Source organism: Somniosus microcephalus, chromosome 5 (assembly GCF_052327205.1).
Source record: "Somniosus microcephalus isolate GS21.2 chromosome 5, FLI_Smic_1.0, whole genome shotgun sequence".
Lineage (NCBI taxonomy): Eukaryota > Metazoa > Chordata > Chondrichthyes > Squaliformes > Somniosidae > Somniosus > Somniosus microcephalus.
In genome coordinates, this window is record NC_140991.1 from 280,830,117 (window position 1) to 281,118,474 (window position 288,358).

At 44.5% G+C, this 288,358-nt stretch overlaps 2 protein-coding genes across 8 annotated transcripts; one reads left to right on the top strand and one right to left on the bottom strand.

Moving 5' to 3' along the window:
• Positions 1 to 40,832: 40,832 nt before the first annotated feature.
• Positions 40,833 to 81,201, bottom strand: LOC147117763 (uncharacterized). 4 transcript variants are annotated; one of them, XM_085989017.1, is made up of 6 exons: positions 80,196 to 80,579; positions 77,085 to 77,262; positions 48,930 to 48,999; positions 46,084 to 46,243; positions 42,887 to 43,025; positions 40,833 to 41,376 (listed from the first exon to the last, which is right to left on the bottom strand). In XM_085989017.1, the coding sequence occupies exons 3-6, from the start codon at positions 48,947 to 48,949 to the stop codon at positions 41,153 to 41,155; spliced, it is 543 nt and encodes a 180-aa protein (XP_085845143.1). In that variant the 5' UTR covers positions 48,950 to 48,999; positions 77,085 to 77,262; positions 80,196 to 80,579; the 3' UTR covers positions 40,833 to 41,152. The 4 variants fall into 4 exon arrangements, with proteins under 4 accessions (XP_085845143.1, XP_085845144.1, XP_085845142.1 ...); XM_085989018.1 differs by lacking the exons at positions 77,085 to 77,262; positions 80,196 to 80,579 and adding an exon at positions 81,105 to 81,201; XM_085989016.1 differs by lacking the exon at positions 77,085 to 77,262 and having other exon boundaries at positions 80,196 to 80,578.
• Positions 81,202 to 93,569: 12,368 nt separating this feature from the next.
• On the top strand, positions 93,570 to 215,604 carry pik3r4 (phosphoinositide-3-kinase, regulatory subunit 4). Of its 4 annotated transcripts, XM_085989020.1 has the most exons (20): positions 93,571 to 94,922; positions 102,994 to 103,127; positions 104,815 to 105,397; positions 108,831 to 108,965; positions 112,795 to 113,016; positions 119,103 to 119,276; positions 148,233 to 148,378; positions 150,093 to 150,296; positions 152,960 to 153,161; positions 156,810 to 157,003; positions 176,466 to 176,691; positions 184,529 to 184,694; positions 185,924 to 186,088; positions 187,118 to 187,144; positions 189,530 to 189,741; positions 190,035 to 190,166; positions 191,091 to 191,191; positions 195,233 to 195,321; positions 209,913 to 210,033; positions 213,830 to 215,604. In XM_085989020.1, the coding sequence occupies exons 1-20, from the start codon at positions 94,193 to 94,195 to the stop codon at positions 213,998 to 214,000; spliced, it is 4,134 nt and encodes a 1,377-aa protein (XP_085845146.1). In that variant the 5' UTR covers positions 93,571 to 94,192; the 3' UTR covers positions 214,001 to 215,604. The 4 variants fall into 4 exon arrangements, with proteins under 4 accessions (XP_085845149.1, XP_085845146.1, XP_085845148.1 ...); XM_085989023.1 differs by lacking the exon at positions 190,035 to 190,166 and having other exon boundaries at positions 93,570 to 94,922; XM_085989022.1 differs by lacking the exon at positions 187,118 to 187,144.
• The last annotated feature ends 72,754 nt before the right edge of the window (positions 215,605 to 288,358 follow it).

Sequence of the window (288,358 nt, forward strand, 5' to 3'; positions counted from 1 at the left end):
GCCTTAAGAGAAGTGATTTTCGGGCGCTATGCGTGTAGCGCCTGGGCGCAGCGCAGTTTGCGCCCTGCCCCAAATTAAGTTGCCCGTTAGCGCCGGCGCAAAGTTTAGCGGCCGCCCGGATGCGCGTGCAGAAAATGACGTCACATCCTCGTGCAACGCCCTTTGGCCGCCCCGAATCCAAACTTCAGTCGGACCGCCCCATTGTGCGCCTGGCGTCCAGAGCGTTTGTAAAATGGAACGCAACACACCCTGGGGAGCGCAAATTAAAGGGCACTCGTACAAGCACTCTGCATGTGTTGTGTGGAAGTAAGCTGTGTGTTGTTCTGAACGGTCTATTTATGTTTCCGGGCACCAATCACTCCTCCTCCTCCTCCTCCTCCTCCTCCTCCTCCTCCTCCTCCTCCTCCTCCTCCTCCTCCTCCCCGTTTCTCCCCAGACTTTGCATTTGAAAAAAATACATGCACCCTTCCCCTTTAAGAGCTCACTGGCACCAGAGTGTCTGCCGTGCGCTGCGCCCGAGCTCGGGTGTTGCGCTCTCCACCGCCGGCTTAGCGCCTAAAGATACTAGTGGAACGCCTCTTTTAGCGCTCCACCAACCTCTTAGGGCGAAGCCACTGAATTTCCGGCAACGGGGCGCTACTTTGGGGCGGGCGATAACTTCGGGCGGGCGCTAAGCTTAGCGCCCCAAAACTGTCTATACTGAAAATCTAGCCCAAGATGTCTAAATAATTCAACGTACTTCGGGTGATCGTCGGTTTGGCCAACTGGGCACTTGAAGACTCCAGGACCGGTCTAGTTGTGTTTCTTATTTAATCCATGTGTTAGTGGTTAAATGAAAGATCTCTGTGAGAGAGCTAGTGTATGCGTGTGTTTCTGTTAAAATGGATTCAGGTCTACGAACCCTACTCTAACACCTAACATGGGAGGTGTGAAAGTCATAAATAATTCCTACAGTGAGATAGAATGCCATATATCCAATAGCAAAATACTGTGGATGCTGGAAATCTGAAATAACAACAGAAAATGCTGGAAAAACTCAGCAGGCCAGGCAACATCTGTGGAGAGAGAAATAGAGTCAATGTTTCAGGTCAAAGCCCTTCGTCAGGACTGTCTTGTTTTGCACACTTTGTACAAAAATAATAAATTGCAGGACAATGGAGTATTACAGTTTAACTCTTTTATTAAGCATTAGGTCTGATGATCGTACTCATGGCAGCACCCATGGGGAAAGCCTGGCATTAGGATCCCTAGCCTGGGTCTTCCAAAACAATAGTAGTCCTTACAGATGCCTGCAGGCCAATGACAACTCAGCATGTGATCACATGTGAATATAATAGGTATTCCTTACAGATGCCTGCGGGCCAATGATAATTCAATATTAGGCAGGCAGTCCCTCGGAACCGAGGATGACTTGCTTCCACATTAAAAATGAGTTCGCAGGTGACTGATGAGTCCAATGCGGGACCTACAGTCTCTGTCACAGGTGGGGCAGACGGTGGTTGAAGGGGCGGGTGGCTGGGGTGCTTGGGTTGACGTGCGCTCCTTGCGCTGCCTGCGCTTGGCTTCCGCTTGCTCCAGGCGAAGAGACTCGAGGTGTTCGGCGCCTTCCCGGATGCTTCTCCTCCACTTTGTGCGGTCTTGGGCCAGGGATTCCCAGGTGTCGGTGGGGATGTTACACTTTTTCAAGGAGGCTTTGAGGGTGTCCTTGAAGCATTTCCTCTGCCCACCTGGGGCTCTCTTCCCGTATCGGAGCTCCAAGTAGAGCACTTGCTTTGGGAGTCTCGTATCGGGCATACGGACAATGTGACCCGTCCATCGGAGCTGATTGAGCGTGGTCAGAGCTTCGATGCTGGGGATGTTGGCCTGAGCAAGAACACTGACGTTGGTGCGCCTATCCTGCCAATGGATTTGCAGGATCTTGCGGAGGCAGCGTTGGTGGTACCTCTCCAGTGCTTTGAGATGCCTGCTGTACATGGTCCATGTCTCTGAGGCATACAGCAGGGCAGGTATCACTGCTGCCCTGTAGACCATGAGCTTTTCTTTTAAAAGAAAAATGTTATGCATTACTTTTAAACCTTCTACATAATGTTCTCGGTAGCATAAACATATAAGTAAACTCAGCATTTAACTAGCACTGAAAACATCTCAACGTTTCAATAATGATGTACAGTTTTTTTTTTAGGGCAGCGATCCGCCTACACCCTTTGACAGTTCACAAGTCAAGGATAACTCTAGGCATGACCTCTCGTCCTGACCTTGTGTGGTATGAAACTGAGCATGCTCCTGAATCGGTCAACAATTCAGGTTCAGGTTTAGGTTCAGGTAAGTATGATGTATTTTGTGTATTGCTCTGTTCATCACACTCTGTTGAACTGATCCTCTTGTCGGAATGACGGTGTTGTTCCTTGGTATTCAGGAGGTGCCTGCGATTGCGATGGTACACCTGTCCTTCTGGGGTGCAGACGTGATATGATCGCTCAGTGTCAGCTGGCTGGATGACGACTGCTGGCTTCCAGTAGTCATGCTCCTGGATTCTGACGGATTCTCCATTGTGCAGCGGCAGCAGTAGTCTAGCTGACCTGTCATAGTATCTCTTTTGGTGTTGCTGTCTCTGTACACATTTTGCATGCACTTGCTTGCAGCTGACGACCTCTGGCTGCAGCTGCTGGTTGGTGCTTGGAAGGATTGAGCAAAGTCTGCGGCTCATCAACAGCTGTGCTGGTGACTTGAAGTTGTCAACTGGAGTGTTGCGGTACTCAAGGAGACTGATGTAGGGGTCTCTTTTGTCCGCTTTGGCTTTGTCCATGGGTATTTTTGCAATCTGGACTGTTTTTTCAGCAAGGCCATTACTTTGAGGGTAATGTGGGCTTGATGTGACGTGTGAAATCCCATGCCTTGGCAAATGACTCGAACTCTTTTGATTTGTATTGGGGGCCATTGTCTGAGACTAAAGTCTCTACAATGCCATGCCTGGCAAAGGCTGCCTTTAGCTTGTGGATCACAGCTGCAGATGTGGTGCTGTGAAGCTTGTCCAGTTCAAAAAATCTGCTGTAGTAATCAACAGTCACTATGTAGTCCTCGTTGTTCCATGTGAACAGATCCGTTGCCACGACCTGCCAGGGTCTGCCTGGGATACGGTGAGGTATCATGGGCTCTTTGACATTTGATGGGCGGTGTTCTAGACAAATGGAACATTTTCCAACAATGTCCTCAATGTGTTTGCACATTCCGGGCCAAAACATAATGTCACGTGTTCTTTGTTTGCATTTTTCCATGCCCATATGTCCAGCATGAATTTTTGTCAACATCTCTTCTCTGAGACTGGTAGGAATGATGATTTTCTCCTCTTTGAAGATGATTCTGTTGATTTGTGACAGTTCATCTCTGTGGTTCCAGAATTCAGACATGCTCTGAGGGCATTTCCTCCTTTCCTCCGGCCATCCTTCATGTATAACTTTGCTCAGCAGTGTGAGTTGTGCATCTTTCTCTGTTCCTGCTTGGATCTCCTTCAGTTTTGAGTCACTCACAGGTAAGCTGTTGTATACCATGTGCACCTGCACATCCATGCCTTCACTGAGGCTGCTGTCCTGGTAGCTAAGAGACTTTCTGGAGAGCGTGTCTGCAACAGGAATGTCTTTGCCTGGACGGTGAATGATTGTAAAGTCGTACTTCTGTAGCTGAAGGATCATTCTCTGTGGCCTTGGTGGGGCTGCGGCTAGTGGTTTCCTCATGATTGACTCGAGGGGCTTGTGGTCAGATTCCACAATGACTTGTCAGCCATAGATGTACTGGTGGAAACGCTTACATCCAAACAGAATTGCATATAGCTCTTTCTCGATTTGAGCATAGTTGATTTCACTGTCTATGAGAGATCTGGAAGCGTAGCCGATGGGCTTTCCTTCTTGCAGTAATACTGCACCTAGTCCGTACTTTGACGCGTCCACTTGTAGTCTGAGCTCTTTGTTGGGGTTGAAGTAGGCAAGAACTGGTCCTGGTTCTCTGGTGATTAAGTCTTTCATTTTCTGAAATGCTGTGTCATGTTGTTTGTCCCACAGGAACTCATTGGATTGTTTGAGCAACTGACGCATGGGTGCGTTGATTTCGGAGAGGCTCGGGGCAAATTTGGCTAATAGTTAACCATGCCTATTACTGTCTCTAGCTCTGCGCGGTTCTTTGGCGGCTCCATCTTCTTGATGGCGGAGATTTTCTCTGGAGCCGGCTTAATGCCATCAGTTGAGAGGCGATGCCCGAAATAACTGATCTTGGTGGATCCAATTATGCTTTTCTCGGGGTTGAGCCGGATACCTTTCTCCCGTGATCTTTGTAGCATCGCACGGAGGTTCCTGTCATGTTCCTCTCTATTCCTGCCATAGATGAGGATGTCGTCTACGATTGCGACTACTCCATCGAGGCCTTCATAGGTTTCGTCGATCTTCTGCTGGAATTCATCCTGAGCTGAGATAAGACCAAATGGTAAACGCAGAAATCGGTAGCGTCCAAATGGTGTGTTGAACGTTGTTAGCTTAGATGACTCTTCCGTGAGCTTGATAGTCCAGTATCCTGATCGTGCGTCCATTACACTGAAGTAACGTGCTCCCACTAGCTTGGGTGTGATGCCATCTAACATTGGTAGAGGGTAGTGATGGCGTTTGATAGACTTGTTCAAATCTCTGGGGTCGAGACAGACTCTGAGCTTGTCTGTACGTGGTTTCTCAACCACTGCTAACGCATTGACCCACTTTGTCGGTTCTGTTTCCTGGACAATGATTTCTGTATTCTCCATGCTCTGCAGCTCCTCCTTCAGGCGACTACATAGAGCAAGGGGTATCCTTCTCGGTGGGCAAACCACAGGGGTTGCTGCTGGGTCAAGGTGAATAGTGCATTCACCTGGGAATAGTCCGATTCCTTTGAAAACGTCAGCAAACTCCTCCATGACTGTCTGCTTCTCAACTGGTGCTGTCAATGATAGCACTAGCTTGACGAGGTCCCTGTCTAAACATGCCTTTAGACCTAGCACTGGAGGTGCTCGAGTGTCAACAATGTAAAAGTCCAACATCATGTCGCTTTCTTTGTACTTGCATTTCATCACGCATGTGCCTTTTACAATGAGCTGCTCACCCCCATAGCTGGTCAGTCTGCATGAGGTGGGCTGTAGCTCACACTCATCCTTCAAGCTGTGATTCTCACTCAGAGGAATTACATTAACCTGCGCTCCAGTGTCTAGTTTAAACCTAAGCTCTGTGCCCTGTTTTCCTATCTCAATATCTGCAAAGGCTTGCTCAGTCTCTGAAATCTGTTTTTTCTGTGACACAGAATCAATAAACAGTTCCTCTGCATTTGGCTCTCTATCTGGCATTTGGCTGTCACTCACTGTGTGTACTGCATTCCAAAAACAGTCATGCAAACTTTAGCAAAGTGGTTCCATTTACCACATTTAGCACATTGCCTTCCTTTGGCAGGGCAGTGCTCCTTTTCTCCATGCATCTTGTTTCCACAATATCCACAGTTTTTGAAGCATTTTATGTCTGTGTCGCTCATTTTTAGAACTCTCTCTGTTCTTTCCATTCTGAAACACGCTCTCTGGGCGGTGTTCTTTGGTGTGTGTCTATTAACTGCATGCACTGTCTGTTCACGCGAGCTGCTCATGGTGCCGGTTATGGTTTTCAACTGTGCTTGGGCTATCTCATGTGATCTAGCGATGTCCATAGCTTTGTCCAGCGTTAGCCTGGACCCAACATTCAAAAGTTTCTCACTCACTTTAGCTGAATGTATTCCAAACACGATGCGGTCTCTGACCATCTCATCTTTATCTGCATATTCACAATCTTTTACCAGCAGTTTTAACTCAGTCACGAACTGTTCAAACGACTCACTAGCTCCTTGTACTTTCTCCTGAAACTTGTACCTAGCGAATATCGTATTTGTCTTGGGCATCACATATGATTTAAAATGGTCAAAATAACTTTTCCGTACCTTTGCTTCATCCGCGGTGAGAGACCATGTGTTAAAAATGTCTCTCCCTTTTTCTCCGACCCACAGGAGTAGGTAGCTGCATCTTTCTTCCTTCCCTTTGCTTTTCAGCGGACCCGAGAACATCAACTCCATGTGTTGCTTGAAGTTGCGCCATTCTCTAGGTAAGTTCAAAGATTCCCAATCGATTCGAGGCAAGGGAGCTCCAACGATGTCCATTTCAAATCCCTGTTCTGACACCATGTCTTGTTTTGCACACTTTGTACAAAAATAATAAATTGCAGGACAATGGAGTATTACAGTTTAACTCTTTTATTAAGCATTAGGTCTGATGATCTTACTCATGGCAGCACCCGCGGGGAAAGCCTGGCATTAGTACCCCTAGCCTGGGTCTTCCAAAACAATAGTAGTCCTTACAGATGCCTGTAGGCCAATGATAATCAGTATGCAAATGTTACAAGGACTGGGTTTCAACCTGAAACGTTGACTCTATTTCTCTCTCCATGGATGTTGCCTGGCCTGCTGAGTTTTTCCAGCATTTTGTGTTGTTATGCCATATATCCAAGTTTGCCGATGACACAAAGATAGGTGACATTGTAAGCAGTGTAGATGGAAGCATAAAATTACAAAGAGATATTAATAGAATAAGCAAATGGGTAAAACTGTGGCAAATGGATTTCAATACAGGTAAATGTGAGGTCATCCACTTTGGACCTAAAAAGGATAGAGTTTTTTGATGAGGTAACAGAGAGGGTTGATGTGGGCAATGTGGTTGATGTGGTGTACATGGATTTCCAAAAGGCATTCGGCAAAGTGCCACATTGCCAGCAAAGTTGAAGCCCATGGAATAAAAGGGATGGATACTAAATTGGCTAAGTGACAGGAAACAGAGAGTAGTGGTGAACAGTTGTTTTTCAGACTGGAGGATGGTATACAGTGGTGCTCCCCAGGGGTCAGTACTAGGACCACTGCTTTTCTTGATATGTATTAATGACTTGGATGTGGGTGTATAGGGCACCATTTCAAAATTTGCAGATGACACAAAGCTCGGAAGTAAGGTGAACAGTGAGAAAAGATAGTGATAGACTTTAAGAGGACATAGACAGGCTGGAGGAATGGGGGGATACGTGGCTGATGAAATTTAATGCAGAAAAATGTGACGTGATATATTTTGGTAGAAAGAATGAGGAGAGGAAATATAAACTGAAGAGTACAATCCTAAAGCGGGTGCTTGAACAGAGAGACCTAGGGGTATATGTGCACAAATCATTGAAGGTGGCAGGGCAGGTTGAGAAAGCAGTTAAAAAAGCTTACGGGATCCTGGGCTTCATGAATAGAGGTACACGTCCACAATCCCTTATCCGCAATTCTGAAATTCAAAAAGCTCTGAAAACCGAAAGTTTTTTCGTGGAGTGTCACTCGTGTGCACAATATGACCCGAGTGGCGCCAAACATGACCGGACGCGGCCGATGCTTGACCCACGCAGGTGTGAGGCGTCAGTTGTGTCTCAGCGCTGCTACCAGTCACACGTGTGTCTGCTGCTCTCTGATATTTTTTGTTATTTTGTGATTTTGAGTTTAATTTCACTGTGAAAATGTCAAAAAGAGCTGCAGATACTCCTACCATTCTGAAATCCGAAAAATTCCGAATTCCGAAACACATCTGGCCCCAAGGGTTTCAGATAAGGGATTAATAACCTGTATAGAGTACAAAAGCTTGGAAATTATGATGAACCTGCATAAAACACTGGTTCGACCTCAACTGGAGTATTGTGGCCAATTCTGGGCATCACACTTTAGGAAGGATGTGAAGGGCACACTTTAGGAAGGATGTGAAGGCCTTAGAGAGGGTGCAGAAAAGATTTATGAGAATGATTCCAGGGATGAGGGACTTCAGTTACGTGGATAGACTGGAGAAGCTGGCGTTGTTCTCCTTAGAGCAGAGAAGATTGAGAGGAGATCATCCTAGGGTCTTAAAAGAAGTGGCTAGTGAGATAGTTGATGCATTGGTTTTAATTTTCCAAAATTTCCTAGATTCGGGGAAGGTTCCTGACGTAAGAAAACTACTAGGCACTTGGTCTGATTATTAAACAAGGCTTTAATCAACTGTTTTTCAACATGGAGATCTAGCTGTGTCCTTCACTAGTTCCTGTTAAAGAATGTCCTGAGCAAGCTGGGCCCATGCCCGAGTATTTATACTCTCCCTGGACAGCGCCACCAGCAGGCCGCCCAGTATTACTTCATAAGTCATTTCCACATGAATGACAAGATTCATGTCAGTTCCATTAGACTGGAAAATAGCTAATGTAACTCCTTTATTCAAAAAGGGAGGGAGACAGAAAGCAGGAAACTACAGGCCAATTAGCTTAACATCTGTCATAGGGAAGATGTTAGAAGCTATTATTAAAGACGTTATAGTAGGGCACTTAGAAAAGTTCAAGGTAATCAGGCAGAGTCAACATGGTTTTGTGAAAGGGAAATCATGCTTAACCAATTTATTGGAGTTCTTTGAGGAAGTAACATGTGCTGTGGATAAAGGGGAACCGGTGGATGTACTGTACTTAGATTTCCAGAAGGCATTTGATAAGGTACCACATCAAAGGTTATTGCGGAAAATAAAAGCTCATGGTGTAGGGGGTAACATATTGGCATGGATAGAAGATTGGCTAGCTAACAGGAAACAGAGAGTAGGCATAAATGGGTCATTTTCTGATTGGCAAGATGTAATGAGTGGTGTGCCACAGGGATGAGTGCTGGGGCCCCAACTTTTTACAATTTATATAAATGACTTGGATGAAGGGACCGAAGGTATGGTTGCTAAATTTGCTGATGACACAAAGATAGGTAGGAAAGTAAATTGTGAAGAGGACATAAGGAGGCTACAAAGGGATATAGATAGGTTAAGTGAGTGGGCAAAGATCTGGCAAATGGAGTATAATGTGGGAAAATGTGAAGTTGTCCATTTTGGCAGGAAGAATAAAGAAGCATATTATCTAAATGGTGAGAGATTGCAGAGCTCTGAGATGCAGAGGGATCTGGGTGTCCTAGTGCATGAATCACAAAAGGTTAGTATGCAGGTACAGCAAGTAATTAGGAAAGCTAATAGAATGTTATCATTTATTGTGAGGGGAATTGAATACAAAAGGTTATGCTTCAGTTATACAGGGCATTGGTGAGACTACATCTGGAGTACTGTGTACAGTATTGGTCTCCTTATTTAAGGAAGGATGTAAATGCGTTGGAAGCAGTTCAGAGAAGGTTTACTAGACTAATATCTGGAATGGGCAGGTTGTTTTATGAGGAAAGGTTGGACAGGCTTGGCTTGTATCCTCTGGAGTTTAGAAGAGTAAGTGTGACTTGATTGAAACATATAAGGTCCTGAGGGGTCTGGACAGGGTGGATGTGGAGAGGATGTTTCCTCTTGTGGGAGAATCTAGAACTAGGGGTCACTGTTTGAAAATAAGGGGTCACCCATTTAAGACAGAGATGAGGAGACATTTTTTTTCACAGAGGGTCGTGAATCTTTGGAACTCTCTTCCTCAGAGGGCAGTGGAAGCAGAGTCTTTGAATATTTTTAAGGCAGAGGTAGATAGATTCTTGATAAGCAAGGGGGTGAAAGGTTATCGGGGTAGGCGGGAATGTGGAGTAATCAGATCAGCCATGATCTTATTAAATGGCGGAGTAGGCTCGAGGTGCTGAGTGGCCTACTCCTGCTCCTAATTCGTATGTTCGTATGTTCAAGATTTGATAGAGGTGTTCAAAATCATGAAGGGTCTGGACAGAGTAGATAGAGAGAAACTGTTCCCATTGGCAGAGGGGTCGAGAACCAGAGGACACAGATTTAAGGTGATTTGCAAAAGAACCAAAGGCGACATGAGGAAAAAAAAATTTACGCAGCAAGTGGTTAGGATCTGGAATGCACTGCCTGAAAGGGTGGTGGAGGCAGACTCAATCACGGCTTTCAAAAGGGAATTGGATAAGTATCTGAAAGTAAAAAATTTGCAGGGCTACAGGGAAAGGGCGGGGGAGTGGGACTAGCTGAAGTGCTCTTGCAGAGAGCTGGCATGGGCTTGATGGGCCAAATGGCCTTCTTCCATGCAGTAACCATTCTATGATTCTATGTTTCTATAACAGAGTACTTTCTAAATGGTGAAAAGCTAGAAACAATGGAGACCCAAAGTGACTTGTGGGTTCCCTGTACATAGATCATTAAAATGTCATGGACAGGTACAGAAAATAATCAAAAAGGCTAATGGAATGCTGGCCTTTATATCTAGAGGACTTGAATACAAGAGGGTAGAAGTTATGCTACAGCTGTACAAAGCCCTGGTTAGACCACACCTGGAGCGATGTTCCCTGTAATTTTTTTTTGGGTGGACGGCCCCTTTAAGGAGCATGCGCGTTTTTTCCATTCAGAAACTGGCATGCAACCTGCGCGGGAACTTCACACAGCTGCACATTGACGTGGAGTATTGTGAGCAGTTCTGGGCACCGCACCTTAGGGAGGATATATTGGCCTTGGAGGGAATGCAGCGTAGATTTACCAGAATGATTCCTGGACTCCAAGGATTAAATTATGAGGAGAGATTACACAAATTAGGGTTGTATTCCCTGGAATTTGGACAGTTAAGGGGGTGATTTGATCGAAGTTTTCAAGATATTAAGGGGAACTGATAGGGTAGATAGAGAGAAACTATTTTCGCTGGTTGGGGAGTCTAGGACCAGGGTACATAGTCTAAAAATTAGAGCCAGGCCTTTCAGGAGTGACGTTAGGAAACACTCCTACGCATAAAGGGTGTTAGAAGTTTGAATTCTCTTCCGTGAATGGCAATTGATGCTCGATCAATTGTTAGTTTTAAATCTGAGATTGATCGATTTTTGTTAACCAAGGGTATTAAGGAATATGGGCAAAGGCGGGCATATCAAGTTAGGCCACAGATCAGCCATGATCTCATTGAATAGCAGAGCAGGCTCGAGGGGTTAAATGGCCTCCTCCTATTCCTATGTTCCTATTACCAAGTTGCAACACTCGCCCCCATCCAGTATGTTAATTATTTCCAGCAAATTGTTGCTGACTTAACGCTCTGGCAAGAAACATTAAAATAATTTAGGTAAAAAAAACTTGCACAACTGATTTGGAATGCTAGCAATGTAAGTGTAGGCAGGGCTTTAATACAACAGCATTGGTAAACTGTCAGAGAAACTACGCCGCAAAAGGAAACACACAAAATAGTGTACTACAACAGCACAATCTTTTCTTCTAGTGAAACATTACTGGTTTAAAGAATCTTCTGTTAAATTTTAATACTACAATTGTAGATTTACACCAGAATGCAGCAATCTAACACTTGAAAATGGGGTCCGAGATGCGCACGCACACTTCCGACGGGGAGTGCGCCAGGCGCCATCTTGGTATAGGGGTTTGCACGCACCTGCCGACCACTGGCAGCATGCAGAGAAGGCAGATTATGACGTCAATCAGTGTGCAATGTTGCTTTGACGGTAGCACTGCCATTTTCGAACTCCATACTCCAGTTAACTCCCTGTCTTAACCTCGCACAGTTAAACACGATGTTAAATGGAACGAAGGACCATCCACCAGTGCTATTTAAAAGGATCATGAGCTACTTACAGGTTAGTGGCTGTATTATTTCTTCTGACTGATGGTCAACCTGGCCATTATGAGGGAACAGCCCTTGCCACCACCTATCAACAACAACTTGTATTTATATTGTGCCTTTAACGTAGTAAAACTTCTCAAGGCACTTCATAGGAGCGTTATCAAACAAAACCTGACACCGAGCCCAATAAGGAGAAATAAGGGCAAATAGTAAAAAATTGGTCAAAGAGGTAGGTTTTAAGGAGCATCTTAAAGGAGGAAAGAGAGGTAGAGAGGCGGAGAGGTTTAGGGAGGGAATTCCAGAGCTTAGTGTTGAGTCTGTGTGTCCCAGTTATGCTTATTATAAATCACTGGACACAGACAACAAGAATAACTTTAACAGGTCTTTACTATTCGGAGGTCAGGGCTGAACTGCCCAGCAAATCACTACACAATGTTTATATACCGGTGTGGTCACCACCGGTATTACAGTATACAGCAGCCAAGAGAAAGTAGTACATCTCTTAAGGTAGTTCTCTTAAGGTGGAACAGGTTACATACACCACAATCCTCCCTTTTTAGCTTAACAGTGTATATCCCCATTTAACATAACATAATAACATATATATATATACAACTTCATGCAAAACAGTTCAAAGATTCAGTCTCTGAGGAGGCCTCCTGATCCGAGTTGGATAACGCCTTTCAGGGGTCTCTGATTCTCATTGCTGGGGTGACTCATCTAGTTGATCTCTTATGGATTGGACATCATCATCAGGTATATTCACTTCTGAGGTAGATGCTTCAGGTCCACTAACTTCTTCCACGGTTGTCTCTGCCGTAACCATGGGTTCGACCCTTGTTCTCGATTCTACCAGTTGGTCAGCATGACGTCGTATTACATTTTCACCAATATCTACCGTGTACATCAGGGGTCCTTGTCTGGCCCGAATTGTTCCAGATTGCCATTTCTCATTTTTATAGTCCCGGGCTAACACTGGTTGTCCTATTTCAAAACTCCGAGTGGTCTTGTTATTTATATGCTGGAACTGTTTGTTTTCGACTTCCCTCCGCACATTTGGTTTTAACAAGTCCAACCTGGACCACAACCTCCTGTTATAGAACATCATGGCAGGACTTTGGTTTGTCACTGCATGAGTGGCGTTTCGATATGCCAGTAGGAAATTGTCCACCTTGTGTTGTAGTGGAATCTGATCTTCGCTCATGGCCTTTATTGCTTTTTTGAACGTTTGTACAAATCTCTCGGCCAACCCGTTTGTAGCCGGATGATATGGGGCAGAGGTATAGTGTTTCACCCCATTCTTCTTCATGAATTTCTGGAATTCTTCTGACACGAACTGCGGTCCGTTGTCTGAACATATTTGTTCTGGCAATCCATTTCTTGCAAATATCGTTCTTAGCACCGCGATCGTCTTTTCCGAGGTAGTGGTAGTCATCTTAATCACTTCTGGCCATTTAGAATGTGCGTCCACCGCAATTAAAAACATGGAGTCCATGAATGGACCAGCAAAGTCAATATGTACACGTTGCCATGGGGTTGAAGGCCATTCCCATGGATGCAGCGGTGCAATCGGAGGTGCATTTTGCACTTTTTGGCACCCTGAGCAGCTTTTCGTCAGATCCTCTATCTGTTGGTCGATACCCGGCCACCACACATAAGCCCTAGCAAGGCTTTTCATCTTGACTCCCCCCAGATGACCTTCATGCAGTTCCTTTAGAACTCTCTCTCTTAACTTAGGAGGAATAATCACCCTTGTTCCATACATCAATGTTCCTTGACAGACGGACAGCTGTTCTCGTCTTGCTGAGAATGCCGGTAACAGTGGATCACCATGTGCTGGCCATCCCTTCACTGTCAATTCGTAGACCCGGGACAGTGTCGGGTCGTTCCTGGTTTCTCTTTCAATACTTGCATTGGTGACTGGTAAACATTCGATGATGGTCGAGTGAAATAACTCAACAGGGTCAACCGTCGGTGCCTCCTCCGCTGTAGGTAGTGGCAGGCGCGACAGCCCATCAGCATTACCATGCTGCTTTGTACCTTTGAATTCAATCTGATATTGATGTGCCCCTAGGAAAAGGGACCATCTCTGGAGCCTCTGTGCTGTCATCACCGAAACACCCTTCTTAGGGTTAAAAATGGATACCAACGGCTGGTGGTCTGTCAGTAGCGTAAACTTTTGGCCCTGCAGGTAATGATTAAACTTCTTTACTCCCCACACAAGGCTGAGAGCCTCCCTATCTATCTGAGCATAGTTGCGCTCAGCGGAGGTCAATGATCTGGATGCGAACGCGACTGGCCTCTCCAAGCCATTTGGCAACTTGTGTGAGAGTACTGCCCCAATACCATATGGAGAAGCATCACAAGCCAAACGAATAGGCAGCGTTGGGTTGAAGTGAGCCAACACTTCCTCTGAGGTGATCAATGCCTTGCTTTTGCGAAAGGCCCTCTTACAGTCCTCGCTCCACTTCCATGGTACTCCCTTCTGCAAAAGAGCGTTCAGCGGGTGCAGCACCGTGGATAAATTTGGCAGAAACTTATGGTAATAGTTAATCAACCCTAGGAACGACCTCAACTGGGATACATTATCCGGAGCGGGAGCCTTCACAACAGCTTCGATCTTGTCAGGAGACTTATGAAGCCCCTCCTGGTCAATGACATGACCACAGTACGAGATCCGCTTCTGAAAGAACTCACATTTCTGGCGATTAACTCGAAGTCCATATTCTTTCAATCTGGTGAGCACCAGTTCCAAATTTGCAAGGTGCTCCTCATCATCATCTCCTGTAATCAGAATATCGTCCAGGTAACATTGTGTGCCTGGAATTCCCTGTAATACCTGCTCCATGGCCCTCTGCCAAATTGCTGGAGCCGATGCCACTCCAAAAACCAGTCTATTATACCGATACAAGCCTCTATGCGTGTTGATCGTGAGATACTGGCGTGACTCTTCCTCAACTTCCATCTGTAAGTACACCTGCGCCAGGCCTATCTTGGTGAAGTGTTTCCCGCCAGACAACGAAGCGAAGATATCCTCAATCCGCGGAAGCGGATATTGCACCGTGTGAAGCACCGGATTAACAGTGATCTTGAAATCTCCACAGATGCGAACCTTCCCCGGTTCCCCCGGCTTGTTGCTCGATGAACGCTTCATGACGGGAACAATGGGCGTGGCCCACTCACTTCAGTCCACCTTAGACAGTACTCCTGAACGTTCTAGCCCTTCCAGCTCAGCTTCCACAGCAGGTCGTATCGCATAAGGTACCGGTCTGGCTTTGAAAAATTTCGGGTTTGCATGTTCTTCAACCTTGATGTTTGCCGTAATTCCTCTCAGTGTTCCCAGTCCCTGTTGGAACACCTCTTTAGCATCGTCCAATATTCTGGACAATCGTTTAGGTTTGACATCTTTTTTACCGGAATCTACCGTTAGTGCTTTTAAGGAATGCCAGTCCATATTTATTCTCCTGATCCACTCCCGTCCCAGTAGTGGTGGACCTCCCTCAGGTAGCACATATAAGTCCATTCCTCGGCTTTCTTTGCCCTTGTGGACCACCTTTACCTTTATCTTTCCGATGGGGTATACTCTTTGCCCCGTGTATGTTTTCAATACAATCTCCGTATCCCGTAGGGGAATATGTGGGAATAACCTTTTGTAATCTTGCTTATTCATGACCGTCAATGCCGATCCAGTGTCCAATTCCATCTTCACTTGGACTCCTGCTATCTGAAGTGTGACCCAGATAGTTTGGAGGTCTGCTTCATTACCCACATTGTGTACTCTTAGACAACCCAGTTCCTTACTGCTGGAGTCTGAATCTGACTTCTGTTCATCCGAACTGTTCTCTGTCACCTTGTGTACCTTTCTGCACTTTTCCTGCGGTGACTTTTTGTTGCTGGTCTTCTTTCCTGACCGGCATACTTTAGCTATGTGACCAAGCCTGCCACATTTTCTGCATTCCTGATTTTTGAACCAGCACTGGTTCTGATCGTGCGTTGTCTTTCCACAACGATAACACTTTACTGCACCCAAGGCCATTTGATTGGTGCTGAGTTCTGATGACCTTAGCTGCATTTCCGCAGTGCCTCTCGCTGCGGCTTCGTGCGATGCTGCAATAGTGACAGCTTTATCAAGCATAAGATCATTTTCCTCTAGCAGTCGCTTTTGTGTTCCTTCTTTATCAATCCACACACAAATTTATCTCTCAGCGCATCTGCTAGTCCTGTTCCAAACTGACAGTACTTTGATAGCTTACGCAGTTCAATTAAGAATTCAGCGTTGCTTTCTTCTTTCAGCTGCATTCTTCTGTAAAATTTAAATCGTTCCGCTATCAGCAGTGGCGTGGGGTTTAAATGATTTTCCAGGACAGTAACAGTATTCGCGAAAGTCTGATCCGCCGGTTTATCTGGTGATACAAGGTGCTTCAATAGCCCGTACGTCTTCGCACCCATTGAGTTTAATAAGGTTAGTGCTTTCTTATCATCTGGTACCTCATTTGCTTTACAATAAACTTCCATGCGTTCTACATACGTGGCTCAATCTTCGACATCGCTATCAAAAGCATTGATGTTACCATGTTTAGGCATCCTTGCAAGTTTCTTTAAATTTTCTTTTTCCCAAAATGGCGGCTTCCCGCGCTTGTCTTCTTCCCCCACCTACTAAAATGGCGGCTTCCCGCGCTTGGCGGTTTTTCCCGCGCTCGTCTTCTTCCCCCACTGACTACAATGGCGGCTTCCCGCGTTTGCCTTCTTCCCCCGCTGGCTGCAATGGCGATTGCCGTGCTGCTGCCGTTCTCGCCTCCCCAGCGGTTCTCAATTCCCGACACTGCTTTTTTTTGCTCCCCCGCGGTTCCCATGGGCATTCACGCTTCCCCTGCTGTTGCGCCTCTCAGCCCCGCTTGCAGGCCGGTCCTTTACACCGGCTGCGGTTGAGTTCTCCGTGGTTCTCGTGGCCTTAACGCTGCCCCAGTCGCTGCGCCTCTCGGCCCCGATTGCAGCCCGGCCCTTTTCACCGGCCGCGGTCGAGTTCTCCGCCCTTTTTCCTCCGTTTTCCCTCCCCTACTCCACAGCCAACGCGGCCGACTTTCTGCTCGTGTCGCTGATCGGCTTACCCACCACCGTGGTAGAAGGGATGATCACTGCCTGTCGCTGATGGAGGGCTTCGTGGTCAGAATTTTTCATTTTAACCCGGGTTCTCGATGCCTCCCGTGCGATGTGGTGCTCAGCAGGATGATGAGGGCGGATGCCTCTTCTCGACGCCCGTTCTGAGGACGAAGCTGCCTTGGATGTAAAACTGCCGCAGGGTAAGATCGGACTCGTCGCCACTGTTGAGTCTGTGTGTCCCAGTTATGCTTATTATAAATCACTGGACACAGACAACAAGAATAACTTTAACAGGTCTTTACTATTCGGAGGTCAGGGCTGAACTGCCCAGCAAATCACCACACAACGTTTATATACCGGTGTGGTCACCACCGGTATTACAGTATACAGCAGCCAAGAGAAAGTAGTACATCTCTTAAGGTAGTTCTCTTAAGGTGGAACAGGTTACATACACCACACTTAGGACCTTGGCAGCTGAAGGCACGGCTGCCAATTAAAATCAGGGATGCTCAAGAGACCTGAATTGGAGGACCGTAGAATCTCGGAGGGTTGTAGGGCTGGAGGAGATGACAAATAGGAAGGGACGAGGCCATGGAGGGATGTGAAAACAAGTATGAGAATTTTAAAATCAAGGCGTTGCTTAACTGGGAGCCAATGTAGGTCAGCAAACACAAGAGTGATGGGTGAACGGGACTTGGTGCGAGTTAGGACACGGGCAGTAGAGTTTTGGATGACCTCAAGTTTACAGAGGCTAGATAATGGGATGCTGGCTCGGAGCGTGTTGGAATAGACAAGTCTAGAGGTAACAAAGGCATGGATGAGGGTTTCAGCAGCAGATAAGCCGAGGCAGGGGCAAAGTCAGGCGATGTTACGGAAGTGGAAAGAGGCAGTCATAGTAACGGCAGGATATGTGTTCGGAAGCTCATCTCGGGATCAAATATGACACCAAGGTTACGAACAGTCTGGTTCAGCCTCAGACAGTTGCCAGGGAGAGGGATGAAGTCGATGGCTAGGGAACAGAGTTTGTGGTGGTGACTGAAAACAATGGCTTTGATTTTTCCAATACTTAATTGGTGGAAAAGCAGAGGAGGAGGAGGAGGAAGTGGAGGAGAAGGAACTGCAACAGGAAGTAAAGGAAGACACAGAGTAATGGAGGCTACAATGTAGACAGCCCCTTTCTGCCCGAGTTCCACATGATAAAATAATTAATGAGCGATCCTAGTAACCTCAAGCACACCTCCCCATTCACCGCAATCCCACACTCTTTACCTTTCCTCTTTCACTGACCATCACATTGTCCTCTTTCAGACAAGACAAAAATAAAACCCACCAGGAAATGCACATTTTGATCCAATTTTATAAATGTAATCATATTATGCATACAAAAATGAACTAATCACCCTTGTGTATTCTCTTAATGCCTGTCTTCTGTGTGCCTTTGCCTCTCCTAGTGCTCTTACAAGGTGCTTCCCCAGTGGCTGCAGCATGGCTGGTGGAAGCCTGCTGACCTTCAATTGAGGAGACTGCAGATGGATTTGGAAGGTGGACTCGAGTAGCTCTGGGCCTAGAGGGCCTGGCTTCAGACTGCACCACCTCGGCCTGGGCTGCAGCAGCCTGGGCTGGCTGGCAGGCAACAATAAAAGCATTTGCGGAGTGACAGGGGTGGGAGCAGGAATTCTGTTATCCTGAGTAAGGACAGCAGGCTCATGCTCCACGGACCCATTGCCATTCTCCCGGGGCAGCCACTCAGCAATCCTACTGATCTGTTGGAGAACAGATTGATGGACTGCTGTGATGCCCTGGTAGCCCCTTTGACCAGTGGTATCCAGAGCCATGACGGCAGCAGTCTGAGCTTGCAAGGTAGCAGGCTGAGTTTCCACTACAGCACTCAGGCCTTTGATGGAAGCTGTTTCTGCTGCAATGAAAGCTGTGACATCAGTCATCAGATGCTGCATCATGGTAGATTACACAGATGTGCTGATGGAGGTGACCGCCTGTTCCATGTTGGAAAGGATGGGCTCTAAGCTCTGCGGAAAGCCCTGTGCCAGGTTGGTGCTGGACTCCTCCATGCTCCTTGCCATTGTGTACAGGCTTTCTGGCAGGCTTTCCAGTGCACCAAGAATTTGGTTATGTACACCCATCAGCCTTCTTCTGTAGCCTGGCCCTTTGAAGTCCTCACCAGACGTCTCCGCAGCAGAACTAGTGCGCGATCTCACCCTCCGGTGAGCTGGCACCTGCGCTATCCTTTCCCCCCACCCTGGCTCTTGTGCACATGCCCAGATCCCTTCTCTATCCTAACCTATAAAATACGTGCAGTGTCAGTATCTGAGCTGGTGGCTGTGAGTGTAAAATCAAGTGATGGTGTCTCTTCATCTTCACTGTCTTCTTGCTCTTGCTCCTCTGACTGGGAGGGTTCCAATTCTTGGGTATCTGAAATAAAAACGGGACAAGGGTCGGGTTGTGGTGAGGGGAGAGGAGAAAGTAAGAAGTGTTTGACCATCTGCAGCTTGTGAGTCAGAAGAGATTGTGGGAAGAAGGAGAAGAGGGATGAGAGAAGGAGGATTAATTATGCAGATACCCTCATCATCAATCTCTCCAGCCCTGCCAGAGGCCACAGCCTCAACGATTCCCATTCCCAAAATGGACAGCTCTGTCTCCTCCATGGGAATTAAAACATACAGGTACGCTTGTCCTCCTCCAGTTCTTTCCTGCTGCCTCCTGTTATGCATCACCTTCTCTTGCAAGAAAGAGGGAAATGTGTCAGTGTCCTGCAATATGTTTGGATTATGTGGCTGTCATGGTTGAATAGCTTCCACTGAGAGCAAGCTGTGAATTGTGGGGGTGAGGTTTGCAACAGTATAAGTGTGTGAGTGTGAGGTAAAACATATGAATTAAAGTGTTGAGTACTAATTGACAGCGATTGTTGGTAGGTGGGTGATGGAGTGCAGTGAATTGAGCAGTGGATGAGGCTAATGGTGCAATATACCATTTGAAGATGAACTCACTCACCATGACAATTCGGGGGCGATTTTGTGAATGGAGGCGCGTTGGAGGCGGGACTGCTGCTTGTCGGGTTTCAGTCCCGCCTCCGTCGAGTTGTGGCCAACCCACACTATTTTCCCTTGATTGACCTTGTAAGGCCCACCCAGCAGGCTTAGCAGGCCAATTAAGGGAAAGCCAGTTGCAGAGCACGTCAACATATGACGTGTCATCTGTCAAAAAATGTTGACAGATGAATTGTCATCATTTGACAGCTCTGTGAAGCTGTCAAACAGTGACAATCTCTATAGTTTGATGAGGTCTTGCATACAAGACCTCATCAATGTTCTTTCTTTTACAGAATTGAGATGTTGCATCTGAGAATGCAGCGGACATCTCTCATCTGCAACATGGAGGTGGGAGACTCTCCGTATAGAAACCGACTGAAGCCTGCAGGAAGAAACAAAGGTAAGTACACTTTAAAAAACACTTTGCACTTACCTCAGATACTTACCTCTACACTCTTGCACCCATCACTTACCTTCACACCACACTTTTGCACCCCCCCGACTCCCCCAGACCCAGTACTCGCCTCGCTGTGAAGGGTTAATTACAAGTCCTAGCCCTTTCGGACTACCCCAGAGCAAGCGTATTCCCCAGACGTTCACCTTCAACTTAAGTTAGAGATAGCCGAATTCCATAAGACGCTTAAATGGGTCTAAAGGTTCAGGCTATCTCTCCCTAAAGGAAAGGAACAACTGAAGATGTTACCGTCCTCCAGATAGCATTTTTAATAAGTTTAACTAGACTGTAACCTTCCGGATATTATAAGGGTCCGGAATACCCCCCAGAGTTCTGCAACTCCTTACAAAAGAGTGTACAGAAATTGGGTTCGTGAGTTTATACAGAAATACTCTTTGAGACATTTCTAAAAATATATAATTTTATTTAAGAGCCGACATTCAGTTAACAGCTGTTGAATCAGTCGCAACATTAACAATTCAAAACACAAATATCTTACATTTCTTATTTCTCAGAGATCCTTATTCTCAAATCTTTACTTCGTTACATTTCTACATTTCTTACTTATTTCTCAACCCAGAACATCCACCAAAATCAAATAATAGTACTTCTTTGATCACCTGAGACTCATAGTTAAAGACTTACAGAGATGCCTCTGAAGAGTTGAGAAACGCTTGGCCCGTTCAGCGAGTTCTGATTTTCTGTTTGAAAAGCTCTTATTTTTATACCCTTTCTGCAGTGGTTTATTCTTTGAAGTTCTCTGCTGATGTCAGCTAATTGTCTTATTCATTCTCTCTTTTGAATGCTTTCTATCTTACTGTCAATTCAACTATTGCATGCATAATTATGTCTCTACCTTTAGGTGTTTCAAAAACCATCATAAAAACAATATGACAGCTATGGTTTGTGTTTGATGCCATTCTTACAAAATTCTTTCATTCAATTCTTAATATTGGCTTAACTGGTTTTTAGTAGACATTGTGACTCCGTGGTGACCCAAGTTTAATACAAACACAATGTAATTGCTTGGTGCATCTATTGAAGTGATATCTTCAAAGTGTCCTTGTTGGTATCATATTTACTATGTATATATTAAAGACACTTCAACTAGGGTGGTTCATGCATTTCTAGCTAACTCAATTGGTTGCATGTTTAATTGTGTTTCCTGTCTTCCAAGTTTAACATAAAAACTATTTGACCAGCAGGTGTTTCTTTTACTTGATGTCATCTTTTCAAAGACACATGGTTCTTTTAATGTTTCTGTTTCTGTTCAACGTGTTAGCTTATAACACCTTAAACTGGGTCTTCTCATTGTGTTGGTTGCAAACCGTAGACCTTTCGGAAGCACCAATGGTTTGCTTCAATCTTTCATTGTTTTAGTATATTTAACTAATTCCCATTTCAAAGCTTGTGGTTTTTTACAACTTTGTTTAACAACTGATCTTATCTCAGAAGCCTGTATTTCTGTTTATAGCTAATGGCCCAGAAATTTGGGTCGGAGGCTTCCCGCGGGTGCAAGCCCTTGACCTGCACTTACCTAGCATGCCAGCCGTTGTGCTGTGGGCCCCCGTGGAATTCTGATCAGGGGCCTGGTCCAGCTGCCGGCATGCAGTGCTTGCGTATCCCAGGGGCGCAGTTAGTTCGATGCATCCCCTGGGATCACGTGGGCCATGGGGAGCGAATCGGAGCAGGGAATGCTCCATTCATAAGTTTGACAGGAAGAGCTGTCAAAACTTATAAATACTACGGGCCCTAAAACATCATTAAATCTTCAAATAATTTTTTTTTTAAATCACATTTTTTAAATAAACTATAAATTACATGAAATAACTATTTTAAACAATAATTTAAGTTTTTGAAAAAATAATTTTATTTTCTAACGGGGCTAAAAATAAACTTACCTTGCTTTAAAGTATTTAAAAATAATAAACCTGTGGAAAAAATGTTTTAATTTTAATTAATTCACCACTTACCTTGTAAAAAGCAGTCCTTACGCCTGCTTTTTAAATGTGTAACTTCTGGAGACTTACCCTCCCGGGAAAACCTGCAAAAAAAACTTAAGTTCGATGCGCACACGCAGCCTCTCCTGTGCACGTGTTCGACCTCTTAACCCCTGCTTTCAGGGGAACAGAAGTGTCGGTTTCCTGTGCATGCGCAGTGCATGCAGGAAACCGGCACTTCCATTGGGCCTACGGGTGAGTACCCCATGCGTACTCACCCATGGAGACCCGAATTTCTGGGCCCAAGTCTCTGAGGTTTTTTAGATTTTTAAACCCAGTTTTTCATGTATTAATATCTTAATATTGGCTTATTCCTTCACAGCTGAGCTGGCGGGTTTTGGAGCCATCGGGAAGCCCACACTTGTGAGGGCAAAAAGGGGATAATCCTATTTTCTGCCTGTCAGCTACCTGTTAACAGGCAGTTAATAGGCTTTAATCCCTTCCCACCCCCAAGGAGACGGGACCCGGTGCGGAACGGCAACCCACCTCCTGGAAAGATGGCATGGAGGTGGGTTGGGCACCCGCCCCCAAATTCTGCCATTTTCGCGGCAGTCCCGCCTCCCCGGGGCTGACAAAATCGTGTCAGATTGTTAACCTTCTTCCTGCACTGCATCCATGTTCTTGGAGCAACACTCCTGGCAAGGACCTCTGCCATTACTTCTTCCCACTGCCTCCTGAGCATATGTCTCGAGGGTCTCCTGCCCCTCTGAGGATATAGGAGGTCTCTCCTTCTTTTCACATCTTGCACCAAGACCTCCAGTGCATTGTCAGAACACCTTGGTGCTCGCTGTCTCACATGTTCAGTCATTCCTTGAAGTATCACAGCCCAGATTCACTTTTCAAAAAACTCCCACCACTTCTTGCAGCCACACTTTAAGAGGTGCAGGTTGCCTTTAAGCAGCACTAGCCACTTGTGATACCCCCCTGCTGATGCATGCAGCCAATGAACAGTGTGGGTAGCGCTTGCAGCATGCAGCATGCAGCAATCATTTAAAATAGAAGGTCGCACCAATTCAATGTGCTGCCTGAAATGCAATGAACGGGCATGGGTTAATTGCATACCGCGATCCCCACACCAGTTTTCAGGGGTTAGCTAATTAAACCTTCAATGTTTTGCATCTGAAATGCTTGTTAATGAGAGTGCTTGAAAGATATTTGAAGGGCTGGATTTTGTCATTGGGGGCGGGCTGGGGGCGTATTAGGTGGTCATCCTGTCAGGATCCTGACTCCGATGTGAAGTGGGACAAAAGTGCGATTTTGCCCTAATTGGGCACTTGATTTCGAACATGTGGGAATCCCAGGCCCAATGAGCCTTTTCATACAGAAAGTCGCCTCCGTTGATGTCATCAATGCTGCTGGATTTAAGGCCTCCAAGCAGCCTTGCTTCTTTTTCAGCCGTTAAACTTTATGCCCATTGTTCTGAGCACTTCCTTCACCAATTATGTCCACCAGTAGAACAAAGTGGACTCCAAGATTCGATGCGGCCTCCCTCCAAGCTCTGGTGGAGGGAGCAAGATCAAATAAGGAGGTGCTCTTCCCTTCCTCAGGGAGGAAAAAGCCTCCCAGCAGACTAAAGCTGTGTGGCTGCAAGTGGCCCAAGAGGAAAATGCAATTTCTATGTGCAGCAGAACCTGGCTGCAGTGCAGGAGGAGGTTTCATGACCTTCTCTGCACAGGAAAAGCGAGTATGACATTCCCATCAGCCCCATCGCCTCTCCTCACCAGCACTCTGCTTTGCCAACCTCTTCCTCCACATCCCACTTCACCCTTACATCCCTGCACCCTTACCCATTCCCTCTCTATGGCCACATTCACTTAACTATTTGACCATACAGCCCTCACACTCCCTATCACTGTGATGCTATGACAACAACTTACAACACACAGGGAGGGCCCTTTGTCTCCTTCTAAGCATCTATGCTATGGATTCTCTCCACTCCTTCATTCTCACTCAAACTCCACTTGTGTCCCTCATTGCAGGAAAAGAGAGCCCACAATAAGAGGGAAAGAGTGAGGACAGGAGGAGGGCCACCCTCAGCAGCCCAGCTCACCACTTTGGAGGAGGCAGCCCTGGAGATCACCGGAGTGGAGGATGATTCGTATGTGGGGGATGACAGACGGGCGCATCACAGCAAGCTGGTGACAGAATAGTTTAGCATCTCTCTCATTGACATTGCATGAGTGACTGATAATGATTCTGATGCTCTAACAGATTGACTTATGATCATCTGCACAATTCAATGTGCATGCAACCATTACCTCACATCTCTAACTCTTTCCTTTACTCCCCTAAAGGACCATCGAGAGCCCCTGTCCCCACTGTCCAGGAGGAACAGCCTGAGCCTCAAGACTCCTCAGAGGAAGCTGCAACCTCTGAGGGCGCAGCGTCAGCAGAATTCAGCACACCCAGCACCAGCGCAGACACTCACACCTCGGTGGGACCTTCGCGAGATAGAGTAGTGTTGTCACCTGGTGTATCACAGCTCACAAGTGAGCATCAGCAGATGGTGGAGACAGGGACAGCAGTGGAGAGACCTCGTCGGAAGGCGCAGGACTCTGCCAGCTCGGCTCAGCTGCATGTCAACCCTGTGTCTCCGGGTCTATCCAGAAAGGGAGCGGTGCTGGGACTCCAGGAATAGGTGCTGGAGTCCCTGGCAGGTTTTGTCTCCTGGGTTGCTGCGAGTATGGAGTGAATGGAGAAGTCCATTGCGAACATGAGCAGAGCCTTTGTGGAGGCATTGGCACATGAACGCATCACCACGGAAAGGATGGCAACCTCCGTGGAAAGGCTGGCTAACTCTGTGGTAAGGCTGGCTACTGTAGAGGAGAGGATGGCTACAGTAGAGGAGAGGATGGCTACGGCCATGGAAGAGCTTCATCGCCAGGGTATTGAAAACATGGTCATTGTTCAGAATAGACTGACCTCTTTTGAGGAGCGAGAGGAGTAGGACTTCCAGTGCAGAAACGGGTCCTCATGGCCCCCCTGAAGTGCAGCAAGGTGCTGTCAAGCCACTTGCTAGCTCTGAAGTGGGGCTGACCCATGAGAGGGATGTTGGTGGCAGACAACAAGGAAGTGGGGGCTCCTCTCCAAGCGCTCACACGACCATGCCACTGCAAAGCCCTTGGTCAGAGCCCCACCAGAGTCCTCACCCAACTGAGATGGGCGTCTCATCCCCTGCACAGCCACAGGAGCAGCAGTCTGTTGCCGAGCCCTCACAGGTTCGCAACCCCAGAGGACGGTCGCCAAAGGTGTCGAGACAGGAGCAGCAAGAAAGTGAGCAAGGGGCCTCCACATCTGCTGAAGCCACAGGGGAAGTACCATGTAGGAGCACGTGTAAGAGGAAGATAAAGCACAAGTAGTCACAAGGGTAGTCACTTGGGTTTTCTGTTGTATTGATTTTTGACAAGCTATCCTTGAATTGTTATGATAAACAGATTTGATGGCAAACTGTTGAAGTTGTGGCCTGTGTCATTTCGCAAATGGGACTTCCACACTGAGGGCTTAGGGTGAGTTGCAATTGTCAGTATGGTGGTCAGAGTGATAGGAATCTGCAGGTTCTTGTCCATTGTCGATGCTCTGGTAAGAAGGTGCGAGGCAAAAATGTTTGATTGTGCAGGCTAAACAAATCTGGCCAACATGAGTGCGTCCCTTGCATCCCGGGCAGCAATGTGGTCGCGCGCTGGCGCCTTCTGACCTGTGAAGCTTCAGGTGGGTGAGCAGCAGCTTGGCGCTACTGTTGTTGCTCCCGCTGTTGGTGGTGCTGTTGTTCAGGGTTCTGCTGCTGCCGCGGCTGGTCTTCATTCGATTCTGATGTCCAGGAGGAAAGGAAATAAATGGTTCGAATGCTTCTGGTATATACCTCAGTTGAGGAAGCACTCAGTCAAGGTGGGGAGAGGGGTTTCCCAGGAAGTCACACTGGAGATGGGTGTCAGGCTCCAAACTTCCACAACAATGAGTATGCCTGCTAAAAGTTCCCCCAGACCTGAGACAACAAAGTTCTGCCACCTGCAAATGATCATTGGTGAAAACTCCTTTTTAATGGTGGAGCTGCAGCTGTTTGTAAGCAATCCACTTGTGAGGCTGCCAGGATTCACTGGCGTGTTCCAGAGGAGACGTGCAGCACGGGGGAAATGTGCTAAAATCAGAAAGGCCTCTCAAAATGGGATTATAGAGGCAATTAACTGGTAGTTAAGGGCCTTAAGGGCCTATCCCGCCTCTTAGAGGTGGGATGGAAACGAGGTCTGAAACCATGAATGTGGGAAAATTGCTCGGAGGCGGGATGGAGGTGGGATTGGTGCCGCCTGCCATTTTTTGCGATTTTTACAACTCACACGCCTCCAATCCCGCCTCCTCAGGCCTGGCAAAATCGAGCCCAAAGTCTTTGAAACATTGGCTTGAATCCAGCCCAAACTGATCAAATACAAACTTTCAATAATGGTTATCTGAGATACAGAAATAATGGTGAAATTCATTTAACGCTGGGGATTGAGTTGAGAGCAACGACACAGAAATTGTTTTTAAATAAAGTAGTCTCTTAATTCTGGAGAGGGAGTACAACTGTACAGTTGCACAACATGTACATCGCACAAGTAGTGCACAAAGGTTTTTGGCACAATTTGAATTTTGCCAAAGACTTTTGACTGCTCTTGCTGTAAATATGTCATCAAGGCCATAAAAATAAAGTCATCACATAAAGTTTAAATTCAAAGCAGCAAATTATTGGGTGTATTTATTTTAAGGGCAACAAGAACACTGAGTGCATTACTGTTGATGTCATATACAAAACAAAATGTTCCCGAGTTTGTTCAACCACAAAATATGATTTTATCAGCTTTGAGTGGTCTCCTTGACTAATATTTGATAAATACAAATCTAGTCAGACATAGTTTAAGGAATGTCCAATAGTAGGAACCAAATAATATGAATCAAACACATGCAAGTGTACGTCACTCCTAAAGCACATTGCACATTCCACTATAACAACAGAAAATGCTGGAAAAACTCAGCAGGCCAGGCAACATCCGTGGAGAGAAAAATAGAGTCAACGTTTCACATTGACTCTATTTCTCTCTCCACGGATGTTGCCTGGCCTGCTGAGTTTTTCCAGCATTTTCTGTTGTTATTTCGGATTACCAGCATTCGCAGTATTTTGCTATCGCACATTCCACTGTTACCTGCACTAATGGCACCAGCAATGTAGTCATAGAAACATAGAAACATAGAAGATAGGAGCAGGAGTAGGCCACTCGGCCCTTCAAGCCTGCTCCGCCATTCAATGAGATCATGGCTGATCATCCACATTCAGTACCCTGTCCCTGCCTTCTCCCCATATCCCTTGATCCCTTTAGCCTTAAGAAATATATCCAACTCTTTCTTGAATATATTTAATGAACTGGCCTCCACCACCCTCTGTGGCAGAGAATTCCACAGGTTCACCACTCTCTGGGTGAAGAAATTCCTCCTCATTTCAGTCCTAAATGGCTTACCCCTTATCCTTAGACTATGACCCCTGGTTCTGGACTCCCCGGCCATCAGAAACATCCTTCCTGCATCTAGTCTGTCCAGGCCTGACAGAATGTTATAGGTTTCGATGAGATCCCCTCTCAATCTTCTAAACTCCAGTGAGTATAAGCCCAATCGACACAATCTCTCCTCATACGTCATTCCTTCCATCCCAGGTATCAGCCTGGTGAATCTTCGCTGCACTCCTTCCATGGCAAGAACGTCCTTCCTCAGGTAAGGCGACCAAAACTGCACACAATACTCAAGGTGCGGTCTCACCAAGGCCCTGTACAACTGTAGCAAGACATCCTTGTTCCTGTACTCGAATCCTCTTGCTACGAAGGCCAACATACCATTTGCCTTCTTAACCGCCTGCTGCACCTGCATGCTTACCTTCAGCGACTGGTGCACAAGAACACCCAGGTCTCTTTGCACTTCCCCTTCTCCCAATCTATTGCCATTCAAATAATAATCTGCCTTCCTGTTTTTGCCACCAAAGTGGATAACCTCACATTTATCCACATTATAGTGCATTTGCCATGTTTCTGCTAAATCACCCAACCTGTCCAAATCATACTGGAGTTTCACGACATCCTCCTCACAGCATACCCTCCCACTCAGCTTTGTGTTGTCTGCAAATTTGGAGATATTACATCCAATTCCCTCGTCCAGATCATTAATATATATTGTGAACAGCTGGGGTCCTAGGACCGATCCTTGCAGTACCCCACTAGTCACTGCCTGCTACTCAGAAAACAACCCGTTTATTCTAACTCTTTGCTTTCTGTCCGCCAACCAGTTCTGTATCCAAGTCAATACCTTGCCCCCAATCCCATGTGCCTTAATTTTGCACGCTAATCTCTTATGCGGGACCTTATCGAAAGCCTTCTGAAAGTCCAAATACACCACATCCACTGGTTCTCCCTCATCTATTTTACCAGTTACATCGTCAAAATATTCCAGTAGATTAGTCAAGCATGATTTACCTTTTGTAAATCCATGTTGACTTTGTCCGATCCTGTCGCTGCTTTCCAAGTGCTCTGCTATTACATCTTTTATAATGGACTGTAGCATTTTCCCCACTACTGATATCAGGCTTACCGGTCTATAATTCCCCACTTTTTCTCTACCACCTTTTTTGAATAGTGGGGTAACATTAGCTACCCTCCAATCCATGGGTACTGTTCCAGGGTCTATCGAGTTCTGGAAGATGACCAGCAATACATCTACTATTTCTAGGGCCACTTCCTTAAGTACCCTGGGATGTAGATTATCAGGCCTTCTGTCCCATCAATTTTCCTAACACCATTTCCCTACAAATACCGATTTCTTTCAGTTCCACCCTTTCATCAGAACCTATGTTCCCCGGCATCTCTGGGAGGTTATTTGTGTCCTCCTTTGTGAAGACAGAACCAAAATATGTATTTAGTTGGTCAGCCATTTCTTTGTTCCCCATTATAAATTCCCCTGATTCTGACTGCAAGGGACCTACGATTGACTTCACCAATCTTTTTCTCTTCACATATCTATAAAAGCTTTTACAGTCAGTTTTTATGTTCCCTGCAAGCTTACTCTCGTCTTCTATTTTCCCCTTCTTAATTAATCCCTTTGTCCTCCTTTGTTGAATCCTAAACTGCTCCCAATCCTCAGGTTTACTGCTTTTTCTGGCCAATTTATATGTCCTCTCCTTGGATCTTATGCTATCCCTAATTTCCCTTGTTCGCCACGGTTGAGTCACTTCTTTTGTTTTATTTTTATGCCAAACTGGGATGAACAAATTCTGTAGTTCATCCATGCTGTCTTTAAATGTTTGCCATTGCCTATCCACCGTCAACCCTTTGAGTGACATTCCCCAATCAATCCTACCCAACTCGCTCCTCAGACCATCGTAGTTTCCTTTATTTAAATTGAGGACCCTAGTCTCTGAGTCAACTACTTCATTCTCCATCTTAATGAAAAATTTGATCATATTATGATCGCTCCGACCCAAGGGGCCTCGTACAACAAGATTGCTAATTAATCCTTTCTCGTTACATAATACCCAGTCTAAGATGGCCTGATCTCTGGTTGGTTCCTCGACATATTGGTCCAGGAAACCATCCTGTAAACACTCCAGGAATTCCTCCTCCACTATATTGTTACTAATTTGGTTGGCCCAATCTATATGTAGATTAAAGTCACCCATGATGACTGCTGTGCCCTTATTGCACACTTCTTTAATTTCCCTTTTAATGCCATCCTCAACCTCCACCTTACTGTTTGGAGGTCTATATACCACTCCCACTAACGTTTTTTTCCCCTTAGTATTTCTCAATTCTACCCATACAGATTCCACATCATCAGAGCTAATATCCTTCATTACAATTGTGTTAATCCCTTCTTTAACCAGTAATGCTACCCCACCTCCCTTTCCTTTTTGCCTATCTTTCCTGAAAATCGAATACCCCTGGATGTTCCAGTCTTGGCCATCCTTGAGCCACATTTCCGTAATCCCAACCAAATCGTATTTGTTTACCTCTATTTGCGCAGCCAATTCATCCACCTTATTACAAATGCTCCTCGCATGAAGACACAAAGCCTTCAGGCTTGTCTTTTTAGTCCTCATATCAGAAGATCATTACAGATGAGGAAAGCCATGTAGCCCATCCTAACTTACCCATCCAGAAAGATCCTGAAGTCTCCCCATTTCAGCATCCAATTGTTTAAAAGATTCCAGGGATTTTTCCTCTACTACTGTTCCAGAAAATCTATTTCAATGTTGATATCAGTCTTAACTTTACCTTTTACTAGTTTGAACCTGTATCCTTCGTCCTACTCTTGCATTTTAATTTGAAGCAATATTTCAGAAAGCAGGGGTCCTCCATCCCTCTCCCTGGCTACTGTCTGATGTTGAACCAGAATCGCAACTGTGGCGGCCTATTTGACCCTGAGGTGAACTTCTGACCTCATATCGTCTCCATCACCAAGACCATCTAATTCCACCTCAGTAACATTGCCCATCTCCAGCCCTGCCTCAGCTCATCCACTGCTGAAACCCTCATCCATGCCGTTGTGACCTCTAGATTCGACTATTCCAGTGCTCTCATGGCTGGCCTTCCATCTTGTACCCTTCATGAACTCGAGCTCGTCCAAAAGTCTGTTGCCCGTATCCTGACTTGCAGCAAGTCCAGTTCACCCATCACAGCTATATTGGCTCCTGGTCCGGCAATGCCTCAATTTAAAAATTCTTGAGGGAAATATTTGTGTGGCTTGCGCCACATGTTAACACCAGGAGATAGGGAGATAGCGCTGAAACAGCGTTGATAGCTGTAATGACAGCTGCTCCCAGTTCCAGCACCTCACGCCATATCGGTCTTACCGATAGTGCTGCCGGTAACCTCAATCGCCAGGGACCTCACCATCATGGAGACCGTGACATCAGTGAGTGTGCAATGCTCACTGGACGCTTGTCTCCCAACTTTCTTGTAGCCAATGGACTTGCTGGCTGGAGTTAACAATGACAGGTTAAGGTGAGGTGCAGCAGCAGCAAGCCGGCTCCAATGACGCTATTTAAAGGGATCATCACCAATCACTCACACCTGACAGGTTTGTGGAGTTTGAGTGGCTGGGTGTTAGTTCCTGCTACTGCACTCATTTTCTTTAGTAATTTCAAGGTTCTTTGGTACCAGGAGTATTGTGGCAAGTACAAAACTGTATAATTATTTCTGGAAAGATTCAAACTACAACACTTGCTAAGATTAATGGGGGCTGTACTAGCAGTTGACCTCGCCCTTCAGGATCTATGGCAGAGGGAGCAGAGGCAGCGAGAAAGTCGGGAACATGTGCACAGAGGGAGGATGAGGGCAATCAAGGCTCTCAGCAGGAGGCCTTACCCTCCAAGGGTATTCTGAGAGCACTTCTCCTACCTTCAATTAAGCGAGGAGTAGTGTATTAGAAGGCATCGTTTCACCAAGGAGGTGGTCACAGAACTCTGCCACTACCTGCAACCAGACCTCCAGCCTCAGACCAGGGTGACCACAGCTCTCCTGGTGACAGTCAAGGTCACTGTGGCCCTGAATTACTTCACCAGCGGATCCTTCCAGTCTGCAACAGGAGATATAGCTAACATCTCACAGTTCACCGTCCATCGCTGCATCCACAGCTACAACAGAAGAAGGGACTACATTGGTTTCTCGATCACCAGAGAGAAGCAGGATGAGCATGCATGTGGCTTTGCCAGGATAGCGGGCTTCCCCATGGTGCAGGGTGCCATCGACTGCACCCATGTGGCTTTGCGGGCACTGCATAACAATCCTGAGATCTTCCGTAACCGCAAAGGCTACCACTCACTTAATGTGCAGTTGGTGTGCAACCACAGACAGCGAATCCTCAATGTCAATGCCCGCTATCCTGGCAGCAGCCACAATGCATTCATCCTGCACCAGACCAGTGTGCCAGCACTCTTCCAGCCACCACATGAAACTCGAGGGTGGCTGCTCGGAGACAAGGGCTATCCACTTTCCACCTGGCTCATGACTCCCCTCCACACCCCAACACTCGTACCCAGCACTCATATAATGAGAGCTATGCTGCCACCAGGAACATCATCAAGCAGACCATCGGCTTATTGAAGCAATGGTTCCACTGCCTTGCCCGCTCGGGAGGAGCCCTCCAATACTCGTCAGAGCGGGTGTCCCATTTCGTGGCGGTCTGTTGCATGCTCCACAAATTGGCCATCATGAGGGCGCAGCCCTTGCCAGCAGGGATCGTGGGACCACCTCAGGAGGAGGGCGAGGCAGAGGAGGATGAGGAGGAGGAGGATGAGGCGGAAGAGGAACAGGAGGGAGGGAGGAGACAGCGAGATAATCTGCCTTCTGGATAGGCTGTCCGTGACCGGCTCATCAGACTCCGATTCACATGAATGAAATCCCAGATCTCTATAGCTCACCACATCCCCATCATACAATCCCTGCCTCATGGTGTATCACAGCGTCCGCCTGGGTGCAAAGGTGAAATGAGAGAGACCACAAAATATTCCAAACACCATTAATAAATTTATCTCTAAACATATCACATGAATTCTAATAACTAATGACCCTTGTGCCTGCCATAATTGAATAGCTGTCATTGTGTGGAAGGTGTGAGATGTGGGAGTGAGTGTTGCTAGGTAGAGATTATTGGTGGGTGAGTGCTGGGGGTGTGGTGCATTGAGCAGTGTGTGAAGCTTCTGGTACAGATGGTGGTATGTAACATTTGTTGAAGTCTTCACTCACCCTGACCACCCATGTGAGCTCGTTAAACTTCCTCCTGCACTGGGTGTGGGACCTGGGGACCACAGTGCTGCCCGTGATGTGGTGTACCACCTCCCTCCACATAGTCCGGCAGACTTGTGGTGAGGGTCTCCTGCCAGTGGTACAGGACCACCCGCCTTCTCTCCACTGCTAAAACCAATGCCTCCAAAGTTTCCTCAGAAAACCCCCGGGCTCTCTCCCTGGGGCAGCAAACTGCCATCAGCATTTGTAAATAAGTGCTCCTTCTCCTTATCCTTCTTATGGTTGTTGAGGCAGCTGTACACCCAACAATGCTGAGAATGAGATGCAGCAGGATCAATGGAGCTCCCCTTTAAACAGTGAAGAAAGCCTGTGGCAATTATTACTTGCGTTTAGACTACACCTGATATTGGTAACGCCAATGAGCTTGGGTTTTTAGACTAGATTTATGGCTCCAATCATTTAGTGAGGAGTGAGGACGAATTTTGCGTGCAGTCTAGACGATTTTTACCTGCCACTAATTCACCATTTTTAGTCTAAACACTGCCCATTCCTTGACTATAATGAGTTTCTAGCCGCTTATCCTTATTTTCAAATCCCTCCATGGCCTCACCCCTCCCTATATCTGTAACCTGCTCCTGCCCTACAACCCTCCGAGATCTCTGCGGTCCTCCATTTCTGGCCTCTTGCACATTCCCGATTTTCATCACTACACCATTGGCAATTGCGCCTTTAGCTGCCTAGGCCCTAAGCTCTGGAATTTCCTCTTTAAACCTCTCCACTTCACGCTCCTCCTTTAAGATTCTCCTTTAAACCTAACTCTTTGACTAAGCTTTTGGTCACCTGTTCTAATATCTCCTCAGTGTCAAAATTTGTTTGATAATGCTCCTGTGAAGCGCCTTGGGATGATTTACTATGTTAAAGGCTCTATATAAATGCAAGTTGTTGTGGTTCAGTAGCCAGATACGTTATCAAACTTAATTAATCTTTTTTCACCGAAAATTGATACACACAGTGGAGGAGAAATTCATGTTCACAGGGAAAGTTGCTGGAGTTAACGGCTGCTGAAAATGGCCGCAACGCTAATGGGACAAAATTCATCTGGGGCCTGGAGACTGGTGGCGTAGCGCTTACCTTCCATACTACGCCATCCTGGTGGCTTTATTGGAGGCAGCTGACCCGGAGTTCCTGTCCAGGTGCGGCGTTCAAGCTTCGCAGAGTCCCTGGAAGCGTGGCTGTGGAGCTCAAGGAATTGTGGGCAATGAAAATGCCTGTGAATTAAAGGGGCCATGCACTCAGAAGCAATACAGTGAAACAATGCAGTTATCGGCCATTTCTGCCTGTGAAAAAAAAATTATAAAGAAATCCCAAATGTGAATATTCAGGTCTTAAAGCTGAATTCCCTTCCTAACCTCAAAAAATGGGAAAAGTCCTTCAGCACTAACCCAAATGGCTCAACAAGCCCAGGAAGAGGCACCCAGGGTCTCGCATGTAGCACTTCAGCTTTGTGCAGGGGTTCAACACTGCAAGAAAGGTCCTCTAACCACAGGGGCCAGGAGGCCCTCCAGAAAGAAGGATGTGGGAGTACATAACTGAGGCCGTCACTGCCAGCAGTGTCGACCCCACCACCTGGCTCCAGTGCCCAAAGAGGTTACATGACCTCAGACCACTGGTCAAAGTCAGTGAATGCATCTTCAAAGGCCATCTCCTACCAACTGCACCACCAGCCTCACACACTGCTCAATGCACGCCCCACCCCCATCACTCACCTACCAACAATCTGTACCAATCACGAGGCACATCTCCTATTGCTAGCCTCACCGCACCCCCTTGGAGGAGATGGTGCAGGCCGTTCTTGGCAGGGGCATGGCTGAGCCTTTGGCCAGGAGCGAGGTTGAAAGGATACAAGATGCTGGTATCCTCATACGTTATCCTTCTTCTGGCATGCACCTCGTGGTTTCCTACCCTCCCAGAGAAACATAGAAGAGAGGAGCAGGAGTAGGCCATTCGACCCCTCGAGCCTGCTCCGCCATTCAATGTGATCATCGCTGATCATCCAAATTCAGTACCCGGTCCCTGCTTTCTCCCCATACCCCTTGATCCCTTTAGCCTTAAGCAATATATCCAACTCCTTCTTGAATATAGAAGGTAGAGAATTCCACAAGTTCACCACTCTGGGTGAAGAAATTCCCCCTCATTTCTGTCCTAAATGGCTTACCTCTTATCCTTAGACTGTGACCCCTGGTTCTGGACTCCCCAACCATCAGGAACATCCTTCCTGCATCCCCTCACCACAACTCCACCCTTGCGCCTTCCTCATTTCACACACCCAAGAAATGCAGCCTGCCCAGCCAGTGGGTGACCAAGAAGAGGAAGAGTGAAGAACAAGATTATTAATTTAAAACTCACAGCCACTAGCTCCTCAAACCCGAGAGTTATGCATCATTTTTATCACAACAATGTCAAACATAAATGACACACTGATCCACTTCAACACAACTTACATCATTGGTAACGAAAAAACCTGAGCGCTTCATGAAGATGGTACCCCTTTAAATACAATAGAGGAATGCTACAAATATCATGACACCTGTTACAGATGAATTTGCCTGTATATTGTGTATTTGGCTATAACGTGAGACTTAATTTTGTACTTGCATATATTTCTGTGCACTGCTTCTTTAATAAATAGACCACGATACACATGCTTGCAGCAAGGCTTGACCTGCATTTTTATTTTGAACCATAAAACTACTTTTTGATTACTAATTGAAGTATCGAAAAGCATTAAATGCCATAGATAAGGCAAATTTGAATATTTTTAAGGTCAGTCAGTGATCAATTGGATAAATTAAGTTAGTGAAAAGTGAATGTAAAATATTGCAGAAGAAACCCTTTACTCTGAGGGTGATAAACATTTGGAGCACACTACCAGGTAAGGTGGGGACTTTAAATATGTTCGAGGGAAATTCAAGATGCAGTTTAATGGTAGGATGGGCAAGTTGAAATGCTAGAGTGATGAACTCAGTAGGCCAAATGGCATTTTCTCATCCTTGACAATTACTATGACTGGTAAATCTACGATAATGACAGTAAATGAGTGTACTAACCACTTTGGTCGGCTTTGATTTGTCTGCTGAGCCAAATTACCATGAGACATTATTTTTCACTTCAAGACAATTATTCAAGTAGGCAGAAGAGTTCTGTTTGGAGAGTATTAGTTACTTAGCATCCTTAGCTGACCTTGACAAAAGAATTGCAGGCACATCTATCATCTGATGGAGGAATCTCTTTAGACTCGGTGAATCTCAGCCTAAATCATGCCAGACTACCACTGCAACAGGCCACAGAAAATAGCTTGTGGTTTGCGTATTTTCCTCCATTCTCTCCCCCCCCCCCCCCCAAATTAAGGCCACAATGGATCTCAAATTAGTGGCTGGAAATGGTACTTATAATTTGTGCTGTAGGAGAAAATGCAAATGAGTAGCAGATGCACTGCTAGCAGACAGAACAGATTCAAAAAACAATCAACACTGGTGGCACCTTCTCCAAATAGTTTATGAAAAACCCAATGCAAAATCTGATCTAGTAACATTAAAAGTATTTATATTAATCTTTGTCTAGATATGGGTCAGACTCCTATTAGTAAGGGGCAAAGTGACTGGTTGCTATGAATAGAATGATTACAACAGTACAACAAAGGCAAAACTACCAGTTGTAGACACTCCATGTGAAAATAAACTTCATTGTAAAAATCCAACTTGGGCATTTGAAAATATCCCTCAACACATTGGGCCAGAAATTCGGGTCCCCACGGGTGAGTACGCGGTGTACTCACGCATAGGGCCAACGAAAGTGCCGGTTATGTGCATGCACTGCGCATACGCTGGAAATCAGAACTTCCGTTCCCTTGAAGGAAGGGATTCACAGGTCAAACACGTGCGCCAAAGAGGCAGCGCGTAAACCTGGAACTTCCGATTAAAATTTTTTTTTTAATACAGGTTTCTCCGTGCGGCTAAGTCCCTAGCAGCTGCGCGTGAAAAAAGCAGGCGGAAGGCCTGCTTTTAACAAGGTAAGTGGTTAATTAAGTAAAATTAAAACATTTTTTTTTCCCCACAGGTTTATCATTTTAAAATACTTTAAAGAAATGTAAGTTTATTTTTAGCCCAGTTAAAAACTTTAATTTTTCAAAAATTTAAATTTTTGTTTAAGAGTTAATTTGTGTAATTTATAGTTATTTTAAAAATGTGATTTAAAAAAATGTATTTGAAGTTTTACTTAGGTTTTGGGGCCGATCTCTATTCATAGATTTAACAGGTCTATCAAATCTATGAATGGAGATTCCCTGCTCCGATTGGCTCCCTATGGCCCACGTGATCCCTGGGGACGCTGCGAACTAACTTCACTGCTGGGATACACAAGAACTGCACACCGGCAGCTGGAGGAGGTCCAGGATCGGCATCCCACGCAGCCCCACAGCAATGTAAGTGCAGGTTGGGGACTTGCGCCCGCAGGAAACCCCCGGCCCGAATTTCTGGCCCATTAAGTTCTACACTATTAAAATGTATTATCTTTGAAATTGCTCAGATATAGGTGTGAAAGTTATAGTAGAATTCATTGCCAACTCCAATTATATAGTTTACAAGTTGTTGCTATGTTTAGGGGCAGATGTTTGCTCATCCATCTATTATATATATCTAATATATATTATTATATAAATCTTTTGTGCTCACTCTTCCTGTCCAATTTTGTCACAATTATTCATGTGAACACTTATTGAAACTATCTGTGCAAACAGTTGCCTGTAAGGAGGTAGCTGCAGACTGAAAAGTAGGTGGCACTATGGAGTGAGTTTGTGAAATCTCTCCCCACTCTATTGCCATCTTGTGTGTGCATATTGGCCCGGAATTTGTGGTGCATAATACAGCTTCCCCCGCCCCGCCCCCAAATAGCCAGCAATCAGTGTAATCAGAGAAATCAGTGAAATTGATGAAAACTTCAGCTTTTCCACAATAATATCGCTGTTAAATACCCGATTAAAAGCTAGACCTTGCTGAATTAGGTGTAACTGGGGTTTTAACATATTAATTTGACTTACAGCCCTGAAAAACTAATTTAAATTTTTTGCAGTGTCAAATTTATCCATTTTAATAAACATTACAATTCAAGAAACTTAAAAATGTATTTTTTTTTTTTTTTTTAAGTTTGTTCATGTTTATTTCAGGTTTACCTTTACCCCATGCGAGAGCCCCAATCTTTGTTTTGCTCTCTAAGATTTTTTTAAAAAGTTAGAATAAAAAGGAGCTCTTTCAGTTCCTGGTTTGCTGTCTGTGAGAATTCTGCATTGGGATTGGCTGCTTAGACAGCTTGTTCGCATCACAGCAGCTTGCACGAGGTATTCCCTCATCTTACACTGATCTTGACTGAACATCGGAAAAACTGATCTTCTCGCCACAGAGATCTTTGTTAGAAGCTTACTTTGGGGCTGGTGAACACCGCAAATTACGGGTCATTATTTTTTTAAATATCTACTGGCCTTGGGTAACACCATAAGCAACTTACGAGCATTATAAAAACAGATAACCTCACGTACATTTCATGACTGTTAAATTTCAATTGTCACACTCAAAGTATGAAGAAACACTCCATGAACATAAAACAGCAGAAGCAGGGTGTCTGTAGCCTTTTAATTGACCTATGAACCTAGTGTTTATAGAACAGCAATTAACTTTGTAGCCTTTACACCAACAGGAAAAAAAAATTACATTTTATACTATATAATGTTCCTGTCCTTGTAAAGCACTACAAACAGCACCTGGGGGATTTTGCCAGTAAAAACAGGAAGTGTGTGTGCATTTCCTGTCTGTTACATTACACTTCATTAGAGTCAAATATCTTGCAGTTGATTGTTGGAAGGCACTTGCATATTAGCCAAATATACTTTTATTTTAAAAAGAGAATGCCATAGTTTTGCCCACTCACTTCATCTATGTCCCTTTGTAACTTACTGCTCCCATCTACATAACTTACTGTATTTCCTAATTTAGTGTCATCTGCAAACTTGGATGTTGAACATTGTATTCCTCATACAAATTAATAAATACGGTGAAAAGCTGAGGCCCCAGTACAGATCATTGGGGAACACCACTTGAAACATCCCACCAGAGAACGTTCCCTTTATCCCTACTGTCTCCTACCTCCCAACCCATTATCGACTGAACAAACTAAAAATTGACAAATGCAGTGGAGTAGGAAAATAAGCTGGTATTGTTTTCAAACCATTTTTCCTGGCCTTGCTGATTTTATCAATAATCTGAGCCAGATTTTGAAGGAAAGCTTGTTGAATATCCGGTCAACGATCACAGTTATGAAAATCGGCAGTTGTCAGACATACCGGAGGGTGGCTGACTCCTGGGAAACTCATTCCAAGCCTGAGTCAGCCTTCAGGGCAGGAGGTGGAAAAAAATTCTGCATTAATTTTCCATTGAGTCGCCAAACTGTTTGCATCCATTTTCTAGTTTAATTGGACATTGGTGACTTGCGATGAAAACAACATCTTCTGGGTTTTTTGTTATCTGTCAAACTGTGAAAGGTTTCCAACTTGTGGACACTAACTAATTAAGAGCACTTGCGACAAACCAACATATCATGAAAACAAAACAGAGGAACAAAAACTATTTTAGACAGAATCAGCAAACTGTATTTGTTGGTTAAGAAGCTACATAATTCAACAAGTCCAAGAAGTTGGATTGAAACATTTACACAGGTCTAAGGTACTGTTAAATTCTATTTCAGTTTCAACTAACTGGAAAATACAAAATTAATTAACATAAAACCTCTACAGCAAAGTGATTAAGGTAAGAAAGGTTAATTGAGAGATTTAAAAAAAATCATCCACAAGCAACATGATCGACAAAGTTACATATCCATTTCATTAAATATCCTCCAAAAAACATTTAGAAACGCTTGGTATCGCGGAGGTTGGTTCAAAGCATTACAAATAAAAGTTTGAAGAACTGAAGAAAAAAAATTCAGATTAACACTTCACTTGAACCAAAACCACAGCATATATATCCTTGCTAATAATCTAGGTTCGCTCCATGCATTCCAAGGATCTGGGGTTTGAGTGGACACCATCTTGGAGCCCTACCAACATAGACATGTAATAAGTGGGAAAAATGTTTAACAATGCTATTAGCCCATGGGCTGACCAAAATTAGGTTTAGCAATAAATGCCACTCTCATAATACAGAGAACTAAACGGGCCAATCATTTCTCAATTTACACCACTAACCATATAGCAAACATTTCCTTCGCTTTAAAAGTTCATGACAAAGGATTTTGGTTCCTTTCTACGCAATTAAGGGAATTGGATTTTTTATGTTAACATTGAAGATCAGAGTTTTTTTTTCTGAGGAAAGGGCGCTTCTTACAAGAAATTGAATCACAGAAAATGCTTTAAAAAATTACACTACTATAAAAATACTTTTTTTTTTGCAAGAAATTAGCAATTAAATGCTAGGACAGAAAGGTCTGCTTTAAAGTCTATGCTTTCTGTGCACTCCTCTAAAATTGAAAGTGTTCCTTCATATCGTGAAGAGAGTTTTTTTCCTTTGGGGCAAATAATGCAGTCTTGGCAAAACTTCAAAGTATAGATTGCAAGGAATGACCTTGAAGATACTTTGATAACACTAGAATGCAAGATGATCCTAGTGCCCAACAGATAACTCTCGCCTCCTGTTTATTTGCAACCGTGAGCTCACGAGACAGCAAAGAGATTTTGCAATTTGCAGTTTGTCAGTTTCCCTGGTTGGCAGCATTTGGACACATGGCCAAGTACTTCTCTTCCCCCCACCAACCTCCACCCCCCCCCCCCGCCACCACCACCACCACCACCAACCAACACAGGGGCACGCACATTGCAGTCACTGGCAAGCGTACAATCTTTTGAAATGTGGTATCATCCTTTGCCTTGGGCTCCACCTTGGAAAGTGTGATTAATGTTTACAAAAAGAGAGAAGGTAGTGCTGATAGCAGCAAACAGTGAACAATGCGTTCTGTGTAGAGCATCACTGTAAACTTCTTTTAAACTGTACAGAAAAATCAAATCTTTACAAAACAAAAGAAAATTCAGGCGCTTTGGACTTTTTCCATTTCTGAAGAAAAAAAAAAGTAACTTTCCACAGAAGTCCCAGAAAGTGTATTTTTTTCAGACTTGACATGGTGAGCCTGTTGTAGTGGTACTGCCCGTCTCCTGGGCACTAGATGGTGGCACATTATCCTGCTGTTCGGTCTCAACCGATGGGCTAGGAGTGTACGGAGGTGGAGCATCACTCAAGCTGCAAGCATCATAGCCCTCTGGTATAGACAGGGCACGAGCCTCTTCAATACTTCCGGCTGCATACTCTGTATATGGTGGAGGTTTTAAATCATCTGTAGGAGCAAGTTAAAAAAAAATCTATTAAAATACTCGTCATTAATCAACATGACAGCACAAGACCCTGAAGCTGGTTTCTCATTATTTATAAAGCATAGCGGTGTAATCACCAGGGTGATGAGCATGGCATTTTCAGGGTTTTTTGGTTAAACTTGTAGTACACGCATAGGTGATTATACACAATTACACATCAAACTTTGTAACCACAGGTGTATTTGACCACAGATTCAAACTCATCAAAACCACCCGAATGGGTTTAGGAAATGTGGGCACAGCTTAGGAGTAGTACAGTGGTGCATTCAGCAAATGCACTGTAGGAAAGTACCTTTGATGCAGATTATCAGCTAAATATTGCTCACATAGGCTCAGTCCACTGGGCAGAAATTGAATTACTTCTCTAATTACATGTCAGCGTGCTCCCTTTTGTTTCCTTTGAACTGCTGAATAAAGTACTTTGGATTTCCATGTTAAGTACTGCTCTGTATACTCACCATCACAATTGAACTGCTCATTTATCTGCAGATTGCTGCACAGGCACAGAGGTAATTCCACCCATCATAAATTTTAGACCACGTAAATAACGACCAAAAATTCACTGCATTAATGGCCTCTTGATCTCAGTACCAACACTCTCAATACCTGACATTATAACCATGGAAGTAAACATGCTACATTGGCAAAGTGGGCTACAAGAATGCACGTTTTTAAATTAATTTTCTTTTCCAGTGCTTAGAAGATGCATTACATAAAATACACAGATTCTTGAGGCTACTTAGTAATGAATTACCAAGCTAGCCTCCTGAAGGGATATCTGACCTCCATGGGTAGCCATAATATGCCCTCAATTTATGATGCTTTTATGGTGTCCTACTGTCTGGGGAGAAGAGTCATATTTTCATAGTTTGCCACAAATTATCACTACAAAGTAGCTTTTACTGATCAACCCCCCACCGCCCTACCCGTCGAGAAGTTTCTCGAGGGGATGCAGTTTCCCAGCCTATTGTGTGGTTTCCTGGTGTTGGGTTTCTCGGAAGAGGCCTCAGGACAGTTTGAACTCACACCTGCAATTCGAGGTTGCACCCCATCATTGACATCACCGGGTTAACGCCGTCACGTGAACAGAGTAGTGTCCCATGGACAACACGCTCATCTGCTAATACCAGCAACAGTAATTTCTAGGCTGTGGAGAGTATTATAATGGTGAGTACAAGAGAATACTACCTCCTCTGTATGCATTATAGACTAAATACCAAAAGAAAGTGAGCTGCTGTGGGAGAACAGTCATAGGAAGAAAAAGGTGTGGTGACACGAAGACCAGCGTGACTTAAAAAAAAGTGTTGGCTGTTTTGGGAACTGAGTGTGGCACAAAACTTCCCGACTTGACAGCAGCTTTACCCCTTTAAGGAGATAGGTGTCTTTTGTTGGAAAAAAGCATCATATCTACTGAAGGAAATGGGGCGTTTGTATGAACTGCTGGAGCTCCAGAATTAGGAATTAATTTTGTACCTGTTTGACCTCTTGACTCCGCTTCATATGGAGGTGGTACCTCTAGCTGGCTGTAGGAAGGAGCAGGAGGTAGGGACCCAGAGGGTTCTCCAATTGAACCGTCATCCTGACCACCATACCAGCTATACCACATGGGACTCTGTAACAAAAGCAATAGTAAGCAAGACTGTTACCTTTCACTAAATCTTCTGAAAAAAAAAATACTTGATGCAAATTAAGATTTTAAATACATTTCGTTTATTCAACTATTTATTTAAAAAAAACTAATGAGGAAAATGACAAAACCCACACTTATTTTAATACATTGATAGTTTATCAGTAACTCACTGCTGCAACTTGTAATAGTGGTGACTACGGTACCCATCAGACTATGCATCTTCAGGTCAAATATTGGCTTCAGCTTTATTAACCTTTCGAGCATAAGAGCCAAATATCAACAGCATCTCTGCAATGTGTTCCAAACACATCTTGGAATGCTATCGAAGCAGATTAATTGCTATCCCGATCTTATTGCCTTAGCAGATACTGCAGAGTGTCCTTTATTATACATATATACAAGTAAATGAAGGAGTTAAATGTTACCATTTCCATAATTTTGTCAGGAAGTAACTGTGGAGACAGAAGACTTCCACAATCAAATCACACAATTTGCCAACCATAATATTGTACTGTTGTCATATTAGAATTTAAGCAAATAGAGAAAATATATATTTGTCTTCCTACTAGCCATCCAAATATGCCCTATAGTTATTTTGAGGTTTGTGCTATAATCACAACTATTTGGTATTTTACTCACATTTCAATGGGGGCGGGAGAGAGAGGAAAAAAGAAAAAGATACTCAACATGGCACGTCCCACATTGGAGGCTGTTGTACTTAATGTGTCAACAAGGAACACTGCCTTAGTTACTCTGGGTGAGAAAAGGTTCTCGCAAGTTCAGAGGAAAAAAAGTCACTTGGAAAATCCAATGTTCAGATTGCTCAGATTAGTATTGCTGTACCCGTTGCTGCTGCTCATGTTTCAGGAATGCCGATATCAAATTACAATCTCCGAGCTTGTTCATGGACACTGAAGAGATGCTGGCTTTGGAATTCTGCTTTGCCTACTCAAACATTTCCTGTAATTATTCAATTATATTTTCCACTTCCAACCTCTCTCCATCTCATGCCAAGACTGCTGAACTAAATGTACTGGGATCAGCAAGTTAGATTCCATCTCAAGGCAGATGGTAGCTTTTAACCAGGTTTCACTTTTTAATCAAGACATCGAACATTCTCCCATCTGTTTTTTCAAATGCGTTGTGGTGCTCCCGTAGGGGTCGTTTCAAACTTTTATTGGAAGTTCTTTATGGAAACTTCATTGCTGGTTTTACAGCACTGGACAATTGCAGATCCTGGGTCCTGCACATTTCCTTTATCAATCTTCTAAAATCACATATCTGATTTTGAAAGCAAGAGATTATTTGCCACTTTCTTGCTTGCAATTTAAAACAAAAACTACAGTGATACTACTTCCTGTTCCCTGCTCTATCCTGTACCCTTAACCAAAAGGTTTCCAGTGAATTGTGAGATGCAAGTTCCATCTCTCTCATGGAGGTATAATTTCCAGGACACACACCAGTTGAACTACGTTGAACCTTTTATTTCAAATTTTTTGGTACTAATTTGTGCTAATTAAGGTGAGGGAACATAGTGCGGAGAATGGCTCCACCCATTCCAATTACAGATGCTGTAGGTGGCATTACTTAAAGCTGCATGATTTATACTGAAGATGTATGAGAGATATAAAAAGAGATTGCACCATTAAATTGGAAGGGGATGGAAACTATGGTCAGAAAATTGACTACAGAAACAGGATGCTGAGTTAAGAATCAGCTAGTTAACATTATGAAGTAGAACCAAGAAAATAAACTATAGTATTTAATTAGGAACACAGATCATAGGGCAACTACTAAACCAAACCTGAACAAACCACAGGCAACTATTTCAACATTATTGCTACAGCACGCATTACAACTCAGACTTATAATAGCTAATGCTTCTCATAAGTATTTATGAAATACAGATTAATACAAATTAAAATACCAAATTTCACAAAAGGCTACATAAAAAAGCTAGATACCTCAGAGGGGAGACTTATGCCATTCATTGACTTAAGACACGGGGAAAAATTCAGTATCGCCCCGTTTGAGGTGCGATTATCGGCCGTGCACAAAGTTTAGCGCCTTCAACTGCAAACTTGGCTTTTATCGCCCCTGGAGTTGATTGGAGCGCTAAATCAGGCGCTACACACCTCTCTTAAGGCGCAAAGGCCGAGGAGCGAGGCGCTACCTCAGAGCGCTGGCGAAGCTCGTGATGTCAGTCAGCAATGGAACACAGACACACTGGCGCCGGTCAGTTCTTAAAGGGGAGGGTTGATCTTGCTCTCCATCCACATCCTGCTAATTGCAGCCTTGAATCTCGGCCTGGAGAGACCTGTACATCAAATCTGCTGGAAAGAACAATGGAGGCGTGGTGCAAAAATGTCACCAACAAAAAAAGGCAGGAAGCGGTCGCCTTTAAATAGCGCTCCCCCAGTCCCTTCCTGACTGCAAAATGCTCCCCTCAACCTGTCGTTGCTAGCGGCAGGTGGTAAGGCAGGGGGCGCCACTCAATATCCGGTCCAGGGCGCTACCAGGGCGTTGCATACTCGACTGACATCACGATCTGCCGGCGCAGGAGATCATGGCGGTAGTGTTTAGCGCCACCGCAAAATGCCTAGTTAATTTTGTGAGTGGCGCAAACATCACCGCGCACCGGCGCTAGTTGCTTTGCGCCCCATTAGTGCCCTCTTACGGTGCTAACGGGAGGCGTAAACCAACTGAATTTTCCCCCTTAGGATCTATTTTGACTTCATTGGCATTACTAAAAATGAACCTTTTGCCACATTGGCACAGATTGTCGAGGCTGCCAATTCCAATGAAGCATTTGGAGGACGATAGGGAACAAGGAAGCATCAGGCCTGTACCTGCCTTCATCCCCCTTCTCTCCGCACTTCCCCACCTTCATTACCCACTTTGAATATTGTGGTTTTACTTAATCTCAAGACTTTTGCAAAAACATCCTTGCCTTAAAGTTAGACTGCAAGAATTTACATTTCATTCACAATTACACGCAACTCTCAGCTGCACAAGGAAGCAGAGAACTATGGTCACTTACATTTTGCCGCTCACAGAGTTGATGTAGGTAGGCCCTGCCCCCGACAATCACTATCTGGGCATTCCGTGGATTGCTCAGATAAGCATCTAGTTGTCGCTGCCGTGAGCGATACCAGCAGATGTAGAAGAAGATTTTGACAATAATAAATATAATCACTATTCTGTTGGGAGTGAAAGAACATTCATTAGGAAATGATATAACGCATGCGGACTTTGAGGTGCCTGGAGAGGAATCTGTCATTTGCCTTTGATCAATAACCCTCATGGTCTTGAGGAGCTCCATCAGGCTGGCCCTCATCCTTCGCTGCTTCAGTCAAAAAAAAGCCCCAAACTTCCCCCATTTCTGTTACTAGCTGCTCTTTGGAACAGAGGAGACTGAGGGAGATTTGATTGAAGTGTATAAAATTATGAGGGGCCTGGATAGAGTGGGTAGGAAGGACCTATTTTCCTTAGCAGCAAGGTCAATAACCAGGAGCCATAGATTTAAAGTAATTGGTAGAAGGATTACAGGGGAGTTGAGGAGAACTTTTTTTTAAACTCAGAGGGTGGTCGGGGTCTGGAACTTTCTGCCTGGAAGGGTGGTAGAGGCAGAAACCCTCATCTCAGTTGAAAAGTACTTGGATATGCACATGAAGTGCTGTCACCTGCAGGGCTACGGACCAAGGGCTGGAAAGCTGTTTTTCGGCCGGCTCAGGCACGATGGGCCGAATGGCCTCCTTCTGTGCCCTAAATTTCTATGATTCTAAGTATTTATTTTATTAATAGTAAACACCCAGCCTCTAGTAAAACAATTCGTTTAACCCTTTAAATTGCATAAGACTTCTTAAAACAAAAAATGCAATATAAAATGGACCGACCTCTATTACATGCTCCATAAACTTTAGGAATATATCAGCTACGGCCAGTCTTGCAATGTAATTCAACTGGTTTTCAATCTATTGCGTCAGCCATGGCTCAGTGATAGCACTCTCGCCTCAGAGTCAGAAGGTCGTGGGTTCAAGTCCCACTCCAGTGGCTTGAACACAATATCTAGGCTGGCACTTCAATGCAGTACTGAGGGAATGCTGCACTGTCGTAGGTGCTGTCTTTCAGATGAGATGTTAAACCGAGGCCCTGTTTGCCCTCTCAGGTGGACATAAAAGATTCAACAGCACTTCTCCCTGGTGTCCTGGCCAATATTTATCCCTCAACCAAGATCACTTAAACACATTATCTGGTCATTACCTCATTGCCGTTGGACCTTACTGTGCATAAATTGGTTGCCACATTTCCTACATTACAACAGTGACTGCACTTCAAAAGTACTTAATTGGCTGTAAAGTTCTTTGGAATGTCTGAGGTAATGAAAGGCGCAATATAAATGCAAATTCATCCTTTAATGGTTACGTATTAAAACAGGCTCCATGTCCCTGCTGGAGAGTGTGCAATATGGACACATGGCAAGCAGGGCCATCAATTTTAAGTTGCTTCCCAAGGACCAAACTTGGCGAGTTTGTGTCCAGCTATTTAAACTCATTTTACTGGTTACGTATATAGGATGCCCTCAGGTGTTCAAGAGAAACACGGTCACCTTTTGTTACTAAAAATAACTCAGCAGACTTTCTCCAAGCAGAAAAGAGGAGCCTCGTAGATGGAGATCTCCCTTGCATGAACAGCACATAGAGGCATATAAATGGAAAGAAGGCAAGAAAGGGATTGCAATATGGTTCCAAGTTCTCCAAATGTGAAATTGGTGTTAGAAAAACCTTCTCAGGTATGGGATCAATATTTTTATACGGGAGGGGTTTTTGGATTTAGAGTAAATTTAGATTTAGGCTGGTAAAGGGAAAATATAGCATCAAAAAGGTAACTGATCTGCTCAAAAACAGCTTTAGCAATGGCAAAAATGGGAACATTCCAGTTATAAAAGTCAGAGGAGTTGCTAAGGTGAAGACAGCTGATAAATGAAGCGGACCAAGAGGTAGCAGACTTACAAGAGACACAATGAAATTGTATCTTTATAAAATTTCAGTGTCCCAATGTGCAGAGAGATCAAAACAAGGTGATTCACTTGTCACACAGCAATAGAGGTAGCAATTGTGTGCTTTGAGGAATTTAAGAGTGTGAAGAGTGGCGAGGGCTGGATGTTGCTGATACAAAGGAGGAACAAAGTAGGAGAAAGAACAGAAATGGCAGGGAACCTCTGAGTTAATGGGAAAAAAAAAATCAGAGGATGAGCCTTTAACTAGAGCAGAGAGAGAATGATTGGAGAGGAAACTGGGTAGCTATGAACAGTTTTGTTGAGGCCACCTTACTGTAGCTTGGCTAGAAGTGCAAGGCGCCAACCGCTATCAAGCCTTTGGACATGTCCAAGGCAATGACAAAGGATTCACTGAAGTATTCAAGATCGGAGTTCCAGAGCTGTGTAGCATTACCAATGGAACAGTTTACCAAAAACCATAATGGCAATTGCGGATTAGGCAGGATTCTCAGCGATGGATAATTTGATAGTTAACAGCAGCTTTTGGAAGTATGGAAATACTTATGAAAAGGAAATAGGGTGATAATTTGGTGCTACACCAGGACTAATGTGGAGCCAATGGAGTAAACCCTGCATGCTCAAAAATCAAGATCACAAATGTTTATTGCTGCAGTGGTTTTTATTCAATTGAGCTAATTAATTTCAGAGCCAGCAAGCAGAAGTGTAAATAAAACTTTTTTTTAATTTAAAAGTCTGCATCTCTACAAAACTTTTATTCAAAAATTAGTCCAAACGTGGATTCACTGCAGAGAAAGTGTGTGATGTGGATGACATAGTTAAATTGTAATCTCCTTCGTGGCATGGCCATGCTTTTATACAGTACTTACATGTACCAATAAAGTTCCATTGTATATTTATATGAGATGACTTCTCATTACCGCAGACAGAGTCCAGATGCTGTAAAGTCAGAGAACAGAGAGTTGATTCAGAATATAATCCCTAAACATTCACTAGCAAAAACAGTAGTAACAGTTCCTATTTACACTTTACTAGATGCATTTCTGTGCGCTTCTGTCGTTCAACACTTAAATCTTTAACTATATCACATAAAACCTTGCAGATACCATGATTGCCTTAACAATCAATGGTCAACATTTGGCTTTAAGGGACTCAGACTTACTCAGCATCCCTGGACAGCGTGTGTGTGTGTGGGGGGGGGGGGGGGGGGGAAGAAGGGAAGTTGACTACATTTCCAGGTCTTGACTGCAAGTCAGCAACTTTGGATAAAGAGTGCACCTGTGTGGACTTCAGGCAAGAACAGGGCCAAGCTCAATTGCGGTGCCCCCATCTCCCTGTGACCAAATAGCCTGTCAACAAATCACTACCTGGGTCACACACAGAGAGTGATCATTTGGGCAATATACCAAAGGTCAGACTGGTACCCATGGAACCTATCCCAGCCAGAATCAGTACCATCAGAATGGCAAGGTGGGAGGGGGGGGGGGGGGGCTGGGGGTAGAAAATTGGCAGAAAAAACACTCAGGCCGAGGAAGTAAAAACCACATGACTAGCATAACAATTGTAATTGTGAAATGAAACCAGAGCTTTTGTTTCTGTCTCGCTCCTCATCTCCTGAGAGTGATACCCAAGTGGGGTGTGATTCCACATGCAGTGACAGCCCTCTTGTACCTCATCCAAGATACCAGTTTTTGAGACAGTTTGGGGGGGGTGAGGAGGGTGGAAGGATGAAAGACATGACAGGCAAATTCAATCTCAAACTCAACACAAATTTACAGCTTGGGCCTCTGGACAGTGATCAGTCTTGGAACCCACACTGATTTTCCCTCCCAACCTGCCTCCCCCTTTTATAACACAATATTTCTTTTAAAGACAATGGCCTAGAAATTCGTCTCTGGCAGTGGCGCAAAACGGGCGGTATTGGATCGGTCGCCCGTTCTACGCAGCGCCTGGTATTTAATTCCATTGACTGCAATGGAACCGACTATCAGGCGTTGCGCAAAACGGGCGGCTGATCTGATACTGCTCGTTTTGCACCACTGCCCGAGACAAATTTCTAGGCCTACAAGTGCAGGGTACCAAACTTCATAAAGGCTTTGGAGATGGCCAAGGCCATGACAAAGGATTCAGAGAAGTATTCAATATCAGAGTTAAGAAAACATATGGGATCCATGGCTTTTTAAATAGAGGAATAGAGTACAAAAGCAAGGAAGTTATGCTAAACCTTTATCAAACACTGGTTAGGCCTCAGCTAGAGTACGGTGTTCAATTCTGGCACCACACTTTGGGAAGGATGTCAAGGCCTTAGAGAGGGTGCAGAAGAGATTAACTAGAATGGTACCAGGGATGAGGGACTTCAGTTACGTGGAGAGACTGGAGAAGTTGGGGTTGTTCTCCTTAGAGCAGAGAAGGTCAAGAGGAGATTTGATAGGTGTTCAAAATCATGAATGTAAATAAGGAGAAAAAGTGTTTCTAGTGGCAGAAGGGTCAGTAACGAGAGGACACAGATTTAAAGTGATTGGCAAAAGAACCAGAGGAAACATTTTGTTTTTACACAGCAAGTTGTGATCTGGAATGCACTGCCTGAAAGAGTGGTGGAAGCAGATTCAATAGTAACTTTCAAAAGAGAGTTGGATATATACTTGAAAGGAAAACATTTACAGGGCTATGTGAAAAGAGCAGGGGAGTGAGATTAATTGGATAGTTCTACCAAAGAGCCGGCACAGGCACGATAAGACGAATTCTAGGAGAGTTCCGGAGGTGTATAGCATTACCCTTGGAACAGGTCTTTTTGGGCTCAGTCTTGGCAAATACGACAGGTTTATCAGGCAGACGCAGCTATTGTCGAGACCGGTGTGTGTCAGGAATCAGTGGTGCCAGCACGTGTCTCACTTAGTATAAAAGCAACTTAAGGGACATTGTGAAAAGATAAAAGAAATAATCATGGACAAAATAGCCATTCATTGTCAGACTACTATTTGCCTTTCTAATCCTTAACTACCATCTCCCCTCCCCCACCAGCTAGGCCAGTCTGTGTCATAACCAGGCAACACAAATGAAATTTTAATATTTGGGAAAGTTAGGGGAAAATTAAGTACACCTCTACCAAACTGATATACATGTTGGTTACTCTGCAAGCTTATTTCTAGTAAATATAATCCCTCTTATTTCAACTATTAACAGTATTGAAACCAGCCCGTTCACCACAGATCTTAGGATAGGAACAGTAGGCCATTCAGCCCCTCAAGCCTGTTTTGTCATTCAATTAGATAATGGCTGATCTGCACCTCAACTCCATTTACTTGCTTTCGCTCCATAACACTTATCGAACAAAAATCTATTCATCATAGTCTTGAAAGCCCCGCTTTCATAAAGTGGAGGAAAAAGGGTCATCTTGTATATCAGCTGAATAAAAAGGTTCCACATGCCCCCTGGGGTTTAAAATAATTTTAATTTAAAACCACATGAAGTAGTCAAAAGGAAGGCAGTGCTAAAATCACGACCAACACACCAAAATATGGGCTGTTCTAATACTTCAGCAAGTTTATCCAATGAGTAGCAGAGCTTCACGAATTAGGAAGCACAGGTTGGTTCCGTACAATTGGCCTCAGTGCCCCTGCCTTAGAGAGTGAAAAATGGTCAGGGTACCTGCTCATCATCTCTATTCAGCGACCTCTACAATGGAGGCAGGTTTCAGCTTGGCTGCATTGCGCCCTTATGATCAAAGAGTCTGCCAGGAATCATGTTCTACGCTCAATCTTGGGTGAGGTATCTTGGAACCTTACCTCAGCAAGGAGTCATCAGCTTCAGAAGAGGATGTGGGGTTGGGGAGGCAAGGGAGAGAGTTGGCAGAAAAAAGGAAACAACCTCCAAAATACAGGAAACTTTGGTTTATCCGGAGGTTAAAAGTCCAGAAAGCTCTATCTACCAGCAAAATTCAGGAGCCGTTTCCTATAAGTATTTTTACTTCTCGTTGCTTTTTTTCCCCCCCCCCCCAGTCAGGCTCTGCAAGGTCTGTAGCTAAGCAACAGCTTCAGCTAGAGACGCTTTTAAGCTGCAGCCGACTGTTTTGAAGCTGTTGCTAAGCAACAGGGTTTGTTGATTCACACGGAGCTGAAAATCTCCGTATGTTTCAACATGTCCGGCAGTTTTGATCTAACGGCAACAGCTCGGTCCCCGTCGGTGCCGGATATCACAAAGTTTCCTGTATGCTGATTTTCAAAATAATAAAAGTACAACTCATGTTTTCTGGATTTGAAATGGCTGGCTAAGTCTTTGGGAACAAAAATAAAAGACCTCGAGTGCCTTGTTACAGTTTTCAATGTTACTGATGCCGAACAATTCGAGGAGAAAAGAAAAAAGGGAGGTCGCAGTGGGAGTGTTCTTGAAAAAGTGACCAGGTTTGCAAAAAACCCGAGAGCAATCAAGAAATCAGAATGTTATTGCAAATTTGTCACTGGGGCATACTCTAGCCGAGGCGGATAATAATTCACCAGCCAATTTACTAGGAGCACTTAACTACATAAATCAATCCCTTTCCACAATTCTGCCCAATTTATTTTTTTGCCAGGAATAATTACTGTACTTCACCAAAATACTGTATATCTATTAATATCTCACTTTTATGCAACATGTGCAGAATTTACAATATGTTTTATATAGGCCTGACTACTGCACTCAAGTGCCTGAAGAAAAGCAGACTCTTCGTTGCTCCTTTACACTGACTTACACAAGAACTCGGAGGCAACTTAGCAACGTTCAAGGCAGAAACAAAAACACCCTGACCTAGAATTTGGCTAAGGCCTGAAAACGGGCTTGGACAACACGAAACGCAATGTGCCTGCGCCCAAACTGGTGCAGGCAACATGCAAAATTGGCGCTGCCCGCTCATTATAATAATTGCAGTGCTGATCTCAGCGCTAAATGCACTGCTGATTTGGCTTAGCGCTGAACAGGGGAGGCCAATATCGGCTGCAGCCTACTGGCCAATAAAGTTTGGCCTAGACTCTCTGCACTACTTAAAGGTGAGTTTGGTTGCAGAAGCTCCTCATCATCAGTGTAAAGAAAGCCATGGCCCAACAGCCAAGAGAGCGAGCGAGGAAATTTTCCAATGCGGCACTGGAGGCCTTGGTTCTGGGGCTTCAAAAACGCCATCAGGTCCTCTACCTGCAAGGGGGGGGGGGGGGGGGGTGCAGGAGGTGTGTACGGCAGAAGAGCAGAAAGCTGTGGGAAGAGACAGCGGAAGATGTCAGTGTGACGACTGTTGTCCCCAGGACCTGGATCCAGTGCCGCAAGGAGTGTAATGACCTCATGAGTGGTCAAGGTTTGAGTGAATGCATCTTCAAATGACATATCCCACCATCTGCCTCACACACTGCTCAATGCACTACACCCCCATCACTCACCTACCAACAATCTCTAGCAATCACCACTCATCTCACAAGCATAGCTTCACCTCACCCGCAACACATTTACCACTGCTGCAATACTCTCTCCCACATTTCACACCTTGCACACCCTGACAGCTATTCAACCATGGCAGCCACAACACCCACATTGCACACACTCACTGACACACTTCCCTTTCTCTTGCAGGCAAAGGTGGCTCATAACTGTTGGGTGCAGCAGCAGATGGGTGGAGGGGAAGCCCGACTGCAGAACCTCACAGAGCAGGAGGAAGCAGTGCTGATGATGACGTCATGCTCATACCCAATCCTTCGCCTCACATCCCACTTCACCCTCATCCCACAATCTCTTCTCTGCTTTTCCCACCTCCCCTCACTACAACCCAGCCCTTGTGCCTTTCGCCTTTCAGATACCCAAGAAGTCCCACCAGCACAGACAGTCCCCAAAGTCACGGAGGAGTGAAGAAGAGACACAGTCACTGCACTTGACACTCGCAGACACCAGCTCAGAAAATGACACTTTAGAGGCAGGATTTGCACGTGGCGAGTCACCAGGCATGAGTGGGCTGCAGCCCGGCCGGGGGGGAAAGGGTAGCTCGGGTGCCAGCTCCCTGGAGGGAGAGTTCGTTCACGAGTTCTGCTGTACAGGACACAGGTATGATCTTGATGGGGTGGCCTTCAGAAGAAAGGGTAATGGGCATGCACACACAAATGCTTGGTGCAATGGTAAACCTGCCAGAAAGTCTCGTCAGTGTCAAGGAGCATGGGGGGAGTCCAACTCCAACAGTGCGTGGAGCTTGGAGCCAGTGATTTCCAGATGGAAACGATGGGCTACTCAGACCTTGGGGACCCAGCCATGATGCTGGGTGCGATGGGCAATGTCGTCTCAGTGCTGCAGTGGAAGCTCAGACTGCTGCCATCGTGGCTGGGTTTACAACTGTGGAAATGGGCTTGAAGGATTTCACAGCACTCTGTCCTCCAACAGATGGCTAGGAAAGCGGAGGCACCACCCGGGGGAGTGGCAGTGGCTCTGTGAAGCAAGAACCTGCTGTCCACTCTCGGGGTGACAACATTCCTATTCCCACCACTGCCACTCCACCAGTGCCCTTGCTGCTGCCTGTCATCCAGTCAGCCCAGCAAGAGGGTTCGAGTACAGGAACAAGGGTGTCTTATCAGACTCCAGTTCCAGTGAATGAAACCCCAGATTCCTGTTGCTCACCACTTCCCCATCATACCATCCCTCTGTCATGGAACATCACTGTCCTCCTGGACACAAAGCTGACATGAGAGCCACCACAAAACAAACATTCCAAACATAATTTATAAAAATTTATCAAATCCAAATCCAAATCAAGCACGGTGGCATAGTGGTTAGCACTGTTGCCTCACAGCGCCAGGGACCCAGGTTCAAATTTGGCCTCGGGCGACTGTCTGTGTGGAGTTTGCACATTCTCCCCGTGTTTGCGTGGGTTTCCTCCGGGTGCTCCGGTTTCCTCCCACAGTCCAAAGATGTGCAGGTTAGGTTGATTTGGCTATTATAAATTGACCCTTAGTGTTAGGGGATTAAATACGTGGGGTTACGGGGATAGGGTGGGATATGTGTCGGTGCAGGCTCGATGGGCCGAAATGGCCTCTATCTGCACTGTAGATTCTGTGAAAACCACATCAACTAATCACCCTTGTGCATTCCCTTAGTGTCTCTCTTTCATGTTCCTTTTTGTACTCGAGTGCTCCCCCAGTGGCTGCCACATGGCTAGTGGAAGGCTGTTGGCTTTCAGTGGGCAAGACTGCAGATGGCCTTGCAGGATAACCTCGAGCAGCACTGGGCCTAGCAGGTCCGGCATTAGACTGCACCACCTCGGCATGAGCAGCAGCATAGAAACATAGAAAATAGGAGCAGGAGTAGGCCATTCGGCCCCTCGAGCCTGCTCCGCCATTCAATGCGATCATGGCTGATCATCCAAGTTCAGTACCCGGTCCCTGCTTTCTCCCCATACTCCTTGATCCCTTTAGCCTTAAGAAATATATCCAACTCCTTCTTGAATATATTTAATGAATTGGCCTCCACCGCCCTCTGTGGTAGAGAATTCCACAGGTTCACCACTCTCTGGGTGAAGAAATTCCTCCTCATTTCTGTCCTAAAAGGCCTACCCCTTATCCTTAGACTGTGACCCCTAGTTCTGGACTTCCCGGCCATCGGGAACATCCTTCGGGCATCTAGTCTGTCCAGGCCTGACAGAATTTTATAGGTTTCGATGAGATCCCCTCTCAATCTTCTAAACTCCAGTGAGTACAAGCCCAATCGACACAATCTCTCCTCATACGTCATTCCTGCCATCCCAGGTATCAGCCTGGTGAATCTTTGCTAAACTCCTTCCATGGCAAGAACATCCTTCCTCAGATAAGGCGACCAAAACTGCACACAATACTCAAGATGTGGTCTCACCAAGGCCCTGCACAACTGCAGCAAGACATCCTTGTTCCTGTACTCAAACCCTCTTGCTACGAAGGCCAACATACCATTTGCCTTCTTAACCGCCTGCTGCACCTGCATGCTTACCTTCAGCGACTGGTGCACAAGGACTCCCAGGTCTCGTTGCACTTCCCCTTCTCCCAAATCTATTGCCATCCAGATAATAATCTACCTTCCTGTTTTTGCCACCAAAGTGGATAACCTCACATTTATCCACGTTATATTGCATCTGCCATGCTTCTGCCCAATCACCCAACCTGTCCAAATCATACTGGAGTTTCTTGGCATCCTCCTCACAGCACACACGTCCACCCAGCTTTGTGTCGTCTGCAAATTTGGAGATATTACATCTAGTTCCCTTGTCTAGATCATTAATATTGTGAATAGCTGGGGTCCAAGGACCGATCCCTGCGGTACCCCACTAGTCACTGCCTGCCACTCGGAAAAAGACCCGTTTATTCCAACTCTCTGCTTTCTATCTGCCAACCAGTTCTCTATCCAAGTCAATACCTTGCCCCCAATCTCATGTGCCTTAACTTTACACGCTAATCTCTTATACGGGACCTTATCGAAAACCTTCTGAAAGTCCAAATACACCACATCCACTGGTTCTCCCTTATCTATTTTACTAGTTACATCCTCAAAAAATTCCAGTAGATTAGTCAAGCACGATTTACCTTTTGTAAATCCATGTTGACTTTGTCCGATCCTGTCACTGTTTTCCAAGTGCTCTGCTATTACATCTTTTATAATGGACTCTAGCATTTTCCCCACTACCGATATCAGGCTTACCGGTCTGTAATTCCCCGTTTTCTCTCTACCACCTTTTTTGAATAGTGGGGTAACATTAGCTACCCTCCAATCCATGGGTACTGTTCCAGATTCCATCGAATGTTGGAAGACTAGGCTTGCATTCCCTTGAGTTTAGACGATTAACTGGGGATCTCTAATTGAGGTGTTTAAGATGATTAAAGTCATTGATAGTTTCTCTATCTACCTTATTTCCTCTGGCGGGGGGGTGTCCAGAACAAGTGGGCATAACCTTAAAATTAGAGCTAGACCGTTCAGAGGTGATGTCAGGAAGCACTTCTTCACACAAAGGGCAGTGAAAACCTGGAACACTCTCCCTTAAAAAGCTGTTCTGGCTAGGCCAGTTGAAAAATTCAAAACAGAGATTGATAGATTTTTGTTAGGCCAGGTTAAGGAACCAAGCTGAATAGATGGAGTTATGATCCAGATCAGCCATGATCTAACTGAATGGCAGAACAGGCTCGAGAGGCTGAATGGCTTACTCCTGTTCCTAGTAGAAGTAGACAGCTGTTAAAAGTAGAATGGAAATGGCACATCAACTTGCGATTCCAAAAAGCAACGTCTTTTACATTTCAAAACACAATGTTAAACCAGTCACTAATGCGAAGCCGCATCAAGATACAGAACCTGCAGTGCAAAAATCTGATCTGTTCTTGGATCGTCTCGCTTTAAAACCGATTTAATCTGTTACCAGGTCATTTGCTCGATCATAATTTTGAAACATTAAATCGTACTTTATGACAACCAGATACTTAAGTAACAAATCCCACCTTTTTTGCATCTGTCAGACATCCGAGAAGCTTGATTATCCTAGCTGATAAGGCCATCCACCGAACGGCTACAAATTAATCTAGAATACCCATTCTTTACTAAACAATAATTTTAACTGGAAATTTTAGTTAAACATCCCTATGAATTTATTTTTGTTTTTAAGTATGCAAGTCTCATTACAGGCAAGAATGTGTTAATACCTGCTTGAATAAAGAATAAAAATGAATAAAAATGACTAAGTGAAATTGTTTCCATTTAACTCCAATATACAATCTATTGAAATCCAGCATTGATATTAAAGTGTAGTGTATTTTTTTTAATTTTAATTTTTTTAAAAGGGTGACAGAAATTCATATATATAATACCTGGAGCTATTCTGGTGTTATCTTACTGTACTGCAAATCCCAGATTATTTAAACTTTTGCTTGCATTGTTTGCACTAGAATTCACAAGGGCACGTCTATATATTAAAAACATTTAGAGACTAACTGACAAGGATGAGAAACTGTTTCTGTACAGAATACTTGTACCATAAGCAGATTACACTAACTTTGAAATATTATTAAACAAAACTACTTGTTGCAGCTAGTTCCAATTTAAGACTCATATTTCTTCAACATTCAAAAGTGCCAAATAAAAGTCCAATTTCAGTAACAACGCACTGCACTATTATTCTGAGAATTTGATTAATTGTGCAGCCCTCCACAGTTCAAATATTCACATCCAGCATGGGAATTAAGAGTCAGTTTAGGATTTGAAAATTGTAAAGTGATTTTTTAAAATTTATTTTTAAAATTAAATTGCATATATCCAAAATGAACAGCTACTTCTGCAGTGACAAGCAGTTAATTAAAAGGGATGATTGGGCAGAAGGAAGATGTAGTCTTTCTCCAAAGTATGCTGGCAGAACCTGTTGTAAATGAAAAATGTTAGGGAACGTACACTCCATCCTCCAGAAACCACCAGGCATTTGGCACCAAGTCAACATTCTTGTTCTGATGTCATAGCCTTCATAAACCTGAAGTAACTTATGTTTTTTAAGTTTCTATTTGTAAATACTGATCAGTAAAAGATTCCAGAAGCACTTGTATGAAAATTCACCACAGGAGCCCGGGAAATAAAATAGACGAGCAATAGTGTAAACTGGGTATTAGTGCCTGCTAATGGAGATATCTTCGACAAGCAAACGCACAGGTCATGGTCAATGTTCATCCTGGTTCGGTACTTTGTTTTCATTGATGTCATTGCTGAAAATCCAGCTTCACATAAGTAGGTTGTACTAAATGGGACCAACACTTTCAGTGCTGCATTCATCAGAGCACTCACACCAACATTTCTCCAGCAGCATTTCACTCAACTTGGTCCTGAGGGGGCTGACTGCTGAAATGTCAATGAGCTCTTCTAACAGCTTTGTTGGCACAGAGGGTGGCAGTTTATTTTCAACATTCTCACTAAATGGGTTTGTAGCCCACAGGTGTGTAGCAGATTGTTCAGTCGTCAGTTCTGGAAAATAAGTATTAAATTTGTTGTGTAGACCAGAAAGATGCGCTACCAGCTGTGGTTTGATTACATGAAAGTCGACGTTTTTTTCTTGAATGAAAGAATGCAAGAGCTCAAACATATCCGTAATACCCCCACAGACAAGAACTTTCCAAACTTGCAGTTTCCTTCTGAATGAATCAATACTTTCATGTTGGACAAAAAAGAGTTCTCCCACCTTGCATAGTTTTATTCAACTTACTAATTTCACTGGATATGTCTGCGAGGTAACCCGGTTTAGCCAGTCACACGTCATCTTTTAGCACCTCGGCAAGTTCAGGTTCATCAGCTACGAAAGCACATACCTCTTCCCCCAAGATGAAATATACGGGTAAGCATTCTGCCTCGAGATAGCCATCTCACCTCTGTACACATGAGCAAGGAATTGTGCTCTGCACCCACTTCCTCAAAGTCCAGCAAAACACCTGCAGTTTGTTGCTCTGGATTTAGTAAAATTAATGAGTGTTACCACTGTGTCGAGAACACCGAAGACCTGGTTCAATACCTTTCGCAGCAAATGCCCCTCAGTCTAAAAAGCAATGTGTCCAAAAACCACGAGATGCAGCTGCTTTTATTTTTTGCACAACACCAGAATGCTTTCCGGTCATTGCTGCAGCCCCATCAGTGCAGACCCCAATGCAACTTGCCCACCTGATTTCTGCTGAAATCATCCAACAGGTTGAAAATATCATCGGACTTTGTTGTTGTCTTGAGCTCTTTGCAAAACAAAAAGTCTTCTTTTATTTCCCTATTCCACACATACCTAACATAGGCGAGTAAATGGGACATTTTAGAAATTGTATAGCAAAGTCATCCTCACACACCCATGTTATTCAACATTTGTACCAGTGATCTGCCCGAAACAGAGTCCCACAAATTCATATACGCTGAAGACATTGCCTTGGCAACACAAAACAAGAATCTGACCCTGACCAGTGCTTTACAGGGGATGAAGGCCTACTTCCACCGATGGCAACTTTGGCCAAAGCAGCAAAAGACTGTCACCTCAACATTCCACCTCAACACCCATCAAGTAAATCGAGCTCTGAAAGTCTCCTTTTGCGGCATAAAGATAAACCATGCCAAAAATACCTTCTATTACACTCAATCGCACCCTGTTGCATAGACAGCACCTCCAGAACCTTGGGAAGAAACTAAAAAGAGTAGGGTCAACCGGTCCCAGACACGCGCCGGATCCGCATGGGGAGCAGATGCTCAAATCCTCCTTACGGCAGCACTTGCCCTGGTGTACTCCTCTCCGACATGGCTATCAAGTCCGCATGTCAAATCCGCTGATGTCCAGCTGAACTCAGAATTGTCAACGGTAGCTTTTATCGGTACCAACACCGTGGCTGCTTGTGCTTGCAAATATCGCACAACCACACATATGCCGCGAAGATGCCAGAGAACACAATCGCTACACCAGAAAAGACATGGCGATCCAGGCCAACTTGACCAACCTACCACCAACCTGTCTCAAATGTAGGCGGCCATTTTGGACAGTCGCCAAAGCCCTTCAGTGATCTCCCCTCAGCCTTGATGACCGATGGCAAAATGCTTGGAAGAACTGCGACATACATTATATACATTAATTAATGACTTGGACTTGGTACAGGGCACAATTTCAAAATTTGCAGATGACACAAAACTTGGAAGTGTAATAAACAGTGAGGAAGATAGTAATATCTACAAGACGACAGACAGGCTGGTGGAACAGGCAGATGAAATTCAATGCCGAGAAGTGAGAGGTGATACAGTTTGGTAGGAAGAATGAGACCATACACATTAAATGGTACAATTTTAAAGGGGGTGCAAGAACAGAGAGACCCGAGCGTGCTTGTGTCCAAATCTTTGAAGGTGGCAGGACAGGTTAACAAAGCAGTTAATAAAGCATATGGGATCCTGAAGTTTATAAATAGGGGCAGTGTACACAAAAGCCAGGAAGTTATGCTAAACCTATATAAAACACTAGTTCAGCCCCAGCTGGCGTATTGGATCCAATTCTGAGCATCACATTTTAGGAAGGACGTGAAGGTTTTGGAGAGTGTACAGAAGAGATTTACTCGAATGGTTCCAGGGATGAGGGAATACAGTTACGTGGATAGACTAGAGAAGCTGGGGTTGTTCACCTTTGATTTTGGTTAAAACAATTTCTGCCAGTTGCTCGCCCTCAAAAACAAGAGTTCTCATTGCTCCGAGTGGATCCCAAAATGAGTGCATGTTGGACAAGTAATATTAACACATACACTTTGCAACATCACTCGCGTGATGCGCGCGCTTCCAGAAACCCAACATGCAGTACCAAATTCTGGATGTGAAACTCGAGATTGGTTACTTGGTGATACTGCTTCTCATAGGCAGTTTAAAAATAGGGAAAATAAACGCGGTGATTATCTGCACGCATATCTTTGCGGCCTTCTGCGCATGCGTGCGGTATCCTGGAGCCATGCATGCGCACCCGATCCCCTTCTGCTCACTCGCAAGGGTGAGCCCTGTCTGCTCTATGCGAGCTCTGTTCTATCTGGAGCCTGGCAGTCAGAATGGCACAAATTACACTTTGCGAAGTACTTGATTACTTAGGCAGGTATGATCTAATTACACATTTCAGATAAACTGCTGGGTGTGTCTTGTCCTCCAAGGGGACCAATCAGAAATCAGGTCTAGTCCTCCACAGTGACCAATCAGAAATCTGGTGTTGGAAATAAACTCGACCGAAAATAAATTGAAGCATTGATCCCACCGATCCCAAACAACCTGAAAAATACTGGAAATTTTGGGTGGGCCAAAGTTTTTACTACGCAGGTAACCCAAATAAGGACATTGTTTTGCTGCGAACCACTGACTCACAGCATTAAGACTATGCAACTGGTACGAATTTGCTCCTCATTGAATATGGAATAAAGGCTTTGCTTGCATTGGATCCTATGGTGAAGAATTATAGGGAGCCTCACATTGGTGGGACTGGATGTGGATCACAGATTTGTAAAAATCGCACTTTACATGGTCTAAAGCCTGAAAAAATGAATGTTTAGCTTTCTCCCTTATACCATAAATGAACCTCACTGACTTGAGCAGACTGGGCCTATACTCTCTGGAGTTTAGAAGAATGAGAGGTTATCTCATTGTAACATACAAGATTCTGAGGGAGGTTGACAGGGTATATGCTGAGAAGTTGTTTCCCCTGGATGGAGAGTCCAGAACTAGGGGGCATATTCTCAGGATAAGGGGTCGGCCATTTAAGACTGAGATGAGGAGGAATTTCTTCACTCAGAGGGTTGTGAATCTTTGGAATTCTCTACCTCAAGGACTGTAGATGCTAAATGGTTGAGTATATTCAAGACTGAGATAGATAGATTTTTATACTCTAAGGGAATCAAGGTATATGAAGATCAGGCGGGAAAGTGGAGTTGAGGTCGAAGACCAGCTATGATCTTATTGAATGGCGGAGCAGGCTCAAGGGGCCATATGGTCTACTCCTAATTCTTATGTTCTTAATATAGGAAGCCTCGCAGGATGCTGGGATTGCAGCTGAATCTTTAGCTCATGAAATCCCACTTCACATGTTCTAAAGCAGAAACCAAAGCCTGAAAGTACAAATGGTTTACCCTCTTCATTAACTATACATTTGCTAACTAATTAATAAACCCTAGTATTTCTGCCAAAGTAATAACGGAGTTTAATGAGGTTCAAAATAACTAACTTTTGCTGATTTTCCCTGAAACTTACCCTTTGAGGACTTAAATTCCTTTCTCCTGCTTTCTAATGCCAAATCTAAAAACTGAAAAGCACGAGAAAAAAAATGGCATCATAAATCGACAATAAAAACTGATTTTAAAGGTCCTTGGGTATTCCATTCCCAGTGTTACTGTAAATCTTGCTAACACCTACTTCTCTTAACCTCACATGGTGCTGTTTGAATTTTTAAAAAAAATAAAAGGTGGAGGGAGTAAAGAAGGAATGTAAATAGTTCTGCAGCATTTGGTGATTCCCAGCTGCTTCGCTTGGAATGCTTGACTGGGATTTTGGAAGGCATTGCTATTCTGCTACAGTACGACACAGCTTAAAATCAATACCAGTAATCAGCTGCTGCGAATAGATTCAGAATAGAACTAAAGAGCTTAACACTGCACAATAGCTGTACAAAACAATAACATGAATATGTTCACTGGCCTATAGGCCTGACAGGTTAGTAACCAGCTCACACTGAAGTGGAATCTCATTGGTGCATGGGCACTTGGATTTACATAAACTCAATTTAAAGCCTTTGCTGTAGTTGGGTCAAAGACAATAATGAGAAGTGAAAGCGAAGGAACACATTTTAAACTCACTTTATATTGAGGATGCTAGACAGCTGGCAATAAGCCAATGAGGTAATTCAGTCTTTAAGGTTCCTTTGACATTATAACAACCGTGGGATGTTTGTTGTCAGGTTATTTTCGCACCAGTTTTTCTGCCTCCTGAAAGCTGTGGTTCCTTAAGGATTACGGTGCCACAGGCATGAATCACTCGCTCCCAAGCAGCCAGTGTGTGACCCTCGGCAGTGAGTGCCCACCAGCTATTCAATCGCAGGATTTGAGCCCAATCCCAGCATCATCGGACTCCCGTATGCATGGTTCTCTAGCAAGAGCCTCTGGACAGTGATCAGGAATGGAAACCCAAGCTGGCAATCCCTGACCTAGTCCAAGGACACCGACTGCAACTGTAGGGCACCTACTGCTGTGCTGGCTGAGACTGGGGATCAAACCCAAGACTTTCTAGATCTCTATGGTTCAGCCGCTCAATGCAAAAGCTCAGAACAATTGAGAGACTAGTTTTCTCAGTTTATCAGAACTGATGCCCCACCCGCAAATCAGTGAGATCCAAGGACTAAGTTTCGATTTTTTACGAAATTCATTCGCAAGATGTGGGCATTGCTGGGAAGGCCGTCAGTTATTGCACATCCTTAGTTGTCCTTGAGAAGGTTGAGGTGAACCTTCTTCCGGAACCGCTGCTTTGCAGTGGCTTGCTAAACCACTTCAGAGGGTAGTTCACAGACAACTACGTTGGCTAGTCACACATAGGCTAGGCCAGGCAAGGACAGCAAGTATCCTTCCCTAAAGGACATTAGTGAACCAGTTGGGTTTTTACAACAATCAGACCTGCTTCATGTTGACTTTTACCTGGTACCAGCTTATTTCCACATTTATTTATTTTTAATTTTTTATTTTTTTAAACTGAAGTTGAATTCTCAAACTATCCTGGTGGGATTTGAACTCCCATTCTCTGGGTTATTAGCCCAGTCTCTGAACTGCTAGTTCAGTAAAATAACCATTACATTACCATATCCCTAAAAGTTGTATTTTACTGCTGACTGTTTATTTCTGAACTAAACAGGTTTCATTAAGTGTGGTACTAAATCTCATTGGAATAGTTTCTCTCCCATCTCCTCTCATGCCCTCATCTTGTCCACGAGACTCACCTCCTGCTCCCGTGACGCTATTTCCACTAAAATGCTGACTACCCAACTTCCCTTCCTGGCCCCATGTTAGCTGATATTGTCAATGGTTCTCTTCTTGGGTACTGTCCCTTTCTCCTTCAAATCTGCCATCATCACCCCTCTCCTCAAAAAAACAACCCTTGACCCCTCCGTTCTTGCAAACTACCACCCCATCTCCAACCTCCCTTTCCTCTCCAAAGCCCTCGAACGTGCTATCGCCTCCCAAATCCATGCCCATCTTTCTCGGAACTCCATGTCTGAATCCCTGCCACAGTACCGAAACGGCTCTCATCAAAGTTACAAATGACATCCTATGTGACTGCAACAATGGTAAACTATCCATCCTCGTCCTTTCTGCTGCCTTTGACGCGGTTGACCACGCCATCCTCCTCCAACGTCGTCCAGCTGTGTGGGACTACACTCGTCTGGTTCCATTCTTATATATCCAGTCGTAGCCAGAGAATCATCTGCAATGGCTTTTCTTCTCGCACCCGCAGTTACCTCTGGTGTCCCCCAAGGATCTATCCTTGGCCCCCTCCTATTTCTCATCTTCATGCTGCCCCTCGGACCTCCCTTTCCTCTCCAAAGTCCTTGAACGTGCGGTCGCCTCCCAAATCTGTGCCCATCTTTCCCAGAACTCCATGATTGAATCCCTCCAATCAGGTTTCCACCCCAGCCACAGTACCCAAACAGCTCTCAAAATCACAAATCATCTTTCGGATGAGATGTTAAACTGAGGCCCCGTCTACTTTCTCAGGTGGACATAAAAGATCCCATGGCATGATTTCGAAGAGCAGGGGTGTTATCCCCGGTGTCCTGGCCAATATTTATCCCTCAAGCAACATCACAAACAGATTATCTGGTCATTATCACATTGCTGTATGTGGGAGCTTGCTGTGCGCAAATTGGCTGCTGCATTTCCTACATTACAACAGTGACTACACTTCAAAAAGTACGTCATTGGCTGTAAAGTGGTTTGGGATGTCGGTGGTCATGAAAGGTGGTATATAAATGCAAGTCTTTCCTTTTTCGGCGACATCATCTGAAAGCACAGCATCAGTTTCTACATGTATACTGACAACATTCAGCTCTACTTCACCACCACCTCTCTCAACCCCTCCACTTTGCTTGTCCAACATCCAGTACAGAAATTTCCTCCAACTAAATATTGGGAAGACCGAAGCCAGTGTGTTCGGTCCCCATCACAAACTCCATTCCCTAGCCACCGTCTCCAAACCTCTTCCTGGCAACTGTCTAAAGCTGAACCAGACTCTTCCCAACCTTAGTGTCATATCTGACCCTGAGATGAGCTTCCATGGCATAACTAAGACTGTATTTCCATCTCTGTAACATCACCTGACTCTGCCCTGTCTTAGGTATCAGTGTACTGGCATGGAGGTGTGACTGAATTGAATTAATACCAATTAAGATAGTTATTTACTTAGTTCTTCAACTGTGTATGTGCATCTGATTTCCTTATACTGTTGGGTTGAAGTACCCCTCCCTTCTCTTCACCCCGAGAAAGGTTCCAGACTCAGAAATTCACAAAAAAAAAGTTTACTGCATCTCATTTACCTCTGGAAATGCCACCTAATTGTGCATTCCACATACTATACATAAAAACTGATGGCACTTGCAAATTTTGGCACAGAATAATTCAGCTTGGGCTCAAAGGGAATGCAAGCAGTCAGCTGTCTATTCATTCCTTTGTTATGGTCTTAAATGAAACATGTTAACAAAAATAAAAAAGAAATTGCATTTATATAGCGCCTTTCACGACCTCAGAACATCCCAAAAGTCCTTTTCAGTCAATGAAGTCCTTTCTGAAGTGTAATCACTGTTGTAATGTAGGAACTGTGGTTGCCAATTTGTTCACATTTGTCCCACAAACAGCAATGAAATAAATGACCAGATCATCTGTTTCAGGTGTTGGTTGAGGGATAATTGTTGGCCAGTGAAGAGTTTTAAACAACAGGATGAGAATTTTAAATTGGAGGTGTTGGGGGACCAGGAGCAAGTATATTTTGGCAAGGACAGGAGTGATGGGCAAACGGGACTTGGTGCGAAATAGGATACAGGTAGCTCAGTTTCAGAAGAGGTGAAGTTTAAAGAGCATGGGAGGCTGGTCAGGACAGCATCAGAATAGTTAAGTCTGGGTGAGAGGTTCAGCAGCAGATGGACTGCGGCAGGATGTGCTGCAGAGGTGTAAGAAGGCAGTCTTTGTGATGGAGAGAATACGGGTTTGGAAATTCACCTCGGGCTCAAATAGGAAAGTGAGGGTGTGAACAGTCTGGTTCAACTGGGAACATTTTCTGAGGAAGGGGTTTATAATCAGTGGCAGAGGTAGGGAGTTTGTGGCAGGGCTGAAGACAATAGCTTTGGTCTTCCCAACTGGAGGAAACTGAGGACTGGATGTCAGATAAGCATGCTGACAACACAGAGGCAATAGAGCAGTCAAGAGTGGTAGTGGAGAGGTAGAATTGGGCGTCATCAGCATACATGTGGAAGCTGACCACTTGTCTTTGGATGTTGTCAATGTACATGAGAAAGAGGAGGGAGCCAAGGATAGATCCTTGGGAACTTCAGAGGTAACTGTGCTTGGATAGTTGGATAAGCAAGAATGGTACCAAGCGAGGGCAATCTCACGGAGTTGAACAGCAGAGGAGCAGTGTTGTAGGAGGATGGCGTGGTCAAAGGCGTTAGGTTTTACTGTATACTGGATTAGAGAACATACCTGTGAATTGCTGCCTCAAGCGGAAGGAGTGTTTGGGGCATCACCTGTGGTTGTTAATTTCCATTTTTATTTCAGACTTGCAACATTTGCTGTTTCCCCTCTATATTTTAACCATCAAAATCGATGCTGCTCACAGCCAGTGAAGAAAAGATAGGAGCAGGAGTAGGCCATTCGGCCCCTCGAGCCTGCTCCGCCATTTAATGAGATCATGGCTGATCATCCACATTCAGTACCCTGTCCCTTGATCCCCTTAGCCTTAAGAAATATATTTAACTCCTTCTTGAATATATTTAGTGAATTGGCCTCAACTGCCTTCTGTGGTAGAGAATTACACAGGTTCACTACTCTCTGGGTGAAGAAATTCCTCCTCATCTCAGTCCTAAATGGCTTACCCCTTATCTTTAGACTGTGACCCCTGGTTCTGGACTCCCCGCCATCGGGAACATCCTTCCTGCATCTAGTCTGTCTAGTCCTGTTAGAATTTTATAAGTTTCAATGAGATCCCCTCTCATTCTTCTAAACTCCAGCGAATATAAGCCCAATCTCTCCTCATACGTCATTCCTGCCATCCCAGGTATCAGTCTGGTGAATCTTTGCTGCACTCCCTCCATGGCAAGAACATCCTTCCTCAGATAAGGCGACCAAAACTGCACACAAGGCGTGGTCTCACCAAGGCACTGTACAACTGCAGCAAGACATCCTTGCTGCTGTACTCGAATTCTCTCACCGTGAAGGCCAACATACCATTTGCCTTCTTAACCGCCTGCTGCACCTGCATGCGTACCTTCAGCGACTGGTGCAAAAGGACACCCAGGTCTCGATGCACTTCCCCTTCTCCCAATCTATTGCGGAAAAATCTAGTAGCTCATTCTGTTCGACTGTTATTGCTTTATAAAGAAATAAATTATGTATTAGCATATTTTGTTCCATTGTGGTTTTATTGACCTTCCACAATATACATGGGATGCAAGGTAAGACTCTGCGCCCTCAGAAATAGATGACCGAACATCACATCAATAACCAAGCCTATCTTCCTTTTTATAATAGTTAGTAAAAAAAAGTTTGCAGTTTTAATCTTCATCAATGAGTAATGTGTTTTATCTTCCTCTTTCCTTGAGGTAAATGTGACATCTGTGAGATATATAGATTACCCATCTCCACACCCCGACAAGTTTTGTCCCACCTCTCCGGATTCTTACTGGGTGTTACAAATTCAAGTCTGGTGTAGATACCTTCTTGGGAGTAACTGATGCCAATGAACCTAAAAGCGGTCTGAGCATCTTACTTTTTGTGGGAGTTGGTTCACACTGCCTCATATCTACTTGTACAATAGCGTAACCCTTATCTGCTGAGTATTTTCAAAATTTAGCATAACTAGTCCCCAGCCCCCCATCTCCAGTATTCAACCCTAGCTGGGTGTACTGCACAAACAACCTTCAACCTCTTTCCCATCCCATCCCAGCCCCACAGAAACTCTGTGCCCAGCAAAGTACTTGATCTTAGTCTATTCCTCTCTCTCTAGCCTCCTGTTCCCAAACAAATTATTTATCCAGTTCCTTTTTCAAAAAAATTTGCTTATGGGATCTGGGCATCGCTGGCAAGGCCAAAATTTATTGCCCATCCCTAGTTGCCTTTGAGAAGGTGGTGGTGAGCCCCCTTCTTGAACTGCTGCAGTCCGTATGATGAAGGTACTCCCACAGTGCTGTTAGGTAGGGAGTTCCAGGATTTTGACCCAGTGGCGATGAAGGATCGGCGATATACTTCTAAGTCAGGATGGTGTGTGACTTGGAGGGGAACTTGGTGGTGGTGTTCCCATGCGCCTGCTGCCCTTGTCCTTCTAGGTGGAAGAGGTCGCGGATTTGGGAGGTGCTGCCGAAGACGCCTTGGCGAGTTGCTGCAGTGCATCTTGTAGATGGTACACACTGCAGCCACGGTATGCCGGTGATGGAGGGAGTGAATGTATAAAGTGGTGGATGGGGAGCCAATCAAGCGGGCTGCTTTGTCCTGGATGGTGTCGAGCTTCTTGATTGTTGCTGGAGCTGCACTCATCCAGGCAAGTGGAGAGTATTCCATCACACTCCTTACTTGTGCCTTGTAGATGGTGGAAAGGCTTTGGGGAGTCAGGAGGTGAGACACTCGCCGCAGAATACCCAGCCTCTGACCTGCTCTTGTTGCCATAGTATTTATGTGGCTGGTCCAGTTAAGTTTCTGGTCAACGGTGACCCCCAGGATATTGATGGTGGGGGATTCGGAGATGGTAATGCCGTTGAATGTCAAGGGGACATGGTTAGACTCACGCATGTTGGAGACAGAAGTGCCAGGCACTTCTGTGGCGCGAATGTTACCCACCACTTATCAGCCCAAGCCTGAACGTCGTCCAGGTCTTGTTGCATGCAGGCATGGACTGCTTCATTATCTGAGGAGTTGTGAATGGTGCTGAACACTGTGCAGTCATCAGCAAATATCCCCAATTCTGATCTTATGTTGGAGGGAAGGTCATTGATGAAGCAGCTGAAGATGGTTGGGCCTAGGACACTGCCCTGAGGAACTCCTGCAGCGATGTCCTGGGGCTATGATGATTGACCTTCAACCACCACAACCATCTTCCTTTGCGCTAGGTATGACTCCAGCTAGTGGAGCGTTCCGCCCGATTCCCATTGACTTCAGTTTTACTAGGGCTCCTTGATGCCACACTTGGTCAAATGCTGCCTTGATGTCAAGGGCACTCACTCTCACCTCACCTCTGGAACTCGGCTCCTTTGTCCATGTTTGGACCAAGGCTGTAATGTTTTGAAGAAGTTAATCAATGGCATTTCAAAATTCAGGGAGTCTTAATATTATAAAAAGGGAGAAATTCAAGAGCAGCTAGAGAAAGTAAAGGCAATAGATCAAATATAACACAAGTTGCTGAAAATACATGATAATGGAGAATACATTTATTGGAAGTTAAGGATGTAACAGAGATTGTGAATGATGTTTAGTCTATTAGAAATCACCTGAGCAATGGCCTCAGGAATTTAAGGCTAATATTGAAAGTTTATAGGAACAAGGTGCAAGTTACAAATTAGATAAGTTACCACAACAACCGGGTATACTTCCAATGCAATTAGTGCCAAGTTACCATTACAGCCTCCAGAGTCACTGCTGTTCACAAAAGTTAACAATCTTGATAAGGCCATGCATGTAGGATGAATTAATTTTCTGATACAATTTTTAGTGTCACTGAAAGGTGTATTATTCAAAATAAAATATTTAGCAACTAACTAATTGGGGATTTGATTTTGAGTGGAACAAGGTCAACAGAAAATACAATATAACTTTGCAGTTGAATTTTGATGGGTCACTATCCATTAACTAAAAGTATTCAGTTGTTCGGTGAAAAAATGTAATTACTTTGCGGTGTTAACAGCCATTTGATTATTAATAACAGGGACACCAAAATAATTTTTTGCTTTCGTAACAGCTATTGCTGTCAAAAAGTAATGAATTATACATGAAGTGCTTTGAGACATCCGAGATGTGATAAAACACGATATAAATGCAGGTCTCACTCTCAAGTTCCAGTGCTCTCCAATTAACTTTACCAACAGAAGTCAAAAACAAAAAAAAGAGTGATAATGTGGATAGGATACTAAATCTAATTGTCAAGTATTGATCCTACATTGAGTGTAGTTAGCAGGACAGCTCTTGAATATTACAAGTACCATGTTGTTCAACCTATAGTACACAAAATTTATTGAGGGGCAGAGGCTATACAATGCTGTTCAATCAATCATTCCTCATCTCCTGGAAAAGAAGTGTGACAGATGCAATCATAACCCTAATCGTTGCATTATGCTGCCTGAAAAATGCAGTTCAGGTACAAAAAAGCTGAAAGACACATTTGTAGTCTGTTCAACCCACCCAACTATGGGAAACAGTAGTGATGAAATCCTCTTGAATTTTTTTATATATATATTTGGCACATGTTTGGAATTATATCAGCTGTATACTACTGCAAACCAATCAAGTTGAAGAATAGTCATAAGTACTGGAGATCACGACAGCTACTTCATATTCAGAAAGTTCCCTCACAAAGGGCACTATAAACAAACATTAAAACAGATTTCCCCTCCTTTTCCTTTCTTCTCCTGAAGGTTGTGATTTTTTTCTGAAAAATGCTTTAATTAGTTCTGCCAGCCCTCCTGTATCTACCTCAAAGTAGCCATTCTTCAAGTATGAACCTTGGCAGTATCAGCCCCCTTTTCAACCATAGGGAGTTTCAAAGCCAATCCAGTCCTATTCACACAGAAGCACTTACCAACACTAATCCTAACGCCTCTATTGCTGTCCCATCTGAGATTAGCGAACTCAGCACAGAATAGGCATTGAACCTGAAATTTACCTAGTTAACATGGGTCAGTAACGCATTTCACTAAGCAAGAGAGCTTAAAATAACACTCCCTCCTAGTCAAAGCTAAAAAATGGTACTGAAAAATGGTTATACTGAGCATCAATGAACACTACATGTCATGACCTTTCATGACACATTCTTGGAAGCTACACAAAGCAAATATAGAAAGAGGCCTGTTCATAACTGCCATTTTAGATGGGTCACTGTAGATTTCCAAGTGTACCAAGGTTTGACTGGCTCATTTCATTTTTGACACTGACTGGGTTAAAAAGCAGCTGCATGAAAAGGTGCTGGAGGTCTCTCAAAAAGCGCTTGGATTGAAACAACAACTTGCATTTATATAGTACCTTTAACTTAGAGAAACGTCCCACGGTGCTTAACAGGCGTTAAGTAAAATGGATGTAGAGCCAAAGGAGGAGAGATTAGGAATGATGAGCAAAAGCTTCGTCAAAGAGGTGGGTTTTAAGGAGGGTGTTAGACAGGAAATCCCAGAGAGTTAGGCCTACGTGGGGTAAAGGGAGGGGGAAGTTGGATAAAAGCTGGAGTCAGGGGAATAATTTTGGGAGAGGGAAATTGTAGTGCTGGAGGAAGTTAGAGATATTGGGAAGGGTGACACATGGAACACAAAGCATGGCACCAGAGAGACTGGGAGCCAATTTAGCAACAAGAACTAGGGTGACGGCTATGGGGAACTTGGTGTGAGTTAGGATATCGGCAGCAAAGCTTTGCATTAGCTGAAGTTTATAGAGAGTGAATGGCCAGCAAGGAGAGCGTTGGAGTAACTAAGTCTCAAGGTATGAATAAAGGCTTCAGTGGTAGATGGGCTGAGGTAGGGGAGGAGGCAGGGCAATGTTACAGAGGTGGAAGTAGGTAGTCTTTTTAACAGAGAGGATACAATGTCAGAAACTCAGCTTGAGGTTGAACAGGATGTTGACCGTCTGAACATTAGGGCCAGAGGATTGGAGGCCTTGGGGGGGGGGGGGGGGGGGGGTTGGAAAGAGGGGGAGGCAGGGACACTTACCTTCCATCTCCAGCAGTCCTCACTTTACTTTAATTGGCAGGTACTCCAAGAAACCCGACCAGCCACAGTTAAATTTTAAATGCTGGTTAAATCTGAGGCACGCCAGCCTCATTATTATATTTAAATGGGCGACCCGTCTCCTGGAAGCAGGTTGGCTGCCCGCCCCCCGTCCATTAAAACCGGAAGTGGGCAGGTTGGAGGTAGGTTTGGGTCGGGATTCAGACACTTTAACCTCCCATCTGACCCCAACCCACCCATTTTTTGGAGTTAAAATTCCCTCCTGGATATCAGATATGCAGTCTGATACCAGAGGCAGTGGAGGGATTAAGAGAGGTGGCATTAAAGTACTGCTGAATGTTATTAGCTTACATGTAGAATCTGACACAATGTTAGCAGATAATGCTGCTAAGGAATAGCATGTATTTGAAAAATAAGAGGCTGCTGAAGATGGATCACTGGTGTCTCCTCAGGTGACACTGTCAGGGTGGGAAAAGAAGCCATTGCAAGAGATGCACTGGCTACAATCAATTTCAATGCTGTGGGAGGGGCGGAAGCCTGTTGGATAGATTCAAATGGGAAGTTGTGGGAGATAGGCATGGATCGGAGAGGTGACGATACGTTAAAGGACCGAGGAGAGGGTGGCTGGGAATGGGATGTGGTGGATTTTGAGCAAGGGCTGATGACGGCTGTTTCAAAAATAAGGTGGACAGTGCCGGAGGCGAGGGAACCATTTACAATTGTCAACTAGCACAGGGTAAGGAAGAGATGTTGGGTGGTCATGGGTTCAATACGAATCATGTAACTAGTCTCAGAAATATGGCTTGTTTGAGGGTAAAAAAAGATTGGAGCAGGAAAAGACAAAAACAGGCTGAATTTGACATTCAGAAACAGAAATAGTTGGGTTAGCAACTATTATATCATGAGGGTAGATATTTTGAACATTGATATAGCAAATTTAGATATTGAATTGAATAAATCTTGTTAATTGTGGGCTGGCACCAAATAATGCCAATGAAAACTGCTGGTTGTCTTAAAAATCCAACTGGTTCACTACTGTCCTTCAGCGAGCTGCCGGTCACCCCCTGCACTACATGGTTAATTCTTGGGTCAGTGGCAGCACTCATGTCTCTGAATCAGAAGGTTGAAATCCCACTCGAGAGATTTGTGCACAAAATCTAGGCTGACAGTTCGGTGCTGTACTGAGGGAGTGCTACACTATAAAAGAGGTGCCATCTTTTGAATGTGACGTTAAACCGAGACCCTGGCTGCTCTCAGTTAGACGTAAAAGATCCCATGCCACTACTGCGAAGAGGAGCAGGAGTTCTCTCCTGGTCAATATGTATCCCTCAACCAACATCAGTAAAAAAAATTCTGGTCATTATATCATCGCTCTTTGTGCGAGCTAGTTGTGTGCAAATTGGCTGCCGCGTTTCCTGACATTGCAACAGTGACTACACTTCAAAAGTACTTTTATTGACTGTAAAGCGCTTTGGGACAGCCTGAGGACATGAATACATACAAGTTCTTTCTTTCAGTGCTCTCAGGGTAACTAGGAATGGGCAATAAATATTGTCTTACCATTCCCATAATAAAGAAAACTAAAAGAAAAGCAATGAAAATTACCTTCGATATATCAAAAGGCAGAGAGCCCTTTGTGGAAAAAATTAAGAGCAAGGCCCATGACAGCAACAGAGTGGGACTGTTCAGCTATAAATAGCAGCGTGTGTACCTTAGAATCGGCAGAGCAAAATTTCCTGTGTTTTCGGAAAGTGCCCCATCATACATTACAGTTCCAAACGGAGTGTGCTAGGCCAGCTCCCTAGGACACCGAAAATTTGAATCGGGTGTTCTTAAATGAGTAATCACTGCACCTGGTAACTATTCTTCCCGTGTATTTGTGTCCCCAATTTTACCATGGGAGAGCACCTTCAGCAGTTGGATTGTCCCCTAGATTCCATGAAGAATTGTAGGATAATGGGAAGAGGAGTAGGTCATTTAGCCCCTCGAGCTTGTTCCACCATTCAATGAGATCAGGGCTGATCTGTGACCCAACACCAAAAACCTGCCTTTGCCTCATATCCCTTAATACTTTTGGTTACCAGAAATTGATGAATCTCAGATTTAAATTAACAATTGACCGAGCATCAGTTGCCGTTTGTGAAGAGAGCTGCAAACTTCTACCACTGAGCGTAGAAGTGTTTCCTAACTTCACTCCTGAAAGGCCTGTCTCTACTTTTTAGGCTATGTCCCCATGTCCTATACTCCCCAACCAGCAGAAAAAGTTTCTGTCCATCTACCCGATCAGTTCCCCATAATATCTTGAAAACTTCAATCAAACCACCCCTTAACCATCTAAATTATAATTCTATCGTTAGTTTGATCCTGGGACACAGGCACTTAAAAAGTTAGGAAATGTGACCAGTGCTACAACCAATATTACAAGACAGAATAACTGTTGCTGTGCAATATATTAACCTCAGGTTGTGTCTACAATTTAACATCTATGGAGGATTTCACTATGTGGGAATCCATTACGCCTTCATATAGCAAAACTGTTTAGTCCATGAGGTTCCACTGGCTTCAGTCTGAAGATGTTGTCATGAGGAAAACACATACTCACGCATGCTCGCTCTCTATCTCTATCTCTGTGGGATCCAGTTATCTCTCTGGTTTTAATGATTTTAGATTGCTGCCTCAATGTTCCTGGCAAATCGCTTTGTTCCTATTAGATTAAGGTGCAGCCTGCATCTCCTGTACCAATCCCTTTGTTCTGGTAATGTTCCCAGCTATTTATGAAGATAAGGTCCCGCATACTTTCGATAAGGTCCCGCATAAGAGATTAGCGTGTAAAGTTAAGGCACATGGGATTGGGGGCAAGGTACTGACTTGGATAGAGAACTGGTTGGCAGACAGGAAGCAAAGAGTTGGAATAAACGGGTCTTTTTCCAGATTGGCAGGCAGTGACTAGTGGGGTACCGCAGGGATCTGTCCTTGGACCCCAGCTATTCACAATATATATTAATGATCTAGACGAGGGAACTAGATGTAATATCTCCAAGTTTGCAGACGACACAAAGCTGGGTGGGCGTGTGCGCTGTGAGGAGGATACTGAGCAGTATGATTTGGACAGGTTGGGTGATTATACTGCGTCTGCCCAATGTGGATAAATGTGAGGTTATCCACTTTGGTGGCAAAAACAGCAAGGCAGATTATCTGAACGGCAATAGATTGGGAGAAGGGGTAGTGCAACGAGACCTGGGTGACCTTGTGCACCAGTCACTGAAGGTAAGCATGCAGGTGCAGCAGGCGGTTAAGGCGGCAAATGGTATATTGGCCTTCATAGCGAGAGGATTCGAGTACAGGAGCAAGGATGTCTTGCTGCAGTTGTACAGGGCCTTGGGGAGACCACACCTTCAGTATTGTGTGCAGTTTTGGTCGCCTTATCCGAGGAAGGATATTCTTGCCATGGAGGGAGTGCAGCGAAGATTCACCAGACTGATACCTGGGATGGCAGGAATGACGTATGAGGAGAGATTGGGTCGATTGGGCTTATACTCGCTGGAGTTTAGAAGAATGAGAGGGGATCTCATTGAAACTTATAAAATTCTAACAGGACTAGACAGACTAGATGCAGGAAGGATGTTCCCGATGGCGGGGGAGTCCAGAACCAGGGGTCACAGTCTAAGGATAAGGGGTAAGCCATTTAGGACAGAGATGAGGAGGAATTTCTTCACCCAGAGAGTGGTGAACCTATGGAATTCTCTACCACAGAAGGCAGTTGAGGCCAATTCATTAAATATATTCAAGAAGGAGTTAGATATATTTCTTAAGGCTAAAGGGATCAAGGGATATGGGGAGAAGGTAGGGACAGGATACTAAGTGTGGATGATCAGCCATGATCTCATTAAATGGCAGAACAGGCTCGAGGGACCGAATGGCCTATTGCTGCTCCTATCTTCTATGTTTCTATAGCAGTGTTGTTTCAACACCAAATTGTCAGCCCTTTATTTATATGTTTAAATTTTATTCTTGTACTCTTCTCCTTTCCCCAAAACACAGGAATTATACCAGAGAATATTACTATCCATCCCTTATCTTAAATACATATAATTGTTAGTCCCTTGGATACACAGTGCGAGCACAGAGTGGAGAAAACAGCCTTCCTAGATCATATGGGACAAATTCCACTTATAGGAACTGCCGTTAGACCATTGAAAAGACAAGGAAGGATAGGAAAGGAAGACATTTAAACCAATAAGCTATAATGATGTTTATTATACTCCTTGTGTGTGATGCTCAATTATTTCACATTGTTCCCACAACTAAAAAGACCTGTAATCACCAGTACTTCAGTCTGGTATTTTATACACATCAGCCTCGGCTCAGTAGGTACCACTCTCACCTGAGTCAGAAGGCTGTGGGTTCAAGCCCCAATCCAGAGCCTTGAGCACATCATCTAGGCTGGCACTCCAGTGCAGTATTGAGAGAGTGCTGCATTGTTGGAAGTGCTGTCTTTCGGATGAGATGCGAAACCGAGGCTCCATCTGCCCTTTCAGCTAGACGTAAGAGATCCCAGGGTACTATTTCGAAGAAGAGCAGGAGAGTTTTTCCCGGTGTCCTGGCCAATATTTATTCCTCAACCAACATCGGTAAAACAGATCATCTTGTCTTTATCACATTGCTGTTTGTAGGACCTCGCTGTGTGCAAACTGCCTGTCTACATTACAACAGTGACTACACTTCAAAAGCACTTCATTGGCTGTAAAGCACTTTGGAATGTCCTGAGGTTGTGAAAGGTGCTATATCATTGCAAGCTCTTTTTAACACTCAGGTTCTCTGAAGAAAGCATCATAAGTTTGAATGGATAAATCTATACTTATGTTTTTCATGGTTGAAATTGACATGGTGCAAAGATTTAACGCATTCATGGTTATGCTTTACTAAAATCCCAATAGAAAGAAAAGCCCACAATGCACCCACGTGAATATGTCACGTAGCAACCATAATGCTTCACTGAAATCCACTATACAAGTATAGTGCATTTCTACAGCAGTAAATTCTACTGCATTTCAATCTTTTATTTCTGCAATCACAATATTGATTCATTTTGAAGCACTCCGTTAACAATCTGTTAAAATCAGGGGAGAAGCATGGGACTTGGGGCATCAAGCAGATGTTAGGCCTTTCACCAGAGGGAATGAAGTAATTCTGCAAAGCAACTACAAGCCTGACCTATCTTCCAGCACCGTTTATGCCTGCTGGTTTAGAAGCAGCAGCATTTGTACTGGTGACCCACTCACCCTCTTAATCAGGGAAACAATTGGAAAGGGCAGATACCAAGCTTGAAAAAAAAAATCCCCATTATATTAAGTGAAGTAATACTTACATTTTAAAAACTCCAGATCATTCCCATTACTGGGCAGAGGAGCTTCAAAAATACAATAACATGTATTAAATAAAAAGATTTATACAGTAGCTTAGTGTGCTGCATCAGAATGCAGTATTGGAAACTGGAGGAGCACAGATTTGATCCTCAGCTCTACTGATCACAGGCATCCTGCATGGAGAGGCTCACAGATGGGCCAGACATCTCACTGCAAGGCTGGGGCAGAAAATGGTATAGCTGCTTTTAAGTAAAATTCTCAGAATTAAGTTCATTACTCTTTAGAGGGCTAACATTTACTGTGCTCAGAGAGCTCTTTATATCTATTCTCACATTCCTTATTGAACCCATTTCAGTTTAAAAAAAATAAAAGTTCCTATTGTCTGACCCAAATCGACATACCTACTCCCTCCTACCACCCAAGAGTCAGTGACTAACATTTTGAGTGCTGTAAAGATTACATAATGGCAAAATAGTTATAGTATTTTTTAGGGGTGATGAGCATCTGTGTGGGCACCACTGAGTGATGATGGAAAGTCATACAAGCAGAAATACGCACACATGCCCAGGTATCATCTCTGATCTGAATTAGAGAAGAAAACCCTAATTAAAAAACATTAAACTTTCCTTGCCCTTTAGACTTTCACACTCCTCTCTAGATGATCTCATCCCAGTCCTCCAAACGTTATGAAATTTAAAATTAGCTTGGGGTGACCAACCCATTGATTTATTCTCTGCTGTGGAAGAATAACTAAATCGCCACATGGTCCCATGCTCTAGAAGATTCGCTGAAATCATAAACTGCTGCACAGATATCCAGCAGGCTGCTTTATCACTATGATGATGATAAATTGGAATTTCTCATTTCAAATGGAAGAAATTTTAAACCCACACTTAGATAGTGGGGGAGGGAGAGGGAAAGAGAATCTAAATCTGAATGTAAATATACACACTTAAAAAGGAAACATTTGCAGGGCTATGGGGAAAGAGCAGGGGAGTGGGACTAATTGGATGGCTCTTTCAAAGAGCTGGTACAGGCACAATAGGCTGAATGGCCTTCTTATGTGCTGTATGATTCTAAATGCCCCATATATGTTTCAGTTTAATTACAACCTTCCACACTAAACCATTAATGTGCCCACTCTCTTCATTTTCAGAATTACCCAAAGTACTGCTCCACTCACTTCAAACAGGAAGTGCATAAATAAGTAGTAGCTGGAGGGAAAGCCCAGCTTGGGAAAGCCCACTTTCAGTGCATGGTTAACAAATTTAAAAAAAATGCACAGGAATAGCCTGGTTACCCTAGCTGTAATCATTTAAATTAATGAACAGAACAGACTCACCACTTTTTGATGTTTTATAAAAAAAAAGAGACACACCCCACTTTAAAATGCAGTTTCAAATTTGATGTAGAAAGAGAACACTTTGCTTTTGTCTTTCAGAAGACAACTGAAGTCAGAACTGCTGTAGAGTAATATACTTGGTGTTTCACGGTTTTTATATATCTAATTGGCTCTAGTTATTTGTGCGTTTTGTTTCTCTTTGCCTAACAAACAAGGGCATGCATATATATAAAAGCCATCGTTGCAGTTATCATTGTACTCAGATTAAACCACACAAATGTTTAGAATTTCGTTGGAATGGATACATGTCAGAAGGTTGGAAACAGATTTTGAATACCATAATTATCGTTAAATATATAAAGCTTTTGACTTCGTAGAGGCGATTACGATTTCATATTATGTTAGCAATACAATTTCGAGTCAGAGAAAATGTAGTTGTTTTACAAACCTTCAGTTAAAAAAAACCCGACAAACTGCCCATCCGCCCTTCCTCAAAATTATATTTCTGATTTCCAGTCACTTCGGGGAGGAAAATATAAGATCATTTACCAGCATTACTTTTACTCGTGTAAAATTATGGATTCTCCCATAAACTGGATGCTGGTAGTTGCTGCCGGTGGGGTCAGGGTAGATTCTGCCCGTTTCTAGCTTCAGCAATGGAACACTCTCCATTCGGAAAACAATGGACTGCGTTCCACCCTCTCTGTCTCCCAGAGGCAACAAAGGAAAGAATGATTTGTTGCAAAGTAACCCCGCGGATCCCATTTTTTCCTCCTCTTTCACTTACATTAAAGTCAGGTCCACCCTCAGATTCCGTCTCGTGTGATTTTTTTTCCCCCCCGATCACATTAGTAGAGTTGGCGAACCAGTCTCTTTTGTCAGTTTTCTTTTTGTTGCCTCCTCTTGATGTAAAGTCAAAAAGCCAATGTATTGTTCAGAAGAGATTTGACGACATTTTCTAGTCCGACCCCCTCTGGCAGTGAGGCTGCTGCTGATACGGATAGCTACGTCTGAAGTTTGCGCTTTCACAAGTCCGGGGCGGAGCAGCGTGAGGGGAGGAGCGACAAGGACGTGCCGGCTGCGAAGAGAGAACACTGCGTCTGCCGGAGCCTCCTCTCTGTACTGCCGCACCTGGACTGGCGAAACCAAACTATAATTACCGATTGCATCTCTTGCACTGCGGAAAGCCTGAGACCATTTTGATTTTTTGCACACTCGTCGGTTATATAATTCATGATTAAAAGTATATATATATAAAAAACAATCAGCATTACTAGATTTAAGACACAGCAATTAATACATGTAACAAGAGTCACATATTTCGTTTAAAGATTACCTCACCCCCTTAGAAATAGATATGGCTCCCGTCACTACATTTCTCTGATACTAATAGTTCCGCGTGCTCTGAAGGAGCTTTGGACCATATTTCTACCCTTTAAACACATTTTTCTAATTTCTTAATACAGCGGGGTCCCAACTGCAGCCTCCTTATCCTGGGGCTACTCCAGACAGACAGAATATATTGAAGGGTTCTGACATGCTTGAAATTTTTTCAATCCAGATGAAAATCGGAGGGATTGGGGTAACGTTACATTGTCCAGGTGAGAATGGAACCGGGAGTCCACGTTACGACAAAAAAATACATTTGCACACTTGTTCGCTTACTCTCTTTTACTGATCAAATATTTTATTTTACCTTATTTCACACAGGTCATAAAACTGTCTTTATAATTTCCCTGCTGGAAAGAGCTACCGATCGCAGCAGATGATGCCTGCATATGTAACTGAAAGTACCAAAGCAAATCTTGGCCAGTTTACCGACTTCGTACAATCAGTAAACTGGTCATAAATTAAGTAGAGTATTAAGTGAAAATGAAAGCCGTTAGGCGTGCTGCATTAATGGGCTGCGGCAGGTGATCGGTCATTTCCTACACTACAACAGTGACTACATTTAAAGTACTTCATTGGCTGCAAAACGCTTTGGTCGGAGGTCCTGAAAGGCGCTATATAAATACAAGTCTTTCTTTTTAACAGTACAGTCCGACCACTCACATGCAAAACAACAGAATTAGCAACATGCTTCAACGTCGAATTAGCAGATTGTTATAAATAGTTATATTAGTGATTCTACTTTCAAAAATGGAATTTTAAAAATACTTTAAATAACTTAAAAGGCTCAGCACCGTATCTTTCTCTTAGGAACTCTGCAGCCTTCCGCCTTGCTGTTAACTTTAATAACTTCAGACCTTAAGGTCCCCAATGTTTTCAAATGGAGGATACGCGTGTTAGCATTTTGGGGGTGGGAGATAGGTTGATCATTGGAACACCATGCTGGGGTCTGCACCCTTGGTGTCGACTGGCTTTTCTTAGCGGCTAGATCTGTATTGATTTCTTTGTGGGTTCAAAGACGAGACATTCATGTAAGAGAATGTCTTTTAATCTAAAGCTTGTTCAACTCTTAACAGCCTTACAGGAGACACCATGCTAGAAATCCATCTAAAACGAAACTGAAACTAAACTCAACTGCTTGTCTCTCACATGACCTCTGCTGGTCAGGCATAAGTAATCAATCAGGCAAACATGCTGGTAAGACATGATAATCAAACAGGCAAATAACATCACTATTTGCTGATATCATTACAAGATCCGATTCCACTTTGCCAGCTTCTCCAGTTTCACTTTGAGACCCGATTTACCCTCACCACCTAATTATTCACATATTCTTTGTCTTATGTGTTTAATTTCTTCCTATGGTCTTGTGTTAATATCACTTCGGTCATTGAACTATCCAGTTCTTTACTTTAAGCATATCACAAGTCATTCAAACCATACTTCCTCTCTAGTGTGTGCCCATGTTCCACACTTTTTTTAAAATTCTATTTAAGTAGTGCCCTTTTTTATTTTTCCAATTCTGAGAAAGGGTTACACAAGAAATGACATCCTGTTTATTCCTTCCATAGATGCAGTTTAACCTATTGAGTGTTTCTAGCATTTTTTTTGTTTCAGATTTCCAGCATTTGCAATTTCTTTGTGCTTTTCTTTTTGAGTAATGGATTGTCAAAATGATGACAGTGTATTCTTAGAAATACCAACAATGAAAATCTAAAAATGCTGAAATTAGGTATATTATTATCCCTATAAAATGGAGTATAGAGTTTGATAGCCATCTAGTGGGGCTAACTTTTAGCATAACCACATTCCCTTCTCTACAAAAGTTGTCATGCTTGTATGCAATTTTTAAACGACTGATGAAAATTCAATTTACAAATAAAAGTTGTGTTGCTGATGAAGTCATGTTTGAAACATAAACCACTTTGAAAAGCAATTTGGGAAGTTGATAGAAAACAAAATGTGTAACAAACTGCAAGTGGAAAATTTGGAAATGTTTTAATTAATATCAATATTTTACAATAAATACACAATAGGCATTGAGATTATAAAGAATGTGCTCTAAGTTGTAGATAATAATTGTTACTGTTTGGACCTCTCAATACTTTTACTCATGCTCAAAGCAAAAAGTTAGCTTCCATAGGCAAAACCTCACTTCCTACAGACCTAAACATGACCTCAAATCTGAGATAGCACACCAGTGTGAAAAATGAACCAAAATATGTATGCACCAGAAAGAAATATTATAATTTACCACCGTGTCCTCCAGTTCTCTCTGAATTGGTGGCAAACACCATGCTGACAGAGCATAAAGTTCAGGCTTAAAACAGGCTTTAAGTAAAATTACACACAAGCAAAAATAAAACAGCAGGTTAGCAATAAAGATCCTACCTGCACCATCTGTTTCAAACAATATAAATTCAAAAGTATTATTAGCTCTCTTTCATAACTTTTGAACATGAGCCCATGATTTTTAAAAAACTGTCAAGAAACATTGAGGCCCTAAAACATATAGTGATACAGCAAAATAGCAAACTGAAGAATATGGGATACCAGCCTGATTATATACTTCTCTTTTTTTCATGTTCAAGCTTGCGTGGTGGAATTAAAGATACCCTGTGCAATTAATCAAAAATTGTCCCACTTTTAATACTTCTTGCAGTGATGGGTGAGAGACAAAAGGAACTGGAGATGTAAAAAACTTCAACAGGCACTTCCTAGTTAAACAGGATTTGACATAATTAAATTCAAATTCCAGGCAGATGCTTTTGTATTCTTTCCTTTTTCAAAAACCAACAATGCAGTTAACAGGGTCAATGTCAATTTGTCATTAATATACAATGTTCCCAGACTGAGGTGTAAATTTCACTTTACCTACTAGAAACAAAGCTAAGACAAAGAAACTGTTAATAATCATGTGGCTACCATTTGAAACATTCCAGTGCCTACCACAAACTGAATTCATGCAAGATAAAATATCGACATTTTTTGAATTGAAACTGGATAGGTCCTATAACATGTTACAATAACAAGCAAACTTTGAATGAAAATGCTCTGTAATTTTACATTTGAAATTTGAATTAGTTACAGAAACATACGAGTGGCTATAAATCCACTAGTTCTGATGAAATGTCCACATCTGAAACATTAACTTATCTGTTCTTTCCACGGGTGCTGACTGACCGGAGTGTGTCTGGAATTCTGTTTTTGTTTATAAATCTGCTGGACCCGATTGTAACAGATCTTATTTAATCAAAAGTTTCCTACCAAATTTTTATATTCAAATGGAACAACTGACTCACTGTTCCTTTTTCAATCAGTTCTTAAATCTGTAGGTGGATCAGGATTTAATCAATCAACACAAGCAGTTACCACAATACTTTATTTTACAGATTACTGAAGACAGTATGGACATCATAATGACTGTGTGGTTCTAATATTACTTTTTGCATGTGTCTGGGGAATCACACAAGGAGAAAGGATCCAATAGTGTAACAGGAGAACCACACACTGAGTAAACAGCAGAACTACCAAGACATCTGGCAGGAGTTTTGTGCCTGTGTTTGCAGTCCCACATTTGTATGGACTTTTGTTTGTAATTCCTGGCAGTTCTCTTGTTTTCACTTGCTGGAAGCAATTGATATGTTCACCTTTATTACAAAAGGATTGGAGTATAAGGGAAAAGAAGTCTTACTGCAATTATATAGGGCTTTGGTGAGACCACACCTGGAATACAGTATACAGTTTTGGCCTCCTTACCTAAGGAAGGATAAACTGGCCTTGGGGGGAGTGCAACAAAGGTTTACTAGACTGATTCTTGGGATGGGGAGATTGTCCTATGAAGAGAGATTGAGTAGACTAGGCTTATATTCTCTAGAGTTTAGAAGAATGAGAGGTGATCTCATTGAAACATATAAAATTCTTAAGGGGCTTGACAGAGTAGATGCTGGGAGGATGTTTCCCCTGGCTGGGGAGTCTAGAACTAGGGGTCACAGTCTCAGAATAAGGGGTCAGCGATTTAGGACTGAGATGAGGAGACATTTCTTCACTCAAAAGGTTGTGAATCTTTGGAATTCTCTACTTGAGAAGGCTGTGGATGCTCAGTCGTTGAGTATATTCAAGTCAGAGATCAATAGAATTTTAGATATTAAGGGAACTAAGGGATATGGGGATAGTGCAGGAAAATGGAACTAAGGTAGAAGATCAGCCATGATCTTATTGAATGGCGAGCAGGCTCAAAGGACCAAATGGCCGACTCCTGCTCTTATTTCTTATGAGAGCAAGAGAACATTATGCAGGTGGGGCTATTCCAGCATTGATAAATAGTGCAAGTCCTTTAATAAAATCTTATTTGGAGAAGACTTCAACTTCAATGGCATTAATTTCCTTTCTGTCAGTCTCCAATGAAAAGAACAAGGGGAAAGTACTCACTCTGAAGAAAAATACAGAAAAAGGGACACAAATAGTTAGAGAGGGGGAACAGAAATACTGTCAACATGAGAAAAATAATAGTTTACAGCATTTATAGCGCACTGAACAATACAGAAACTGTTTTTACCAATGCAAACAGGTAAACTTTTCACTGATGTTGAGGAAGGCAAAGCTGCATGCAAGGAGCCCTGATCATCATTCTTCCCACGGCAAGTGCAAATGTTAACGATTGACCACCGGCTTTTAAGTTGTTGCCAATGCGCATCTTTATCAATCAAAGCAAGATCACCTCTTTCAGGTAATTTCTGATAGGTGATTGGCAGAAAGTATTTCTTCCTGCAGTTACTGGGAGGTGTGACTTAGTCATTCTGATAATTGAAGAAAATCTGTGATTTGGAGCAACTGCATCATGTGCTGTCAGGTCAGTGAAAGCATATCAATGTGTCCAATATGACAAATCAGTTTGTCATTTTTAACCAAGTTTTTGTTTTGGCATAAGAACATCTGGAGTGACAAAAGGCCAATTGACCCATCAAGCCTGCTCCTTCCAGAGTTCTTGACTCCAACCCCGCACCATCTGTTAATCCTTAACTTTAAAGGAACACTAATGAACAGGAGTAGGCCATTCAGCCCCTCGAGCCTGTTCCGCCATTCAGTGAGATAATGGCTGATATATATCCGAACTCCATCCATCCGCCTTGGCTCCATATCCCTTAATACACTTGGCTAACAAAAATCTATTCAATCTCAGATTTAAAATTATCAATTGAGCTAGCATCTACTGCTTTTTGTGGGAGAGAGTTCCACACTTCTACCACCCTTCGCATTGTGTTTCCTAACTTCCCTCCTGAATGGCCTGGCTCTGATTTTAAGCTTATGCCCCCCTGTCCTAGACTCCCCCACCAGCAGAAGACGTTTCTCTCTCTCTGCCCTATCAATTCCTTTCAAAATCCTAAAAATCTCAATCAAATCACTCCTTAATCTTTTATATTCCAGGGAATACAAGCCTAGTTTATGGAATCTCTCCTCATAATCTAACCCTTGGAGCCCTGGTAACATTCTGGTGAATCTGCGCTGCACTCCTTCCAAGGCCAATATATCCTTTCTAAGGTGCTGTGCCAGAACTGTACACAGTACTCCAGATGTGGTCTAACCAGGGTTTTGTATAGCTGCAGCAAAACTTATCCCCTTTATAATATAGCCCTCTAGTTATAAAGGCTAACATTCCATTAGCCTTTTTGATTATTTGTTGTACCTGACTACTGCAATTTAGTGATCTGTGTACCTGGACCTCTAAATCTCTTTGGACCTCCACTGTTTCACCATTTAAAAAAACTCCCTTTTTTGGTCCAAAATGGATGACCTCACACTTACCTGCGTTGAAAACCATCTGCCACAGTTTTGCCCACTCACTTAATCTATCAATGCCTCTTTGTAACTTTATGCTCCCATCTACACTACTTACTATGCCACCAATCCTTGTGTCATCGGCAAATATGGATATATGGCTCTCTAAGTTCCTTTCCCTACCTCCACTGAAAAAAACCCAAGCAGGATTGTTAATTATGGTCAATCCCCCTTCTCAACATATCTTTATTCAACTCTCTTTTAAAGGAGTTAATTAACCCTAAATCAGTTCCCTTCTTTGTAAGATAGCAAAATATTGCAGATGCTGGAAATCCGAAATAACAACAGAAAATGCTGGAAAAACTCAGCAGGCCAGGCAACATCCGTGGAGAGAGAAATCGAGTCAACGTTTCAGGTCGAAACCCTTTGTCAAGACTGAAAAAGCACAGGAAATGAAACAGATTAAAAGGCCAGTTTGGGGGCAGGGAGAGAACAAAAGAGAAGTGAAGAGACATTAAGAGGTATTCAAAACGAGACCTCCACCTGGACCATGACCCCACTACCGAACATCAAACCATCGTTTCCAAGACTGTCAGTGACCTCATCTCCTCTGGAGATCTTCCCCCCGCGGCCGCCAACCTCACAGTTCCCCAACCCCGCACAGCCCGCTTCTACCTCCTTCCCAAGATCCACAAACAGGACTGCCCTGGTAGACCCATCGTTTCAGCCTGTTCTTGCCCCACAGAACTTAACTCTTCCTATCTCAACTCTATCTTTTCTCCTTGTCCAGTCTCTTCCCACCTACATCCGCGACTCTTCGGACGCCTTCCGCCACTTTAACAGTTTTCTGGCCCCAACCGCCTCCTTTTCACCATGGACATACAATCCCTCTACACCTCCATCCCCCACCAGGATGGCCTGAGGGCGCTCCGCTTCTTCCTTGAACAGAGGCCCGACCAGTCCCCATCTACCACCACCCTTCTCCGCCTGGCTGAACTTGTTCTCACATTGAACAACTTCTCCTTTGACTCCACTCATTTCCTCCAATTCAAAGGTGTTGCTATGGGTACCTGCATGGGTCCTAGCTATGCCTGCCTTTTCATGGGATATGTGGAACACTCTTTGTTCCAGTCCTACTCGGGTCCCCTCCCTCACCTCTATTTTCGGTACATTGATGACTGTATCGGTGCTGTTTCCTGCTCTCGCCCTGAACTAGACAATTTCATTCACTTTGCCTCCAATTTCCACCCTTCCCTCACCTTCACATGGTCCATCTCTGACTCTTCCCTTCCCTTCCTCGACTTCTCCGTCTCCATCTCTAGGTTATTGACCAACATTCACTACAAGCCCACTGACTCCCACAGCTACCTGGACTACACTTCCTCCCACCCCGCCTCCTGTAAGGACTCTATTCCATTCTCCCAGTTTCTCCATCGCCGCCGCATCTGCTCCGACGATGCCACCTTCCACACCAGTGCTTCCGACATGTCTTCCTTTTTTCTCAACCGAGGATTCCCCTCTACCGTGGTTGACACGGCCCTCAACCGTGTCCGTTCTATCTCCCGCACTTCTGCCCTCACCCCTGCCCCTCCCTCCCGGAACCACGATAGGGTTCCCCTTTCACCCCACCAGCCTCCACATTCAACGGATCATCCTCCGCCATTTCCGCCACCTCAAACATGATCCCACCACCAAACGCATCTTCCCCTCCCCTCCCCTTTCAGCATTCTGTAGGGACCGCACCCTCCGAGACACCCTAGTCCACTCCTCTATCACCCCCAGCACCCCTTCGCCCAGCACCTTCCCGTGCAAGCACAGGAGATGCAACACCTGCCCTTATACCTCCCCCCTTCCCACTGTCCAGGGCCCCAAACACCCCTTCCAGGTGAAACAGCGATTTACTTGTACTTCTTGCAATCTAGTATACTGTATTCGCTGCTCACGATGTGGTCTCCTCTACATTGGGGAGACCAAACGCAGATTGGGTGACCGCTTTGCGGAACACCTCCGTTCAGTCTGTAAGGATGACCCCGAGCTTCCGGTCGCCTGTCATTTTAATTCACCGCCCCATTCCCACTCAGACCTCACTATACTCGGGCTCTTGCATTGTTCCACGGAAGCTCAGCGTAAGCTCGAGGAACAGCACCTCATCTTCCGATTAGGCACTTTACAGCCTTCCGGACTCAATATCGAGTTCAACAATTTCAGATCATAACCTCGGCCCCCATTACATTTTTACTTATATTTTTTATCCACACTTTTGTTTTGGCCCTTCCCCCTCCTTTTTTATTTTCTCTTCCACATGGCAGCTGTCTCCCATTCTGCCAGCGCATTTCACACCTAATCTAGAGCCGTCTTTTGCCTCCACTAGTCCTATCACCATCTCGTCTCATTTTGAATACCTCTTAATGTCTCTTCACTTCTCTTTTGTTCTCTCCCTGCCCCCAAACTGGCCTTTTAATCTGTTTCATTTCCTGTTCTTTTTCAGTCTGACAAAGGGTTTCGACCTGAAACGTTGACTCAATTTCTCTCTCCACGGATGTTGCCTGGCCTGCTGAGTTTTTCCAGCATTTTCTGTTGTTAGTTCCACATACAGTGTGGAAGAGTTAATTTATTGATGAGCAGGTGGCTGATGATAAACATTACTTTCTTTCACAAACCTTGAGCTATCCCCATACTGTATATTTCTGCAAATAGCCATAAAGGTAATTAGAGGACCATTGAGTTACAATGACATAATAAGTCAAATTACATTTTTATTATACAGGATTTTTACCTGTTTTGGGGATCCAACTCTGCAACTTGATCGATTTTTCTGTGAATAGGTTATAGGAAACTGTCATGTGTGGCTTTCTCTGTTGGATGTAAATTTAAGAAAAATGGTAGAAGTCACAAGAACATATAAATCAAGCTTAGCGAGCCCAGATCTTCATATCTCAATTGAAGAGTTTTGTTTTAAATAAAAAGAAATATGGGCTCTCAAAACAAATTATTTGTAAGAAGCAGTTGTTGCTATCGGGAGCAAGGGAACTGATTTATCTTCAGCAAGTAGGTTTGAAGTAACACTAGCAACCACAAGGAACTAGACAGAAGTCCGGAAAAATACCCTCTACGAAGGTTAATGTACCAACTCAGTATGAGACTAAATATTAATAGAGGTCTTTAAAATTATGAAGGGTTTTGATAGGGTAGATGTCGAGAAAATGTTTCTACTTGTGGAGGAATCCAAAACAAGGGGTCATAAATATAAGATAGTAACCAATAGAACCAATAAGGAATTCAGGAGAAACTTCTTTACCCAGAGAGTGGTTAGAATTTGGAACTTGCTACCACCTGGAGTGGTAGAGGCGAATAGCATTTAAGGGGAAGCTAGATAAGTACATGAGGGAGAAAGGAATAGAAGGACATGTTGATAAGGTGAGATGATGTAAGGTGAGATGACGCTCGTGTGGAGCATAAACACAGGCATAGGTCAGTTGAACCGAACGGCCTGTTTCTGTGCTATAATTTCTGTGCAATTCTATGTAAATATTAGCCATAATATTCCAATTAGAATACTTGTTGTTCAAGTTTAGTACTACCAGAATTGACTTTTCAGAATAAGTCTGTGCTGCCCACCCATTTCTCAAGATCCTGACTCTGCTGCCACTAAGCTGTTGTAAGAGAACTAAGACTGAAGAAAATGACGTGTAGTCGGGCAGGAAGTGTAGTCTGATGAGCAGCAGAGGAAACTCTAGTTACGAAAGTGGTCATTATATCCTGGTCTTTACTTATGTGAGATCTCATAATTTATCTCCAGACCATATGTGCCTTTTAATTTTTTTTCCATCCAGTTAGCTAGTCATCGTTAAATACAATAGCAAAATACTGCAGATGCTGGAAATCTGAAGTAACAACAGAAAAAGCTGGAAAAACTCAGCAGGTCAGGCAGCATCCATGGAGAGAGAAACAGAGTTAACGTTTCAGGTCTGGGACCCTTCATCAGAACTGGAAAAAGCTGGAGATGTAACAGATATTCAGCAGGTGCAGAGACGGGGGGGGGGGGTTAAATACTACATGTATGAGTTGGCATGAAAACTCAGATATATCTGGCACTCCACCCCCCCACCCACCTGACCCCACCCTATAAAAGGTTAAACGAGGACCTGTTGCATAGACTAAACAAGGGGCCACAACCTTAAAATTAGAGCTAGGCCATTCAGGGGTGATGTCAGGAAGCACTTCTTCACACAAAGGGGAGTGGAAATCTGGAACTCTCTCCCCCAAAAAGATGGTAGGCTCGGTCAATTGAAAATTTCAAAACCGATATTAAGGGTTACAGAACCAAGGTGGGTAGATGGAGTTAAGATACAGACAAGCCATGATCTAATTAAATGGTGGCACAGGCTCGAGGGGCTGAATGGCCTATTTATGTTCCTATGTTTTCTCAGATTGACATAAACGATCCTATGGCACCATTCGAAGAAGGAGGTTTCCTGGCAAATATGTATCCCTCATCACTAAAAAAAAAATCTTGTCAATTATCTCAATGCTGTTTGTGGGATCTTTCTGCGCACAAAGTAGTTGCCATGTTTTCTGACAGTACAATGACTACACCAAATATACATAACTGGCTGTAAGCGTATTGGGACATCCTGAGGTCATGGAAGGTGCTATATCAATCCAAGTTTTTTTTTTCCTGGAACAGATCCTTAGCCCCCCACTCTCCCATTATTTGGAAACTACAGGCAACCAGTAAATGCAATTATATCAATAAGGGAAAAAAGCTTCACACCACCAAATTAATATGGAGGTAAAAATCTACCAGCCATGGTGAACTGTTCATGTTCTGCGAGGATATATAAGTATCACTCCACAAGATTTTAGAGTGACATCTAGTGATTAGATCTTATTTAATTTTGATGAGGTTCCTCAATGCATGACCATTGTAAGACGTGTGGAAATCGCCCCTCACCCCGTCAAAGTTTCCAAAGTTCAGACCCGTTGAACAGACAACACAAAACCCAATGAATCTGTAAAACTTACTTTACTTAAAAATTAGCAAGAGATTACAAGTAAGAATCCAAGTTATGTAGCGTATAATAATTCCCAATTATACCTCAGCATACACAGAGCTATCCCTTTACTTTAAGTTCAAGCAAAACATCATTGCGAGTGGTCAATCCGGCAGTGACTAGACGTATGATTTTTGGCAACTGACTAGGTCGCCTGGCTGCTTCCCAGAGTGTCTTGAAACAGCACCTCTTATACCCTAAAATTTGGCAACCCTCCCACTGCATACGTGTCCCAAATTATGTTCATATAATGGTCAGCAGTTGTTTCTCAGATCCCCTCATCACTAGTCCGTTAAGCAGCCTTGGGCCTTCAAGGCCGGTTACATTGCAAAGCCTGAAGATGTTTCCACAGTTCAATAGTCTGTTTCTACAAAACTCTCAAAGTCTGTTTTCCTTATCTGATAAAAGGCAGCTGGCAGCCTTTCACATCTTACAACCGTAGCAGAAAGTCTCTGTTCCTGTCCAAGGTCGTCTTCATCTGTGAAGTTTTCATACAAGTTCCCACAGGAACCTCTCAGCTTCTCAAAGCATGCTGGCATATTAAATTTGGTCAACTTTTAAGTTTGGTCAAGCTACAGCAAAATTTACAGCAAATGGCTTATTCTTACACCATCTTTACCTCCCAGGTCACCTGCCTTTTCTGCGACCTGGAGGAGTCTGTATTCCATGTATATATCGAATGCGAGAGGTTGCAACCCCTCTCGGGGTTGCAACCTCTCGCACGGTGGCATAGTGGTTAGCACTGTTGCCTCACAGCGCCAGGGACCCGGGTTCAAATCCGGCCTTGGGTGACTGTCTGTGTGGAGTTTGCACATTCTCCCCGTGTTTGCGTGGGTTTTCTCCGGGTGCTCCGGTTTCCTCCCAGTCCAAAGATGTGCGGGTTAGGTTGATTAGCTATGATAAAAAAAAAAATTGACCCTTAGTGTTAGGGGGGATTAAATACGTGGGGTTACGGGGATAGGGCTTGGGTGGGATGGCTGTCGGTGTAGGGACCGGGTGCTAGGGTTTGGATGATCAGCCATGATCTCGTTGAATGGCGGAGCAGGCTCGAAGGGCCTAATGGCCTACTCCTGTTCCTATCTTCTATGTTTCTATGTATGTTTCTTCCATTATTTGAAGGGGCTACTCCTTGAATTTTTGGCTGCACTTCAGTCCCACACTCCTGATCTTTGGTCACCCAGTGCGGGGTAGTGGGCAAGTCGGGGGACCTCCTCGTAGGACTGCTCCTGGGCCTGGCCAAAGTGGCCATTAACTGGTCCAGGCAGCGGGCAGTCGAGGGGGTCGTTCGGCCCGACTGCCTGCCTCTCTTCCGCGGCCACGTTTGCGCCCGGGTGGCCCTGGAGATGGAGCACGCGGTGTCCGCCGGCACACTCGAGGCCTTCCGCGACCGGTAGCACTGCAGGGACTGGAGTACATCATCACCCCCAACAACCAAATTTTAATTTAATAATTTAACGCTTTAAGTTTAGTTACAGTCTATTTGTTTAAGAGTTGCTCAAAAGAGTACACCATCTTTACAGTACTTTAATCTGAATATCTCACTGCTAATTAAAGTTGAAAATACACAGATACAAATGAATTTCATGAAAACACAGATTGAGATGATCAAATAATTTATAGGACGCATCTTTCTGGTCTGAAAAGCCTCCTTTACCCCCCTACCCTTTGCTTTTTACCGTCCATCTCTATATCCATTTCATTTTTGGCATAGCTGAATCAGTCAATACTTGTTGAAGTATCTACTCCCACTACAAATTGTAACAGGTAACCTTTATCTGATAGACAATTATCAAGCTCAAGTAAGACTCCGTGTTTCCTGCGCAATTGCGGTCCTGCCAGCAGCGCGCACGCGCCTCACTTTGCAATCCGATTCGTGCGCACGCGCCTCACTTTGCAATCCGATTCGTGCGCACGCGCCAACTCGGTTTCCGTCCGTCCCATATTATCATCCCCTCGCGCCGGGTCAGCGCGGGTGGTTCCGGCTCGTCTTTTTAAACACAGTCCTCGGGTTGAATTTTGCTGCCGTTACCGCGGCTATCTTCCTCCGGGTTCGACGCAGGAAGGGGCTGGAGGCATCTCGTCCGGAGTTAGATTGGAGAATAAAAAAAGTCTTCCCATAATTCCAGGTCGTTACCGTCGCCTCGACAGATCTAAACGCCGCTGGCGTATACCGCAAACCCGAGGCGTTTGTTTTATTTTTGGTAAAGTTCACTTCTTTACCTAACGTTGCAAATTCACAACACATCGTTTCTTTACCTCTGGAGCTACGCTCGTCAAAAAAATGTGACTTTTAGTTGGTGGAGGAGAAGACACGGATTTAAACAGTTCCGAGAAAGTCTTACTCGGCGTTTGCCAGGAGTGATCCGCAATAGTACGGAGAACCAGCCGGGAGCAAACGTTTGGCTTTTTGATGAACTGTCTTTATTTCACTGGAGCTTTGAGGGCGGATGGGCTTCATCCCTCGGCTGGGATGAGTGTGGCTGGTGTCCTTTACTGACCGTTGAAACCGTTTAGTTCCAGTCTCGCTCGCGCTCGGTTCCAGCGCGCTCGTACCTCTGTCGCTATGGGTAACCAGCTGGCCGGCATCGCTCCCTCTCAGATCCTGTCTGTTGACAGTTACTTCTCCGACATCCACGAATTCGAGTACGACAAGAGCCTGGGCAGCACCCGCTTCTTCAAGGTGGCGCGGGCCAAGCACCGCGAGGGGCTGGTGGTGGTCAAGGTGTTCGCCGTGCAGGACCCGTCGCTGCCGCTCACCGCCTACAAGCAGGAGCTGGAGGAGCTGCGGCACAAGCTGCACGGGGCGCCCAACTGCGTCCCCTTCCAGAGGGCCAGCTTCACCGAGAAAGCCGCCATGCTCTTCCGGCAGTACGCCCGGGACAACCTGTACGACCGCATCAGCACCCGGCCCTTCCTCAACAACATCGAGAAGAAGTGGATCGCCTTCCAGCTCCTCAACGCGGTGGAGCAGGCTCACCGGGTCGCCGTCCGCCACGGAGACATCAAGACGGAAAACGTCATGGTCACCAGCTGGAACTGGGTGCTGCTCACCGACTTTGCCAGCTTCAAACCCACCTACCTGCCCGAAGACAATCCGGCAGACTTCAATTACTTCTTCGACACCTCCAGGAGGAGGACCTGCTACATCGCCCCCGAGCGCTTTGTGGACGGGACAATGTTCAGCACGGAGCTGGAAGCGGCTAGAGATCCAACTACCCCGCTGGTGGATCTGACTCACAACAACCAGAGGACAAGGGGAGAACTAAAACCTGCCATGGATATCTTCTCTGCAGGTACACTTACTGAATGGAGCCAGTTTGCTTTGAACTAAATGATTATTTGTTGAAACTCACCGTTATAATGAACCATGTATTGTGAAGGCTGTTTCAGGAGCACAATGTGGGAATACATTATATTGTAACTATAGACTCAGTGATCACTAAGGTGAGAGATGACCCTGCTCCACACTGGCATGCTCTTTGCAATCCGTGTGAAGCAAGCACTACTTGGCCAGGCAAGGCACAGGGTAAAGCTCCCAACAGTCAAATATGTGGTACCATTGCCCGCTCACACAATACTGTAAAGTAATTTTGAGATGAAAAGAAAATAACTGAGAATGTTAAATCTCACATGAAAACAGAAAAGCTTGGACATATCAGGTTTGTCAACATCTAAAATAAGAGACCTTTAAGTGTAGGCCCTTTGTCAGAATTAGAAGATAAGGAAACAAAATGAAGAAGCTAGAATGAGATCAAAGCCAAGAATCAGATATACTAACTATGATCACAAAGAAACAATTAACGAGTTTAATAGCCTGCTAACAGTTTTTAAAGAGGAGAGTGCAGGATCATGCTTGCTGACAGAATGGAAATGATCATTAAATTGGTTACCCACATGCTAGTGAGTACAGAAATAGGAGGTTGGAGCAGATGAATGCGTGGCTGGAGAGATGGTGCAGGAGGGAGGGCTTTAGATTCCTGAGGCATTGGGACCGTTTCTGGGGGAGGTGGGACCTGTACAAGACGGACCTCAACAGGACTGTGGCCAATATCCTTGTGGAGGGGTTTGCTAGTGCTATTGGGGAGGGTTTAAACTAGCTTGGCAGGGGAATGGGAACCTGAGAGTAGATTCAGAAGGGAGAGAAGCAAAGCTGGGGGATCGTTTGGCCCGATTGCCTGCCTCTCTTCTGCGGCTATATTCGCGCCCGGGTGGCGCTGGAGATGGAGCACGCGGTGTCCGCTGGCACACTTAAGGCCTTCCGCGACCGGCGGGGACTGGAGTGCATCATCACCCCGGCCAATGCAATTTTAATTTAATTTGTTAAGTTTCATTTAATGTTTCATTAATTTACAGTTAATTTGTTTTAACCAAAAGAGCAAAGCTGGAAATGGAAGGCAGAAAATTAGTAAACGAGTTTGGAAGGCAGAGGAAACAAAGGCTGGAAAATAGACAACAAGGGAGTTTGGCAGTGCTAAATGGTATATACTTCAATGCAAGAAGTCCAGGGAATAAAGCAGATGAGTTGAGGGCACAGATAGACATGTGGGAGTATGATATAGCTATTATTGAGACATGGCTGAAAGAAGGGCAGGAATGGCAGCTCAACATTCCTGGTTACAGGGTTTTCAGACGCGATAGAGAGGGGGATAAAAAAGATGGGGTGGGAGGTCACAATATTGATTAAAGAAACAATTGCAGCTGTGAGGAGGGATGATATCTTAGAGGGATCATCCAGTGAGGCCATATGGGTTGAACTGAAAAGCTAAAAAGGGGCAATCGCACTGCTGGGAGTGTAATATAGACCCCCAAACAGTCAGAGGGAGGTAGAAGAGCAAATATGTAGGCAAATTTCGTGCAAAAATAGGGCAGTAATAGTAGGGGATTTCAACTTCCCTAATATTAACTGGGATAAAATTAGTGGGAAAGGTTTAGAGTCAGCAGAATTCTTTAAAATGCATTCAGGAGAATTTTTTTTAGCCAGTACGTAGCAAGCCCAACAAGAGAGGGAGCGGTTCTGGACCTCATTTTATGGAATGAAGCAGGGCAGGTGGAAAGGGTATCAGTAGGAGAGCATATTGGTGGTAGTGATCATAATTCAGTTATATTTAGGGTAGTTATGAAACAGAACAAGGATAGACCAGGAATAAAAGTTCTCAATTGGGGAAAAGCTAATTTTACTAAGCTGAGATGTGATTTAGCCAAAGTGGACTGGAGACAGAAACTTGAAGGTAAATCAGTGTCGGAGCAGTGGGAGGTGTTCAAGGACGAGATAGTGAGGGTTCAGAGCAAGTTTTGTTCCCTTAAAGAAAAAGGGTGGCACTAACAAATCTAGAGCTCCCTGGATGTCAAGGAGCATAGAGGGTAGGATAAAGAAAAAAAGGGAAGTTTATGACGGATACCAAGGGCTCAATACTGCAAAAACCCAAGAGGAGTATAGAAAGTGCAGGGGTGAAATTAAAAAGGAAATTAAGAAAGCAAAGAGAGGGCATGAAAAAATATTGGCAAGTAAAATCAAGGAAAACCTAAAGATGTTTTATAAATACATTAAGAGCAAGAGGATAACTAAAGTAAGAGTAGGGCCTATTAGGGACCATAAAGGTAACCTGTGTGTGGCGACGGAAGACATGGGTGTGGTTCTTAATGAACACTTTGCGACTGTTTTCACAAGAGAGGGACGATGGAGAACTTGAGGGAGAAGGAGTGTGAAATATTAGATGACATAAACATAGCGAAAGAGAAAGTATTAAGGGGTATAACATCTTTTGAAAGTGGATTAAACCCCTAGGCCTGGATGAAATGTATCCTAGACTGTTAAGAGAAGTAAGAGAGGAGATAGCAGAGGCTCTGACCATCATTTTCCAATCCTCTCTGGTTACCGGTGGGGTGCCGGAGGACTGCTAACGTGATACCGTTGTTTAAATAGGGAGAAAGGGATAGACCGAGTAATTACAGGCCAGTCAGCCTAACCTCGGTGGTAGGAAAATTATTGGAAAAAATTCTGAGGGACAGGATAAATCTTCATTTAGAAAGACACGGATTAGTCGGTGACAGTAGGCATGGATTTGTTAAGGGAAGGTCCTGTCTGACTAACTTGATTGAATTTTTTGAGGAGGTAACAAGGAGGGTCGATGAGGGTAGCGCATTTGATGTGGTCTATATGGATTTTAGCAAGGCTTTTGATAAGGACCCGCATGGTAGACTGGTCATGAAAGTAAAATCCCATGAGATCCAAGGCAAAGTGGTAAGTTGGATCCAAAATTGGCTCAGAGGCAGGAAACAAAGGGTAATAGTCGAAGGGTGTTTTTGTGACTGGAAGGCTGTTTCCAGTGGGGTTCCACAGGGCTCAGTACTGGGTCCTTTTGCTTTTAGTGGAAAAATCAATGATTTGGACTTGAATGTAGGAACTATGATTTAAGAAGTTTGCAGATGATCAAAAATTGGCCGTGTGGCTGATAATGAAGAAGGAAGATATCAATGGACTGGTCAGGTGGGCAGAACAGTGGCAAATGGAATTCAGTCCGGAGAAGTGTGAGTAATGCATTTGGGGAGGGCTAACAAGGCAAGGGAATACACAATAAATGGTAAGACACTGAGAAGTGCAGAGGATCAGAGGGACCTTGGAGTGCATGCCCATAGATCCCTGAAGGTAGCAGGACAGGTAGATAAGGTGGTTAAGAAGGCATACGGGATACTTGCCTTTATTAGCCGAGGCATAGAATATAAGAGCAGGGAGGTTATGCTTGAACTGTATAAAACACTAGTTAGGTCACAGCTAGAATACTGCATGCAGTCCTGGTCACCACATTACAGGAAGGATGTGATTTACGAGGATGTTGCCTGGGCTGGGGAATTTTAGCTATGAGGGAAGATTGGATAGGCTGGGGTTGTTTTCTTTGGAACAGAGGAGGCTGAGGGGAGACCTAATTTAAGGTGTATAAAATTATGAGGGGCCTAGATAGAGTGGATAGGAAGGACCTATTTTCTTAGCAGAAGAGTCAATAACCAGGGGGCATAGATTTAAAGTAATTGGTAGGAGGTTTAGAGGGGATTTGAGGGGAAATTTCTTCACCCAGAGGGTGGCAGGGGTCTGGAACTCACTGCCTGAAAGGGTGGTAGAGGCAAAGACCCTCATCACATTTAAAAAGTACTTGGATATGCACTTGATGTGCCGTAACCTACAAGGCTACAGACCAAGTGCTAGAAAGTGGGATTAGGGTGGCTAGCTCTTTGTCGGCCTGCACGGACAAGATGAGCCGAATGACGACCTCCTGTGCTGTAAATTTCAATGATTCTATACCTGAACTGTGTAGAGGAGATCATGCCATGACTAAGTAGGAAGAAGTACATGCAACTTGCTATCTCATAAAGCAGAGTGTTTGTGAGCTTTGAAAATAGTGAGAAGAAGCAAATGAACAATCTTTGCCTTGAAAAAAGTACCAGGGGAAGAGAAGCCAGAAATAGAAGAGAGAGAACTTAAACTCATTTAACCAAATCTTATGATGATCAGAGAGTAGAACTTTATATTTTCAGCTTGGACTGGATTTGACCCCAGGTTCTGGAAGTGAAAGGATAGTGTGCTGATGTCAAGGGACTAGATAGAGTATTTCAGTAGACTGCATTGTAGACTGAAACAGATGACATTTATGTTATGTAACTGGTAAAATAGATAAGGGAGAACCAGTGGATGTGGTGTATTTGGACTTTCAGAAGGCTTTCGATAAGGTCCCACATAAGAGATTAGCGTGCAAAATTAAGGCACATGGGATTGGGGGCAAGGTATTGACTTGGATAGAGAACTGGTTGGCGGACAGAAAGCAAAGAGTTGGAATAAACGGGTCGTTTTCCGAGTGGCAGGCAGTGACTAGTGGGGTCCCGCAAGGATCGGTCCTAGGACCCCAGCTGTTCACAATATATATTAATGGTCTGGATGAGGGAATTGGATGTAATATCTCCAAATTTGCAGACAACACAAAGCTGGGTGGGAGGGTATGCTGTGAGGAGGATGTCGTGAAACTCCAGTACGATTTGGACAGGTTGGGGGATTGGGCAGAAACATGGCAAATGCACTATAATGTGGATAAATGTGAGGTTATCCACTTTGGTGGCAAAAACAGGAAGGCAGAGTATTATTTGAATGGCAATAGATTGGGAGAAGGGGAAGTGCAAAGAGACCTGGGTGTTCTTGTGCACCAGTCGCTGAAGGTAAGCATGCAGGTGCAGCAGGCGGTTAAGAAGGCAAATGGTATGTTGGCCTTTTTAGCAAGAGGGTTCGAGTACAGGAACAAGGATGTCTTGCTACAGTTGCACAGGGCCTTGGTGAGACCGCACCTTGAATATTGTGTGCAGTTTTGGTCGCCTTACCTGAGGAAGGACGTTCTTGCCATGGAAGGAGTGCAGCGAAGATTCACCAGGCTGATACCTGGGATGGCAGGAATGACGTATGAGGAGAGATTGTGTCGATTGGGCTTATACTCACTGGAGTTTAGAAGATTGAGGGGGGATCTCATTGAAACCTATAAAATTCTGTCAGGCCTGGACAGACTAGATGCAGGAAGGATGTTTCTGATGGCTGGGGAGTCCAGAACCAGGGGTCATCGTCTAAGGATAAGGGGTAAGCCATTTAGGACTGAAATGAGGAGGAATTTCTTCACCCAGAGAGTGGTGAATCTGTGGAATTCTCTGCCACAGAGGGCGGTGGAGGCCAGTTCATTAAATATATTCAAGAAAGAGTTGGATATATTTCTTAAGGCTAAAGGGATCAAGGGATATGGGGAGAAGGCAGGGACAGGGTACTGAATTTGGATGATCAGCCATGATCTCATTGAATGGTGGAGCAGGCTCGAAGGGCCAAATGGCCTACTCCTGCTCCTATCTTCTATGTTTCTATCCACTAGCTACTAGTTGGGTCTATTATCAGTTAATACAGTTTTGGTAAACTTGCCATTAAAGTTGTAGGAAACATATTATTTGTACACCTATAAATAAACAGAAGTAAGTGATCCTCTCATCTGAGGTACCAAGAGAATGCAGTCAATGATAGCCAGAGTATAGTTGCTGGTGATGAATAAGATAATGTCATCAACATTACCCCTTTTTTTTTTTTAGAAGTTGTAGGAATAATAGATTGGGATTTAGGTTTGTTTCTAGGGTTTTATTTGTGATTTGGCCCTTAAGTTACCGAATATAAATCAACTCAATTAAACAGATGAAGCCACAGCAGATCCCCAAGAAGAAGTAACTGCATTGACTCATTTAACCCATAGCTCATCCCAAAGATAACGAGGACTGAATAGGATATAATTTGATGTATTACTAACAGCTACATTATTTCATTGCATTTGCAAAGCCAGGAATGATATGATCACAAACAAAACAGTATGGTTTTAGAATTGCAGTAATGTAACATTATTGGGTTTAATGTAACCTATAATAGTTTTGAAGATCCCAGTAATTGTTTGCCAAAGTTAGCTTTTTACCGTTTATGTAGTATAATAATAATTAACAGGAAATATTTGTGTACTTCCCATTCAAGCCTATATCTAAAAACATACAACCTCTTTGATTATTTAACTGTTATATCTAATGTCTTCTGCTGTGGTGCACTAGCCTCATGCCTGGCAGTCTTATTTCTGGTTCTTCAGCAGTCTTCCTCTCCTCATGTCTAACTTACCTTGCACCTATTTAAATTGTTATACTATATTTCTAAATTGCATTACAGGGTTAAATGTTGTATTACATTGTGCCACATACTCCTGTGAACTGTCACAGCAACTGTTAGTGTTCATAGACTAGTCTAATATTGCACATTCTAAAAACCCTGCTACCTACAGAGTTCTGTATTCTATTTACAAACTTCTTTCTTCCATTCAAACTTCTCCTGTAAGTACCCTAACAGTAAAGCATTATTACTGCTGATGGGACCCAGCATTTGCTCCTTATCAAAGTTAAAGTTTCCACTAAAACTATATGAGCACATCTGATAAAATAACTTTATCACTGCAAGATCATTCACTTCTACACCAGATTGAAGATTGATACAGCTGATTCCAATCCAATAAAAGTTGGCAAATGCGTGGTTGTTTCTCTGTTTATTGTTTCATTATAAAATGAAAAGGTATGTTAAAATTGTCAGCAGCTGCCTTTTTAAAAACATCTCTTGGTTTCCTGCATTAACCCTTGTAGTATCAGGCATACTGCAACATTAAACAGTTCATATTGCAGTCTCCATGACTGTGTACTCTGAGTACGCCGTCTTATTCCATTTGAAAGACCCCATAACTTCCGGGTTTCCGCAAGCGCTTGCACATGCGCGAAATCCAGAACTTGCAATCTGTCAAGGCATGCCTTAACAGATCATTCAAAACCTCATGGAAACTCAGTATTGCTGGCGCAGAGTTGGGTGTAGGACCTGTATTCATCAGCGTAAGGGTATATATAAGCCTTAAATTAAACATTTAAAAATCAAAAATTATGCACATACACTTTAAATGAGTTTATGCAAATATTGGACCGGATTAAGATACTTGAAATTTAAAATTTATTGAGGTTGGTGCAATGAAGGGACTTATGAATAAAATTGCAATTCAGTCCATTTATATTTATTAGAATTATGTACATTTTGTATAATTATTTGGGGATTCCATTGCATATCATTAGGGGATTCCCTTTGTAAATGATTGCAATGGAATCGTCCTTCATGATTGGAGGACCGGGCCCACGTGGTCCGAGGGATGCTTCCGAACTTCCCTGGGATCCGCGGGCCTTTACGCTGCCATCCCCCTGGAGGCCCAAGACCACAACTCTACACAGCCTGGAGGTAGGTTCGTAAAGGTTTCGCTGATTGGAGGCCTACTGCAGAGGTACGCCTCCGACTGCAATTTCTAGCCCATTTTCAGTAAGTGGCATGGGGGCAACTGATCAGTTTCAAAGTGCTTTAATTTATTACAACTTATCTAACTGCTAAGGAGGTCTAATTGGGAGAGAAATTGCTAATATTAAATGTTCCACTAGACCACATAGTTTAAAGAAAGACTTGCATTTATATTGCGCCTTGCATGACCTCCGGACGTCCCAAAGCGCTTTACAGCCAATGAAGTATTTTTGAAGTGTAGGATGTAGGAAGATTAATTGCAGTACATTTTTTTTTCAGCTGATAGAATAAGTTTGACTGCATGGAATGAGTTTCTTTTTAGCTCACTTGCATAAAGAATCAAAGGTATTTCAGAGAAGGAAGTGGGCACGAGGTAAAATTTTTGATGATGTGGATGTTTAGTAGTTGGAAAATAATTTTCTACAGTTGGTGCACAGTATATAATCCTTGACAATATATGCACACAATTAACTACAATTTTTTTTAAATTATAGGGTGTGTTATTGCAGAGCTATTCACAGAGGGAGTGCCTATGTTTGATCTATCCCAACTGCTGGCTTACAGAAATGGGCATTTTTCCCATGAGCAGGTGCTGAATAAAATTGAGGACTTGAACATAAGAGGTCTGGTAAGCATAACGAAATGGCTCTGCATGCTTATTTTTGCAGATATTTTATGATCTGGAATAAATGTGGTAGAATACGCAGCTTTAAAAATCATTGTTTAATGTACTTTTCAAGTGGAGGGGGGTAATATCACTCAGAAATATATGCATAGAGCTTGCAACCTAATTGCTAGACCTCATCTCAAAATACCGTACTGCACTTGGCCATTATGCATATTCTGTGTTATAGTTTATATATAACAGGGAACCAGTTAACTGAAGGTGATGGAATATTTGGCCATAACATTTTGTTCATTTATTCTAATTTGTACAACAAAGTTTGTGTATGTTAGTGTACTGAGATATGTTCCATCAGTGACATAGTATTGGAAAAAAGTGTACTATTTTGTGAGGATCACACTCTATAATATAAGAAAATACACAATGGAAATACGGCACAGGTTCCGTTGCACTCCATTGTAACTGCTCTTTGTGTGAGTTTTTTATTACTTATTTTCAGGATGTAGGTGATGCTGGCAAGGCTGCATTTATTGCCCATCTGTAGTTGCCCTAACAACTGAGTGGTTTGCTTTTCCACCTCACATGGCATTAAAAGTCAGACTGGGTAAGGGTGACAGGTTTCCTTCCCTGCATGAACCAGTTGGCTTTATACACTCTGGCAGTTTTCATGGTCATTTTTCTGATGCTAACCCACAAATGACCAGATTTATGGAATTTACTTTTACAACTTACCATGATGGGATTTGAGCTCTCAAGCTATAGGTTGCTAGTACAGTACAATAATCACTTCACTACCATAACTGCTATGTTAGGCTGCTATTGATAATGTAACCATATAAATCCCCAATTATTTTAAACTTCTAAAAGATTTTGCAATCATATTTTGTGTGTAAAATTTCCACTTTTTCCACTTTTCACCACTTCTGTCTCGAAGATGATGACTGTTGTTGGTTTACAGTTCTAGAGGCCACTGGCAGCCCTCCTTGCTCATTATTCATTCTTCGCATGCGAACATAGCTAGTGCATGTCAACAGACTATTTGACTATAAGTGAGTCCCATCCGTTTTTCATACTTTGTGTAGACACAAACACACACGCTCTTGTATTCATGCTATTTCCAACAAAGCCACTGGATAGTGATCATAGAGCAGGAGCCATGGCCTATTTATTTATTTATTTTCTCTCCCATTTCTTGCCACAAGGGGCTGATGCTGATTGCAGTGCCTGAAATACTGGTCTGGCTGAAATCAAGTTACTCAGTATTGACTGTGACATTAACTTTGACTCTTCAGGTGTGAGTGGCTTAGTGCTACAATTGGCAGTGCCTTTACCCAAAAAGCCACCGGGAGACTTCATATGTATAGTTTAAGTACCTCTTGGATTACTGATACCATTACATTAAAGCCCCATCTTTGCTTGAAAGGCCAAGTAGTCACATAATAAGTAAATGTTCAAAATGTAATAACTAATTCAATATCTATGGAGCACTATGAAGTTTATCATTACAGTTTTTCTAATTTATTAATCATCACTTTTAGTGCTACTTCTGTCCCATGGGTTTATCATAAAAGCAATTCCTATAATTAGAGTTGGTTTGGCTGGGTGATGCTGAAGCAATAACTACTTATTCTTAGGTCTTTTATCTTTGTCTTTATTTAAAGATTGGAACATTGATCTTCCTGTATTGCAGGTCAGTCAAATGATTCAGCGTGACCCAGACACACGTTTAACAGCAGAAGAACATCTTAAACAACAAAGGAGCAGAGCTTTCCCAGAACTGTTTTACACTTTTCTGCAGCCATATATGGCACAGTTTGCAAAAGAGACTTTCCAGTCTGCTGATGAACGTATCCTGGTAATACGGAAAGACCTAGAAAATATTCTACAAAATGTTTGTGGAGAAGACCAGAGTGAGAAAAATGACGGAGAAACAAAAGAGCATGGTTTGGTTATTTTGGTGTCTGTTATCACTTCTTGCCTGCAGACACTCAAGTACTGTGATTCTAAACTAGCTGCTTTGGAACTAATTCTCCATTTGGCACCCAGGCTAAGTGGCGAGATCCTGCTTGATCGTATAACACCTTACCTCTTGCATTTTGCCAATGACCCCATACCCAGGGTACGAGCTGAAGCAGTCAGGACACTGACAAAAGTCCTAGCTCTTGTCAAAGAGGTACCGCGCAATGATGTCAATATTTACCCTGAGTACATTTTACCGGGTATTGCCCACTTAGCTCAGGATGAAGCAACTCTTGTCAGATTGGCATATGCAGGTAAGGACTGTAGTCTCAAAAATGTTATTGTATTCTGTAGTGGGTTCCTAGTGTGCACCAGTTGCATATGATATGTATCCAATGGACCAGCCTCATCTAATATAAGTGACAACCTTTACGTTTAAAATTTTAGAAATAAAATTTAAAAAGTACTTTTGAGTAATTAAACTGAAGTGACATGTTTTATGTCGTTATACATAAGAACATAAGACGTAGGAGCAGGAGTAGGTCATTTGGCACCTCGAGCCTGCTCGCCATTCAATAAAATCATGACTGATCTGATCTTGGCCTCAACTCTACTTCCCTGCCCGCTCCCCATAAACCTTGACTCCCTTACCTTTCAAAATTCTGTCTATCTCCACCTTAAATATATTCAATGACCCAGCCTCCACAGCTCTCTGGGGAAGAGAATTCCAAAAATTCACGACCCTCTGAGAGAAGAAATTCCTCCTCATTTCCGATTTAAATGGGCGACCCCTTATTCTGAAACTATGCCCCCTAGTTCCAGATTCCCCCACGAGGGGAAACATCCTCTCTGCATCTACCTTGTCGAGCCCCCTCAGAATCTTATATGTTTCAATAAGATCCCCTCTCATTCTTCTACACTCCAATGAGTATAGGCCCAACCTGCTCAACCTTTCTTCACAAGATAACCCCTTCATCTCCGGAATCAACCTCGTGAACCTTCTCTGAACTGCCTCCAATGTAAGTATATCCTTCCTTAAATAAGGAGACCAAAACTGTACGCAGCACTCCAGGTGTGGTCTCAGCAACGCCCTGAACAGTTTAACAGGACTTCCCTACTTTTATACTCCATTCCCTTTGCAATAAAGGCCAACATTCCATTTCCTTTCCTAATTACTTGCTGTACCTGCATGCTAACTTTTTGTGATTCAGGTACAAGGACCCTCAGATCCCTCTGTACCACAGCATTTTGTAATCTCTCCCTATTTAAATAATAATTTGCTTTTTTATTTTTCCTACCAAAGTGGATAACCTCTCATTTTCCCACACTAAACTCCATCTGCCAGATTTTTGCCCACTCACTTAGCCTATCTATATCCCTTTGGAGATTCTTTGCATCCTTCACACAATTTGCTTTCCCACCTATCTTTGTATCATATGCAAATTTGGCTACATTACATTCAGTCCCTTCATCCAAGTCATTAATATAGATTGTAAATAGTTGAGGCCCCAGCACTGATCCCTGTGGCACCCCACTAGTTACAGTTTGCCAACCTGAAAATGACCCATTTATTAATGAGTTACCTGGTCAGCCTCACTTAATGAGAGAGATTATTTCAGACTGTTGTCCATGACATCTTGTCTAGTACAGGAAACTTCGCAATATCTGGCACCGACGGGACCGGCGTGATGCCGATCTATGAAAACTTCCGGACAGACCAGTGCTAATGTTGAAGGATACGGAGGTTTTCATCTCCGTATCTGACAACAAACACTGTTGCTTAGCAACAGCTTGTAAACAGTCGGCCCGTACCTGGGAAGCGTCTCTGTAGCTTAGCAACCGCTTCAGAGAGGCTTTCCAGAGACTGACTGTTTGTTTAAAAAATGCTAGGAGAAGAAAAAAAAAAGAAAAAAAACCTAACAAAACGGCTGCTGATTTCTGCCGTTAGATCGAGGTTTCCGGCCATACAACCTCTGGATAAACCAAAGTTTCCTGTATAATGGAACGTTTAAAAACACCAAGTATATACAGATATATTGGTATTATAATAGGTTTGACGTAGAAAATGGTTTAACAAACCATTTTTTTAACACACAATTCAGAACCAGTTTACCGGGATGGGAGAGATTTCATCAAATATAATGAATGTGACTCAATGTTTAAACAACAAAAAGCAATTAACAATTTGGTATCGATCTTTTAAGCCACATGCATACAAAAGATCAGCTATGGGTATCATGTATTAGCCATAATCTTGATCTAAATATAAAAGCGAGAAATAAAAATGAGCAGAAAAACAGAGATCGTGATGGTGTCATGAGACATTGATATATACCAGAAAAGCTTGCAGTTAATTGCCCATACATTGCACATCACAGTAACCAGTCTGAGTTTACTGCGGTGTCTGTTTTTCTTAAAATAATTTTTATAACTTCCATGCTAACTTGCCAGAGGATGAGGTTTACCACTGCAAGAAAGTTATCCCTGCTAATATTTCTAAAATTGACACAAGGTGCCCTTAAGTGACACGTTAAGTACCAACGGTGAGACTGAGATTGAAATTTATCTCTCCTACTCAAGAGTATAATGGCCTTGTAGCTCTTGTGCCATCTCTTCTGGTGCTTTTTTTAATGAATAAAATACATTGCTGTTCACATCTTTAATTAGTCTTAATGCAGGGCTTTGCAAGCACTAAGGCTCAGATTTTAACCACCACCCCCCTGCTCAGCTGGAATGGTGTGTGGGAGGAGTTAAAATTTAAATTCTACCTACCAGCTCCAACCTGCTGCCTTCCCGGCTGTTTGAATTCTTACCACTTCAAATCAGGCCATTGATGAGCCTCTTGCAAAAGGCAGACGAGTAACCAGTTAAAAGTCATGTCCCGATGACATCATCGGCACTGCGACGTAGAATTAACTGAACATCAGCGGGCATCCCGTGCTGTTAGCTGCCTGGCAGCAGATCCAAGGCGGGAGGTGTTGACTGGCCACGGTAAGTATTAAAGATCTGCTCTGTTTGTAATTCCTTGTGGGCCAGGAGGAGCTGGAGTGCTCGCCTCAGGCCTCTCTCGGGTGTTCTGGGGACTCCACCTCCCCCTCCCTCTTCCACCTCATCTTGCTGGAACCCCCGATCGCCTGCAAAGCCCTCGTTCCACTGACTGCTGGGGACTGGCTGCGGCCTCCTGTTAAATTTGTACTCTTGCCTTCCGGCCAGGCAGTCATTCTGGACAGGTGTCAGGCAGGCATCCGCGAAGAGTTAACTGAGGCCCTGCCGTTAAAATCAGCAGTGCCTCCATGTCCCTGACCTTGCCGGGTTCGTCTCCTGCCATTGGGCTCCCCTGCACTCTTCCCACTCTCCCGTTAATATTAAGGCCCAAGTCTTGGCACTGAAATGAGACATCACCAAACATGGTGCAATAGTGAACTGTGGTATATGCGTTAGACCGTTGGAACTTCTTCGAGATATGTCACTGCTCCCAATGTAAATGAGGATTATTTTGTTTTTGACATTTTTAAATCGGGAAAAGAAATTCAATCAATCCAGGTTCATGTTCAACACTGTACACCATTTTCAATTTCCCTTTGGCGCAGTATTGAACCAAACTACTATTTGAGAGTTTTATATCTTTTAATATTTGTTCCAAATGGGCAAAGCATTAATTATAATAATACAGGACGCACAGCACCTGTTTTAGTGGAAAGTTACTTTCTGAACTCTTTCACTAATTCGCATTTTTGTGTTGAACAGAAAACATAGCACTTTTGGCTGAGACTGCTCTCCGATTTTTAGAAATAGTCCAATTAAATAATTTGAATTTGGAAAGTGAGCTAAATGGCGAGGAAACAGAAGAAATGTTACACCCCAATGAAAACTACGACTCAGGTAATCCTTTGAATTAAAGGTTATAAACTTTTTTGATCTCTGCAACTTAAGATGTAACTGCTGAAATGTCTGGCTTAATTCAGGATACTTGACTTTCAGAACAGATAAGCAAAATGGAAAAGGAGGGGGGTGTGGGTAGCCCTGATAATAAAAGATAGGATAAAGACAGTAGTGAGAAAAGATCTAAATTCGGAAAATTAAGATGTAGAATCACTGAGTGGAGCTAAGAAACAAGGGGCAGAAAACGCTGGGAGTAGTTGTGTAAGCCCATAACAGTAGTTGCAGTGTCGGGCACAGTGTAAATCAGGAAATTAGAGGCGCATGTAACAAGGGTAATACAGTAATTATGGACTTTAATTTTATTATGGACTTTAATTTTGATATATAGACTGGGCAAACCAAATTTGCAGTAATAGTGCAGAGGACGAGTTCATGGATTGCATTCAAGATAGTTTTCTAGATCAGTATGTCGAGCAACCAACTAGGGAACAGGCTTTTTTAGATCTAGTATTGTGCAATGAGACAGGGTTAATTAATATAATTGCAAAATGCTGCGGATGCTGGAAATCTGAAATAACAGAAAATGCTGGAAATACTCAGCAGGCCAGGCAGCATCCATGGAAAGAGAAACAGGGTTCATCAGAATTAATTAATAACCTTGTAGTAAAGGAGCCTGTGGGGAAGAGTTATCATAATATGATGGAATTGTATATTGAATTTGAGAGTGATTTAGTTAAGTACAAAACTAGGGTCTTAAATCTGAACAAAGCAAACTACGTAGGTATGAGGGACGAGCTGGCTCAGGTAGATTAGGAAACTAGATTAAATGATATGATGGTAGATAAGCAATGGCAAACATTTAAAGAATTAATTCATAATTTGCAATGAATATACATTCCCTTAAGGAATAAAAACCCCACAGGAAAAATGGTCCAACCGTGGCTAACAAGAGAAGTTAAAGATAGTATTAGATTAAAGGAAGAGGCTTACAATGATGCCAAAAAGAATAGTAAGCTTGAGGATTGGGAGAATTTTAGAATTCGTCAAAGGATGACCAAGAAATTGATAGAGAGAGAAAAAAGAGAATGAGAGTAAACTAGCAAGAGGCATAAAAACAAATTGTAAAAGCTTTTATAGGTATGTGAAAAGGAAGATATTGGCAAAAGTAAACATGGGTCCCTTACAAGTAGAGACAGGAGAAATTATAATGGGGAATAAGGAAATGGCAGAGACATTAAACAAATACTTTGGGCTGGATTTTGATTGAGGAGGCGGGACTACAACTTTCGGGGTTGCAGTCCCGCCTCCATCGAGTTGTGGCCAACCCACGCGATTTTCACTTGATTGACCTTGTTGAGCCCGCCCAGCGGGCTCAGCAGGCCAATTAAGGGCCACTCGGCAACAGGTAACGTCGCAGATTGACATTTCATCTGTCAAAAGCTTTTGACAGATGAAATATCAGCGTTTGACAGCTGTTTGAAGCCGTCAAACACTGACAATCTGTACACTAAGTTAATTCCTTCCTCTCAGGCTGATTTAGAGATCTCTCCAGAACAGAAAGCTGAATGCTGCAACTTTTGACAGCTCGCGGCCATTCTGCTTTCTGTGCCGGTGAGATGAGGGACTCCCGAGACCTGAAGGAAGGAAGGCTGTAAATGTAAGTAAAACTTCTTTAAACACTTTACACACACCAAACACACTTACCTCTGAACTCATGCACCCATCACTCACCTGAACACCGGACATCTCGAACCCTTCAGCCCGACGGCCCACTTCGTTAACTTGGCGTGGTTTGGAGCCGTTGGGAATCCCACACTTCAGGAATAAAAATAGGGATTAGGCTAAAAACTGCCTGTTAACTGCCTGTTAACAGGCAGTTAATTGGCACTAATCCCCTTCCTGCCTCGGGGAGGCGGGTCCCAGCACAGGTCGGGTATCCGCTTCCTTTGAGACTGGCATGGAGGCGGGATGGGTTCGTGCCCCCCGATTTCGAGATTTTAACCCCCCACAGGCCTCCAATCCCGCCTCCACGGCCCAATGAAAATCCTGCCCTTTGTATCTGTCTTCACGGAAGAAGATGCAAAAAAAATTCTGGAACTAGTGGGGAACCAAGGAACTAGTGAGAATGAGGAACTTTTATAAAAAAAAAAAAAAAAAAAAATAGTATTAGTAAATAAGTTGTACTGGAGAAATGAATAGTACTAAAAGCCAACAAACCCCCTGGAGCTGATGAACCACATCCTAGGGTTTTAAAAGAGGTGGCTACAGAGATAGTGGATGCATTGGTTTTGATCTTCCAGAATTCCCCAGATTCTAGAACGATCCCTGCAGATTGGAAGGTAGTAAATATAAACCTGCTATACAAGAAAGGCGGGAGAGAGAGAGAGAAATCAGGGAACTATGGACCAGTTAGCCTGACATCAGTAGTAGGGAAAACACTATAATCTATAATCTACTTGGTAACAGGGTACTTAGAAAATCATATGATAGGGCAGAGTCAACGTGGATTTATGAAAGGGAAATAGCGTTTGACAGATCTCTTGGAGTTTTTTGAGGTAACGAGCAGGATAGATAAAGGGGGGACCAGTGGAAGTATTGTATTTGGATTTTCAAAAAGCATTTGATTAGGTGCCACACAAGAGATTATTACACAAAATTAAGGCTCATGGTATTGGGGTAATATATTAGCATGGATTGGTTAACGGACATACAGAACAGAGGAATAAATGGGTCAATTTCTGGTTGGCAGGCTGTAACTAGTGAGGTGTCGCAAGAATCGGTGTTTGGGCTTTAGCTATTTACAATCTATATTAATGACTTGGATGAGGGACTGAGTATAATGTATCCAAGTTTGCTGACGAGACAAAGCTAGGTGGGAAAGTAACCTGTGAGGAGGACACAGAGGCTGCAAAGGGATATAGACAGGTTAAGTGAGTGGGCAAGAACATGGCAGATAGAATATAATGTGGAGAAATGTGAAGTTTTCCACTGTGGTAGGAAAACTAGAAAAGCAGAATATTTTTTAAATGGAGAGAGATTGAGAAATGTTGGTATTCAGAGGGACCTGGGTGTCCTTGTACACGAATCACAGAAAGTTAACATGCAGGTACAGCAAGTAATTAGGAAAGCAAATGGTATGTTCGCCTTTACTACAAAAGGATTGGAGTATAAGAGTAAAGAAGTCTTACTGCAATTATATAGGGCCTTGGTGAGACCACACCTGGAATACAGTATACAGTTTTGGTCTCCTTACCTAAGGAAGGATATACTTCCCTTGGACGGAGTGCACTGAAGGTTCACCAGACTGATTCCAGGATTGAGGGGATTGTCCTATGAGGAGAGATTGAGTAGACGAGGCCTATATTCCATAGAATTTAGAAGAATGAGAGGTGATTTCATTGAAACGTATAAAATTCTTAAGGGGCTTGACAGGGTAGATGCTGTGAGGATGTTTCCCTGGCTGGGGAGTCTAAAACTAGGGGTCACAGTCTCAGAATAAGGGGTCGGCCATTTAGGACTGAGATGGGGAGAAATTTCTTCACTCGAAAGGTTGTGAATCTTTGGAATTCTCTACCCCAGAGAGCTGTGGATGCTCAGTCATTGAGTATATTCAAGACAGAGATCGATAGATTCTTGGATACAAAGGGAGCCAAGGGATATGGGGATAGTGCGGTAAGGTGAAGTTGAGGTAGAAGATCAGCCATGATCTTACTGAATGGTGAGCAGGCTCGAAAGGCCAAATGCCTACTCCAGCTCCTATTTCTTATGTTCTTAATTCCTTGAAGCCAACAGTTGAGTACTAATACTGAACTTAATCCTATGTTTGTAGAATTGCAAGCTCTACATGAGATGGTTCAGCAAAAGGTGGTGACGCTGTTGAGTGACCCAGAAAATATAGTGAAGCAGACTTTAATGGAGAATGGTATAACTCGGCTTTGTGTGTTCTTTGGACGTCAAAAGGCTAATGATGTCCTCTTGTCACACATGATCACCTTCTTGAATGATAAAAATGATTGGCATCTTCGAGGTGCTTTCTTTGATAGTATTGTTGGTAAGTACAGTACCTCTTTGTGGCAGTATGAGGCCACTATTGTACTATAGGTAATTATGTCCAATTAGAGTAATGGCTATCAGGGCGTGTTGGTTTTAAAAAAAATGATTTTGAAACTATTTTGTATTGGCCTGTATAAAAGTAAAATACTACTTTGCCATGTTCATTTTCATCCAAATGTGCTTGTTTAAACTTTTTTTAAACAAATGAACACATTGATGTCAATTTAGTATTCAGGCAAAATTCAAGTGTTCTTTAAAGTCGGAAAGTAGAAAACAACATTAATTTATTACTGGCCTTTTTGAAAAAAAATCACATGAAACTTTTTTTGCATAATGTTTAGATTAAATAATAGGAGTTAATTATGTGGTATTGTTATGATGATCTGATGTACAGAATTGTCTTTCTTCTGGAAAACGTACTTGAAATTTTTCTGAGATACTTATGCTAAAATGTAGCCTATTCCGTGTATAGACATAATAATAGCTGCCTGAAGCATTTGAGTGTTGAAAATCCCTGATCCAACTGCATTTTACTGTTCTGATCCTCCTGTTTATGCCAGACAAGTAACTAGTCCTAGTTAACATGGACCTCATACCTTACTCTTCCACTTCCATCAGTTCTGCACATTGGTTCAGTCATAGTTGCCCTTTCCCATCTTGTGAAATTCTGCCCATCATATCTGGTGCTTTGATCAGTCTGAGGCATTCCAAGCCTACCTTAACTTTCATAGGGGGGAATTTTAACCTAAAAATACAGGTGGGTTGAGCTTGTGTGGGAAGTTCAAGTGTTAAACATTTGAATCCCAACCTCAACCTGCCTCCAACCCGTCTACTTCTGTTTTTAACGGAGGCAGGGTGGGCAACCATCCTGCTCCCAGGAGGTAGGTTGTCTATTTCCCTCCCCCACCATCCCCAGGCCAGGCCTCTTGATTTCTCTTTCCCCCCCCCCGGACCAGGCCTCCGATTTCTCCCACCCCCCCACCAGGCCTCTGATATTATTCCAACCGCCCCCCGTGCTGATTCAGGCCCCTGAACCTCTTCCGGCTGCGCCCAGACCCCCACATGATCCCTTCCTTCCTCCTCTCTGCGGCCTAGTGCCGCAGGCCTACTCGCCCAGAGCCAGCCAGCCTCTCAATCTGGCTGACTGCAGGTGGGAAACAGGTTTCCCATGCAAATCGGGCCCTGCTGTTAAATTTGGCAGGGTTTGCAGGAAACCTGTTCTCCCAGGTTTCCCAACTGCTTCAGAGCCACCCCCACTCCCAACCCACCTTCCCCATTAAAATTCATCCCATAATGTCTGTAAATGACACTATTAGAACTCATAAGGGCAAGTTTATTGAAAAAAACACATCAGCTAAATGCTCCCATTGGTCCTTTGCTAACGATGTCTTGCAACATTTGTGAATTCTACTTTCCATGCCTCTTTCGTCCTAATGCTAGAGCTGAGCGAAAATTGACCTTTTTTGGCTTCCTATTCTCCTCAAACTTTAACCTTGATATAGAACTACTCTCCATTGTTCTCTTTCTGGTTTTATCTTTATATCTAGCGTCACGTTTTATCCATTGTCAGATCCTTCTGGACTCTGAAGACTGTTGTTCCTGATGACACCCGTATGATGCGTACCTCTGAACTTCCTTCTCTTTCTTTCAGCTCACTTCCACTCTGCTTTTCCTGTTTGAAATTTTGCTTGTACATAAGAACATAAGAAACAGGAGCAGGAATAAGCCAATTGGCCCCTCGAGCCTGCTCCACCATTCAATAATATCATGGCTGATCTGATCCTAACCTCAAATCTTCTATCACTCTCCATCCACCCGAACCCATGTGATCTCCCGGGAGAGGCGAAAAACCAGATAAAAAACCCAATGGCCAATTTGGGAGAAAAAATCTGGGAAATTCCTCTCCGACCCATCTAGGTGATCGAAACTCGTCCAGGGGATCACTCTGTCCCTATATTTTCTACAGTACTTACCTTCTGTAAAGACGATCTCCACCCCTGCCAGGAACAGGAATAAAACCATCTCCTGAAATCTAACACAGAATTAGAACACAAGAAGTAGGAGCAGAACCAGGCTACACAGCCCCTGGGCCCGCCCCACTACCCACAGGGCCATGACCATTCCGAACCTAGACTCATGTCCAATTTCCTGCCCGCTCCCCGTAACCCTTAATTCCCTTTACTTCTAGGAAACTATCTATTTCTGTTTTAAATTTATTTAATGATGTAGCTTCCACAGCTTTCTGGGGCAGCAAATTCCACAAACCTACCACCCTCTGAGTGAAGAAGCTTCTCCTCATCTCAGTTTTGAAAGAGCAGCCCCTTATTCTAAGATTATGCCCCCTAGTTCTAGTTTCACCCATCATTGGGAACATCCTCACCGCATCCACCCGATCAAGCCCCTTCACAATCTTATATGTTTCAATAAGATCGCCTCTCATTCTTCTGAACTCCAATGAGTAGAGTCCCAATCTACTCAACCTCTCCTCATATGACCACCCCCTCATCCCCGGGATTAACCGAGTGAACCTTCTTTGTACTGACTCGAGAGCAAGTATGTCTTTTCTTAAGTATGGACACCAAAACTGTATGCAGTATTCCAGGTGCGGTCTCACCAATACCTTGTACAACTGCAGCGATACCTCCCTGTTTTTATATTCTATCCCCCTAGCAATAAAAGCCAACATTCCATTGGCCTTCTTGATCACTTGCTGCACCTGCATACTAACTTTTTGAGTTTCGTGCACCAGGACCCCCAGATCCCTTTGTACTACAGTACTTTCCAGTTTCTTGCCATTAAGATAATAACTTGCTCTATGATTTTTTCCTGCCAAAGTGCATAACCTCACACTTTCCAGTATTGTATTCCATCTGCCAAATCTCTGCCCACTTACTTAGCCTGTCTATGTCCCTTTGCAGGTTTTTTATGTCCTCCTCACTCACTACTTTCCCTCCCATCTTAGTATCATCTGCAAACTTTGATATGTTACACTCGGTCCCCTCCTCCAAATCATTAATATAGATTGTAAAGAGTTGGGGACCCAGCACTGACCCCTGCGGAACACCACTAGCTACTGATTGCCAGTCTGAGAACGAACCATTTATCCCAACTCTCTGCTTTCTGTTAGAGAGCCAATCCTCCACCCACGCCAGAATATTACCCCCAATCCCGTGATTTTTTATCTTGAGCAATAATCTTTTGTGTGGCACCTTGTCAAATGCCTTTTGGAAGTCTAAATACACTACGTCCACTGGTTCCCCTTTATCCACCCTGTATGTTACTTCCTCAAAGAACTCAAGCAAATTTGTCAAACATGACTTCCCCTTCATGAAACCATGCTGAGTTTGTCCTATTTAAATTATGCTTATCCAAATGTCCCGTTACTGTCTCCTTAATAATGGACTCTAACATTTTACCAACCACAGATGTTAGGCTAACAGGTCTATAGTTTCCAGCCTTCTGCCTGCTACCCTTTTTAAATAAGGGTGTTACATTAGCAGTTTTCCAATCTGCCGGGACCTTTGCCGAGTCCAGGGAGTTTTGGAAAATTATTACCAATGCATCCACAATCCCTAACGCCACTTCCCTCAAGACCCTAGGATGTAAGCCATCAGGTCCAGGGGATTTATCTGCCTTGAGTCCCATTATTTTACCAAGTACCACTTCCTTAGTGATTTTAATCGTATTTAGCTCCTCCCCCCTAGAGCCCCCTGTTTGTCCAGTGTTGGGATATTCTTAGTGTCCTCTACCGTAAAGACTGATATAAATTATTTGTTCAGTGTTTTTGCCATCTCCATGTTTCCCACCATTAATTTCCTGGTCTCACCCTCTAAGGGACCAACATTTACTTTAGCCACCCTTTTTCTTTTTATATAACTATAGAAACTTTTGCTATCTGTTTTTATATTTTTTGCTAATTTACTTTCATAATCTATCTTCCCTTTCTTAATCAATCTTTTAGTTATTTTTTGCTGTCTTTTAAAGCATTCCCAATCTTCTATCCTCCCACTAGATTTGTCCTATATCTAAATTATGATTCTGTTTGCAATATTCTGTATACGTTTCAAGACTCTTACATGATGGATGTTGGTATTTCAAATTTAGTTCAATCAATTTTGAAAAAAAATACACTTAATCAAGTTACTAGTTATTTGTATTCTGTAACAATTTATTGGTGCCCAAAGCCAGTAATTTCATGAAAATGTAATTTCCCACGAGTATCTATTTATAATAATAATAATTCAACTTTATTGTAATTGCACAAGTACATGAACAACGAAATGTGATCTTGCAAGCTCCCATGACTGGGAGAAGCAAAGCCGCTGCGTGCCGCCATTCCATTTCCACCATTCCTCCTGTCCGACAATCTTCAGCCCAACGCCCGGGCCTGCTCACCAGCCACTCCTCCTTCCATGACCTTCTCGCCAACCGCCCCTCCTCAGGGCTCCTTCTGTGACCTTCTGCACCTGGTCTTCCCTGATGGTCACCCCTCCAGGTACTAACCAGGCCTGGCTCTGCTTAGCTTCCAAGCCTTGCCAGTGACCCTGTCCCTAGTCCCAGGAACAAGTTATAGATGCTCCCCACAAAGAAAATTAGGAATTCTACTATTGTAATGACATTAAAAGAAAGGCAGTGAATAGGCTTAGGTTTGCTTTTAATTCGTTTGTATCTACAACATAGAATTTGTTTCAGGAACGGTAATATAAATTGTAGGGGTATTTTAATGTATTTTATTTGTTAATTCTAAAGTAACTAAGATGCTTTGCTGGAATTGGCCACAAGGTGGTGCAATAGGACCTATATTTCAAGAACTTGGATAAAACTTTAAACTGAAGTGAATTCTGAAATGTACTGGAAATCTTAACTTTCATGGTTTTGCCAGAGCTGGAACAAATAATTTCAGCTGCCAACTGGTCAGTTTTCTTTTGAGGCAGGTTTATTTTCATATAATATTCTCTAATTTTTAAAAAGTGCAAAAGAAGTTGAAATGCAGTCCATTCAAACTGAAATCTAGGCAAGTAATAATAACATTGCTGCATGTAATTTGAGGAAAGACTTAATTATTTAAAGTATTCACAACAGATTTCAGTTGAAATTATTTAGCTAACAAATAAACACAATCCGTATAGGTAAGAACATTTAGTTTTTAATTTTTGGTATCTATTGACCTAACACAGTGCAAGAAGCTGTGCAAAATACCTTGGGCTTTGAAGGTCTGAGACTATTGCTTTTATTTCATCCGTTTTATGCCACACAGTGGCTCTGTGGTATTATTTTACTGTACAGGCATTTCAACAGCCTGCATCACATGTGGTGCCAGCACTTGTGTATGCACAGTACTTCTCTCCAAGTCATTAGTGCACAGTGAGTGTACCAAAAGTAATGATGTAAACTGAGTAAATGATTCTTTTAGTTTCTTTGGTAAAATTCATCCATTTGATGTAAAGTCTGGAATTAAACATTGTTATTTCTCTAAGCTAAACTGTGAAAGATTTAAATTCTTTTCCCATCTCAAAGTGTCCTTCTCACAACCTCAGTGTATCAAATTGCACAGTTTTAAATATAATTTCAAAATATCATTCAAGTGTATCTTTGTAATGTGGTAGTATCTACAGGGGTTATCCAGCACACCCTCAAACACATGGTATATACTTCTTTAATCCTTTGAGTGGTGCTGTAGGGCATTAGCCTCCCAGTAAACGAAACACTAAGGCAAATCAACTTGGATTGGAATTTAGATTCATACAATCTTATTAGGCAAGTTGAGACCAGTTCTGTGTAGCAGCAGAATTTTCTGTTTATAGAATGCCCATGTCTGCAGCCCTGCAGAAACCTATGTTTCTCAATCCCAGCTTCAATTATGCAGATTGTAGAAGTGCCTGATTCTGTATTTTCTGTGCTTTTGATTGAAGGAGAAAACTTGATATGAGCCAACAATAAAGAGATCCTAACCGCCTCTTTGTTGTTTGAGACCTGTTCATGGGAAAATTGCACCTCATTATGAGTTTTACCTTTTTGAATTTTTTAGACTTGGTTTAGAAGACAAAAGATACTCTTAACTTGCAAGTTGTGTTTTATTTTCAGGTGTGGCAGCTTATGTTGGCTGGCAGAGCTCATCAATTCTTAAACCTCTTCTTCAGCAAGGACTCAGTGATGCCGAGGAGTTTGTGATCTATAAAGCCCTGAATGCCCTGACTTGCATGTGTCAGTTGGGACTTCTGCAAAAACCTCACATCTATGAGTTTGCCAGTGATATCGGTAAGATTTATTTTTGCTGGAAAAACAAATTTTCCCTTTTCTCTCCGTTTGTTTCACACTGGAACACAATTAAATGAGCATGATCACCCTCTGCAACCTGAACCAAGTGACTACATGTTCGGAGTCTCGTCGTTGAGTGTGAGCAGGCTGTTCAGTCATGAGAGGCAGCATAGCTGAAAACACTCCTGTCTTTACCCAGACAATTTCTGATTGTGGTTGGTGGAGAGGGGAGAGGGGGTTCCTCTGGATACCAATCAGAAGCAAGAATGTTTGCTAATTTTTCTCTCCTTGGACCGGGGCCATGAGGTAATTTCTGGCACTCTGCCATTGCGGATGAGATCAGATAACTCAACACAGATGGGAAATTGAATTTAGGATCTTTTGGTCTGTATATCTTTACTAATCAAGTGATTGGGGAGTGGGAAACCTGTTGTGTCTTTGTATAATAAGACACAGACTGCAGGAGAACGGTACAACAGGTGTTTACTCAACGTGGCTCACACTGGAACTGATCTGCACAGATTACTACTCAGTGCTATATACAGGTGTGGTCACTGCTGGTACTGCAGTATACATGAGCTGTAAAAGATAGTTCCCCCCTTAAAGGTATATACATTACAATTCCTCCCCTTTTAGATTAACAGTACCATAACACTCATTTAACAATTAAATATCAACTAATTACAATTAACACTCTTAACATGCAACATTAGCTGAAAATAGTCTATTTATATATTCAGTCTTTGGGGAGGCTTCCTGATCCTTTCTGGATAGCGCCTTTCCCGAGTGTCTTGCTCTTGATGCGGAGGCGATTCTGGCCCCCTGTCGTCGGTTGGTTCATCAGCTTCCGATGCTACTGTTTCTGGGGTAGATGCGACCTGTACGTCGGGTTCATCACCAGGTACGTATGGGCGAGGCATGGGGTTGACTTGTTCCTGTGACTCTAGGATCTGGTCAGCATGGCGTCTCACGATGCTCTCCCCAACGTCCACTGTGTACATTAGTGGGCCCTGCCGTGTGCATATCGTTCCTGGCTGCCATTTTTCTGTTCGGTAGTCGCGGGCCAAGACTAGTTGCCCTACATTGAAGCTCCTTGTTGGCTTCTCATGGATGTGCTGGAATTGCTTACTCTCAACATCTCTTCGTACGTTTGGTCTGAGCAAATCCAGGCAAGATCTTAACCTTCGGTTAAAGAACATCATGGCTGGGGCCTGGTTGGTGACTGCGTGTGTTGCATTCCGGTAGGCGAACAGGAAATTGTCCACCTTGTGCTGCAGCGGAATGTTGTCATTGTACATAGCCTTTATTGCCTTCTTAAAGGTTTGTACGAACCTCTCAGCCAATCCATTTGTGGCTGGATGATACGGGGCGGATGTGTAATGCCTTACCCCATTCTTTTTCAAGAACCTCCGGAACTCTTCGGACACAAACTGTGGTCCGTTGTCGGAGCAAATCTGTTCTGGCAAGCCATTCCTGGCAAAAATGGTCCGTAGGACTGCAATAGTTTTCTCCGTGGTGGTGGAGGACATTTTGATGACCTCGGGCCATTTCGAGTGCGCATCCACGGCTATTAAAAACATTGAGTCCATGAATGGACCAGCAAAATCATTATGCACCCGTTGCCATGGAGATGAGGGCCACTCCCATGGGTGTAGAGGGGCCTGTGGTGGTGCATTTTGGACTTTCTGGCATCCTGAGCAGCTCTTGGTCAGGTCCTCGATTTGTTTATCGATTCCCGGCCACCACACATAAGCCCTGGCTAGGCTTTTCATTTTCACCCCTCCCAGATGACCCTCATGAAGCTCATTGAGCACTCTATCCCTTAACTTGGGTGGAATTACCACTCAGGATCCACACATCAAGGTCCCCCGGCACACTGACAGCTGTTCTCTCCTTGTCGAGAATGCTGGCAACAGTGAGTCGCCATGTGCTGGCCATCCCTTCACCGTCAAATCATATACCCGAGACAGTGTCGGGTCATTCCGGGTTTCCTTTTCGATACAAGCGTTAGTTACCGGTAGGTATTCAACTATAGTCGAATGGAATATTTCGACAGGATCCACTGCTGGTGCTTCCTCCGCAGTAGGCGGTGGCAGGTGTGATAGCCCATCAGCATTTCCATGCTGTTTCGTGCCCTTGTATTCAATCTCATAGTGGTGCGCCCCTAGAAAAAGTGACCATCTTTGTAGTCGTTGCACAGTCATCACCGGAACGCCCTTCTTCGGATTAAAAATGGAGACAAGAGGCTGGTGATCAGTCAGCAAGGTGAATTTCTGCCTGTGCAGATAGTGGTTGAACTTTTTCACTCCCCACACTAGGCCGAGGGCCTCCCTGTCAATCTGGGCGTAGTTACGCTCGGCTGAGGTTAGTGATTGTGACGCAAAGGCTATTGGCCTCTCTGAGCCGTCCGAGAATTTGTGCGACAGCACCGCTCCAATGCCGTAGGGTGACGCATCACATGCCAACCGAATTGGTAATGCTGGGTTGTAATGGGCCAATACCTCTTTCGATGTGATCAGTGTTTTGCTCTTCTGGAAAGCTCGTCTACATTCGTCACTCCAGTTTGTAGTAGGGTGTTCAGTGGGTGTAGTATTGTAGACAAATTTGGCAAGAACTTATGGTCGTAGTTTACCAGCCTGAGGAGCGACCTCAGTTGTGACACATTTTCTGGTGCTGGAGCCTTGACTACTGCCTCAATCTTCTCTGGGGACTTATGTAACCCCTCTTTATCGATAACGTGGCCACAATATGAGATCTGTTTTCTAAAAAACTCGCATTTGGGGCGGTTAGCTCGGAGCCCATATTCCTGCAATCTAGCGAGCACCTGCTCCAGGTTGGCAAGGTGATTACTGTCATTTTCGCCCGTGACCAGGATGTCGTCCAAATAACACTGGGTCCCTGGGATCCCTTGCAGGACTTGTTCCATTGCCCTCTGCCAAATAGCCGGAGCTGATGCTATCCCGAATACCAGCCGGTTGTATTGGTAGAGACCTTTTATGAGTGTTGATTGTGAGGTATTTTTTTGATGCTTCTTCTACCTCCATTTGCAGATACGCCTGGGCCAGATCAATCTTAGTGAAGCGTTTCCCTCCAGATAGCGAGGCGAAAATATCTTCAATCCACAGAAGTGGATATTGTACGGTGTGAAGGACCGGGTTCACTGTTACCTTAAAGTCCCCACGGATGCGAACCTTCCTTGGTTCCCCAGGCGTGCTGCTCAACGACTTTTTCATCACAGGGACGATGGGTGTAGCCCACTTGCTCCAGTCTACCTTGGACAGTACACCTGAACGTTCCAGACTCTCCAGCTCTGCTTCGACGGCTGGGCGGATCGCATAAGGTACCGGTCTGGCCTTAAAAAATTTTGGGCTTGCGTTTTCTTCAATTTTAATCATCGCTGTCATGCCTTTTAGTGTTCTGAGTCCTTGCTGGAACACTTCTTTCGTGTCAGTTAGGATCTTTGTCCTCCTTTTTGTCATCCTTTTTGTCAGCCACAGTCAGTGCCTGTATGGAATGCCTACCCAGTTGTATTTTCCGGATCCATTCACGTCCCAGTAATGGTGGTCCTCCATCTTGCAATACATACAGGTCTAGTTTTGGTGTTTCCTTACCGTTATATATAACGGTCACCCTTATTTTTCCTTTTGGGGTAGACTTTTTGCCCTGTGTACGTCTTCAAAATAATTTTTGTGTCTCTCAAGGGTATGTGTGAGAATAGCCGCTCGTAGTCCCGTCGGTTTATGACTGTTAGGGCTGATCCTGTGTCCAATTCCATCTTTACCTGGACTCCTGCTATCTTGAGAGTGACCCAAATGGTTCTGTGATCCTCCGTTGTGATCACATTATGTAGTTTCAGACAACTCGGTTCCCTGCTTTGAGTCGTTATCACTCTTTTGTTCGTCTGAACTATTCTCCGTCATCTTATGTACCTTCTTGTACTTTTCTTTGGTAGGTTTCTTATTGCTGGTTTCTTATTGCTGGTTTTCTTTCCTGACCTGCAGACTCGTGCTATGTGTCCTACTCTTCCACACTGTCTGCACACTTTGTCTTTGAACCAGCAATCATTCTGGTCGTGTGTTGTTCTGCCGCAGCGATAGCACTTCTCTGTTCTATATGACATTTCATTTGTGCCATATTCTTGCGGTCTCTGTTGTATCTCTGCAGCGCCCCGTGCTGCTGCTTCATATGATACCACAATGCTGAAAGCCTTTTCCAGCGTAAGGTCCTTTTCAGATAAAAGCCGTTTCTGGGTTCCTTCACTTTGAAGCCCACACGCAAACTTGTCCCTTAAGGTATCTGCCAGTCCCGCTCCAAACTGGCAGTGTTTCGATAGTTTGTGCAGTTCTGTTAAATAATCAGCATTGCTTTCATCCTTATGCTGGTTCCGTTTGTGAAACTTGAATCTTTCTGCTATCGGCAGCGGTGTGGGGTTTAAATGTTCCTGTAGTATCGTTACTATGTCTTCAAAACTCTTTTCCATTGGCTTCGTTGGGGTTACTAGATTTCGTAATAAACCATACGTCTTTGCACCCATTAAATTTAACAATACCGACGCTTTCTTGTCATCTGACACCTCATTTGCCTTGCAGTATACCTCTATTCGTTCGACATATGTAGTCCAATCTTCGACTTCATTGTCTAATGCGGTGATACTGCCACTCTTCTGCATTTTGGGTGTGGTTTAAAATGGCATCTCCCAATGGCTTAAAATGGCGTCTCCCGTGCTTTCCTTCCTCCCCCGCTGCTGCCAACGCCACTCTCGGCGGTCCTCGTGGCAATGGCGGCGCCTCGCGGGTTTCTGCGCGTCTCTCTCTCCCTCTCTTCAACACTGCTCGGCCCCTGAACACCGGCTGCGCCCTGTGCGCTCTGCCCTCTCTCTCTCTCTCTCTCTCTCTCTCTCTCTCTCTCTCTCTCTCTCTCTTTCCCCCCCCCACCCCCCCCCCCCCCCCCGTCGACGCTGCTCGGCCCTTTGCTGTGCCGCTCGGTCGGGCTCCAGCTCGCCGTTGTCCAGGAAGGGTCTGCGCACTACCTGTTGCCAGCCCGTTTCGCTGGACCACCTCGACTGGAAAGCCAAGCCTGGCTCTCGACAGCCTCCCCCGCAATTCTCGAGTCTCTACTGGATGACTGGGCGGTTGCCCGTGGTCGACGCCCGAGTCTCTGGCCTTGACCTCCAATCCACTGATCTCCAGGAACGAATCCCCGGGAGGTGATGCAGAGTTGCAGGTAGGTTCGAACTTGCCTTGTCGCCAATGTTGTGTCTGTGTATAATAAGACACAGACTGCAGGAGAACGGTACAACAGGTGTTTACTCAACGTGGCTCACACTGGAACTGATCTGTACAGATTACTACTCAGTGCTATATACAAGTGTGGTCACTGCTGGTACTGCAGTATACATGAGCTGTAAAAGATAGTTCCCCCCTTTTAAAGGTATATACAATACAAAACCCAACTTAATTAAGCACCTTATTCCACTATATTTATTGTTTTTAAGATGTTTTGCTTTCTTGTGTCAAATTCTTAAAAGGCTAGTCACCTTATTCACTGCATTCCAAAATGTCTAGAGAATGTTTTGTAATCGTGGTTAGTAAATTTGTTCTTTTACGTGTGTAGATTAAAGCTACAAAGTGGAGTGCACATTTCTTGAGGGAGTCAGTATGAGCCATAGTCATAATGGCACAGAAGGAGGCCATTCGGCCCATTGATTCCTAATTAGCAATCCTAAATCATTTATAAGGCTCAGAAGAGCGAGGGAGCTTCTAAAGAGAAATCTTCAGAATAATCGAAGAAATTGGGTGATCAGTAGCCCAGTAGAGAGCGACTTGAATCTTTCCTACTCTTCTTCTTAGGCAGTCCCTCGGAACTGAGGATGACTTGCTTCCACACTAAAAATGAGTTCTCCGGTGACTGAGTCCAATGCGGGACCTACAGTCTCTGTCACAGGTGGGACAGACGGTGGTTGAAGGGGCGGGTGGGTGGGGAGCTTGGGTTGACGTGCGCTCCTTGCGTTGCATGCGCTTGGCTTTCGCTTGTTCCCGGCGAAGAGACTCGAGGTGTTCGGCGCCTTCCTGGATGCTTCTCCTCCACTTTGTGCGGTCTTGTGCCAGGGATTCCCAGGTGTCCCTGTTTTTGCTGCAGTATTGTGAATTTTAATTCGGGTATTTTTTGGGTGTAAATCTATTACCGGAATTTAACTGCTTGACCTGCACAAATTTAAAAAAAAAAATAATACAAACTTTGGAGTCTCGTATAAGATGCAGCTTTTCTCTCTTTTTAAAAAATGAACTCTACTGGGAGTACTTTCAATCTGAAATACACCTGTAAACTTTTTTTAAAAAGCATAATAAATTTAATGGGGGAACAAAATTAAAATGGGATTTGTCAAGAGGCAAATGGTTCATATGAGCATACATAAAAAGAATGAAAGGACTATCTGGCTTATCGATGTTCCCCCCCCCCCCCAATTCATTAGACAATGTGCTGCCACCCCCCATTCCAATCACTAGTAATATACCTTGTGGTGGAGGGGGGAGATTATACCTAATTTCAGGAGGAACTTTGGGGAATGTCCTCTCTGACTGTTTGTTTTAGTCAATCATGCAAGCTCTGAGAGACACTGGGTATGGTAACCTAATGTTGTGGTTATGGTAATTGTCTAGCAACCCAGAGGTTGAGCGTTCAGGTCCCACCATGGTAAGTTGTTAAAGTGAGTTTGTTAAATCTGATCATTTCTGGAGTAGCATCAGAAAATGACCATTAAAGCTGTCTGATTTGTCGTATAAAAACCCAACTGGTTCACTTCAGAACCTGTAACCTGGCCTACATATGATTCCAGTCCTACACTACGTGGTTGATTTTTAATGCCCTCTGGAACCAGGGTTGGATAATTTCCTTGCCAGCATCACCTGCATCCCAAGTGCAAAGTAAAAAAGAAATATATAGTTACTATGACGATCACTAAATGTACTTAATTAACCACACCGCTCCCGCCAATATGTTCTAATACCCATAGGAACAAAGGACTACAAGATTGGAAAAGTACTTCCATCCATTGGGCAAAGATCCAAAACATCATCTTCCATTTTGTCTCTCAGATCCTTTATTAGCCCTGAGTGTCAAAAAAATTATCCATCATCCTCTTGAAAGTTAGAACATCCTCTATTTGTCTCTCTGGGTAGGTTATTTAACATACTCACCACCCTATGTGTGAAGTAGTTATTTCTTACTGACCTTTTCTTGTCAAAATGAATCCATTATCCCCTTATCCTGGAACTTGAGTAAACTGGATCCCATTATTATTATTACCTATTCAATTTCGGATTTTAGATATATCTGAATAAGATTACTTTGAAGTCACCTTTTTTTATGTAAACATCCCTCATAGTCTGTCCTCGTACTGCAGCTCAATCCCATTTACAAACTTAGTTGCTTTTCTTTGTACTCCCTCCAAGTCAAGGTTGCACCCTCTGTGATAACCGTGTCCAGAACTGAACACAATACTTGAGGTGGGAGAGATCTAGGCTGGAATTTTCCCAGTGCCGAGCGTGCGGGTCGGCAGTTAAATTTGCGGAAATTGACCGTGTCCGGATCCCACTGACTTCCGCATTTAACTCGGGCGTGTTTCGAGGCGTGCCTCGGACCCGCTCAGGAGAGGCAGGTGACCTCATTGGGGTCATTAACTGCTTGTTGAGAGACCCTTAACTGCCTTAATAACATCAGGTTTTGGCTTTAACTTGTTGCGCACGGTATTCACGCACCTCAGGAACTTCGCCTGTGAAGGGGAGGTGGAAGCTCAGTGGCCATTGTGCGAGTCCATTAAGTGACAGCTGGAAAAAACACACATACTCACACCATACACCTGCTTCCTTGCCGAATGGAAAGGCTCTTGCTGACTCCATTTGGTGCAGGGATTTAGCTGTTAGCAGGTCATTTCTGCAACCTCGGAAGCCACTCTCACCACATTGCTAGTCACTATCAGAACATTGAAAGATTGGGCCTCTGATCTCCACTTTACCTGCCATCTATTAGATCAGCATGGGTGCCGATTATGCTGTCTCACCTTGTACCTCAGAATCAGACCCAGATGAGCCCCAGCACCAACAACAGCAGCAGCAACCATAAAGCAGCCATCTCCTTAAGGACCTGATGCTCCACAGGATATAGGGAGTCAGCACAGGGCTGCACCGTGCCGTAGGCCATACCCCCATCACAGGGTATACAGGCAGAGGATGAGCTTCCTGAACATGACTGAACAGCTGTGCTTCAGGAGGCTCAGGATATCGTGCCAGGTCGTCGCAGACATTTGTAGCTTGCTGGAAGAAGACCTGCTGCCCAGACCACCTGCTGGACGTGCCTTACCAGTCAAAGTCACCACCACCTTCAACTTCTTTGCCTCGGGCTCCGTCCAGGGATCTGGAGAAGACATTTGCAGGATCTTGCAGTTGGCCACCCACAGATGCATCACCCAGGTGACCGATGCCATGTGCGACAAATCGGCCACTTGTGTAAACTTTGCCACTGATGAAGCCAGTGTTACTGAGCGAGCGCTTGGCTTTGCGGCTCTGGCTGGCTTCCCACAGGTGCAGGGTGTCATCGACTGCACACATGTGGCCATCAAGGCACCCCTTCATCACCCAGGAGTGTTTGTGAACCGCAAGGGCTTCAACTCCCTCAATAAGTAGCTTGTCTGCAACCATATGAAGATCATCATGCATGTGTGCGCCAGATTCCCTGGCATGACTCTTTCGTGCTGCACCAGTCCACCCTCCCTCAGCTCTTCACACCTTCAAACAGACTGGTCATTGTAGACCAAGGCTATCCACTGACTATGTGGCTGATGACACCCTTGAGGAGGCCAAGTAATGAGGCCGAGGAGCCCTATAATGACAGCCACATGTCCACCAGATGTGTCATAGAGCAAGCAATTGGCATGATGAAGATGTGCTTCGGATGCCTTGACAGATTTGGAGGAGCCGTTCAGTATGCACCAGCCAGGGTCTCCAGAATCATTGTCGTTTGCTGCACGCTGCACAATATAGGGCAGCAGCGAAGATTGGAGCTGCAGGAGGAGTAAGGTGTAGAGAGCACAGCCTCTTAGGAGGAGGAGGAGGAGTAACTGGTGGAACACAAGCAGCGGGAGGGGAGGAACCTTAGATGGAGATGTCACCAGTATGATTTGGACAGGTTGGGTGATTGGGCAGATGCAGTATAATGTGGATAAATGCGAGGTTATCCACTTTGGTGGCAAAAACAGGAAGGCAGATTATCTGAACGGCAATAGGTTAGGAGAAGGGGAAGTGCAACGAGACCTGGGTGTCCTTGTGCACCAGTCGCTGAAGGTAAGCATGCAGGTGCAGCAGGCGGTTAAGAAGGCAAATGGTATGCTGGCCTTCGTAGTGAGAGGGTTTGAGTACAGGAACAAGGATGTCTTGCTGCAGTTGTACAGGGCCTTGGTGAGAACACATCTTGAGTATTGTGTGCAGTTTTGGGCGCCTTCTCCGAGGAAGGATGTTCTTGCCATGGAGGGAGTGCAGCGAAGATTCACCAGGCTGATACCTGGGATGGCAGGAATGACGTATGAGGAGAGATTGGGTCGATTGGGCTTGTACTCACTGGAGTTTAGAAGAATGAGAGGGGATCTCATTGAAACTTATAAAATTCTAACAGGACTAGACAGACTAGATGCAGGAAGGATGTTCCCGATGGCAGGGGAGTCCAGAACCAGGGGTCACAGTCTAAGGATAAGGGGTAAGCCATTTAGGACAGAGATGAGGAGGACTTTCTTCACCCAGAGAGTGGTGAACCTATGGAATTCTCTGCCACAGAAGGCAGTTGAGGCCAATTCGTTAAATATAGTCAAGAAGGAGTTAGATATATTTCTTAGGGCTAAAGGGATCAAGGGATATGGGGAGAAGACAGGGACAGGGTACTGAACTTAAATGATCTGCCATGATCTCATTGAATGGCCTACTCCTACGTTTCTATGCACCAGCAGCGGCGCACATTGCTGCCAGATTTAATGGCCAGATTTACGATATGGCTGAAAATGCTGTCTTAACTCCCCCCCGCAAAAACAACATCACAAAGCAGTTCTACAATGACCAAACCATTCCTGTCGCCCAAACCACCATCGCACAAGGTTAAGTAATGTCTCCCCATTCACTCCAAGTGACAAAGCCACTTTCCAGGTAGCAGGCAAAAATGGACCAGACGGGAAAGTTGTGCAACAAAATAAATTTATGTGCATCATAAATAGAACTGAAACTTAACATTAACATTTTTTCATATACCCATGTGCATACCCTTGTGCATCTAGGATTGTGTCTTTTTTCATTTACGCATGCTTTTACGAGGTGTTACCCCTGCAGCTTCAGCAGAGGTAGAGACAGGCTGCTCACTCCCCTACTGTGACTGCTTAGATACTTTTTGCAGATGTCCTCTGAGTTTTGGAGCCTGTGAGGGCCCTGCCGAAGACTACTGCCCCTGCAACTGTGCAGGGGCAGACTCTTGCCATCGGGATCCGAGGCAGCATGTGGGGCTCTGACTGAGCGGGAGGCAACTGGGGAGAAGTGTGAGTGCTTTGAGAGGAGCCCCTACTTCCATGGTCCATGAGAGGTTGCTGATGGTGAAATGGGACAACAGTACTTCCCTGCTAGCAAGGAGCTGGAGAGCACCCTGCTGCACAGCAGTGGGGTGATGAATGCCCAAGAGGAGTCAATGAGCGTCTGCAATCTGTTGTTCACAGCAAGCATTTTCTGGTTGGATTGGTGCATTTGCTGCTCCATACAGGTGGCCATCCTTTCATGGAACAGCACATCGCCGCCATTGCCTGCGAAATGGCAGTGCTCATGTTGGAAATGGACTCCTCCATTCTCTGTACATTTGCACACATCGCGGCCGCAAAAGCAGCCGAAGCCTCATGCAATTGTGCTGCCTCTCCAAGAACACCCTCTTTCTCGATTGTCCCTGAGGTTCAGCATCTGCATGCAGCTCAGTGGAGCTTGGATCGTCCTGCGCCCTCTGGCGAGGAGTCTCCAATGCTGTCCCTGTCAACACCACCTGCTCTTGCTCACTTGTGATGTGTGACACCAGGTGGCAACACTACTCTATCTCGCACAGGACCCACCAAGGTGTGCGTATCTGCGCTGGCGCTGGGTGCGCATGGGTCTGCTGAAGGTGCACCCTCTAGAGACTGGAGCTTCCTCTGAGTCGTCGTCTTCTTCCTACGGCTGGACAGTGGGTGGAGGGCACTTGATGGACCTGTGGAAGAGAAAAGAGATGAATTAGAAGTGTTATAAGAGTGGGTAATGTTACCATTATGCCCATGATGTCATTTCACTGGCTGCTGACATCAGTCACCATATGGATAACTGTTGTATGCCATGTAGCTGTATGAGATTTAATTCTGTCACCTGGTTGCTGGGAGGTCCCCCTCTTTCCATCTTCCACTGCCAGCAGCTCTATAACTCCAGAGATTTCAAGCGCCTCCTCCTTTGCTGGAGTCAAATTGGTGAATATTAGAGAGGGCCACCTCCTGTTCTCTGCCTCTCCCTGTTGTTCTGGGCTCTTTTCTCCTGCAAGGAGAGAAAGAAGAGAACTTTGAGTGAGAGTGATGGAATGAATGTAAGGAATGGAGGGCTACATCTGTAGAGGGTGAGTGATGGAGTGCCATGACATTGCCAGGTGGCCTCCTTCTGTGGTGTTACTTGCTATAATTGCATTACGGTGAGTGTCAATGGTGGTTAGTAGGTGCATAGACAGAGGGATGGTTGCAACTGCAAGGTAGGATCGTGTGAGGAGTGATGTGCAGGAGTAAGCTTGGGAAGGCAGAGTGATGGGGTTGAGGTGACGGGTACATCAGGATATAGGTGAGTGTGGCATTGCAGTCACCTTTCCTGACCTCATGAGATCATTGAATCACTTGTGGCACTGGCTCCACGTTCTCACCACATCCCTGCTGCTGACCTCCTCTGCGATGTCAAGCCATGCCCTCTTTGTGTCTTTTGCTGGCCTTTTTCTACCATCTGCAGGTAGAGGACCTCCCTGCGTGCTCTTGCTCCCTGGACCAGCACTTCCAGGGAGGCATCTAGGAATCTTGGCGCATCCCTCTGCTTTTGCGTCTCCATGACCCACAGAATTGTCGGTTGTTCAGCAATTTTGAGCTCTTGAAATCACCTTGAACACTCCTACAGCAACCTTTAAATTAGATGCGTGCAAGACTGCTTTAAATATCCGCGCTGAAAACGAGTCATCGGTGATGTCATCTGACCCACATGACTCTCAATTGGTGCCATTGAGTTAAATGCGCAGTGCAGAACACGCTGTTGAAATCTTCGCGATGGTGCTCGCACGCATCTGACCCCCTAGTGTTTTGTCCAAACTAATCAGTTCCCTGGAGCTTTTGCTTTATCCTTTGAGCTATTAATCCCAAGATCCTGGTAGCCTTTTTCAGCACTGCTGCATATTGTAGTGATGGTTTACTGGTGTTTTCCACTAAAGTCCGCAGGTCCCTGTGGACGGTTGACATTTATTTTGTACTTGCTCTCCTTGTTTCCCTTGCCCAGCTTTTATGATTCAGATTTCCCTGTTAAAGGACATATCCCATTCTTTGTCCAATCTCCCAACCATTCCAGATCCCTCTGCAGCTGATCTGCTTGTTCTTAATTATTGAACCCTGCCCCAATTTGGTATCATCAGCGAACTTCGAGAGCTTGGTTACTGTTCTTCTCTCCAGTTAATTAATATACATTAAAAACACAAGGCCCAAATACCAATCCCTGTTGTCTCCTCTTCATGTTGATGCTGTTTGCTGAACAACTATTATTTGTCTCCTCTGACACAGTTTGTTATCCATTTCAAAAGATTCCCTTCTATTCTAGGTCTTACCATCTCATAAAATAATCCCTTATGTTGTACATTGTTCATGACTTTGCTAGGGTCTAGGTGTATTAAATGTACTGAGGTTTTTCTTTTCATCTAACTTGTTATATCTTGAAAGCCCCCCATAGATTTGCCAGTAAGCTATACCATCTGTAAAGCAGCATTGACTGTTTATCATATTATGTTTCTGCTGATACTACGCTATTGTCTCTGTCTGTTACTTTAACTTACCTATTATAGATACACAAAGGTCCATAGTTACTTGGGTTATCCTTTTCCATTCCTTTTTATAAACTGTCTTACTTCAGTCCCTTCACACAACCCCTGTAGTCACCGATTCCCTTAAAATATCCTGTCAGGTTGTGACTGATTTCATTTGCCACCCTCCTTTGATGCTCTAATACAATGTCTGTTAAGGTCGGGTATCTTGTTCCTTGAATGCAGGTTTAAATTTTGTAGTACTTGGCCCTTACAGTATAGGTTCCCTTTAAGAAAAGGGATTAAGGGTCAGAAATTGGAGCAAACATTTGAAACTTATTTTTTGTACTTTTTTTTTACTTAATTGGTTTTAGTATGAAATATAGTAAAGGATGAGTTTTTTCTGTTGTCTTGAGTACAAATAGCTTAGAGACTGAACTGAACACAGCATGTGACAAGGTAGTTCTGATTGCTTCAATATTTGCAGGGATACTGTAAAATCAGTGGAATGTTTTGTATATTTCCTTACATGTGGTAATTTAGACTAAAATAACTTGTACTTAAGTTGTGCAACCTTAATTGGTAGCTGTTCTATGCATTATGTCTAGTTCTGTTCTTTTGGATAGAGGGGTGAGAACTAGCACTTTGGCCCAAAATTTGCTGGGGTGAGGCATCTCATGGCGTGCCCATTAAGAAAATAAGAAATAGGAGCAGGAATAGGCCATGCAGCCCATTGAGCCTGCTCTGCCATTCAATAAGATCATGGCTGATCTTCTACCTCAACTCCACCTTCTCGCACTAGCCCCATATCCCTTGATTCCCATAGTATCCAAAAATATATCAATCTCTGTCTGTACTCCATGACTGAGCATCCTCGGCCCTCAGGGGTAGAGAATTCCAAAGATTCACAACCCTTTGCGTGAAGAAATTTCTCCTCATCTCCGTCCAAAATGACCGACCCCTTATTCTGAAACTGTGACCCCCTAGTTCTAGACTCCCCAGCCAGAGGAAACATTGCCCCAGCATCTATCCTGTCAAGCCCCTTAAGAATTTTATACGTTTCAATGAGATCACCTCTCATTCTTCTAAACTTGAGGGAATATAGGCCTGGACTACTCAATCTCTTCTCATAGGACAATCCCCTCATCAGTCTAATGAACCTTCGTTGCACTCCCTTTAAGGCAAATCTATTCATCCTTGGGGAAGGGGACTAAAACTGTACTCGGTACTCTAGGTGTGGGCTCACCAAGGCCATAAGAGTTCCTTACTCCTATACTCCAATCCTTTGTAATAAAGGCTAGCATACCATTTGCTTTCCTAATTGCTTGCTGTACCTGCATGTTAACTTTCTATGATTCGTGTACAAGGACACCCAGGTCCCTCTGAATACCAACATTTCCAAACCTCTCACCTTTTTATAAAAAAAAAAAAAAAAAAATATTTTGCTTTTCTATTTTTCCTACCAAAGTGGATAACTTCACATTTTTCCAAATTATATTCTATCTGCCACCTTCTTGCCCAATCACCTTAACCTGTCTATAGCCCTTTGCAGCCTCTTTGCGTCCTCCTCACAGCTTACTTTCCCACCTCACAGCTTACTTTCCCACCTAGCCTTGTATCATCAGCAAACTTGGATACAGACCTGAAACGTTAGCTCTGTTTCTCTCTCCACGGATGCTGCCTGGCCTGCTGAGTGCTTCCAGCATTTTCTGTTGTTATTTTGGATACATTACACTTGGTCCCCTCATCTAAGTCATTGATGTAGATTATAAATAGCTCAGGCCAAGCACTGATCCTTGCGGTACCCCACTAGTTACAGCCTGCCAATCCGAAACTTATCCGCTTATTCCTACTCTCTGTTTTCTGTCCGTTAACCAATCCTCAATCCCATAAACCCTGATTTTTGTGTAATAGCGTCTTATGTGGCACCTCATCAAATGCTTTTTAAAAATCCAAATACAGTACACTACACCCACTGCTAGCTACAACCTCAAAAAACTAAACTCGAACAGATTTGTAAACATGATTTCCCTTTCATAAATCTGTGTTAACCCTGCCCAATCAGATTATGATTTTCTAAATGTCCTGTTACCACGTCCCTAATAATAGATTCTAGCATTTTCTCTACTACTGATGTCAGACTGTCCTATAGTTCCCAGTTTTCTTTCTCCCTCCTTTGTTGAATAGCAGGGTTATGTTTTCTACCTTCCAATTTGCAGGGACCATTCTAAAATCTAGAGATTCTGAAAGATCAAAACCAATGCATCCACTATCTCTGTAGCCACCTCTTTAAAACCCTAGTTTGTAGGCCATCAGGTCCCGGGGGTTTGCCGGCTTTTAGTCCCATTAATTTCTTTTTCTTTACTAATACTATTTTAACCCGAAAAACAGGTGGGTTGGGGTCAGGTAGGAAGTTAATGTAAAAAATCTGAATCTCGAACAAAACCCACCTCCAACCCACCCACTTCCAGTTTTAATGCAGGCAAGATGGGTGCATGCAGCCAACCTACTCTCAGGAGGCTGATCATCTATTTAAATATTGTAATGAGGCTGGTATGCCTCTGATTTAACCAGCATTTTAAATTCACGTTTTGCAGGCCTTGTGAAACCTGCCAGCTAATGGAAGGCACGGACTGCTGGGTCCAGGAGATAAGTGCCTTTACAATTAACTCCTGGATCCAGAATCCCTGTCTAACCCACCCCCAGCGATTGAAGACACCCTCACAAGGCCTCAGATTCCCCCCACGAGTCCTCCTGCAGCTGCCCGCTCCCCCTGGCTCCCTCCCGATCCCTCCCTCTTCTCTGTGGCCTAGTACCACAGGCCTACCTGCCTGCAGCCAGGCAACCCCTCAATTTGGCTGGCTGCGGGTGGGAAACTGACGTTTCAAAAGCAAATCCGGCCCTGCCGTTAAATTCGGCAGGGCCTGCGGGAAACCCGTTCTCCTGAGTTTCCTGACTGCTTCCGAGCACACCCCCCACCCCACTCCCAACCCACCAAAGTAATAAAATTCAGGCCAAAATATTTGTTTACTGCCTCTGCCATTTCCTGTTTCAATCAGATTAGTAAATCAGATGTCCTGTTTCCTTCTCTGCGATGTTATCACACTTTCAGCAGCTTGCCATGGAAGAAGTTTAAAAACCTAAACATACAAGAGCAAGACTTACAAATGGTAGATGCTGTTGGATTCACTCTTGCAGCAAATTATGGCCTAATAAACTTAATTAGAAATATCTGTCTGGAAAAATAGAGGAGTCACACTGTTATAAGAAAATCAATAAAAAGTTGGATTAGTAACAAGAAAATCTATAAAATATTGAATTTCTGAGATTATTCATTCAAAATTGAATATTTTTAAATGTCAATATAATTATGAATTTAGATTACTGGCCACTATTTTCTGCAGCAGAGCATCTAATGAAAGAAAACAAGACTTGCCTTTATATAGCGCCTTTCACGACCACCGGACGTCCCAAAGCGTTTTTCAGCCAATGGAGTACTTTTTGAAGTGTAGTCACTGTTGCACTGTAGGAAACGCGGCAGCCAATTTGCATACAGCAAGCTCCCACAAACAGCAATGTGATGATGACCAGATAATCTAATTTTAGTGATGTTGATTGAGGGATAAATATTGGCTAGGACACCGCCTTTCTTTGAAATAGTGCCATAGGATCGTTTACGTCCACCTGAGAGAGCAGACGGGGCCTTGGTTTAACATCTCATCCGAGACGGCACCTCCAACAGTGCAATACTCCCTCAGTACTGCACTGGCGTGCCAACCTAGATTTTTGTGTTCAAGTCTCTGGAGTGGAACTTGAACCCACATCCTTCTGACTCGGGGGCGAGGGTGCTATCCACTGAGCCATGGTCTGCTATTAGTTAGACTTGCCCCTGAACCCTTCAGCTCAAAAAAAAAAAAAAAAAAACATTCCCACAAAGTTGCTGAAAGTGTGAGCTGATAACGGCACAGCGAGGGAAACAGGGCATCTGGGACCTGGGTGAACAGGGCAACCAACAGGGTATCTTAACCAATAAAATTTAAGGATTAAGGAATAAACAGAAGCAGGACTGAGAAGGAGGGTGAAAGTGAAATAAAGAGAGAAAAGGAAAGATTGGATTAAGAGATTAAAAAAGAGATGGAAAGTAAGGTTTTTTTAAATTAAAATTTAACATTTTAATATCTCTAACAACAATTCACTACCTGAAGGAATGAGACGTCACACTTTTAATTGTTCAGTTGCTGTTCAAGAGAGGTTGATTGTCAGTCATTAACAATTATCTCGTCATTAAAAGGATACTTGCTCTATTAATTGCCATACTTATTTTTCTGTGGTGAGTGTAATGGATAATTAATGTGCAAATGCAGCATCTTCATGAAAATCACTGGGAGTGCAAATCGGCCAGCAACTTGTGGCGGTTCGCAATTCACGGGGTACCTCTTTCTCGCCACAAACTACTGGCCGATTTGCACATTAATAACCGTGCGTCATTCACACGCCCTTTTTAAGCAAATTCTGGGCCATTATCTGCTGTTGACTTAGCTGATCACATCAGGTGACTCGTAACCTGTTTCACCTGTAAAGTGTATGGTTTTTAGTAACTAGCTGTAGGCTGGTATGCTCCCACTTCATCTAGGACCTGAATTTGAGCTATCCCAAACTGACCAGATAAAAGTGATGTCTTTCTGCTGGCTGTGAGGATCATATATGAAATGACTTTGGTCACTTTCATCCCAGAACTAAAATTGTGCTTAACTTGATATTCCAGGATGACTGTTGTGGTAAATGGAAATGTTGCACTGTTGCAATTGGGGTGCTCACCTGAGGTTAAGTTAGAGCACATTGCTACTATATTGGATACCAGACCTTGAGAGCATTTAATAAGGGCATTGGATGCCTGAAATGGGAAAGTGCTCTGTTTCCCAAAGCTAGTAATGTTTTTAGGCGTCAGTCAGATCTTTGTCTGTTGCTTCGTGCTGAAGACCAGTCCCGTTAGTGAGCCTTTTGCTTTCTGTGAACTGAAGTTGAGTTTATCTGCACAATATGTAGTAATGTAGCTTTATCAGGGGCTGAACAGAAATTCATGTTACTATAAAAGTTTTCTGCCATTAACATGAACTCTCTAGTTGTAATCTTCAAATAGCAAAATAAACACTCAATAAGATGGTGCAACTTGAGCTATAAACTATAAATCAATTTATATTAAAAAGTACGAAGTAGCAGAAAATCAATACTGCAGATTTCACCCGATTTCAGCCTTGTAACTTCTGGCTCCACAGATATACAAAAATAACAAGCTCTCTTAGCAGTACAAAACCTGGACTAGTGCTCTTCATGCAACCTATATGTAAGATTTTGTCTACCAACATGGAGTTTCCAGCTTCTATTCTGATGGGCTTATGAGGACTGGAAAAACTGGCAGCATCATGCCTGAGATACTTGTTTTTAATCGCTCTGCCATTGGGGGCCATGCCTTCAGCTGCCACGACCCTAACCTCTGGAATTCCCTCCCTAAACCTCTCTGCCCCTCTACCTCTTTCCTCCTTTAAGTCACTCCTTAAAACCTACCTCTTTGACCAAGCTTTTGGTCACCTGCCCTAATATCTCCTTATGTGGCTCAGTGTCAAATTTTGTTTGGTAACACTACTGTGAAGCGCCTTGGGACGTTTTACTATGTTAAAGGTGCAATATAAATATAAGTTCCCTTTGAAGTTCAGTGTTGAGATACAGGAAATCAAATGATGTCTCCCTCACCTGAATAAACCTAATCAAATTAAAGTGAAGGGTTATTGAATTTCACTTGAATGCTATATCCAGACCTTCAATTGATTATGTTCAGGATAAAGCAATAGTCTATGTTAAGTGATTCCGCCTTGCTTTGCAATTGAAATGCATTTGCGTAATAATGGGCTGGCTTTTACTCTCAGCGGCGAAGGAACGGCGTTTGCCATTCACTTCGCTGACCGTTGTCCACAGGCTTGTCAGTGGAGGTTTCCACTAATCGGTGTCTGTTTCAGTGCAGCGCCCTCTACAGGGGATCTGTGGCGTCTGTGAGCACTTCAAGGAACAGTGAGGCTCTCCAACCAATCAGATTGAAGAATCCTCACTGAGACATGCAGGTCGAGAAATTCCCCTTGGTGCCGGCATCTAAGGCTGGTTTCAGCAGAAAAATGGCAGCCGCTTTGCTTCTGGTTGCCATTTTGGGCAGGTCGGTAGCGCGGCCGTTGCCTGCAATGACCTTCCCTCCAAGGTCAGAAATGGGGATGTTCGCTGATGACTGCAGTGTTCAGCGCCATTCACAACTCCTCAGATAATGAAGCAGTCCATGCCTGCATGCAGCAAGACCTGGATGACGTACAGGCTTGGGCTGATAAGTGGCCACTGAAGTGCCAGGCAATGACCATCTCCAACAAGCGAGAGCCTAACCACCGATCCTTGACATTTAATGGCATTACCATCACCGAATCCCCCACCATCAACATCCTGGGAGTCAGCATTGACCAGAAACTTAACTGGACCAGCCACATAAATACTGTGGCAACAAGAGCAGGTCAGAGGCTAGGTATTCTGCGGCGAGTGTCTCACCTCCTGACTCCCCAAAGCCTTTCTACCATCTACAAGGCACAAATAAGGAGTGTGATTGAATACTCTCCACTTGCCTGGATGAGTGCAGCTCCAACAACACTCAAGAAGCTTGACACCATCCAGGACAAAACCGCCCACTCGATTGGCACCCCATCCACCACCTTAAACATTTCACTCCCTCCACCACCGGTGTACCATGTACAAGATGCACTGCAGCAACTCGCCAAGGATTCTTCGGCAGCACCTCCCAAACCCGCGACCTCTTCCACCTAGGAGGACAAGGGCAGCAGGCGCATAGGAACACCACCACCTCCAAGATCCCCTCCAAGTCACACAACATCCTGACTTAGAAGTATATCACCAATCCTTCATCGCCACTGGGTCAAAATCGTGGAACTCCCTACCTAACAGCACTGTGGGAGTACCTTCACCACATGGACTGCAGTGGTTCAAGAAGGTGGCTCACCACCACCATCTCAAGGGTAACTAGGGATGGGCAATAAATGCTGGCCTTGCCAGCGATGCCCAGATTCCATAAGCGAATAAAAAAAATTCACCAGAAGAAAGCTAAGAGGCAGATCATGACGCCAATCAGAGTGCCATGCTGATTTGATGCTCAACTACTCTCCAAAGCGGGCTCAGCTGAAAGTGTTCAGCTGCATGACGGACCCCCCCCGCCCCCCCCCACCCGCAGTATGAAAACATCAACAACTTTCAGGTAACATGCTTCTTGATTTCTACTTGCTCTGTGTAAATTAGTGCAACTGTTTGGAGTTTTCTACAGTTATTTAAAGTTGGTGAGTTGACTGGGAGTGGTCCTGCAAGTGGAGAAGGCCTTGCTTCAGAATTCAAGAGTTCTGGTCAGACCACATGCTCCCAGTCCCAGGGGCTCTACTTGCGGCCCTCCTCACGCTGCTGCATGACAGGAGGGCTCTCAGCAGGAGGCATTACCCACCTTGGGTCTTCGGAGAGCACTTCTCTTAACTACACTTAAACCAGGAGCAGTGTATCCTGAGGCTCCACTTCACCAAGGAAGTGGTCACAGAACTCTGCCACCTCTTGGAACCAGTCCTGCAGCCTCAGAGCAGGCCGACAACTGTGCTGTCAGTGGCCCTTATGGTGACCGTGACCTCAATTTTTTTCGCCACCGAATTCTTCCCAGCTGGAGTAGGCAACGTAGACAACCTCTCCCAGTTTGCCGTCCATCTGGGAGGTCATAGAGGCTCTGTACTCTCGGAGAAGGGACTTCTTTGTCTCCTCTCCTGAATAGAGAAAAGTGGGAGGAGCATGCATGTGGCTTTGGCAGGATATCTGGTTTCCCCATGGTGCAGGGCGCCATCAACTGCACACACGTGGCTTTGCGGGCTCCACAATACAATCCCGAGATATTCCACAACAGCAAAGGCTACCACTCACTTAATGTGCATTTGGTAAGCTACCATTTGGTAGCTGGTATGCTACCAGCACACCATGATGGTGAATGCCCAGTATCCTGGCAACAATCATTATGCCTTCATCCTGCGCCAGTCCGGTGTGCCAGCAATCTTCCAGCCACCACATCGAACCCGAGGGTGGCTGCTCGAGACGAGGGCTATCGGCTTTACACCTGGCTGATAACTTCCCTCCGCAAACCCAACACTCGTGGCCAACAGTCATATAATAACAGCCATGCTGCCACGAAGAACCTCATCGAGCAGGCCATCGGGGTGCTAAAGCAACGGTTCCACTGCCGTAACCACTCTGGAGGAACCCTCCAGTCCTCGCCAGAGCGGGTGTCCCATTTCGTAGTGGTCTGCTACATTCTCCACAATTTGGCCATCATGAGGCTGCAGTCCTTGCCACCACTGGTTCCGTGACCGCCTCAGTGGGAGGAGGCAGGCAGCAGATCCCTGTTACAGATGGGCTGTCTGTCTCTGTTTCCAGTGAATGAAACTCCAGATCCCCGTTGCTGAACATTACCCCACCTTACCACCCCTCTGTCTCAGAACATCATAGCGTCCTTTTGGGCACAAAGCTGAAATGAGAGCCACCACAAAACAAACGTTCCAAATATTAATTTATAAATGATGCAATCCATTACTACAAAACAAAGTCAACTAATCACCCTTGTGCATTCCCTTAGTGTCTATCTTTTGTGTTCCTTTGCCTATTCTAGTGCTCCTACGCCATGCCTAAAGCATGACTGGTGGAAGGCTGCTGACTTTCCGTGGGGAGACTGCAGATGGTCTTGCAGGATGACCTCGAGCAGCTCTGGGCCTCAAAGGCCTGGCTGTAGACTGGCAGCAGCAAGGGCACTGGTAGAGTGGCAGTGGTGGGAGTAGGAATGCTGTCATCCTGAGAAAGGACAGCAAGTTCTTGCTCCACGGAGCCACTGCCACTACCCCGGGCAACGCCTCAGCATTCCTAGCCATCTGTTGGAGCACAGATGGCTGAACCTCTGAGACCCTGCAGGTCCCTTTCCACACTCGTAAATCCAGTCACGATGGCATCAGACTGAGCTTGCGTGGCAGCAAATTGAGCCTGGATGAGAGCAGCCTGAGCTTCCACTACAGCACTCTGACGTTGGGTCACTTCCAATTGTGCGGCAATGGAAGCTGTGACATCGCCCCATCACACCCAGCATCATGGTTGGGTCCATAAGTGCTCTAATGGAGTTACCCATCACTTCTGTCCTAGAAATCATGGTCTCCAATGTTGGAGCCAGACTCCTCCATGTTCCTTGACACTGACAGGAGGCTATCTGGCAGGCCTGCCATTGCACCAAGCATTTCTGTGTGCATGTCCATCACCTTTCTTCTGAAGGCTGCCCTATCAAAGACCTCATGAGAGCCCTGTGAAGCAGAACTCGTGTGCGAACTCGGCCTTCGGAAAGCTGGCACTTGAGCTACCCTTTCCCCCTGGCTTGGCTGAAGCCCACTCGTGCCCGGTGACGTGTAGATCCTGCCTCTATACTACCCTCTAAAGTTCGCGCAGTGCCATTTTCTGAGCTGGTGCCTGGGAGTGTCCGATCGAGTGACCGTGCCTCCTCTTCATCACTTTCCTCTTTTACTTGGTCAGGGACTGGCTGAGCTGCTGGCAGTTCTTGGGTATCTGAAAGGAGGAAATCACATGGGTTGGGTTATGGTGAGGGGAGGGGGGAAGCAAGATATACATGCTTACACCATCAGCAGCTTGTAAGTGAGAAGCGATTGCGATGAGGGGGAAGTGGGATGTGAGAAGAAGGATAAGGTATGAGCATACCATCAGCAATGCTTTCGACCTCGCCGCTCACCACAGCCTTAGTGACGGCCCCTCCAATTACCTCCAGCGCAGTAAGGTTCTGCAGACGTGCTTCACGTCTGTTTGCTGCTGCTCATGGTGGTTGTGAGCCGCTTTGACCTGCAAGAGAAAGGGAAATGTGTCTGAGTGTGGTGCAAAGTGTTTGGGTGATATGCCTCTTGATGGAATAGCGTGCAAGGTGAGAGATGTGGGTGTCAGGCTTGCAGCAGTGGCAAGTGTGTGATGGTGAGACGAAGCTATGATTGTGAGGTACGAGTCGTGATTGCTCGAGATTGTTGGTAGGTGAATGATGGGGGTGTGATGCATTGAGCAGTGCGTGAGGCTAGTGGTGCAGTTGGTGGGATATGGCATTTGAGGATGCATTCCCTCACCTTGACCACTCGTGCAAGGTCATTACATTTCTGCGACAATGGATCCAGGTCCTGGGGGCTGCACTCGTGGCACTGACGGCTTGGACTGTCTCCTCCCACTGCCTTCTGGCGTTTTGTCTGGAAGACCTGCCCCCCTACGGGTGAAGGACCTGTCGTCGTCTTCTGTATACCCCCTGGACCAAGGCCTTAAGTGCAGCATCCGAAAAGCGCCGTGCCCTTTCTCTTCCCTGTTGCGACATAACTGCATTCACAGAGACAATGATGTGCTTTTGCAACAAAGCACCTCCTCTTTAAGAAGTGCAGAGAGCCTAGGCAACATTTTATTGGGCAGTAGACTGCACCAGATATTGTCCCCCGCGCTTGAGTGCTGAGCCAACCAGCAGTGCGTTTAGCGGTGAACTCCGTGCGCCAATCATTATAATGTTCCCCTCAAGTCACACATCATCCTGAATTGCCGCTGGGTCAAAATCTTGGAACTCCCCCCCCCCCCCCCCCCCCCCCCCCCCCCCCCCCCAACAGCACTATGGGAGTACCTTCACCACACGGACTGCTGAAGTCCAAGAAGGCGGCTCACCGCCACCTTCTCGAGGGCAATTAGGGATGGACAATAAATGCTGGCTTTGCCAGTGACGCCCACATCCCATGAACGAATAATTAAAAAAATGAGCAGGTAGCATGAATTTTGCGTGCTACCTGCACCACTTTGAATGGGCGTGGCCAGATTGGGCTTTGTGATTCCCGCGCCCGTTTTCAGGCCTAATCCAATTTCACCCCTGCAGAGTCCAAACCAAGAAGTATAAAGCCAGCCTTTCTAGTAACTCCCCTTTATCAATTTTTATCCCATCAAATATCTCAACTACCTCCTCTTTCACTATCATTTTGGCAGCATCTTCTTCCTTGGTAAAGACAGATGGAAAGTGCTCATTTAGTCCCTCTGCCTCCATGCATAGGTCTCCTTTCTGGTCCTAATCGGCCCCACCCCTCTTACTACCCATTTATTATTTATATGCCTATAGAAGACTTTTGGATTTCTTTTAATGTTAGCTGCCAATCTATTCTCATACTCTCCCTTTGCCCCTCTTATTTCCTTTTTCACTTCCCCTCTGAACTTTCTGTATTCAGCCTACATTCACTTGTATTCTCAACCTGACATCTGTCATATGGCCTTTTTTACTGCTTTATCTTACTCTCTATCTCTTTCGTGATCCAGGGAGATATGGCATTGATTGCCCTACCTTTCCCCCTCGTGGAAATGTACCTCGACTGTGCATGAACCATCTCTTTTTAAAGGCAGTCCATTGTTCGATTACAGTTTTGCCTGCCAATCTTTGATTCCAATTTACCCGGGCCAGCTCTGTTCTCAACCCACTGAAATTGGCCCTTCTCCAGTTAATTATTCTGACTCTAGACACGCATCGTTACCTCTGGTATCCCCCAAGGAGTTATCCTTGACCTCCTCCTATTTCTCATCTACATGTTGCCCCTTGGTGGCATCATCCGAAAACACGTCAGTTTCCATATGTATGCTGACGACACCCAGCTCTACCTCACTACCTCTTTTCTCTCGACCCCTCCACGGTGTCTAAATTGTCAGACTGCTTGTCTGACATACAGTTGTGGATGAGCAAAAATTTTCTCCAATTAAATACATGTATTGGGAAGACCGAAGCCATTGTTTTCGGTCCCCGCCACAAACTCCGTTCCCTAGCCACTGACTCCATCCCTCTCCCTAATCTCTGTCTGAGGCTGAACCACACTGTTTGCAACCTTGGTGTCATATCTGACCCTGAAATGAGCTTCCAACCACATATCCGCAGCATAACAAAGACCGCCTACTTCAACCTCCGTAACATCGTCCGTCTCCGCCCTTGCCTCAGCTCATCTGCAGCTGAAACCCTCATCCATGCCTATGTTACCTCTAGACTTGACTATTCCAATGCACTCCTGGCTGGCCTCCCACATTCCGCCCTATGTAAACTTGAGTTCATCCAAAACTTGGCTATCCGTGTCCTAACCTGCACCAAGTCCTGTTCGCCCATCACCCCTGTGCATCACATTGGCTCCCGGTTAAGCAGCACCTCGATTTCAAAATTCTCATCCTTTTCAAATCCCTCCACGGCCTCGTCCCTTCCTAGATCTGTAATCCCCCCCCCCACCCCCACCCCAAAGGATATCTGCACTCCTCTAATTCTGCCCTCTTGAGCATCCCTGATTATAATCGCTCAACCTTTGGTGGTCGTGCCTTCTGTTGCCTAGGCCCTAAGCCCTGGAATTTCCTCCCTAAACCTCTCCGCCTCTCTTTCCTCCTTTTAAGATGCTCCTTAAAACCTACCTCTTTGACCAAGCTTTTGGTCACCTGCCCTAATTTATCCTTGTGGATCAATGTCAAATTTGTTGTCTTAAAATACTCTTGTGCAGCGCCTTGGACGTTTTACAACATGAAAGGTGCTATATAAATACAAGTTGTTTTTATTGTTATAGATTACTCTTTGTCCTTTTCCATAGCTAACCTAAACCTTATGATACTATGATCACTGTTCCCTAAATGTTCCCTTACTGAAACTTGATCCACTTGACCCACCTCATTTCCCCAGTACCAGATCCAGCAATGCCTCCTTCCTCGTTGGGCCGGAAACGTACTGATCAAGAAAGTTCTCCTGAACACACTTCAGAAATTTTTTCCCCTCTCTGCCCTTTACACTATTACTATCCCAGTCTATATTAGGATAATTGAAGTCCCCCATTATCAATACTTTATTATAGTTCTTGCACCTCTCTGTAATTTCTGTGCAAACTTGCTCCTCTATATCCTTCCCACTAGTAGGTGGCCTATAGAATATAGCACCTCTATTGTTTCCTGAACACCTTGGCCTAGAAATTCATTAGGGCGCTGCCAGCTTTGCACCCAGTTAACGCCTAAAGAGTGATTTTGCGCCAAAAATGAGTTTGCGCAGATATTCAGCGCAGCGGTATTGGCGGCGGTAGCCGTTAGCGCTGCGCCGGCACCGATGACGTCATCGGTGTGCGCAGTGCCCCGAAACCGGCCCAATCCCCATATTTAGTTGCGGCCGCCTCCTCCGAAGCGGCCGCAAACAGCGACCAGAGAACGGGGCCGTACTGAATCCTTAGTGGGGCGCTTTAAAGGGGAAGGTGCGGCCGGCCGCTTTTTCGGCGGCCGCCTGCCCGCACCTCCTTCTCCCCCGCCCCCCCCCCCCCCCCCCCGCGGCATTGCCGGCTGGTTTGCGGGAGCCTGGCACTTCTCCGTTGTGCCGGGCTCTTTTGCCGGCACTCGCGATCGGGGCTCCGGCTGTTGCAGGCACCTCCCCCTTAAGAGAAGGAGGAGGCCTGCAGTACCGCAGCCTGCCGCTCCGCAGCGGCTGGCGCAGCGGCGCCAAGAGCGCTGATATTCAGTGTCAGCGCCCCAAGCGGAGGCGGGCACACCCTGGTATAGCGCCCGGCTCCGAATTGGGGCGCTAACAATGAATATCTGACGATCGCTATAGGCTTCCCGCCCAGCGCTAACTTTTGGGCGCTAGCCAGCTGGCGGGGCCATAGTGAATTTCTAGGCCCTTATATCCAGGAATATTTAGTACCCAATCCTGACTTTTTTTGAGCCAGGTCTCTGCTATCGCCACAACATCATATTCCCATGTGTGGCTATTCGCACCTGCAGCTCACCAACCTTATTTACCTAGTGCTTATCTGTATCTCCCACTCTTGTGCACCATGTTTCTCCTTTCTAATGCTAACATCCTGGTGCCCAGCCCCCTGCCAAATTAGTTTAAACCCTCCCTCCCTCCCCCCCCCATGAGGATATTGGTCCTAGCTCTGTTAAAGTGCAACCTGTCCCTCAGAACCGTTCCATATTCACTCGCGCGTGGCACCAAGAGTTATCCGGAGATTACTACCTTTGAGGTCCTGCTCTTTAATCTCTTTCCCAGCTCCCTAAAATCTGCCTGCAGGACCTCATCCCTCTTTCTACCTAGGTCGTTAATACAGATATGGACCGCGACCTCTGGGTGTTCACCCTCCTGGTCTGGGTATGTGGGTTTCAGTCCAGCCCCATTAATTGCATATAGCTTGAGCGTGGGTTTCAAGTTGATATGTTCAGAATGTTCTGCAGCTGCTCAGTGATATCCTTGCCCCTGGCACCAGGGAGGGAACATACCATCCTGGAACTATGTCTATGGCCACAGAAATACCTGTCTGTTCTCCTAACTATTGCTTTCCCGATCTCCCCCACCCCATACAGCTGAGCCACCTGTGGTGCTGTGGACTTGGCTCTGGCTGTACTCCCACTTCCCACATGGCACAAGATGTGCATTCCGTGGGACTGAGGTACCCTGCCATGCCTCTATTTAATTGACAATTAACTAACTAGCTTGCATTCATATTCTTATTGCTGCTTCTCCTTTTTCCTGTCTTGTTAATGTAGAGCCTGTAAATGCTGTTGTATGTTTTCTTTTCCCCTGCTGTTTCTCTTTCAGCTGCCTCAAACCTGCACTGACACGTCACCTCCTTGAGCTTGTGGTAGTTTTGAGTTTGCATTCTTTTGGTCCTTGTGTATGGTGCATTTCCTGAATAGCCTCTAGTTTTAAGTACTTCTGATTGGAATGCTTCTTTGTTCTTTTCCTTGGCTGCCAGTCAGGCTAACATGATCAGCACCTCTCAACCTCATTCTAAGTACATATGTATGCTATTGCTTAATTTTATTTTTAATTTAAAATTTTTAACTACTATTGGGTGATATTCTTGTCTGAACTTTTCTGCCGCCACTGTTACGTTTTGAAGATTTACTTGATATTTCTTATGCACAGTTATAAAGACCATTTCCATAAGTGGGCCCTTGCTTCCTATGAACCAGAGTGTGACTTTATATCTGGTAATGTAGCATCACCCAAAGGTCGAACAGAAACCCTTGTTACTGTAATAGCTTTGTGGAATTCACATGCGCCCTCTTGTGTTATCCTAGTTTTCAGATAGCAGAAAAATAAACAAACAATTAGATGGTGCGAGTTGGCCTGTAAAATGCAAATAAGTTTATTAAAAGTAAAAAGTAGAAATTCAATACAATAGACTTCAGTTGATTAGAACTTTTAACTTCTCCTCCTAGGATGTACACAAATAACAAAAGTCAACACTTCACAAACCTTCTTAGTAATACTAAACCTGGACCAAAGAGGTGCAGATCATGAGGACAGTATTTTTCTATTACAACAATGTTTAGTACTTTTGGGTGGATTGATAGACAATTATGTTGGAGCTACAACATTCTCTGCCACAGGTAGTAAGTGATTTGTGCTTCGGAGTTCTCTACACAGTGAGTTTTTTGATTGCTGCTATAAAGAATATTAAGAGTGCAAGTTTCCAGGGTAAGCTTATGCATTTCTTGGAAGGATCAGCAGGATTAACAGAAGCCTGAAAGTAGATTTCTGCAGTACTTGAGTATATGCTCTGGTGCACACTTCTGGTATTTATCCATCTCTGTTTAACTTGTTAATTGTGTTAAAGTGGATGGATTTGCTTAAATTAGCTAAACGTGTGTGAAGTGCAGAAGAAATTGCCTGGTTGCATTTCTCTCTAGTTATTGTATTATGTCAAGGTTTTCTCTCTTCACATTTTTTTGCCCCTTTCCTTTTTATATTAGCACCTTTTTTGTGCCACCCAAATCTCTGGATACGTTATGGAGCTGTGGGATTCATAACAGTGGTAGCACAACATCTGAATATTGCTGATGTCTACTGTAAACTGATGCCATATCTCAATCCATTCATCTCCCAACCAATAATACAGGTACAGTAAAAGTAACTTGATTTGTTCCATAGTTCACTGGATTGCAGTTGGTTGTTTTGTGACTAAACTAAAGAGTATTTCTTCTCTGTTTAATTTTGTATAATATGATTTGGTATTTTTACTTGGTTAACTATTTTAGCCAAATGAAATTGAAGTCAGAATACAGTTAGGTTGTATTCACAATGTTATTTGGGCTTACTGCAATATATCGAGCACTGAGCAAAGGCCTCGGTTAGAGATTGCTTTGGGTGCTTTGAATTTCTAGTGACCAGCCATAGAGTGAAAATTGTAAATGCTTGGGAATAAGTTGCCTGCCTGTTTTCCTGATCATGATGGGAATTAAAGCGCGCATCCAAATGTGCCTTCAGTAATATTAAATTGGGAGACTTTGAAATCATGACTGTTCATTCACAAATTTAGAATTGCTTCAGTGAGTCGATTAAGCATTTTTTTATGGTCTTTATCTTTGTAGAGTGAGTGCTTCTGTAGTTCCAACTACAGTCAACCACACTTCATTAATAGTTTTATAGATGAACAGTTTAAAAACATTTTTTATATATATCACTTTACAATACCTTATGTACATGTATCCCATATATTCCCCTGAATGGTTGGTTGTTGAACCATTAAGTGGAAAGTCACTTGAATTGTTTTTTATATTTTAAGTGAGTTCAGTGGGCAGTGGAAGTGTATTCACATCTGATAAAAGTTAATTTGTTATGCTTCATGACAACTTAACCACAGAATTGCTTTAATGCTTCAACTTGCTGCAAACCATATCAAATCAAGTAGTTTTAATTGTTTATCGGGAGTAATACTGAGTAATATCCATCCAAATGATATAGCTAGACTCATGATTAATGAGTGGTTTTTAAGACTGTAATTTTTTTTGTAACGTAACCATAATATATTGTGGTAAAACCACCAAGGAACTCCTGTACAAGTGAATAACTGTCTTTAAAGCAATGTTACAGCACCTAGGTCCGTTTGCTGAGAGTAAACAAGCTTTCTGTAAAAACCCTGAAATAACGCGATGACGTCATCACATTGGTCATGTGGTGCCCCGAGTGGCGGGAAATGTGACGACGTCATGACGTCAGAGGTGGGCGGTTCTAAGTTCAGTCCTCGTGGAACTAGCTACTGTACAGACCTGTTTGTGATTTCTCCTGCATATTTTGTTTTGTTCATCAGTTTAATTAAATTCGGTTAATTTACTGAACTGACTCGACCTCAGTGATTTAGATAGGAATCCGTAGATTCCTACAATATAGTACATTAAAAAGAATACAGATGGGGACATTGGGATTCATGTACCTGTAATTTTCTCAGACAGCCGGTTTCAGAACTTAACCAGTCTGTCAGGATAGGAGAAAATACCGATTGATTGTCAACATGAATTGCTTTTGTTCTTGAATGCTTCTTAGGGCCTGTTTGTAAAGTAACATTGGCTTAGACTTGGGAACAGAGCATCAATAAACACCATCTTTCAAGCCATTTAGTGACATAAAAAAGGGAGGAAAAAAACTAATGCACATTCCTGTCTTCGCACAACACTGTCCTCAATCATTCTAACTCCATCGTTACTTTGCTGAAGATCAACTTGATGTCTTTTGGAGATGATGCTGTGAGCGGTCTGATTTGCAAACAGATATTAACATATTTTTCATTCAGTTGTATGTTTGTTTCAAGCAGTTTGTTTTTGGAATTTTTACAGATAGACAAAGAAATTGTGTTGCTGAGTGTCCTCAAAGAGCCTGTCAACCGTTCCATATTTGATTATGTGTTACGATCAAAGGACATAATGAGCCTTTATAGGCACTTGCACTTGCGCCAGAAAAGACGCAATGGACTCCAGCTGGAATGCCCGTTCCCAGAGGATCCAATCATTGCCCAGCTGTTAAAGAAACTGCTTTCTCAGGTAATACTTAACATATCTGTGTGTTTACAAAAAATAAACTCTAGAGAATCTCCCATTGCATTATTCACTGTTGGATGACGTACTAAGTACAAGAGTATTTATACTATATAAGGCATAAAATGTATTATTTTTCTGCTAAGGTGGGACTGTGTGCTTTTAAGACCACAGTCTAATGGTTAAGCAACACAACCTTGGGCCAGTCTGAGTTTAACTGTTTGGCGAGGGAGCTTGGCAGATCAGATGCAAGAGCTTGTGAATTTTGGCCCCTGTCAATATTGGGCTTTCTTTCGGTTTCTAAAGATTGTTTTGCACCTGTAACAAATTGATGTCTGGCGCATGGCAGACTTTTTTATTCGTATATGGGATGTGGGCATTGCTGGCAAGCCCAGCATTTATTGTCCATCCCTAATTGCCCTTGAGAAGGTGGTGGTGAGCTTTCTTGAACCGCTGCAGTCCGTGTGGTGAAGGTACTCCCACAATGTTAGGGAGGGAGTTCCAGGATTTTGACCGAGCGATGATGAAGGATCGGCGATATACTTCTAAATCAGGATGGTGTGTGACTTGGAGGGGAACTTGGAGGTGGTGGTGTTCCCATGCGCCTGCTGCCCATGTCCTTCTAGGTGGAAGAGGTCGCGGGTTTGGGAGGTGCTGCTGAAGAAGCTTTGGCGAGTTGCTGCAGTGCATCTGGTAGATGGTACACACTGCAGCCATGGTACGCCAGTGGTGGGGGGAGTGAATGTTTAAGGTGGTGGATGGGGGTGCCAAACAAGCGGGCTGCTTTGTCCTGGATGGCATCGAGCTTCGAGTGTTGTTGGAGTTGCACTCATCCAGGCAAGTGGAGAGTATTCCGTCACACTCCTGACTTGTGCCTTGTAGATGGTGGAAAGGTTTTGGGGAGTTAGGATGTGAGACACCGCAGAATACCCAGCCTCTGACCTGCTCTTGTTGCCACAGTATTTATGTGGCTGGTCCAGTTAAGTTTCTGATCAATGGTGACTCCCCAGGATGTTGATGGTGGGGGATTCGGCGATGGTAATACCGTTGAATGTCATGGGGAGGTGGTTAGACTCTCGCCTGTTGGAGATAATCATTGCCTGGCACTTCTGTGATGTGAATGTTACCTGCCACTTATTAGCCCAAGCCTGAACGTCATCCAGGTCTAGTTGCATGCGGACATGGACTGCTTCATTATCTGAGGAGTTGTGAGTGGCGCTGAAGACTATGCAGTCATCAGTGAACATCCCCATTTCTGATATCATGTTGGAGGGAAGGTCATTGATAAAGCAGCTGAAGATGGTTGGGCCTAGGACACTGCCCTGAGGAACACCTGCAGTGATGTCCTGGGGCTGTGATGATTGACCTTCAACCACCACAACCATCTTCCTTTGTGCTAGATCATGGACTTGTGTTTACGCGTAATAACTCTGTGAAGATCAGGTAAGTTGTTGCTCATATTGCAGATGTCTTGTGAATCATTAAAACATACATATGCTTCCCCCTCCCAAAAATAGTGCTCTTTATAATTTTTACACAATCTAGATATAAATGTGTTCTTTCAATGTCAAATTGATAACACCTCTTTCAGTCAAAAATTAGAATAAGCTTTCAAACAGATCTGGAGAAATAATTTAAATCCAAACATATGAATGTAATGCATTCTTCAGTCGTGTCATGTTTTAAATATATTCATTATAAAAAAAGATTGGTTTGATTGATTTGACTTATATGTGCTGTTCCAGGGCTATTCTTTGGCTAGCACTTATTTTGTCTAGTATATTTAGTGAATATCCAAAGAAACAAAACTATTAAAAACTGTCAGTTGCCTGATCCAGGAATGCAGATATTTGACCGGGTTTAAAATAGTTTATCAATCTAAAATTCCGAACAGCTTCACACCAGACAGTTAACCAGTTAAAATTAACTGTGCACGTGGAATAGGAAAGTATGAACTAGATAATAAATTCATATAAAGGAAAGGGGATACAGGGTTATTAGTTCCAGAATGACAGTAAGGAAGCTAATGGCATGTTTTAAAAGGGTAGGATAGATGAGCCAATGATCATCTGATTCCCAAAAAATTGCTATGTTACCACTATATGCAACTTTCTTTTTTAGCTACATGGATTTATTCATTACTGTTCCTGGCCCACAGAAAACTCTAGTGTCAATACTATAATAGGTTAGCACATTTTTAACTTTGTACTGTAGTTTTGATTAACTTTTACAGCAGCCAAAGTATTAAGAATTAGTTACATCTATAATCTAAATTGTTCAACTGCATGCATTTTCCTGCCAACTTTTCCCTTTACAAGTCCCTGTGTCCACATTAATAATGGAAACTATGTGTAATCATGTCACACTGGAGTTACAACCTCCCACCAATGGTGGCACTGTAGGGCATCCGCTGCATAGCCTGTGCTACAGAGAAACTGCAAGCAACTCTGCTTCCCAAATTGCTGTAAGTTTTGTTAATTACCAAATAATATAAAATCACGATATTACATAAAATAAGGACAGAATATATGACATTAAAATGGAGATTGAATTATATCCACTTTCCCTGGTCCAGTTATTCCCTCAACCCTGCTTTACCTGAAGGCTATCTCAACTTCCAGCTGTTTCTGTAAAGTGATTTTTTCATGTGGCTCATTGTCTTAATGTAGGGGATGACTGAAGCAGATGAAGACAAGCTATTAGCTCTGAAGGATTTCATGCAAAAGTCAAACAAGGCTAAAGCCAATGTGGTGGACCAAAGTCACATGAATGACAGCAGTCAGAGTGGTGTGATTGACCTGGCTGCTCTAGGAATCCCTGGAAGACACATTGATCTTGTCAAGACAAAACAAGAAAATGATGATAAACGAGGTAGTCCTCTTTTTCTCTTGTTTGGTTGTAATTGGGAGCAATAGGATTATGCAAATAGGAATGTATAATATAGAAAAATGTCCTGCTGCTGGAGAATTGAAAATTGTTACAACTTTTGGGTGCAGAACTAGGAAAAAGTAGGTACATTTTAAGTCTTTGTACTGGCAATCGTACTGATGCAGGTCCAATTCTTTTTGGTGCATCATAATGTAGACCAGGGATTTTTGCTTCTGAGGCCCCTCTCCCATGTTATAAAAATTTCACGGGCCCCCCTGAAACACAACACAAGTATTTTTTCTGTATAAAAATGTTCTTGGTGCCACTCCCACTCACCATGTTACTGCTGCTGCTGTTATCCTGGCGCTGCAGAAAATATTGGTCCCTCATCCCACTCCCTCTCCCTCCACATGAGCCCCAATCACCTGACCCCCAGTCTCCCTCTCTTCCTCGCAATCCCATACTCCCTCACTGACTGTTCCCAGCACATCAGCCGGTCCCGGTTCTCTGCTTGATTGTCAGTCAAACAGCCTTTTTCCCCCTATCGCCAATATTTTTATAACTACAGACAAAAGTGTACAATGAAAATGAAAGAACACTTTTTTTAAGGCCTATATGATTTTTCTCCCAAATTGCTCGTAGCCGTGTCCAGATTAATGTTTTATTCCAGGTGACTTCAGGACAATCCTGGAAAGTTGAAATCCTAGCTGGAGGCCAACATGTGTGAGCAATTAGGTCTGCCTGTGATGCCCTCCTTGGTATAGCAAGTCTGCTAACACTCAAGGTATAGGCTCGCAGGTTAAGAATGAATGAGGTTAGACACCAAAGGGCAGCCAGCACCCTTGTAGCTATACTACAGTGTGAGTTAACACTTTGAAGACACCAGGAGGGAAAATGGGGGGGGGGGGAAATTAGATGGTGCAGAATATTTAAATGAGTTTGCAAACTGTTTCAGTTTTCCTGGAAATAATTGTCAATCCTAATAGTTTCCTCATGTTGACATATTCCGCTCTTCTCCCTCCACGAAGACAGCAACTCACTGACCCCAGCAGCTCCTTTCCTCCTTCCAGCTACCACCTATTTCCTTGCCCCTTTTTAGTTGATTGACAATTGCGACTGCGCGAATAACAAAAATAGGACACGGAGCCGCCATTGGCTGATTACAATAGCTGCGGGATACTTGAACTGACTGGGTACAGCTGCCACTGGTGACATATGGCAGGATTCAGGGAGCGAGGGCTGAAAGTAGAAGAGCAACTACCCCAATTAACCCGGAGGAGGGGAAACAACTATCCATGTAGCGTGGGGCTAGGACAAGTGTGGGGGTGACAAAATATATAGCGGGACCTGGCGAGGAGCATGGAGGACCGAAAGCTCGAGCCGGGGGATCAGTGGCCACCGCCTCTTTCCCTTCTCAGTGAGCGGGGTCCTGGGTTCAGCCGAAGCTGCCACCATCATCGCACAGATGTTCGGGAGGGGGGAAATCAGAGGTCCGAGTCGGGCCCAGTTTGCTCAGCTCGATTCCACCTTTGCGCAACGGTGTATTTTTCTCTCTTTAATCCTGATTTTTTTTTTTAAACACTGGAAGTTATTTATGGCGGAGCCCCCGGTTGAGAACCCCTGATGTTAACAATACCTTGGTATCTTTCCTTGTAATAGTATAAAGTAACAGTTAAAGTGGTCATCAAGTTTCTCCTAGTGTTTTGATCGAAAAGTTAAAGGCCTGGATTTTGCGGTAAGAATAATGGTGAGGCTATCAGTGCTCACCGTTATTAAAGAGTAAATTGGACAGCAACATCCCGTGTCCGCACATGCATAGGTAAACGCGGAAATCAGGAAGTTGCTGTCCGAGTTGCCCTGCTCCTCTACAAGATATTCTACACCAGTACCTCACCATGCAGTAAAACACAGAAGAGTGTGAAATTGCGGTACTTACCCACTAGATACTAAACACGCCAGAAAAAGTTAGGGCTTGTCCATTCAAGTATAAGTAAATTTTTAACGGTGCGATGAGGCTTAATTATTGCCAAACAACCTCTGGCACTGAAAATTAGCTTTTACAAGTTTCACTCCTTCAGATATTAATTATTGTTGGGGATTAAAAAAAAAAAAAAAAAATCTTTATTTTTTCTTTCTGTCTCATTTGTGTGTGTATGTGTGTGTCTTTCTCTCAATCCCATTTTTATTTGCCCCTCTATTTCACTTTCTGTACATGATTTTACATTGAATTAAATATTCTAACTTGCACTTTCTGGCTTAGACTGTCTCTCAGTAAGCATTCTTCAATCTGATTGGTCGAAGCGATGTGCTGTTGCTTGACTTGCTCACACAGGTCCCAGATCTCCTGTAGAGGGTGCTGCGCTGAAATGGATCTCTCATTGCTATAAATTGCCACGCAAAAGCCCACAAAACGTCTGGGAAGTTGTAAGCGTAGTGAACAGCGAGCGTCATTCGTTCACTGCTGACTACAAAATCTGGGCAAAAGTGAGGACTGGGGCCTGGAAATATACTTCACATTCTACCTGCTGAAAATGTGTATGTTGGTTGGCAGTAAAGTTTGTGCTGGGTCACCACTTTGTGGATAGTGACAGTTTTCTAAAAGTGATGTTGGTATAAAATGCCACTCCAAACCCTTTCTTACATTTTCATCCTCTGTACCTTTTAAAACACTTAAATATGTTAATACCCAGTGATCACTATTGATCTATGGGTGGGGGTTGTGCAATAAGTACACGCGATTTTGTAATACTTAGACACTCATGCAGGGGGGAACCTAGTTCATAAGACTATGCATTACTTGTGAACCATTGCACTACATCACTCGAAGAGTCATTGGCACAATTTATACCTTGCTTAAAGCAATGATGCTTTGAAATTGAAACATCAATATACCTTTTTTTGAGTACATTGTGCATAAAGGAAAAACTACTATGCAAGGTAGTCATATAATACTGAAGTAGATTTTTTGAAATTATATATTGAATAATTGTGGCTTAGCATTAACTAAGTTCATCTTTTGGAATTTGGCTTCAGCAGAACCTTTGGGTTTCTAGACTGGTTTGGTATCTCAAAACAATTAGGGCCACCATATACCTGGGTATAGGGATCAGCTCCCAACACTAATAATTATTATGTGCATTGAATTTCAGGAAAGGACAGTAAAATATTAAATAGAGCAAATATATTGATATTTTCAAACAAGTCCTCTGCCTTCTAAAGGAGTTATCCTGATAACCTTCAGAGAATAATTTTTTTTAATGGGGTTTTTTTTATTTTAGTTTTTGTAATGGCTGGACTTGTGTAATGAGACTGCTTTGGACTTTGTTAAATGTGTAAACATGGTCATTTCTGCCAGAATTTATGTTTGACGAAAGCAGATTGATCTCATAATTTGGTTCAAGTTCAGTCCAAGTTATGTCTTGCAGACATTTTACAATCAGAAGCTCCTTTCTCAATTGGAATATATCAAATTGTTATTAAACTGAGTAGAAGGAGCAAATCAAAAATTCTGGATAAAGTCCTGATAAGCTGGCAGCCTTTTTAGAACCATCAGTTTGAAGTCCAGAATTTTCGTAACTTTTCATTATTTTCTGTCATCTAGTCAACTAATTATGTAACTGAACTCGATCTTCTTTTGGTATCCATTTTCAGCAAGAAGACACGTGAAACAAGACTCAAATTTGAATGAAGAATGGAAGAGCATGTTTGGCTCTCTAGAGCCTTCAAATATTGTTCAACCTAAAGTCCTTGCAGCGCCTGGAGACCAGGAAAATTCCACTGGGAAAAATCTCCGATCAGAGTCTTCACCTGGGATAATGATCACCACCAACCCAGCTTTGCAACAGGTTAGTAGAAAATTCACTGTCTAAATTAATTTTTCTGATTTTTTTTTTTCTCGATGCTTTGTAGGGCATTGAGTGAATGTTTTGCAGTTTCCATTTAATGATGGCATTAGGTATTCTAATTGCTGGCCCTGGCAAACAGCCCATCAGTCGTCTCTTTTATGCATTTGTGGGCAGCTAACTGGGAGATCCTGCATATGTCACCGATAGAGCCCTGGAAGGATCTTGAGGCAAAAAGATTGAGGGCGGTGGTGACTTTGACAGCCACTGGTAACGCGTGGCCAGCAGGCAGCAGGTCTTCTCGGAGGCTGCCACTATTACGTCCGTGAATGATTGAGACACGGACAGCAGGAGTTGAACAAAACAAGTCTTTACTAATGGAAGTCAATAGTGAAACTGAAAACAACAGAGGCTCACTAGCGCCTTTTATACAGGGGTGGTCACTGCCGGTACTGCAGTCTGAGACCAGTTATTCTCTTAAAGGTACATACACAACAATTCCTCCCCTTTTAGATAAACAGTACATAACATTCATTTAACAACTAAATGATAACTAATTACAATCACAATTACGGTTGCTAGATACATTGGTTAAGTTTAAGCAATTATAAGTTCAGTCTTTGAGGAGGCTTCCTGATTCTGTCTGGATAACGCCTCTTTGGGGTATCAGGTTCTTCTGGCAATGTTGAGTCGGGATCAATGTCATTGTTTGGTTCATCTGCTTCCAATATTACCGGTTCTGCGGTAGCTGTAATTGGAACGTCGATTTCATTACCAGGTGTATCAGATCGTGGTGTGGAGTTGACATTTTCCAATGACTCTAGAATCTGGTCAGCATGGCGTCTTACAATGCTCTCCCCAACGTCTACGGTATACACGAGAGGTCCTTGTCGTGTACAAATCGTTCCTGGCTGCCATTTCTCAGTGCGGTAGTCCCGGGCCAAAACTGGTTGACCTATCTTAAAACTCCTGGTCGGCCTTTCATTCATATTCTGAAACTGCCTGTTCTCCACATCTCTTCGGACGTTTGGCTTAACCAAATCCAAGCGGCATCGTAGTCTTCGATTGAAGAACATCATGGCTGGAGTTTGGTTGGTAACCGCATGTGTCGCATTCCGGTAGGCAAACAAGAAGTTGTCCACCTTGTGTTGTAGGGGTATATCTTCATTACACATTGCCTTGAAAGCCTTCTTGAATGTTTGGACAAACCTCTCGGCCAATCCATTAGTGGCTGGATGATATGGGGCGGATGTGTAATGCTTAACGCCATTGTTCTTTAAGAACCTCCGGAACTCTTCAGACACAAACTGTGGTCCATTGTCAGAGCAAATCTGTTCAGGCAGCCCATTCCTGGCGAATATGGTTCGTAAAACTGTGATAGTTTTTTCCGTGGTGGTTGAGGACATTTTAATTACCTCTGGCCACTTTGTGCATCCACCGCAATTAAAAACATCGAGCCCATGAAGGGACCAGCAAAATCAATGTGCACCCTTTGCCATGGAGATGAGGGCCACTCCCATGGATGCAGAGGAGCTTGTGATGGGGCGTTTTGGACCTTCTGGCATCCTCCACAGCTCTTGGTCATCTCTTCGATTTCTCTATCGATTCCCGGCCACCACACAAACGCTCTGGCTAAGCTCTTCATTTTTACCCCACCCAGATGACCCTCATGAAGCTCATTGAGCACTCTATCCGTCAACTTAGGTGGAATTACTACTCTGGATCCACACATCAAGGTTCCTCTGCACACTGACAGCTGTTCTCTTCTCGGCGAGAATGCTGGCAGCAGTAGTTCGCCATGTGCTGGCCAGCCCTTCACCGTTAAATCATAGACCCGTGATAGTGTCGGGTCATTCCGTGTTTCCTTTTCTATGTTTGCATTCGTCACAGGGAGACATTCGACTATGGTTGAGTGGAATAACTCCATTGGATCCACTGTAAGGTCTTCTTCCACCGTCGGCAACGGTAGGCGTGACAATCCATCAGCATTTCCATGCTGTTTAGTTCCTTTGTACTCGATGTCATATTGGTGTGCCCCTAGGAAAAGGGACCACCTCTGCAGCCGTTGTGCTGTCATTATCGGTACGCCCTTCTGAGGGTTGAAAATGGAGACAAGAGGTTGATGATCGGTTAGTAGAGTAAATTTTTGACCGTGCAGGTAGTGATTGAACTTCTTCACCCCCCCACACTAGGCTGAGGGCCTCTCTGTCAATCTGGGCGTAGTTACGCTCGGCAGAAGTTAACGAGCGTGACGCAAAAGCTATCGGCCTCTCTAAACCATCAAGGAATTTATGTGACAGTACCGCCCCAATGCCGTAGGGAGACGCATCACACGTCAGTCTGATCGGCAGTGCTGGGTTGTAGTGAGCCAATACTTCCCTTGAAGTGATTTAAGTCCTTACTCTTCTGAAAGGCCCGCTTACAATCATCGCTCCATTTCCATGCTACCCCCGTTCGTAGCAGGGCGTTCAGTGGGTGCAGAATTGTCGACAAATTCGGCAAAATCTTATGGTAGTAATTCACCAATCCGAGGAATGACCTCAGTTGCGACACATTTTCAGGCGCTGGGGCCTTAACAACCGCTTCAATTTTGTCAGGGGACTTATGTAACCCCTCTTCATCAATCACGTGGCCACAATACGATAGCTGTTTCTTAAAAAATTCGCACTTGGGGCGGTTGGCTCGCAGCCCATGTTCCCGTAGTCTAGTGAGCACCTGTTCTAGGTTGTTAAGGTGTTCACTGTCATCTTCACCTGTCACAAGGATGTCGTCCAAGTAACACTGAGCCCCCGGAATCCCTTGCAGGACTTGTTCCATCGCTCTTTGCCATATCGCCGGAGCCGATGCTACTACGAATACCAATCGATGATACTGGTAAAGACCTTTGTGAGTGTTAATCACGAGATACTTCCTAGAGGACTCTTCAACCTCCATCTGCAAATATGCTTGTGCTAGGTCAATTTTTGTAAAACGCTTCCCTCCAGACAGTGAGGCGAAGATGTCTTCTACCCTTGGAAGAGGATATTGTACTGTGTGAAGGACAGGGTTCACCGTCACCGTGAAATTCCCACAGACGCGAATCTTCCTTGGCTCCCCGGACTTATTGCTTAACGTTTTCTTCATGACAGGAACGATTGGTGTCGCCCACTCGCTCCAGTTGACCTTAGACAACACGCCTGCCTTCTCCAGATTCTCCAGCTCTGCCTCGACTGCTGGGCGAATTGCATATGGTACCGGTCTTGCTTTGAAAAACTTGGGAACTGCATTCTCTTCTATTTTTATCGAGGCGGTTACGCCTTTAAGCGTGCCCAGTTCTTGTTGAAATACCTCTTTGGCATTAGCTAAGATTGTTGACAATCGTCCAGGAGTGACGTCTTCATCTTTTTTACCGTCCACCGTCATTGCATGAATGGAGTGCCAATCTAAGCTTATCTTCCTGATCCATTCCCGTCCCAATAACGGTGGTCCACCATTTGGCAGTATGTAGAGATACAATTTCCGTATTTTCTTGCCGTTGTATTCGACAGGCACCCTTATTTTTCCTCTGGGGTATACTTTTTGCCCCGTATACGTCGTCAAGACGATGGATGTCTCTCTCAAGGGTATGTGTGAAAATAGCCGCTCGTAGTCTCGTCGATTCATGACGGTTAGCGCTGATCCTGTATCCAATTCCATTTTAACTTGGGACCCTGCTATCGTGAGGGTGACCCAAATGGTTCGGTGATCCTCTTTTGCGATTACTTTGTGAAGTTTGAGACAGCTTAGTTTTCTGTTCCCGGATTCACTATCGCTCATCTGGTCTTCGGAACTACTGTCCGTCATCTTTTGTACTTTCTTGTACGGTTCCTTAGTAGCCTTTTTGTTGTCGCTGGTCTTCTTCCCAGACCTGCAAACTCGTGCAATGTGTCCCATCTTCCCGCATTGCCTGCATATTTTGTCTTTGGACCGGCAGTCCTTCTGGTCATGGTTAGTTCTGCCGCAGCGATAACATTTTGCAAACCCCGTGTCATTTCGCGGGTGCCGTATTCCTGTGGTTTTTGTTGAATTTCTGCAGCTCCCCTGGCTGCTGCTTCATCCGATGCTGAAAGCCTTATCTAGCGTCAGCTCTTTCTCTGAGAGTAACTTCTTCTGTGTTCCTTCACTCGGGAGTCCACAGACAAATTTGTCCCGTAGGGTATCTGCCAGTCCTGCTCTGAACTGGCAGTGCTTTGATAGCTTGCGTAGTTCCGTAAGGTACTCAGCATTGCTCTCATCTTTATGCTGAGTTCTCCTGTGGAATTTAAATCTTTCTGCTATCAACAGCGGTGCAGGGTTTAGGTGTTCCTGTAGGACCGCAACAATTTCGTTAAAACTCTTCGCCTTCGGTTTGGCTGGAGTAATCAGGTCCCGCAATAGGCCGTACGTTCTGGCGCCCATTAAGTTTAGCAATATCGATGCCTTTTTCTCCTCCGCTATTTCGTTTGCCTCGAAATATACCTCGACTCTTTCCACATACGTGGTCCAATCCTCTATTGTATTATCAAAAGCAGTGATACAGCCAGTCTTCGGCATCTTGCAAATCTAAAATGGCGCCTCCCGCGCTTTGCCTTCTTCCCCGCTGTTGTTAGCGCTGCTTTCTGCGGTTCCCGTTGCAACCTGCAGCTCCTCGCGGTTTCTTGCGCGTTTAATATTTCTTTTTTTATTATTTTCCCGTCGTGGAACAACCCTGTGGGACTCATGCCTCCCTCTTCGCGGGTCTATACGCAGCCCGGCTTTGTAGCACCGGCCGCGCCCTGTGTGCTCCACCCTCTCTTCCCGACAACGCTGCTCGGCCCCGTTGCAAGCCACCCGCTCGAGTTCGCGACCGCCGCAGCCCAGGAAGGATCAGTGCACTACCTGCCACCAGCCCGATTAGCTGAAGCACCGTCGACGGAACCAGGCCCCGCTTCCGACAGCTTCGCCAGCAATCTTCAACTCCGCAACACAGGGGCGGATGCCCACGGTCGATGCCCGTTTCTACTGCCTCTTACTTTCTTTTCTTTCTGGCCTCGACCTCTGCTCACTTCGCTGTAGGAATGGATCCCAGGAGGTGGTGCAGACTGTAGGTAGGTTCGTATCTGCTCGTCGCCAGTATTACGTCCGTGAATGATTGAGACACAGACAGCAGGAGTTGAACAAAACAAGTCTTTACTGATGGAAGTCAATAGTGAAACTGAAAACATCAGAGGCTCACTGGCGCCTCTTATACAGGGGTGGTCACTGCCGGTACTGCAGTCTGAGACCAGTTATTCTCTTAAAGGTACATACACAACAGCCACCACCTGATGTGACATTCTGAACCTCCTGAGACATTGGTGTTCATGCATGTCAAGCAAACTGAGCCTCTGCCGATAGACCCTGCTTCGTGGGTCATGCCTCCTGTGCGCTGTGCCTCTCTGCTGGTTGCCTCTCTGCTGTGCAGCTACAGGTCTTTGAGCAGCAGATTGCTGTGGGCGCTGTTGCTGGTCATAAGAACATAAGAAGTAGGAGCAGGAGTAGGCCATTCAGCCCCCTCGAGTCTGCTCCACCATTCAATAATGGCTGATCTTCTACCTCAACTCCACTTTCTTGCTCTATCCTCGTATCCCTTGATTCCTTTAATATTCAAAAATCTATCAATCTCTGTCTTGAATATACTCAACGACTGAGCCTCCACAGCCATCTGGGGGTAGAGAATTCCAAAGATTCACCGCCCTCTGAATGAAGAAATTTCTCCTCATCTCAGTCCTAAATGGCCGACCTGTTATTCTGAGACTGTGACCCCTGGTTCTAGAATCCCCAGGCAGGGGAAACAACCTCCCTGCATCTACCCTGTCAAGCCATGTAAGAATTTTGTATGTTCCAATGAGGTCACCTTTCATTCTTCTAAACTCTAGAAAATATAGGCCTAGTCTACTCAACCTGTCCTCATAGGAAAATCCCCCCATCCCAGGAACCAGTCTGGTGAACTGTCGTTGCAATCCCTCTATGGCAAGTATATCCTTCCTTGGGTAAGAAGACCAAAACAGTACACAATACTCCAGGTGTGGTCTCACCAGGGCCCTATATAATTGCAGTAAGACGTCTTTACTCTTCTAATCAAATCCTCTTGTATTAAAGGCCAACATACCATTTGCTTTCCTAATTGCTTGCTGTACCCGCATGTTAACTTTCAGTGATTCATGTACAAGGACACCCAGGTCCCTCTGAACATCAACATTTCCCAATCTCTCACCATTTAAAAAATACTCTGCTTTTCCATTTTTTCTACCCAAGTGGATAACTTCACATTTCTCCACATTATATTCGATTTGCCATGTTCTTGCCCATTCACTTACCCTGTCTATATCCACATGAAGCCCATTTGCATCCTCCTCACAACTTACAATCCCACCGAGCTTTGTATCATCAAACTTGGATATCTTACATTAGGACCCTCATCCAAATCATTGATATAGATTGTGAATAGCTGAGGCCCAAGCACTGATTCTTGCGATACCCCCCGACTTACAGCCTGCCAACCCGAAAATGACCCGTTTATTCCTACTCTCTGTTTTTTTGTCCGTTAACCAATCCTCAATCCATGCTAGTATATTACCCCCAATCCCATGAGCCCTAATTTTGTTTAATAACCTCTTGTTTGGCATCTAAACATAGAAGATAGGAGCAGGAGTAGGCCATTCGGCCCCTCAAGCCTGCTCCGCCATTCAATGCAATCATGGCTAATCATCCAAATTCAGTACCCGGTCCCTGCTTTCTCCCCATACCCCTTGATCCCTTTAGCCTTAAGAAATATATCCAACTCTTCTTGAATATATTTAATGAATTGGCCTCTACTGCCTTCTGTGGTAGAGAATTCCACAGGTTCACCACTCTCTGGGTGAAGAAATTCCTCCTCATCTCTGTCCTAAATGGCATACCCCTTATCCTTAGACTGTGACCCCTGGTTCTGGACTCCCCGACCATCGGGAACATCCTTCCTGCATCTAGTCTGTGCAGTCCTGTCAGAATTTTATAAGTTTCAATGAGATCCCCCCTCATTCTTCTAAACTCCAACGAGTATAAGCCCAATCGACACAATCTCTCCTGATACGTCATTCCTGCCATCCCAGGTATCAGCCTGGTGAATCTTCGCTGAACTCCTTCCATGGCAAGAACATCCTCAGATAAGGCGACCAAGCCCTGTACAACTGCAGCAAGACATCCTTGTTCCTGTACTCAAACCCTCTCGCTACGAAGGCCAACATACCATTTGCCTTCTTAACTGCCTGCTGCACCTGCATGCTTACCTTCAGTGACTGGTGCACAAGGACACCCAGGTCTCGTTGCACTTCCCCTTCTCCCAATCTGTTGCCATTCAGATAATAATCTGCCTTCCTGTTTTTGCCACCAAAGTGGATAACCTCACATTTATCCACGTTATATTGCATCTGCCATGCTTCTGCCCAATCACCCAACCTGTCCAAATCATCCTGGAGTTTCTCGGCATCCTCCTCACAGCACACACGCCCACCCAGCTTTGTGTTGTTTGCAAATTTGGAGATATTACATCTAGTTCCCTTGTCTAGATCATTAATATATATTGTGAATAGCTGGGGTCCAAGGACTGACCCCTGCGGTACCCCACTAGTCACTGCCTGCCACTCGGAAAAAGACCAGTTCTCTATCCAAGTCAATACCTTGCCCCCAATCCCATGTGCCTTAACTTTACACGCTAATCTCTTATGCGGGACCTTATCGAAAGCCTTCTGAAAGTCCAAATACACCACATCCACTGGTTCTCCCTTATCTATTTTACCAGTTACATCCTCAAAAAATTCCAGTAGATTAGTCAAACACGATTTACCTTTTGTAAATCCATGTTGACTTTGTCCGATCCTGTCACTGTTTTCCAAGTGCTCTGCTATTACATCTTTTATAATGGACTCTAGCATTTTCCCCACTACCGATGTCAGGTTTACCGGTCTGTAATTCCCCGTTTTCTCTCTACCACCTTTTTTGAATAGTGGGGTAACATTAGCTACCCTCCAATCCATGGGTACTGTTCCAAATTCCATCGAATGTTGGAAGATGATCAGCAATGCATCTACTATTTCTAGGGCCACTTCCTTAAGTACCCTAGGATGTAGATTATCAAGCCCTGGGGATTTATCGGCCTTCAATCCCGTCAATTTCCCTAACACCATTTCCGTACAAATACTGATTTCTTTCAGTTCCTCCCTTTCATCAGACCCTATGTTCCCCGACATCTCTGGGAGGTTATTTATGTCCTCCTTTGTGAAGACAGAACCAAAATAAGTATTTAATTGGTCTGCCATTTCTTTGTTCCCCATTATAAATTCCCCTAATTCTGACTGCAAGGGACCTACGCTTGACTTCACCAATCTTTTTCTCTTCACATATCTATAAAAGCTATTAGTCAGTTTTTATGTTCCCTGAAAGCTTACTCCCGTATTCTATTTTCCCCTTCTTAATTAATCCCTTTGTCCTCCTTTGTTGAATCCTAAACTGCTCCCAATCCTCAGGTTTACTGCTGTTTCTGGCCAATTTATATGTCCTCTCCTTGGATCTTATGCTATCCCTAATTTCCCTTGTTAGCCACGGTTGAGTCACTTTTTTTGTTTTATTTTTATGCCAAACTGGGATGAACAAATTCTGTAGTTCATCCATGTGGTCTTTGAATGTTTGCCATTGCCTATCCACCGTCAACCCTTTGAGTGACATTCTCCAATCAATCCTACCCAACTCGCGCCTCAGACCATCGTAGTTTCCTTTATTTAAATTCAGGACCCTAGTGTCTCAGTCAACTACTTCACTCTCCATCTTAATGAAGAATTCTGTCATATTATGATTGCTCCTACCCAAGGGGCCTCGTACAACAAGATTGCTAATTAATCCTTTCTCGTTTCATAATACCCAGTTTAAGATGGCCTGATCTCTGGTTGGTTCCTCGACATATTGGTCCAGGAAACCATCCCGTAAACACTCCAGGAATTCCTCCTTCACAGTATTGTTACTAATATGTAGATTAAAGTCACCCATGATGACTGCTGTGCCCTTATTGCACGCTTCTTTAATTTCCCTTTTAATGCCATCCCCAACCTGCGCATTACTGTTTGGAGGTCTATATACCACTCCCACTAATTATCGAATGCCTTCTGAAAATCCAAATACATCGCATCCACTGTTCCCCCTTATCTATTCTGCTAGTTACAACCTCAAAAAACTAACATTCGTCAAACATGATTTCCCTTTCATAAATCGGTGTTGACTCTGCCCAATCCTATTATTATTTTCTAAGTGCCCTGTTACCACGTCCTTAATAATAGATTCTAGCATTTTCCCTACTACTGATGTGAGGCTAACTTTTCTGTAGTTCCCCATTTTCTCTCTTCCCTCCCTCCTTTCTTAAATAGTGGGGTTATATTTGCTACCTTCCAATCCACAGGAACCGTTCTGGAATCTATGGAATTTTGGACGGTGACCACCAATGCATCCACTATCTCTATAGCCACCTCTTTTAAAACCCTAGGATGTAGGCCATCAGGTCCAGGAGATTTATCGGCTTTCAGTCCCATTAATTTCTACAGTACTATTTTTTTACTAATATTAATTTCTTTCAGTTCCTCATTCTCGCTAGACCTTTGGTTCTCCACTATTTCCAGGAGGTTTTTTTGCATCTTCTTCCATAAAGGCAGACACAGTATTTGTTTAATTCTAAAATCCTCAGGCTTGTACTCTTTTTGGCAACATTATAAGCCTCTGCCACGGTCGGACCATTTTTCCCGTGGTGTTTTTATTCCTTGAGGGAATGTATATTCGTTGCAAATTATGAATTATTTCTTTAAATGTTTGCCATTGCTTATCTACTGTCATATCTTTTAATCTAGTTTCCCAACTTACCTTAGTCAACTCGCCTGTCATATCTATGTAGTTTGCTTTGTTCAGGTTTAGAACCCTAGTTTTGGACTTAACTAAATCAGTCTCAAACTCAACATAGAATTTTATGTTGAGTTTGAGAATTTTATCATATTCTGATCACTGTTCCCCAGAGGCTCCTTTACTACAAGGTTATTAATTAACCCTGTCTCATTGCACAGTACTAGATCTAAAATAGCCAATTCCCTTGTAGGTTCCTTGACATACTGATCTAGAAAAATACCTTGAATGCATTCCATGAACTCTTCCTCTGCACTATTTCTGCAGATTTGGTTTGCCTAGTCTATATGAAAGTTAAAGTCCCCCATGATTACTGTATTATCCTTGTTGCATGCATTTCTAATTTCCTGATGTATACTATGCCTGACACTAACCACTGTTAGGGGGCCTATAGACTACTCCCATGAGTGTTTTCTGCCTCTTGTTTCTTAGCTCCACGCAAACTGATTCTACAGTTTGTTTTTCCGAGTCAAGATCCTTTCTCTCTACTGTCTTTATTCCCTCCTCCTTTTCCATTCTACCTGTCTCTTCTAAAAGTCAAATATCCTGGAATTTTTAGTTCCCAACCTTGGTCACTCTGCAACCATGTCTCCATAATGGCTATTAAATCAAACCCATTTATTTCTATCTGCACTATTATTTCATCTATTTTGATGTGAATGCTTCGTGCATTGAGATATAGTACCTTTAGCTTTAACTTTTTTCTATTTTTCCCCTGATGTCGGTTTAGTCACTAATGCCCTATAACCTTTATTAATCTTTCTGTCCCTTCCTGACCCACTCTGCTTATCTTTACCCAGATCACTACTCTGCTCTACAGCCATGACATTTCTCTTGCTGCTTTTGCATTTACCCTTTCCTGAATCCTCCCACCCCCGCTTCATTAGTTTAAAGCCCTGTTTACTGCCCTAGTTATTCGATTCACCAGGACACTGGTACCAGCCCACGGAACAGCTTCCTCTTTCCCCAGTACTGGTGCCAGTGACCCATGAATTAAAACCCCTGCCTCCCACACCACTCTTTGAGCCACACATTTAACCTTCTAATCTGTTTGTCCCTATGCCAATTTGCATGTGGCTCAGTTAACAATCCAGAGATCATTACCTGTGAGGTTCTGTATTTTAATTTTGACCCTAGCTTCTCAAACTCTCTGAACAGAACCTCATTCCTAGTTCTACCTACGTCGTTGGTTCCTACATGGACCACAACAACTGGATCCTCCCGCTCCGCCCCCCCCACAAGTTCTTCTCCAACCCCGAGGAGACATCCTTTTACCTTGACACCAGGCAGGCAACACAACCTTCGGAACTCCCAGTCACAGCTGCAGAGAACAATATCTATGGCCGTGATTTTGCCGGTGCTCAGCGGGCAGGTTTGGAGGCAGGTCAGGTGTTAAAGTTGCAATGATTGACGGCGGGTTGGAAACCCGCCGCGAACCCGCCTCCGTGTGAGTTTCAAGAGTGTTGGGTCTGTGATTTCACAACAGACCCGACACCAAGCGGTGGGTAAGGGATTTAAGACACAACTCCTTGTTAAGTGCTTGTTAACTGCTATTTTGAGAGCCGTTTGCAACTTTCCAACATTTTATTCGGATTTCACAACGTTCGGCGATCACGCCAGGTAAGTGTGTTGGGAAGACCAACGAGCTGGAAACTTCACATCTGCAACTACAGTCTAAAAGCTGCATTCTCAAATTTGCTCAATTTCAAATGTCCGAGATTGCTGATTTCATGATTTGGAAGACTGTCTTCAGGCTGGAAGTGTACTGGTGTTAACTCTATATCCACTATCGCCTGCATTGCTGGACATAAAAGGCGCCCTCACCCTTCACTGTGCCACCTCAAATTGTGATCTTACAAATGTCAACAATGTCAAACGTTCATACAAGATTAATTTATTCCAACATAATAAAAGAACAGAAACTTAACATTGAATTCTATCAGAACACCCAAGTGAGTACCCTTGTGATCATTTATGTGTCAGCTTTCTCTCACGCGTGCTTCTACGTTGTGCTACCCCTGTGGCTTCAGCAGATGTAGAGATAGCCTGCTCACTTCCCTGCTGTGCCTGCTTAGACGCCTTTGGCGGTCATCCTCTGGGTTTTGGAGCCTTTGAAGGCTCCGCCAAAGTCTGTTCCTTCTGCGGCTGCACAGGGGCAGACACGGCCATCACTGTTCCGGCAGTCATCTGGGGCTCTGACCGAGGGGTTGGCAAGGGGATGGAAGTTGGAGCATTTGGAGAGGAGCCCCCACTTGCATGTCGCCTCCCACCAGCATCCCTCTCATGAACCACCTGCACTTCTCTGCTAGCAAGCAAGTGGGGCCATGAGGACCCATTTCTGTACTGACAGTCCTCATAACTGGAACATCCATGTACCTCTGGTTCCTCTCCATGATAGATGCCCATCTATTTAGAAAAGTCGCCATGTTCATTTGAGTCTGACGATTTATGTTCTCCATGGAGGTTGCCATCCTTTCCATGGCGGGACCTACATTCGCCATTGCGTGCACCATGCACGGCATTGCTCATGTTTGAGATGGACTCCTCAATTCTCTGCACATTCGCAGTCACCGTGGTTGCAAACCCAGTCAGAGCCTCCTGCACTTGGTCCTGAAACTCCAGCACCACGCTCTTTCTAGATGGCCCCCGAGGCTCAGCATCTACATGCAGCTGAGCAGAGCTAGGAGCGTCCTGCGGCCTCCGACGAGAAGTCTTCACTGCTGTCCCTGTCTCCACCATCTGCTCTTGCTCACTCGTGCGTTGTGATACACCAGGTGACAACACTGCTGTATCTCGCACACGACCCACCGTGGTGTGCATCTCTGCACTGGTGCTGGGTGCGCTGATTTCTGCTGATGCTGCTCCCTCAGAGGATGCAGCATCCTCTGAGGAATCCTCCTGGACAGTAGGGAGGGGAGCTCTTGATTGTCCTGTGGGAGAGTAAAGACATGAGTTAGACATGTGATGTGTAGATTGCAGACACATCCCATTGTGCACATGATGAGCATTCAATTTCTAATGTCATCAGATGTCATACGTGTCACTCATGAAAGCCAAATAAGATGGATGGAGAAGCATTCTGTCACCAGGTTGTTCAACTGAGCCCGTCTTTCTGTCGCCCTCTTCGAGCTGTTCCACTGATCACACAATTTCCAGAGCGGCCTCCTCAGCATTGGTCAGCTGTGATAAGGATGGTGGTCCTCCTCCTGTTCTCTCCCTCTCACTCGTATTGTGACCTCTCTTCCTGCAATGGGGGAAAGAAGTGGAGTTTCAGTGAGAGTGATGGAATGAGTGTAAAGACTGGATAAGATAGATTTTAGAGGGAGACTGTGAAGGAGTGGGTTCCCATTATGAAGTTCCCTCCTTTTTGAGTTGTTTGTTGTTGTTGGAGCATAACCTTGAGGGTGGGTGTGAGGGGTGCATAGTAAGATAGGAAGTGAATCTGTGCATAGGGAGAGAGGGATGGTGCAAGGGATGTTGGGTTGAGTCAGAATGTGCAGGAGTATGGTTAGCAATGCAGAGTGATGTGATGACAGGCACAGCAGAATTAAGGTAAGTGAGCTTTTATACTCACTTTTCCAGAGCGCAGGAGATCATTGAACCTTTTCCTGCATTGGACCCAGGTGCATCTATACACAGACCTGGCATTGAACTCCTCAGCTATTCGCAGCCAGGCTGCCTTTGTCTGCTGAGGGGGTTTCCTTCTTCCATCAGCTGGGTATAGGACCTCCCGACGTCCTCTGACTCCCTTCACAAGAACATGGAAGGCGTCCTCGTTGAAGTGGGGATCTGCCTTTTGTTTCTCTGCCGACATTGTGGTGAGAAGCAGCAATCCGAAGCACCAGAAATGACCTGAGATCTAATGATGAAATGGCCCCCTTAAATGCACTGGCTGCAATCACGTCAGCATATCGGCTCAACAGACCCGCACCTTGTGATGAGGGCGGGTAACCCACACAGTGGGCTTAACTAGCCCAATTAACGGAAAATGGTGTCAGCAGGCTGGCAGCGGGACCGGAACCCACCGACTACTGTTCCCGACGCCAACCCGCCTCCAGGAAGAAAATCGCAGCCCATCCCTCTGACTGTACTGTCCCCTACCATTACCACATTCCTTTTCACTCCCCCCACTTGAATGGCCTTCTGCACCATGGTACCATGGTCAGTTTGCTCATCTACCCTGCAGTCCTTGTTCTCATCCCCACAGGTAACAAGTATCTCATACCTGTTAGTCAAAGTCAAGGGCCGAGGCTCCTCCATCACTACATCCTGGGTCCCCATACCTTCCTGACTCGTGGTCACACCCTCCTGTCCCTGACCATTGACGAACTGTACCACTTAATCTAAGGGGTGTGACTGTGTCCAGGTAACTCTTCCCCCTCCCTGATGCCCCGCAATATCTGCATCTCAGACTCCAGCTCAACAACTCTGAGCCGAAGTTCCTCAAGCTGCAGACACTTACCGCAGATGTGGTTGCTCGGGATCTTGCTGGTCTCCACAAGCTCCCACATGCTGCAGTTACGGCACACCACCTGCCCTACCATGTCTATCTAACCTTCTTTATTTATTTGTTTAGTTAATTAATTATTATTTTTTCAATCAATTATTTTAGTTTTATTAATTAATTAATTGGGTTATCTAGTTTAAGTTACTAATTCAGTAAAGTAATAGCAAGTTACAGTTTCCTAGTTTAACTCACTTCCCTAGCTTAGAGGTTAAAAAAAACTGTAAAACTCACCAACCAATCACCTACCTGCTGCCATGTGATGTCACTCCTTGATTTTTTTTTTCTCTGTCATCTTGGTCCAATCTAAGGCAGCATGAGCAGCACCCATCCTGATGTGATCGAGCAAACCTCCAAGTGTAGAAAGTAACCTCTAAATTTTACAAAGTAATCTCTCGGCAAAGGTACTGTAAAGAAAGCAGCTGTGACTACTGAGTATTTATTGGCATCTTTGCCCGAGATTGCCACTGTGTACTTGCCTTGGTTTCACTGGTGAGTTTCAGAAAGCCCGGGAGACCCATGGACCCAATGTTAAAGTGAACAGTGTGTCAATATCTTTCTAATTGAGCGATGAGCATATGGAAATTGACAACCCGCCTTTCCCGAGGGGGTTGCGCGCAGACAGCTTAACGCGCTGGAGTGAAATGCGGAAGTCGGCGGGTTGGAGCCAGCTTCCTGACGCACTGTCAATTTCGCCGGTTTTAACCCACCACCTGCACACAAACCCACGCACTCCTAGATTAAAATTCAGTCCTATATTTCTGTACATCAAGATTCCACAAATACCAGTGAGACATATGGCCAGTTAATGTGTTTTAGTATTGTTGGCTGAAGGATAAATGTTGGCCAGGACAGCAGAACTATCATGCTCTTTTTTGAATAGTGCCATGGGATCTTTTGCATCCACCTGAACAGGCAGACTGGGCCTCTAACATCTCATCTGAAAGATGGGCCTGTAACAGTGCAGCACTCCCATCAGTGCTGCACTGAAAAGTCAGCTTAGATTTAGTGCTCAAGTCCCTGGAGTGGAGCTTGAATTCATGACCTTCTGACTCCAGTGAGAGTACTACCACATGGCTATAGCTGACAGTGAGGGACAGAACCAGCTCACAACCAATTCTCAGCCTTGCGAAAAAGATGAGATACCTTTGTAAAGATGTACTAACAACATCTGCTTTGTAAATAAACAAAGATTTCAGTTTGTCATTTTTGGAAGTTATTGCCTGGCTTGGGTTACGAAGCAGCCGCGCACTGCAGCAAATAGACAACTCCCTGATCACAGGAAAAGGCTTTTTCATTCACCAACTGTTTTCTGTGAACTGTCATAACATTTTAAACATATGTGATCTGTACTGTCAGCTTACTGTGATAGGAAAAATGTTGGAATTCTTAATGAACCTCATCTTGTCAATAGGAGAATATGCTCATGCTTGCAGTTTCTGTAGCAGACAGCAGTCAAATCAGCTTTTGCTTTTTTCTAGCATAATGGAAGAATTATTGGACCAGAATTTGCTGTCAAATTAACAGCCAGGCTAATGGTGCTCGTTGTTACTTATAGGTAAATGGTACAGCAATTTCAGGCAAGGAGCAGAATATCCAAACATCGCTGTCCGAGTTGTGCTACTCCGCCGTAAGCTTTGCAGAAATGGCATCTCTCTGAAGCACAGAAGATAGGAGCAGGAGTAGGCCATTCAGCCCCTCGAGCCTGTTCCGCCATTTAATGAGATCATGGCTGATCATCCAGATTCAGTACCCTGTCCCTGCCTTCTCCCCATATCCCTTGATCCCTTTAGCCTTAAGAAATATATCGAAATCCTTCTTGAATATATTTAATGAATTGGCCTCAACTTCCTTGTGTGGTAGAGAATTCCACAGGTTCATCACTCTCTGGGTGAAGAAATTCCTCCTCATCTCAGTCCTAAATGGCTTACCCCTTATCCTTAGACTGTGACCCCTGGTTCTGGACTCCCCTGCCATCGGGAACATCCTTCCTGCATCTAGTCTGTCTAGTCCTGTTAGAATTTTATAAGTTTCAATGAGATCACCTCTCATTCTTCTAAACTCTAGCGAATATAAGCCTAATCGACCCAATCTCTCCTCATACATCATTCCTGCCATTGCAGGTATCAGTCTGGTGAATCTTCGCTGCACTCTCTCCATGGCAAGAACATCCAAGGTGACCAAAACTGCACACAATACTCAAGGTGTGGTCTCACCAAGGCCCTGTACAACTGCAGCAAGACATCCTTGCTCCTGTACTCAAATCCTCTCGCTATGAAGGCCAACATACCATTTGCCGCCTTAACTGCCTGCTGCACCTGCATGCTTACCTTCAGCGACTGGTGCACAAGGACACCCAGGTCTCGTTGCACTTCCCCTTTTCCCAATCTATTGCCGTTCAGATAATCTGTCTTCCTGTTTTTGCCACCGAAGTGGATAACCTCGCATTTATCCTCATTATACTGCCTTTGCCATGCATCTGCCCAATCACCCAACCTGTCCAAATCATACTGGAGTTTCTCTGCATCTTCCTCGCAGCACACATGCCCACCCAGCTTTGTGTCGTCTGCAAACTTAGAGATATTACATCTAGTTCCCGTGTCTAGAATAGCTGGGGTCCTAGCACCGATCCCTGCGGTACCCCACTAGTCACTGCCTGCCACTCAGAAAAAGACCCGTTTTTTCCAACTCTTTGCTTCCTGTCTGCCAACCAGTTCTCTATCCAAGACAGTACCTTACCTCCAATCCCATGTGCTTTAACTTTGCACGCTAATCTCTTATGCGGGACCTTATCGAAAGCCTTCTGAAAGTCCAAATACACCACATCCACTGGTTCTCCCTTATCTATTCTACCAGTTACATCCTCAAATAATTCCAGTAGATTAGTCAAGCATGATTTACCTTTTTTACTCTCATTTGGGCTCCATTTTTTTAGGAACTTGCTGTATTAGCCCATAAATTGCCCAGTAAACTCTCCACCCTTTTAACAATGTGATCAGTGTTAATGACTGCCAATCAACCTCTCTATCACTGAAAATTAACTGTTACAAGTGTGGAGCCTCATTCTTTCAGGTAGTGAATTGTTATTGGAGATTTAAAAAATTTCAAATTTAAAGAAATCTTGCTTTTCCTTTCTCTCTCAATCCAATATTTCTTTCCCTCTCTATTTCTCTTTTTCTCTTTTAATCCAATCTTTCTTTCCCTCTCTTTCTTTATTTCTCTTTCTCTACCTGATTTGACATTCAATTCCCTGTCCTTCTCAGTTCTTCCTATATTTATTTCCCAATCCTTAAATCTCATTGGTTATGTAGATAACCTGTTGGTTGCCCTGTTCACTCGGGTCCTAGATGCCCTGTTTCCCTCGCTGCGCCGTTAGCAGCTCGCACTTTCAGCAACTTTGTGGGAACATTTTTTGTGAGCTGTAGGGTGCAGGGGCAAGTCTAACTAACTGCAGATGCCATTAGATGCCCTACGACAGCAAATTGTGGCCAGTAATCTAAATTCATACTTAATTATATTGACTTTAAAAAAATAAAAATAAAATATCCGTTTTGAATTAATTTCATAAATCCAATTTTTTATAGATTTTTTTCTGTTAATAACAATGTGACTCCTATGTTTCTCAGTCAGATAGTTCTAATTAAGTTTATTGGGCCATAATTTGCTGCAGGAGTGAATCTAATGCCATCTACCATTAGTTAGACTTGCCCTTGCACATTTAGGTTTTTAAATTTTTTGCGTGGCAAGTTGCTGAAAGCGTGAGCTGATAACATCGCAGCGAGGGAAGTGGGACATCTGGTACCTGAGTGAACAGGGCAAGCAACTGCGTATCTCCATAACCAAACAGATTGAAGGATTGTGAGATTAACAGTACATGGACTGAGAAGGAAGTGTAAATTAGAATGGGTGAATTCAAAGCCAAATCAAATACAGAAAGAGAAATTTTTAAAAAAGGGAAAGATTGGACTAAGAGAGAGAAAAAGAGACAAAGGAAAAGTAAAACATTTTTAAACAAGAATTAAAACTTGATGGAATGAGACTCCCCACTGTAATACATAATTTTCAGTGCCAGAGCGGTTGACTGGCAGTAATAAACAGTTACCGTGTCGTTAAAAGGTACTCGGACTGAAAAGGACAAGATTGAACTTTTAGTGGCGAGTTTAGTTTATAGCCACCGTGCAAGTACAGCAACTTCACGCTGTTCAATGCATTTCAGTGGTGAGCCAGATAACGAGATGTTTTTACGAAGCAACTTTTGGATTTCTGCTTCTGACCATCTCTTGTCTGAAGTTGCGGATAAATAATGGTGAGTGCCATTAGCCTCGTTGTTATTTTGCCAGAAAATTGTGGCCCCATTGTCTTTTACTGTGGTCTGGAAATAGTTCTGACAGCTGAAGGAATTCCAGAGCTCCACAGAACTTTGAACTATATTGCCAAATCAGTAGAACATAATTATGAGCCTGTTATGCTGAAGCTGTATATTACTGTGGTCGGGCTTCAACTTTCATACTGTGTTTGTTCTGGTCTTTGAAGCAAAGGGAAACATCCAAGGCTTGAATTGTGAGGGAAGATTAGAAAAGGCTCTGACTTTTTAGCCGAAAAGGAGACAAATGAAGGGATCTTATAGAGGTGAGTGCCATTAGCCTCGTTGAGTGGAATGAAAAAGGTCAATTGGCGCACTATTCAGGTGAAACCACAACTGCGGTACAAGGGGACATGGGTACAAACTGATAATAGGCAAGCTTGGAAATAATGTTGTATTTCTTCACACCAAGAGTGTTTAACACCTAATGGTTTTCCAGGTGTCGTAGTGGAGGCAAAACATCTGGAATCATTTATGAGGCAGTTGAATGCTGTGATGGTAGTACTGTCGGTTTCTACGGAACGATGAACTAGTTAGGTCAAATGTCCAACCTGCTCTATTATTTTTCTTTGTGACAGTATCATTGGCTTTAGTTTTAATATTACTCAATGATTCAATGTTGGAAAATCCAGCGTCCTTTCATTCTTTAACTCTTTTTCAAGGTGTCTGAAGGGACTGGGGTCCTAACGAGAAAACCAACTTCTTCCTCATCAGTTCTGCAAAGTGGAAATGTTCCAATATTGCCTTCCACATACCAGAGACGCATTACCACATGTGGCACTGAGCTCCAACACCTGATTCAGCAGAAGCGAGAGCAGTGTAATGCCGAACGAATGGCAAAACAATTAATGGAAAGTGCTGAATGGGAGAGCAAACCTCCACCACCAGGTACATAAAGACAATGGGCTAAGTAGATTTAAGCCAACTTCAATTTGGTTTCTTAAGGATTAATTTATCAGCACATCCTAATCATGGGATTATTAAACATAGTGCAATAAAAAGGTTATGGTCAGTTGCTAACCAATTTTCCATTTAGTGTTCGAGTACACTTGTAGATTGATTGCTTCAACTCTTCCAAATTGTAATTACCGTAATTAGGAAAACCCAATTGCAGGGTTAAGTTTTTATAATGCGAAAACTGAACCACTGGGCTGGATATTAACATGGGGGAGTGGGGGGCTGCTTTGGGGTCTGGAAACCCGGAAGAGGCGGTAGTAGTACCATATTGGATAGGAGCAGACTAAGAAAGACTACGAAAAATTCAAAAATGGGTTTAGAATGCATGTATGTAAATGCACAAAGTGTGGTGAATAAGGTTGGTGAGCTACAAACACATTTAGCCTTGTGGCAATAATGGAAACATGGCTTAAAAACAGTGAGGACTGGGCACTTAATATTCAAGGATACAAGGTGTTCAGAAAAGATAGGGAAAGAAAAAAGGTGGGGTGGCAGTGCTGATTAAGGAAGACATTGCAGTGTTGGAAAGAGAGGATGTTCTTGAGGGGACAAGGACAGAATCCACTTGGTTAGAGTTGAGGAGCAAAAAGAGTATGATCACACTATTGGGGGTATTCTATAGGCCTCCAAATAGTGAGAGGGAGGCAGAGGAGCAAATCTGCAGGGAAATCGCAGAGATACGCAAGAGCTATAGAGTGGTGATATTGGGGGACTTTAATTACCCAAAATTATGGTAAGCCCTTCCGCTATCTCCTCCCCCAATTCCCTTAGCAACCTGGGATGCAAGCCATCTGGACCAGGTGACCTGTCCACTCTAAGCATACCCAGCCTTTCTAGTACATCCTGTATCAATTTTCACCCCTTCCATTGCTTGTACCTTTTCCACTTCTACCGATATTTTGTCAGCATCCACTCCGGAGTAAACACCGATACAAAGTACTCATTGAGTATTCTAGCCTTGCCCTGCGCCTCTAAGCACATATCACCTTCTTTGTCTCTAATAGGCCCCACCCCGCCTCTTACTTCCTGCGTACTGTTTACATGCCGGTAGAAGATTTTTGGGTTCCCTTTTATGTAAACCGCCATTCTACTCTCATATTCTCTCTTTCCCAATTTTATTTTCATCTTCACATCCCCTCTCAACTTATTGTATTTGGTCAAATATCGATTGGGATAATTATAGGGTATAGTGTAAAGGGAAAGGAGGGGGAGGAATTTCTGAAATGTGTTCAGGAGAATTTCCTTGACCAGTATGTTCTTGGCCCAACTAGGAAGGAGGCATTGCGGGATCTGGTGCTGGGGAATGAGGTGGGCCAGGTCGACCAAGTGTCTATGGGAGAACACTTGGGTACGAGTGAGCATCGTATCATAAGATTTAGATTAACAATGGAGAGGAGCAGGGAACAATCTAGAGTGGAACTTCTAAACTGAAATAGGGCTAACTTCAATGGGATGCAAAAGGATCTAGCTAGGGTAAAATTGAACCAAAGACTGACACACAAAATTGTAACGGAACAACGGGTGATCTTTAAGGAGATGTTCCAAGTACAGGCTAGGTACATTCCAACAAGACGGAAGGGTAAGGGAACCAAAGCAAGGGCTCCTTGGATGACGAGGGAGATAGAGAAGATGATGAAACAAAAAAAGAGGGTGTGTGATGCATGTCAGGTGAATTCTTCAAGGGAGAACCAGACCAAATACAATAAGTTGAGAGCGGATGTGAAGATGAAAATAAGATTGGGGAAGAGAGAATATGAGAGTAGAATGGCGGTTTACATAAAAGGGAACCCAAAAATCTTCTACCGGCATGTAAACAGTATGCAGGAAGTAAGAGGCGGGGTGGGGCCTATTAGAGACAAAGAAGGTGATATGTGCTTAGAGGCGCAGGGCAAGGCTAGAATACTCAATGGGCCAGAAATTAGGATCGGGTGCTTGCCGCGCGTGCAAGCCCCCGATCTGCACTCACCCTGCGCGCTAACATCTGAAGCCCGGGCCTGCTTGCATTTCCTGTCACTGGCCCGGTTCAGATGTCGGCGCGATGTGCTTACCTGATCCAGCGGCATAGTTAGTGCGATGTGCCGGCTGGGATCAGGTGAGCACTCTGCAGCCAATCAGGGGAGGGGAAACTCATTCATGAGTTTGATAGTAAAGACTGTCAAACTCATGAAAAGTACGGGTGCCCAAAAGACTAGTCTAACTTTAATTAAAATTTTAAAAAACATCCCAATAATTAAATAAACTATAAATAACTTTAAAAAACTATTTAAAACAATTAATAAAATTTTTGAAAAAAATAATTTTTTATGAAATCGGCTCTAAAAATAAACTTACCTTACTGTAAAGTCCTTAAAAACAATGAAGCTGTGGAAAAAATGTAATAATTTTAAATAATAGACCACTTACCTTCAAGAATCCACTCCTTACGCCTCCTTTTCATTTCTAAAAAGTTCAGGCCCTTGCACACGTGCAAACCTGTCAAAACGAAGGAAGTTCAACGCGTGCGCGCAGAGTCCTGCGCGCACGCGTTGGACCTCTTAACCCCTTAGTTCGATGGAGAGGAAATGCCGGTTTCCCGCGCATGCGCTGTGCATGCTGAAATCCGGCACTTCCAACGGGCCCACGCGTGAGTACACCGTCCGTACTCACGCGTTGGGACCGGAATTACTGGCCCAATGAGTACTTTGTATCAGTGTTTACTCCGGAGTGGATGCTGACAAAATATCGGTAGAAGTGGAAAAGGTAGAAGCAATGGAAGGGGTGAAAATTGATACAGGATGTACTAGAAAGGCTGGGTATGCTTAGAGTGGACAGGTCACCTGGTCCAGATGGCTTGCATCCCAGGTTGCTAAGGGATTTGGGGGAGGAGATAGCGGAAGGGCTTACCATAATTTTCCAATCTTCCCTGGTGCGGGGGAGGTGCCTGAGGATTGGAAAGTGGCAAATGTGACACCATTGTTCAAAGGGTGCAAGGACAATCCTAGTAACTACAGGCTGGTCAGTTTAACATCAGTGGTGGATAAAGTTTTAGAAACAATAATCAAGGAAAAAATTAACGGGCACTTGGAGAGGTTTAAGCTAATTAAGGAGAGCCAACATGGATTTGTAAAAGGCAGATCGTGTTTGACTAATCTAATTGAATCTTTTGATGAAGTAACAGAGAGGATTGATGAAGGGAATGCAATGGATGTTGTCTACATGGATTTTCAGAAGGCATTTGACAAAGTACCATATAGAAGACTGGTTAACAAAATTGAGGCTCATGGAATAGGTGGGTCAGTGGCAGCTTGGATAAGGAATTGGCTTAAAGACAGAAAACAGTTGTGGTAAATGGCTGTTTTTCAGACTGGAGGATGGTAGACAGTGGTGTTCCCCAAGGGTCAGTGCTGGGGCCACTGCTTTTTTTGATATATCTATCTTATCTATCTATATCTCTCTCTCTCTCTCTCTCTCTCTCTCTATCTCTACAGAGTAGAAGTCTCACATTTGCCAATGACACCACACCTGTGGGTGTGGCAAACTGATGATATCAATCGACTGCAACAGGACATAGAAAGGCTAGCAGAATGGGCAGACAAGTGGCAAATTGAATTTAACACAGAGAAGTGTGAGGTGTTGCATTTTGGCAGAAGGAACAGGGAGAGGCAATATACACTTAATGGCACAATTTTAAAGCGTGTGCAGGGACAGAGGGACCTGGGAGTTAATGTGCCTAGGCCCCTGAAGGTGGCAGGACATATTGAGAGAGTTGTTAACAGAGCATATGGGATCATGGGCTTCATAAATAGAGGTATTGAGTACAAAAGTAGAGAAGTTATGTTGAACCTTTACAAAGCACAGGTTAGGCCACAACTGGAGTATTGCGTCCAGTTCTGGTCACCACACTTTAGGAAGAATGTGAAGGCCCTTGAGAGGGTGCAGAGAAGATTTACCAGAATGGTTCCGGGGATGGGGGATCTTAGCTACAAGGACAGGTTGTAGAAGCTGGATTTGTTTTCATTAGAACAAAGGAGGTTGAAGGGTGATTTGATGGAGGTTATGACGGGTTTGGATAGGCTAGACTGGGAAAGGCTGTTCCCACTAGTTGTTGGTACAAGGACCAGTGGACACAGATTTAAGGTTTTGGGCAAGAGATACAGTGGGGGCGTGAGGAAAAACTTTTTTACGCAGCGAATGGTGAGAACCTGGAATTTGCTGCCGACGGAAGTGGTGGAAGCAGAGACACTCAATGTTTTGAAGGGGAGACTGGATAAGCACTTGAGGGAAATAAACTTGCAGGGCTATGGGGATAGAGCGGGGAATGGGACTGACTGGATTGCTCTACAGAGAGCTGGCACGGACTCGATGGGCTGAATGGCCCCTTTCTGTGCCGTTATGACTCTGACTCTAAGAATGTGTTTACTGCTGAATTTAATAGCAGAACCTGATGGCAATTTTTATCTCCGTCTCCAGCCAGCCAGATTGAGAGGCTGGCTGTTTGGTGGGTACGCCTTCGGCACCAGGCCACAGCCGGGGATCGGAAAGGCTGGAGGTGGGTTGGAAGAACAGAGGCCAGAGGGAAGATCAGGGTCCGGATCAAAGGTCAGGGTCGCGGGGATCGGAGGCCAGAGGGGAGATCGGAGACCAGAGCAGGGGAAGATCAGAAGCTTCATGGGGGAAATCAGAAGCGTCGTGGAGGCGATTGGAAGGGTCGGGGGGCGAGGTGGTGAAGCAGGTAAACTGGATCCAGCAGGTACGTGCAAAGGCAGTTACCTCCTGCATCCAGCAGTCCTCGCCTCCTTTTAGCTCAGAAATCTCAGCCGGTCAGGGCTAAATTTAAAATGGTGGTTAAATATGAGGCAAGCTACCTGATTATAATATTTAAATTGCCAACCCGCCTCCTTGGAGCATGTTGGTTGTCCGCCTCCCATCCCGCCTCCGTTAAAACCGGAATTGGGTGGTTTGGAGGCGGGTTGGGATTCAGATTTTTAACATTTTAACATCCCACCTGACCCAAATCCACCTGTTTTTCGTGGTTAAAATTCCCTCCAGTGTCTTTTCAGTGACTTTAAGTTGGCCAGAAAAAAAGGTTATTAGTCCAGTCTAGTGCTATATATTTAAATTTAGTTTAGTGCAATATTTTGGGTTGAATTTTGCTGGCGCTCTAAGAGTGCAGGTTTGGCGGCGGGTCCGCTGTCAAAATCTAAAATATTGACCGGGTTGGGAACCCACTGCGAACCCGCCTCCATGCAAGTTTCCAAAGTGTCGGGTCAGCGATTTCAGAACAGACCCAACTCGAGAGGCGGGGGGCATTTAAGATACTTAACTGCTTGTTAAGCGCTTGTTAATCACTATTTTGCCAGTCTTTTTCTATTTTACCACACTTTTAGCGGGGTTCACATCGTTCGGAGATCAGACCGGGTTCTCTATGTCTCGCTATTGCTGTGAATAGGTGACAGCTGCAAAAGTGGTATGAAAGCTACAATTTCACAGCTGGTCACTTTCCAATGTCAGAAGCTTGAGCCTTTAGGACTTGGAAGACACTTTTGAGCAGTATGCAGTTTGGAAGTGTTTGGAGTAAACCCTCTATCCACTGTCGCCTCCTTGGAGCAAGCTCTCTCAACATTGACAGATCGCTTCTGCCATCTCAACTTCAACAACATCAGTGCCCTTGAAAAAATCTCACCTTGGTCCTCTGAATCCCTCCACGATCAGCCCCAACATCAACATCACCAATCGCACCATCAACAAAAATACCAACCTTCTCCGCAATCACCTGATGCTGCACAGGACAGAGGCCATCACCACCCGATAACATTGCTGCCCGGGAGGCCAGCGATGGCATCACCATGGCCAGATTTATTTCACTTGACACTGTACACCCTGGCTGCCACATGATGCGCCAGGTTAACACCACCCCACACCAGCACCATAAAGCATTCCTTCAATGCCCAAGCCATTCCTTTCACACTCATCACCATTGCGGGGGATACTGTTATGTCTCACCATTCACTGCAACTCACTAAGACACTTCCAAAGGTGAGCACATATCTGTACAATAAGGCATGGTGTTGAGAATAAAGATTCAATGTTTGACAACACATTAACAGAAAATTTACATGAACATTGCATAAAACATACAAGTGCCTACTGTTGTGTGTTGTTAGTTCTTACGATTGCATTAAGATGAGGGTGAGTGTGAGGGGTGGCTAGTGAGAAGGGGAAGTGATAATGTGGATGTGCAAGGCAGGTTGGTGTGAGTAAGGATGTGCAGGAGTAGGGTGGGGAAGGCAGAGTGATGGGGATGTGATGAGTGGCACAGCAGGATGAGGTTGAGTGTGGCTTTGCAGTAACGTTTTGTGATTTACTGAGCTCATTGAAAGGTTTGCGCCACTGCAGCCAGGTACTCCTGACATCCCTGCTTTTGCCCTCCTGTGCAATGTGCAACCAGGCTGTATTGGTGTCGTGGGGAGGTCTCTTCCGTCCATGGGAAAGGAAGAGAACCTCCCTGCGTGCAAGAGCCTGGGTGCAGCCATGCACCTTTGTGCAGTGCTTGTCAGTGTCTGCAGCACCTCAATGCCGTAGAGCACTGACAGCACAGCTGTCAAAATGAATACAGCCATGGTTCCTTTAAGGAAACTGGCTGAGACACGTCATCAAATGATGTCATCAGACCCACTTTCTTTTAATTGTCCGGGAACCCCGCAGGGCGGGCTTAACAAGCCCTATTAACGGAAAGTCCTTTTCACAGTGCAGCTGCAGCCAGGAATGGGCCTGGAATCCGCCAACCACCTCTCCTGCCGCGATCCCGCCTCTGCTGGCGAAATCGCGGTCTTAATGTTTCCCCAGAAAATGTACATGGGGAGGGGGGGGAAATGAAAACATGTCCTTCATCCTGAGCACCATTACTAAATGGTAAATACAAACCATGCAGAGTGTGCTATACCAAGTTGTAATGTGAGGGCCGCACAAAACTTAAATATTTTGTAACTGTCTGTACTCCAAATGAAGGAATGTTATCTACCCTTTAATATAAAAGTAGACAAAAGGCTCCTTTGGAAGTTATTTATTCTCCAAATTATAAGCTGTAGTTATAAAACTGTTTAATAAAAACAGCTGGAGCTTGGCTTTTTATGTCCTGTGGTCCATTATGTGCTGTGTTGTTGGATACTCATTAGAATATGTAACTTGTTATAGATGCACAAAATTCTTTGCTCACAAGGATTATGCACCAATGAGGGTAAAATGTTACAGATTTAAATCCCCTCATAATAAGGTGTGAATTATCTACTTCCTAAATCCTAACACTGCTTCTGGTTTGTAAAAGGAACTTAGGTGCACCTTGAACCATAGAAGTTTATAGCACAGATGAAGTCCATTTGTGTCTGTGCTGGTTCTTTGCTAGAGTAATCCAAAAGTAAACCCACTCTCTAGCCTATTATCTTCATCTGCTTCAAATATTTATCCAGTTTTCCTTTAAAAGATGCAGTGGTCTTTGCCTCAACTATTCCCTGGTTAATCATGGGCGTATTAAATGTTCATTTAGCTTGGATACTTGTACTTGTAATTTTATTATGGTGTATGAGTATTGGATTATGATGTCCAATTTAAAGTTGCTTTCATTTGATATGTATGATTTTAACTATCAAGGATCACAGTTTAGATTGTTAATTTGTATTTAGCATTCAGTGATGTATGTATAATCAGAACAGGTATGTGCAGAGGAGAGGAAAACAGTATCCTAGGATTGTGATTTTCTACACTGTGCTACTGAGTTTCACTGTCTGTCTAGGCTGGCATCCCAAAGGGCTTCTGGTTGCGCATCTTCACGAACATAAATCAGCAGTGAACCGAATCAGAGTGTCTGATGAACATTCAATTTTTGCTACCTGCTCAAATGATGGCACTGTGAAGATTTGGGATAGTCAGAAAATGGAGGGAAAGACGACAACTACCAGGTATGGTTGTAATTCTCTAAATGCTTTTGGTTTACATAACAAGCTTTAGAACAAGGAAATGCGATCTCCAAATTATAAGCAGGATATAAAGATAACTATTATGCATTTTTATAAGTTAGTGCACTCTTTTTCTATTACTGCTACCAGCTTGATGCAATTGTTTCTGATTTAATTAACTTCAGCTGTAAAGAATGACTTGTCTCCTCAATGTAGACCATTTAAAAAAAAGTCATGTGGAAGGAGCTTAATGTAGAAGTGTACTGGAAACTTTGTTTCAAATTGTGATGTTTATAGTATCTTTGAAATATAATCTTTTACAGACAGTTTTTGTAATTAAACTATAGCACATTTGTGGTGGTTATTTATAAGCATAATACAATTTCTTTCAGCTGTGCCCAACAATACATTTTTCAAAAGAAGTCGATTCTGTGGCTTGGCAAGTTTTTCTACCGTTCTCGGAGATTCTGACACATCAGTTTGACATTTAATTAATTATACAAGTGTGTATCTAAAGGATATTATCCTTAAATAGAGATATTAAAAGAACTTAATTGCATAGAAACACTTTTCCATACGGCGAAGCCTGGAGATTTAAGTCATTGGGCTTCAATGTTCCTCTAATTCCTGATTGGTAGGAACCTGGGCAGAGAGCACTTACAAGTTGTTTCTTTTGTTTCCCCAACAATGCACTGGTGGCTAGATCTAATTTGTGTGCCCAGATTGTACTTTGTTATTTGATGCACATTATTCCTGTGGGACAGATCAATATAATGAGCATATAAATGTATTGAGAGACTGGCTACTGGGAGTGGATCAAGATTGTTTTTACATAGCATTCTTACATAGGAACAATAGTAGGCCATTCAGCCCTTCGAGCCTGTTCTGCCATTCAGTTAGATCATGGCTGATCTGTATCTAAACTCCATTTACCCACCTTGGTTCCATAACCCTTAATAACCTTGCCTAACAAAAAACTATCAATCTCAGTTTTAAAATTTTCAATTGACCTAGCCTCAACAGCTTTTGGGGAGAGATTTCTCGATTTCCACCACCGTGTGTGAAGAAGTGCTTCCTTCAGAAATGCAGCTGATGGAGTGACGCTTTTTTTCTCATTATTCTGCGCTGAAGCGAGCTGGCAGTTCTCAGTGGAGCCCCTGTCTTATTTATTTAGTTCAAAGACATTCAATGCTGTGAATGATTTTCTTTGCTGTTTTTGTCTTTGTTTGTAGATCAATCTTAACTTATTCTCGTATTGGAGGGAAAATCAAAACTCTGGCCTTCTGCCAGGGCTCCCATTATCTCGCTGTAGCTTCAGACAACGGTACTATTCAACTCCTAGGAATTGAGGCTAGCAAACCTCCGAAATCACCTAAAATACATTCCCTTCAGAGCAGGTACAGCATTTTCTCAGAGCAATAACTGATTTTTATCATGTTAATTTTCCTTTTTAAGCCTTCTCAAATGTCTAGTGATGAATAAGTGTTTGCATTTTCTATAGACTAAAATGAAGAGTATTAGTAGAACAATTTTTCTCCAATTTTGGCTGGATTTTTGTTTTAAGAGAAGTAAAATTCTTCTCCATTTATTATTATTCTTTGCAGCAAATTCTCTTATTGGGCTCATAATATATATATATATATCTAATCTAGGGTTTATATTGTGATTTATGTAGAATTTTGTAGGGCTTTTTAAAACAAAATTACATTATAATTTTTCCCATTTAAACATAAATAAATTGTATTTCACAAATCCAGCAACATTTGTACACCCCATATTATTTCCTCTCACTCCTACATGCTTTTCCAATTTTCCATTTGTTGAGCACTAATAGCAATGCTGAAGTGTAAACGTGAGCATTAAATGCTTCAGTTTCCTTCTAGAGATAAAAAGAAAAACTGCAAATGCTGGAAACTAAAAGTAAAAATAAGTATCTGAAAAGGAAAAAGACAAGCTAACATTTTTTGTCAAGCGCCTTGGGATCCTTTTCTATGTTAAAGATGGTATATAAATGCAAGTTGTTGTCAAAACTTCTCATCCTGCTCTAATTCTTTCTCCATTTTGACACGCTGTTTCCTTTGCAAGTTTCCTTTTACTTACCTCTTGCATGGGTTCCATATTTCCCCTTCATACTTTCTTAATCCTTCTGGCAAAATTCTCAATAGTGTCAGTGGTGAATCCAATGCTACCTTTTCATCAAAAATCAGTTGACTTTATTCTGTACTCCTATCCACAATTATTTCAAAGAACATTTGCCAGCCAACACCATGACTCAATGTTGTGAAAGTACCGAAGGTAAGAATGAAAACCAGCCTATGATCTTTCACATGCGCCTGGGACTACCAAGATAGGGAAACTAAGGTGTTGGTGGGACAAGCTCTGGTGGATTATGTTTCTATGGTGATTTATTATCTTTTTCTCCACAGAAAGGAAGACCATTGCACCTGTAACATGTATGCCAGATTTTTAAATCATTGAATTGCTAGGTTTTTATACACTGATTTAATACTGATATTTTTGAGTCCTGACTTCAGCACGGTTAACCTCTCAGTTTTGCTTATGCCATCTGTGTGTGCACTTTTATCAAAACATACAGGGAGCTATTTTCCTTCAGTAGTGCACTGCTTAAACAACTGTATTACAATAGGACACAAAGGTTCCTTGCTTAACATATTAACATCTGTGTAAAACTAGGACACCAGAGAAGGAAATTTACCCTCATGATATACCTCTGTGAAGATTTGATTAATTTAACACAAAATGCTCCTGCTTTTTTAAAAAAAATCCTTCATTTATAGTTATAATTATCCTATAACCCATTAGATGTGCACATTACCCAACATTGTATGCAGCCCTGTGGTTTCTAAGGGAAACTGACAATTCTTGTTCTGATGAAAGGTCATCGTCCTGAAACGTTGGCCGTGATTTTGTCAATGGATGCGGGTTGGGTGCGGGTCAGGTGGTTTCCAGTCCTGCCCCCAACTGCATCCGGCCCACAGACATGATTTTACGTTGATTGACCTTGTTAAGCCCGCCCTGCGGGCTTGCCGGCCAATTAAGAGGAAGCCGGTCAGATGACGTCATTTGATGACGCATCATCTGCCAGTTTTCTTAAAGGGACCACGCACCATTTTTTTTTGACAGCTGATTTCTCGGTGTTTGACAGCATTGAGGTGCTGCAAATACTGACCATCACTGTACAAAGGTGAACTCTTGCATCCAGGCTCTCCAATGACTCCCTCCATAGGCTGTAGGTGAGGTGACAGAAGCAATCTGTCACTGGTGAGCGAGGTTCTCCCAATGAGGTGGCACTAGACATCGATTTCAAAACTTGTTACCTAAAGAAATGTGTAAATGCATTAAAAATGAATTTCCCAACATTTTCTTACCTCTGAAACTCACCAGTGCACCATTGGATCCTTCACACCATTTCTGCAGCTTTCATCAATCCAGAAACATTACAGCAGACCCATAACATGCCACACTTACCTGGCGTGGTGTCCGGATGTCAGGAAACCCTAGGCAGAAGCAGCAAAATTTTTAAATGGCCTATTAGCTACCTGGTAACAGGCAGGTAATTGAGTTTAATCCTCTTCCTGCCACTGGGTGTCGGGTCCATGCGCAAATCGGGGACCCGACACTTGGGAAAATTGTTTGGAGGCGGGTTGACGGCGGGATCGGAACCTGCCGTCAACCAAAACTATTTTAACCTTTGACCCGCCTCCAAACCTGCCCCCTCAGTGCCGATAAAATTGTGGCTGTTAACTCTCTTTCTCTCCCCACAGGTGCTGCCTGACCTGCTGAGTTTTTCCAGCATCTTCTGTTTTTTATTGCCAATTCTTAAGCCCCTTCTTTTATAAGTAGATGTACATAATAGTTATGGATTAAACCTACACTGTTTCCTGTTATTTATATAGACTAATAGCCTTTTTAAACATTTTGTTTTGAATGCAGGCACATTTTAATTCGAAAACAACTTTCGTTAATGTTTACTGATCCCATCCCACTCTTTAAATATTTCCTGTAGCTTTGTTAACAGCACAGCAGCTAACTGTGTTGGGAAACTTCCTTGTTACTAAAATGCATTTCTTCTCTTGTTGCATTGATCTATTTTCTTATTTATAATTCTGTATAGCTTGCATGTAGTGTGCACTTAACAATTTAATATTAAAGTAGCTTTCTTTGTGTTCTGAGTTGCAAGTTGAATATGACACTTGAGAATGTGCTTGGGCTCTTACTGTACCTTTTGTGCACTTGATTAATTTATAAATACTAGAACTGGATGAATAATCTGTCATCAACATTTTCTAATCCCCTCATTGTTTTCTTTTTTGTTTTGATTTAAAGTTATGGTTGTGTTAGTACTAATACAACATTTAACTATATTGCATTTCTGAGAATAGCAATAGTACCCCTGTATAATTTCCATGAACTAAAATTATACGTTCATAGCTGTGCTTAAATTCATGTCCTTGCTGGAAAGATAAATTGGAATTAACATATGCTGCAATATAATGATCTGACAACCACTGTAAATGTAAGCCAGATAAATTTGTTATCCTGTACCCAGAGTTTGAATTTGTGCTGACTTTGATTCTGGTATGCTAACTTCTCCCAATATTGAAAGTGGGACCTAGCATTGAAGGATAAGCGTTTGTGTAATTTATAAACACGTGTATGATCTCCATATCAGAGGAGAAATTTCTGGTTCAAAAAACAATTTCATTACAAATTCAGAGTTCTTGGTAAGTATTTCGGGTATTTTACATAGCATTGACAATAAGCAACTAACCATTGTGTTCATGTTCACAAACTTATTTCTGTTCTTGTTTTCCAAGAGCTTTGGACCAGAAAGAAGATGGCTGTGTGGTGGATATTCATCATTTTAATGCAGGTGCTCAGTCTGTTTTAGCGTATGCAACTGTAAATGGTTCTTTAGTCGGCTGGGACCTGAGATCATCAACAAATGCCTGGACATTAAAGCATGATTTGAGACTTGGACTCATAACTTCCTTTGCTGTCGATATACATCAATGCTGGCTATGTATAGGTAAGTATTATTTCCCAAGTCTATTTGACAAGATTCTACTGCTATTGTTATGCAATATAGCGTGTTTCAGTAATATTTAGATGGGGAAAATAAATCTATTAGCAAAACGTAACTATATGACGCAAACTACTAAAATCTTTGTAGCTAAATTTTATTAGGCTTATTTTGCAGTCAAACACAAATAATTATCAGAAATGGTATTTTTGGAGTAAGTGACAATCTCTAGGGTTTAAAGTGGAGATCTTTGTATGGTTTGCTGTATTTGTTTTTTGTAATTGGTTTCTTTTATAAAGGTACAAGTAATGGCACTATGGCTTGTTGGGATATGAGATTTCAGCTACCCATTTCAAGTCATTGTCACCCAGCCAGAGCTCGCATTCGACGTCTGCTTATGCACCCCCTCTGCCAGTCATGGGTCATTGCAGGTAAATTCAATGCATCTTTCAGGTTGCTTGTGGTTTATTAATTTTGGCCCACCCCACCCCCTCTCTCTCTTATTTAATTTTAATGTTTAATACATTTTAGAGTTTAACCTATACATTGCTGTCCACACATAGGCAGATAGTCCTTGCTGTCCCCAGTGTCTACTGTTCTGAAAACATTGAAGCCTCACGGCCATCTCTCTGGCAGTGAGCTATACTGGTGAGGATCTTCCCCTACAATGTGTAACTGAGTTATTTCTTGCAGCGAAGAAGCGAGGATTGCTCCCTGTTTCCCACTTGTGCTCCAAGCAGGGAATCTACAGTGTTTTCAAGGTGGCAACAATTGAAGCATATCCGACCAGGAAAAGGAAAATGTCTCTTCCTTCCCAGCTCTAGTTAGGTCTTCCCAAGTGAATGGTAATGCTGTTCTAGAGTCAGCTGTTAAAATATGCAGAATAGAATTCCAATGATAACGCCCCTTTTACCACCCGCCCCCCCCCCCCCCCCCCCCCGCCCCCAAAAGGGTAAAATGCCTGGCCTCCACAGGAGCAAGACCGATATTGGCACACTTAGAGTGGAAAACGGGGTGTAATCTCGCATTAAGCTCTCATAGCACCATGTATTGGAGCTACAGTGCACTCTCACCTGATGAAAACAATAATATTGCCATTGTTTCCTCTTTTCCCCAATTAAATTCTGTGGTTCAAATGATATCCACTCACATTAATTAATTGGGAAAAAATTAAAATGAACATTTGGAATCAACTTGGTTGTCTTGTGGCCAGTTTAAAAAAACGGAGAACATAATGGGTAAACATTATTTGGAAAACCTTTAATGTATACCATGTCATTGTAAATCTGGGAACCTGGCATGCTGAAAAGTAGTCATCATACTTCCTTCTCATTTATTTTGACATTCCTGTTCAGCTGTCCAAGGAAATAATGAAGTTTCAATGTGGGACATGGAAACTGGAGACAGGCGATTCACCCTTTGGGCCAGCAGTGCTCCACCTCTCTCTGAAATGCAGGTTTGTGGCTATATCTTCAAAGCTTAAGAATACTTCTAGTTAAGATTAATTCCTATTTCTGCCTCCTGCTTAGTAGATTGATTTCACAACCATTTGTTAATGTCGAAGTTAAGGACAAAAGTACTACTCCCTGCCCTTGCAGCCAAGGTAAAGTGCTCTTTCCTGTACCCTCCTCTATCACAACTTAGCTAAGTTTAAAAATATATGTTCTTTACAGGAGCTTCTGTCTCAAAGGAGATATTTGAAATGTATTCCTTCTTCCCTCTGGAAATGCAACATCACCTCCACATGGAAGAGCTTTACAAAAGGAGTGCTCTAGACTGAACTCCAAACAGTCCTTAATCCAATATACCCCTAACCTTGTAGCTGAAGTATTGCTGTCCATGGTGTGTCCACATTGAAAAAACTTGACAAAAAAAGTTACAATTGAGCATTGCTGAAAAAATTGGAGTTTGTCTACTGCAATGTGAATATTGCCTCTTCCCTCCAATGACTGATGTCCATGTCCGAGTGGCAGGCAGTGACTAGTGGGGTACCGCAGGGATTGGTCCTTGGACCCCAGCTATTCACAATATATATTAATGATGTGGGCGAGTGAACTAGATGTAATATCTCCAAGATTGCAGACGACACAAAGCTGGGTGGGCGTATGTGCTGTGAGGAGGATGCCAAGAAACTCCAGTATGATTTGGACAGGTTGGGTAATTGGGCAGAAGCATGGCAGATGCAATATAACGTGGATAAATGCGAGGTTATCCACTTTGGTGTCAAAAACAGGAAGGCAAATTATTATCTGAATGGCAATAGATTGGGAGAAGGGGAAGTGCAATGAGACCTGGGCGTCCTTGTGCACCAGTCGCTTAAGGTAAGCATGCAGGTGCAGCAGGCGGTTAAGAAGGCAAATGGTATGTTGGCCTTTGTAGCGAGAGGGTTTGAGTACAGGAACAAGGATGTCTTGCTGCAGTTGTACAGGGCCTTGGTGAGACCACATCTTGAGTATTGTGTGCAGTTTTGGTCGCCTTATCTGAGGAAGGATGTTCTTGCCATGGAAGGAGTGCAGTGAAAATTCACCAGGCTGATACCTGGGATGGCAGGAATGACGTATGAGGAGATTGGGCTTGTACTCGCTGAAGTTTAGAAGAATGAGAGGGGATCTCATTGAAATTTATAAAATTCTAACAGGACTAGACATACTAGATGCAGGAAGGATGTTCCCGATGGTCGGGGAGTCCAGAACCAGGGGTCACAGTCTAAGGATAAGTGGTAAGCCATTTAGGACAGAGATGAGGAGGAATTTCTTCACCCAGAGAGTGGTGAACCTGTGGAATTCTCTACCAAAGAAGGCACTAGAGGCCAATTCATTAAATATATTCAAGAAGGAGTTAGATATATTTCTTAAGGCTAAAGGGATCAAGGGATATGGAGAGAAGGCAGGAACAGGGTACTGAATTTTGATGATCAGCCATGATCTCATTGAATGGCGGAGCAGGCTCGAGGGGCCGAATGGCCTACTCTTGCTCCTATCTTCTATGTTTCGATTAAAGGCAAATGCTATAACAACAATAGCAACATGTTGCATTGATATAGTGCCATAAGCAGAGAAAAATGCCCCAAAATGCTTCAGAGGCATAATCAAAAGTATGGGTGCAGAGCCAAACAATAAGAGATTAGGAAGAGTAGTTCGGTGAAAGAGATGGGTTTTAAGTAGAGTCTTAAAGCAGGAGAGGGCACTTGAGAAGCAGAGGGGTTTAGGGAGTGAATTTCAGAGTGAGCGGTCTAGACAGCTGAAGGAAAATCCACCAATGTTGGGGCAAAGTGGGTGGGGGAGTGCACAAAAGGCCAGAGTCAGAGCAATGGCAAGTTTGAGGTTTTGGGGCTGGAGGAGGTTACAAAGCTTAGGGATAGGTAAGGCGATGAAAAGATTTAAGTACAAGGATGGAAACTTTAAATTTGAAACAATAAGAAATTGGGTGCCACTCTAGGTCAGTGAGGACAGGGATGATGGGCGAGTGGGTTAAGATATGGGTAGCAAGGTTTTGGATGAGCTCAGGTTTATAGAGGATGGGAGGCTGACCAGGAGAACATTGGAATAGTCAAGTCTGGGGATGACCAAGGTATGCATGAGGATTTCAGTAGCAGATGTACTGAGGTAGAAGTGGAGGCAGGTGATTTTAGAGGTGGAAGTAGGTGGTCTTTGTGATGGAGAAGATATGGGGTTGGAAACTCAGATCAGGGTAGAATAGGATGCCGAGTTTGCAAATAATCTAGTTCAACCTGAGGCAGTGGCCAAGGAGGGGTATGGAGTCATTGGCAAGGGTGCAGAATTTGTGGCAAGGAGGCCTAAGATGATTACTTTGGTCCTTCCAATGTTTAATTGGAGGAAATTGCGGCTTATCCAAGATAGATGACAGCACAGAGGCAGTGGAGCGGTTGAGAGAGGTAATGAAGAGGTAGATTTGAGTGAATACTTATTCTTGTGGAAGGTAACCCCATATCTGCAGATGATGTCAACAAAGGGCATCATGTAGATCAGGAATAGAGGGGGCCTTCAAGGACTCCAAAAGTAACATTGGAACAGAAGCCATTGTTGGTGTTGCTCTGACTATGGTAGGTAAGAGTGGACCCAAACTAAGGAAGTCCCACTGAGTTGGACGCAGAGGAGAGACGTTGGAAGAGGATGCTGCAGTTGATTGTGAAAGGCTGCCGAGAGGATGAGGAGGCATAATGCACTACGATCACAGTCACAGAATGTTGTTTTTGACTTTGGTTAGGGCAGTTTTTGTGTTGTGGCAGGGACAGAAACCTGGCTGAAAAAATTCAAGTGGGAATTATGGGATAGATAGGTATGAATTTGCAAGGTGACAACAGGTTCAAGGATTTTGCAGAGGAAGGGGGAGTTGGGTATGAGACAGTTTGCAAGAAAAGAGGGGTTGAGGATGTTTTTTTAAGGAAGGGGGTGATGATGACAGTTTTGAAAGGTAGGGGGATAGTGCCTAATGAGAGAAAATCATTTAGAATGTCAGCTAGCATGTGGGGCCAGGAAGGGTAGGTCAGCAGTCTAGTGAGAATAGGATCAAGAGAGCAGGAGGTGGGTTTCATGGATGAGCTAACCTCAGAGAGGCCATGGGGGAGATGGGAAAGAAACTATGATCTGGGGTAAAATTGGTTCAATTATCTGTCCACCCACTATTCAATTCAATTCAAATTGCTTTATTGGCATGACAAGTTACATCTTATGTTGCCAAAGCATCGGAAAACATTCATGTTTGTTCACAAAAATACAGATCTATCCATACAGTGTATAAACAGATATATCCCTGAGTGTATAAATATATACTTTCATATAATTTATATATACTCTTTTCTTATCTTTACTGGTTGTCCCTCTGTTTATGGCAAGCTGTAACATAGTGTGCTGCTAGTGTTATGCAATTTCTCTCTTCCCCTAGTAGGTATGGGAGTTTTTGGTCGTCATTCAAATTTCTGAATTCCGGGCATATTTTTGTGAATTTTGGGTAGAAATTCTCCCTTATGCCCTGATATTTTCTACAAGCTGTGAGGAAGTGCATCTCTGTCTCCACCACTCCCTGACTGCAGTGAGAGCATATCCTGTCCTCTCTTGGTAGCCGGGTCTGTCTGTGTCTACCTTTTTCGATCGCCAGGTTATGTTCACTAAGTCTGTACATTGTCAAAGTTTTTCTCAGTTTGCTATCCTTTACCATGGTCAGGTAATCAGCCATGTTGTATTGCTTTGGGTTTTTGTTGTTTCTGCCCAATATGACAGATATTTTTCCTTTTGCTTAGCGACGATTGTGTTGGGTCGAATTCTTTGTGTTATGCTGTCACTAGCTTTGCTCTTGGTCTCAACTCCCAACATGCAATGCCATGGGAGATCAGCTCGCATTTATTAATTATGGATGACATCACTATATTTGTATTATAAAGAGGCTGGATTATTGCCTTGTGTTGGTAAGTAGAGCAAGTTCAAGGTCTAATTGACTATTTTATTTATATATATATTCTTTTTGTTTCAATGTTTAGCCTTCAGCGCATAGTGTTCATGGAATCTACTGTAGCCCAGCAGATGGAAATCCTCTGCTACTGACTGCTGGGTCAGACATGAGGATAAGGTGATGTACTTTGGGTAGTTATTGATTAGAATTGGGGTGAAGGGGAGAGTTTATTTGCTATTGCCTAAAATAGCATGTTTTTGTATTTAAGTGGCTAGTGGTACATGTCCACATTATATCTAGCATCACCCATACTGCATGAAATGAAGGTGCTAGTTATGTTTGCTCCTGTAATTCTAAGCTACTGTAACATTTTTGTTTTTCTACCTGGGGACCACTACAGAGTGTGTAAAATTGTATATTTTTACTGGAAATCAGATATTTTAATTGGAATAACATTTTTACTGTTGTAAACATCCTCAACAAATCTGTTTCTTTCCCTCAATGTCGATTGTAATATGCTTTACATAGAAAAATAGGAGCAGGAGTAGGCCATTCGGCCCTTCGAGCCTGCTCCGCCATTCAATATGATCATGGCTGATCCTCTATCTCAATACCATACTCCTGCTCTCCCCATACCCCTTGATGCCTTTTGTGTCTAGAAATCTATCTATCTCCTTAAATATATTCAGTGACTTGGCTTCCACAGCCTTCTGTGGTAGAGAATTCCACAGGTTCACGACCGAATGGGTGAAGAAATTTCTCCTCATCTCAGTCCTAAATGTCCTACCCCGCATCCTGAGACACTGACCCTTCGTTCTAGACCCCTCAGCCAGGGAAACCTCCTCCCTGCATCCAGTCTGTCTAGCCCTGTCAGAATTTTATACATTCTTCTAAACTCTAGTGAATACAGGCCTAGTTGACCCATTCTCTCCTCATACGACAGTCCTGCCATCCCAGGAATCGGTCTGGTGAACCTTCACTGCACTCCCTCTATGGCAAGTATATCCTTTCTTAGGTAAGGAGACCAAAATTTCACACAGCACTCCAGGTGTGATCTCACCAAGGCCCTATATAACTGTAGTAAGACATCCTTGCTCCTGTACTCAAATTCTATTGCAATGAAGGCCAACATACCATTTGCCTTCCTAACTGCTTGCTGCGCCTGCATGTTTGCTTTCAGTGACTGGTGTACAAGGACACCCAAGTCCCTTTGTACATCAACATTTCCTAATCTATCACTATTTAAATAATACTCTACCTCTCTGTTTTTCCTACCGAAGTGGATAACTTCATATTTATCCACATTATACTGCATCTGCCATGTATTTGCCCACCCACTCAACTTGTCTAAATCGTCTTGAAGCCTCTTTGCATCCTCCTTACAACTCACAATCCCACTTAGTTTTGTGTCGTCAGCAAACTTGGAAATACTATATTTGGTTCCCTCATCCAAATCATTGATATATATTGTGAATAGCTGGGGCCCAAGCACTGATCCCTGCGGTACCCCACTAGTCACCGCCTGCCACCCACTCTCTGTTTCCTGTCTGTTAACCAATCTTCAATCCATGCCAGTGTATTGCCCCCTATCCCATGTGCTTTAATTTTGCACACTAACCTCTTATGTGGGACTTTATCAAAGGCCTTTTGAAAATCCAAATACACCACATCCACTGGTTCTCCCTTATCTATTCTACTAGTTACATCCTCAGTAGGTTTGTCAAACACGATTTCCCTTTCATAAATCCATGTTGACTTTGTCTAATCCCGTTGATATTTTCTAAGTGTCCTGTTATCACATCTATATATATAAAAGGATACTTCTGTCTGTCTGTCATTCCGTCTGTCTGTATTGAATAAACTCAAAAGTTATGGAGCTTACCTACACGTGTGTTACATACATACAAGATAGGAGCAGGAGTAGGCCATTTGGCCCTTCGAGCCTGCTCCGCCATTCAATGAGATCATGGCTGATCATCCAAATTCAGTACCCTGTCCCTGCCTTCTCCCCATATCCCTTGATCCCTTTAGCCTTAAGAAATATATCCAACTCTTTCTTGAATATATTTAATGAACTAGCCTCCACCGCCCTCTGTGGCAGAGAATTCCACAGGTTCACCACTCTCTGGGTGAAGAAATTCCCCCTCATTTCAGTCCCAAATGGCTTACCCCTTATCCTTAGACTATGACCCCTGGTTCTGGACTCCCCGGCCATCATAAACATCCTTCCTGCATCTAGTCTGTCCAGGCCTGACAGAATTTTATAAGTTTCGATGAGATCCCCTCTCAATCTTCTAAACTCCAGTGAGTATAAGCCCATAGTTGAGGGAGGAGCAGGACTGGCAGCTCAATATTCCGGGGTATAGAATCTTCAGGCGAGACAGAGGGGGGGGTGTAAAAGGAGGGGGTGTCGTAATATTAATCAAGGAGGGATTATACCTGCTGTAAGGAGGGATGATATCGTAGCAGGTTCCTCTAATGAGGCCATATGGGTAGAACTTAAAAACCAAAAGGGGGCAAGCACTTTGCTGGGAGTGTACTATAGGCCCCCAAACAGTCAGGGGGAGATAGAGGAACAGATATGTAGGCAAATCTCAGAGAAGTGTAGAAATAATAGGGTAATAATAGTAGGGGATTTCAACTTCCCCAATATTAACTGGGATAGTCAGAGTGTGAAAGGCTTAGAGGGTGCGGAATTCTTAAAGTGCATCCAGGAGAGCTTTTTGAGCCAGCATGTAGAAAGTCCTACAAGAGAGGGGGCAGTACTGGACCTAATTCTAGGGAATGTCGCCAGGCAAGTGGTAGAAGTGTCAGTAGGAGAGCATTTTGGTGACAGTGACCATAATTCGGTGAGGTTTAAGGTAGTCATGGAAAAGGACAAAGATGGACCGGAAATAAAGGTTCAAAATTGGGGGAAGGCCGATTTTAATATGGTAAGGCAGGATCTGGCCAAAGTGGACTGGGATCAGCTACTTGTAGGAAAACCCACATCAGAGCAGTGGGAGTCTTTCAGAAAGGAAATAGAGAGAGTACAACGCCAACATGTTCCCGTAAAGGTCAAGGGTGCGACCAACAAACCCAGGGAACCCTGGATGTCAAGGGATATACAAGAACGGATTAGGGAAAAAAGGGAGGCTTTTGGCAGATACAAAGGACTAAAAACAGTGGAAGCCCAGAGGAGTATAGAAAGTGCAGGGGGGTACTTAAAAAAGAAATTAGGAGAGCGAAGAGGGGGCATGAAAAAACCCTGGCAGGCAAAATAAAGGAAAATCCCAAGGTGTTTTATAAGTATATTAAGGGCAAGAGGCTAACCAGGGAAAGAGTAGGGCCCATTAGGGACCAAAGTGGTAATCTGTGTGTAGAGCCGGAAAGTGTAGGTGAGGTTTTAAATGAATATTTTGCATCTGTGTTCACTATGGAGAAGGACGATGTAGGCATAGCAATCAGGCAGGGGGATTGTGATATACTTGAACAAATTAGCATTGAGGGGAAGGAGGTACTGTACTAGCAGTTTTAGCGGGCTTAAAAGTGGATAAATCCCCAGGCCCTGACTAGATGCATCCCAGGCTGCTGTGTGAGGCAAGGGAGGAGATTGCAGGGGCTCTGACACAAATTTTCAGAACCTCTCTGGCCACAGGGGAGATGCCAGAGGACTGGAGCACAGCTAACGTAGTACCATTATTCAAGAAGGGTAGTAGGGATAAACCAGGGAATTACAGGCCAGTGAGCCTTACATCAGTGGTAGGGAAATTATTGGAAAAACTTCTGAGGGACAGAATTAGTCTCCACTTGGAGAGGCAAGGATTAATCAAGGATAGTCAACATGGCTTTGTCAGGGAGAGATTATGTCTAACCAATTTGATTGAATTTTTCGAGGGGGCGACTAGGTGTGTGGATGAGGGTAGTGCAGTTGATGTAGTCTACATGGGCTTCAGTAAGGCTTTTGACAAAGTCCCACATGGGAGACTGGCCCAAGGGATCCAGGGCAATTTGGCACATTGTATCCAAAATTGGCTTAGTGGCAGGAGGCAGAGGGTGATGGTCGAAGGTTGTTTTTGTGACTGGAAGCCTGTGTCCAGTGGTGTACTGCAGGGATCGGTGCTGACTGCCGAGTCCTTTGCTCTTTGTAGTGTACATTAATGATTTAGATATGAATGTAGGAGGTATGATCAGTAAGTTCGCAGATGACACGAAAATTGGTGGAGTGGTAAATAGCGAGGAGGGAAGCCTCAGGCTACAGGACTATATAGACGGGTTGGTTAGATGGGCAGAACAGTGGCAAATGGAATTTAACCCTGAAAAGTGTGAGGTGATGCATTTTGGGAGGACTAACAAGGCAAGGGAATACACAATGAATGGTAGGACCCTAGGAAGGACAGAGGGACCTTGGTGTGCATGTACATAGATCCCTGAAGGCAGCACGACAAGTAGATAAGGTGGTTAAAATGGCATATGGGATACTTGCCTTCATTAGCCGAGGCATAGAATATAAGAGCAGGGACGTTATGATGGAGCTGTACAAAACGCTGGTTAGGCCACAGCTGGAATACTGTGTGCAGTTCTGGTCGCCACACTATAGGAGGGATGTGATTGCATTGGAGAGGGTGCAGAGGAGATTCACCAGGATGTTACCTGGGCTGGAGTGCTTCAGCTATGAAGAGAGACTGGACAGGCTGGGATTGTTCTCCTTAGAGCAGAGAAGGCTGAGGGGGGGACCTGATTGAGGTGTACAAAATTGTGAGGGGCATAGATAGAAAGGAACTTTTCCCCTTAGTAGAGGAGTCAATAACCAGGGGGCATAGTTTCAAGGTAAGGGGCAGGAGGTTCAGAGGGGATTTGAGGAAAAACTTTTTCACCCAGAGGGTGGTTAGAATCTGGAACTCACTGCCTGAAAGGGTGGTAGAGGCAGGAACCCTCACAACATTCAAGAAGCATTTAGATGAGCACTTGAAATGCCATAGAATACAAGGCTACGGACCAAGTGCTGGAAAATGGGATTAGAATAGACAGGGCTTGATGGACGGCGCGGACACAATGGGCCGAAGGGCCTCTTTCTGTGCTGTATAACTCTATGACTCTATGAGAGGCCTTTCACAGCTCGTGCCAAGGGTAGGGCTGCTGTGAAATTTAACCTCCTCTTGCACAGGTATAAGGACACTAAAAGGTACAGCCTCAGCAGGGTAAGCAGAAAATGGTGGCCATTTTATTTTGCACTGAAGTGGGAGTCTGTCAACCACCTGTGAACTGACGAGCGACGCGGGTAACCAGGAGAGATTCCACTTCACTAAATATATATATATATATTTTTTAAATAAAAGTACACAGAAAATCTGCCGCACAGGTCCTTTTCTCTCATTGCTACAATTTATCTACTGAATATAAATTATAATTAAATGTTTGGGGTTAAAAACAAATTGGCTCAAGTCAGGAGTATAAGGAGATGCATTACCAAGTGCATGCTATAATATATACCTAAATCATTTATACAAGTCATTTGTAATTGCCATGGTGAGATCCTAAAAAAAGCCAGGTTTATCGGGTTCAAAAAATACATAACAGACGATGTTGCATTGAAAATGGGCCCAGAACGCAGATGGTGAAAAGTCCAGGTTATACACAAAAATTGTAGTAAGTGGCATGTAAATCAGTTTTATTTTGTTGATCCAGAATCTATGGAATATACATCTCTTTAAATTTGAGTGCTGAATTTCCTTTACGCAAGGGAGATGGTTTGACTTAAGAGCAGAGTTAGATGCAGACAGAGTTGTGAATTCAAATCTCAGTTACAGCTTCTACTAAGAACAGAAATAATTGTCTTTTCAAGAAAGAAACTCAAAGACAACAGAAAGCACTTCAGTAACAGCAAAGTGAAAATGAAGACAGTCATATGCTACTTTGTTCAAATAAAAAGTGGGATGTTGGTGCGAGTTGAGCTCACCATTAACCCACTCGGACTCACCTATTGGACTTGGAGTTGCGTGTAGGTGATTCTGCTCCTTTCAACAGATATCTGAAACATCGAAAGAAAGCTTACGATTCCAGAACTGTCATAAGCGTATTTACTTTTCGGTCGGACTAAAATTGTTCGCGCGTTATGCAAAAAACCTTCAAAATTAAACTCATTATCTGCTAATTAGCATTGATTGACTGACGTCAAGGTCGACCAATCCTGTGCCGTCACGATTGACCAATCCTACAGTTCAGTTGCCTGATGGTTGGCCAATCACTGCGTCTGTGGGCGGGACTAATCGTTTTCATCTCCGGGATCTGGCAGCCATTGCCTCAAGCTAACAACCCCATTTACTTCCAGCTCAAAATCTGCTAATCCAGCTTCGAAAAAGTTAGTATCTCTTTTAAAAAATAACATAACATTTACCAAAAACGTTTTATAAGTACTTTCACTTTCATCTTTGAAGCTATTAAAAGGCAGAAATGTTGCCCGGCAGCAGATTCAAAGAGGGACACAGAGACAGGCCCCAAAGCCTAGGACTCGATTTAAAACGTTGCCCGGCAGCAGATTCACACAGGGACGGACGGACAGACAGACAGGCCCCAAAGCCTGGGACTCGATTTAAACCGCCCGGCCCAAAACAGCCCTGGCAAAGCCGGGCTCCCCCAGCTAGTCCTTTATAATAGACTCTAGCATTTTTCCTACTACTGATGTTAGGCTATCCGGTCTGTAGTTCCCTGTTTTCTCTCCCTCCTTTTTTTAAATAGTGGGGTTACATTTGCCACCCTCCAATCTGCAGGAACTGTTCCATAATCTATAGAATTTTGGAAGATGACAACCAATGCATCCACTATTTCCGTGGCTACCTCTTTTAGCACTCTGGGATGCAGATTATCAGGCCCTGGGGATTTATCGGCTTTCAGTCCCATTAATTTCTCCAGCACTTTTTTTACTAATACTAATTTCCTTTAATTCCTCCTTCTCACTAGACCCTTGGTTCCCTAGCATTTCTGGGAAGTTATTTGTGCCCTCTTCCGTGAAGACAGAACCAAAGTATTTGTTTAATTGCTCTGCCATTTCCTTGTTACCCATTATAAATTCTCCCGTTTCTGACTGTAAGGGACCTACATTTGTCTTCACTAATCTTTTCTTTTTACAGACATGTAGAAGCTTCCTCTTTTTTCAGTTTACCAGTTTCCTCTTTTCATTCCGATTGCACCTTTAATAGCATCTGCTTTTTTATGTTTTCATTTTCTCAATTTTAAACGTTAAAAAAAAATTTTTTTTAATTCTTCTGTTGCTATTTTAAGCTTAAAATGTGGATTTAATTAAATATTAATACTTAACCTTCCACTTTTTTTTATTCGTTAATGGGATCTGGGCATCGCTGGCAAGGCCAGCGTTTATTGCCCATCCCTAATTGCCCTTGTGAAGATGGTGGTGACTTGCCTTCTTGAGCCGCTGCAGTCTGTGTGGTGAAGGTACTCCCACAATGCTGTGAGGGAGGGAGTTCCAGGATTTTGACCCAGTGACGATGAAGGAACGGTGATATATTTCCAAGTCAGGATGTGTGTGACTTGGAGGTGATAACTAGAGGTTAGATTAAAAACTAAAATTAAGCTGGCAATAAAGAGGTTAGATACAAACTAAAATGAGCTGGCGCAGACATGATAGGCTGAATGGTCTCTTTCTGTGCCATAAATGTCTACGGTTCTATGGTGACCAAGGACCAGAGGATGGAAAATGTGTTCCAATATTCAAAAATGAGTACGGCATAAACCATAAATGAGCATTTGAAGAGCACAAGTAAGGTAAGAGTAGTTCGTATGGCTTTAAAAGTAATAAAATAAGAAATGCATAGATTATATTTGGTATTATATTTCCGAGTCAGGATGGTGTGTCACTTGGAGGGGAACTTGCAGGTGGTGGTGTTCCCATGCACCTGCTGCCCTTGTCCTTCTAGGTGGTAGAGGTCATGGGTTTGGGAGGTGCTGCCGAAGAAGCCTTGGCGAATTGCTGCAGTGCCTCTTGCAGATGGTACACACTGCAGCCACAGTACGCCGGTGGTGGAGGGAGTGAATGTTTAAGGTGGTGGATGGGGTGCCAATCAAGCGGACTGCTTTGTCCTGGATGATGTCGAGCTTCTTGATTGTTGTTGGAGCTGCACTCATCCAGGCAAGTGGAGAGTATTCCATCACACTCCTTACTTGTGCCTTGTAGATGGTGGAAAGGCTTTGGGGAGTCAGGAGGCGAGACACTCGCCGCAGAATACCTAGCCTCTGACCTGCTCTTGTAGCCACAGTATTTATGTGGCTGGTCCAGTTTAGTTTCTGGTCAATGGTGACCCCCCCCCCCCCCAAGACATTGCTGGTGGAGAATTTGGCGATGGTAATGCTGTTGAATGTCAAGGGGTGGCGGTTAGACTCTTGCTTGTTGGAGATAGTCATTGCCTGGCATTTGTGTGGTGCGAATGTTACCTGCTACTTATCAGCCCAAGCCTGAATGTCGTCCAGGTCTTGTTACATGCGGGCATGGACTGCTTCGTTATCTGAGGAGTTGCGAATGGCACTGAACACTCTGCAGTCTTCGGTGAATATCACTATTTCTGACCTTATGTTGGAGGGAAGATCATTGATGAAGCAGCTGAAGATGGTTGGGACTGGGACACTGCCCTGAGGAACTCCTGCAGCGATGTCCTGGGGCTGTGATGACCATCACAACCATCTTCCTTTGTGCTAGGTAATACTCCAGCCAGTGGAGAGTTTTGCCCCCCCGATTCTCATTGACTTCAGTTTTTCTGGGGCTCCTTGATGCCGCACTCCGTCAAATGCTGCCTTGATGTCAAGGGCACTCTCTCTCACCTCACCTCTGGAATTCGGCTCCTTTGTCCATGTTTGGACCAAGGCTGTAATGAGGTCTGGAGCCGAGTGGTTTTGGCGGAACTCAAACTGGGCATCAGTGAGTAGGTTATTGGTGAGTAAGTGCCGTTTAATAGCATTGTCGACGACACCTTCATCACTTTGCTGATGATTGAGAGTAGACTAATGGGGCAGTAATTGGCTGGGTTGGATTTGTCCTGCTTTTTGTGGACAGAACATACCTGGGCAGTTTTCCACATTGTCGGGTAGATGTCAGTGTTGTAGCTGTACTGGAACAGCTTGGCCAGAGGCGCGGCTAGTTCTGGAGCGCAAGTCTTCAGCACGACAGTCAGGAGGTTGTCGGGGCCTTTGCTGTATCTAGTGCACTCAGCCGTTTCTTGATAACGCGTGGAGTGAATCAAATTAACTGAAGACTGGCTTCTGTGATGGTGGGGACCTCAGGAGGAGGCTGATATGGATCATCCACTCGGCACTTCTGGCTGACGATGGATGCAAACGTGTATACCCACCACCCTGGTGGGTCTGTCGGCGTGCCCAGGGATGGTGATGGAGTAGTTTGGGACATTGCTGAAAGGTATGATTCTGTGAGTATGACTACGTCAGGCTGTTGCTCTCCCAATTGTGGCACAGATGTTGGTGAGGAGGACTTTGCAGGCCCGTCCGGTTTTATTCTTCTTATGATGTTTCGTAGTGATTTGTTACAACTGAGTGGCTTGCTAGGCCTTTTCAGAGTTGCTGTGGGTCTAGAGTCACATAAGGATGACAGATTTTCATTAGTGAACCAGATGGGTTTTTACGACAATCCAATAGTTTCGTGGTCACTAGCCTTTTATTCCAGATTTATTTAATTAACTGAGTTTAAATTCCCCAGCTGCCATGGTAGGCTTTGAACTCCCATCTCTGGATCATTAGTCCAGGCCTCTGGATTACTAATCCAGTCATTTAACCACTATGCTACTGTTCCCGTATATATACATATCTGTGGCCTAGAAATTGGCCTGAGGCGCCCAAGCGGCGCAAAGTTCGCCTGGGCGCTGGAATTTGCGCCGCGATCGCCGCAAATTCAGTTGAAGTGCCCCTAGAGGGAGATGGGGCGCGGCTTGAGGCGCTCCGCGTCCCTCTTAGGGCGCTGAAAGTGAATTTCGCAGCGCCACACGCTGCGGCATGGCACGCTGCGGTACTGCAGGCCTTCCTCCCACTGTTAAGGGGGAGGGGCCTGCAGCAGCGCGAGCCCCGATCGCGAGTGACGGCAAAAGAGCCCGGCACCAAGGAGCAGTGCCGGGCTCTCGGGAAGCAGCCGGCAATGCCGCAGGGAGGGGACCAGGAGGCCGGGGACGGAGGTGCTGGCAGGCGGCCGCCAAAAAAGCGGCCGCCCCACACCTCCACCTTAACTTGCGCCTCTGCCGGCGCAGCAAGGCCCCGTGAACCGGGCGCGGGTAGCGAACGGCGCTACAGTGGCGTTCGCTACCAAATATCGCGATCGGGGCGCGAATGGGGCGCTGCGCACACCGATGACGTCATCGGTGGCGGTGCAGCGCAAAAGGCTAACGCCACCATTAGCGCCCCTGCTGAATATCGCGGGAGGCGCAGCCAGTGGCGCTACAGCCACTGACTGCCTCTTTAGGCGCTAACAGGTGGCGCTACTCACCCAATTTCTCCCCCAGTATATTTCCTCCTTATCAAGCCTCTATCTTCATAGCGGTTCCAAGACTCGCATAGACAAATTCTATTGCTTATTATTCTTCAACATTCAACCCCTTTAAACATAACAGCAAGAAATTATTTCAGTACTACAGCAGGAAAAGGTGACGACCCTAAAGAGAAGTCACAAGCAACATGACTGATTTAATTGAGGAGGTCCTAGACAGGTTAAAAACTAAAAACAAAGAAAATTCCCAGGAAAGGATGGTATTTATTCTCGGGCCCTCAGAAACGAGGAATTAGATTTGTGATACATTAGTACGAAGAAATTGAACGCTGGGTCTTGCATTCTTGAAGAAAGAAAGTTGGACCCATTTTCAAAAAAGGGTGGCAAATTGGAAGGGGCAGTTACAGATGCATCAGCCTCATGTAGCTATAAATAATGGAACTGATTGTTCAGTGTACCTGTATGATAACCTGGTAAATAACAGCCACACGGATTCAAGAGAAGATCTTGCCTGGCCATCTTCATTAATTTTTTTTAAGCATGTGATATTCCCAGCGAAGCCCCACCTGGGAATGGATAAGAAATTGGCTGAATATTGGGAAGCAATAGGTGCTGTACTTTTTGGAGGGGTGGGTGGTGTGAGTACTGAGTGGATGCCTCAGGGATCAAATTTGGAATTTTTCTGTTTTTAATTTATAATAATTATTTGATTTCAGATGGTCAATACAAATTATTCAAATTCCCAAAAGCTAACACATTGGCAGGAAGGAAGGGTGGCTGTTGAGGATGCAGCCAGTGACCTGCAAAATGAGTTGGATAAAATATGCAGAACAGGTGCAAATGAAACTTAATGTAAAGTGCTACACATGGGAAGAAAAAAATGGCTAATGTACATACAGGAAACTCGTTTAAACGGCACCTAAATATCCGGAATTCTCTAATAACCGGCAAAATTCATAGTCCGAAAACAACACCTCAATAACCGGAAATGTTGTCGAGTCCGAGTCTCCTGCGGTGGCCGAGTTAGTCAGTGGGGGCTAGTGGAGGCCGTCAAACGGCCTGCAGAGTGTGCAGCATCCCTCCCCTTTAACGGAAGGGGAGGCGCGATGAAACGCGTCAGCGCTATGTGGAGCGGCCGTGTAATACTACTGTGCTTTGCGCTCCAGACACTGCCCCGAGAGGAAGTGGACCGCCCGAGATAACGCTCCGCTTCCTTGCCGGGGCGGTAAGCCCAATTTAGCGGCCGGGGCGGTACTCCCGCGCCAGGCGCTAACTGGCTGGCGCTAATTCGATTATCCAGAATTTTTAATCAACTGGCACCATCCCGGTCCTGTCGGTGCCGGATACGAAAGAGTTTCCTGTACTCCAGTAATTCTGTCTAAATAGCTAAAGATAGTAAAGATGAAGAGATCTAGAACTGTTAATAGACTCGGTGCTTAACATGTACAACCACTGCAGAGCAGCAATCAACAGAGAAAATAGAATGCTGAACTACATAGCCAAAACAGTAGAGTACAATTCAAGAAAGTCATACTTAAACTGTACTGCTCTGGTCAGATCATGTTTTGAGCACTGTGTCCATTTCTGGTCATTGGAATACAAAGGAGACATCCAAACCCTGGAGGTGATGCAGAGAAAAACCACAAAACTGATCCTGAGCACCATGTGTTGAGGAAAGACTGCAGAAACATGGGACTGGATATTAGCTCGGAGGCGGGAGCGAGGTGGGGGGTGCTGTTTTGAGGTCGGGAAACCTGGAAGTACAGGTTTCCCGAATGTCCTGCAGTTTTTTACATTTTTTGTTCTGTAGGTTTCCCGCCCACAGCCAGCCTGCTGCACAAGGCCGCCGCCGAGCTGGGCTGAGAGCAGTTAGGTCTTCTGGTGGGGTGGTGGAGAGATCGTGGGGGATTGGTGGTGGGAGGGGAGGGGGGGGGGGAGCGGGTCAGATACTTGTGGGGTGGGGGCAGACGGTGGTCGGGGTGGTCAGATTGCGGCGGTTCATTGGTAAGCTTGTTGGGTCTGCAGGAGACACTCCTGCTCCTCATGCCCACAAACAGTGCTGTAAAGGCACTTACCTTATGGATTGAGCCCTTCTTGCGTTCTTTCACCTGTCTGGTTTCCTGAGGCCAGGGAAACCTGGCCAACTGGTTAAAAATAGAATCACTGTTAACATGAAGGCATACAGCCTCAGTAAAATATTTAAATGACCAACCCGCCTCCTGCGAGCGGATTGGTCACCCGAACCAAACCCAACCATTTTTGGGGGTTAAAATCCACCCCCATGGCCTTTTTAACCTTGAAAGGAAGAAATTGAAAGGAGACTTGTATAAGATTATAGGCTGTATAGAAATTTGGAAATAACAACAGAAAATGCTGGAAAAACTCAGCAAGTCAGGCAACATCCGTGGAGAGAAATTTGAGTTGACGTTTCGGGTTTGACCCTTCTTCAAAACTGGAGAAATTTGGAACACTGCTTCATATTAGACCATAACAGTAGGACAAGAGGGCAGTACAGGTTCAAACTAGCAAAAGGCCAATAGGAACTTCATCACACAGGGTAGCATAAACAAAAACCCTGGTATTGTTTAAGAAACAACTGGATGGTGTGATTTGGTGCACTACTGTTGATAGTTTCTGGATAGATGAGCTAGGATGCACCAAATCCTTTTGAGTGAAGTTACTGTACCATTTATGCATAACAATGAGCACTATTAGCCCCACTGTTAGTTTGACAGCAAATTCTGGCCTGTTACCTCCACCGTTCTGCATTTCCAGTGCACTGTCTTGCTCATCTGCCTTTAACTGTTAGCTGTTCTGCAGAAGGTCACTGGCTTGATTCTTGCATTCTTGTGTGTCTTATCTTTTCTGCTATCCTGTATATGAATTATTCTGAGTACTGCATTAAATCTTTTTCCAAGCAATTGTCAAATTTGTCCTTTAATGCCAACAACTGTTTATATATTAAAATCTACAACAGCTTGTGAGAATTTCTTTATAAACATGAGATCAGATCTAACTGGCAGTTTAGACATGTTGCTTATGTAGCATTTAAAATTGTGCATAGCAGATAATTGATGCTAACACATCTGCAACACTATGCTGATCACCTCTTTCCAGCATGGAGAGAATCTCTGAACTTAACTATTTGCCAGTGTTACACAAAGTTTAAAATGCTACAGTTTTCCCTGATGAGTAACTAAACATTAGATTTTGCAATCTTTTCCCCCAAATTTTGACCCTTCATCTCCCTGAAGTCGTTGACTTCTCTCCACGGTACAATTCCATAAACATTGATTGCTTTCTAGTACTAAGTAGTAACTCTTTGTGTGAACCTAGACTGGGTGTGGGGGGGGGGGGGGGGGGTGGAGCAGTGGTGAAACTGGTCTTGGGCAATAGCTAATCGGCAGCCTGTTTTACACTGTGTGCGATTTTCTTTTCCACCGACTTCAGTGCTACCACTCGAGACCAATTTCACCCCCTGGGTGGCCGTAGACTATTAGATCACAGGAGCATCAGAACCTCGCCTGATCAGATCATGTCCTCGCCTGATCAGACCATGACCTCACCTGATGACCATGTATACACATTTCTAGCAAGGGTTACTGGATAGCAGCTAGTAGTGAGATTCTGGTAGATTTTTCTCTCCTGAACAAAGAACACTGACCTCAATTGTAGTGCCTTCAGTGCTGCCTCACGGAGATCCGCTAATTCAGCATAGCTAGCTCAGTGGGTAGCACTTTCGTCTGAGTCAGAAAGTTGTGGGTTTGAGTCCCACTCCAGAGACTTGAGCACAAAATCCAGGCTGACACTCCAGTACAGTACTAAGGAAATGCGGCATTGTCAGAGGTGGCATCTTTCGAATGAGACATTAAACCGAGGCCCTGTCTGCCCCCTCGGGTTGATGTAAAAGATGCCACGGCACTATTTTGAAAAGAGATGGGGAGCTCTCCCCAATGATCTGGCCAATATTTATCCCTCAACCAACATCACTAAAACAGATTATCTGGTCATTATCACATTGGGAACATGTTATGCTCAAATTGGCTGCCGCGTTTCCTACATTACAACGGTGACTACACTTCAAAAGGACTTCTTTGGCCGTCAAGCACTTTGGGGTGTCCTGAAGTTGTGAAAGGCACTATAAAATGTGTCTTTCCTTTTTTTTCCTCCCTCGCTCAGCTACCAGCTGCTTTTATAAAAGATCAATTTTAGAACAGTTGTACTGAAACTAGTATCTTTCACAAACCATAATTGTGTTACTTTTAAATTAACTACAGTTCTACGCCCACAGGTTCTGGGATCTAGCATACCCAGAGAGATCATACATTGTAGCAGGAGGTGCAAATGATGCTCTGCATTGTCCATCTGTCTCGTATTACAGAAAGATAATTGAAGGAACTGAGGTTGTGCAGGTAGGTTTCGCTGAACATTGCCATCTCTCAAAAGATTTTAATTGACGATTTGTACATTTCAATAGCAATATACATAAGTAGTCAACAGAATATTGACTAATTCACAACATAATAAAGACCAACCAACTAGCTAATTAAACCTAACCTTATTAAATGTTTCCGAAGAACTTTAGTGAAAGCTCTGGCCTGTGCATATACATTGGCCCGTATTTTGCGGTTGTAATGACGGCGGACGTATCGGTGTTCGCCGTCATTATTCTGTGAAACTGACGGCAACTTCTGGCATCCGCGCGCATGCAGTTAAACGCGTAAATCCAAAAGTTCCTGTCAGTGATTTCCTGCTCCTCCACAGGGTCCCCGCAGATGGTAATCTTTAGAAATCACTTGAACTGATGTGAACTTCCCCTTATACGCTGCAATAGCGTTGTTAAAATAAAAACCAAGAATGTTGAGCCTTGTTAATTGAGGTGTAACTGGGTTTTTAACAGCATACTAAATCATAGATACTGCTGAACAAACCCCTGGCCCTGAAAAACTAATTTTATATTTGTGGAATGTCAAATTTTTCTATTGTGATACATTAAAAACCTATGGAATTTTTTTTATATTAAAAAAAATAATTTTTAAGTTTTATGTTTCAGCTTCTACCTTAATCTCATGTATGTCCTAATCTTTATTTTGCGCTCTCAAATTTATAAAATGCAAAGGATAATCAGTGCATTTTAATTCCTGGTTTGCTGGCTGTAAGAATTCTTCAATGTGATTGGCTACTTAGCCTGCTTGATGACATCACTACTGAATGCCAGAGATACCCGAGAGTTGGCGCCAGAATGAAATTGATGTCAGGGAAGGTGCAATTGATGCCACACAGATTGCTAGATCTTTGTGGGCAGTTTTTTCCTGAGGTCAGCAGTGAATGGCGTCACAGAAAATGCTGGAAATACTCATCAAATCAGGCAACTTCTGTGGAGAAACAGACATCAGTCAGTTGACATCTCAGGCCTAAGACCCTTCCTCAGGACAGGAAGATAGTGCATATGAACAGCATTTAAAAAGGAACAGGAGATGGGGAAGGGAAAAGAAAAACACACAGGAAAATAAATAGTCACCTGTGAAGTGATTGGATGGAGAACAGTAGATGGTTAAATAGCGGAAGTGATATTAGCAGGAGGCATAATGAAGGAAATCAAAGAAAATAAAAGACATTTTGTAGCAGTCTGATAATGAATGGCTTGCTAGGCCATTTCAGAGGCCAGTCAAGAGTTAACCACAATGTGGGACTGGAGTCACATATAGACCAGACAGGGTAAGGATGGCGAATTTTATTCCCTGAAGGACATTTGTGAACCAGTTACGTTTTTACGACATTCTGACAGCTTCATAGTCACTTATACTCTTACCAGCTTTTTATTCCAGATTTATTTAGTTTTTTTACTGAATTCAAATTCATAAAACTGCCATGGTAGGATTTGAACTCTTGTTCTCTGGATTACTAGTCCAGTAATATACACGCGACCCAGAGTGTGTGAATAGCTTAAAGGGGGTGGGATAGGAAGAAAGGGGAAGCATGAAAAACTGGCACCACTGGTCTAGGATTCTGATGGAAGAAAATAAAGGTCCACACCATGGGTGCAAACATCCCTACGTGGAAGTGGCGTCCCAAGCACCAATCCACTCCTTCGCCCCATTCCCGGAAACGGCACACCCATGAGAAAAATAAAACTTTGTTTCAAGGGATTCAAATTACTGGGGTTCCATTATGGAAAGGTGCAGTGGTTTGCAGAAAAACTTTTGCTGTTTTTTTTATGTTGATAGACCAGTCACATTTTTTATTCGTTCATGGGATGTGGGCATTGCTGGCAAGGCCAGCATTTATTGCCCTCGAAGGTGGTGGTGAGCCGCCGCCTTCAACTGCTGCAGTCCTTGTGGTGAAGGTACTCCCACAGTGCTGTTAGGGAGGGAGTTCCAGGATTTTGACCCAGCGACAATATATTTCCAAGTCAGGATGGTGTGTAACTTAGAGGGGAACTTGCAGGTAATGGTGTTCCCATGTGCCTGCTGCCCTTGTCCTTCTGGGTAGTAGAGGTCGTGGGTTTGGAAGGTGCTACCGAAGAAACCTTGGCGAGTTGCTGCAGTGCATCTTGTAGATGGTACACACTGTAGCCACGGTGCGCTGATGGTGGAAGAAGTGAATGTTTAAATTGGTGGATGGGGTGGCAATCAAGCTGCTATGTCCTGGATGGTATCGAGCTAATTGAGTGTTGTTGGAGCTGCACTCAGCCAGGCAAGTGGAGAGTATTCCATCACACTCCTGACTTGTGCCTTGTAGATGGTAGAAAGGTTTTGGGGAGTCGGGAGGTGAGACACTCGCCGCAGAATACCCAGCCTCTGACCCACTCTTGTTGCCACAGTATTTATGTGGCTGGTCCAGTTAAGTTTCTGGTCAATGGTGACCCCCAGGATGTTGATGGGGGATTTGGCGATGGTAATGCTGTTGAATGTCATGGGGAAGTAGATAGACTCTCACTTGTTAGAGATAGTCATTGCCAATATGGACCAACATATATCCAGGAAAAGATCAAATGTAAATCTCATGTTTTTTATTGTCTTTAAGCTCAAACCCAGAGAGGATGGAACCAGCTAATGACTTGATTCCATTTAATTTGGTTTAAATTCAAGACTTGTAGAGCAGAGAGTAGAAATGCACAAAGAATACACTGGAGAGTGATGAGATGTGCCTTTCTGCCCACATTTTTGCAAGGAGAGGCTTTGAATGGAAGTCAGAACCTATTCCACAAGGAGAGAGTGAAAATGGGCAATTAAAAATGGCATTGATGAAATAACTTGAGTGACGTGTTCTGAAGAAGTGCCTCTCTACCTGAAAAGTTAAACAATATTTTCTCTTTGGGTGCTGACAGATCGGCCATTTCCAGCATTTTCTGTTTTTATTTTCTGTATGCTCCTTGGCTCAGTGGTAGCACAATTGCCTCCGAGTTAGAAGATTATGGGTTCACGACCCACTCCAGAGACCTGAGTACTTAATCTAGGCTGACACTAAGTGCAGTACCGAGTGAGTGCTGCACTGTAAGAGGCACAGTTTCTCAGATGAAAAATTAAACCAAAGGTCCAATCTGTTCTCTCAGATGGTCATAAAAGATCCCATAACACTATTTTTAAGATGAGCAGAGAAGCTCTCCTGGTGTCCTGGCCAACATTTATCCCTCAACCAACAACACTAAAACAGATTAACTAGCCACTCATCTCATTGCTGTTTGTGGGACTTTGCTGTGGCAAATTCGCTGCCACGTTTCCGTACATTACAACAGTGGTTACACTTCATTGGTTGTGAAGGACTTTGAGACATCCTAAGATCACGAATGGCGCTAAGTTCTATTTTTCTTTCCACAATGCAGCATATTTTAAATTGTAACTGCTCAAGTTGTTTGAAATTCTTGTACATGTTGACAGGCTTATGCCAATTTCACTTTTCAAGAGGTATGCACTTTATATAAAAAAATAAAAAAAAAATACAGGATACCATGTGGAAACTTGTATACTAAAACATTTAAATAGCGGAACTGACTTGTCACTTGTGTGTTTTGTTTGTATATGCCATTGCTTCATGACTCTGTAGTAGTCTATTTGTGCAATAGCTAATTGATAACTTTTGAAAAATGTTGGTTGAAGTGGACTAACTACCCTTTTATAGAATTAGTGTTTCTAAACTATCTTACAAGTTAATCTTTACATTTTCAGCATTTCCGTTAAATGAAAACATCTATTTATGTTTTGAAAGGAAATTCACAGCAAGCAGAAAGTTGGATCGTCAGAGGATGTACCCCGCAGAGGTCCAGAATCTCTCCCAGTTGGGCACCATGACATTATTACAGATCTTGCTGCTTTCCAAACCACCCAGGGTTTTATTGTAACTGCTTCGCGAGATGGGATTGTAAAAGTATGGAAGTAACGGTTACATAAAGAAAAGAAAACCAACTGAAGTAAATTGTTTTTAAAAAAAAATCTTCTATGACAGTAATGCACTTGTTTACAGGCTGGAAAAGATTATACACTGATTTTTTTTTTTGTTCTGTTCATGCAAAAAAAAAAAAAAAAGTATATCATGAAAAATGTGTGTTTATTTTTGTGGTAAACCGTATCTTCCCATTTTCAGATGATTAAATCTTCGTATCCTAATGAACTTGCAACTGTAGAAAATGAGCGCTCACAAATATTAACTTGAGGGAGTCTGTGTGACTTCAGTATCCAAAATAGGTGTGACTGATTGCAGGTTATAAACTTGGGCTATATTCTCTCCATTCTGCATGTGTGTAAATAATTCATTCTGGTTCTGAATTTTGTAAATACTACAGTATGTTATCTGAATAATGCCTTTAAAGTAATTCACAATCACTACAAGTCCAAATAATTCCATTGTAATTATTCAGGAGCACTTTGGAATTTAAAGGAGAATATAACTGAGTAAATGATATTAATAAATGGTTATTTTTAGAGTACCTCCATAGGTTTAACTTAATGTTTTAACCTATAAAAATGTCTATTAATTCCTGGAATTGTCCATATGGTGATGTAGGCAGATGTCCTTGCAGCAGTTATGCTCAGAATCATTAAAAGTACTGTCTGGTGTCTCCAACACTTTTTTTAAGTCTCCAAAGAGCATTAGTAAATATTTGGGACAGGGAGGTGGAGAGAAACTGAATCAGCCTTTATGAATGGATTTTGACCACAGTGCTACTGAGCAAATGCACTGCAAGGAGACTTCCTTACCCTATGCTGCTTCAGGTTGTGGAGCATCAAATGGGCAAATACAGGGCTTCTCTTTGGATATATGCAGATATTTAAATCAGTTAAACTCAAGACCTGTGGAGGTAGTCCTTGGCCAAGTACTTACTTAGAGTTGCTTGTTTAATAGTGCCCCCAAGTTGGTTCAGTGGATTAAATACAAGTTTAACTGAATCTGAAGAAAAAATGGCTTTGAAAAACAATCTTGCCCTAGGATGTAGTTTATTGGTGCATTTTTAAAGTAGTTGATTTTTTGTAAATGCTTTTAGTTTATTCCTATGAGAAGACAATTGGCTTTGTTATGGTCTTCTGAATCACCAGATGCCAAATAATTACTATTAGCACAATTATGTTGTTTTTTAGTAGTCTTGAGAAAGACACAAAGATATTGGCACTTTCAAATGCAAAAAAATGGGTGTGCATGCAGTCATCAGTGAGAAATATCTGTTTATATTTAAGCTTCTGTTCTGGAAGCTGCAAGGGTGTAGGAGTTTCATTGAGTATAGTATAGTGAACCAGTTCGATTATTGAACTTAAGAACTTCAACTTGTTTGTTAGCATATTCCCTTATTTGGTAAAGGTATGGAAATGTTACACTGAAAATATTTCTTTTTTTTGTTGAGATTTATTTGAGCTGTTGTTCTTGGAACTTTAACTAAGCAAATTCCAAATGTAATGCATTTTTGTCAGCTTGCTGGCATGATGTATAAAGTTATTCTTTGCCTTGCAAAGGAAATACAGAACTATGAATAAATAATTAAAATTAAGGTTGCTGCTTGCCTGGTGTAATTAATTACAAGGACAACTATTCTATATCTCAGTGATATTAAATAGATTGATAAAATAGATACTGTAATCTAAAGTTGTAAGTTTTTCAACTCTTAACGTCAGTAATGTTTTCTGCAACTAAGTGTTACAGCAAGATTTAAAGATTTTGTAATTGAACATCTAAGTCTTGCTAAATAAAAACAGAAAATGCTGGAAATACTCAGCAGGTCAGGCAGCATCTGTGGAGAAAGAAACAGAGTTAACGTTTCAAGTTGATGACCTTTCATCAGAAATGGAAAAAGTTAGAGATGGAACAGGTTTTAAGCAAGTACAGAGGCAGGGAAGAAATGGGGTGGGTGGGGGGAGAGAGGCGAGGAAAGAACAAAAGGGAAGGTCAGTGATAGGCAGGAGTGATTAAATGACAAAAGGGATGATGGTGCAAGGCAAAGGGGATGATAATGGGACAAGAAAAGAAACAAAAGATGGGTCTAGAGGAGCTGTAAATCACAACAGCAGAATCATTACCAGCAGCTGCTGTCTCAAAAAATGAGAACCGTGGTTATGATCTGAAATTGTTCAACTCCGTGTTGAGTCCAGAAGGATGAAGTGCTATTCCTTGATCTTCATTAAAACAGTGTAGGAGGTCAAGGTCAGAGTGGGAGTGGGGCGGAATTAAAATAGCAAGCAACAGGAAGCTCCAGGTTATGTTTGCGGTCACTTAATCTGTGTTTAGTCTCCCCAATGTAGAGGTGACTGCATCATGTGCGGCGAATACAGTATACTAAATTGGAAGTTGTACAACTAACTCGCTGTTTCACCTGGAAGGAGTGTTTAGGGCTCTGGATAGTGGGAACGGAGGAAGTAAAAGGGCAGGTGTTGCATCTTCTGCACTTGCAGGGGAAGGTGCTGTGGAATGGGGAAGGGGTGTTGGGGGTGATTGAAGAGTGGACCAGGGTGTCGCGGAGGCAACGGTCCTTTTGGAATGCCGAAAGGAGAGGGGCGGGGAAGGGAAGATGTGTTTGGTGGTGGCATCACATTAGAGGTAACGGAAGTGGCGGAGGATTATCCATTGAATGTGGAGGCTGGTGGGGTGTAAGGTGAGGACAAGGGGAACCCTATCATGGTTCCGGGAGGGAGGAACGGGACGTGGTGAGAAGCAAAGTGTGGGAAATGGGACGGACATGGTCAAGGGCCTTGTCAACCACATTGGAGGGGAATCCTCGGTTGAGGAAGAAGGAAGATGTATCTGAGGTACTGGTATGGCAGATGGGATTGTCAGAACAAATGCAACGGTGATGGAGAAACTGGGAGAATGGAATAGAGTCCTTACAGGAAGCTAGGTGGGAGGAAGTGTAAGCAAGGTAGCTGTGGGAGTCAGTGGGCTTATAGTAGATATTGGTCGACTGCCTATCCCCAGAAATGGAGATAGAGAAGTCAAGGATGGAAGGGAAGAATCGGAGATGGACCATGTGAAGGCGAGGGAGGGGTTGAATTGGAAGCAAAGTTGATTAAATTTTCCAGTTCTGGGCGAGAGCAGGAAACGGCACCGATACAGTCATCAATGTACTGGAGGAAGAGGTGGGGGAGGGGATCTGAGTAGGACTGGAACAAAGAATGTTCCACATATCCCACAAAATGTCAGGCATAGCTAGGACCCATACAGGTTCCCATAGCAACACTTTATTTGAAGGAAGTAAGTGGAGTCAAAGGAGAAATTGTTCAATGCAAGAACAAGTTCAGCCAGGCAGAGGAGGATGGTGGTGGATGGGGACTGGTTGGGCCTCTTCAAGGAAGAAACGGAAGGCCCTCAGGCCATTCTAGTGGGGGATGGAGGTACTGGACGTTCATGGTAAAAAGGAGACGGTTAGTGCCAGGAAAATGGAAACTGTTAAAGTGGCAGAGGGTGTTGGAAGAGTCGTGGTTGCAGGTGGGAAGAAACTGGACAAGGAGGAAAAATAGAGTTGAGATGGGAAGAAATCAGTTCCGTGGGGCAAGAATAGGCTGAAATGATGGGTCTACCAGGTCAGTCCTGTTTGTGGATCTTGGGAAGGAGGTAGAAGCAGGCTGTCTGGGGTTGGAGGACTGCGGTTGGAGGCTGTGAAGGGAAGATCTCCAGAGGAGATGAGGTCAGTGACGGTCTGAGAAACAATGGCTTGATATTCAGTGGTGGAGTCATGATCCAGGGGGAGGTAGGAGGAGGTATTGGAGAGTTGGTGTTCAACCTCCGCAAGGTAGAGGTCGGTTCACCAAACAACAACAGTGCCACCCTTGTCAGCAGGTTTAATAACAATGTTAGGGTTGGACCTGAGAGAACAGTGTTGCAAGTTCAGAAGGAAGCAGGTTAGAGTGAGTGAACAGAGTAGAAAAAGTGAGATGGTCAATGTCACGCCGGCAGTTCCCAATGAAAAGATCTAGAAAGGGTAAGAGGCCAGAGGGAGCGTTCCAGGTGGAATGAGAATTCTGAAGACCGGAGAAAGGGTTTGCTGTGCGGGGGGGGAAGACACCTGGCCAAAAAAGTGGCCGTGGGGGTGAAGGTAACAGAAGAGGAGCTCGGCATCATGATGAGATCTAAATTCATTGAGGTGGTGGCATAAGGGGTTGAAGCTGAGGACTGATCATTTGGGGCCAGAGAGGCTAGTGAAAACACAGCAAAGGGTGAGATTGGAAGGAGGGGTAGGATCAGAAGAAAGTGAAAGGGAAGAAGGATCTGGAGGGGCGTTGGTATCCAAGAGTTGATGAAGCTTGCGATCCTTGACAACTGAAAGGAAGAAAAACGTTTTTTGTTAAAGTGCCGGATGAGGTGAAGGATGAAATGGAACTGGTCCGGACAACTCTGAGATAGCGAGTCAGTGCTGCTTAAGAGTGTGCATATGATGGCGTTGAGCTTGGATCTCAGGAAACGGCGAGAGCAGTGGTTCGAGGAACACTGAATATTTGCCAATATATGTAACCATGGGTGAATCTGAAATTTGAAGGGTGTAATTTCAGATGGAATCCACATGGAATAAGTCCGAGCAGGAGACAGTTGCTGAGGAAAGAGATGTGGCTATGAAACCGAGTTTTGGTACAGGAAACTCGTTTAAATGGCACCTAAATATCCAGAGCTCTTTATTAACCAGCAAAATTCATACTCTGAAAACAACACCTCAATAACCGGAAATGTTGCTGAGTCCGAGTCTCTGTCGGAAGTCCTTGGCGCTGTCGGAAGACATTAGAGTTATGGATTACCCTCAACTGGCAGTACTGTACTTAAATGGATGGTGGGAGATGCTTGATTAACACAACATTCTGTGGGTGAGTACCCAATTGCTATATACTGCGCATTGCTTGATTTTTTAAAATTTTTGTTTGTTAAAAATAGCCTCGGTAGATAACCCTCTCCATCATCCGGAATTTTTAATCAACCGGCACCATCCTGGTCCCATCGGTGCCGGATACCAAAGTGTTTCCTGTAGATACCTGATCAAACATGAGAAGAGGAACAGAAAGCAATGAAGGTGAACATGGTAAAAGAGACAAGCGGAAATCCCGTCAGAGAGAAGAGCAAGGTTGGGCAATCCTGGAAGAGAAGTGGCAGTGAATCAAACACTAATATAAGAGCAATATACTGTGGATGCTGGAAATCTGAAATCTGAAATAAAAACAGAAAACGGTGGAAATACCTCAAGTCTAGCTGCTCCTCTACTCCTTGTAAAGTTTTACAATTTACTAAATATGTTCATTTGACATCAATCAGCTCAATCTACTAACCTGTCTATGTCCTCCTGTAGTCACTTACAATCCTCTTCACCATTAACCATGCTCCCTATTTGTGTGTTGTCTGCAAATTTTGATGTTGTGCCCTCCATACTCAAATCCAGATCATTTATGTATGTTGAGAAGAACAAAGGTCCCAATACTGCCTTCTGGGGGGGCACCGCTATCTGTTTTCGGTCCTTCAAATAACTTCCTATCCATGCTGCCATATTCTCTTTGATGTAATGTGTGCTTCATTTTATCAGCAAGCCTCCTATGCAGCAGTCCTTAATTAACTTGTGTCTTTCTCGGTGAGTATTAATTTTATTCAGTATTGTGGCCGCTAGAAGTTTACCTGTTTGATCTCTGGTTACCTGGTTTATCCTTTTCTCTCTTTTTGAACAGAGGTTTTGCATTTGCAACCATCCAACCCAATGGCACAACTTGCATATGCAAAGATGTTTGAAAGATTGTGATCAGAGCCTCTGCTATTTATTTTTTCTGACTTTCTTCAGTAATCTAGGCTGCATGCCATAAGGACTGAGCCTTTTCCATTTTGAATTCAACCAATTTTTTCAGTATTACTTCCTTATTTATAGTTATTGGCCCAGTACTTCGGGTCCCAACGCGTGAGTAAGGACGGGGTACTCGCGCGTGGACCCGATGGAAGTACCGGTTTCTTGCATGCACAGCGCATGCGCGGGAAACCGGCATTTCCTCCAAGGGGTTCAGAGGTCCAACGCGTGCGCACAGGACTCTGCGCGCACGCGTTGAACTTCCTTCTTTTTTTACAGGTTTGCCCGTGTGTAAGGGCCTCAACTTTTTAAAAGGAGACGTAAGGACTTGATTCTTTAAGGTAAGTGGTCTATTATTTAAAATTGTAACATTTTTTCCACAGCTTTATTGTTTTTAAGGACTTTACAGTAAGGTAAGTGTATTTTTAGACCCAATTTAAAAAAAAAAAAAAAAAAAGATTTTTAAATTTGAATAATTGTTTAAAATAGTTTTTTAAAGTTATTTATAGTTCATTTAATTAGTGGGATGTTTTTTAAAATTTTATTTAAAGTTTAAGTAGTGTTTTGGGCGCCCGTAGATTTCATGAGTTTGACAGTTCTTACTATCAAACTCATGAATGAAGTTTTCCCTCCCCTGATTGGCTGCCCAGTGCTCACCTGATCCCAGCCGGCACATCGAACTAACTACGCCGCTGGATCAGTCAAGCACAGTGCACCGACAGCTGAACCGGGCCAGTGACAGGAATTCCAAGCAGGCCCAGGCTTCAGCTGTCGGCGCGCCGGGTAAGTGCACATCGGGGGCTTGCACGCGCGGCAAGCCCCCAAACCTAATTTCTGGGCCATTCTATCTAATTGCTCTATTTCCTTCTCTTCATTCTCATTGCTGCAATCTTCTGTGAAAACCATCCCAAAGCACTCTTAAGATTTCCGTTTCTATAGCTCATAAGCCCTACCATTTCCTTAACTGTCCTTTTACTTCTTATGTGGTTACAACATCCTTACTATGTCCCTTTGTTACCTGCCAGTTTTTTTTCATGCCCTCTGTCTTTTTTTTGCTTCTTCCTATAATAGGTAAATTTGGCTTGATATCATAGAATCTTACAGCACAGAAGGGGGCCATTCGCCCCATCATGCCTGTGCTGACTCTTTGAAAGTGGTCCAATTTGATCCCACACCCCAGCTTTCTCCCCATAATTGTTGGTTCTCTTCAAGTATATGCAATCGCCTTTTTAAGTTCTTATGGAATCTGATTCCACCACACTTCGAGGTAGTGCATTCCAAATCATATAGGAACCTTCTGTGTGAAAAAAATTCTCCTAATTTTCCCCCTAGTTCTTCTGGCAATTATTTTAAATCTACAACCTCTGGTTGCCGACCCACTTGCGAGAGGAAACAGTTTCTCCCTACTTGCGCCATCAAAACCCTTCATAATTTTTAATACCTCTTAGGTCTCCTCTTAACCTTCTCTGCTCTAAAGAGAACAAAACCTGCTTTTCCAATCTCTACATAACTGAAGTCCCTCATCTCTAGTATCATCCTGGTAAACCTCCTCTGTACCCTCCAAGACCTTGACATCCTTCTTAAATGTTCTTTTATGTTATTAGCCATAGATTTGTCCTATGCTTTTTTTAAAGTCCCATTTTAACTTTTGATGCACCACTTTTACTTTTGCCAGGAATTTGTCTAACCTGTACCCTCATCAACTCCTGTTTGAACATTTCCCATTGTTTGTTCACTATGTTTTTGCTCATTTATCTTTCTAGTTTATCTGAGGTATTTCTCTTTTATCTCCTTGCAATTGGCTCTTGCAATAAAGTACCTTTATTTTTGACTGTAACTTCTCCTTTCAGCTTTTACATCAAACCTAAATATGTTATAGTCACTGTTTCCTAGATGTTCCTCTATCCTTACATTATCTATTTGCCTCACTTCATTTCCTGGAACCAGAGCCAGCATTGCTTGTTTCTTTGTTGAACTAAAGACTAGAAAGAAGTCCTTCCCCTTCTTTGCCACTTGCATTACTCTTACCACAGTTTGCCATTTGATAATTAATGTCATACTGGAAAACCTGTATGGCAACTGTTAAATTTATATCAGGCTTCCAATTGCACTACAGGAGCCTGATTTAAATATGTTGGCCCAGAAATTCAAGTCGGGGGCTTCCCGCGGGTGTAAGCCCCTGACCTGCACTTGCCTAGCTCGCCGGCTGTTGAGCTGTGGGCCCCCGTGGAATTCCGATCCTGGGCCTGCTCCAGCTGCCGGCGCACAGTGCTTGCGTATCCCAGGGGCGCAGTTAGTTCGATGCATCCCCTGGGATCACGTGGGCCATGGGGAGCCAATCGGAGCAGGGAAATGCCCATTCATAAGTTTGACAGGAAGAGCTGTCAAAACTTAGAAATACTACAGGCCCCAAAACATCACTAAATCTTAGAATAATTTTTTTTTTAATCACATTTTTTAAATAAACTATAAATTACATGAAATAACTATTTTAAACAATAATTTAAATCTTTGAAAAATATAATTTTATTTTCTAATGGGGCTAAAAATAAACTTACCTTGCTTTAAAGTATTTAAAAATAATAAATCTGTGGAAAAAATGTTTTAATTTTAATTAATTCACCACTTACCTTGTAAAAAGCAGGCCTTGCGCCTGCTTTTTATATGTGTAACTTCTGCAGACTTCCCTCCCGGGAAAACCTGCAAAAAAAAAAAAACCTAAGTTCCAGGCGCACGCGCAGCCTCTCCCACGCACACGTTCGACCTCTGAACCCCTGCTTTCAGGGGGACGGAAGTGCCGATTTCCCGCATATACCGTCCTCCCTACGTGTATGTGTCTGTACGCAGTTAGACAGCCAGCCAAACTCCTTTTCAATAACGACATGGGAGTCAGGATGTAGCGTCCAAGCTCCGGTGTTTAATAATGCCACACTTGCATGAGGTCAATGAAACAATACAAATCAGTTGCATTGGGTTGGAGTAAAACTGAGAAAGAAAAAAGAAAGAAATGCACCTTGTTACATACATGAGATATAACTAACATCTAAACATGAATATGTAATGAAACCATTCAACTCACAGGCAATGCTTTCGAAGGCGTAACAATGTAAGATTACAGCGGATTAACTTGCAGCACGCTCCATGCTGATGTGACCTCTTTGTTTGCTATCACTATACTACTTCCTGTTGAGTGACCCTACTGGCCACCTGCAATTATAAGGCAGAACACTCCCCGCCTGGCGTCTATTAGATGCCACTACTTATAAAACATACAGAACTGTGGAATCAATAACACTCAGTCCTCCTTAGGTAAGAGGAGTACGACCTCTGAGATGGGTCTGAAGAACTTTTTGACCGGCCCTTGAACGGTGGCCTTCACCTCTCTTTCGCACCCTGTCGTCTTTGCTGGGGAAGACAGAGGTGACACGACCCATAGGCCACTCATTGCGGGATACTTGGCTTTCTTTCAGTAAATCGATGTCACCTTCTCGGAGACTCCGACGAGCCTCATTCCACTTCCGCCGGCTTTGCAAAGTGGGAAGGTACTCGGTGTGCCAGCGGCTCCAGAACTTACTGGCCAAGGCTTGTACTCTTCTCCACTGGCTCTTCAGGAGGTCTTTGTCAGTGAAGTCTCCAGGAGGAGTGGGTACACAGCCCTTCTGTGTGAGTAACATGTTTGGAGTCAAAAGGAATGGTGAATCTGGATCGGAAGAAACAGGAACAAGGGGCCTCACATTAATGATTGCTGATACTTCAGCCATGAAGGTGCGCAGCACTTCGTGCGTCAACTGAGGTGGTCTGTTCTGTTGCAACATTGAGTCCAGAATGCGCCGCGACACTCCAATCATGCGCTCCCACGCACCACCCATGTGTGAAGCATGTGGAGGATTAAATTCCCATGTGCAACATTGCTGGCTTAGGTATGTCAGGATGCTTGGCCTTTGGTTGTGTTCATTCCCTAACTCTAGCTCGCGACAGGCTCCAATGAAATTTGTTCCACAGTCAGATCTTAACTGCTTTGCTGGCCCGCGGATGGCGAAGAATCTTCGTAATGCATTAATGCAGCTGGACGTGTCCATGGACTCGATCACTTCTATATGCACAGCTCTTGTGCTCATACAAGTGAATAGCATAGCCCAGCATTTGCTATGAGCGGCGCCTCCTCTGGTGCGGCGAGTAGTGATAGTCCAAGGGCCAAAAACATCCAGGCCGACGTATGAAAATGGTGGCGATGAACTAAGTCGTTCCAGAGGCAGATCAGCCATCTTCTGCTCCTCCGTTCTCCATCTGAGCTTTCTGCATGTGACGCATTGGTGTAAGACAGATCCAATCAACCGTTTGCCGCTGACAATCCACAAGCCGGCTGCTCGAATGGCTCCCTCAGTGAACTGGCGGCCCTGGTGTTCTATCAATTCATGGTGGTGTCTTGTGAGCAATGTTGTGATGTGGCTTTGATGTGGCAGGACAACAGGACTCCTTTCTTGCAAGCTCAGTTCTGCATGCGTCAGCCGTCCTCCAATTCTGATGAGGCCGTCATTCAAAACTGGATTCAGTTTCCACAGTGAACTGGTCTTGGTAATGGTTCTTTTTTCAGCAAGTGCTCTGTACTCCTCAGAGTACGCCTGAACTTGAACTGACCTGATGATAATGTTCTCAGCTGCAGCCAACTCGTCTGGGGAACGAGGCTTCCTGCACCAGTGCCAACCTCCATTTGTTTGACGAGCTGCCAGGATCGGACTTGAGAGCAAGCCACATGGATTAAGAAAGCTATGGCTCTAACGAGCGATCGCCAGGTTGAAAAGCGTTCAAAGCGCTCACAGGTAAGTAGGCTCTCTTGGGTGTGAGTCATTAAGCTGATCACATGAGGACAGACCTCCACATCTAGATCTGGGCTGACGAGCTTGAATGATTCTTGTGCCGTATGGTCAGCTTGGTCAGGTTTGTGTAAGAAAGCTGGCCTGGTAAACCACATTGTATTGGAGAGCTGAGAGGCAGGCACTGACCTGGTGGCGAGGTCAGCTGGATTCAGCTCTGTGGGCACATAGTGCCACTGGTCGGGGCATGTTGATTGTCTTATTCGCTGAACTCTGTTGTGTACATATATGAAGAATCTCTGACTCATTGGAGATGTAACTGAGCACAACTTTGCTGTCACAGTAGAATTTCACTGCATCAAGCTTGAAATCTATCTCATCCAGGATGAGATCCGCCATCTCCACCGCTAATACTGCAGTGCATGACTCCAGGCGTGGTATGGTGGGCTCTGGCCGGGGTGTCAACTTCGCCTTTCCCAGGACAAATCCCACGTTGCTTTGGCCCTCATCATCCAGGGATCTCAGGTAGGCTACCGCGCCAATAGCTTTCTCGGACGCATCTGAGAATACACACAACTCGGTGCATTTGGATTTGGAGAGTGTGTCTGGTGAGTAGGTGCGTGGGATATGAAGATTTTTTAGATTTTTGAGAGACTTTCTCCACGTCTCCCATTCTGTTAACCTGCCTTCGGGGAGTGGAGAGTCCCAGTCGCTCGTGTCTGTGCAGAGTTGTCGTAGTAGGGCTCTTCCCTGAATAGTCACGGGCGCCACCATGCCGAGAGGGTCAAAGAGCGAGTTGACCGTTGACAGCACTCCACGGCGTGTAAATGGCTTGTCGCCTACAGACACTGCAAAGGTGAAGGTGTCAGATTCAATTTCCCAACGTAAACCAAGGCTTAGCTAGGCTGGCATGGTTTCGTCGCTGAGGTCTAAGTCTTTAATGCCCTTGGCGAGATCCTCAGCTGGAAAGGCCTTCATCACTGCTACACTGTTTGAGGCAATTTTGTGCAGCCTCAGGTTGGACTGTGCTAATGAAGCTTGAGTTCGCTTCAGCAGGTTGATGGCTTCTGCTTCTGAAGGTAAGGATATGAGGCCGTCATCAACATAAAAATGTCTCTCCACAAACTGTCTTGTGTCTTTTCCATGCTCGTGTTCTCCCTCTTTGGCTGCACTTCTGAGCCCATAGATGGAGACTGCTGGGGAGGGGCTGTTACCAAAAACGTGGACCCGCATCCTGTATTCAGTGATGTCCTTTGACATGTTGTCGCGATACCAGAAGAACCTCAGATAGTTCCTATGGTCCTCTCTCACCACAAAGCAATAGAACATCTGTTGGATGTCTGCGGTTACTGCTACGAGCTCTTTCCTAAAGCGAATCAGCACGCCAAGGAGGGTGTTGTTTAGGTCTGGACCCGTGAGCAGAACGTTGTTGAGTGAGATGCCACAGTGCTGAGCGCTGGAGTTGAAAACTACTCTTATTTGACTAGGTTTCTGGGGGTGATAAACTCCAAAAATCGGGAGATACCAGCACTCTTCTCCTTCTTTGAGTGGAGGTGCTAATTCAGTATGGTTACTCTCGAAAACCTTTTCCATGAAGGCAATGAACTGTTCCTTCATTTCGGGCTTTCTATCTAATGTGCGCCGCAGTGATGCAAGGCGTGACAGTGCCTGATCGCGATTGTTAGGCAGAAGAAGCCGGGGTACCTTGAAGGGGAGAGGCGCAACCCAGCTGTTCGCCTCATCTTTGTGAAATTCTTTCTCCATAATATTCATGAAAGCTTCGTCTTTGAAGGAGAGAGCACCTTTGTTGTCATCTTTTGTCTTTTCAAACACGGTGTGCCCCAGTTTGTCGACAGCTCTGGTGTCAGCCGAGCACCCCCATACTGTGTGAGGGCAATCACCTTGTTGCTCCCCGCCGTAGCTCGCGCTCTCTTTCAGGCGGATGTGACTTGGGCAGGCAGTGAGGAAAGAGGGTCGTCCACTTTCTAGCGTGTTGGTCTTAAAGGTGCTTACGTTGGGCTTGTGAGCTTGGCCTAGGCACACTTCTCCCACGAGCACCCAGCCTAAGTCAAGTCTTTGGGCAAAGGGGGCATCGTGTGGTCCGTTAACTTGCTCTCTCACCTTATGCACCCTCACCACATCTCTCCCGAGCAGGAGGAGAATCTGGGCCTTTGGATCCAATGCTGGGATGCGTGATGCTATGGGCTTTAGGTGGGCATGGTGAAGTGCTGTCTCAGGTGTTGGTATCTCCGATCGGTTGTTCGGGATTTCACTGCACTCTCAGTGGCGGTAAGTCTATGCTCACCCCTTCACTCACTGCCTCGGCACAGAACCCATCTGCTTTCCTTCCTGCCATCTCCAAGAGTCCGGCACAGGTTCTCAGTGAGTAAGGGACTGGACTGCTCTCGATGCCAAATATGTCAAAAAAGTCTGACCGTGCGAGTATTTGGTCATCGAGTATTGCGTACATGTTAACTGAGCGGTCGCGCTGTCCTTGTGGGTAGACTCTTACAAGGCATATTTTGGAACACGATGGTCCTGTGAGGCCTTGGCCACACACCTCAGTGCATATGGAGCTCACCGTTGGTGCAGTGGTAAGGGTTCCCTTTCTCTCGTCTCCGGGCTCAGAGTCTTTGATGGTTGGCTTTTCTGTTGTGGGGGTAGGACTTGGGTGCATAGCTGTGCTGTGGCGGTCACTCTCACACTCCCTGCATCTCAACGCTATCCTACAGACTCTTGCAGTGTGGGAAACGGAGGCGCAACACCTAAAACATATCCCATTATTATCTTTGAGGTAGGCTCTGCGTTCATCTATGGTCTTGTTTCTGAAGCCTCTACATTTTGCGAGCGGATGAGGCTTATGATGGATGGGGCAGTGTTTTCCGGGATCGTCTTCATTCTTTGCTGCATCTATGCTGATGTCGGTCTTTGCAGTGACATCCGTCTTATGCACAGATATAGGCATTCTTGTGCCTACGTACTTTGACATGGGCTTCTCATACTTTGAGGGTCCACTGCAGTAGCTGGACAGGGCAAAGCTTGGATCATTTCTAATTCTGGCCTCGCTGCAGATAAAGTTCACAAAGAAGGAAAATGGGGGAAACCACATGTGGTTGTCTTCTTTGAATTTTGAGCCTACGTTGATCCATTTTTCTTGGAGAGGGTGGGGCAACTTCTCCGCTATTGGGTTGATGCCGCGAGCAGTATCTAAATAGGAGAGCCCAGGTAAGTATCCGTCTGTTTTGGCTGCCAGTAACTCCATTAAAAGGTCTCCGAGTTCTCTAAGCTTAAGGTAGTCTCTGTTACCTATTTTAGGAAAGTTTTCCAGCTTACTGAAGAGGGCTTTCTCTATCACCTCAGGAGCGCAGTAACACTCCCTGAGTCTTGCCCAGACCATTCTAAGGGCTGTGCTTGGGTCATTTGTGTACACAAACCGGATCCTACGGGCATGTTCTGACGATTCTTTGCCCAGCCATGATGACAATAAATCCAACTCCTCACTAGCACTTGGGCTCAAGCCACCAGTGGCATTAAGGAAGGATGACTGCCATGCTCTAAAACTCTCTGGCTTGTAGTCAAATTTTGAGACCTGTCCTTACAAGTTCTCTACGTGCCAAATATTGGGCAATGCCTGTCATATTAGGAGTCTGTGCATGGGTTGCCAGAGTATGATCGCATCGGAAGGGCTGCGATTGGATGAGAGACTGCCATGCCGGGTGACCTGTTCTAACCTTTGAAAAGGGTTCTTTTTTGATGTGTGGAATTTTGGCATAAGTACCTCCCAAGTGGTTGGGAGCGGCGGATTGAGGCACCGGTTTCTTCGGGAGCGCTGCAAACTCTCCTTCGTGTGACCAGTCGTCAATAACAAGGAAGGGGTCGTCATCAGTGTAGCGTGAATGATCCACCTGAGTGACCTCATGTTGGGCTGGTGATGGCGATTCCGTGTTCTCGTGTAATGGTTCAAAGTTTGGGAAGGAGGAGATGTCTGTGCGTGTCCTAGCCTGCTCCTGGACATAGTCGCTTGTCCGCCTCTCAGTGCTTTGAGGTGATGCAGGATGAGCAATGCTGCGGTGCTCTCCCACCTCTGCTTCTAGTGCCGCTTCCCATATCTCCTCCTCAGCAGTAGCGGCAGCTGCTTCTTTCTCAATGTGTAGTGCTTCCAGCGTGGCATCCAATGTAGCAGCCTCTGCTTGTAGTCGGACCTCTTTCTCCAATGTAGCAGCCTCTGCTTGTAGTCGGACCTTCTCTTTCTTCACAGCCAGTTCCTGTTTAGCAAAGGTCACGCGAGCCTGTGCCGCTTTAGCTTTAGCCCAGGCTCTAGCTGCTGCTACACTGGCTGTTGATGATCTAGATGAGCGTGTACTTCTTGAGCTGGTCACAGATTTCTGCTCGTCTTGGAAGCTCTTGCCGTCCATGGTTGCACCGTGCTGCACTGCGAATGTTGCTTGTTGCGCCAGCTGATGGCTTGCCTTTTTACTGTACTGTCCTCCCTACATGTATGTGTCTGTACGCAGTTAGACAGCCAGCCAAACTCCTTTCAATAACGACATGGGAGTCAGGATGTAGCGTCCAAGCTCCAGTGTTTAATAATGCCACACTTGCATGAGGTCAATGAAACAATACAAATCAGTTGCATTGGGTTGGAGTAAAACTGAGAAAGAAAAAAGAAAGAAATGCACCTTGTTACATACATGAGATATAACTAACATCTAAACATGAATATGTAATGAAACCATTCAACTCACAGGCAATGCTTTCGCAGGCGTAACAATGTAAGATTACAGCGGATTAACTTGCAGCACGCTCCATGCTGATGTGACTTCTTTGTTTGCTATCACTACTACTTCCTGTTGAGTGACCCTACTGGCCATTTCCATTTACTGCCACCTACTGGCGGCAACAAAACGAAACTCCTGCAATTATAAGGCAAAACACAGCGCATGCACAGTGCATGCAGAAAACCGGCACTTCCATTGGGCCTACGGATGAGTACCCTGTGCGTACTCACCCGTGGAGACCCGAAGTTCTGGGCCAACACGTTATTGGAGTGTCCCGCCTCTCCATGGCAGAGCACTCGCACGCCATAAAACCCGTTATCATGAAAATGGCAGCAGGCGCATATGCCACAGGTTGGGGATGTGTTCCCTGTTTAAAAATTTTTAACTACCTCAAGCCTCTCCCGTCCGTCATGGGAGATGGTTAATATCGAGGTATTTAATTAAATAAACCTGGTATAAAAAGCTAGTATCAGTAAGGGTGACCATGTAACTACTGGATTGTCATTAAAAACCCACCTGGTTCACTAATGTCCTTTTAGGGAAGGAAATCTGCCACTCTTACCTGATCTGGCCTACATATGACTCCGGATCCACAGCAATGAGGTTGACTCTTAACTGCCCTCTGAAATGGCCTAGCAAGCCATTCAGTTGTACCAAACCACTACAAAGAAATATACTAAGAATAAAACTGGACACACCACCCAGCATCGACCTAGGCACCGGACTTGACTAAGGCACACGCAGCCCAGTCGACCCTGCAAAGTCCTCCACACTAACGTCTGGGGACTTGTGTCAAAATTGCGAGAACTGTCCCACACACTAGTCAATCAATAGCCTAACATAATCATACTCACAGAATCATACTTTTCAGCCAACGTCCCAGACTCTTCCATCACCATCCCTGGGTATGTCTTATCCCACGGGCAGGACAGACACACCAGAGGTGGCGGCACAGTGGTATACAGACAGGAGGGCGTGGCCCTGGGAGTCCTCAACATTGTCTCTGGACCCATGAAGTCTCATGGCATCAGGTCGAACATGGATAAGGAAACTTCCTCCTTCAACTGATGAATCAGTACTCCTTAATATTGAACGCTACTTGGAAAAAGCACTGAGGGTAGCAAAGGCACAGCATATACTGTGGGTGGGGGACTTCAATGTCCTTCACCAGGAGTGGCTTGGAAGCACCACTACTGACTGAGCTGCCTAAGTCCTGAAGGACACATTGCCAGAATGGGCCTGCGGCAGGTGGTGAGAGAACCAGCACAAAAAAACCTACTTAACCTCATCCTCTTCAATCTACCTGTCACAGATGCATCTGTCCATGACAGTATTGGTAGGAATGACCACCGCACAGTCCTTGTGGAGACGAAGTCCCATCTTAACAGTGAGGACATCCTCCATCGTGTTCTGTGGCACTACCACCATGCTAAATGGGATAGATGAAGAACAGATCTTGCAGCTTAAAACTGGGCATCCATGAGGCGCTGTGGGCCATGAGCAGCAGCAGAATTGTATTCCACCACAATCTGTAACCTCATGGCCCGGCATATCCCTCACTACCATTACCATCAAGCCAGGGGACTAACCTTGGTTCAAGGAAGAGTATAAAAAAGCACCAGGGCATTCTGGAGGGGGGAGGGTGAACAGCCAGTTGTTGTGGTGCATATAGGTACCAACGATGTAGGTAAAAAATGGGATGAGGTCCTAAAAGCTGAATATAGGGAGTTAGGAGGTAAATTTAAAAAATAGGACCTCAAAGGTAGTAATCTCAGGATTGCTATCAGTGCTACGTGCTAGAGTAGAAATAGAAGGATATTTCAGATGAATATGTGGCTAGAGGAATGATGCAAGGGGGAGGGATTTAAATTCCTGGGGCATTGGAACTGGTTCTGGGGGAGGTGGGATCAGTACAAACTGGACGGTTTGCACCTGAGCAGGACCGGGACCGATGTCCTGGGGGAGTGTTTGCTAGTGCTGTTGGGGAGGGTTTAAACTAAAATGGCAGGGGGTTGGGAACCTGTGCAGGGAGGCAGAGGAAAGGGAAGCAAGGATAGAAGCAAAAGACAGGAAGGAGAAAAGTAAAAGTGGAAGTCAGAGAAATCAAGGGTGTAAATCAAACATGGCCACAGTAAACAATAATTCTAAAAGGTCTAAGCGTGTTTATAAAAAAAAAAAAAAAAAACAAGCCTGAAGGCTTTGTGTCTTAATGCGAGGAGCATTCGTAATAAGGTGGGTGAATTAGCTGCGCAAATAGATGTAAATGGATATGTAGGGGGCATCCTTTACCCGGTTTACGGTAATTTACCTTCCTTTACCTGGTTTACGGTAATTTACCTGGTCAGGCAGCCCTTTTGCCACTGCACTTCGACCAGCTCCAATCAGCGGTTTTGAATCGCTAACCCCCTCCTTCCAGTTCTGACTGGAGGAACTTATAATTAATGATATATTAAAACAGACAAATGGTCTGGATGCAAGAAAGTCAAACTTTATTAAAACTAAGAAACTACACCACACGATCAAAGTAATCACGGTAAAATGGCTTAAATAGGGGACGGAAAAACGGACACAATGAGGGAAAACGACTAAAATAGCAATTCTTAATGAAATCCCCACTTTACCCCCACCCCTAAGCCTACCCTAAGTTGCCTTGTGGGAGGCCAGAAAAATATATGCTCACCACTATAATGCCAGCTCCGAGTCCCACGAGATCTTTACTGTCCTGAAGTAAAGAAACACCCCAGTGTTTTAAAAGTAAACTGCTGGTGTTTTTACCTCTTCAGACAGACTCCACGCTGTAGAGGGCACACGGAGGCAAGCCAGAGAGAGAGAGATGCCTCTGAGAAGCTATCTCTTATACTCCAATTTTGGGGCCCAAATGTTCCCGCCCAGATCCGGAAGTTTCTGGGCTAAAACAAAAGGGACCCAACTGTCCCCATTGTCCAGTAATGGGTGATTCAAACCCATTCAATTATAAACTGTTCCTGTTCTCAGTTTAAGTGTCTCTTCTGTGATAGCTGCAGTTTTGAATGTGTCTTCATTCATCCTGATGGCTTTGAATGGAGTTGTATTACTATGTAAACAGAAACCCATTGTCTGTGGTCAACTGAGACTGCAGTCTCAAGCAGTTACTCCTTGTGCAAACATCCTTGTAGCAGTTTCTGTAAACAAATTGATTGTCTCTGCAGGGAGGGGCTTCCCAAACTGCCTTTGATTGGCAGATTCAAACGGGCTACTCCCCAGTGTAAACAAACAGCTTGTAGGTTACCTGACCCACCCAATACCACAGGGTGATTGACAGCTCGGGCTCCATTCAAATGCTAATGGCCTGTCTGTCCTTTTTCCTGCTGAAAATTCTGTTTCCATGAGGTTCAAAACTCAAGAGTACATCTCTTTTTAATAAAATATACTATCTTAAAGTGTGCGATTTTCACAAAGTCCTTTGATTCCGGTGTCCAAGTGCTGCTTAGCTCACGGGCTCCTTAACGCAGCCTTTTGCGGTTCTGGGCACGTTTTAAAACATTGTCCAACCCAGAGACAATTGAAATCACACAAAGTCTTCGTCCACGATGTGGTTTAATATTTCCCGATCTTCGGGGGCTGAGGGGATTTTGCGAACCCCTACAGATATGATATAATTGGGATTACGGAGGCATGGCTCCAGGGTGACCAAGGCTGGGAATTCAACATCCAGGGGTATTCAATATTCAGAAAGGACAGGCAAAAAGGAAAAGGAGGTGGGTAGCATTGCTGGTTAAAGAGGAGATTAACACAATATTAAGGAAGGTTATTAGCTCTGATGATGTGGAATCTGTATGGGTAGAGCTGAGAAATACCATGGGGCAGAAAACGTTAGTAAGAGTTGTATACAGACCCCCCCCAAACAGTAATGCTGAGGTTGGGGATGGCATTAAATGGGAAGTTAGAGATGCGTGCAATAAGAGCACTGCAGTTATCATGGGTGACTTTAATATACATATAGATTGGGCTAAGCAAATTAGTAACAATACTGTGGAGGAGGAATTCCTAGAGTTGGTTTCCTGGACCAATATGTTGAGGAACCAACTAGAGATCAGGCCATCTTAGGCTGGGTATTATGTAATGAGAGAGGATTAATTAGCAATCTTGTTGTGCGAGGCCCCTTGGGGAGGAGCGATCATAAAATGATGGAATTCTTCATTAAGATGGAGAGTGAAGTAGTTGACTTGGAGACCAGGGTACTGAATTTAAATAAAGGAAACTATGATGGTATGAGGCGTGAGTTGGCTAGGATGGATTGGGGAACGTTATTTAAAGTGTTGACGGTGGATAGGCAATGGCAAACATTTAAAGATCGCATGGATGAACTACAGAATTTGTTCATCCCTGTTTGGCATAAAAATAAAACAAAAAAGGTGGCTCAACCATGGCTAACAAGGGAAATTAGGGATAGCATAAGATCCAAGGAGAGAACATATAAATTGGCCAGAAAAAGCAGCAAACCTGAGGATTGGGAGCAGTTTAGGATTCAGCAAAGGATGACAAAGGGATTAATTAAGAGGGGGGAAATAGAGTATGAGAGTAAGCGTTCAGGGAACATAAAAACTGACTATAAAAGCTTCTATAGATATGTGAAGTGAAAAATATTGGTGAAGTCAAGCGTAGGTCCCTTGCAGTCAGAATCAGGGGAATTTATAATGGGGAACAAAAATGGCAGACCAATTAAATACATACTTTGGTTCTGTCTTCACAAAGGAGGACACAAATAACCTCCCAGAGATGTCAGGGAACATAGGGTCTAATGAGAGGGAGGAATTGAATGAAATCAGTATTTGTAGGGAAATGGTGTTAGGGAAATTGACGGGATTGAAGGCCAATAAATCCCCAGGGCCTGATAATCTACATCCTAGGGTACTTAAGGAAGTGGCCCTAGAAATAGTAGATGCATTGCTGGTCATCTTCCAAAATTCGATAGACTCTGGCACAGTTCCCATGGCTTGGAGGATAGCTAATGTAACCCCACTATTTAAAAAAGGTGGTAGAGAGAAAACGGGGAATTATAGATCGGTAAGCCTGACATCAGTAGTGGGGAAAATGCTAGAGTCCATTATTATAAAAGATGTAATAGCAGAGCACTTGGAAAACAGTGACAGGATCAGACAAAGTCAACATGGATTTACAAAAGGTAAATCATGCTTGACTAATTTACTGGAATTTTTTGAGGATGTAACTGGTAGAATAGATAAGGGAGAACCAGTGGATGTGATGTATTTGGACTTTCAGAAGGCTTTCGATAAGGTCCCGCATAAGAGATTGGCATGCAAAGTTAAAGCACATGGGATTGGGGGCAAGGTACTGACTTGGATAGAGAACTGGTTGACAGACAGGAAGCAAAGAGTTGGAATAAATGGGTCTTTTTCCCGAGTGGAAGGCAGTGACTAGTGGGGTACCGCAGGGATCAGTGCTAGGACCCCAGTTATTCACAATATATATTAATGATCTAGACGAGGGAACTAGATGTAATATCTCCAAGTTTGCAGACGACACAAAGCTGGGTGGGCGTGTGTGCTGTGAGGAGGATGCAGAGAAACTCCAGTCTGATTTGGACAGGTTGGGTGATGGGGCAGATGCATGGCAAATGCAGTATAATGTGGATAAATGCGAGGTTATCCATTTTGGTGGCAAAAACAGGAAGGCAGATTATTATCTGAACGGCAATAGATTGGGAGAAGGGGAAGTGCAAAGAGACCTGGGTGTCCTTGTGCATCAGTCGCTGAAGGTAAGCATGCAGGTGCAGCAGGCGGTTAAGAAGGCAAATAGTATGTTGGCCTTCATTGCGAGAGGATTCGAATACAGGAGCAAGGATGTCTTGTTGAAGTTGTACAGGGCCTTGGTGAGACCACACCTTGAGTATTGTGTGCAGTTTTGGTCACCTTATCTGAGGAAGGATGTTCTTGCCATGGAGGAATGCAGTGAAGATTCACCAGACTGATACCTGGGATGGCAGGAATGACGTATGAAGAGAGATTGGGTCGATTAGGCGTATATTCGCTAGAGTTTATAAGAATGAGAGGGGATCTCATTGAAACTTATAAAATTCTAACAGGACTAGACAGACTAGATGCAGGAAGGGTGTTCCCGATGGCGCGGGAGTCCAGAACCAGGGGTCACAGTCTAAGGATAAGGGGTAAGCCATTTAGGACTGAGATGAGGAGGAATTTCTTCACCCAGAGAGTGGTGAACCTGTGGAATTCTCTACCACAGAAAGCAGTTGAGGCCAATTCATTAAATATATTCAAGAAGGAGTTAGATATATTTCTTAAGGCTAAAGGGATCAAGGGATATGGGGAGAAAACGGACAGGGTACTGAATTTGGATGATCAGCCATGATCTCATTAAATGGCGGAGCAGGCTCGACAGGCCGAATGGCCTACTCCTGCTCTTCTCTTCTATGTTTCTACATCTGAAAATGAGATGCCAACCTGGTCAAGCTACAACACAGGATTACATACATGCTAAATGGTGGAAACAGCATGCTATAGAGAGAGCTAAATGATCCCACAACCAACGGATCAGATCAAAGCGCTGCAGGCTTGCCATATCCATTCGTGAATGCTGGTGGACAATTATAAAACTAATGGAAGGAGAGGGCTCCGTAAACACCCCCATCCTCAATGATGGCAGAACCCAGCACAGGAGTGCAAAAGACTAGGCTGAAGTGTTCGCAACCATCTTTAGCCAAAGGTCCCAAGTGGATGATCCCTCTCGGCCTTCTTTCCGAGGTCCTCACCATCACAGAAGCCAGTCTTCAGCAAATTCAATTCACTCTATGTGATAACAAGAAACGGCTGAGCGCACTGGATACAGCAAAGGCTATCGGCCCCAAAAACATTCCAGCTGTCATGCTGAAGATGTGCTCCAGAACTAGCCGCGCTTCTCGCCAAGCTGTTCTACTACAACGACAACACTGGCATATACCCGACAATGTGAAAAATTGCCCAGGTATGTCCTATTCATAAAAAGCTAGACAAATACAATCTGGCCAATTACCGCCCCATCAGGCAGCCTACTCAATCATCAGCAAAGATGGAAGCTGTCATCGACAGTGCTATCAAGCAGCACTTACTCACCTGCTCACCGATGCTCAGTTCGAGTTCCACCAGGACCACTCGGCTCCAGGCCTCATCAGCCTTGGTCCAAACATGGACAAAAGAACTGAATTCCAGAGGTGAGGTGAGAGTGACTGCCCTTGACATCAAGGCAGCATTTGACTGAGTGTGGCATCAAGGAGCCTTAGTAAAATTGAAGTCAATGGCAATCAAAGGGAAAACTCTCCACTGGCTGGAGTCATACCTAGCACAAAGGAAGATGGTTGCAGTTGTTGGAGGTCAATCATCTCAGCCCCAGGACATCACTGCAGGAGTTCCTCAGGGCCGTGTCCTAGGCCCAAACATCTTCAGCTGCTTCATCATCAATGACCTTTCCTCCATCATAAGGTCAGAAGTGGGGATGTTAGCTGATGATTGCACAGTGTTCAGTTCCATTCGCAACTCCTCAGACAATGAAACAGTCCGTGCCCGTATGTGGCAAGACCTGCACAACATTCAGGCTTGTGTTGATAAGTAATACTTACACCCCACAAGTACCAGGCAATGACCATGTCGAACAAGAGAGAGTCTAACCACCACTGCTTGACATTCAGCGGCATTACCATTGCTGAATCCCCCACCATCAACATCCTGGAGGTCACCATTGACCAGAAACTTAACTGGACCAGCCACATAAATACTGTGGCAACAAGAGCAGGTCACAGGCTAGGTATTCTGCAGCAAGTCACTCAACTCCTGACTTCCCAAAGCCTTGCCACCATCTACAAGACACAAGTCAAGAGTGTGATGGATGCTCTCCACTTGCCTGGATGAGTGTAGCTTCAACAACACTCAAGAAGCTCGACACCATCCAGGACAAAGCAGCCGCTTGATTGGCACCCCATCCACCACCTTTAAACATTCACTCCCTCCACTACCGGCGCATCGTGGGTGCAGTGTCTAACATCTACAAGATGCACTGCAACAACTTACCAAGGTTTCTCCGGCAGCACCTCCCAAACCATCAACCTCTACCGACTAGAGGGACAAGGACAGCAGGCGCATAGGAACACCACCACCTCCAAGTTAAGCACCATCCTGACTTGGAAATATATCATTGTTCCTTCACCATCGCTGGGTCAAAATCCTGGAACTCCCTTCCTATTAGCACTGTGAAAGTACCTTCATCTCACAGATTACAGCAGTTCAAGAAGGTGACTCACCACCACCTTCTCAAGGCCAATTAGGGATGGGCAATAAATGCTGGCCTTGCCAGCGATGCTCACATCCCATGACTGAATAAAAAAAAACACTCAATTTGGGATGATGCAAAAGCTCAATCGATGTTCTAATGCTGTAATGTAAGTGTGTAATCATATAAATGTTCCTGTTTGCATATAATGACCGCATATAAAAGAAAGACAGGAAACCGATTTACTGGTGTACACGGAAATCAAAAATTACAGGGGGAAATAGTGTGTGCATGAAACATCTAATTACAATCTGGAATTCTGAAATGTTGTGCAACTGTATACTAGATACAGATTTAAAATGGCAATAAATGTAAGACTGCTTTGTAAGATTTGATTTAAGTTATCCAAAAAAAGATATCCAGGCATACAGGAATGTTTGACTTTTTAATTCTCAAACTGCACAGACTTCAAGAGATTCTTTTGACAAAGAAAATTAATTCCTACAGAATTTATAATCCTTGTGTAATCATATTTCCTGAACTTCTCTAGTTTTCATGACCTGAACAAAGACACTGGTAAATAATTGGTGACCGTAAAACTTGTGGGAAACTTTTCATCACTATATTAAAGATATCACTGTCATCAGAATCTTTATCTTGGCCATATGAAATATTTTTCCTGCTTATCTATTGTATTATACTATTCTATGTACTGGCGGGAATTCTAACAGACCCCAACCTTGTGGTTATACATAGAGTATCACCTAAATTATTTATTCAATATTGTAGTTTTAAACTCCACAATGCTTAAAAAAAAATCTAAAAATGTTATAGAAAGTAAATCTTTTACAACCTTGATTTAGTGAATATTTGTATGATGTGATTTATAGAGTGGTCCTTTTAGGGGAGGTTTATCTTTCCTATCTCTGTAACCTCGTCCAACCCTACAACCCTCCAAGAACTCTGGTTTGTTCCAACTCTGGACTCTTCTGCATCCCCCACTCTCTTCGCCCCACCATTGGCGGCAGTATCTTCAGCCGTCTAGGCCCTAAGCTCTGGAAATTCTCCCCCTAATCCTATCCATCTCTACAGCTGCCTCCTTTTAAGACCCTCCTTAAAACTTAGCACTTTGGCTAAGATTTTAGTCACAGTCATAAGACTTTCGCCGCTGGCCCCGAAGAAAGATTCCCACATAGATCTTGTGATCTCTGTGGCGAGAAGTTTGGCTTTTTCGACGTGCACTTAAGATCAGTGCAGTTTAGTAGAAATTCCATAGCACACGCTGCTGTGGCATCAACAAGTTGTCTAAGCAGCCAATCGCAATGCAGAATTCTCAGACAGGGAACCAGGAAGTGACGACGCTCCTTTTATTCTGACTTTTTAAAAATGTTATAGAGAGCAAAACAAAGATTGGGGCTCTCACATGGGGAAAAGGTAGACCTGAAATAAATTTGAACAAATACATATTTTTTCAAGTTTCTTTAAAAATTGTAATTTTTAATATAATGGAGAAATTTGACACTCCACAAAATTAAAATTGGTTTTTCAGGGCCATATGTTTGTTTAGCAGTCAATATGCTGTTAAAACCACTGTTAACTGAATGGAAGATGTTGTCTTCTCTTGGTTTGAACCTTCCAGGTCTGATGTTTAGTTCAAACAGAACCTGTAAATGGAAAGAACTATCCTGATTAATAAACATTACTGTCTGACTCAATTCTACCTGCACTTGCTCCTTCACACTCTATGTACTTCAACAAGTGATTCCTCCTGCAATGGATATATTTGTTGCTGCACTTGCTATTGTAAGAGAGGGTGGCACAGGATACTGTGAGATGTTAAGTTGAGGTTTTACATTGGGCTCTGCCACATCCACTTGGGCATCTACAAGAAGAGAATAACATCATATTTTAGAATGCTAGCAGTGGGACACTCTTTAAAACACAGCTTCACGTGCAAAACATTTCATTGTGTTACACTAAAACACTGTTATACCAGCCTCTGTGAAGGAATGAATGAATAAGGAGATAAGGAATGAAAAGCAAGGGATATCAGCCATGAATTTGAATGAGGCATCCTACCTTGCTGTCCTCCACTTCCTCTGTGCCTAGAATCACAATGGACCTCTGCTCACAAGGAACCATGGGTTGAGATTTGGTGCCCCCTCCTAATTCCATGCTTTGCCAATTGTTATATACAGCCTTCTCCTGCAAGCAAATATAAAAAGGAGTATTTGTTGAAAAAGATAATATGCAGCAGTCAGGATTCTTGTGCTGGCAGTGCACTTGGTGCTTATTACTGCTCAGGTTTAATGAGCACACAGCCAACACGTTGATATGACAAAATTGCACAGTGCTGTAGAACATCATAAGTATGCCCGTGCATTTAGAAAGATGAACAGTTGTAAACTGCAGTGCATTCTCCCTGTCAGTGTCAACCATGGCTCAACTGGTAGCACCCTCACCTCTGAGTTAGAAGGTTGAGGGTTCAAGTCCCTCTCCAGAGACTTGAGACTGAGGGAATGCTGCACTGTTGGGGGTGCCGTCTTTTGGATGAGACGTTAAACCGAGTCCCCGGCTGCTTTCTCAGGTGTATGTAAAAGATCCTATGGCATTATTTCGAAGAAGAGCAGGGGAGTTATCCCTGGTGTCCTGGCCAATATTTATCCCTCAATATCACGAAAACAGATTATCTGGTCATTATCACATTGCTGTTTGTGGGAGCTAGCTGTGTGCAAATAGGCTACCGTGTTTCCTACATTACAACAGTGACTACACTTCAAAAGTACTTAATTGGATGCAAAGCGCTTTGGGATGTCCCGAGGTCATGAAAGACACTATATAAATGCAAGTCTTTTACTTTTTTCTCTCGGTGATGGTGCACCAGATTTACATTGAAATGCAGTTAAAATGTTTTGTAAAGCAAAATTGTAAAATTAAGCCATATTAACACATTTATTGTGGCAACCTTGCATATTCCAGCAAATTTCCTTACCTACACCCAGGTTCAAGCCTCGAGTAAGGTATCATTCGCGTGCTTGGCCATCTCCATCCATGCTGTTCTCGCTCTGCCCTTTACTGCAGGTGGCCAGTCTTCACCTCCAAAGAGCATTACCCTTCTCTGTAGAGACTTCAAAGCTGTGCCATGGAATGGGCACCCTGTCCGTTTCCAACCACACCCACCCAACCCTCCTCCCCCCCCCCCCCCCCAGTGGCAGGACAGGGCAGCTTTAAGAACAACCAGAGCCCTTTAAGAGCTACTGTCCCAAATTCCATGGTGCTTCCTGTGCGTCGTGTACTGAATAATTATTGGCCCAGATTTTGCTGCCAAAATAATGGGAAGTTTAATGCGCACTCAGTTATTAATGTATAAATCTTCCAGCAACTTGTGACGAAGAGATACCCCATGAATTGCAAATCACCACAAATTTCTGGATGATTTGCGCTGCTCTGCCATTAGCTTTGTGAAAATGGCAGCTCGCCCTCAACCTCCTCATGAGTATCAAAACATTGCTGCATTTGACATTAATTGCCAATTCAACTCACCGCAGATATTTGGGGTTAGTACTCAACAGCGTAAGTTCCTTTTTAATGATATTTATGTTCGTGCAATGCCACTCAACCTCTCTGGCCCAGAAAGGGAACAAGTCAAACTGTAGTCTCATTCCTACAGATAGTAAATTGTTGGAGATTTTTTAAAGTTTTATTTTTTTTTCTTACTTTTCCTTTCTGTCTCTGTTTCTTCTCTCAATCCAATCTTTCTTTCCTTCTCTTTATTTCTCTTACTGTATGTGACTTGACTCTAATTTACCCTATTTTGTTCTCTGTTGTTTCTCTGTTTCTTCTCAATCCTTAAATCTCATTGGTTAAGGAGATAAACTGTTGGTCCCGTCATTCACCAAGGTCCCAGATGCCCCGTTGCCCTCACTGTTATCAGCTCGCACTTCCAGCAACTTGCAGGACAAAATGTTTTCGAGTTGAAGTGTGAGAGGAAAAAGTCTAACAGGGCATGCTGCGAGATGCCCCGCTCCAGCAATATCTGGGCCATTATATTGAGCTGATCTCATGATTCAAGGTCACTAGGAAATACCGCAGCTGTGCACGGTGCCCAAAAAACATCCAGCTTTAAAATTTATATTATTTATCTTTTGTAGCATGCACTTTCTGCTCTACTATTGATTATCAGACTAAACTAACCAGGGCATAGTTCAAAATCTAAGTTAAAAGCAGGAAGAGACTTTACAAGAACTGGAAAAGGTTGGATTGGTACACTTGAGCATAACCAAATGCTACTAATTCTTTACAGGGTTTTTAACGTGATCAATTTGCCATATTACCTAATACTAAACAGCATTTAAAATTAAACAAAACATTGCAGGAAGTTCCAGTGTATTCCTGGGAATGAGCATTTTCTCCTGCAGAGATATTAAGTATGTGGATTTTAATTATTTGCATTCCACACAATTATGCTAGACTAGGAATTATTAACATATCTATAAATGATAACCAAATAATTTGCAGTAATAAATTCCAAGTAAGTTATGATTGATGTTTAGTACAGCTGGCCATGATGCATTCTATTGATAACACTTACATTTTGAACTAGAAAAAAATGAATACAAACAAATATGTTCTGTAGTTCATATAGCCCACACAAATCAGTTGAAATAAGAACAGAAAATGCTGGAAATACTCAGCAGGTCAGGCAGCATCTGTGGAGAGAGAAACAGAGTTAACGATTCAGGTCAATGATCCTTCATCAGAACTGGAAAAAGCTGGAGATCAAACTGGTTTTTAAGCAAGTGCAGGGGCAGAGAAAGGGGGAAGGGGAGAAAAGAACAAAAGGGAAGTTCTGTGATAGGATGGAAGGCAGGAGAGATTAAGAGACATTAAGAGATGGTGCAAGGCAAAAGGAGATGGTAATGGGACAAGTTAAGAAACAAAAGATGGCTCTAGATGAAGTGTAAAAAAATAAATTAAATGAATGGAAAAAAGAAGGGAATAGGGGCAGAGGTTATGGTTTGAAATTGTTGAACTCTATGTTGAGTCCAGAAGGCTGTAAAGTGTCTAATCGAAAGATGAGATGCTGTTCAGTTGAATATGCTTTGCAGTATCATTTTGTCATTATGATGCAAAACAGGTGGAACTATGATTATTTGTAAAAGTTGTGACACTTTCCAAAGTATTTTTCTCCCTTTCACCTTTCTCTGACTCCTTGTAGAGTGGGGAGCAGACAAGCAGCTTCCTTCTGAACTTTAGAAAATTCCACTCTGCAACCAGCTGCTAAGATTGATATGTGCATGGCTGAGCAATAGCTCATGCTCCATTTTTTGTTGCTGTTGCTTACCTGGTAGTAACCGTCACAGAGCTGAGATTGGGAAATCAGCAGGCCTAGAATGACCTTCACAGAGCTGAGATTGGGAAATCAGCAGGCCTAGAATGACCTTCACAGAGCTGAGATTGGGAAATCAGCATGCCTAGAATGACCTTCACAGAGCTGAGATTGGGAAATCAGCATGCCTAGAATGACCTTCACAGAGCTAAGATTAGGAAATGGCGGAGCAGGCTCGAAGGGCCGAATGGCCTACTCCTGCTCCTATCTTCTGTGTTTCTATGCCTAGAATGCCCGTATTCAAAGTGCTGAGCCACTGAATGATGGTGTGTATCAGGGTGGAAATAGGATTTTTTTTAAATTCCCACTGTCCTCTTCCTATGCAGATAGGCTAACAATAGAATATCTCATGCCTGCCATGAACTATAATAAATATCCACATTCCTCAGCCGAGTGTGCCATTTACTGTCAATCTAACTTTTTCTATGTTGCTTCCAACTCCTTTTAACTTCAGATTTAACATTTCAAATCATGCCATTTCTTTGCGTCCAAGATGTGTCTGTTTGAACTGTATTATCATTTGTTTAATGTTGAAAGTTCTTTGCCGGTAAGCAGTTTTTATAACTAAAAGTTCCACCATCTTATCACTGAAGTACTTTTTTCTGAATCTTTCCCTGCCTCAGTTTAAAAAAAATCTTCACATTGCATACAGTTGTCCACATTTATATTATGAATCTCTTTATTAGCATATAATTGTTCTGATATATATTAATTATACAAACATCATGTATGTGCAATTTTAAAAGGGTTGCAGGAACAGAGAAACCTGGGGGTTCACATACATAAATTTTTGAAGGTGGCAGGACAAGATGATAAGGCTGTTAAAAAAGCATACGGGCTCCTTGGCTTTATAAATAGAGGCATAGAATACAAAAGCAAGGAGGTTATGCTAAATCTTTATAAATCACTGGTTAGACCTCCACTAGGGTCTTGTGTCCAATTGTGTGCACCACACTTTAGGAAGGATATCAAGGCCTTGGAGAGGGTGCAGAGGAGATTTACCAGAATGATACCAGCGATGCGGGACTTAACTCCACAGTTATGTGTAGAGACTAGAGATGCTGGGATTGTTCTTAGAGCAGAGAAGATTAAGGTGAGATTTAATAGAGGTGTTCAAAATTTTGAGGGGTTTTGATAGTGTAGATATGGAAAAACTGTTTCCACTGGCAGGAGGGTCGGTAACCAAAGGGCACAGATTTAAGATCATTGGCAAAAAATTCAGAGGGAATATGGATTTTTTTTTACGCAGCGAGTTGTTATGATCTGTAATGCACGGTAGTGGAAGCAGATTCAATGGTAACTTTCAAAAGTAATTGGATATATACTTGAAAAGGAGTAATTTGCAGGACTATCGGGAAAGAGCAGGGGAGTGGGACTTGCCAGAAACTCCAGGGAATCGCAGCTCTTTGGGACAAATCATAATATATTAATAAAGCACTCATGTCTCAAGGTATCGTAAGCTTAAACAAATAAACAGTTAAATAAATTCGAAATAAAATATTTAAACACTTGTTTACTGTCTTCTATTTCACTTTTTACTTTATTTCTAATTAATACACCCTATTTATTTTATGTTACTTTGGGGGAAAAATTCAGTTGGTTTGCGCCTCCCGTTAGCGCTTTAAGAGGGCGCTAATGGGGCGCAAAGCAACTAGCGCCCGTGCGTGGCGATGTTTGTGCCGCTCGCAAAATTAACTAGACATTTTGCAGCGGCGCTAAACACTACCGCCACGATCTCCTGCGCCGGAAGATCATGACGCCAGTCGAGTGTGTAGTGCCCCGGACCAGATATTGAGTGGTGCCCCCTGCCTTACCGCCTGCCGCTAACAACGGAAGGTTGAGGGGAGTGTTTTGCAGTCGGGAAGGGACTGGGGGAACGCTATTTAAAGGCGACCACTTCCTGCCTTTTTTTATTGGTGACATTTTTGCACCACACATTCTGAGAGAGAGACTTCTGGAGAGATTCAATGCTGTGTGAAGGAGTTTTGGGTACTGAGCAGCACTTTGCAGGTTCATTTTAATTTGACCTTCCTTGTATCGATTTAGAAGAGACTGTGGGGGCTGCACTCTGTGCTCTTTCCCTGGGCCTCTCCATTGTTCTTTCCAGCAGATTTGATGTACAGGTCTCTCTAGGCCGAGATTCAAGGCTGCAATGAGCAGGATGTGGATGGAGAGCAAGATCAACCCTCCCTTTAAAGAACTGGCCGGCGCCAGTGTGTCTGTGTTCCATTGCTGACTGACATCACATGAGCTTTGCCAGCGTTCTGAGGTAACACCTCGCTCCTTGGCCTTTGCGCCTTTAGACAGGTGTGTAGCGACTGATTTATCGCTCCAATCACCTCCAGGGGCAATAAAAGCCAAGTTTGCAGTCGGAGGTGATAATTAGCGCCAGGCGCTAATCTTTGCGCCCGGACGATAATTGCACCCCAAATGGGGCGATACTGAATTTCTCCCCCTTTGTCTTTTTTAAAATGTAGACACATGTTCTGTTTTTCTTTGTATCTGGCATACTACACTATTCTGGAGAAGATCCATACTGTAAAAATTGTCCTCCAATTTGTTGAGAAAGCTAAGGTCTTTTATCCAGCCGAATGGCGCAGATTGTTTGAGTCATTAGAAGGAGCTCATTTGATTTTTTTTTATCAGTCTATATTTTCTTATATTCTAAACAAGAAGGGAATGAGAAGACGTTAATTAAATCGTTAAGTTCATTTTTTTAAACAGTGCATCATGATTGCATTCTTTAAAATCTTCAGATATGGATCCTTATCAAATGCTTCTGGAAATTCATATTTAACAACTAATTACCTATTCTACTAGTTTAGTTTATCAAACAATTCCAGTAGACTTTTTAAGGTGTAATCTGTCGCTGTCAAAACCATGCTGATTTCCCTTTATGCCCTTTGCATTCTAGAAGAAAATTAATAGTATCCTGTTAAAATAAAACCTTGCGAGACTAAATGAGCTAATTTCCTGATTCATGTCTTTTTTGCATTTCAGAATTACAGGACTCGATCTTCAGTTCTCAAATATATTGCCTTTTTTTTATAGAGGTCTTGATATTTTTAATCAGGGTTTGTCTCACTTATTTCTTTGAGGATTCAGAGGTGTATCCCCTATGGTCCACATATCTTTTAAGCCTTCAGTGCCCAATCTGTGACCGATATGCTGAATTCAGCCAATTTTGACATCAACTGGTTCAATGTTGCCTTACTATATGTAGCCTGAAGAACAGCTCCTGGATTAATTTACTTTGCCCCCTCCCTGTATGCAGTAGTCTTGGATTTTGTGGTCCCATATCCTCTCTATCACAAAAGCTGCCAATTCCAGTTTGTAACATCTCCTGCCTCTGCCCCTACTTTGGCTCATCTGCCGTTGAAATCTTCAAGCATGTCTTTGTCACCTCCAAACTCAATTACTCCAATGCACTCCTGACTGGCATCTCATCTTCAATCTCCATTAACTTTAGCTTATCCAAAACTCTGCTGCTTGTATCTTATCCTACCGCAAGTCCCACTCATCCATCACCCTTGTCCTCGCTGACCTACATTGACTACCAGTCCCCCAAAGTCTCATTTTAAAATCCTCATCTTTGTGTTTAAATCCTTCCATAGCCTCACTTCTCCCTATCTCTCAAGCATCCTTCAGCTCAACAAGCTATACCCACTCCAAATTCTCCAATCCTCTGCGACGCGCCTCTTATCCATCTCTCCCTTACCTTTGACACTCTAATGGCAGCAATGCTTTCAGCATCTTAGGTCCTTTTCTCTAAAAATTTCCTCCCTAAATCCTTCTGCCTCTCCACCTCACTCTCTTCCTTCAAAACCTTCCTTAAAATTAACCTCTTTGACCAAGCTTCTCCTCACCCCCCAATCTCTCCATTAGCTCTACGTTCATTTTTCCTCACTCCTCTGAGAAGCACCTCTGTTAAAGACACGTAAAAATGCATAGAAGTTACAACATTGAAGCAGGCCATTCAGCCCAACCAGTCTGTGTTGGTGTTCACCCTCTACGCAAGCAAATAGTTTCGGCAGCATCATTGATTCTGTCTCCTCTTTTAATCAGTGACTGAGAAGCCACATTACAGGGAGCTGTTCGGCACTGCCAAATCCTTCAGTAAATAAGAAGCATGTTTCTATGTTCCTAATGCCTCAGGACAGCCTCCTTTTCTTATTTTTTATAATCCTGTCTGGTGGAAAGAATGGGCAAAGTCTCCAAGCAAGGGAGTAACAGACAGGTAGACAGATTCGTCGTTTTTTGTAGAACATGTCACCCAGGCCCTTTATGTTGCATCATGAACTAAGCGCAATGTTAAAGGATTACAACTTGTGACACCACTACCCCACCAACCATTAAATGAAATTTGGGGCTGAAGGGAAAATTGCGAGTGTTGTTAGTGAATTGAAGAATCAACTCGGTGCAGTATTGTGTTGCAGCATGGAAAGCAATGTGCAGGGCAATGTCTTAAGTTATATTGTGGCACACATGATCACAAAGGCATAAAACCCCTTCTCCAACATTGCTTTTGTGAAGCAAGGCATTGCGTTTGTGGCTGAATTGGTCTGGTCAGAGATTATCAACGAATCATACAACATCATCCAAAAAAGATTTTAACATTGTTGAAGGACGTTGCAGAGCCAACTAGTTGAAAAGCTTTGTGTGATAGAGCCTAGTTATGGATGAAATCAGCATTAATGTGGATACCACACAGATGTTCATTTTTGTGAGAGGAAGTGGCGACTCCTTCAAACGAATGAAATTGTTAATAAGTCTGCTGCATGAAGAGCAGCCAGAGAACCACAAAAGATTTAATTTTAAATTAATTGTTTCCACTAAAATGCAATCTATTATAGTTCCAATAATGGGAATTCTGTCCAAGAGGATGACTGCCAATGAAGATAGCTCCTTGCTGCTCTCATTATCCACAAAAGTGGTGATAACATTGGATATATTGGGGTAGTAATCCACATGGACCTGTTTTCGGCCCAGAATTGGCATTGCATAGGCAGTGTGCGCCCCAACTGGGAAACCCAAGGCCGGCCCACCTCGGGCCTCATTTCAATAAGTTACATGAGGTTGCGGTGCCTGCTGCACATTCATAGGCAGTTTGCTCATTTGAGAAGACGAATCTGAGGTTGTGCGCCTCGCTGGCAGCGACCCTCAGTAAGTGCCGGAGGGGCGAGAGAGAGGACAGTAGGACGGGGGGCAGATCACAGCAACCAGCAGGAGTGCTGTGGAACCGGGAGGAGCGCTCTTCCTGGCTCTACATGAATAGAAAAAAAATGTAAACTTACCTTTTTGCCACTGGCTAGCCACATTCAAACCTGGAAAACCTGAGCAGAGAAGACCTGGCACCTGCTCTGCTCAGGGCAACCCAATTTCTTGGAGGGGTCATAAAACAGGCATTGGGACCCTCAATAACTAACCATTGTTTTTGGTGGCCAATATAGCGGACATCTGAAAATTGTCCAAGGCAAATATGGTGTCCTTGGGGTGCAGGGCATAGCCCTGCAAAATGGGTCATTTTTATCCACGTTTTCCATCCGCAACAAGCAACAATAACCAATTTCTAGTCTTTTGTCTTTGCCAGTTTGCCAACCCAACTTATCAACCATTGCATTCTGCATCATAAAGCTTTGGTGAGCAGAGTGACAAATGAATCAGTCATGGATATGATCAAAAATATACACATAAGTACCTCAACCATTGCCAGTTTCCAAATCCATTGGAGGAGTTGAACGAGCAACAGAAAAAACAGCTTTACCACAATGATATACCTTGATTCAGTTGCAGCGCTGGGCGCAAGTGTTTTAAAGTTACATCACAAAATACACCCTTTCATGGAGCAGAGGGAACAACTACTTCCAGAACTCTGCATCTAGGCATAGCTGACAATCCTTGCATTTGTTGCAAACTTCTTTGATGAAATAATGGAAAGGGTTGATAAAGGTAATGCAGTTGATGTGTATCTGGAATTTCAAAAGTTGTTTAATAAAGTATCACGTGATAGACTTGTTGGCAAAATTGAAGCCCATGGGATTAAAGGGACAGTGGCTGTGTGGATACGAAATTGGCTAAGGGACAGAAAGCAGAGAGTAGTGGTGAATGGTTGTTTTTCAGACCGGAGGAAAGTATACAGTGGTGTCCCGCAGGGGTCGGTATTAAAACCACTGCTCCTTTTGATATATATTAATGACCTGGACTTGGGTCTACAGGGAATAATTTCAAAGTTTGCTGGTGAAACTCGGAAATGTAGTAAACAGTGAGGAGGATAGTAGCAGACTTCAGGAGGACTGGTGAAATTGGTAGACACATGACAGATGAAATTTAATGCAGAGAAGTGTGAGGTGATTCATTTTGTTAGGAAGAATGAGGAGAGGTAATATAAACTAAATGGTACAATTTTAAAGGGGGTGCAGGAACAGAGAGACCTGGGGGTTTATGTACACAAATCTTTGAAGGTGGCAGGACAAGTTCAGAATATTGTTAAAAAGGCATACGGGTTCCTTGGCTTTATAAATAGAAGCATCCCACAATCAATGGATCAGATCAAAGCTCTGCAGTCCTGTCACATCTAGTCGTGAATGGTGGTGGACCATTAAACAACTAACGGGAGGAGGAGGCTCCATGAATATCCCCATCCTCAATGATGGTGGAGCCCAGCACATGAGTGCAAAAGACAAGGCTGAAGTGTTTGCAACCATCTTCAGCCAGAAGGACCGAGTGGATGATCCATATCGGCCTCCTCCTGAGGCCTCCACCATCACAGAAGCCAGTATTCAGCCAATTCGATATACTCCACGTGATATCAAGAAACAGCTAAGCGCACTGGATACAGCAAAGGCTGTGGGCCCTGACAACATCCCGGCTATTGTGCTGAAGACTTGTGCTCCAGAACTAGCCACACCTCTAGCCAAGCTGTTCCAGTACAGCTACAACACTGGCATCTATCCGACAATGTGGAAAACTGCCCAGGTATGTCCTGTCCACAAAAAGCAGGACAAATCCAATCTGGCCAATTACCGCCCCATCAGTCTACTCTCAATCATCAGCAAAGTGATGGAAGGTGTCATCAAACGGCACTTACCAATAACCTGCTCACTGATGCCCAATTTGGGTTCCGCCAAGACCACGCAGTTCCCGACCTCATTACAGCCTTGGTTCAAATATGGATAAAGGAGCTGAAATCCAGAGGAGAAGTGAGAGTGGCTGCCCTTGACATCAAGGCAGCATTTGACCGAGTGTGGCATGAAGGAGCCCTAGTAAAACTGAAGTCAATGGGAATCGGGGGGAAAACTCTCCACTGGCTGGAGTCATACCTAGCACAAAGGAAGATGGTTGTGGTGATTCAAGGTCAATCATCACAGCCCCAGGACATTGCTGCAGGAGTTCCTCAGGGCGGCGTCCTAGGCCCAACCATCTTCAACTGCTTCATCAATGACCTTCCCTCCAACATAAGGTCAGAAATGGGGATCTTCGCTGATGACTGCACAGTGTTCAGTGCCATTCATAACTCCTCAGATAATGAAGCAGTCCATGCCCGCATGCAACAAGACCTGGACGACGTTCAGGCTTGGGCTGATAAGTGGTAGGTAACATTCACACCACAGAAGTGGCAGGCAATGACTATCTCTAACCACCACCCCTTGACATTCAATGGCATTACCATCGCCGAATCCCCCACCATCAACATCTTGGGGGTCACCATTGACCAGAAACTTAACTGGACCAGCCACATAAATACTGTGGCAACAAGAGCAGGTCAGAGGCTAGGTATTCTGTGGCGAGTGTCTCACCTCCTGACCCCCCAAAGTCTTTCTACCATCTACAAGGCACAAGTAAGGAGTGTGATGGAATACTCTTTGACATGAATCTTGTCATTCATGGGAAATGACTTATGAAATAATACTGGGCGGCCTGCTGGTGGCACTGTCCAGGGAGAGTATAAATACTCAGGCATGGGGCCAGCTTGCTCAGGACATTATTTAACAGGAACTAGTGAAGGACACAACTAGATCTCCATGTTGAAAAACAGTTGATTAAAGCCTTGTTTAATAGTCAGACCAAGTGCCTAGTAGTTTTCTTACGTCACTCTTCACTTGCCTGGATGAGTGCAGCTCCAACAACACTCAAGAAGCTCGACACCATCCAGGACAAAACAGCCCGCCTGATTGGCACCCCATCTACCACCTTAAACATTTACTTGCTCCACCACCAGCATCCCATGGCTGCAGTGTGTACCATCTACAAGATGCACTGCAGCAACTCACCAAGGCTTCTTCGGCAGCACCTCCCAAACCCGCGGTCTCATCCACCTAGAAGGGCAAGGACAGCAGACTCATGGGAACACCACCACCTCCAAGTTCCCCTCCAAGTCACACACCATCCTGACTTAGAAGTATATCGCTGATCCTTCATCGTCACTGGGTCAAAATCCTGGAACTCTCAAACTAACAGCACTGTGGGAGTACCTTCACCACACGGTTCAAGAAGGTGGCTCACCACCACCTTCTCAAGGGCGATTAGGGATGGGCAATAAATGCTGGCCCACATGCCATAAACGAAAAAAAAAATAGAGTAAAAAAGCGAGGATGTTATGCTAAACCTATACAACATTGGTTAGGCCCCAGCTGGAGCATTGTGGCCAATTCAAGGCACCACACTTTGGATTAAGAGGAGATTTGATAGAGGTGTTCAAAATCATGAAAGGTTTTGATAGAGTAAATAAGGAGAAACTTTCCAGTGGTAGAAGGGCCAGTAACCAGAGGACCCAAATTTAAGGTAATTGGCAAAAGAACCAGAGGGGACATGAGGAGATTTTTTTTTAATGCAGTACATTGTTATGATCTGGAATGCACTGCCTAAAAGGATGTGGAAGCAGATTCAATAGTAACTTTCAAAAGGGAATTGGATAAATACTTGAATCGAAAAAGTTGCAGGGCTATGGGGAAAGAGCAGGAGAGTGGGACCTCTTTCAAAGGGACGGCACAGGCACGATGGGTCTCCTTCTGTGCTGTATGATTTTATGATTCAAGGATCACCTGAATGTTCTGAAAAAGAAGCTGCTATGGCTAGCTAGGTCATGACAATGAGGTTCAGCCATGGATGTGCCTTTAGAAACATAGAAACATGGAAGATAGGAGCAGGAGTAGGCCATTCAGCCCCTCGAGCCTGCTCCGCTATTCAATGAGATCATGGCTGATCATCCAAATTCAGTACCCTGTTCCTGCTTTCTCCCCATATCCCTTGATCCCTTTAGCCTTAAGAAATATATCCAACTCCTTCTTGAATATATTTAATGAATTGGCCTCTACTGCCTTCTTTGGCAGAGAATTCCACAGGTTCACCACTCTCTGGGTGAAGAAATTCCTCCTCATCTCTGTCCTAAATGGCTTACCCCTTATCCTTAGACTGTGACCCCTGGTTCTGGACTCCCCGACCATCGGGAACATCCTTCCAGCATCTAGTCTGTCTAGTCTCGTTAGAATTTTATAAGTTTCGATGAGATCCCCTCTCATTCTTCTAAACTCCAGTGAGTACAAGCCCAATTGACCCAATCTCTCCTCATACGTCATTCCTGCCATCCCAGGTATCAGCCTGGTGAATCTTCGCTGCACTCCTTCCACGACAAGATCATTCTTCCTCAGATAAGGTGACCAAAACTGCACACAATACTCAAGATGTGGCCTCGCCAAGGCCCTGTACAACTGCAGCAAGACATCCTTGTTCCTGTACTCAAACCCTCTCGCTACGAAGGCCAACATACCATTTGCCTTCTTAACTGCCTGCTGCACCTGCATGCTTACTTTCAGCGACTGGTGCACAAGGACGCCCAGGTCTCGTTGCACTTCCCCTTATCCCAATCTATTGCCATTTAGATAATAATCTGCCTTCCTGTTTTTGACACCAAAGTGGATAACCTCGCATTTATCCATGTTATATTGCATCTGCCATGCTTCTGCCCAATCACCCAACCTGTCCAAATCATCCTGTAGTTTCTCGGCATCCTCCTCACAGCACACACGCCCACCCAGCTTTGTGTCGTCTGCAAACTTGGAGATATTACATCTAGTTCCCTCGTCCAGATCATTAATATATATTGTGAATAGCTGGGGTCCAAGCACCGATCCCTGCGGTACCCCACTAGTCACTGCCTGCCACTCAGAAAAAGAGCCGTTTATTCCAACTCTTTGCTTTCTGTCTGCCAACCAGTTCTCTATCCAAGTCAATACCTTGCCCCCAATCCCATGTGCCTTAATTTTACACGCTAATCTCTTATGCGGTCAAACTCTGATTGTTTAAAGAAAGCTGGTCCACGGAGAACTTCATACACTGTCACTCAGAAGGAATTATACAGGACTATTGTCTGCAGCAGTTGGACTTTTCCAGGGTGAGAACTGTACCATGCAAGTTTCAGATTAACTTCAAAAAGTATGTGATTAATTGCTAGAGCTGCAGGTATCATAAACTCTTTTGTTGCTGCTTTTGAGAGCCACAAATTCATATGGAACTGATTAAGATCTAAAGTGACAATCAGCATATGAGCACGTTTTGGTGTAGTGGGTAGGCAGTCTGAGTACCTGACAGACATTTGTATGCCAGCATTGTCATGTCCAATGCTTTCTGTCACTATCTTCCTGTATGCACCTCTATTTACGAACATTTCTTGTAAACAGTCTGCAGTAGCATTGTTTCTACTCCAGGATAATGGACAAACGTCTGCCAGACATCCTCCCATTGCCCATGACAAAAGTACCACCATGAGTGAAAGAACTGGCGCATCAGAAGCAAACCCAGACCTCACAATGAGAAACAGACATAAATGTGGAAGATAAAAAGCATTTTAATAGTGACTGCAGCAGTTAATCATGATTCTACTTGACACAAAGCAATTTCATCATAAGGGACTCATTCACTCGTTGCATATTGATTCCGCCCTCTGTGCCAAAGGGCTGGATACCCCTGGAATAAACAACTAATGCTGCCTTCAGTTTCTTAATAAAATCGGCAATTGACCTCCACAGATGTTTAAGTGGATTTGGAATTTTTCCAGTAAAGATTTCTGTGAAAAATGAATTTAATATAGCTGTGATTTCCTGATCCATGCCCCAGGATATTTTAGCCAATTTATTCCTTGAAGGAACGATCTTATCTTTTAACAACAACAGAAAATGCTGGAAACACTCAGCAGGTCAGGCAGCATCGTGGTGAGAGAAACAGAGTTAATGTTTCAGGTCGATGACCCTTCGTCAGAATGGGAAAAAGTTGGAGAAGTAACAGATATTTAAGCAAGTGTGGGGCAGGGAAAGGGGGGACTGGAGGAAAGAACAAAGGAAAGGTCTGTGATAGGCTGGAAGGCAGGAGAGATTGAAAGACAAAAGGGATGATGGTGCAAGGCAAAAGGAGATGGTAATGGGACAAGTTAAGAAACAAAAGCTGACTCTAGATGAGGTGTAAATGACAATGGCAGAATCATCAGCAGCTGCCATGTGAGAGGGAAAAGAAAACATGGGGGCCGAGGTTATAGTCCAAAATTGTTGAACTCGAAGGCTGTAAAGTGCCTAATCGAAAGATGAGGTGCTGTCCCTCGAGCTTACGTTGAGCTTCATTGGAACAGTGTAAGAGCCCGAGGATGGAGAGATCAGAGTGGGATTGGAGCAGAGAATTAAAGTGACAGGCGACCGGAAGCTCTGAGTTACGCTTACTGACTGAACGGAGGTGTTCCGCAAAACAGTCACCCAATCTGTTTTTAATCTCCCCAATGTAGAGGAGACCGCATCATGAGCAGCGGAAACAGTATACTAAATTGCAAGAAGTACAAGTAAATCGCTGTTTCACCTGGAAGGAGTGTTTGGGACCCTAGACAGTGGGAAGGGAGGAGGTGAAAGGGCAGATGTTGCATCTCCTGCGCTTGCACGGGAAGGTGCTGTGGGAAGGGGAAGGGGGGTTGGAGTGATTAAGGAGTGGACCAAGATGTCACAGAGGGAGTGTCCCTTCGGAATGCTGAAAGGGGAGGGGAAGGGAAGATGTGTTTGGTGCTGGGATCACGCTGGAGGTGGCGGAAATGGCAGAGGATGATCTGTTGAATGTGGAGGCTGGTGGGGTGCAAGTTGAGGACAAGGGGAACCCAATTGTGGTTCTGGAGGGAGGGGAAGGGGTGAGAGCAGAAGTGCGGAAAATGGAACGGACATGGTCGATGGCCATGTCAACCATGGTACAGGGGAATCCTCGGTTGAGGAAAAAGGAAGACATATTGGAGGCATGAGGATGGAAGGTGGCATCGTCAGAACAGATGCGGCAGAGACGCAGAAACTGGGAGAATGGAATAGAGTCCTTACAGGGAGCGGGGTGGGTGGAAGTGTAGTCCAGGTAGCTGTGGGAGTCAGTGGATTTATAGTGGATGTTTTTCGATTGCCTATCCCCAGAAATGGAGACAGAGAAGTCGAGGAAGGGAATGGAAGAGTCGGAGATGGACCATGTGAAGGTGAGGGAAGGGTGAAAATTGGAAGCAAAGTGTATGACATTTTCTAATTCAGGGCGAGAGCAGGAAATGGCACCAATACAGTCATCAATGTACCAGGGAGGGGACCTGAGTAGGACTGGAACAAAGAATGTTCCACATATCCCACGAAAAGGCAGGCATGGGCCCATGCGGGTCCCCATTGCAACACCTATACCAATTAGTATACTGCATTCACTGCTCACGATGCGGTCTCCTCTACATTGGGGAGACCAAACGCAGATTGTGTGACTGCTTTGTGGAACACCTCCATTCAGTCTGTAATTTTAAATACCTCTATTAGGTCACACCTCAGCTTTCTCTTTCAAGAGAAAGGAGACCAAGCCTGTTCATCCTTTCCTGATAGGTATAACCTCACAGTTCTGGTATAATCCTTGTAAATCTTTTTTGCTCCCTCTCCAGTGCCTCTATATCCTTTTCATAATATGGCGACCAGAACTGCACACAGCACTCCAAGTGTGGTCTAACCAAGGTTCGATACAAGTTTAGCATAACTTCTCTACTTTTCAATTCTATCCCTCTAGAAATATACCCTAGTGCTTGGTTTGCTTGTATCATGGCATAAGAGCATAAGAATTGGGAGCAGAAGTAGGCCATATAGCCCTTCGAGCCTGCTCCGCCATTCAATAAGATCATGGCTGATCTTCGATCTCAACTCCACTTTCCCGCCCAATCCCCATATCCCTTGATTCCCTTAGAGTCCAAAAATCATCAATCTCTGTCTTGAATATGCTCTGGTGTGGAGATGCCGGTGTTGGACTGGGGTGAACAAATGTAAGAAGTCACACAACACCAGGTTATAGTCCAACAGCTTTATTTGAAAACACCTCGCTAAGGCCATCCCCAGGCCTCCACTACTTGCCTTCAAACAGCTGCCTAACCTCAAACAGACCATCGTTCGCAGCAAATTACCCAGCTTTCAGGAGAACAGTGACCACGACACCACACAACCCTGCCACAGCAACCTCTGCAAGACATGCCAGATCATCAACACAGATACCATCATCACACATGAGGACACCACCCACCAGGTACATGGTACATACTCATTTGACTTGGCCAACGTTGTCTACCTCATACGTTGCAGGAAAGGATGCCCCGGAGCATGGTACATCGGCGAGACCATGCAGACACTGCGACAACGGATGAACGGACACCGCGCAACAATCGCCAGGCAGGAGTGTTCCCTCCCAGTCGGGGAACACTTCAGCAGTCAAGGACATTCAGCCTCCGATCTTCAGGTAAGCATTCTCCAAGGCGGCCTTCGAGACACACGACAACGCAAAATCGTCGAGCAGAAACTGATAGCCAAGTTCCGCACCCATGAGGATGGCCTCAACCGGGATCTTGGGTTCATGTCACACTACATGTAACCCCACCTGACGTAGGGTCATCCAGACTCGAGTCGTCGTTGGCTTGTTCTCTCTACACAGATGCGGCCGGACCTGCTGTGATTTCCAGCAAAAAAAATGTTTTTTATCTGTTTTTTTTGTTTTTCATACAGACCCCAGCATCTGCAACATTTGACCCCTTGTGACCCCACCTCATTGTTCTTTGATGTAATGTTTTCCTGACTGACCTGTTTGGACACCATTCACACCTTTGTTTGCTGTGATTATCTCTCTGCCGAGGTGTGATAAATGGCAGTTAGAAAGATTACCTGTAAACATCTGACATTATTCTCTGACTATATAAGCTGTGTCTTTATGCATCTCTCCACTTCACCTGAAGAAGGAGCAGCGCTCCGAAAGCTTGTGATTTCAAATAAAGCTGTTGGACTATAACCTGATGTTGTGTGACTTCTTACATTTGAATATGCTCAACAACTCAGCATTCACAGCCCTTTCGGGTAGAGAATTCCAAAGGTTTGCAGCCCTCACAATCCCCATTTTCCCCTTACAATCCCTATCTTCCCATCACATTCCCTATTCCCGCTCACAATCCCCACCTTCTCCTCGCAATCTCTGTTTTCCCCTCACATTTCCCATTTTCCCCTCACATTCCCCATTTTCCCCACATTCCCCATTTTCCCCACATTCCCCATTTTCCCCTCACATTCCCCATTTTCCCCTCACATTCCCAATTTTCCCCTTGCAACCCCCATTTCCCCTTCACAATCTCCATGTCTCCATTTCCATTAACAATCTCCAAGTTCCCCCTCACATTCCCCATTTAACCCCCAGAATCCCCATCTTCCCCTCACATTCCCTATCCTTTGCCTTCATTCCTAGTATTTTCCAGCACTTCCTCATAATGCCTTATTGACCTGTGTTGCAACTTTTAGTGATTTGTGTATTTGTACTCCCATATCCCTTTGCTCCTTTACTCTATTTAGATTCTCATTTTCTAAGTAATATGTGGCCTGAAGGGTTGGGATTTGAATCAGTTGAATGTTGCAGTCAAGCGACACAGCATGACAACCTCGTTTCGGTTGAAACTAGTTGAAGCCACAAATGGAACAGATGGTCAGAAACTGAACTACAAAAGTGATTAAGCATGTGGGGATATGAGAAGCTGCAATAACAAGGTTAAAATTTGCAGAACAATCGGGTTACGAAGTAACAACTGTCACGCGGATGTATGTAAGGTATATTTGATTAACCTGTGAGCCATGTCCAATCACGAGTCACTGACTCAGATCGGCCAAAGCAACGATGAAGCAAGAATGGACCCTGCGGTCCAGATAACTGGACAAACTTAGATAAAAGACAGAACTGAAAGAAGGGGTTTAGCTAAGGATGTAGAGTTATAATTAGGTTGTTTTCGAAGGAATATAATTGGGGGGGGGGGGCCGCTGTTGCCACGGAGCCGGATTGGCCAAGGAATAAGTAATGTAATAACGGCTATCGGTGTGCTCCAGTCTTGTACTGTATATAAGCTTGTGAATTTTGTTGATCGGAGAAAAGGTGCTCGCACAGACCGCGGTGCCTGAGACGCTTCTCCCAGAGCTCTGTTTTCAATAAACTGCACCTTTTACTTTACCACAGATTAGATGTGAATTTATTTTCACCCAACATGACCACTTTATTTTTCTTACCAAAATGTAATACCCCACACTTAGCTATGTTGAAATTTGTTTGCCAAGTATATGCCCATTCTGCAAATTTAGTAATGTCTTGTAATTTGTTGCAGTCCTCCTCAGTGTTGACTATCCCTCCCAATTTGGTGTCATCTGCAAATTTAGAAATTGTGGATGAAATTTTTTGGGGGGTTGGCTGGGAAAAAGTATTTTTTTGACCGTGGGTAGGGAACCCGCTGTCAAGCCATCTAATATAGGTATTACGTTAGCTATCTGCCAGTCCTCTGGCACTACACCTTTTTCTAATGAATTATTAAATATGTGTAATAGTGCCTCTGCTATCTCTTCCCTGGATTCTTTTAGAATGTCAGAATATCGTCTTTGAGTTTGATTAGCTTATTTCATATTTCTCCTCTATTTATTTTAAATGTAGTTATATCATTTTTAATCTCATCTTCCAATGTCACGTCCACTTGATCCGTCTTCCTGATAAATACTGAAGCAAAATTTAAAAAAATATTTCTGCCATTTTGCTATCGCTGCCTGTTATTTTATCCTGACTGTCCCTTAATGGCCCTATTCCCATCCCGACTTTTCTTCCTTTATTTATGTGCCTGTAGAATATTTTGCTATTTTGTTTTATGTTCCTTGATAATTTAATTTCATACTTCCTCTTTGCCGTTCAAATTTTTTTTTGACTTCTCTCCTAGGGGGGAAAATTCAGTTGCTTTGCGCCTCCCGTGCTAACGGTGCACAAAGCAACTAGCGCCCGGGCATGGTGCTGCCCACACCTCCCGTGAAATTTAGCAGGAGGTTAGCGGTGGCGCTAACTGTTAGCGCCCCGCGGCGCTGCTCCGCTGGCGATGACATCATCGCCGTGCGCAGCACCCCAGCCGCAATCTTCGGGAGCGCCCCCTGACTTACCGCCAGATGCTATGTCCGACGGGGTCAGGGGGGCCTACCTGCGACCGGGGAGGCGCAATTTAAAGGCGAGGTGTGTGGCGGTCATTTATGTTGCTGGCTGCCTGCCAGCACCTGCCTGCGTCCCCGTCCCGGCCTCCTGAACGCCCCCCCCCCCCCCCCCGCGGAGTGCCAGCTGCACTCCAAGAGCCCGGCACTTCTCTTGAGTGCCGGGCTCTTTTGCTGGCACTCCGATCCCTGGTGGCCCAGCTGGGCTCCGGGTCGTGCTGCACAAGGCCCCTCCCCTTTAAGAAGGAGAGGAAGGCCTGCAATACCGCGGCATGTAGTGCTGCGATATTGACTCACAGTGCCCCAAGAGGGATGCGGGGTGCTTCCAGTAGCACCCTGTTTCCCTCTTGGGGCGCAACCACTCAAGTTCTGGCACGGGGGCGCTAATTCTTCCGGGGCGCTACTTAATTTTTAGCCCCTAGTCTCTTTGTATTCTCCCGTCTTGCTCTCCTCTGCTGTTCATGTACTTAATGTATGCTTCTTTTCTGACCCTCAATTTTTCCCTTATGTCTTTATTCACCCATGGTGTCTCATTACTGTTTAGTTTTTTCTTGTTTTTTTAGTGGAATATATTTTGCCTGGGCTCTGTTGAACACCGTTTTAAATGTTTCCATTGCTGTTCTACATCATTGTTTGCCAATATTGTTGTCCATTTTATTTTCCCAAGTTTATTCTCAGCCCCTCAAAATCAGCTTTTCTCCAATCTATTACCCTGGTCTTTGTCATGATTATGTCCTTCTCAATTATTATCCTAAAACATATTGGGGGAAAAATTGAGTTGCACCCCCGCAGCTGAAATTCATCAGTAGTGCCCCAAGAGAGAAGTGGGACGCTACTGGAAGCGCCCCGCCTCCCTCTTGGGGTGCTGCAAGGGAATGTCGCGCCGCGGGACTGCAGGCCTTCCTCCCCTTCTTAAAGGGGAGGGGCATTGCACAGCACGACACGAGGCCCAGCTGGGCCACCAGGGATCGGAGTGACGGCAAAAGAGCCCGGCACTCAAGAGAAGTGCTGGGCTCACAGAGCGCAGCCGGCACCCCGCGGTAGCAGGGGGGCTGGTCAGGAGGCTGGGGACTGCAACGGCGGGCAGGTGCTGGCAGGCGGCCAGCAACAAAAATGGCCACCTGGCACCTCGCCTTTAATTCGCGCCGCCCCGGCTGCAGTTAGGCCCCCCTGACCCCATCGGACATAGCGTCGGGCGGTAAGTCATGGGACGCTACCGAAGATCACGGCCAGGGCGCGAGTGGGGCGCTGCACACAGTGATGACGTAATCGCTGGCAGCGCAGTGCCATGGGGCGCTAATGGTTACCGCCGCCGCTAACCTCCCGCTGAATTTCATGGGTGGCGTTGGCAGCGCCGTGCCCGGGCGCTAGTTGCTTTGCGCCCTGTTAGCGCCCTCTTAGGGCGCTAATGGGAGGCGCAAAGCAACCGAATTTTTAGGCCATTATATTATGGTCACTATTGCCTAGATGTCTCCCTACTTTTACTTCTCTTATTTGGCTCACTCCCCATTATCAGATCCAGTAACGAATCCTCCCTTGTTGAGGAGACTCGTGTGGAGTATAAACGCCAGCATAGACTAGTTGGGCCCAATGGCCTGTTTCTGTGCTGTATATTCTATGTAATTTACAAGTACTGTACACCCCATTTAAAACTTCTCCTGCAAAGTTCTACTAAAATCAAATCTAAATGTACAGTGATCATTAGGGTCAATGTTTTTACTCATTTGCAGACACTAATTATTTCTGGTAGACATCTAAATTTTTTAATGAAGCATAAAGTTTTCCTTGATATACACTTCACATGTTTCAAGTAACTTGCCTGATCTCATTCCCATTGGAGCAATATTTATTCAGTTGCTATCCAAATATGCCTTCTATGTTTTCATTCCTGTCAGCTGTTACAGTTCAGGCTTTTAAAGTACCAACATCCCTTTGAATGGTTTCATAGCAATTCTTGCAAGGTGACCGCATCCCTCATGATCTGGATGCTGTACAATTTACTGGAACTGACCTTGCTGTGGTTACGTGAGCAATGACTAATAGATGTCCCATTTGCAGTAAAATGTGTAATTGACTTTATATTGACTCAACTTATGCGCTCAGCCTGTTTGCAATATTGTAACAACAACAACTTTAATTTATAGTGCCTTTAATGTAGCAAAACGTCCCAAGGCACTTCACAAGAGCATTATCAATCAAAACTTGCTATCAATTACTGAAAGAAATATCAGGATAGTTGTCCAAAAAGCTTGGTCAAAGATGTAAGTTTTAAGGGGCGGAGAAGTTTAGGGAGGGAATTCCAGAGCTCAGGGCCCAGGCAGCTGAAGGCACAGCCGCTAACAATGGAGTGATGAAAATCGGGAATGCGCAAGATGTCTGAATTGGAGGAGTGCAGAGATCTCGAAGGCTTGTAGGGCTGAAGGAGGTTACAGAGATAGGGAGGGGTGAGGCCATGGAGGGATTTGAAAACAAGGATGAGAATATTAAAATTGAGGTGTTGCCGGACCGGGAGCCAATGTACGTCAGCGAGCACAGGGGTGGTGGGTGAACGGGTCTTGGTGCGAGTTAAGATACGGGCGGCAGAGTTTTGGATGAGTTTAAGTTTATGTCGGGTGGAAGATGAGAGGCCGGCCAGGAGAGCATTGGAATAGCCAAATCTAGTGGTAACAAAGGCATGGATGAGGCTTTCAGCAGTAGCTGAGGCAGGCATGGAGTCGGTTGATGCTACGGAGTTGGAAGTAGGCAGTCTTGGTGATGAAGTGGATATATGGGCAGAAGCTCATCTTGGTGTCAAATACAACACCAAGGTTGTGAATGGTCTGGGTCAGCCTCAGACAGTAGCCAGGGAGAGGAATGCAGTCAGTGGCTAGGGAACGAAGTTCGTGGCGGGGACTGAAGATAAGTCTTCTCAATATTTAATATTAAGAAAGAGACAGAGAGACTTTCATTTAGATACATCTTTAACATCAGTATCACATCACACAACGTTTCACAGTGTTTCAGAAATATCATTTCATTTGAAGGGACAATTGTGTTATTGAGATTTCAGGCAATAAACAACAATGGTTCAAAGGTACCCCAAACTACAGAAGCTGACAGCCCAGCTCAAAATCCTTTTCTTAATTAATCCTTGACTAGCCACTGTTGTCTGTGTTTCAGTAAGAATATTGGAACTACAAAAAATCACAATTTATGATGTCAGCATTAAAGTACATTGTTTTATTTAAATATGTCCTTAATATACTTTAAATTATTAATATTTATAGTTGATTGAACAAACATTGGCAAACTGAACAAAAAACATTGAATTGTAAAATAACCCAAAGACTCATCCAAAAATGTTATTTTTATAATAGATTCGGTCCAACAGTACCCATTATGGAAAATCCTATTATAGCTAAGGTAAATAGAGAGAGAAAGGGTACAGAGGAGGTTTACGAGGATGTTGACAGGACTGGAAAATTTTAGCTATGAGGAAAGATTGGATAGGCTGGGGTTGTTTTCTTTGGAACAGAGGAGGCTGAGGGGAGACCTAATTGAGGTGTATAAAATTATGAGAGGCCTAGATATAGTGGATAGGAAGGACCTATTTCCCTTAGCAGAGGGGACGATAACCAGGGGGCATTGATTTAAAGGAACTGGTGGAAGGATTAGAGGGGAGTTGTGGAAAACATTTTTCACCCAGAGGGTGGTGGGGGTCTGGAGCTCACTGCCTGAAAGGGTGGTGGAGACAGAAACCCTCATCACATTTAATAAGCACCTGGATATGCACTTGAAGTGCCGTAACCTACAAGACCTCGGACCAAGAGCTGGCAAGTGGGATTAGGGGGGATAGCTCTTTTTTGGCCGGCACAGACACGATGGGCCGAATGGCCTCCTTCAGTGCTGTAAATTTCTACGATTCTATGAAATCATTGGCATAAATAATTCATAATGACTAACATGTAATCTTTAGTTTCAGTGACTGAAAGTAATGGGGTGATTTTAAGCCTACCTGCCCAGTGAAAACCAAGCAAATGGTCAGTTAAAATCCCCCATGTCACCACCCCACCCATGAGCCGCCGAGAGCTGACGAGTCACGATTTCTAGCGCCGGGGGCAAGGACACCCGCCCAAAACTGGTAGAGACCTTTTTAGCACATGCATGTCGGATCTCATTAACATCATCAGGACTTGTCTGCAATTTTTACTAGGTGGACTGAGGGGGAAATGGCAGTGAGTTTCCTGCCAAATTAACCCAGCAAAGCACAGAAGAGGCTCGAAAAGGTAAGTTTCAAATTTTAAAAGAAATTATTTCCATGTAGGGCCAAGACAAGCAGTAGTGTTCCTCCGGGCCCCAGAAGGAAATATTAAACCTCCCCTGCCGTGATATTGTTCCCCCGCATGCCACACTGTGGGGCAGCCCGGCATCCAATCCCCCAGACTTAGCTGCTTGAACGGGCCACGTGAATTCACGTCGCTTTGCATCGACTTCCCTCCTGGAATGGGAAGTAGGCTGTCGGCATTTAAATGAAGCCTGAGACTTAAAATACCCATAGCCTCTATTTCCAGAGCATGTGAGTTTTAAACTGACACCAAAGCCGCGATTTTCCGAGTGGAGGCGGGTTGGAGACGGGTTGGCTGGTTGGCGGGTTCCGGCCCTGCTGCCGGTTTAATGTGCTCTGTATTAAGTATTTTGCCTTAACTGGGCTTATTAATGTTAGATCCGTGTATCTTGTTGTTGTGCCCTTCAATAATCAGACAAGAGACTGCAGGGAACGATCAACAGGTGTTTACTGAATGAGGGTTACTCTCGAACTAACTCTACAGATCACTACTCAGGGTTTATATACAGGTGTGGTCACTGCTGGTACTACAGTATACAAGAGCTGTAAAAGTAGTTCTCCCCTTAAAGGTACATACATTACAATTCCTCCCCTTTTAGATTAACAGTACCATAACACTCATTTAACAATTAAATATCAAACTAATTACAATTAACATTTTTAACATGCAACATTAGCTGAAAATAGTCTATTTATAAATTCAGTCTTTGGGGAGGCTTCCTGATCCTTTCTGGATAGCGCCTTTCCCAAGTGTCTTGCTCTTGGTGCGGAGGCGATTCTGGCCCCCTGTCGTCGGTTGGTTCATCAGCTTCCGATGCTACTGTTTCTGGGGTAGATGCGACCTGTACGTTGGGTTCATCACCAGGTACGTATGGGCGAGGCATGGGGTTGACTTGTTCCTGTGACTCTAGGATCTGGTCAGCATGGCGTCTCACGATGCTCTCCCCAACGTCCACTGTGTACATTAGTGGGCCCTGCCGTGTGCATATCGTTCCTGGCTGCCATTTTTCTGTTCGGTAGTCGCGGGCCAAGACTGGTTGCCCTATATTGAAGCCCCTTGTTGGCTTCTCATGGATGTGCTGGAATTGCTTACTCTCAACATCTCTTCGTACGTTTGGTCTGAGCAAATCCAGGCGAGATCTTAACCTTCGGTTAAAGAACATCATGGCTGGGGCCTGGTTGGTGACTACATGTGTCGCATTCCGGTAGGCGAACAGGAAATTGTCCACCTTGTGCTGCAGCGGAATGTTGTCATTGTACATAGCCTTTATTGCCTTCTTAAAGGTTTGTACGAACCTCTCAGCCAATCCATTTGTGGCTGGATGATACGGGGCGGATGTGTAATGCCTTACCCCATTCCTTTTCATAAATCTTCGAAACTCTTCGGACACAAACTGTGGTCTATTATCAGAGCAAATCTGCTCTGGCAAGCTGTTCCTGGCAAAAATGGTCCGTAAGACTGCAATAGTTTTCTCCGTGGTGGTGAAGGACATTTTGATCACCTCAGGCCATTTCGAGTGCGCATCCACGGCTATTAAAAACATTGAGTCCATGAATGGACCAGCAAAATCAATATGCACCCGTTGCCATGGAGATGAGGGCCACTCCCATGGGTGTAGAGGGGCATGTGGTGGTGCATTTTGGACCTTCTGGCATCCTGAGCAGCTCTTTGTCAGGTCTTCGATTTGCTGATCGATCCCCGGCCACCACACATAAGCCCTAGCAAGGCTTTTCATTTTCACCCCTCCCAGATGACCTTCGTGAAGCTCATTGAGCACTCTCTCCCTTAACTTGGGTGGAATTACCACTCGGGATCCACACATCAAGGTCCCCTGGCATACTGACAGCTGTTCTCTTCTGGATGAGAATGCTGGCAACAGTGAGTCGCCATGTGCTGGCCATCCCTTCACCGTCAAATCATATACCCGAGACAGTGTCGGGTCATTTCGGGTCTCCTTCTCTATACCAGCGTTAGTTACTGGCAAGCATTCAATTATAGTCGAATGAAATATTTCGACAGGATCCACTGCTGGTGCTTCCTCCGCAGTAGGCAGTGGCAGGCGTGATAGCCCATCAGCGTTTCCATGCTGTTTCGTGCCCTTATACTCGATTTCATATTGGTGCGCCCCTAGAAAAAGGGACCATCTTTGTAGCTGTTGTGCAGTCATCACCGGAACACCCTTCTTTGGATTAAAGATGGAGACAAGTGGTTGGTGGTCAGTCAGCAAGGTGAACTTCTGCCCGTGCAGATAGTGATTGAACTTTTTCTCTCCCCACACTAGGCTGAGGGCTTCCCTGTCAATCTGGGCGTAGTTACGCTCAGCTGAGGTTAGTGATCGTGACGCAAAGGCTATTGGCCTCTCTGAGCCGTCCGAGAATTTGTGCGACAGCACCGCTCCAATGCCGTAGGGTGACGCATCACATGCCAACCGAATTGGTAATGCTGGGTTGTAATGGGCCAATACCTCTTTCGATGTGATTAGTGTTTTGCTCTTCTGGAAAGCTCGGCTACATTCGTCACTCCAGTTTGCAGTAGGGTGTTCAGTGGGTGTAGTATTGTAGACAAATTTGGCAAGAACTTATGGTAGTAGTTTACCAGCCCAAGGAACGACCTCAGTTGTGACACATTTTCCGGTGCTGGAGCCTTGACTACTGCCTCAATCTTCTCTGGGGACTTATGTAACCCCTCTTTATCGATAACGTGGCCACAATACGAGATCTGTTCTCTAAAAAACTCGCATTTGGGGCGGTTAGCTCGGAGCCCATATTCCTGCAATCTAGTGAGCACCTGCTCCAGGTTGGCAAGGTGATCACTGTCATTTTCGCCCGTGACCAGGATGTCGTCCAAATAACACTGGGTCCCTGGGATCCCTTGCAGAACTTCTTCCATTGCCCTCTGCCGAATAGCCGGAGCTGATGCTACCCCGAATACCAGCCGGTTGTATTGGTAGAGACCTTTATGGGTGTTGATTGTGAGGTTTTTTTTGATGCTTCTTCTACCTCCATTTGCAGATACGCCTGGGCCAGATCAATCTTAGTGAAGCGTTTCCCTCCAGATAGCGAGGCGAAAATATCTTCAATCCGCGGAAGTGGATATTGTACGGTGTGAAGGACCGGGTTCACTGTTACCTTAAAGACCCCACAGATGCGAACCTTCCTTGGTTCCCCAGACGTGCTGCTCAACAACTTTTTCATCACAGGGACGATGGGTGTAGCCCACTCGCTCCAGTCTACCTTGGCCAGTACACCTGAACATTCCAGACTCTCCAGCTCTGCTTCGACAGCTGGGCAGATCGCATTAGGTACCGGTCTCGCCTTAAAAAATTTTGGCCATGCATTTTCTTCAATTTTAATCATCGCTGTCATGCCTTTTAGTGTTCCGAGTCCTTGCTGGAACACTTCTTTCGCGTCAGTTAGGATCTTTGACAGTCGCCCAGGTGTGACGTTGTCATCCTTTTTGTCAGCCACAGTCAGTGCCTGTATGGAATGCCAATCTAGCTGTATCTTCCGGATCCATTCACGTCCTAGTAGTGGTGGTCCTCCGTCTGGCAATACATATAGTTCAATTTTGGTGTTTCCTTGCCGTTATATATAACGTTCACCCTTATTTTTCCTTTGGGGTAGACTTTTTGCCCCGTGTACGTCTTCAAGACAATCTTTGTATCTCTCAAGGGTATATGTGAGAATAGCTGCTTGTAGTCCCTTCGGTTTATGACTGTTAGGGCTGATCCTGTGTCCAATTCCATTTTCACTTGGACTCCTGCTATCTTGAGCGTGACCCAAATGGTTTGGTGATCCTCCGTTTTGATCACATTATGTAGTTTCAGACAACCCAGCTCCTTGCTTCCGGAGTCTGTATCACTCTTCTGTTCATCTGAACTACTCTCCGTCACCTTATGTACCTTGTTGTACTTCTCCTGTGGAGATTTCTTGCTGCTGGTTTTCTTTCCCGACCTGCAGACTCTTGCTGTGTGTCCTACTTTTCCATGCTGTCTGCACACTTTGTCCTTGAACCAGCAATCATTATGGTCGTGTGTTGTTCTGCCGCAGCGATAGCACTTCACTGTTCCGTATGACATTTCATTTGTGCCATATTCTTGCAGTCTCCGTTGTATCTCTGCAGCGCCCCGTGCTGCTGCTTCATGTGATACTGCAATGCTGAAAGCCTTGTCCAGCGTAAGATCCTTTTCTGATAGAAGCCGTTTCTGGGTTCCTTCACTTTGAAGCCCACACACAAACTTGTCCCTTAAAGTATCTGCTAGTCCCGTTCCAAACTGGCAGTGTTTCGATAGCTTGCGCAGTTCCGTTAAATACTCAGCATTACTTTCATCTTTATGCTGGTTCCTTTTGTGAAACTTAAATCTTTCTGCTATCAGCAGCGGTGTGGGGTTTAAGTGGTCCTGTAGGATTGACACTATGTTTTCAAAATCCTTTTCTACTGGCGTCTCTGGGGTTACTAGGTTTCGTAGTAAGCCATACGTTTTGGCACCCATTGAATTCAACAATACCAGCGCTTTCTTGTCATCTGGCACTTCATTCGCCTTGCAGTATACTTCTATGCGTTCGACATATGTCGTCCAATCTTCAACTTCATTGTCGAACGCTGTGATACTGCCACTCTTCGGCATTTTTGGGTGTGGTTAGACTGGCTTAAAATGGCATCTCCTGCGCTTTCCTTTCTTCCCCGCTGTGGCTTTAAATGGCATCTCCCGCGCTTACCTTTCTTCCACGCTGCGGCTTAAAATGGCGTCTCCCGCGCTGCTGCCAACGCCGCTCTCGGCGGTCCTTGTGGCAAATGGCGATGCCCTGTGGGTTTCGTGCGCTGCTCCTGCGCTGCTGCCAACACCGCTCTCTGTGGTCCTCGTGGCAATGGCAGCGCCTCGCGTTTTCCTGCGCGCCTCTCTCCCCCGTTGACGCTGCTCGGCCTTTGAACACCGGCTGCGCTCTGCGCGTTTTCCTGCGCGCCTCTCTCCCCCGTTGATGCTGCTTGGCCCTTGAACACTGGCTGCGCTCTGCTCTCTCTCGCCTCTCTCCCCCGTTGACGCTGCTCGGTCCTGGACACCGGCTGCGCCCTGTGTGCTCTGCCCTCTCTCTCTCCCCCGTCGATGCTGCTCGGCCTTTTTCTGTGCCGCTCGGTCGGGCTCTAGCCCGTCGCTGTCCGGGAAGGGTCTGCGCAGTACCTGTTGCCAGCCCGTTTCGCTGGACCACCGTGACTGGAAAGCCAAGTCTGGCTCTCGACAGCCTCCCCTGCGATGCTCAAATCTCCGCTGGATGACTGGACGGTTGCCCGTGGTCGACGCCCGTGCTTCTGGACTCGACCTTCTTCCACTGTTCTCCAGGAGCGAATCCCTGGGAGGTGATGCAGAGTTGCAGGTAGGTTCGAATCTGCTCGTCGCCAATGTTAGATCCGTGTATCTTGTTGTTGTGTCCTTCAATAATCAGACAAGAGACTGCAGGGAACGATTCAACAGGTGTTTACTGAATGAGGGTTACTCTAGAACTAACTGTACAGATCACTACTCAGGGTTTATATACAGGTGTGGTCACTGCCGGTACTACAGTATACAGGAGCTGTAAAAAGTAGTTCTCCCCTTAAAGGTACATACATTACAATTAAGCCCGCCATGCGCGTTGCCCAGCCCAATCAGTGGGTTCAGGTCTGCTGCTCGCCTCTGCTGACGTCTTCCATTCAGCTGCATTTAAGGGGCCCATGCAGCCTTGTGATTTTTCCTTCATTTTCTGATGCTTTTCAGTGTGGCAGATAGAGAGATGAGTGGGTCAAGATCAAAGGCCTCTCCCAGATTTGATGATGACTCCCTCCATGCTCTTGTGGAGGGAGTGAAAGGACGCCAAGAGGTACTGTTCCCCTCAAATGGACGGAGGGAGCCTCCTCAGCAAGCCAGGCTACAAATTGCTGAGGAGGTGAGCGCCAGGTCTTTGTGCTCATGCACCTGGGTTCAGTGCAGGGAAAGGTTCAATGATCTGCTACGCTCAGCGAAAGTGAGTATAACATCACACTTACCTTCAATCTGCTCCCCATTTCCTCTTATCACCAGCACTCTCCATGGTCAACCTACTCCTGCACATCCCAATTTACCCTTACACCCCTTGCACCTTTAACCATCCCCCTCTCTCTATGTACAAAATCTCTCCACCATTCTACAGGAAACTTTGGTTTATCCGGAGGTTGTATGTCCGGAAACCTCGATCTACCGGCAGAAATCAGGAGCCGTTTTGTTAGGTTTTTTTTCTTCTCGTGGCTTTGTTTTCAACAGTCGGGCTCTGGAAAGTCTCTCTGAAGCTGTTGCTAAGCTACAGAGACGCTTCTAAGGTACGGGCTGACTGTTTACAAGCTGTTGCTAAGCAACAGTGTTTGTTGTCAGATACGGAGATGAAAACCTCCGTATGCTTCAACATTAAATTTGTATGTCCGGCAGTTCTGATAGATCGGCAACAGCTCGGTCCCGTCGGTGCCGGATATAACAAAGTTTCCTGTACTATGCACCCCTTACACACGCTATCACTGTTATGCAATGGCAACAACTAACAACACACAGGGAGGGAACTTGGTATTGGCACCTCACTCCATCTTTGTCTCCCTCTAAGCATCTATGCTATCATTCTCTACACTCACTCCAAGATTCTCGCTCAAAATCCACTTGTGTCCCTCATTGCAGGAAAAGAGAGCCCACAATAAGAGAGAGAGGGGCAGGACAGGAGGAGGGCCACCTTCGTTGGCACACTTGACCACCACTGAGGAGGCTGCAATCGACATTGTCAGAGGTGCTGAGGAGCTGGAAGTGGTGGACGGAGAGACAGGCGCAGTAGAGCAAGCTGGTGACAGAATAGATTTGCAACTCTCATTTAGATTTCATGAGTGACTGATATGGCATCTGATGTTCATACAGATTGGGTTCTGATCATCTGAACAATGGGCTGTGTCTGCTACGTTAATATCACATGTCTATCTCATGCCTTTACTCCCCCACAGGACCATCGAGAGCCCTCCTCCCCACTGTCCAGGTGGAAGAGCCGGACGATTCCTCAGAGGAAGCTGCAGCCTCTGCGGGAGCAGCAACAGCAGAATTGAGTGCACCCAGCACCAGCGCAGCGACGCGCAGCTCGGTAGGTCCTTCGAGAGATAGATTAGTGTTGTCACCTGGTGTGTCACAACTCACAAGTGAGCATCAGCAGATGGTGGAGACAAGAGCAGCAGTGGAGAGCCCTCGTCGGAGGACGCGGGACGCTCCTAGCTCTGCTCAGCTGCATGTGGACGCTGTGCCTCTGGGGCCATCCAGAAAGAGAGCGGCGCTGGAACTTCAGCAACAAGTGCAGGAGGCTCTGACAGGGATTGCAACCACTGTAACTGCGAGTGTGCAGAGAATGGAGGAGTCCATCTCAAACATCAACAATGCCGTGGTGCACTCAATGGTGAATGTAGGTGCCGCCATGGAAAGGATGACAACCTCCATGGAGGACATAAATCGCCAGACTCAAATGAACATGGTGACTCTTCTAAATAGATGGTCTGCTATGGAGAATAGACGGGCATCTATTGAGGAGAGGAACTAGAGGTACATGGACGTCCTCGTTATGAGGTCTGTCAGTACAGAGACGGGTCCTCATGGCCCCACTGATGTGCAGCAAGGTGCTCTCCAGCTACTTGCTAGCAGTGAAGTGCGGGTGACCCATGAGAAGGATGTTGATGGTCGACAACAAGGAAGTATGGGCTCCTCTCCAAATGCTCACACTCCCATGCCACTGCAAAGCCCACGGTCAGAGCCCCAGATTCCTCACCCAACTGAGATGCCCATCTCAGCCCCTGCACAGCCGCAGGAGGAGCAGACTGTTGCCAAGACCTTCTAGGCTCCCAAACCCAGAGGACGCCCGCCAAAGATGTCGAAGCAGGCGCAGCATGGAAGTGAGCAAGGTGCCTTTACATCTGCTGAAGCCACAGGGGAAGCAGCATGTAGAAGCACGCGTAAGAGAAAGTTAACACACAAATAGTCACAAGGGTAGTCACTTGGGTGTTTTGATATAAAACAAAGTGAAGATTGTCATCATTATTTCAATTGTAATAAAGAGATGCGATGGCAATGCTTCAAAGAGTTGGCCTATGTGTGCTCAGAAATGGAAATGTCACAGTGATGGGTCAGGGCACCTTTAATCTGCAATGATGGTGCTGAGAGTGATAAGAAAGCACAGTTTATTGTACAGATACTGTATGATGTGTTAAGAAGTTTGGCCAGACACTCATTTCCATGTGCCAGCCTCATGTGTTGGCTGCGTAAATTTATGCGAATCTGGCATGGATTAGTGCATCCCATGCCTCACGGTCAGCAATGTGCTCACGTGCTGGTGGAACCGGTACATGCGCCTCCGCAAGGTCTTCCTCATCTGCATCCGAGCTGAGCCACTTGCCCTCAGGCAGCGGTAAGCCACGCTGCTGTGCGATGTTGTGCAGTGCACAGCAGACCATGATGATCCTGGAGACCCTGGCTGATGAGTACTGTAGGGCTTCACCAGATCTGTTGAGACATCTGAATCGCATTTTGAGCAAGTCGATGGTTTGTTCTATGATGCTTCTGGTGGAAATGTGGCTTGCATTGTAGCGCTCCTCAGCTTCATTTGATGGCCTCCTCATCGGTGTTATTAGCCACGTCTTCAGGGGATAGCTCTTGTTTCCAAGGAGCCATCTGGAAAGTTGGGTTGGCAAATTGAACAGCTGAGGCACAGTAGACTGCCGCAGGATGAATGAGTCACGGCAACTGCCAGGGAACTTGGCACAAACATGCATAATGTTCTTCCTGTGGTTACACACCAACTGAACATTAAGGGAGTGGAAGCCCTTGCGGTTCACAAATACAGCTGGGTTGTGATGGGGTGCTCTAATGGCCACATGTGCAGTCTACAACACCCTGCACCCTTGGAAAGCCTGCCAAAAATTGCAAAGCTAACTGCACACACGGTAACACTTGCTTAATCGGTGGAGAAGTGGAGGTAATTGTGCGACTTTGCAAAGAGGGCATTGGTAACCTGCGTGATGCAAGTGTGTGCGGCCGACTGGGAGATGCCGCTGATGTCTGCTGCTGATGTCTGGAAGGACCCTGAATCAAAGAAGCTGAGTGCGGTGGTGACTTTGACAACCACTGTTAAGGAGTGTCCACCCGCTCCTCTGGGCTCCAGGTGTAGGTGCAGCATTGTGCAGATGTCAGCGACTACCTCTTGCGGAAGTCTCAGCCTCCTTTGGCACTGCTGTTCACTCATGTTGAGGAAGCTCATCTTCGGCCTGTAAACCCTGTGTTGGGGGTATCTTCTGTGGCGCAGAGCAGCCCTGCACTGACGCCTCTGCCCGGTGTAGCATCAGGTGGCTGAGGAGAAGATTGGCGCTCCTGTTGTTGCTGCTTCTGTTGTGCCTGGTTCTGCTGCTGCCCCGGCTGCTCTACCTCCGATTCTGAGGACCAGTCTCTGCACTTGTTCTTGAAGTTCCAGCACCGCTCTCTTTCTGGATGGCCCCAGAGGCACAGCGTCCACATGCAGCTGAGCAGAGCTTGGAGCGTCCCGTGGCCTCCAACAAGGACTCTCCACTGCTGTCCCTGTCTGCACCATCTGCTGATGCTCACTTGTGAGCTGTGATACATTCAATTCTACTGACGCTGCACCCTCAGAGGTTGCAGCTTCCTCTGAGGAGTCTTCCGGCTCTTCCTCCTGGACAGTGGGGAGGGGGGCTCTCGATGGTCCTGTGGGGGAGTAAAGGCATGAGTTAGACATGTGATATTAATGTAGCAGACACAGCCCATTGTGCAGATGATCAGAACTCAATCTGTGTGAACATCAGATGCCATATCAGTCACTCATGAAATCTAAATGAGAGGGTTGCAAATCTATTCCGTCACCAGCTTGCTTTACTGCACCCGTCTGACCGTCCCCCACTTCCAGATCCTCAGCACCTCCGACAATGCCGATTGCAGCCTCCTCAGCAGTGGTCAAGTGGGCAATCGAAGGTGGCCCTCCTCCTGTCCTGCCCCTCTCCCTCTTATTGTGGGCTCTCTTTTCCTGCAATGAGGGACACAAGTGGAGTTTGAGCAAGAATGTTGGAGTGAGTGCAGAGAATCCATAGCATAGATGCTTAGAGGGAGACAAAGATGGAGTGAGGTGCCAATATCAAGTTCCCTCCCTGTGCATTGTTAATTGTTGCCATTGCATAACAGTGATAGCGTGTGTGAGGGGTGCATAGTAGAATGGTGGAGAGATTTTGTACATAGAGAGAGGGGGATGGTTAAAGGTGCAAGGGATGTAAGGGTAAATTGGGATGTGTAGGAGTAGGTTGACCATGGAGAGTGCTGGTGATGAGAGGAGCTGGGGAGCAGATTGAAGGTAAGTGTGATGTTATACTCACTTTTGCTGAGCGTAGCAGATCATTGAACCTTTTGCAGCACTGAACCCAGGTGCATGGGCACAAAGACCTGACGCTCACCTCCTCAGCAATTTGCAGCCAGACTGCTTTGGTTTGCTGAGGAGGCTTCCTCCGTCCATTTGAGGGGAACAGTACCTCTTGGCGTCCTCTCACTCCCTCCACAAGAGCATGGAGGGAGTCATCATCAAATCTGGGAGAGGCCTTTGATCTTGACCCACTCATCTCTCTATCTGCCACACTGAAAAGCATCAGAAAATGAAGGAAAAATCACAAGGCTGCATGGGCCCCTTAAATGCAGCTGAATGGAAGACGTCAGCAGAGGCGAGCAGCAGACCCGAACCCACTGATTGGGCCGGGCAATGCGCACGGCGGGCTTAATAAGCCCAGTTAAGGCAAAATACTTAATGCAGAGTGGATTAAACCGGCAGCGGGACCGGAACCCCCTGACCAGCCAACCCAACTCCAACCCGCCTCCAGTCGGAAAATTGCAGCTTTAGACATAGGTAGCAAAAGGGAGAAACATTTTAGATTTTTCTAATTTAATGGTAACTTCTCCTTTGCTATAGTCTCTGGTCCCTAAGTTCCTAGGCCTGGGAAGGCTGGGTGAGTGGGAAGGGAGTGGTGGAATTTTGGACAGGACTTGGTTCTGACTCGGTTTCTGCCTCATTTTTGTAGACATAAAAAATATTCTGGCAGAATTAGGGCAATTATTTCTTGCACCTGCACCCGTTCCCCTTGCTGATGCCAGAAGAAGAAGCAAGACTCATGTGGTGTTGTCACTCACCAGACATCCTGCTAGTTCTATCTCTTCTTCCCCAATGCAAAGTGTATCTGCAAAATGTAGGTGCACTTACCTTACCAGGATATCATCCTGATGGAGCTGGGATCCACAATATTGGTGTCCTAATGGCAATCGATCACAGAAAGATCGATTACTGTTTAGTACTCCCAAAACCCATCAATCTTTGGACAGAACAACCAGCCCCCTTGATGGAGTGACAAAGTAGCACTCTGAAATTCCTGGCTCTTCCCTGTGGAGCGAACACCAAGGGAGGGGCAAAAATGCCATGGGCATCTGTCCTCTTTATGTAAATGACTTCATTGTTGGGATTTGGGATAGGATCACGGCCAGGGCAGACTGCTGGCCGAATGTCTAGCCCTGCTGCACTACTGCTGGGAGAGCAGGGTTCAATAACCTTAAGCCTTGCAATTTTTGGGGAATTCAGGTGAAAAATGATTTTAAATTTCAGCAACCTGTCAGTGTGCTCTTTAGAATAGAGCAGATGAAGCCGGAGTTTATTCATTTAAAAAAATATAATTAATTTTCTGTCGCTCATGGGCAGCCATTTACAAGAAAACAGATCAATATTTTCAAGCCCTAAACTCTTTTGCAAAACTCTCTCAATTCAGGAATTGTCCCCTTGGATTTGAAAATTGTGAATGTCACTCCAGTATTTAAGAAGGGGGAGAGAAATAAACCAGGAAATTATAGGCCTATTAGTCTAATGTCAGTTGTGGGGAAGTTACTAGAATCTGTTATTAGGGACAGAGTGGCTGAAAATTTGGTCAAATATGAGCTAATCAAAGAAAGCCAGCATGGATTTGTAAAGGGTAACTCATGTCTAATGAACCAAGCTGAAATCTTTTGAGGAGGTAACTATTGTGGTAGAAAAGGGAGTGTCGATGGATGTTATTTATATGGACTTCCAGCAAGCATTCGACAAGCGATTATTAGCAAAAATGAGAGTGCATGGAATTAGAGACAACCTATTGGCTTGGGTAGGGAATTGGTTAGGAAGTAGGAGACAGAAAGTAGGGATAATGGGTACGTATTCAATTTGGCAGGATGTGACTAGTGGTGTCCCCAGGGATCTGTAGTGGTGCAACAGCTATATTTATAAATGACTTGGATGAAGGAATAGAGACCCATATATCGAAGTTTACCAACGACACTAAGTTAGGCGGCAGAGTAAATAGTATTGAAGGGAGCAGAAAGTTCCAAAAGGAACATTGATAGCTTAAGTTATTAGGCAAAACTGTGGCAGATAGAGTTCAATGTGGGAAAGTGTGAGGTCATCTACTTTGGACCTAAGAAAGATAGATCAGTGTATTTTCTAAATGGTGAGAAGCTAAGAACTGTGGATAAACAGAGAGATTTAGGGGTTCCAGTACAGAAATCACTAAAAGCTAGTGGACAGGTACAAAAAATAGTCAAAAAGGCTAATGGAATGTTGGCCTTCATCTCAAGAGGAATGGAATACAAAGGGGTGTAAGTTATGGTACAGTTGTAAAGAGCTCTGGTTAGACCCCATCTGGAGTAGTGCATTCAGTTCTGGGCATCGCCCCTCAGGAAGGATATATTGGCCTTGGAGGGGGTGCAGCACAGATTCACCAGAATGATACCGGGGCTAAAAGCGTTAAATCATGAGGACAGGTTGCATAGACTAGGCTTGTAATCCCTTGTATATAGAAGATTAAGGGGTGATCTAATTGAAGTGTTTAAGAGGATTAAAGGATTTGAAAGGGTACATAGAGAGAAAGTGCTTCCTCTGGCGGGAGAGTCCAGAACAAGGGGACATAACCTTAAAATTAGAGCTAGGGTGTTCCGTGGTGATGTCAGAAAGCACTTTTTTACAGAAAGGGTAGTGGCAATCCGGAAATCTCTCCCCTGAAAAGCTGTTGAGACTACGTCAATTGAAAATTTTGAAATTGAGATTGGTATATTTTTGTTAAGCATGGGTATTAAGGGTTTTGGAACCAAGGTGGGTAGATGGAGTTAAGATGCAGATCAGCAATGATCTAAATGAATGGTGGACAGCCTTGTGGGGCTGAATGGCTAACTCCCATTTCTAAAACAATTCAGCAGTTTAATATTTCCACCAGTAGGAAAATTAATATGCTTAATCAGAATTCACCTGATAATAAGTAGCTGTAGCGTGGCTTACTGCCTAAAGTCAGCCACTTAAACTAAAATGTTTTACTCCCATTCCGCACAGTTAAAAAACAATAGAATAGAACATCCAGTGTAGTCACATGGTGGAAATTAGTTTCCTAATGTCGCAAGTGAATTCATCATCAAACAGATTGTTAAATGCCAAGAATGATTTCTTGACTAAAAAGTCCCGACCACCAACAGCTGAAACTCATTGAACCAGTTTTTAAAATTGAAGATTGCGAGAATTGCTTACTAGCATATGTTGTGGCCATCCAAAGAAATTGAGTTTAACAGCAAAAGACTTGCTTGGAAAGACCTAGACATGTCTATGGAAAAGAAAATTAACTGTGCAGAACTAAGGGTGTTGAACTATTCCATCCTATCGAGCAATAACCTGACTCATATGATTACAATGATTCTGCTATGGTTTCCATTTTTTTAAGCTCCATCTCCAATACTCCACATTTTGCAGTAGCAACTACTACCATTACACTGCAATAATGTATTTTGCAATTCCTTCAACTCTTAGATTGCGGAGAGTCAAATCTAGGGAAATTTCTGTCTCCCCGGAAAGATTTATTTTGCAAATTTTCAATTCATCTACCTTGATATTATTAAATTATTAAATTGAACACTTAAAACAATTTTAGCTTCTTCAACAGTTCACCAAGTAAGCAGTTGGGCCACATAAACCAGGAAGGTCCCAGTGCTCACGAAAATCAGTCAAAGTGCTGGTAGAAATGTTACAAGTGTTCTCCGTGGCCAAACTAGAGGACAGGATCAAGCCCAGCTCTGATGACTTCTTCAGTTGAGCAGCCTACTGCTATGCCTGCTTAGGCTTCCAAATGAATAATGGTGACTTGGACAATTTTATGGAGGGCAGCCAAGAAATTGTACCCCAGCAAGGAGTCAAAAACTTTCTGACAGGAGGGCAAGGAGAAAATTAGTGAGAAAAATATATAAGTAATTGAATTAAAAGTTGAAAGTTTAAACACTTTATAGTTCTACTTACCTCCTTGTCCCCTTTCTCCTATTCTCTCATTTTTCCCATCCTCTACCCACATCTGTTGCCCTTATTTATGTGCAAGTCTTATGTATTACTTTCTACTTGTCACTAGGCATAGTAATAGCATTATGTATTGGACCTTTGCACATGCCTCCTCAACTTACTGCTCCAGATGCTGGTTGGAAAACTTTGAGATCTGTAGGGGGTTTTGGTTTGGGGTTTGTGTCTGGCCAGTCAGTCGTGTCTGAGCTGCTCCAGCCCTGTGCGGTTCGAATCGCTTCCCCTTTGGTTCTGACCACCGGACTTATTTACAAGTAGCGATATAGACAAACGAGACCAGTGGTTTGGTGCAAAGAAAACCAATGTTTATTAAAAATAGAGAAAACAATTACTATACAGAGAAAATCGCTATGGATGCAACACAATTACACTTAACGGGAGAGGAGAAACGGACACACCGAGGGAAAATGACTAAAATTACACTTTAGCAATTCCCCTTAACTCCCACCCTTTTGCACCTATCTAGATTGTCTTGTAATGGGCCAGAAAATTGATGCTCACCAGCCTAGGATGTTGAAACGCCTGCTCCATGCCCTGTTGCCCGCCGATGTTTTAGGTTTTCACCGCCCCAAAGCAGAAATACCCCAGTAATTCTAACGTAACTGCGGGTATCCTACTTCCGTGGATGGGCTCTTTATCGACGATCCTTTCACTGGGTTGATGATATGGCAGGGCACCAGAGGCAAGGCGGGAGTGAGAGAGAGAGAGATGGCTTCCCGAGGGACTAGTTATACCCTTCCCGGTAGCCCTTATCTCCCGCCAGATCAGCTCATTTCTTTGTCTGATCTGGACGTGTTAAAACTCATACAAAGGGTACTGATCTGGGCCCATCGACCTGGATGGCCGGTTAATCGGTTTTAAATGTCTCATCAGTGTTCCCCTTTGTCCAACTGGTTTCGTGATGGGGCCATTCCAGTCTGAATGCCCCATTGATCGTTTTGTAAACAGTGTCGATGTTCTCTAACGAAGGTCTGAAATGCAGCTAAGCTTGTCCCATTATGTGTTGAATAGGCCTTGCCTACTCTTGATTGTTTGTGCAAACAACCTTGATGGGTTTTAATCAGAGGCCTGAATGCCACTGAGTTTGCTTCTCATGCATAAATGCAGAAGGTCTGTCTGCATTCGAGTTTCTGAAAAGTTCCTTCTCACAGTCATCGGAGTCCAAACTGAAACTTACAGGCCTTGGCCATGAGGCTGACCGCAGCCATCTTGTTGAGCCCTGGATTTTAAACTCAGTCCAACCGGGGTTTCTTTAATAAACCAAAAAGTAAACCTTCGGGGAGACATGAAATTTGCGAATCCTTTCAGTCCCCCCTAGGATACTGAAACTTGCTTGAAGTGTCCAATCAAGGTGAGCAAATTTCTTACCCCCCACAAACAACCTTCCCCTATATTTATCTATCCATGATCCCTCGACACATACATTCCCTTTACTTAGAGAAAACCGCAGTGCACGACAGGCATCTATCGATAGAAACAATTACTATCTGTTACAATAGTCCAAGCACGGAGGGGGTCCAACACCCCTGCACTACTTGGGACATCATAAAACTTTATTACAACACACAACCTTTAATAAAAATCAACATCAGGCCAAAACCATATTTATTAAAAATAATGAACGGAAGGAACGAGCTTTATTAAAAATAACAAACAGATCTGCCATCACTCGGCAGTGATATGACACAAAGCTCACACGGGTGTTTCTTCTTCCACCTGGGCATACTGGTCCTTCCACAACCCTTTTGCTTTAAATTCTACCCCGGGACAATTTCTCCTACACTGGACACAAACCAGGTAGAGGAAGATCCCTAGCTGACAGACTACTAAGATGTGGGACGCCATTCGAATCCAGGAGGGGACCTCCATACTCTCAAAACGTCCCACCAGGGCGGGGTCATAATATCTAAATCGTCGGCCCCTATCTGTACAGTCTTCTGTTCCAAAGTGTAGAAGTGCTTTTGTGATACTAGAACGGCTTTTAATAATTTGGTAAGGTGCTCTGGGAGAGGGGGAATCGGGTAACTGAAGTGGGCGACATATTTTTGGAGGTGGGTAAAACTCTCCTCCACAGTGAGGTGAACAGTGGATGGTTCAGGAATGGGGACAATTCGTATCTGTGCCACTTGAACTTCTGCCTCGGGTTTGAAGCAGAAGCTGCTGTCACTCACCGTGCACCAGCTGTGCTGTCCGCGCTGGTAGTGAGATGCTCCTGTGGTGACGCAATATGTCCCAACTCCTATATATGCTACCTGTGGGGGAACATGGCCTTGTGCCATGGCTTCCATGGTACAATTTATAGGTTTCGCGTCAGCAGCTCTGAACCCGCATCGTGGTTTCGAATAGGCATTCAAGTGCTGGGGACACAGGATGATGTGTGCTCCCCGGCTACCGCACCCCGAGAGGTCAGTACCCACCATAGCGTGCTCCCACTTTATGACATAGGGCGGGACCGCTGCAAAACGAATGTGTGCACCCCCTTGAATGATTCCAATGTTCTCCACCCTGTATACTGGTGCGGGTCGGGCTGTCTCGCCCATGACCGGCATTCTTACAACTATCCCCATGATTGGTAAAATTCTCCTCTGCATCCTGCTATCGGTGCTGTGTCTCCGGAGCACCCATAGAGGTGGGAATCCTTCACGTCACCTCTCCTTCCGAAGCTCAGTCCTATCAGGGTGAGTAGGGTTACGCCCCCCTTCATTCTGTAAATTTTCCTGTAACAGATATAGAAGCACACAGCCAGGTTCCCTGGAGATTCGCTGGCTTGGGTGAAGCATGGTTGGGTCTTACGACCTCGACTCAAATGTACACACTCTGAGCAGATTACTTAAAACTAACCATCACCTTAGTTGGAATTAAATTAAACACCCTAAACTATATACATCCACTGTCTGTCTCCGGGCGGCCAGCCTAATCCCTGTTTGGGCTGCTGCAGGCTGCTCCCTGCGGCGTGGCTGCACTGACCTGCACTTCCGGTCCCTTGCAGTCTGTAGCTGCAAGCTGGGGACCTTTGTCTTCCGACTTCTCTTTAACTCGGGAGGTTGTTGTTTTAAGCTGGGGAGTCGGTGACCATACCTTTCTGGGCTGGGGTGTCTGAGGGGACCTTCTAGGGAGGGTTACGGGTGGGGTTTTCTTGGCGGGTGGACCTTTGGCTCGGACCACAGCCTTTGCTAGCGCGGTCTGTGGGTTTTCCACGACCGCTGGCTGGGGGTCCTCTCCCTCAGGTTTCACCTCTCCCAAACTTGGGCTGAGGGCAGGTAACCTTTCGCCGCCTGTTACAGCAGGCTGTGAGTCTCCGCCCCCAGGTTCCAAACCTGGGTCGGGGGTGGGATTCTCGCGCTCGGACTCCTCCCCATCTGAATCCCAGAGGATTGGGGGAGTGTCCTGAACGGTGGGCGGAATGGCTCCTCCCCTGACACAAGCCACAGCGCCTGCCTGTGCAGCCTTTGAGCTTGAACCCGTTGCGGGCTGAGGATATCTATCCTCAGACCTTGCCCCAACTGGCTGCTCTTTCTTTTCAGGTTTAAACAAATTACATTGTTTAATATAACTAGCAGCCTGCCAGTAACCCTGTTCTAAATTCTTTCTTCTTACCAGGGCGGCCTTAAAGGCGGAATCTTGGGCTTGGACCTGCTTTTGGTCTGGGGCCAAAGCTACCCCTGTGTGCCTCCCTTGTCCTGGATTGCTGCTACCGGGCCTGCTCTACAGGGGTCCTAGAACTCTCCTTCCCTGTCCCCCTGCTTGGCCACCTCATCGGTCTTGTGGTTACCCTCCCACGTGGTATGGAGGGATCCTAAATCTATGGCCAAAGGTTTTGACCTTTCCCCAGCCTGCTCGTTCCCTGTGGATCCCATTAAGCTAAATGGGACCTTGTTAGACCGGGGTGAATTGGTCAGGTCTTCCGAATGGACCACCGTGCTGGAAGCTCCAGTGTCCACCGAATATCTCCCCTGCACCATCTTCACCCCCATCTTAACATAGGGCCTGCTCCCCTCAGCATTTTTGCGGGGACACAGGTTGACAGGCTGCGCTGGTTCTAGTCATTGCTGGGAGTGGGATGGGGCAGACGGGGTCAAAGCACTGGTGGTGGCTGCTATTCTCCCCTGGCTGGTCATAAGAGATCGCATGGTCTCTAAAAATGACTCGATCGCAGCGGGAGCAATTTCCATCTCTGCCTTCTGGGCTGGGGCTGTGGAGTTCATTACTTTATTGTCTTTCCATGGATTTTTACAATCCTTGCGCCAGTGGCCGTCCTTCCCGCACCTGTAACAATTTAACTTAGTCTGGGAGGGACGGTTCCCCTCCTGCTGCCACTTTTTCTTATTCTGGCCCCCAGGTTTAACCTCATGGACTTTTCCTTTGGGGCATCTCGATACCCCTCATATTCCTAAACGCTACCGTGAGCTGGCGGATCACCATTTCTTTGGTGGTCTGGGGGCTTCGGGGGTCAAACCAGGCCGCAGCCTGGGCTCGGATTTGGGGCAGGCAGTTTGTCATTAGACAACGGAGCTAGTGGGTCAATGGGACTTGGTTCAGTAATGTCCGCGCTGGCATTCCCGGGCATGCGCTCCGGTGGACTGGCCACAGCCTATCTGCGAACGCCTGCGGGGACTCCCCTGGGAGCTGTACCGTTTTTTCCACCCGGGCGAACGGACTACCGTCATTGAGTCCCATGGCCTCCAATATCTCGTTCCTCAAATCCTCATAATCTTTCTGCCCCTTTTTACATTCATCAGATAGGGTCTGGAGGAGATCACTCCCCAGAGAAAACAGCAGCATCTTAGCTTGCTCTGCGTCATCGCAGTCATTAACGCACGCTGCCTGTTCTAAGTCCCTGAAATGCAGAGAGGGATCTCCCTTTTCGGTGAGCTTGGGGATGTGACTAACCATGGCCCTGAGCTGTTGGGTGCCATGCGGCGCCACAAACTGATTTTGGATGGCCTCTGGGTCCTCGTCATCAACGGGCGGGCCGTACCTCTGTTGTCGGAGGGGGTACACCGACCCTGGTCCCGGCGTATCTAGCGGGGCCTGCTGTGCTTCCCCTACCACTTCATCCTCCAGCCCCCCTTGCTGCCAGAACTCCTGAAAGCTCGGAGCTATGGGTGGCGGCCGTGGGACCTCTGATTCCCTAGCCAACTTTGTTCTGGGTGCTGCCTGTGGGACGGTTCTGTTTGGGTTGCCGGTAAAGTCCAACTGGCCTGCCTTTGGGCTGATAAGGCATATCATCCCCTTTGCCCTCGATAAGGCCATGCCCAAGCTTTCTATCTCCTCCCTACAGGGCCCATGATCTGCCTCCTCGAACCCCCGGTCGCAGGCTAGCTTGTATGCTGCCTTTACCTCCCTTACTTTCTCCTCCTGCTCTTTTAATTTTTGGGTGAGGTCGCAAATCGTGTCCTGCAGCCTTATCTCGCTGCCCCTCGCCTCTCTGACCTGGTATTCTAAGTGCTCCATCTTGCGCCTAGCGCTGGCTTTAATTTCAGCGGTCTGGTATTCCAGACGCTCTACCCTTGCCTGATGTTCCCATTGCACTTTGTCGGCCCGGGCCTCCAGGTGCTCTACCTTTGCCTGGTGTTCCCTTGCCATCTGCGCTCTTTCTTGGCTCAAAGCCTGAAGTGCCACTAGCATTTTTTCTTCCGCTAAAACTTAATCCTGCATTTCTAGGGCCAATTTCTTGAGCTTAGCGGCCTGTGCTGCTACATCACTGTCCAGCACTAGGACTTGTTTCTTGTAACACATTAACCAGACTGCCTTTTCAATTGCCCTCTTATGCTGTTTACTCGCCGTCCACTGGGCGGCGGCGTCTATGGGACGCTCGGCCTTTAACATAGCGCCCACCCATTTCTTGGCGATATTGACCTTTCTGCACACCTAAGTGGACAACCTCTCTTCCATTGCGGTTTCTCCCTCCACACCACTGTCTGTCATATCGCATACTGTCGCCGATGATCCTGCCACGGTCGCCATTTCTGTAGGGGGTTTAGGTTTGGGATTTGTGTCTGGCCAGTCAGTCGTGTCTGAGCTGCTCCAGTGCGGTTCAAATCGCTTCCCCTTTGGTTCTGACCACCGGACTTATTTACAAGTAACGATATAGACAAACGAGACCAGTGGTTTGGTGCAAAGAAAACCAATGTTTATTAAAAATAGAGAAAACAATTACTATACAGAGAAAAATCACTATGGATGCAACACAATTACACTTAACGGGGGAGGAGAAATGGACACATCGAGGGAAAATGACTAAAATTACACTTTAGCAATTCCCCTTAACTCCCACCCTTTTGCACCTATCTAGATTGTCTTGTAATGGGCCAGAAAATTGATGCTCACCAGTCTAGGATGTTGAAACGCCTGCTCCGTGCCCTGTTGCCTGCTGATGTTTTAGGTTTTCACCACCCCAAAGCAGAGATACCCCAGTACAGGAAACTTTGGTTTATCCGGAGGTTAACTGTCCGGAATGCTCGAGCCACCGGCAAAAATCAGGAGCCATTTCGTTAGGTTTTTTTCCTTTTCGTTGCTTTTTTTTCACCAGTCAGGCTCTGCAAGGTCTCGCTGAAGCTGTTGCTAAACTACAGAGACGCTTGCAAGGTACGGCCGACTGTTTAGAAGCTGTTGCTAAGCAACAGGGTTTGTTGCCAGATACGGAGCTCAAAATCTCCGTATGTTTCAACATTAGCACTGGTTTGTCCGGCAGTTTTGATGGGACGGCAACAGCTCGGTCCCATCGGTGCTGGATAGCACAAAGTTTCCTGTAATTCAAACGTAACTGCGGGTATCCTACTTCCCTGGACGGGCTCTTCGTTGACGACCCTCTCGCTGGGTTGATGATACGGCAGGGCACCGGAGGTGAGGCGGGAGAGAGAGAGAGAGAGATGGCTTCCCGAGGGACTAGTCATACCCCTCCCGGTAGCCCTTATCTCCCGCCAGATCAGCTCATTTCTTTGTCTGATCTGGACGTGTTAAAACTCATACAAAGGGTACCGATCTGGGCCCATCGACCTGGATGGCCGGTTAATCGGTTTTAAACGCCTCATCAGTGTTCCCCTTTGTCCAACTGGTTTCGTGATGGAGCCATTCCAGTCTGAATGCCCCGTTGATCGTTTTGTAAACAGTGTCGATGTTCTCTAACGAAGGTCTGAAATGCAGCTAAGCTTGTCCCATTACGTGTTGAATAGGCCTTGCCTGCTCTTGATTGTTTGTGCAAACAACCTTGATGGGTTTTAATCAGAGGCCCAAATGCCACTGAGTTTGCTTCTCATGCATAAATGCAGAAGGTCTGTCTGCATTCGAGTTTCTGGAAAGTTCCTTCTCACAGTCATCGGAATCCAAGTTTGTGAGTCCAAACTGAAACTTACAGGCCTTGGCCATGAGGCTGACCGCAGCCATCTTGTTGAGCCCTGGATTTTAAACTCAGTCCAACCAGGGTTTCTTTAATAAACCAAAAAGTAAACCTTCGGGGGAGACATGAAATTTGCAAATCCTTTCAATCAATACAATTAACTTTGAAGGAAAATTGTCTAAAATACATTTATATTGACTTAGGCAACAGCAAATGTCAAACCTGTATGTTCAATAAGCTACTCAGTTCAACTGCTGCTGTCACTTCTTTTCTCACTTTTCAGGATAGAGAGATCTCACTGCTTCTTAGTAATGACACATTCACATTTGTGATGCTAATTATTGGAGTTGGTATTCGAGATTACACTGGTTACCCTCCAATATATAAAAACTACTATGGGGGTGGGAGGTATACTGACCTTTACCTCTGGGAATGTGAATTGGGTATGTCCAAGATGTTTACGAGATCAAATTAGTAAACATAGGGCTAAAAATTCAGGGCCTAGAAATTGAGTGGGCTTTGCGCCCATTTTGCGGCGCTAGAGGTCATTGCGCTGGACTTACAGCCGGTTCAGAAATTCCCTGGGGCCCTACCATCGGCGGTAGACCGGTTGCGCTGCGCCGGCACCGATGACGTCATCGGTGTGCGCAGCGTCCCGGTTGCCGTGGTGACGGGCCCCAGCGCCGAAATTGAGTTGCGGCCGCCTCGCCCGTGGCAGCCGCAACTAAGACTCTGGCAACCGAGTCTTACAGGAGTTTGCTGCGGCGCATTAAGGTCGCGCGGCGGCCGGCCGCTTTCCCGCCGGCCGCCTGCCCGCACCTCCCTCCCCGGACTCCTCCACCCCCCCCCCCGCGGAACAGACGCTTCTGGGCTGCGAGCCCGGCACTTCCCTGAGGTGCCGGGCTCATTTTTGTGAAGATTTTACCGGCCAGCGGGCGGGTGCAGGCAGCTCCTCCTTAACTGAAGGAGGAGGCCTGCGCTTCCCGAGCCTGCCGCACCGCATCGGGCGCCGCAGCGCCGGAATAGCGCCGCAATGCGGCAGGTAGCGCCCATTTTCAGGCGCAAACACCCTTCAGTAGCGCCGGCAGCCGTTTGGGCGCGGCACTACTGAATTTTTGGCGCGCGCAGGGGGACTTAGCGCCGGCGCTAACTTTCCGGCGCTAAAGCCCTGGCGCGGCGCCAACTGAATTTCTAGGCCCAGGTGTTTTACGCCACCTGTTACCAGCATAATTTTGTGAAAAAATGGCGACTGCTGCTCTTCCACCAGCTGGTGGCGGGTCCCGCGGCATCCACCATTTTGTGAGAGCCGGCAGCGCAGCTGGTAAAAGCGATGGCCCTGGAAATTTAAATTAGGGAGAGGGTGATGTCAGTCAGCATGCAACACCGACTTAAGGTCACCTCAGTGAACTTGAACCTTAGCGCTGGGTCCTAATTTCATCATGAAAACCCAGCATTCAGCAGACTGACAGAGGCGCTGTCGGCACCTCTTAAAGGGGCACACATCTTTCAGGTAAGTTTGCATTTAAGCTTCTGGACTGGATTTTTGTTATTTTATTGAAGCAGTAGCTTGCTGCAATACATGTTAAAAGTTTTTTGAGTGTGCAGGGAGTGCTGCTGGGTGCCGGGTGGTAGAGGAAGGCCTCTGAGAAGACAGAAAATGCAGGAAATACCCAGCAGGTCAGGCAACATCCGTCAAGAGGTAAACAGAGTCCATGTCTCAGGTCGAGATGCTGCCTGACCTGCTGAGTATTTCCAGCATTTTATGCTTTTCTTTCAGATTTATAGCATCCACTCGCAGAGGGAAGAGGAAGACACAGGAAAGGAAGACACGGAAGAGGAGGAAGCAGAAGAGGAGGAAGCAGAAGTGGAGGAAGCAGAAGGAAGGATGCAACCCAGATAGCCCCTTTCTGGCTGGGATATCCGGGATGGAATCATCCGCCTGCGGTACCAGTGACCACAACCCCAATTCCCCTTTCAACATTTGTCCTACACCTTACCTTCCCTCTGTTACTGACCATCACAGCATCCTCTTGGCCATAATGCTGAAATAAAATCCACCACAAAGCAAACTTTATAATCCAACTTTATATATCTATCCACCCAATATGACATCAAGAGAAATCAACTCATCACCCTTATGCATTCCCTTAGTGACAGTCTTGTGTGTGCTTTTGCCTATGCTACTGATATCATGCAATGCTACCCCAGTGGCTGCAGCAAGCTTGGTGGAGGGCTGCTGATTTTCAATGGGGGACACTGCAAATAGCCTTGTTGGTCGACCTTGAGGAGCTGCTGGCTGAGAGTGTGAAATCGAGTGATGGTGTTTCTTCTTCTTGTTCTTCTTCACTCTCCTTCCCTCTTCTTGGTCAACTAGTGGCTGGGCAGGCTGCATTTCGTGGGTGTGGAAGGTGAGCAAGGCACAAGGGTGGAGTTGTGGTGAGGGGACGGGAGGACGGGAAAGCAGGAGGTACATGCCAGAAGGACCATAACATACGAGGATACCAGCATCTTGTATCCTTTCAGTCCCGCCGCTGGCCAAGGGCTCAGCCATGCCCCTGCCAAGAATGGCCAGCACCGTCTCCTCCAAGGGGGTGAGGTGAAGCTAGGAATGGGAGGTATGCCTCTTGATTGGTACAGATTGTTGGTAGGTGAGTAATTGGGGAGGGTGGGGGAGTCAG

Bases quoted from the DNA above. Each gene is read 5' to 3' on its own strand.
- LOC147117763 (XM_085989018.1), bottom strand. From the start codon at position 48,949: ATGGAACTTTATTGGTACAT. The intron at 46,244-48,929 runs GTAAGTACTGTA...CACTCCCAACAG, and splicing joins ATGGAACTTTATTGGTACAT to AATAGTGATTATATTTATTA. The intron at 43,026-46,083 runs GTAAGTGACCAT...CTTTTGTTACAG, and splicing joins AACTCTGTGAGCGGCAAAAT to AGTCCCATGTGGTATAGCTG.
- pik3r4 (XM_085989020.1), top strand. From the start codon at position 94,193: ATGGGTAACCAGCTGGCCGGCATCGCTCCCTCTCAGATCCTGTCTGTT. The intron at 148,379-150,092 runs GTACAGTAAAAG...GAATTTTTACAG, and splicing joins TCTCCCAACCAATAATACAG to ATAGACAAAGAAATTGTGTT. The intron at 195,322-209,912 runs GTGATGTACTTT...CTACGCCCACAG, and splicing joins GGGTCAGACATGAGGATAAG to GTTCTGGGATCTAGCATACC.